Source organism: Pseudopodoces humilis, chromosome 13 (assembly GCF_049639895.1).
Source record: "Pseudopodoces humilis isolate 2021_Gansu_Grassland_sample_001 chromosome 13, ASM4963989v1, whole genome shotgun sequence".
Taxonomy (NCBI): domain Eukaryota; kingdom Metazoa; phylum Chordata; class Aves; order Passeriformes; family Paridae; genus Pseudopodoces; species Pseudopodoces humilis.
The window spans coordinates 3,494,872-3,777,779 of NC_142212.1; the positions used below are offsets into that span (position 1 = coordinate 3,494,872).

The 282,908-nt window shown below is 43.6% G+C and overlaps 12 protein-coding genes across 29 annotated transcripts in view; 6 read left to right on the forward strand and 6 right to left on the reverse strand.

Moving 5' to 3' along the window:
• The first annotated feature begins 230 nt into the window (after positions 1-230).
• Positions 231-52,514, forward strand: PPARG (peroxisome proliferator activated receptor gamma). Of its 3 annotated transcripts, none has more exons than XM_005531810.3 (7): positions 231-319; positions 30,964-31,191; positions 33,212-33,381; positions 34,716-34,854; positions 39,337-39,536; positions 42,531-42,981; positions 49,406-52,513. In XM_005531810.3, the coding sequence occupies exons 2-7, from the start codon at positions 30,972-30,974 to the stop codon at positions 49,651-49,653; spliced, it is 1,428 nt and encodes a 475-aa protein (XP_005531867.1). In that variant the 5' UTR covers positions 231-319; positions 30,964-30,971; the 3' UTR covers positions 49,654-52,513. The 3 variants fall into 3 exon arrangements, with proteins under 3 accessions (XP_005531867.1, XP_087917946.1, XP_087917947.1); XM_088061820.1 differs by lacking the exon at positions 231-319 and adding an exon at positions 13,227-13,246 and having other exon boundaries at positions 49,406-52,514; XM_088061821.1 differs by lacking the exon at positions 231-319 and adding an exon at positions 20,163-20,182 and having other exon boundaries at positions 49,406-52,514.
• Positions 52,515-81,936: 29,422 nt separating this feature from the next.
• Positions 81,937-91,544, forward strand: TSEN2 (tRNA splicing endonuclease subunit 2). 2 transcript variants are annotated; one of them, XM_005531809.3, is made up of 12 exons: positions 81,937-82,021; positions 83,036-83,225; positions 83,956-84,037; positions 84,710-84,746; positions 86,381-86,864; positions 86,962-87,039; positions 87,513-87,563; positions 88,191-88,329; positions 89,316-89,352; positions 89,985-90,096; positions 90,499-90,588; positions 91,004-91,544. In XM_005531809.3, the coding sequence occupies exons 2-12, from the start codon at positions 83,052-83,054 to the stop codon at positions 91,061-91,063; spliced, it is 1,344 nt and encodes a 447-aa protein (XP_005531866.2). In that variant the 5' UTR covers positions 81,937-82,021; positions 83,036-83,051; the 3' UTR covers positions 91,064-91,544. The 2 variants fall into 2 exon arrangements, with proteins under 2 accessions (XP_005531866.2, XP_087917907.1); XM_088061781.1 differs by lacking the exon at positions 81,937-82,021 and adding an exon at positions 82,049-82,190.
• A 120-nt stretch (positions 91,545-91,664) lies between these two features.
• Positions 91,665-95,593, reverse strand: MKRN2OS (MKRN2 opposite strand). Its single transcript, XM_005531808.2, has 4 exons — positions 95,397-95,593; positions 94,843-94,892; positions 94,064-94,226; positions 91,665-92,335 (listed from the first exon to the last, which is right to left on the reverse strand). The coding sequence occupies exons 1-4, from the start codon at positions 95,591-95,593 to the stop codon at positions 92,083-92,085; spliced, it is 663 nt and encodes a 220-aa protein (XP_005531865.1). The 3' UTR covers positions 91,665-92,082.
• Positions 95,594-95,624: 31 nt separating this feature from the next.
• On the forward strand, positions 95,625-101,901 carry MKRN2 (makorin ring finger protein 2). 2 transcript variants are annotated; one of them, XM_005531828.3, is made up of 8 exons: positions 95,732-95,757; positions 96,208-96,336; positions 97,275-97,423; positions 98,128-98,429; positions 99,189-99,403; positions 100,346-100,456; positions 100,919-101,063; positions 101,546-101,901. In XM_005531828.3, exons 1-8 carry the CDS (start codon positions 95,732-95,734, stop codon positions 101,687-101,689), a joined length of 1,221 nt encoding a protein of 406 aa, XP_005531885.1. In that variant the 3' UTR covers positions 101,690-101,901. The 2 variants fall into 2 exon arrangements, with proteins under 2 accessions (XP_014115922.1, XP_005531885.1); XM_014260447.2 differs by lacking the exon at positions 97,275-97,423 and having other exon boundaries at positions 95,625-95,757.
• Positions 101,902-104,786: 2,885 nt separating this feature from the next.
• Positions 104,787-143,038, reverse strand: RAF1 (Raf-1 proto-oncogene, serine/threonine kinase). Of its 6 annotated transcripts, none has more exons than XM_014260444.2 (19): positions 143,018-143,038; positions 132,939-132,994; positions 124,411-124,626; positions 123,573-123,685; positions 122,464-122,566; positions 120,763-120,920; positions 119,760-119,858; positions 118,170-118,323; positions 116,650-116,709; positions 114,845-114,872; positions 114,626-114,753; positions 113,461-113,578; positions 112,172-112,256; positions 111,128-111,304; positions 110,281-110,327; positions 108,801-108,919; positions 107,455-107,586; positions 106,768-106,902; positions 104,787-105,871 (listed from the first exon to the last, which is right to left on the reverse strand). In XM_014260444.2, the coding sequence occupies exons 3-19, from the start codon at positions 124,615-124,617 to the stop codon at positions 105,731-105,733; spliced, it is 2,004 nt and encodes a 667-aa protein (XP_014115919.1). In that variant the 5' UTR covers positions 124,618-124,626; positions 132,939-132,994; positions 143,018-143,038; the 3' UTR covers positions 104,787-105,730. The 6 variants fall into 6 exon arrangements, with proteins under 6 accessions (XP_014115919.1, XP_014115917.1, XP_014115918.1 ...); XM_014260442.2 differs by lacking the exon at positions 143,018-143,038 and adding an exon at positions 142,372-142,498; XM_014260443.2 differs by lacking the exon at positions 143,018-143,038 and adding an exon at positions 142,145-142,294.
• A 44,641-nt stretch (positions 143,039-187,679) lies between these two features.
• Positions 187,680-190,383, reverse strand: UBL5 (ubiquitin like 5). Its single transcript, XM_088061934.1, has 2 exons — positions 190,344-190,383; positions 187,680-190,140 (listed from the first exon to the last, which is right to left on the reverse strand). The coding sequence occupies exons 1-2, from the start codon at positions 190,381-190,383 to the stop codon at positions 189,221-189,223; spliced, it is 960 nt and encodes a 319-aa protein (XP_087918060.1). The 3' UTR covers positions 187,680-189,220.
• Positions 190,384-196,893: 6,510 nt separating this feature from the next.
• On the forward strand, positions 196,894-205,971 carry CNBP (CCHC-type zinc finger nucleic acid binding protein). Of its 6 annotated transcripts, none has more exons than XM_088062078.1 (6): positions 196,896-197,026; positions 199,142-199,247; positions 203,286-203,405; positions 203,676-203,770; positions 203,943-204,145; positions 204,988-205,971. In XM_088062078.1, the coding sequence occupies exons 3-6, from the start codon at positions 203,303-203,305 to the stop codon at positions 205,103-205,105; spliced, it is 519 nt and encodes a 172-aa protein (XP_087918204.1). In that variant the 5' UTR covers positions 196,896-197,026; positions 199,142-199,247; positions 203,286-203,302; the 3' UTR covers positions 205,106-205,971. The 6 variants fall into 6 exon arrangements, with proteins under 6 accessions (XP_005531860.1, XP_087918203.1, XP_005531861.1 ...); XM_088062080.1 differs by having other exon boundaries at positions 203,679-203,770; XM_005531803.2 differs by lacking the exon at positions 199,142-199,247 and having other exon boundaries at positions 196,894-197,026; positions 203,676-203,771; positions 203,947-204,145.
• Positions 205,972-207,994: 2,023 nt separating this feature from the next.
• ISY1 (ISY1 spliceosome associated protein) lies at positions 207,995-215,328 on the forward strand. Its single transcript, XM_005531827.3, has 11 exons — positions 207,995-208,017; positions 208,171-208,193; positions 208,855-208,906; positions 209,680-209,745; positions 210,173-210,215; positions 210,384-210,496; positions 210,681-210,798; positions 211,486-211,608; positions 213,444-213,547; positions 214,199-214,285; positions 214,558-215,328. The coding sequence occupies exons 1-11, from the start codon at positions 208,015-208,017 to the stop codon at positions 214,663-214,665; spliced, it is 840 nt and encodes a 279-aa protein (XP_005531884.2). The 5' UTR covers positions 207,995-208,014; the 3' UTR covers positions 214,666-215,328.
• A 3,757-nt stretch (positions 215,329-219,085) lies between these two features.
• LOC102107082 (haloacid dehalogenase-like hydrolase domain-containing 5) lies at positions 219,086-228,704 on the forward strand. 3 transcript variants are annotated; one of them, XM_088062076.1, is made up of 9 exons: positions 219,086-219,194; positions 219,439-219,648; positions 220,346-220,458; positions 221,152-221,245; positions 222,426-222,459; positions 223,314-223,488; positions 224,835-225,023; positions 225,785-225,976; positions 226,073-228,704. In XM_088062076.1, the coding sequence occupies exons 3-9, from the start codon at positions 220,364-220,366 to the stop codon at positions 226,176-226,178; spliced, it is 885 nt and encodes a 294-aa protein (XP_087918202.1). In that variant the 5' UTR covers positions 219,086-219,194; positions 219,439-219,648; positions 220,346-220,363; the 3' UTR covers positions 226,179-228,704. The 3 variants fall into 3 exon arrangements, with proteins under 3 accessions (XP_087918202.1, XP_087918200.1, XP_087918201.1); XM_088062074.1 differs by having other exon boundaries at positions 225,785-228,704; XM_088062075.1 differs by lacking the exons at positions 219,086-219,194; positions 219,439-219,648 and adding an exon at positions 220,056-220,186 and having other exon boundaries at positions 225,785-228,704.
• Positions 228,705-229,995: 1,291 nt separating this feature from the next.
• RAB43 (RAB43, member RAS oncogene family) lies at positions 229,996-243,668 on the reverse strand. Of its 2 annotated transcripts, none has more exons than XM_014260441.2 (3): positions 243,415-243,668; positions 236,089-236,266; positions 229,996-235,270 (listed from the first exon to the last, which is right to left on the reverse strand). In XM_014260441.2, exons 1-3 carry the CDS (start codon positions 243,622-243,624, stop codon positions 235,017-235,019), a joined length of 642 nt encoding a protein of 213 aa, XP_014115916.1. In that variant the 5' UTR covers positions 243,625-243,668; the 3' UTR covers positions 229,996-235,016. The 2 variants fall into 2 exon arrangements, with proteins under 2 accessions (XP_014115916.1, XP_005531858.1); XM_005531801.3 differs by having other exon boundaries at positions 236,089-236,272.
• Positions 243,669-252,662: 8,994 nt separating this feature from the next.
• On the reverse strand, positions 252,663-255,349 carry GP9 (glycoprotein IX platelet). The gene is made up of 3 exons (XM_005531825.3): positions 255,275-255,349; positions 253,540-254,138; positions 252,663-253,176 (listed from the first exon to the last, which is right to left on the reverse strand). The coding sequence occupies exons 2-3, from the start codon at positions 254,130-254,132 to the stop codon at positions 253,122-253,124; spliced, it is 648 nt and encodes a 215-aa protein (XP_005531882.2). The 5' UTR covers positions 254,133-254,138; positions 255,275-255,349; the 3' UTR covers positions 252,663-253,121.
• Positions 255,350-262,038: 6,689 nt separating this feature from the next.
• Positions 262,039-282,908, reverse strand: part of EFCC1 (EF-hand and coiled-coil domain containing 1) — a 35,089-nt gene continuing 14,219 nt past the window's right edge. Inside the window, exons 3-8 of the mRNA XM_005531824.3 lie at positions 270,769-270,854; positions 269,409-269,541; positions 268,988-269,141; positions 266,396-266,554; positions 264,890-264,959; positions 262,039-263,359 (exon numbers count right to left, since the gene is read on the reverse strand). Of these exons, the coding sequence (XP_005531881.3) occupies positions 263,226-263,359; positions 264,890-264,959; positions 266,396-266,554; positions 268,988-269,141; positions 269,409-269,541; positions 270,769-270,854 (736 nt within the window). The 3' untranslated portion in view covers positions 262,039-263,225. The remainder of the gene's footprint in view (positions 263,360-264,889; positions 264,960-266,395; positions 266,555-268,987; positions 269,142-269,408; positions 269,542-270,768; positions 270,855-282,908) is intronic.

Genomic DNA, 282,908 nt, shown 5'->3' on the forward strand with positions numbered 1-282,908 from the left:
CGGCTCCTCACAGCCCCGCTGCCTCTCCCGTCCCGCTGGGAGAGCTGTCCCGCTCTTCCTCGCCATCCCTGCGGCCGCCCCCGCTCCCCATCCCCATCCCCATCCCGGGGTATCCCGGTCCCCGATCCCGGCCCGGTCCGGCCCGGCCCGCTCGCTGCCAGCCCCGCCGTGGGCCGGCGGGAGGCGGCGCCGGGGGGAGGCGGGCCCTGCCCGGGAGGCCGGGCCGAGCCGGGGAGTTTATCCCGCTGGAAGGGAACAGTTTCTCCCGCTGAGAACTGACAGCGCCAGGGCGGTGCGGGCTGCGGGGACCGTCCCCGAGGTGAGGGGGCAGCGCGGGGCCGAGGGAGCCGCGGGCTGTGAGGGCACCGCGGGCTGTGAGGGCACCGCGGGCTGTGAGGGCACCGCGGGGCTGCCGGGGCTCGGGGCGGGCAGGGCACGGAGCGGAGCCCCGGCCCGCTGGGGATGCTCGGCGAGACGGGCGGGACGGGCCGGCTGCTCGGCGGAGCGGAGGCTGCTCCGGAGCGGGGAGAGCGCAGCGCTCGGCGCGGCCCCGGCGGCAGCGGAGCCGCGGGCTCTGCGGACGGGATGCGGAGCCCGGAGCGCCCCGGCCGCGCTCCAGGTGCGGTCCCGGAGCTCCGACCGGGGCAGCCCGGGCGCTGTGTCCATGGTGCTGCACCGGGTCCGGCAGCAGCCCGGCAGCGGAGGATGCTCGGGGCGATGTCCCGCCCTGAAGAGGCGGAGGTGATGGATCCACGGATGGATGGATGAATGGGTGGATGGATGGACGGATGGATGGATGGATGGATGGATGGATGGATGGATGGATGGATGGATGGATGGATGGATGGATGAATGGATGGATGGATGGATCCGCTGCGCGCCGTCCATTCCTGCCGCCCCTGGGGAAAGCACCGCCAGGGCAGTGCTGGGCTCACCTGGCTGCTCTCGTAATGAATGAACGGCGCTTTTTTCTTCTTCTTTTTTTTTTTTTTTTCTCTCAATTTCCCAATCGCAGAAAGTCGGGGAGCCTCTCACAGCCTGCAACAACCGAGATGCTATGTTGAAATATATTGTGTCTTGATGGCATGCCTCAGGTTCGCAGGAGCGTTTTGTAATCTTCCTGGTGTCATTTCTCCCCAGGGTATTCTGCAGCTAGAGAGTGCAAGTTCCTGTGGTGTTGTAACTTTGTGGCCCTGTGTACACACGACAATACTATGCTGACTTAACAGGGATGCGTTTATTAATATCAGTGATGTAAGGCTGGTATTTATTGTGATTAAAAGCTCAGGGAATTATCAATTTCTGGATGTCCTGTGGAGTTTGAGCTCCTTCAAATCAGATGGATCAGTTATAATTGTCCTTGAAATAATCAGGGGTTTGGGTTGGATTTGTATTTGTGACTTGCTGACCCATCCTTGAACAGGCTTTTGTTGTAAAACATGGTTATAATGTTCCATTTTAAAATATCTATTTTCTGGTAGCAATTAGTCCATCACTTAATAAGTAATTTACCTTTTAAAAGGTTACTATGATTTGTTACTAGTTAACTAAAAATTCCCAGCGTACACCAAGCAACTGTGACATATGATACTGAGTGCTCTCCTTTGAAAAGGAGTTTCACATGGTGTGCTCTCGTTAATATCAGAATTTGCTGCATCAAGTGATGTGTTTGACATCATTATTCACTTTGGCTGTCACAAAAAAAAAAAAAAAAAAAAAAAGAAATTGCTGCAAAAATTGCTCAAAGATTTAATTATGAGATTACAAGAAATCACTCCTAGCAGTGTGTTAAGGCATGTGGCACAATATAAGCATGGGCTTGTCAAGGGGAGAGAGCTGAAAAAATAGTTGGCGCTGACTTTGAATGATAACCAATCAGGAATACAATATAAAGGTAGTTTTACACAGCTTTTGAATTGGAATGATCTTGGGCATCAGTTTTGTAAAATATCTCACCCACTTGTTCAGAGGTTCTGTGCTTCTAAACAGCCTTAAGATGGTCTGTGTTTTTTAGAAATGCCAAATTCCTAGATAATATGATATATTTAACATCAGCATTCAGTGAAACTTCCATTACAGTACAGACTATACAAATCATATTTTTTTTTCCTGATATAAATTTATATTTCATATAATGAATTCTGAGATACTGAAGAATGTTAAAACTATGCCTTTTAACCTTCATTATGGGACTGATAAAGGCGCCCATTATCAACAGTGCTTCTAAATCTGGCTCTTCTGTGGACTTTTTAAAATAACCATAAGTCCATTTCGAAGTCAATAAAATAACTTTAGACACTGTTTCAATTACTTTTAGTGTCATTTCCTACTTATAGTAACGGCTAATAAAATGATTTTTGAAAACAATTTTATTGTAAAAATGAGAAACTTTTAAAAGTAGAAAACTCTGTCTTGTACAAAGCTGCACTAAATAATGAAAAGTAACTTAATACTTTTTTTTTTACCTTGATTGGTGTGGCCCTCTTCAGGTTTTTTTTTTTAATATGTGGAGTTAAATATCCTTCCTAGCCCTTTTTAGTAGTTGTGAATCATTAATGGTGCGTGTTTGATATTCAGAATCTGAGTTCCTTTTACAAGCTTTTTCACGAGGATTATTCCCATGTCCTTCTCTGTCACGCAGTAAAAGTTTCCAGTGCAGTTACTCAAGAGGAATCATCCTACACTTACAAATTCTCCATTCTTCTTTTGAAGTCATGGATACAATACTTTCCATTAGTTATTGCTACAGGTTTCATTTTTTAATCACTAATAGGTTTATTCAATCCAGCCTGATATTAGATGATAAATGCTAATTATTTCACTCTGTGCTTCCATAATGGTGTGTTGTTTTCCAACAGCAGGATCTGGTTTTCAGGTACTTCATGCCAAATGTTCTTTGTGTGCCAGTTCACTTTCTGTGGGCTAACAAGAGAAAGAGTTAGAAATAATCCAAAGCAAGAGAAAATTGTTGGACTCAAGTCCTACTCCTCATGCCACAAGCAGAACTTGGGGGTTCCCATTAACAGCTCTGTTTTAAGGACTTCATTTACAGAGTACTTGGGAGAACAAATCTCCTCCTTGCCCCTGTCTTTTTTCCTGTGGAGGATTTTCCAAGGCAGAATGAAAAATGAAAGAGCTGTAAGATTTGTCTTCAGATTCTCAGGAATATGAAACATAACTTAATTCCTATATTAAATAATAAGCCTTTTGTATTTCTTTTGTCTCTTCCCCCCTCCACTTTTTTATTTTCCACAAAGGGAAGAGCCCAGGGAGATTTTTTTCAGTTGTGCTTTGTTCTAAATGTAGGGTAGTCCACCTTTTTCCAGTGGTGCTGCTTTCAGGTTCCAGAGACAAGGTAGAAAATGCTGGTGCTAAGCAAATTATCACCCTGGTACTCAGCCCTGTGGTGAGTGGGCTTGGGATACTCCCAGGTCTTGCAGGTATAAGGAACTAGGAAGGAGAAAATAAATGTGGCAACCATAGAAACATTAAGTTTCTACTTCAGCATCAGCCCTTCTGCTGCAGCATGGACTTTCCTCTTCCTCCTGCTACAAAGTTGTCAGCTCTTCTCACACTGCAGGGCAAGTTGTAATAAATCTGTCTTAGAGTTTTGCTCTTTAAATTTAGTGGGAAAAAAAACATAATAAAACAAGGCCCATTCTGCAGTCTTCCTACCTGGAAGCTTTCGCAGAACTGAAGTCAATTTGATGATGTTCACATTTTTCTCCCACTCCACCCACACCTTCCATTATATTATTTGGCCTGTTTGGCCTCTGATAAACCATTCTATAGAACTGAACTAAACAATGACATCATTCTCCAATTAAAATTCATGATACATGAACTATATAGATATTTTTAATTACCTGTGTTGCAGTAGTACCGAGCAGCCTAGTCAAGACTGGGGCCATCTTCTTACTCAAATGAAATAATTGCCCCTGTCCTCAATACTGTGTGATCTAGGGCATGAGAATGCAAAGAGCTCCCCATCTGCAACGGAGAAACAATGTAGGAGGGAGACTGAGGCAAAAAAAATTAAATTTAAAATTTCAATGTGTCCATTTATGCCCACAAGAGTAAATGATGCTGGCAGTGGTAACAGATTCTGGTCAGCATTGTGACATAGAAAGTTAGGGATTTGTGTAATAAATCTCCAAATTTGCAGCAAAAAACACCTCAACTTCTAAGCAGTGTCCTCTTCTCTTCACTTGGCAGTTTCTCAGGTTTTCCCTGGCCATAGGAAAACTGTCCCTCTTACACAGGGGAGGAGAAGGAGCCACCCCCAAAGCCAGGCTGGGAATTTCTGGAAGTGACTAGCAGGAGATGCTCTGTGGACTTGCTGAAGCCACCCCCTTTCCCTCATGACTAAGCAGATCTCCTCCACGCCATGCAGGCTCCACATTCAGGACAAAGTCTATGAAGTCTCTGAATCCCAAAGTCTACTCTGCTGGTTGATAATTAGCAATTTACAAAACACAAAGCTGCCACAGCTCTGGGGATGCATGTCCGGCGCTGCGTGACTGCTGGGGTGAGAGCATGTGTGTGGTTCTGGACATGCTTCTTGGGGATGTGTGTGTGTAGGGAAGGGATTAACCCCGTGTTAGGAATGGATTCCTACTAATCTCAGCAGTGCTGAAAGGCTCTGTGTAATTTCTGGTAGCACAGGATAATAAATATTAGGTAACATCCCAACAGAAAATACACAGAACGCTCCATGCTAGCAAAGGAACTTCTCGGTTTAGTGGAAGATGTATAGAATCTAAAAAGAAAAAATAAAAATCCCAGCTTCCCTGAGGTCAGCGGTGGATGTGCTGCTTCACTGGGATCAGGTTTGCAGTGATAAAAGTTGAGTCCTCTGTACAGTTTTCTTCCATGCAATTACTGCTGAATTCCTGCATGGCTGTGGGTTTAGCGTGCTCAAAATTGAGGGTCCGGCTCTAAAGGAATTGTGGCTTGCTCTGTGAGACTAAATGCCTGAAATTAAATAAGCATGAGTATGTGTCATAGCTAAAGTCCTTTTCTTTTTCTTTAAAACTTACTTGTAAGCAATGCCAGTGTAACGGGAGGAGTATATTTATCTGCCTTTTATGTGATCAATTAAACATATTTCAACTCCAAATGAAACGCCAACATTTTGGTGCAGACGTTGCAGTTGGTAATCGTTTATTCTAGACTTCCAATTAGGCATGAAATCTACTTTTGGTCTTCTAACAGCTATTATTATGCCATTATAAAATACTCCACCTCGTGCTGCTTTATGGGCTGCTGGAATTTCATGAGCTCCATGGGGATTGGTGCCTTTCCTCTTTATCACAGATCGGATTGTGACATATTTTAGATTTCCTTTTGCCAGAATCCTATAGCTTTTTTATAGACCTCCAGCTCCAATTCCCCTAACTCACCTATGTGTATAAAATCCTAAATATGTGATTTGCATCCAAACACCTTCAGCTGTATGGAATATTTATAGGATAAGACAGAGCAGTGGAAGTTTTCTTATTGCATCTTGTGTTTTTCCACCGAGTTTCAGCATTTACTTTGCAGAGAATTTCATATTTGCACAAAGCAGTCCTGCCCAGAGTTATGATCTCGTCTTAAACTTTTTACACAATGCATGATTACACTGCATTGCATAAAATGGGATTTTTATGTTATAATATTGCATGAGAAGTCCATAGTACTTGTGTGTTTGTTTAGATTTATTGAACAGAGAGGTTGTGTAACTGCTGTTGCTATTTGTGGCTGTGTAGCAGCAATTTTGAAGTTTGGGAGGTTTTGAACTCAGGTTGCCATCTATATACAAACAGACTGATGAATATTGTCACTCCCTGTGCTAGGGGAATATTTGAATATTGCTGTGAACTCAGTGCCCAACCATAGTGCTGTGAGAGAGATGTCAGGCTACCAAAAGACTCCGATTGTTCCACCAAAAAAAGGAACTATGGAAAGAAAAATGTTAATTACAGGCTTTAACACTCACACCAAGATCTTCTAGTAGGGGTGGTCAGAAAAACAGGTTTTACTACCTGGACCTGGTGCTTTGTGGTGCTATCTAATATGGGGGCTTGTGGAAAAATGCAGCCACTTCTATTTACTGCCTTTCATAATGTACATATTTCCTCATGATAGGTTTAGGTCCTGACTTTTTATGTCTACAGTAAATAAAACTGAGAGTTTATCCTTTCATCTCGAATGTGTTTTCCTTGGAGTTGCTGTTCCCTACAGTGGTATTTCAGCTACAATCTTTTATGCTGAATCTCAGTTTTTAAGCTTCATGGAAGCATGTTATTATGCGGTGCATTGCTAAATTGATTTTTAATCCTACCTATGAATGTAAAAAACAAGAAACCCAAATTTTATTTTCAGTTACACCCAGAGAAGTCTATAGATAAGCAAGTACAGAAGTACATGAGGGCAAAAGGTTGCTTTATTTGCTCAGAGTTTATCTGTATTCTCTAAACTTATTCAGGACCATATTCAGGGAGAAATTCTGAAGAGGCCACAGCAGAGGGTCTCATTCCCTTCAGGATGAGGAAAAAAATATAATATTTATTTGCTTTCTAGATGGAATTATGTCTAAAACAAAGTTCTTGCACTGACTTAATGACGCAATGCTCCAACCCCCCTAAAGTTAACCAGTGATAGGGGATGGATTTATTTCATGGAGTCACTAAAGTTCTGTGCTAAAGTTCTGTTTTTCTTCCCTTTTGTCACTCCCAGATGCCAACATTTGCACTTAAACTGCATATCTGAGATGTCTTCTTTGTACATCAAGGCATGATAACTTATTTGAGGTTAGAAAATATTAAAAATACTAAGCAAAACAGGCAAGTGTTTTGTTTCTTTTAAATACCCCATAGTATTGGCGATATTAATTGAGTTTTACAAATGGGTGCATATTTGAGGTTCTCATTTAGAGGTGCAGACTTTCTGAGTTTTGCCTGTAACAGAATTAGAGAATGTGGAAACAAAAGTTCAGCAAATGTGCTTTCACTTTCAGAATTTCCAGCTGTTGCTGAAGATGGTTTGAGATGATAAACAAGATGAAACTTTAATCCTTATTTAAAACAAGAGGGTTTCACATTAAATCAGTTCTCTGAGTGAAATAAGCACCATTTAAACCATTTATTTTCCTGCATTTGGTTTGGGTGTTTTCACATTTACATTACAGCTATTGCCAGAATTGCTGAATTGGCCTGGAGTGGATTCTTTAGTAAAGATCTCATCTAAACAGGAGTTGTTCATTTGAGTACAGAACAAGTTTCCAAATTGGTGCTACAAAAGTTTCAAGTCCTGAATTTAAAATGGGAAAAAAAGCAAATATTCAAGAATTCCATTGAAAGGCTCAGTTTTTTTAGCAATGGTTTCAATGTATTTTTCATTAGTAAGGCAATGCAAAATAATTTTTAAAAATCTGATGGAAGCTTAATTAGCAGTTCCTACCTTGCTTCTTTGGGTTGTTGTTGTTATTTTTAATGTTGTTATTATTAATAATAGTAATAATAATAAATGCTACTGGAAGCAAATTCCACCCCTGCTTTGCCAGCTTTTGGAGCATTATTTGTGATGTGAACTGGCCAGTTGTCCCAAAGTGGTGAATTATTTTTGTGACACAGGGAAGAGCAATTGGCCATGGTGAGCAGGAAACTCAGGAGGGTTCCTTGCCCAAATTTTGTTGCCTGATCCTGGTGTGGCAAATTTCACCAGGATATTTAGTATGTTCCCAAAATCTGCTTTAGTGTCGGGCTTTTTGCAGGAATCCAATCCCTTGGGTAAAACCCACCCTTGAAATCCTTGCACTGCTTCAGGTTTTTTAGACAGGGTAACACATCAGGTTATGCAAGCTGCATTCTGACACAGGTAATGACATTTGAGGAATTATTTTCTTAGATCAGGATTACTGATTTATTAGGAAATAGTGATTACAGCACAGCTGGCGTGGGCAGGAACTCTTGACAGTGCTTGAAGTACTGGGAAACCCTTCAGCATCAAGAACACACTTTTCCTACAAAGATATTTTCTTGTAGACGTCTTCTTGAAAAAAAAAAAAATTTGGCAGTGAAAATCATAATCCAAAAATAGAATTTGTGAGGGAAAAATAGGATATTCAAGATCTACAAGCTTAATTTATATATATAAAAAAAAAAAAAAAACACTTAGCAGGACAGTGTCAGAGTCCACAGTAACAGGTCCCATTATGAAATGAGCCTATCACTGCTTTCAATTGGTATCTGTCAATTTTTTCATGAGTCACAGTTTTGTTGAGAAGGGCATTTTTTATGCAAGGAAAGAGTTGCACACAGCACAGCAGTGCTGTGAGCTGTACATAATCTGCTGTTTCATCCTTCATGATGTAACACCGAGGATGTGGAAGTCATGTGCACTTCTTTCCATTCTTTTTTTGGTGCCAATTTCGAGTAGGTGAGAGACCAGACAAAAACCCAGAAAACCGCTGTGTATTTTCTCAATTCTGCTTTTAAAAGATAACAATAGTACCAGTGTCCTCCTCTTTCCTAATATTCCTAAAACAGAATTTATGCAGAATAGGTGGAGTAATGTGCAATGTTAAGATTGGCTCTGGCTTTTTTAATCTTGTGAAATAGCAAGATTATCTTTAATCTTAATAGAGGCTACTGGTGTGCAGTGTGATTAGATTAATTGCAGTGGTGGATTAGGGCAGGGATCTAAGGCCAGTGTGGGACTTTGGAGGCCCAGCAGAGCAGGGAGTTGGGAAAATGGGAAGAAGCTGTCCACAGGGAATATCAGGAAAGGAAATTAATTAATTAATTAAAGGAAATTTCAAAGGAAGGCAGTGGGCAGATTAGCTATGCCTGCTGGATTTCTTTATTTATTTAGCCCTTTTCATTTTTGCCAATGAAAGCATTAAAAAACAGGGGAAGTCTTTAAAAAAATACAGATGTTTGAATTTCTTTCTCAAAGTTTATAGTTTATTGTTGGAACCTTCTTGATTTTGAATTCTTCTCTCTGGTCTCTTATGAGATTTTCAGCTTTTCTTGGTTTAAGATATGCTGACAATGCCATAACGTGGTCTTTCACTGTATTTTGGCATCCCTGCTCATTGTTCTTTCTCTGCCCAAGTTTGCTCTGTTTTTTAAATCTAGCCTTACTTATGGCTCCTCTGAGAACAGGAACTGTCTGATGTGCTAACAACAAGTGACAGCTTTCCTGTCACTGGGGACAGCAGAGCAGGCAGTGAGTATCGCTGCAGCCCGAGGTAAGTTTACGAGAACAATAACTCGCCCATACCCTAAATTTGCTGTCCTGGAGTGTGCCTACGTCCTCTGACGCAGGCTGGGCAGCAGATTCCTGTTCCCTCCCCTCTCCAAGAACAGGAAGGCACAGCACAATGTCAGCAAGCATGTGGCAATTTTGAATTTCTGCTCCAGCTTGACCCTTAGACACGAGGGCAGCTCTTTTGTTGGCACTGGGGAAAGAGCTGGACTGGGGATCTCCACAGAATGGCGGAGGGAATGGATTTGATTTTTTTTTAAAAAAAGCAACAGAACCACAGCAAATTGCTAGATGTTAAAACAGAGGGATCACATCTTCCTTTCCTCCCCAAAATTTTGGAGGGAGGAATAAAGGGAGGAAAAGGGTTGAGGTGAATAAAGGAAGAGGGAGTAGAGGGAGCCTTTAATTGTCCTGGAAGGAAAGCAGGAAGAAGCAAGGAGGAAGAAGAAATTGATGCAGGCATGGTTGCCACTTTCCTGACAATTACTCCAGGAAAGGCTACTGAATGTAGTAATTATACCTGGCAATTACTCTGTGGAAGAAAGGAATTCTCTGGAGCTCAAAACAGCCAGAATGATAGAGCACTCATTTAGCTATGAATATGAAAATTAAACAAATGAATTAAAGACAATGTAGGCTAAACACTAAATGGCACTGTTGTCTGCTTCCAGGGTGTCATTTAAACTGTTGTACAGCTCCTGGAAGAAAACATCCTCTGAGGAAGAATTCCTGAATTTAAATCAGAGCAAAAAATTGGGAAATCTTCTGCAGAGAGGAGTGTGGCAGTGGGAAGAGTTACTGACAGAGCCCGTAGGATTTTCCTCCCTGCATCTTCTAAAAGCCATTCTTCAGAACAGGTTCCCTTATTTCCTTTGGTGCTCAGCAGCAAATCTGATGAAAAGGGAGTTTTCCTCTGTATCTGTGAAGAATGTGGATTATCCTAAAAGCTGGGGGTGATTTAGTGATGCCAGAATATTGCTCACTATTCTCAGAGTAGGAGACAAAGCTAATATTAATAATTATAAATGTGAATAATTAGAAATATGAATACTTATAATTTCTTTCCAGTTCTCTGCAGTATTGCCATTCTTATACTGTGGAGTCTTGAAGCAGCAAAATATTTCCTGTGTTTTTATGAGACAAGGTGGATGGGTAAATGCCTCTGCTGGATGGCAAAAGCAGGAATTCGATCATTATCAAGAATGGAACTTGTATTTTAGTTTTCCATCTCTACAGGAGTTTCTGCACAGATATTTCACTGAAATGACCTTCAAATTTGGGAATAAGAGCTTGGTGCCTTTATTAGTGCTCAGTAAAAGGGTGTACAGGAGAAAAGCATCTTTGGTGAGATTTAGGAGAGCTTTCCCACTGGTGCTGAACACCAGAGCTGTGAGAGCCCATTACAGGTACTCCCAGCAGAAACTGGGACCACAGTGGGAAGAAAAGCTGGTTCACAATTAAATAACTGAGCAGATTTGAGGAAAACCAAAACAAAACCCCAAAGCAATGATATTCCCCAGCCTCACTGAACACAAAGGCTTGAACCCTACCAGCGAGTGCTGGAATTTGGGTACAGGTGCAGCAAGTGGGAGGTTCAGTGGATAAATTCTCAGAATTGTCCCTGCTCCAGTTTTAGCTCAACTAATTAAGAGCCATTCAATCACTTCTCTGAAATAATTTAGGAGCCAGCAGGGTCCATGGATCATTTATAAATTGGCAGTTTGAAAATGGGAGTTCTCAGTTTGAAAATGGGAGTGGGACAAGCATGGCCAGAGTGGGAGTCCCGATGCCCTTCAGGTTATTGGAAGAGCTGAAATGGAATCAGCTGAAATGCCTTTCAGATTTGTTGTCTTTTCTTTTTAAGTTTCTTCCTGCCCTCAGAGCAACACAATCTGTGCTTAATGTTCCACTCCTAGATTTTTAGTTCTGAAAGATGAGTGATTTGGAATGTGGAGATCTTTCTAAGAAAGCTTGTGGCACATGAGACAGAACTTGTATATTTGGTAAAGCAAAGGTCAGAATTTCATGAAAAGAAAAATCTCTGTAGGTCATTTTAGTCTGTGTTGTCTGTTCATGTGGCTGCCATGTCAATACATAAAATAAATAAACCCCAAAATATTTTAAATTACTCCAAATTATTTTCTCATCCCTGGTGAAACAAGTTACAGGAGCTTGTGGCGTGATGGCAAAATTCTTTCCCTATTTCTACATCTGTCCTGAGCAGATGTTAGTACGATATTGTATATGATATAGTCAATGCTCTGAAAAATAATTGGAGTTTTTTATTGTCCTACTGTCTGTTCCAAGAGCCAGAGACAACATTGTAACTCACCTGTAAAGGATAGATTACGAACTGTTTGCTCTGAACATTCCTCCTGGCTCAAGTGAAAGCGCAGAGGGCAAACAAAGTTCTGAAATGTGTGCACAGGGTGGGAGAGAAGGGGGTTAGACCTGGGTTTAATTCATGGTTCTGGTCCTTCATCTGCTCACCATCTCCTGCTTTGAGCGGGATTGCAAAAGACGGCAGAGCCAAGTTGTGTGCACAAATCAACCATGGAATTTTAATTCTGTGGTAATTAAGTGGAAAGTGTTTTACACAGAAGTGTAAAATCGAAAAGATGAACGTGTATTTTAACGCCTGAAAATCTGGGAGCTGAAATAGTTGTGCCAGTGTTGGCACTATTTTAAATTTCATTTCTGACATGAAAGTTGATCAATATTTGAAGTGTTAAATCCTTTCAGCTTCGTGATCATTGATTCAATTAAAGGAGCTGAAATTAGTGTGTTTTGTTGAGACTTAAAAAAGAAATGTCAAGAACCTTTTATAGGTAACTAAACAAGTGAAGCATTAAAGAAGAAATACAGAATAAGTTATAAGATTTTTCAAAAGAATGAGACATTGACTTCTTAATAAAAATTGGGCAATTCAGAGACTCAAAGCACAATTTCTGATGAAAATTTTAATATTTTAACCTCAAATAATTGACTGGCAACCTCAGAAAGAGCATAGAGAGAAGGGAGCTCTGTCTACCTTTGCTAGGGCATTTATTTGAATATGGGAAACTAGAGATGGGGAAAGCATTTATTCATATAGGAAAAATACCCCAGCACTCCTCAAGCCCTTTTGTTATTCTTAATTAAAGAGTCATTTTTAAAGGATTTTTTTAAAAACAAAACTTGTCATTTTTAACCCACCTCAAACTGGCTAAACAGAAAGAGGGTGGATTTAGGATGGATATCAGAGGGAAAATTGTAACTGGGAGACCCTGGCACAGAGAAGCTGTGGCTGCCCCATCCCTGGAAGTGCCCAAGGCCAGCTTGGACAGGAATTGGATCCACCTGGGGCAGTGGAAGGTGTCCCTGCCCATGACTGGGGTGGGACTGGAGAATTTTTGAGGTCCCTTCCAAGCCAAACCATGCTGTGAAGTCATCACCTCATTACATGTGCTGAGGCAGCAGCACAACCACAGTTCTAAACTGGGAGAGTCATCCAGAAATGCAGAGTTCTGGAAGATCTTTTCCTGCTTTCTGAATTTTTCAAATTTTCTCCCCCTTGGAAAACCAGAGCTAAAATGGAAATTGAGCCATAAAAATGGATATCTGATTTGTTAATATCAAATCAAAATTCTCCAGTTTCAGTGGTTTGAGTAACACAGAAGGAGAGTAAGACTAAGAGTAACACAGAAGGAGGAATAAATGAAATAATGTGGGAATTATTGTGGCTGCCTTTATCCAAATAGTTCTTTGAGCAGTCGTACCAATTCCCTTAGTTTCCTACGGATATGTCTTTTTGGAATTCTTCATTTGGATTATTTTTATTTTTTTATTTTTTACAAGTTGAGCTCAAATTGTTGTTCTTTCAGTGGTGACACCAACAATGATTTCAGCCATTTGTGTTCAAACTCCTCTACATTTTCAGTCAGTTCTGGCTGAAAAAAAAGCCAAGAGTTTCCAAAGCCCTTGGGATCAAGAGAAAGAACCCAACAAAGACACGGTAGGAAACAGTGATTATAAGCTTTTTTTCTTTACAGTGACATTATCAACTGAAAAAATGTTTTTTTAATGGGAATTATATGAATCAATCTGTTAAACAAATATTGGTGCTATAGAATGTGTTCCAAAATTTGAAGTATTCCGCATTCCTTTGGGATGTGCTGGCCAACTTCTGGAGCTACTGAAATATGGGACTTCTTAGAAGAAGTTCCTCATTTCAGAATGAGGCTGGATCTGAGTATTTTACTACAGGGAACTACAGAAATCCCAGAGGGAAACATTTCCCTTTTGGTAAATCAATCATGGCGTCCAGAGCAGATGGCCCAGAAAGGCATCGAAACATTTCCACTTTAGTCTCAACTACTTTGTCAGTCCTTTGAATTTCCTTCCTCTGCATCTGAACCACGAGCTGTTATTCGGAAATTGTTTCAAATCATCAATTCATAGAGCCTGAAACTTTTCCAAGAGAATAAAAAAGCAGTTTGTGGCCTCTGGGAGAGTAAATTCCGGGGTTAATTTATAACTAAAGCAAATGTATCTATAAAAAGAAGAAAAGCTCCATAAGAAATATGTTAACAAATGACAAGAAAAAAGAGGCTTGATAAAAGATATCAGGGCTTGTTTGGCACCAGTGATTTTATGACTGAGGAATTCAATTATAGGTGTGTTGGGAGTAGCAAATCACAATCCTTTAAATTACTAATGGGAGACAAAGCTCTTTATCATGGCCTGAATGTGTTCGCATGAAACGTTCAGTCCTGCCCTCTGTAAATAAACTTTTAGTGCTTACACTATGCATCTGCACTGGCTCTGTGTCACCACAGTAAAAAAGATACTCAATGTCTGTTGAATCACTCTTCAAACACTGCTGGGTTAGAAATGATGTTATCCATTAGATTCCTTCCTGTAAGTATGGAGTGTTCGGTTGGCCATTTTTTCCTGCTGTATTTTATTACTATTATTATTATTATTTTATTTTATTTTATTATTTTATTGTTTTATTATTGTTCTGGAGTCGTGGTGGATTTGCTGGCAGGAAAGTTCAGCCTGTGTGACCTCAGAGGGCTCCCCAGCGATAGGCGGTGAATGCTATCGGCGGGGATTTGTTTGCTCTCTTGTTGGACACACGAGTGTCAGAGAGGTCTTGGGCTGGTGATGCAGATAATGACTTTGGACTTGCCCAGGAGAGACAGATTAGGCTGGGATCAATTGCAGATTAAGTCCTGCCTGGAGCCTGACACCATGGGGAGGCTGCCTGCCACCTGCTGCGGGAGCAGCGAACCCCAGTCTCTGCTCAGCCGTGGAAGGAGGAAGGGCTGCTGCTGCTGGAAATGCAGATTTACCTCGGGGAGATCTCCCTGCTGACAGCTGGGACAGGGAACTGCAAAGGACCCGTCCTGAGCATTCCAGTGCTGGGCATCGCTCCTGGAGAGCTGCAGACACGGAAACTCGTAAAGGCGGCAGGGCCCATTGGAGGTTCCCATCAATCTTTGTAGGGTTTTGTTGGTTTTGTCACTGCCATGACCTCCAAACCCTCCCTTTTTACTGGGGCATCGTTGCAGGAATGTTTTATGCACAGTGCCCACCCCAAACTTTTAAGTTTATACAAGAAGTAATTAACTTTATTTCATTGTCACTTCCTTTTCTTCTTTTGGCATCTGTATAGCTGACAAAAAACGGTGTTTGCCTAACAAAGGTTCAATGCATCACCCAAAAAGCAAAATACATAATTCCTTTTGGTCCTCTCTTTATTGACCAACAGATTTTACTTTTAGTGAGGAAATTATTCTCTCCTAAATAAGAACTTATTAGCAGTTGTTGGTTTTTACCATCATAGGCAACATCATTCAGTTTCTAGTTATTTAACTATTTCTCTTTGTTGGTTTCATTGATATAGAGGCAAAAAGCCTAAGAAGTGTTGGAGTACCCCTGACTTAAATTATTTAAAATGTTTTTTATACATAATATACAGTGAGTATTTAACCACTGTGAATGGTGGCTGGTAATCAGCCCATAGCGCTGATTCTGAGAATTAGTTTTACAACCTCCTGCTTTTAGATCAGATTCATGAAATTCCGGGGAATTGTGTGAATTTCAGAAACAAAATCTATATTCTGAAGAGGAAAAGCAGTGCTGTAGAGGTGGATATTCCACAAAGGAATAGGAATGTATTTCAGAAAGCCAGTGCTGCCCTGGTGCTCTGAATGCAAGCCACAGGCCTTAAAACTCCTCACAGTTTACTCTCAGATGACACTGGAGAAAAAAAAAAGGTGAAAGAGTCGAAAATCTTTGTTAAAATCCTGGGGTTTTTTTGGTTAATTCCCTCTCAGCCTCCAGAAATGCACTGGAAGTCTATCAAGCCCACAGTGTTGTCCATGCTGCAGAAATGTATGAATTTGTCTCTGTGCAGAGCTGCCATTGCTCTTTTCCTTATCTGTGAAGGAAACACAGCAACTCCCACTGGGGAAATTTCATCTTAACTTGATCTTAAAATAAAAAAAAATCAAGGGAAAGGTCATATCCTAATAAGCTGTGCAAATCTAAATTCCCAGGGAGCTTCAAAATGACATTGTATGACTAGGGCATTAACAATTTTCCAGCATGTATTTTTGAACTGCTTACAATAGTGGTTTTAACATCCCAGAAGAAATAGTAAAAGCAAGATACAGCTGGCAAGATCCAAGATCCGGCTGAGCGCTGTGATTCACAGCACATGGCCCATTGATAATCCAGGGGAGCTGACAGAGTGGAATTGGCAACTTTCTCTGCTTTCATTGAGATGGAAATCTCGGGAGGAAGCTTTTTATTGCTCCCTCGATGTATTACTGTGATGGCAGGATCAATAGTTTGCGCTTTTCCCCCAGTCTCAGATTACGGAGCAGCGATTCCCTCAGATTGCCCGAGGAAGGAGGAGGTTCTGTGTGGTACCTGCATGGCCTGAATGTCTGTGTTGGTGGAGATTTTGGATTGGTATGGTCAGGTATTAACCAGGAGGCCCAGCATTCCTGTTCCAAGCAGATGCTGCCGTTGCTGTCCTGCAAAAGGTAAATTAAGTGCACTGGTAGAAATTTTACAGCCAGGTTCAAAGGAGCCAGTGTTTGTCTCCAAATCATCTTGTCTGACTCAGCGGCCATATATAGAGAAAGCTGTAAAAAATAATCCATAGGTTTGAAATGAACCAAGTCCAGTAGCAGATTACACCAGAAGCAGTTCAGAAATCAGACTGAGACCAATTTCTGATCGTATTGGTCCTGCACACCACGCCACAGAGGTTTCAGCAGCCCAAACCTTGTGCTGGGAAGGTGTGCCATGAGCTTAACACTGACTGCTTGGAGCCCAGTGAAAACCAGTCTGCTTTACAAATATTCTGTTGTTTAGCCTAATTTGTGATGCTGTACTGATGGCAGAGAGTGAAGGTGAGAGATCAAAACCAGGCTCTAAATTGACAAATCTGCCAGTTAGGGTGGGTGGAATGAAATGAAATTATGGTTGTGTTTATTTCCATGCTGGTCAGGTCCCTCTACACCAGAAGGTGAAGAGTCACCAAAGCTGCTGCAAAAGCATTCCTCAGTTTGTAGAGACTGCAGGGATAAGGTTTAAAGCAGATGTTCTCACCTTTGTTAGCAAAGGACAGGAAGGGAAGGGTGTGGGAAGCATTCAGCTCCTGGAGACCCCTTCTGATATCATGGATTGGAGGTGATCCCAAAGGTTCCAGGGAGAGTTTTGCATCAGGAGTATCTTACCCTGATATTCAGTGCTTTGTTGCAATCCACCACACTGGATGGAATCCAGATGTCCCTTCACAATTTGCTTTTTGGTGATATTCTCAATAGTTCTTTAATATGATTCTTTTTAAACACAGCTGGATCTTTAAAGAGATGGACCATCAGCACACAGAAATTTGTAACTATTGAGATTTGCTTGGCAAGAAAAGAAAACTGAGAACAGTAAAAAGTCACCCTCAGTCTACATCAGAGCCACACGCTGAGCTGTTCACACGCCTGCTTGAGGGGTTACAAAAAGTCACAGCTATGACTTTTAGTTCCTCACACCAAACTTGCTTGCCTAGAAGAGGAATCTCCTTAAAAGAAAAATGGGGGTATGAAAGCAATCATTTATTGCAAAGCTAACCATCGGCATTCTGGCCCTATTGAAGCTAAATTGCTGATTTCAAAATAAACCAGTCCGCTTATCAAATATCCCAGAGCCTATGGGCAAAATTGCAGCGTGTGATTTGTGGTTTGTGTGTGAGAATGGCATATGTATTTAGATTAAAGAAATATCATTACATGTAATTATTCAAAACAGCACTTATGTGGAAGTTAATTCATATATTTTTCAGTGGAAAAAAAAAAGGCAAGAAATTAGCTATCAATGTTATCAATCATAGTACTTAACTGCACATTTTTGGCTTGAATTGTGGTGTATCCTTCTATTTATCACAACATGAAACTGAAGGATTTGCTGTTAGCTGCCCTCTTAGATTCCTTGCAGAAGAAATTCCTACAGCAATTTAAATATAGCAAAAACCAAGATGATGACAAGAACACATGACAGAGAAAGGAACTGAAATTTTCTCAGTCTCTTTCTTCCCCTCTTTTTAATGCTGTTAAAATTTAACACATCTGCTTCGCCGGTACCACTATTGTTAATGTTGCATAACCCTATAATTATTAATCTTTCTGAAACACTGTTAGAACTTGATTATACACTTTTCTCCTCAAGTGAAAGCAGCAAATGCTGTCAAAGACAGGATGGCAGTTCAGATTTTTAATGAAATCAGGTGAGTTTCCATGAGCTGGGATCTCTGGACAGTTGTCATCTCATATTCAGAGCTTCAGAGGATTCCAAATCCACGGGAGCAGAGGTGGCTGAGGCACACCGTGATCTTCTGATGCTCCGCTCTCTCCACAACACTTCCATGCAAAATACAAAGTGCAGGGGCTTTACTGCTCCAGTCAAGCATTGGTAGATTCTTTCCAGCTGCAAACAAATCTCCAAAAATGACTAGTTAGGGTGAGCTGCTAAAAATAGCAGAATTGTGAAATTAAGACCGTAAATAGCTTTCTCCTGAACTGTTCTTAGCCATGGATCCTCCGCTTTCCCTTTGTGTCCTCAAGTGATGTCATTTTAACCCCTGAATAGTTCTTGTCAAAAATAGCAAGTCCAGTTTCCATCTTCCTTGAACAGGATGAGTGGGACAGTGACAGTGTCCCTTGCCCCATGCTGGCACTCTGGGTTGAAGATCACCAATATTAAGAAGAATAACATCACCTGTGGTTTTTTAAACATTTGGTTTATTGCAGAGGCACAGAACAGTAGCAAAAGCCATGGAATTCTGTTTCTTGGCAGACACAGCTATTTAAACATGTATTTAAGCAGGTATTTAAACAAATGTGAACGCAAAGAGCCCCTGCTCTGGGGATGAGGGACACTTCCAGGCAGCTCACAAGTGTGGAATCGCTTTCCACACCTTGGCAGGTGAAAATGTTTGTTCCTTCTTGGCCCAAGCAAGGCAATTTCCACAGGGGTTCTGGAAAAATGTTACTTCAAAATAGGTTGACAAAAGTAGGAACAAATCATATCAGACATATTCTTAGGATATTAATCAGGGAGGGAAAGAATAACCCAACAGAAAATAAGATCAAAGGAATTTCTTCTTTTTAGATTTCAGACACATTATAAAATCCAAAGCATGCCAGATGCCTTTTTAGAAAATACAGTAGGTTTTTGAAACTGTAACAAAGTCAGAACTTTGTAGAATTTCACATTAATGTATCATTATGCAGGTTATATTTAAGTTCTTTTTGAAGTGCATTAATGATTTTAAATTAAATAAAAGATGAAATCGTGTTCTTTCCCCACAAATATTTTGTCTTTTTTATTGTTATAAAAGGGCTGCAGGGGGAATATTCATCTTTTAGTTCAGGTTCAGACAGTGCTTCTTCCATTGTGTCTTCAGTAAGTTACTTCTGTGTTCTGAACAGAATGGTATCTTGGGTTTTTTTTCCCTTGGAAAGTACATTTGGAAAAGAATTCAGTATTTCCATCAGTTCTGTGCTGTGTTGGGGGGGGCTTTTCTCAGAAAACTGTGAGGGGTGGGTGGCAGGAGGATTCAAGTCCCCTTCTTTAATTATCACCTAAAGTTGAGCTGCTCATCCCCTGTCTGAGTCATGGGTTGTGGTGTTTTCTTTTTGAGTGGTAGAGGGAGTTGAGTTTATCAGTTTCAGAGGGCAGGAACAAAAATTACATCACTGAAAATAATTTGATTTGCCCAATGTGTAATGTGACATCCAGAACTACCTTGGAGTTTGGGAAACTGGGAAACTGTTGGCCCGTAAATTTACAATATTAACCCATTTTAGTTAGTTTAGAGCTCAAGATAAAGCAGTTCTGTTCTGGAGCTTTCTGGTATCATTATTTCACAGTAACTCAGATCCTGGGCGCTGGATCTGAGGCTGTTTGGGTTTGGTTTTTATTCCTCTGCTCAGTAATTACTTTACTTTTATATTTACTTATATTATATTTAGTTTTAAAGCTAAGTAATTAGCTTTAAGTACCAGTTTGCACAAAGCTTTTCTGAAATATGTAAACAGAAAAATCCTAATGAAATTCCTCTATTTTTTGCTGAAAGTTAGAAATACAATAACACGAAAGGAGATACGTTGGTGATAACTTAATTCCCAGGTTTTATACTGGATGCTTTAGTATTCTTTCTCCCATTTTTTATTATTTAGTCAAACACAGGCTTTAAAATCAATAATAACAATTCTCAATGTTTAATTTCCTTCAGAAATTTCCCACCTATTTTTCTTCTGGAATAAAACACAATGTTACTTAATACTGTATTTTATACTGACCCCCAAGAAAGAAGAATGGAGAAGATTCTCTTAAAGCCTGTAGTCCAACAGAAGACTCACAAGTGAAACTGTTCAAGGTAACTTAAATTTAGGGCAGAACTCCACATGAATTTCCTGGCGTTCATTAAATTCTCCTCAGAGTGTTGCAATTGCAGTTGCAACAGCTCACCCTCCCTGTGCCCTGAGCCCACACTCCCAGCCTGAAGTCACCTTGACTTCAGGGCAGTTTGAAAGCTCCCTGGAAAAATTAATATTTAGAAAGATGGAGCACATGAGAGGCAAAGAACATCGATCTAAAGCTGCGATAAGTACCCGGCACTATTGCGAGCAATCATTATTGAATCACATGTGAAAACATGTCAACGTGTTTCAGCTGGGAATTTTTTGGAGGGTCAAAAGTACAGGAGTCAGGTGACAAGGGATTGCTCTGGTGCTGAAAAGTGGCTGAGCAGGTTGGATGCTTTGCAGTTTGTACAGTTGAGAAGGTTAGTTTTCCTTGTTTTTTGGTGTTTGTTTTTTTCCCTAATTTAAAAGATGAAAGAGATCCATTTGTGCAAGAGATGATAGGTGTACAAAAGTTCATGTGTCTTTATTCTTACATTATTGAGTTGGGTAGAAAGCCTGCTGTTGGATATAATCAATTCTGGGGATCCCTTTTATTTCCTGGTGTTTATCTTTCCAGAATAATGTTGGGATGTCAGCTCTGGTTCCCCTCCAAGCTTAGGAAGATCTGCTGGAAGAATTTCAGCCCCCAAAGAAAATACCCTTCAATAACTGCTTGTAAACAACTGCATTCCCCACAAAATCTGATGAGCCCAAATAAATTAAAAATAAACCAGTTATCAAATTTTTATTTAACCAAAAAAAATCCAGTTATCAAATATCCCAGAGTCTATGGGCAAAAAGGCAGTGTGTGATTTGTGGTTTGTGGGTGAGATGATGCATTTGGGGAGCAGCTAAAAGAGGAGAGTGGTGACTGTTTGGGCCTTTTTGGTCCTTTTTATCTGCTTTCTCAGGCTCTGGTGTGTTTGAATTATCCTGACATCACAGTGGATGCAGAGTCACAGAGAGCATTATTTTATACTGGCACGTACCAGAAATTCTAGATAATTCTATATAAGAAAGCGTATTTGCTGTTTCACCGAGCTCTCTGTATTTAATGCAGAAATAGTGCTCGGCATGTTTACGTTCATGAATGAGTTTTGCAACATGGTGCTTTTTCACTTTTACAACTTGGTGATGGTCCAACAGATTCAAATATTTTGCCAAAACCCAGCACTCAGTCAAATCATGTGGGCCCTGCACCCAGTCTTGCTGTGTTCAAATACATTTTGCATTTTTAGTGTTGGGAAGAGGAGAATGTGATGGAAACAGCTCATCCTGATAGGAGAGAAGCATTTTTATGGATTATTAACAGTGTGTTTGACTGCCAGGAAGAACTTTAAAAGTGGGATTTAATTCAAGGAATGAGTTTAAATTCATATGGCATTTTTTTCCTCCTCCTCCTCCTCCTCTTCCTGTGGGAGTATTCAGTATTCTGCCATGGCAGGGAACTGCATTTAGGATATTAATGAGTGTATTTCACCCCAGTCCAGTTGTGTGCCTTATTAGCTCATCTCTTGGAAACAATACTGAAGTTTACTGTCTTGTGAACATTATAAAGCACTGACATGACAGAGTCTGAGGAGAGAAAAAAATCCCAGGCTTCTTACCAGCAGTATTCTGCATCCCTAAATTCCCTACTACTATAACGTGGATTGAGAAAACTTGATGTGGTTATTTCAGTACTAAAATGACAACAATTCTTCAGGATTAGTATCAAATTTATCAAACATCTACGATGTTTTAGAAGATTAACCGGATATCGTGCACGTAACATTTACTATTGAAGTTATTAACATTTCAACAACGAATACAAACGTCGTGTTCTGAATTCCATAATGGAGTACAACTATTTAAAATTCCCTACTAAATTGATACCTCAGCTGTTAATTATTGGCTAAGCACCATTCCCAAAGAATGGAGTCTATTATTAATATATTAAACTGCATTAAGAGACACGCTGATAATGACCTAATGAAGCCAGATAAGCAGTGGAGCAGGGGATTGTCCCGTAAACAACTGTGGTGCTCACACAGGTTTGTGCTCTGCCACACTCCCTGAAATCCTAGAAAAGCTCACACAGGCTTAGGGAGCCACAGAGGAACTGGCAGATTTTCGTATGACACACCACGTGTGAGCACAGCATAAACTCAGTAAATGTTTTCGTGGTGCGTGAGCGCAGGATAAACGAAATCAATGTTTTTGTGCTGTGCTGGAAGGCTTCAGACAGAGCTGTTCCCTATTGAGACATCAGCAGGCTCCTGGCTGACAGTGCCACTGGGACTTGGTGGTGCTGGGAGTTTATTTTATTAACTCTGGGCACAGCCTTGCCTCTGAAACAGTCGTTTTACACAGGAAATTGGGCGTTTTATGAGACCCTAATTTCTTATGGATGTCTATTACGACACACATTGATTTATCTGTGTGCATGAGATGTAATTTAATAATATATCCTAGCTAAAGAAGTCCTTTCTTAGCCAAAACCAGAGTTTTTAAAGGGGCTTAACTTTAGGCAGGTGTTTCAACGCCGTTAGCACAAATGCAACATTCAAAATGGGTGTTTTGCTTAATTTTGTCCCAAATATTGAATTTCTGTTGAAGCTGGAAAACTTTTATTGACTTCAAAGCAAGTTTGACACCTGAAAGCACAAGTCACAAGTCGTGCAGATGAGACTTCTGAACGGGTCATTTGCTTTTAAAATACTTTTAATGGCAAATACGGTATTTTGGAATTATATTAATTCCTTGTAGCTGGCAAAACTTTTGCTAGACCCCGCAGTACAAAGCCTGCCCAGTATAAATAAATGCCAATTATTAAAGCATGTTGAGCCTTGGAGCCAAGCAGAGTCCTGAGAATGTTAACACTCTTATCAATTGAATTGTGTGGTGTTGTTCCAGCTGACAAAGCTCTGCTATCTTGTGTCCCACACGGCGTTTTTGGGGATATTTTAGAATCAATGACTTCCTTCAGGCTCCGGAGGCACCTCCAGGGCTGGAGCAGACCTTCCCCTCAGCTGCTTGCCAAAGGGGGCAAAGGGCTCTCCCAAGAAGTCAGCCCTTGCTGATTACAAAATCCAAAGTGATTCATTGCCTGTCTATCAGGATCCTATTTTAAATCACAATGATTCATAGAGAGCAACGCCTACATTTTATATAATGAGGTAGTTTTACAATACTGCCAGCACAAGTCAGGGACATGCTGTTTGTTTCTGCTTTCCTCAAATCCCTCAAAACCAACAGGAGCCACATTTCTGTTCTACTAAGGCACGTTGAAAACGCCAATTTATGGTCTTTGCCCCTCAGAATCCTACAGAGCTTTATTCTGATTTTATGTTGCCAACCAGATGATACCTTATTTTTCACATTCTTATGCTTCTGGAGGTGTATTATTTTTTTGGTGTTTTTTGTTGCTGTTGTTTTGTTTGGTTTGGTCTTTTCGGTTCAAAGAAACAAAATAACAATCATTTCTATTTTGAAGAGTGGGACAGATTTTTAAGATGTTTTCCAAAAAAAAGCATTGGAAGAGAAGCTTTTAATCATCAGGATTACTTTTAGTTTCAGCACATGGTGCCTCACAGAGCATGACTGGAGCTAGCAAAGTGCAGTTTCTCTGCTCAGGGATTTCTAAGAACAGTTTGAGGATCCTTTCCTACAAACTTTGAATCTGATTGAACAGAAATTATCTCCTCATCTCACAGTCACCCAGTGCTGTGACTGCAGTAGAACACCTTTATTTCTCTTGTAGTCAGATTTTACCACCAGGAGCCCAACTCTGTCACTTCCAGAAATTTGTAGTTAAGTTCTCCATGATTTTGAAGAGCTGTTCCTTTTAAATCTGACCTGCGTGCCCGTGAGTTTTTCAGATCTATAAATCAGTATTTCCCATATAGAAATTTCCAGTAGCCCAATATTCTCAATTTCTATTTAAGCTACTTGAGCACAGCCTTGCAATCAGTTTCTTTCATACCCTGGAACAACCTGAAGTTTCATGGACCTCTCTCCAGTATCAGAATGTAACAAAGCCTGCATTAACAAATTAAAATAGGATGGGAGAATTTGTAGCATGTCTGAGTAGCCTGTGGCATTTTTGAACTTGTTTCTCATTTGCAATTATATTTACAAGGGTTTATGTTGCTGCAAGGGTCTAAAATGCTGCTATTCCAAGTAACCCAGGCCATTTTGTGTGAAATCCATAGAACAGAAAAAATATTTAACACTAAACAGCTCTATTATCCCCTGAATGGGCTTTTCTTCCTTGTTTCTATTAACAACTGCCTCTTAAACATTGTGGTAAATTTTATGGACTGTGCTTTTAGTGAGCACAGCTTTCAGTTATAATTCAGCTATAGGAATAAAATACATTTCCTACTGATTTACGAGTTGCTTTTTTTTTTTGGCCTTTCCAAGTGTTTGGATTTATACCGTTTCTCCTGGTGTTTTACTGCACAGCCTTGCTGGGAGGATGAAGGGGTTGCCTCCCCCTTGACCTTTTATTTGGCTTTTTGGAGGCTGTGCTGTCCCTGGGCTCCGCAGCCCTCGCACCACTGGCGTTTCTGAGCCATCCAGCACCGGTCAGGCTGGGAGATGGGGCAGAAATGAGCATCCCCCAGCGGTGTTTGGAGGTGTTTCTGGCTTGGCTGGCACACCTTTAACATTCCACTCAGCCCCAGGTCGCTGCTTTTCCTCTCGCTCTCAGAATTTGGGCCCTGTGCTGGTTCTGCAGGTTGGGACAGTGGGTGGGAGAGGAGCCTTTCCTCAGCTCCTGCCCCTCCTACCAGTGATTAACCCTTGAGGTTTGCCCTGGCCTGACAAATCCATTTGGTCCAGAACCCTCCTCTTGTTTTATTTATTATAAACACAGAGTGTTTATTCCTTTTTTTCCAAAGTATGTTCTCTATGTGGCACCTTTTTTGGGATTTTCAGGTGGACGTGGCAATTTCTCAGGGCCATTTTTAGATGGCTTCAGAGCTGGACCTGAGGAACAGAGAAGAAAATATCAACTCTTGTCTTGATGTGCTTGGAGTCAGCTGTGCTTTTAAAGCCATCTCTGTTAAAAAATGCCATTCTCGGTCGTTTGCGAGCTCATCTTTTCACTGTGTTACTTCCTATTTTGGAGCTATTTTGACACTCAGCATTTGTCAGAGACACACTGGGTATTTTCTTTGTTTTCACAGCTAAATTAAACCACAAAGAGTTTTAGTTTACAGTTCTTAAATTGAAACAAACCCATAGAAATTTGCTTCTTCTGTCCTGTAGTGAGGAGGTCGGTTTTCGTTCCTGTTTTTGATAAATTCATGCTTGAAAAAGAAATTCCCAGCTGGGTGCAGGGGGGGCAATGCTGTGGCTTCAAAACCCCTTTGAATTTACAATCAAAAATTTAACAGTATTCTCTCAGTAGCCTGGACCCTTTTCCCACATCCACAGTGGTTTCTAACATGTAATTAGTTTGGGAAATGACTGCTTTGGATAACTATTTTAATCCTATCAATATTGCTGTTCATCATCACATCATTGAAACATTTTCTGCCCTGAATTCTAACAATGTTTTGAGTATGTACATGGATAAAAAGAACAAACAAGCAAAAAGCAATAAAAACAAACAAAAACAAAAACAAAGAATCAACCTTTATAGCTCTCCTTTTAAACAATAAAAATTCTGTATTTTTTAAATACATGGGTTCTAATTTTAATTTTTTTTTAAAGCAAGGCTTTATAGGTTTTCTTGCCTTTGCTTTTCCTGCTGCAGTTGGCAGAGTACTGATTTTGTCAAACACAGAATTGGGGGCATCAGACACCAAGGCTCTTTTTCCATCCATTTTTTGCTTGTTTGTTTGTTTAGGAGCATCACTGGCTGTGCCAGCAGAGTTCTTGGAAAGAGGTTTTTTTTAGTTATGTTGTGCTCCCTCTGCTGACTCTGCAGCAACAGGACACAGAGAGGTCCAGGTCCTGTGCTGGGAAATGGGGGAAAATCGGGAATCTGTGGGCCAGGAATGTGTGAAACAACAATGGGCAACAGCTTTGAGTCACTGTTTGAGACACAAAAAAATGCACAGAGTTTGGTTCATCCAAAACAAAATTATCTCTGTTTGATACAAATGTTGTCTATTAGATAAAGTCCATTATAGTGGCAGTTGCTATTAGTGAAAAAAATACAATTTTCATGATTGAGGAAGGTATCTCCTAAAGATTGAAAGCTTAGAGCTCCACTGTCCTCTGGCATAACCAGGAATATTAAAAATCTGTGGAGCAATCCCACACCTGCTGAAGAGGAGCAATGTTCTATGGAGAGCACTGAGAATGGAGGATAAGGAGGGAAGATAATGTTCTTTCATTGGAGAAACAGAGAACTGAGATAAAAATATGAGGGTTTTTTTTTTTTTTGCCAGGAAAAAGAAAATGCAGCAAGATGTGATTTTCTCTCAATAACCTGAAGTTCAATAATCCCTCACATCTGGGACCTGAGAGCCGCACTGAGAAAATGCTGCCTTGAGCTGCTCGAGCATTGCCACACAGAATTTCTGTGTCAGAGGCAATGAGAGAGCTGAGTTATTGGAAGGGGAATGCAGCTGGGTTATCACAGGTCTGCTCCATTTTTATAGCCCTTCTGCAGCCTCCTCCTCCAAAAGATCAGTGCAGGTCTTTAATTCAGTGGATGCGGTGCCATCACTTAGGGGAGATGTGTCACTTAGGCACATGTAAAATGTGTTGTTATTCTTCCAAACAGATAAATAAATTGAATCTATGGGGTATCAAGCTGCCCTTTCACCATCTCTAAATTTTTCCTAAAAGCTGAGGACGACTGTGTGACCTTAACAAACTTTTGTAGATGTTATTTCACGGAGGGTCTGAGCTGCCTTAATTAAATTAATTGGCAAAAGTCCCATTAGGTTCTGCAGGACTTGCACGTGAGTTCACTTGACAAACTCTGACACATTTATACACAAGAGGAAATCAATCTATTCCATGAAATTTGCTTTTGTAAAGAAAAACCCACAGCATTATTTAGTTCACATATCAATTTCTCCATATTTATACCTGCCCATGTCATGTCATTATAGCTTGATTTTAATAATGTTTCAAAGCTGACAGGCTTTACCTATTTATTTTTGTCTCATTTTCTGTAACTCCTGTCAGTTGGGATGTTCTGGTTGCTTAATTAAATACCTGTAGGGTCATATTTGGGGAGTTTTGTCTGGAAAGAGCGTGTCTAGAATGCAGCATAACAGGCCCTTCAGGTTACCTGAGCACAGGTAGTGTTTATGGCAAAGAGCAGCTTGTGATGCAGGATGTTTTTCGTACCATGGCAATCTCCTCTGTTAGATTTTATGTTTTCCTAGTTGGAGAAATGCAGGGAATAACTGTCTGAGGAACTGGAGAGCAGATCAATTAGAGGATGGGGTGATTGATGAGATCTCTGCCTGTCAGCAGCAGAATAACCAAGGGTGGCTGTGCCAGGTGAGCTCAGTGCCTTTGGCTCCTTGCACATAACCCTGAGCAGTTCCACAGGAGATTAAACAGACTGAGGGCTCTTAGAAAGCTCCATAGCTCAGAATTAAATGTTATCTCAGCAGCATTATCTCTTTCACTCCTGCTCTTCTGGAGGATTAAATGTCCAAACTCCTCCATCTGACTTCCTCTGCTGCTGCTCTGCTCAGCCTCTTGCTGGCTGAGAAGGATTTTTGCACATGAAAATTTTCTAAATCAGATAAATACTTACAGATCTATTGCCTGGATGTCACACAAGCTGCTGTGAGTTATAGCAATTCTCTAATCTGTTCATAGGACCCATCCATTGGATTTTTTTAATCTTGGGGTTTTTTTTTAAATTTTTTTAGTTTTGGTTGTTGTTTTCTGGTTCTTTAAAAGCCATAAGAAGACTACAATCAGTTGATTTTTTTTCCCCCAGAGGGAAATGTTGTCATTCCTCTTTCCTGGGGAGAAAAAAAGACAAAGTACACAACAAAAATCAAGCTACATGCAAAATAGAATTATTTGTAAAATAACCATTAAACATAGGGACAGTCTTCACATTTTGGTTTCCAACAGTGCAAGAGTAAAACTAGCACAGAAAAAGTTTCCTTCATTTTAGTATTTCTAACATAAATTCATCTGAAAATTGAAAATCCTTGTTCCTACTGTAACAGAATATTTTGTGAAATTGAACTAGGTACCCATAATTTACTTAAATCATATGTGTGGATTGGAACTTTAACACTGTAACAAGATGCTTTGTGTTTTATACCAAAAACCTGAGCAAACATGGAAATTCTCATCATTCAGAAGTGCTTGTGAGCAATATTACTCTGGGATCTTGAGAGTCATGGGATGTTAACCACTGGAAGGGTTAAATGATGATGAAAACCATCACAGTTCTAGGTTGGAAATACTTTTACCATGAAACCACGCTGGCATTTTTTGGTAGACTTTGCTGAAATGATTTGGCTGTACTGGCTGGGAAGCAAGATTCCTGATAAGAAATTACTACGAACTCTTGGATTTTTGTGCGTGCCAAGCCAGACCTCTGGACTCACCTGCTTATCTGAGTTTTTCTAAGCTGGGAGATATCTGTCCCTGGGGAAGTTCATGCACACTCTGGGCTGTGACAGAGTTTACAGAGTTACTGGTGTTACACATCATCGACCTCTCCAGAACATCCCAGCCGTGGGCTGAGCAAAGTGAAACACAGCTCAGCTCTAATTTGCTGCTCAGCTCACTGGGCTTTTTAACTTGAAAAGACAAAGTGATGAGCTCTCAAGGCTGTGAGAATGTTTTTCAGAGGTTTGATGGAGAGTGCAGGAAAACTTAATTTTTCAGTGAGATCAGTGCCAGATGATTGAGTTCCTCTCTCCTCAGTGAGTGGCCCCAGCTTGTCCTTGCCTTTAAGCAGGTGCTGAACCTCTCCAGGTGCTGCCCCAGAGCAGGGAGGTGTCTGAGCAAGGGCAGCCGTGGGTGTGAGTGCTCCTGCCTTTTGATGATTTGGTTTCCTGCAGTTATTCCTTGTCCACACAGCAACCTGGGAGTTCCTGGGATGAAGCTGGGCTGTGACTGGGAATGTGCCTGTAGCCGTCCTTCACCCTTGAGGCACAGCTCTAGTAGAAATTAATAACCCTTGATGTCACTTGCTTAAAGGAGTATAAAAAAATTTAAAATGTCTCTTGATTTTTGTGTTTTTTTAAAGATGTGTCTGGTCATTACCAGAAAGAAAATGGGATCTTAAGAAGGAGTCTGTTCTGCCTTATTGTTTCTTTTGGGAACACATTTCCCAGTGTTGATGGCCAGGGGTTTGCACTTGGTGCTCACAGAAAATGTCGTGGAATCAGAGAATCTCCTGAGCTGGAATGGACCCACAGGGATCATCCAGTCCAGCTCCTGTTCCTGCACAGCCACCCCAACAATCCCACCCTGGGCATCCCTGGGAATGCTGTTCCTGGAGCTCTGGCAGCCTCAGGGCCGGGACCATTCCCTGGGGAGCCTGGGCAGGGCTCGTGATTCGAGCCTGGACTTGGAACTTGACCATTTGGGAGAGAACACACAGCAGCAAGGCACCCTGACAAGCTGCCATGTGTTTTCCCCAGGGATTTGTCACTTGTGGCAGTTAGAAATCCTGTTGTTTCCTTACTTTCATTAAGGATAACATCCTTAATATCCCATCCAGTGGGATCAGGGGGTGGCTGGGCACCTCTTTGTTCCTGCTGCAGTGAGAATCTCTCCTCTCAAATATAAGAATTAAAAAGATCCCTTGCAGCCTTTGTTGTCAACATCAAGGCAGAAGAACTGAAGGGAGTCCTAAAAGTGGGAAGAGTGTTGGTGACATTCCTGAGGGAAGGCAAAGAGAAGTGCAACCATCTCCAGGTCCTGGCATGGCTGATGGGGAAGGTAGCCACAGCTTCATTTACCAATGTCAAAAACAGGCTGAGCTCCAAATTCTGGAGCACCTCTGTTCCAATATCTTCATTTTTCAACAGCACTTTTGGCTGTGTGGCAGAGTAGTTTTGATTCAAAGCAGATCAAGTCTAAGTTTCTGTTATCTAGAGGTTAAAGGCCACTCCCTTGATTGGGTTTAAAGTCCAAATTAAACAGCCAAAGTGACCAAGCTATTTTAGTTCTGAAACATCTCTTCTATTTTTAGGGTAGAATGTTCTTTTTATAAATCATGGAAAATTAAACACAGGCTCTGGTTATAAAATAGTCTTTGCACTTGCTGTAACTTAAAAACATTTTCATAGTTGAAATATATCTAAATCAAGGATTTTGGTTCAGCTGTCAGAAGAGGACTTTTCATATCTCAATATCTAAATTCACTCAATTTGCAGAAGATTTTTACAGATAGAAGTCTCTTATTTGTTTACTGCTTTCAAGGTTGGCATAAATATATATGGAATCTGAAAAGTCATAACTTACATTTCCTTGATCCTTGGGTTCAAGACTGGGATTAAACTTTTGGCAAACTCGAATGAGCACAGTTTTCAAATATTTCTGGTTATTTGGATGAAAGCCATCACTATTTAACACCAGTTACTTTGGGGTTTTTTCTTCGTATAAAAATCCTTGAGATTTTCAGGCACTTGGGAAGAATGGTGATTAGAATTTGAAAAAAATGAGAATTATGTGTGGGAGACTTAATTTTATTGATGTGCATGCTATGGAGAGATGGAGTTAAGGTTTTCGTCTCAAGCTGGAACACCTGAACCTCAGCTGAACATACTGGAGACAAACAACACCTTCTAAAATGTCTTTTTCTTGTTGGTGTTTGCAGGGATTACAATGGTTGACACAGAAATGCCGTTTTGGCCCATGAATTTTGGAATCAGCCCCGTGGATCTGTCAGCCATGGATGATCACACACATTCCTTTGACATCAAGCCCTTCACCACCGTTGACTTCTCGAGCATTTCCTCCCCGCACTATGAAGATCTTCCTCTTGCCAGAGCTGACCAGTCAGGCCTGGATTATAAATATGATATCAAGCTCCAGGACTGCCAAAGTAAGCTTTGCCTTTTTTGAAGTGTTTCCCTCATGTCCATGTTTCCTTCATTCCCTGGAACGTGTGCTAGCCCCAAATGGATTTAGAACTCAGATCAGCAGAGATGTCCTTGCAGGGCAGGCAGAAAAGAGAATACCCAGAGCAGACTTTTCACCCTGCCAGAGCAGCAGCTGGAGTTTAGGCAAGCTATCATAAAGTACCCAAAATGACATTTTATTAGAACATGGACCCCTCCGTTGTCTCCTTTCCTGTACCTTGTGTGCAGCTTTTCCTTTGAGGCTCTATGCACACAATGCAAAATAAACACCCTGAATGCTGAAGAATGCCCAGCACACAGAGCATTTTAATTATTAATATCTGCAGCTTTTAAATTCCAAACAGCCTCAGAAACGGATGGAGTAGAAGTATTTGCTGAATCTGAGCCACAGCATTGTTACAACTCCATCACAGCTCCTGGATTATTTACTTGCTGTGAAACTGGTGATTATTTACTTGCTATGAAACATGCTGCTCTTTCACAACTTACACTCACAAAATGACACTAAATCCTCCTTTTAAAAAAGGAAGTGACCTATTCCTAAATAAATTGTTACTGCATTCCTGCTCAGAGCAGGAATGTGAGGTTGCTGCACCTGGAATTCTGTTGAGGATCCATTTCTGCTTAGATCTGACCTCACTTTTATTTGTGGTAATCTGTACAAGAACTCCTTCAGGGAATTCCTGCTGGGGAAATTGTGGTATCTAATTTTGGTGGTACAGTGAAGCAGGTGCTGTGTGTCTCTGCACTACTACTGTGATAAATGAACCGACATTTTTCCAGCTACTCATTTGTTTCTCTTTTGTTTAATTAGAAATATTCATAACACTTCAATGCCAAGTAGTTTTAAATAGTGTACCAGAGTTTAGATGGCATAAATCCTCCTCATCTTTACTTATTTTTTTCCCAGTTTATACAGGAATAAATCTTTCTAGTTTGTATAGTAGAGCCAATCTGGAAAAATAAAAATATTCACCTTCTTTAATACTCTGTTACATCACTCCTGATGTAATGTAATTTTCAAATGTCACAGCTGTCTTCTATGACCAGTGATGATTGATTTAAAGACATCATCTTTACTTGTTTGAGGTCATTCAATATTAGAAATTGCTCTCTTAATTAGAAACATTCATAAGAGAAAATTTATCTCTAAACTGCACCCAAAGTTCAGCAGTTTTCCCCAAGAGAGAGCTACATTTCATTTAAATGTTATTTTATCTTATGTGTATATATATATATGTATATATGTATATATGTATATATGTATATATATATACAGAGGATATATATCTATATATATATATACACATAGGATATATCTATATATATACACACATAGGAGATTTATATGGATATATAGATATATAGATAAGATTTATATATACACATAGCATATATGTGTGTGTATATATCATATGTATAATATATATAATATATATGTATAATAGATGTATAATATATATTATATTTATTATATTTATAAATATATAAATATATACATATTTTATCTCATATATATAAAATTGAATTATATATTATTCATTATTCATATATTATATTATAATATATTCAGTATATAGCTCTATTAGATACTCAAATATGTGTTAAACTAGATTAGACACTGCAGCCCATCTCCCTGCAGGAGTTTTCAACACCTTAGAGGAATAAACCAGGTAGAGACCGAGTAAAGCCCAAGTTCTCCATACATTAATTTTCAATATCCATCTATAAACCGTTCCACACTCCAGAGCTGAAAGCTGGACCTGTAATACACTTTCCCCATCAGAATCTGCCCCTTCCAGCTTTTCCAGCCACGGAAATGCAGCTCCAGCTCCTTTTTCAGCCTTTGTCTGCTGCTGGCTTTGCTGTGGAGCAGAGCTGGCCATGCCATCCCAACGTCACCGGGATGCCTTGTGCTTATTCCCCACTGCTTCCTCCACAAACTTAATCAGAGTTTACCCCTAAACTCTTCTCTGTGCACAGGTGCCATCAAGATGGAGCCTCCTTCCCCACCCTATTTCTCAGAAAAAGTTCAGTTGTACAACAAACCTCACGAGGAGGCGTCCAACTCGCTGATGGCCATTGAGTGCCGCGTGTGCGGGGACAAAGCCTCCGGCTTCCACTACGGGGTGCACGCCTGCGAGGGCTGCAAGGTGAGCTGCCAAAAAAGCATTCCCCTGAACGTTTGACACTATTTTCATCTTGGTAAAATCACACTTTTGTGCTTTTTTTTTTAAAAAAAAAATAAAGTGTAGGTCTTTACGTCAATTTTCCCATGTATAATTTATGGTTTAATAAGCAGGAGTTTTTTGAAACGTAGCTTGCTTTTTTTCTTGTTGTTGGTATTGATCTATTCAAATTTTTTTTGTGCATTTTTCCCCCTTCTTTTAATCATGCAAGCACATATCATTCCTGCTGTCTTGAAGGTCATGTGCAAAAAATCGGAATTCTTAGAACACAGCAAGAGAAAACTCTTGCCCAACTCCAAAACTTTGAGCAATTAAAATTCAGGCTCTGTTATTCTGATTAATTCAAGTTTCTTTACCCACTTTACACAGTTCAGGTGACTACAGAGAAGTCGGATGGTATTGAGGAATGTGCTTTCTGCTCTAAAACCCCTCTGATTTTTTGGTGTCAGTGATATTTAGTGTTTATAACACCTACAGGACAATGGTATAAAAATTGCTGTCCTTGAGAATGAGAGAAAAAATGCCAGAGAATTAAATTATTAATAATTCACTGAGCTCAAGGATAAACATTAGTTTAATGTGAAATTCCCATCTTCTCCATTTTCAGTATCTTGAGGAAAATAACTAAAAGGAAAGAACCAATCCAAAGCTTAAATAAAATTCTTAGCAGTGAATTAGGAACACACATAAAGAAATAAGTACGAAGTACATGACTTAAATTACAGTTAATTATATAAATAAAAGCTGTCATTATGCTTTTACTGTTATTATTCCCTGTGAGGAAAAAATAATTTTTACAAGGACAAAAGGGTGATAACTCTGGATAAACTTTATTAATTAATTATGTCTGAACTAAAAAAACATATTTAAACTATAAAAAGAGAAATAACCCAGAACCATTTTAATTTACTAGCATTTGAACTACTGTTGGCAGAATTTTTGGTTTGTCATGGTTTACAACCAATTTTCTACATTGGTAGTGAACTTTAAATTTTGAAAATGTCACATTTGGTTCCTAATAATTGTCCCATGAGCAGTGGGACAGAGCTTTTGCTTCCTTTGGAGTTGTGTTCTTAAATGACATCCTTGATGTCCTTTAAACCCTACTGATTCCCTAAAGCTTCTCCATCTTTTTGAGAATTTTATCCCTCTGTCAAACTGATTTGGAAACGACAAATAAGAGCAGAACAGGAGCACAGAGTTTGGTGCCTTTGGAAATCTGTCTGTCAGATATTCTGGATGGGTGGAGAAATGGCAGTTCCTGCATCCTTTTCCATGTTTTTTTCTGTTTTCTGCAGGGCTTTTTTCGAAGAACAATCAGGTTAAAGCTCATTTACGACCGGTGTGATCTGAACTGCCGGATCCATAAGAAGAGCAGGAATAAATGTCAGTACTGCAGGTTCCAGAAGTGCCTGGCTGTCGGAATGTCCCACAACGGTGAGTGACAAAATAACACTGCTGCTGGAATGCCCACATCCTCAGTCTAGAAACACATGTCAGAGAGATTGCCCCGATTTCAGGAGCCTCTCTGTGATTTGAGATTGCTTTAACATCAAAATCAGATAGGAGGAGATTTGCTTTTCTTGCTTTAATACATAATGCAGCATGAGTTGGTTTTAGTCTCCGTCATTCCTGCTCATTGGTAGTTCCTCCTGAATATATTCCTTCTGTAATTGCTATTTTTCTCTTCACTGTCTTTTCTGACCAGACCCTTTTGCCTGCTGGAGCTCAGGATGCTTCTCCTAAAAGCCAAAAACTAAATTATGGAAGGTGGGTTAGAGGATCTGAAGCTTTGTGAATACAGCAACTTGAATTTGCTGCACAGGTCACTTACCAAGGGCTGTTGGCATCACTGAGTTTGCACTTCTCATACTGAAACACAACATATTTGAAATTAATTCAAATTCATGAATTGTAACCTTTTAAAAATCCCTGTCCTCCTCCTTCCTAGGACACCCACATCTGTGGTTGCCTTCTTTACCATAAGTAATGGCATGAAGAATATCACAATACTGCTCTAGAAGAAAATCCCTCTGCACTTTAAAATTAACAGAGCAATTCATGTGGAAATACTTACGAATGTTTGGGCAGAAAGACATAATGAAGATTCTTTGTTGCCTTGCTTTGGCAAAGCTGAGTGAAAACAGGAATTAAATGTCATAACATAGAGACTTATGTAATTCTAAGGGTAAAGAATTGCAAACATGACTGGGAAAATAATTTCTCTGTGGTTTTTTTAGAACTTTCATTATTTTCAATCTAAAAAATGAGCGTGCTGTCCCCAAGAGGAAAGCTGGACTGTGGTTTGCAAAGTTAATGCATGAGCTGAATGTAAATTGGTCTGGGAAATGTTTTGCTAATAGAAAATATGGTTTTCAAATTCCTGGGATGCAGCAGTAACACTTAAAAATAAATCTAATTTTGAAATGCTACTGTGGGTATTTTTACAGTAATTCAGGAGGGGTTTTTATTCTTATTTTCAAGGTGCATGCCAAATTTTCCCCTGGCCTGGCAACACAGCTCCCAGCTGTGTCCATGGGATCCGTGGGCAGTTCCGTCAGGAAGGGATGGCCCAGACCATTCTCTCTGGCTTACAACATCTAGAACAGCTTTAATATTCACGTTTTACCTGCATTTTTCCCTCTTTAGCCACTGCCCAGGCAGAAGCTGTGGCACCAACAAGGGTTTAGGAGCCAGGGGAGGACAAGAGCAAAGCCACTTGCCCCAGGGCTCCAAGGAGCATTTTCCTTACTCCAGCCAGGAGTTCTCCCAACACAGGCTCAGTATTTCTATTCAGACCTTGCCTCTTACACCTACCTTCTTTTATTTTGCCTGCTCTGGTTTCACAAAACACCCTCATTCCTTCATAATTTAGAAACAATTTTATAAAGAAGAGCTGAATTTCACCTTCTAGGCCCCAGAAAGAAATACAACACTGGATGTGTTCCTACCCAGGTTCCTACCCTGAGCCAACAGAGCTTTAATACTAAATATTAAAATTTAAATATTCTTTACATTTTGTGTTGGTTGGAGGTAGAACCAAGGGGTTTCACCAGTGGCACCAAGACACATTTTGATGTTACATCTCCAGATTACACTTCAGCCATTTGGGTGGGGAAATTATCAGAATTTTAAATGCTTTGAAGCAGAATGTGGGTTATTTGTGCCTGAGGGTTCCAGTCCTTGAGTGGATGTATTATTGCAAAATGAGCAGGACGAAAGGGGGACTGCAAGGAGACACTCAGCAGCTACAGCCACATTTTTTCACGTAGAAATGCTCCATACCACTTGGCTAAAGGTTAAAAGAGACAGTGGTGTTCTCATGCTTGGAATATTGTTTTCCTTTCCTTCTCTAGCCACAGTGCTGCTCTGGGCTTAACCCTGAGTTGTGCAGATTGTGTTCTGAAGTGCCACTGAGCAGAAGCTTGGTTCTTTCCATTTTAAAATGTCATTTATTTTGTTCTCTTCTGCTGAAAGTACTGCTTGTATTAACCCAGCCACTGGAATGGGGAAAAAAGAACACATGACAATTTTTGTTTATCATCAATTCTAGGAGCAGGGGCTTGCTCAACCTGGGCACATCTCCACTAAAATCAGACAGGTGTCCAGCCTGGTTTTATCCTGTGTTTTCTAAGGTAACAAACTGTATCTATGGGCTAATTGGGGTGTCCTTTATGCCCAGAAATAATCCAGACAATCAGAAGAGCAATGCCCTATAGAGGAGTCTATAAAATATCATCTTTTTTACATTTAACTTCTCCAAGAGGCAAAACCTGGGCTAAGGATAAATATTGTAGTTCATCCACAGAAAGCCAAAGGATAGAATGCAGCATGAGGGACTGACTGTGTTCACTACTGGCTTTCTGTTCCTGACATTTGGAGAATCCTGTAGATGCAAGGAGGAGGAACTGCCAAAGGAAAGAGAAATCCACGTTCCAGCTGCAGCCTCCTGCCCTGACCTGCAGAGTCTGGGATTACTGGGAGAGGAGCTGCCACCTGAACCCCTCTCAGCCAGCCGGGTTTCCAGAGCTCTCCCAGCCCTACTGATCCCTCCCCAGGCTCTCCTTTTCCCAGCCTAACCTTTGGAAGTGGCATCATCATCAGCCCCTCCTTATTCTCCTCTCATCCAAAATCCCCCTTTCCCAACTCCTCCCATAAGCCTCTGCCTGACCTCTCCCTGATTTTTGTCTCAGCTCCCTGAAAAATGACAGTGATGAGGATTTTTACAGAAGAAAACTGCTAGGCTAGTCCCACAAAATTGATTTTGCCCCAGATTTTGCCTTCAATGCTAATAAACATTGAACAGAATCTGCTGCATCTGATATCTCACCAATAAAATACATTCTAAACATATTTAGAATAATTTATTCCACAAAAAAAATAAATCCTATGTCTATGAAATTGTAAGATAGGAATGCTTGATTCACAACCCTCCTTGATGTCAATGAATTGTTATATTTCAAACATACTCTCATAATGAAATGTTATATTTAAAACACATTTGAGTCCTGATCAACTTTTCTTTTGATGGAATGGAGTCTTCTGCCAGTAGGACCCTGCTTTTTATGCTTTTTTTATGAACCTGCTTTTGCAAACCTCAGCTTTCAGGAACAGGCCCACAACAGAAGCATTTCCTGCTGGTGTCCAGTATAATTTAATGTAAAGGACACCCAAGTAATTCTGAAATATCCAGCACACGTCACTCGCAGACTGAGGTTGCTGAAAGAGGAATTCAGTCATAAAAATAAACAATTTTGTTTCTACAGCCTTGAAATAAGACAACTGATCAATAAATATAATAGAGGAAAAAGTGGAGAGGGAGGATGTGTTCTGGCATAATTATTTATCCTTGGGAAAAAATGTCATGTTTGCCCATCAACACATTGCAGCAAACTCATAGAAAAGTGGCTGCTTGTTTCCAAAATAAACATCCCCAGTAAAATCATCTCTGTATGATCTTAGCAGCACTTGTCCTTTATCCAATCACTGGAAAAATATTCATAATATTTCTATTTCCCCCTAGGGCCAAAATGCAAAATCCTTGATTTCTTCTTTCCGTTTTTTGTTTGGATGCTCTTTTGTTCTGTTCTGTTTTCATAAAGCAAAATAAATTCTGTTTACTGAAATATCATCTGATAAATCAGTCTTGATTTTGATGGCTCATTTGAAACATTCTCCAGTCAGTCCCCATATGAATAAATAGGCTTGAATGGGAAGCACATGGACGGAAAAATAGGAGGTGCAGAGGAGATTTGAGCAATTTTGAGCTCATATGATGAGGTAGAACCATTTCCTGGTTTTTCAATACTGCATATGAACAACTCAGCCTTTTCCAGCTTTTTATTCCCTGCACAACCTTCTTCCCCGCTCCTTAATCCTGATGTTAACATTTTCTAGCACTCGCTACGTTGGATTCTGCTGAACTATTTCGGAATTTATTCCTTCAAGGCATGTGAGGGTTTTGTTTCTAAACAAATGAAGAACCTCAGATCCATGTGTTGATTTGCCCAAAACAATACAAGGCTCAATGGTGGTTCCCACCCTGAGCCAACAGAACTTTAATATCTTAAATATTCTTTGCATTTTATGTAGATTGGAGGTAGAACCAGGGGGTTTCGCCGACAGCTGACAGCAGGTTTGCATTTCTAAGCAAGGTACTATAATGGGCACAGACATGATTTCCTCTTTGAGATTTGTTTGTTTACATTTCTTTAAAGCTGTTCAGCTGTTTTGCCAAGATGACTGCAGCAAACCCTCTCTCCTTGCTTGCCTAGCCCTGGTTAACACAAGCTTCAGGCGCCCGCACCGAAAGGCGACAGAAAATTCAAACGAGCTTTTTGAGCTGCAGCTGCAGGTGCAGAAAGGTGGCGGAAAAGCCATTTAAATGTGCTTTTTTGTAACTCTTGTCGTGTTCCTCAGCCATCAGGTTCGGGCGGATGCCACAGGCGGAGAAGGAGAAGCTGCTGGCAGAGATCTCCAGCGACATCGACCAGTTAAACCCCGAATCCGCCGACCTGCGGGCGCTGGCCAAGCACCTGTACGACTCCTACATCAAGTCCTTCCCTCTGACCAAAGCCAAGGCGAGGGCCATCCTGACAGGAAAGACGACAGACAAATCAGTCAGTTCCCTCTTCTTTTTTGTTTCTTCCTTTTTTCCGAGTAAATGATTTGCCAAGTTGACAGCGCAGCTCTTTAAAAAAAAACAAAATACAAAACACCGAACCTAAAAAAAAACCCCAGCCCACTTTGCTGTTGGCAGTTACACATCTCAAGCTGTGTCTGAAACACAGGAAATGTTTTTAGATAGAATAAGTAAACATTTTTTGAAAAAACTCCAAGTTCACCTAATAAAATACTTGAAACCGGGACAAGAATTCGAAGGTCACCTTAACCTTTTTGTATTCCCTGATCCTCTCTTCCCGTTTTCCTTCTCCTTGCCCAGAGGTTATCTGGCACATTATCTGTTTAAGGTGGCTCTTGAGCTGTCAGCAATTGCTGTTCCCTGAGGAATATTCCTTTTCCTGAGTGGCAAATGATTCCAACCCCAGCAGAGCCACAAGGCTGAATGTGATGCTCATTCTTACGATGCTCTGATGAATTCCTGCTCTTCTCTGGGTTATCTCAGGTCACTTCAGTGCCCTGTGTTGCTGCAGTTGGAATTTTAGGAGAATGGACAGGAAAATCTTGGAAAAGTAAGGAATAAGTGGGTTTTGAAACTTCATTTGCAATGCATAAAATCTTCTGTATCAGTGAGAGGGGGAGAAATAACATCTGACCATTTTGGTAACAGTATTTTAATACCTAAAGAACAAAATGGTTTTACAAAACTCATAATTCTTAGCTTAATGTATGTTCTAGAATCATTGGCATAAATTTTATTGCCAGGATTACAAAAAAAGACTGGATTTTATTTTCCTTAATAATTTCAAGGACGGCATAGAACTCAGAGGTATTTCAGACTCAAAAAAGATATTTCTTCCTTTCCTTAAAGGCAATTAAAATAATAATTTTATTGTTGTCCAGAAATTGGTTGTACCCCTCACATAAAAGCTTTGGATGTGGTGGGCACTTATAATGTGAGTAACTTTTCAGAATGAAATATATAAAGTTTGAATTAGCTAATTTTATTTATTCTGCAGAAAGCAATGTGCAGCCTGCTCATGTCTTTAATTTCCACCACTGCAAATCTCACCCGGTAAATGTAGAATTGCATCAATTAATTCTCCTTTTTTCTTGGAAGTTTTTAAACTTTGGCACATTAAAAACAGCAATAAACCAGTAGACAGAGTCCAGCTTTTCAATGCTGCCAATTTTCAAGCCTTTGGTGAAAATACCACTGAAAGAGAGAGACTCAGTATTAAATGGTCACAACTTCCATGTTTTTATCAATGGATTGGGTGCTCTGGAGCATCAAACTGTTTACTATGGGCATAGTTTAAATTCATGTTATTTTTTAGTTGCTGTATGATCCCAATTAATTTAAAATGTTTGGATATGCGAGTGAGTGTATCAAAACTAGAATGAGTTATTCATCATCTCCTGGGATATACAGAGCTCATTTGACATAAGATTCTACTCTCAAGTTCATCTGAATCTTTATATTAAAAAATCTTTGTCTATTTTGAACTCTCTCTTGATTTTCATCTATCATGAATAGGCCAGTGGTGTTTATAAGCTTTCTAAAGCACGTGGACATGGACTGATGATGACTTTTTCTTGTACTTGGTGTTCCCACTAGAAGGAAGAGTAAGAAGTTACCTAGTAGAACCAAAAATGTGCACTTTAAAAGCATCTTCTGCAGCCTTGTTACTCCACTATTCCACGTGTATGCACATCCATATGTGCAGATAAGTATTTAATGGTTTTGCTGCTGCCAAAATGTCATTACCTGAAAAATTCCTTCTCCTCCTGGCTTTTCTCAGTGCAGTGTGTTTGTTGTTTCAGTGAAAGCAGGAAAATAATTGAATCCCTCCCACCGTCCCTCCTGGAATGTCATGGTCTGGAGCTGTAAATGCAAAACCATGAGAAGGTTTTAAGGCATAAGAATCTGCAGTCATAAATTACCTCCAATTTTAAAAATTGTTTCTTTAGTCCAATTGTTGGAGTATAATCCCTTCTATTTGAATTAATTAATCAAGTATGTTAACAAACCTATTCATATCAGTGGGATTGGTTCAGTGCAGCAGTGAACTATTCAGTCATTAATCCTCTGAGAGAAAGATTCTTCAAATGAATTTGAGAAATCCTCACGTAACCACTTCTTTAAGCCCAGGAGCTTCCTTTGCATATTCTGGAACAGATTGTTTCCAGATCCTAATGCAAGTATTCTGGCACTACTTTTTCTAAGCTGCTTTTAAAATTGATTTGTTCCAGTTGAGTTTATTTCACAGTCCAGCCTCATTCTTGTGTTCTGAATTATGGTTTGTAGCATGGTATTTGTCTTTTCTTTCCCAAAGACAACTTGAGTGGGTTTAAATATATCCTAATGTTGTTATTTTTAAAGGAGTTAACAGCAAAAGGTTGCATTTATCAGATAATCAATACCATAAAGTTGTTATTACTTGCAATGTTTCCTAGGATAAGACATGAAAGGAACATGAAAGTAAATAAAGGAATCAAAATGAGAATATTCTCAGTCTTCCCTCCCCAAAAAAAAAATAAAATAAAAGAAGGCTCCTTTACACTCATTGGATTCTCTTTTATAGAAGCTGTTATAATTCAGGTAGAAGTAGCATAATTTTAACCTTTTCTTAAACATTTCAAACTTTGAATTCTGGAATTACAGAACATTTTATAAAGCAAAAAGCAAACAAAGGAAAAGGCAAAGCTCCTGGATACTTTTAAACAGTGTTCCTTTTTCCCCTCCTTTAATTGGCCTTTCTGTAAATCATTCTAGCATTGTGAGGGTATTTGTTTCTATAGGTTTAGAGCAATTTAACTATTTGGGGAATCCTTGCTGGGTTTCTCAGGACAATTTAACTATTTTGGGAACCCTTGGCAGGTTGCTCAGAGATGTCTGAGGGGTTGCTGCTGAATTCTCTTCGGGCTTCTCAGGAGTCAGACGCTCTTGGAAAGGACATTTGGGAGTAAATGGACTTTCCTTTTGTTTTTAGCCCTTCGTTATTTATGACATGAACTCTTTAATGATGGGAGAAGACCAGATCAAGTGCAAGCACGTGTCCCCCCTGCAGGAGGAGAACAAGGAGGTGGCCATCCGCATCTTCCAGCGCTGCCAGTTCCGCTCCGTGGAGGCCGTGCAGGAGATCACCGAGTTCGCCAAGAACATCCCGGGCTTTGTCAACCTCGACCTGAACGACCAAGTGACTCTGCTGAAGTACGGGGTCCACGAGATCATTTATACCCTGCTGGCTTCTCTGATGAACAAAGACGGGGTTCTCATATCCGACGGACAAGGGTTCATGACGCGGGAGTTCCTGAAGAGCCTGAGGAAACCTTTCTGTGACTTTATGGAGCCCAAGTTTGAGTTTGCTGTGAAGTTCAATGCACTGGAATTAGATGACAGTGACCTGGCAATATTTATAGCTGTCATTATCCTAAGTGGAGGTAAGTGCTCTCTTATTTATATGGGATTTTAGAGGATAGAATTGACACTTTTAACTCCTGCCCAAACAGCAAAGTGCTCGGCACTGCAAGGTGGAACTGAGCGCGTTTACACAGCTTTTTTAGACACTTTCAAATTTCTTTTTTTGTTGTTTGCCCTTTATTCAGATTCAGACAGAAACTGAAAATGGAAATGCCCCGATATTAGTGATGGAGCTGGAAATGCCTGCTGAGTCATCAGTTCATGCAGGCAGAAAACAAAATCAGGGCTCTTTTGGAAAACAGGAAGGGTGGAATTTCACTGGCAGGAGCTAAAATTCTGCAGTTTTTTTTAAACCTGCAATTAGGTTGTGTGGCTTGCTAATTGAACACAAATAGCTTTGAGTCCAGAACAATTCCAAAGGATAGGTGGTGTTGGGCTCACAGGGTTACAGCGCTTTTCATTGTTCCTCCGTTCATGCAAGGTTTTGTTTGCCTTTAAAAGGAGGGGGGAAATGCTTTTGCATTTGATGCATGATGGTCTCATAAAAAAAAACCCAGGCATTATGTGTTTCTCCAGCTTTCCTCAGCTGCTCTGCTTTATCTTCACACATCACACTTTGAGCAAAGCATGACCCAAAATCCCAGGTACCAGACTGCCCACATCCAACACTCCACTGTAAAAACACTGAGTTTCAGCTTTTCTGCAGCCAGTCCGTGTGTTCTCTGCTCCTGAGGTGAAGTCACCGTTCTGCTTTGTGAATTAGCCATGCTTACCAGGATTTATTTCACTTAGACACCTTCAGATATATTCCAGGCACATCGAAGCTCTGTTACTTTGGCCAACACTCCCAAGGCAGTGATGTTGCACAAATAAAATCTTGCCCTACAGATTTGTGTGTATTTTGGCCCAACAGGGAACTGCACATATCCATGGCAGGAATGTGCTGAATGCTCTGGATTCGGCTCCTCCGCAGAGCAACACCGAGGATTTTGTTATTAAATTACATTTCAGCAATCAAACACAACCTCCTGCTATTGTTCTAAAAGCAGCCCTGCTGCTGGCAGGGCACTCTTAGGTATAGCTGCATTTAAAATCACCTCCAGTTCCTCCTGGCACCGTGTTTCATTCAGGTCACAATATAATTTATGCCGCCAATTCCATTTCCAACAAGAATTCCTCCCAGAAATTTCCTTGTGCAAACCTGGGGCACTGTGATCCCTGAGAACTCTGCTTTACTCCAGGAAGGAGAGCACCTTGCTGGTGTATTTTTGGTTTGTTTTGGTGGGAGAGGAGAGATGGGACAAACCTATCAGGGCACTACTCAAAACGTGCCAATATTGTGTGGTTTTTAGTATAATGAAATGTGACAGATGAGAAAAAGGCCTCTCAAAATTCTCTCCTAAATGCAAAAAGGGAACTTGTATTCTGCAAAGCCCTGTCCTCAGCAGTGTTTCCACCAGAGGAAATAGGAATGATGTTGCCAGTCTCACATTTTAGATTGCAGTAGGACAATGATTCACATACAATAATTAACTGTGTTGAACCAGATTTATCAGCATGTCTCCTTTTTTTTTTCAGAATAATTTGTCAACAGAGACATGTAAAGAACTAATGAATTTGAATCAAGTAACTGTAGCAAAACTCTGAAACAAATCCATAGAGACATATAAATCCATATAAATATAAACCAGTCCTTTCTAGGGAGATCCTTTAATTTCTTGATAACGAAGACCTCCCTATATTTTTTCAGAATTTTTTTTCCCAAAAAACTATGATAGCTGCTTGAAAAAAAAGAGTTCATGTTTTGAAAACAATTAAGCTTTGTTGCCAATTAAAGAAAGCTTTTATCATGGAATTTACAGCCAGATATGATATCTATTGAACTGGATGCATTCTGTGGGATTAAAATATCTTGTGTGTAAAACTGAGTCCTGTTTCTCAGCTGTCTCAGCCATTTCTGTAAGAGCTACATCCTTGCAAAATTGTATTTCTGTAAGATCTATTTGAGTATAGCAGGATGATTTCATTGAGAACAGGATTTCAAAACCAGAGCACCTTGAGGACTTGACTTGCTGCAGGAATCCTGCAACGCTTAAATCCCTTCACAAAATCCTGGGTACAAACTTCTCTAACAGCAAACAAGTTTGTGAAACCCAAAAAGATCCCAGCCAGGGGCTCTGAATCAGTGGATCTGGTATTACCTAGTGAAATGATGCTAATTCTGCTGGCTCCAGGGGGGCTGGCTCTAACAAAAGAGGAGAAGGGAAAGATAATTCCAGCTGGAATATCACATGTAGAAAGATTTCTGTTGGGAAGTGTTTGGAATTTGCCACAAATCCTATAAAACTCTTCAGCCTTTTGATAACCAAACAGCTGCTTTTGCATGTTATCTAAAAAGGCAAAAAGCCCAAATCACAGCAGTAAGGAGCTGACAAATTAACTTTAATAGCAACAGATGGAAAATACTCCCACTGTTGATTTTACTGTTCCTGAGCTGCTCAGTGCAGCCTCTCTCTGTCTCAACTACTCCAAATGTTTCTCTGAACTCATTTCTGGAGAGCTGTTGGTGCTGTAAAACAAAGTAAATGGCAAACAAAGTCTCATATTCTGAATTTAATGCAGATGAGACACTGTGTGAGAGCATAGGATTTCACCTTGTTTGTACAACAGAAATGCTGTTGGCCATCAACAGCACCAAACCCTGATTACAACATCCTTCCAGCTGTGGTGACTTTAAAAGACACACTTTGGTTAAATGAGCTTTGGAAAGCTTTGTTTAGGAGATATTCTTCCTCTGTGGCACTGAGACTCATCCTCAGTCATCAGTGAGTGCTCTGCTATACATGAGAAAGAGCTGAAGCATCTTCGAAAAATCACATCCACCTGAGCTGAAAATGAACTCTGTCACAAGAAGTTGGATGGTTCTGTTTGAGCTCCAGGCCTTCTTGGGACAATTCACATTTATGAACTGAGCAAACTCACTCAGGCAGACTGTTGTCAAACAAACAAACAAAAAAAAAGCTCAAAAAGGAACTTTGTGGCATGTATTTTGTGTATTATCTTCTGCAGTGGTTGGATCCAGCAGCGTTTGGATGCAGGAATGTTTGCATACAGCAGTGTTTGGGGCAGAGTATCCTTGTAAAGATGCCCATTCTGCCAGTCCATGTGCAGTCAAACTGATGTTTAAATTCAGAAATGGATTTAAAGTCACTTTTTTTCTGTTTTCTGTGTGGTTTTCACCCTAAATTTTAAGCCACAAGTCCCTGCTCCTGGTGTAAACACTGTATTCAGTCATTTTGCTGCGTTCTCAGATCAGCAACATTTGAACTTTTATCACTGACTATTACCAAGAAGTAGTTCCTGTTTCGCTGCCACACAAATCCTGCACTTTGTAAGAACAAAGAAATGCTTTGTAATCAGAGCAAGAGCTGCAGATCATCACTGAACCAAAGTCCTGGTGACTCCAATACATGTGACAGTCTCAGAAGACAAACCTCAAATTGCTGAGTCACATCTGCCTCAGCAAAAGAAAAAAGAAGGAGCACATGTGTTCACTCAGCCAGATTTTTGCCTGTTTTTTTCATACTGAGATTTTAGAATGCACATGTAAAATGCATTTATTCAAAGATAATAAAATGTAAAGACAGGTAGGTAGCAATTTCATGTGTAAGGAACAGGTAAAAAAGATTGTAATTATTGTTAGGGACATGAAAGAGGCATCCAAAGAAGTAAGTAAATAAACAAATAAAATATTTTCCCCTGAGGCAGTGTAGAATATCAATTTACACAAAGTGGTACTGCTGGCACTCAGAGCTTTGGGGTTATTTGCCTTTCCCAGTCACTGTGGACATTTTCTGACTTAGAACACTTCCCTGCACAGTTTTCAAACCAATTGAAGCAGCCATAGGACAATGAATGAAAACATAAAGCAAATGTGAATAAAGAAACATGATAAAGAACAGGAAACCATGGTGCTCTCCTGGCATTTTCCTTTTTCCTGCAAGGCACATCCCCCTGCAACTCCTTACTGCACCGACCTCACCTTTTGGTACAAAACCAAATTGGTCTGGAGCATATCTATTTCAGAGCATTTTAACAGCTTGAAATATACCATAATAGCTGGATGTTTAAGCTTTCGCCTCTTATTTCCTTTTTTTCCTGCTTTAGATAAGTTTCTTGGAACAGAAGCAGCATTTTCCTCTGTAAGAGTTTTTTACTGAGAAAGTATAGCAAACTGTCAACACCCAAAAAACACTGCCTATATCCTGAAGTTCTCATTCATGAAAAATCTCTCTTGCCTTCAATGGGAATTTTCCTTCCTCTTGAATTGGCTTATTTAAAAATAACATCTGATGATCTCCTAGGCTTTTGTCAGAGTCATCTTTTCTGCCTCTGGTTCCACTGGGTCATTAGAAACTCAACAGATTGGGGTTTTTCAAGGGGTTTCATGATTTTAGCCACTGCAGTCTCACTGAACTTCAGTTGACCTCAGGCATCGAAATTCAGGGGGCTCCTGATAAACTCCAGACCCAGAGGAGTTTCCTCCTGGACCCTGGAGCACAATATTTGAATTGGGATTCGCTCCTGAAAAACTCACACCCCAAAAAATTCCCAGCCCAAAGGAGCAGGGGGCAAAGGGAGATGAATCTCAGAGGAAATCGAGGCCACGTCTTTGTGCTCTCTGATTATTTTCTGTCCCTGCACACTGAGTCATGCCCAGCTAGCTCAGAGTTCAACTGCAGCACACAAGGAAAATTTAAAGCTATCACAACCCCAAATTATTACCAGCTTTGAAGGGCTGAAATTTGGCAAGTCTCAGAAAGATGTCAGCTGGATTCTGCAGCCCATGTAATGCATTCAGGCAATCAGAAAAGAAATATCTAGCATTTATCAAAAACTCTTTAGGTATCATTAAAAATATTGCCAAAGGAAATTGATAAAATGGAATCTTTTTTAATATTTACTCCCAGACTTTCTGAATCAGATTTTATGAGGTTATCAGTTGAATGGGATAAATAAATTTTATGGGGTTATCAGTTGAATGAGATAAATAAATTGGTTTTAATTATAATTATTAATTAATTTAATTATAATAACTGTTTTAGTAATAAACATATGTATAATATAAAATATATAAATAATAAATTGCCTGCAGGACAAGCACTTTGATGAACAAATATCCAGGTTCACACTGAAAATTACTTTTTTTTCCCTATCTTTGAAAAACTCTGCCTAAACCTCACCTCTTGGAGAACCGAGTATCCTTTCCTGATCAGTGACCTTCATTTTCATGGCTGTGTACTCACTGGTTTTCCTGCCAGCTTTGCATTTTAGTTTATACTGCAGTTTTTTCCCCCATGAAGTAAAGCCACGATGTATTTATAAAGAGCTTTGTTTTCTCTCAGCCTTTTTGCCGGTGTGCTGCACAACTCGAGCTGAGTTAGGAGAACTCTGTGCTCAGAAAGGTTACCAAGATCACAGGAAATAACAGCTTTTTTTTATGTTTTTAACAGAGATCAGCCTCTCATCCTTGCTGAAATGGAATTATTGCCTTAGGGAAGTGATTTAAGGCTTGCAGTAGGCACTGCTTTTTATTGATCAACCTATGAAATTAATTTCATAGCTGCACAGCAAATTTTATTTAAATTATTGACTCTTTTCCTGATCTATTATGATATTTGGGAAGTGTTACTCAGTATTAAGTATTTTAGCAGTAACAAAATTCATGGTAGTCGTTGTCATATGTGAGGATTTCATAAAGTTAAGCAGCTTTCATTGCTTAGACACTCAAATTTCATTAACTTTCAGCACTGGAGAATCAAATAAACTGCAGAAGTTGAGTTTATGCCTTTTTTTTTTCATTTGATGGGTCGATATCCACCTTAGGGGGAAACATTTTTAGTGGCAGCAGCTACATGCAAATCCATCAGAGTATATGTTGATTTTCCAGAAGTTAATTACCTGATAGAGATTGTTTATCCCCCAACTATCTCACTCTTTTTTTTCCCCACACACCCTCCCAGTTTACTGTGGAAAATCCGCTGTAGTGGAGTATAAACCTAGCTCTGGAGTAGGAAACTAGTTCCAAAACCCCTCTGAGGACATCCAGGGAAATCTTACAAACTACCTGAAGGTCAAACAGCTCCCAGGAAAAGCCATTTGCAGAGGTTTCATCTGCTTAGGAATGTGTAAGAAATTAACGCACAGGAATTGATGCTGCGGTGCTCGTAAACTCACAGGTCTGTTTCTCCCCAGCCCGCCCAGTGGAAATGTTTCCAAGATTAGTCCTAGAACCCCTTTGAGCAAATCCCTTTTGTGAAATCTTACAAACCACCAGACAGCTCCCAGGAAACGCCACCCGAATTTGTTGGGACGCGTGTAAGAGATGGATGCGCGAAGCCGGTGTCGCGATGCCGATAAACTCATGACCCTTTTTTCCCGCAGACCGCCCGGGGTTGTTAAATGTGAAGCCAATTGAAGACATTCAGGACAACCTTTTGCAAGCCCTGGAGCTGCAGCTGAAGCTGAACCACCCCGAGTCCTCGCAGCTGTTTGCAAAGCTGCTGCAGAAAATGACGGACCTCAGGCAGATCGTCACGGAGCACGTGCAGCTCCTGCAGGTCATCAAGAAAACCGAGACGGACATGAGCCTCCATCCACTGCTACAAGAGATCTACAAGGACTTGTATTAATGAGCAGAGCAGTTCTTAATCCCCTGACATAATGTATGTTTTTCAGATTGCACTATTTCTTTGAGGGAAAAACTTGGCGTACCTAAGAAATTACTGTGAAACAGCATCTAAAAAGAGAGAGCTTAGTATAGTAGGTCTATTTTATGCATATTGTTTATAAAGACACATTTACAATTTACTTTTAATATTAAAAGTATCTATATCATGAAATTGTTGGCAGTATTTTCAGAATTAATTTTTTAACTACGTTATTTCTTAAAATTGCTTGTCCAAGTATGATCGATGCTTCACCCAAGCATGCAGTTAAATTTTTAGCTAAATAAAAACCTTTCTCCTTGAACATTTCCAGGGAAATGTTTGAAGTATTAACATTCGATTTTGTGCTCCCAAGGCGGCAGCAAAACAAAATTCAGTCACAGATTAGTCTAACTTCCCAGGAGAGTTTCAAAGGGAGAAGTGTCAGGTCTGAAAATATTCGTGCCTTCCATGATAAGATGTGACACTGACAGAGCTCTGCAAAGGGGGCTTGGTGCAAGGAGAAATGGGGCCACTCATTTGTGGGCAAACTGAAAAATTAGATGCCATTTCAAGAATTAATTAAGGGAGGAATATGCAAGAGTCCTTTTGATTCCTCTGCTCGACCAAGTTTGAGACAGCTGGAGCAGCAGCTACTCCAATTCCCACCCCACAGCAGCCAGAGCTGAGCTGGAATAGGTTGGTCCAAACCTCTTGGCCTGAGACCTTCCCCAGTTATTTGATAAATTGCCATTGAACAACAGTCAGAATATCACGGAAAAATTGCAGTGTTGTGACAAATTAACTCCTAAACAAAAGCAAGGTTTGGATGAATTCTTGTGCAGAGATAAAGCTGGGATGGAAACCCTGAACCCTGAGTTCCACTTGAGCTCTGGATGTTCACCCAAGGATGCTGGGAGATGTTCCTGCTCTTGAGGTCACTGGTTCTCTTGCATGTGTTGCCCCATAATGTCATCTAAGAGTTCCACAGGGAGCAGAGCACAGCAGAGTGAACAAATTTAACAGAAGATGAATTCCCTAGCAATGTCATTTTGGGGTATTCTTGGTACCGAGGTGAGAGATTCACATTTCACCCCCTCACATTTGATAGTCTGTGAATGTGACCCCTGACTAAATCAAGCAGGGGAGACCCACAGTGGTGGACCAGAAGAGGAAATACTAGGGGAAAAGCACTATTTGTGACATATATCAAAATAAGGAGAGGTCCCCAACATCCTTGGTTCCCTCCCCATGTCTGTATTTTATTTATGTAGCAAAAAATGTGCCTTAAACTGAGACAAGGGGAGTGCTGATTCCCAGTTGGACAAAGAGGTGATGTAGGTGTGAGGAGGATCTTCAGGGAGTAGAAATTGGCTTTGCTCCTAATGTAGCCCTTGAAACTCTTAAGTCGATGCAAATTATGCAATAAAGAAGCTGAGAGAGGTAAAGATTAAAATTAATCCATCAGCTCATGCCTTCTACACCTGGAAATGTTTCCTACCACTTATTCCAGGTAACCTCTGGGCCTAAGGTCAGTAGTGAGCGTGATTCCCACCAGGAAGTTTGGGGAATTGGATCATTCAGCCTCCAGGTTTAGAGCCCACAGGTGGAATTGCGCTGAGATGAAGTCACTGCGAGGCTGGAGAGAACAGCTTTGATCCTGCCAGGCTTGCAGTGAGGTCATTTCAGGTAGCTCAGAAAGGATGGCCCTGGAGCAAACACAGGATTGCAGCTCATGCTCAGCACTGCAGCTTTGCTGCACATTCCAGGTGGTTCCAGCTGAGCGTGGCACGGGCAGGAATCGCATTCACACCTTCATGGCTGGTACAGTGCAAAAGAAAATATTCTCTCTCCCGTTGAAGTTGCTTTCCACTGTTCATTTGAAGTGTTGCCTTCCATCCCTTAGTGGGAGAATTCTGCAGAGTTCACCCCGGCCGTGGAGGATGGGCCAGAGATGAGCTGGCACTGGGATGGACCCCAGCTCCAACACTGAATTCCTGTAACAGCAACACCCAGCAAGAACCACAAATCTGAGCCTGCATTTCTTTAGCAATCCAATTTCCCACTGGCTTCCCTTGAAATGGAAGTCCAGAAGTAGTTTCTAATGAAAAGGAATTCTAGGGCATGTCCTTACAGAGGTAATATTCAAAATTATTTGAAAATGAGTGGCAGAGATGCTCTGATGGGGAAATTGAGTCCAGGGCTTTGTTACAAAGTACTGAAAAAAAATCTGTGTAACCCAGCAGCACATTAACCAAAGAGCTTCATCCCACTCCTGCAAGGGGCGATATTTCTGAAACTGTCTATGCAGCAGTGACAGTGTCGAAGCCACTCAGTCCAAAAATCCCTATATTTTGAGAGTGGTAATGTAATCATAATCAGAAGAGCTTTGCAGGAATGGGTGTTATCCTTTATGAGGATGAAGGCACCGAATGCCCAAAAGCCTCTACTTTTCTTTCAACTGTATCAGCTGCTCTAATAAAATATATTGTTCTCCCTACACCCTGTCTTCTCTCACATATCGATATTATTCACCATGTTTTCCTCAAGCCATGCAAAGTGTTAATTTTTTATGTGAGTTACTAATCACTGACATGTTCTGATTCTAAGCGGTTACATCATGGTTAAGAAGTTTTGCCTGAAATACTTTTCTACAAGAATAGGTCTTAAGGGAAAAATGTTCATTTAATGGACAATTGCTATGTACTAATTTAGAACAAATGACTGTTATGAGGATATGAAAACATTTTCTCAAAAAATAGCATTTTCTCTTGTGAATTATATTCAGAATTTTGATCTTATTGTAAATACTTTCTGTTTCTATGGGACTTTATTTATTAAAAACAAAAACTTGCTAATGGGAGTTCATCAGTAGGTTGTAATACTTTCAGACTCTCTAGAGTTTTGGGTAGAACGGGCTACACCATAAATGAACAATTTGGGTTTTGATCTTCAGTGCTACTAAAAGCATTTAAGAACTCCAAAATAGAAGCAGTCAGCTGGTACATGGCTGCCTTTGAAGAGTTTGATTTTGCTGGTGGTGTGCTGTTCCTCAGTCATCTGCTCACTACATCATTAACATCCTCGGGGATGGTGTGGGATCCTGGAGATTCCCACAGGCTTTGAAACTTCTGGGCTGCTATTCTGTCTCGTATTTCACACTGCTCTGCTTTTGCTGTGGAAAAGCTGGAGGTAAATTGAGTCCAGAGAAGGTCATTTGATGTCCCTGCACACATCCAGCTCGTTCCCCTCCCCCTGGCGGGCATCAGAACATTCCTTGTAGGAGCTCAAAGGTCCCTGCTCAGCAGGAAAAATTACCTTCTTCAAACATCACTGGTGTGACCATTTCTGCAGCAAATGTTGCTGTGAGGGCCTGGAATGAAAAGTGGAAGGAGAGAAAAGCATTTCCAGAGTCCCTGCTGTTATGGCAAAGGCGGCCCAGACCATTTCAGCCACGGTTTTCGTAACAGTGAGGAAATCCCCTTTGTCCCCCTGGTGCAGGTGATTCCCCACCCTTCAGCACTCCCTAACAGACCCTTCTCCCAGCACAGCCAGCCCTCAGCACTCCAAAACTCCGGGAAATGGGAAATGGGCTTCCCAAGAGCTGCTGTCCCCCGTTGTGTGACTGAGCCCCTTCCCTCAGCTAACACACCACGGCTTCCAGCCACCGTGGGTACAGATAAGCCCTGAGGGATCAGGATTTAGTATTTGGTTTGTAGCTGTAAACTCTGTCTTGTGGCTGAGTACATTTTAATGGGACTTTTTGCCTTTGAAATAAGAGGTAATATCTCTTAAATGGATGTGACATCAGCTTTGTAGACACAAGCAACACAAAGCTGCAGCTAGAGATTTATAGGGGGAGGAAAACAAAACTGAAGGGTAACAACCCCAGCAAACACCTCCTGGATCAGCAGCTCAGCCACACACCTGTCAAACAGTTCAGTTCACATTCAAGCACTGGAAAAAAATATGGGTCTCATCATAAATCCCATTCCAAGTGCCTTGTCTGAAAAACCAGTGGTCAAAAATCAGCTGCGCAGGGGTTTATCCAATTCCACGGGTACAAGAAATTCTTCTACACTTCCATTCTTCTGAGCACTACCCAGCCCTGGAAATGATGGTTGTAAGAAAGACAATTTCTGAACTTCTGGATTTTCATTTGGACACACAGGGTATGGAGAGGAAATTAGGCAGCACATCTTCACTGGCTTGAAGCAAACACTCAGGAGGCAAGGACTGACCCAGCAAAGGAAGAAAGGAGGAAATGATTCCACAGCTTTGGATGCAATGTAGCAGGGTTAGATACGTGTGTGTGCAGGGTCTTGCAGGATTTCACCTTTGGTTTTTTGTAAGAGCCAAATGCCCCATGGACTTGGTGTTTGCAAGAAGTTTTAGCACACCAAAGCCAGCGAACAGCATCCATAAATTTATATGTTCCCAAAATAGGAAAGGCTTGTTCAATTCACAGCCTCTTTCATGACATCTCTTTATTGCTTAATGTGGCCAATATTGAGGTATTGCAGGTCTGGAGCTTGGCTGGGTCCTGTAGCAGGAGTTCTCTGGGCAAGCATTAGCCAAGGCAGTAACTCTCAGATTTCTGGGGTTAAATGCTTCAGGACTTCTTTCAGATGAGAAATTAATTCAATAGACTTTTGCGAATGGCTGAGATCAGCTCCCCGCTCTCAGATGGGACAAGTTTCTAATTAGGATTTTGCTAACTGAACGTGCCTCTCAGCCCTGCTTTAGGAAAGGGTAAAGCCAAAAAAGAGCTTTAGCTGCTAGTGAGAATAGCCCTTCTATTGAGACACAAACTGGTTAAGGGCTTTCTGTTTTAATTATTAAGCTTCCTTATTGCTCTGGAAATGGGGAGCATTTTCATAACAGCGCTGGCCAAGAGGAATATCCATTGCTCATTATGTTATACACTGTTACCCAACGAGGTTTTTTCAGCTCAGTGGAGACAGCGAGGGAGAAGTGAACTCTCCAGAGGCAGGGGAGGGAAGGAGGAGAACGCAGCACCATTGGTTCTCACACTGGGAAGAGCTGGCAGTGCAGGAGGAGATCTTGTCCCGCTTGCTGCAATGATGATTAAAGCATTCTGTTGTGTCAGCATATCCTCGGTTTGTTAGTGCTAACTCTCAGCTGGCCATATCCTGCCAGATTTGCAAGCAAAGCCTGCCAAGCCATCTCAACAAAAATGTAGCTTTAAATATTATAAATGATGCTGCATTTTGCTGTGGAAATGTTTCCTGAAAAGGCTGTTCCAAAACATCCTTTATTGTTGGGGGAGGGGAGTAAAAGGGGCCTGGGAGAGGGAGGAGGGAGGAAAAAGAGCTACTTTTAATAGACTTTTTCTTTTTTTTTTTTTATTTTGAGGCCACAGATTAATTGCACATCATTCTGTAAGACCAAGTGGATATTTTTTTTCCCAGTGACTATAAAACATTACAGTAATAATTTTGTATGTAAGTTTTGGCAACTAAGCTGGAGTGGGAGGAAGGACAGAGGGCATCTGATTTTCTAAAGGATTGCAGTGAGGGATTTTGCAATTGATCAGTTAGCAAAACCTTCTTGGTGAACATCTGCTTGCTGGGGCAAGGGAGATCTGTCTTCTTCCTGCTGGAATAAATGAAAAATCTCAGCACAGTGAAGGAGGTGGCTCCTGTAGCAAGGGAAGCTCTGGGTTCCAGACCTTAAAAAAATGGATTTGGGTCTCCTTTGATAACAGGATTGTATCAGGGACATTCCTCGGAATCAGCTGTTCTTGCTGAGCTTTGGTTGCTGGGTTCCCTTCTCTTCCTGCCCATGACACAGAACCCAAACCACGAGCACTGACCCAGGAGCAGAGCCCTGAACTTTTGAGGAGACACAAATTCAAAGCTGCTCACGTTCACAATTCCAACTGGGGTCCTTTTGGAAAGAATGCAGACTCACAAAATTCCCTCCCAGTTCACCCTTAAACCAGAATAAAGGAAAGGAAAGGAATGATCAGAGCTGTGCAGTCAGAAGTAAATTAAGATGTGCAATCCAAAGGGATGGGTTTGCTGCTGTGTGTTGGAATCTGTGTTAAACTGGCTGTCTCTTAGCTGAACTTTAACCAAAAGATCCAGGAGCTCTTTAGATCAATATTTCCCCAGCTGAATATTTCTTCTTATATACTTCTTTTCTCTTCATTTTTCACATTTTAATGAGAATTCATGTGATTCATTCTAGACTGGCAGGAAAGGCACAGTGATTCCTCTGCATCTGGACTCTGCCTGAACAGCTTGGGCAAAATATTTTATCATTTTAGTTCATGCATTCTTACAATAAAATACAAACAGGGGTAATAAAGCCAGATTCAAGGAAGATGGGACCCCCACAGTGCTTTGCCTTTGCAAGATCAATTTATGGAATAAAATTCCCTGAGTCCTCTTATTAAGCTTGCACTTGCAGTTCTGTGGAAAAAGACAATGAAAAATGTCTATCAGAGACAGGTTTGTTCGAAATATTAAAAATAAAACATTAAATTCATAGTAAATTAATAGCTTTTTTATTTTCCAGGGAAAAAAATGAAAATAAATTAAGGTGGTAAGAATTTAACTGGGAGTTCTTCATCTTCTTTTCTGGGTGGACTCTACAGTACGGATTCTGCATTTCACATTGCAATTCCAAGGTGCAGTCTGCTTCCGAGTGAAATTCAGACGCTGAAATGGCCTTGGAGGCAATGGCATCACACCAAAATGAAGTTACAGGGGTTGAAATCATGCTAAGAAATGGATTTTGAAAACACAACAGGGTTGCAAAGGTGTCTTGTAGGAGTTACTTGGAGAGTCTGGGTGCTGAAGGGGGAATTTTGACACCCAGCAGGAAAAGTTCTGTGTCACAAAGAGGGTATTATCTGATCTCAGCTATTTTTGGTTCCCCAAAGGCATCACTTTATTTTGCTCCTTGTAGGAGGTTGTGAGGTGTTCATGGTACCACATGAGTGATACCACAGGAAATCGTCACTAGTGGAAATTATACAACCTAACCCAAATATTATCACAGAAAGGGTTGGGTTGGAAGGGACCTTTAGGAACATCTAATTCCAATTCCCCTGCCATGGGCAGGGATGTGTTGTGAGAGAGGAACCAGTGGGCTGTAAAAGCACCCAGTTAGGAATTTTATATATCATGTCTCCTCCCTGTTTGCTCTGCACTTCCCTTGGTACACAATAAAGCTGTGCTTAACCAGCAGCAGGCTGGCATGCAATTAACCCAGAGTTTCACTGGAAACTGCCCAGTGCAAGGGAAGAGCCTCAAATCCGGGATCAAGACAAGAATGGGGGAGCTGCTGATGTTTAGAGAAAAACCCCATTTGTGTTACAAATGTCACCACTCAAGGGTTTGTGCTCTGGATTCTGTTCCCTCTCAATCAGACGAGGTTTCCAGGAGAAGTCCTTGAGCCAGGACCTGTAGGACTGGCCTCCATGGAATGATGTGCAAGGGAGTTCCATGGTTCCCAGGGAGGAGAGCTTTGGGTGCCCAAGGTGAGCAGGCTTTGATCCTAAATGGAACACTGGGGATACCTGCCCCAGATATGCAGAAGGGATGTCTGAAGAACACTGAGGCAAAGTGATTTGAAGAATAAACCAGGCATTAACAGTAGTGAGAAGGGGTTGCCACGAGCACAGTGTGAATCCTGCTCTGCCAGCACTGCCACCCTGGGCTGGGCTCAAGCCCGACTGGATTCCAGTGGCTGAGGAATTTCTTTCTGTACAGCCAGAATCCTCAAAGTTCCACTTGCAGGAAGGTTATTACTCAGTTGTGGGCATTATTAAAACAAGAGGGAGAGAGGAGATATTGTTGCCTGCTTTGCCTGGTTCCAATCACTCCCCAAAGCACAAGGAGCAGAGCCAGGGCAGGGCAGCTCCTGCTGCACCCCAGGTTCTTCCATTGTCCCCAGTTCCTGTCCCCTGCATCCTGCTGTCCCTTGCTGGCTGGGAGTGCCTGTCCTGCTCAGAGCTCTGGCACTTTGGTTTGCAGCCAAGGGGCTGAGGATACAAACCAGAGCAGCATTTCCTTCCCCCGAGCCCATTGTGCCAGGGCCCTGCCTGCTCCTGCCCTCTCCAGCCACCCTGAGGTCAGTGGCACCTCAGAAAGGAGCATCTCGGAGCTCCAGGAGGAGCAAAACCTTCTCCCAGCAGCTCAGGGTGAGAGGGAGCTGAGAACTCATGGGCACTTTCCCTGCTGAGTGTGGAACCAGGAGAACCCTCCTGCAAAAGCAGATCCCAACACAAACCACAGAACGAGGCTTCGGTCTGCACCGGGGCAAGAGCGAGACAGTTCAAAACTTCCATGACTGCATCAAGAAAAGCCCTTGTGAAGCTCAGTCAGGCCCTTATTTCGAGCCACCATACTGGAATTTAACCTCTCTCACTCCAGCAGGCATCGTGCTCACTGCAGGCAGCTTCTCTGCCACTGTTTTCCCTGACGGAAAAGCATCATTCCTCTTTGCACAAGGAACAGTCCCAGTGCCCATCTGGAGGGCAGAGCAGGGACTGAAACCCCTGTCCCTCACTGCAGCTTCCCCTCATCGGCCTCTCCGAGCTTGGCATCCCCAAGGTTTGGGATCCAGAAGCGCTGAGCAAAAGGCAGCTGGGCTCTGTACGCTTAAATCCAGATTTCAGAGGCTGAAGTTGGGCCCTGGTGTTGAAATGCTTGTGCAATTCACCCAGAGAGGCAGTGCAGGGACAGCAGTGTGTCCAGGAGACACACAACAAACATTCTCCTTTACATTCTAAATCAGCCTTCCAGAAGGAGGAGATGGAGCTGTTACCCAATCTGTCATGGTGTTTGTTGCTTGTTTTTTTGTTTGTTTTTTTTTTTTTAAAAAACTTTTTTTAAAGGCATTCCAAAGTGCCCTCCAGATTTTTGGAGAAATGTCTTGTGTTTTATTTCTTTTTTTTTTTTCATTTTCAGTAAAATGACGACAACAAAACGAACGAGTCCCAGGCTACAGATCAGACAATGTTTCTTAACAGGGTTTTAAAGCTTGTTGTTACACAAATGCAATTCCTGCTGCCAAGAGCAGGCTGATCTATTCTTGGCATGCCCGGTGAGTATTAAATCACAGGCAGTGGGTACATCCTGCCTGACAGCCAGAGGAGCAAAATTTCACTTTGAGAGGTGCAGGGTAAAGAACTTTTTGTTCTAAACCAAGCTCTAAACACACGGGCTCCTCGGGCTCAGGAGCTCATTCTGCCCCTCAGCACTGCAGGGCACCAGGATGTTGTCATATGATTCTATCTCCTGATTTTCTTAGAAATTGCCCCAGCTGCATTTTAATGCCACAATTTGAAATGAGGAATTGCTCAATGGATTAAGAAGCCAGAGTGTTTTATTGGGCGTTTTCATACGTCTTTCAAATGTGGTTTGCAAAGATAACATCTGAGCCTGCCAGCTGCACCCAAGGAAAGTCGCTGTTGCACCTGGCCATTCCCGGCTTGGCAGCGCAGGAATCACCCACCCAGAGGAGAAGGGAGCTCAGGATCAGTCTCCCAGCAAATTCCTCCAAGTGCTTTACAGCAATCAGTGCCAACTTTGTTTATTTTACTGCTGGAGGAGGGCTCAGCCCCAGGTCATCCAAAAGTTGTGCACCAAACCTCATCCTCAATTCCCCTCTTACAGGATCTTCTCCAGGACACCAGAACATTTCCTTTTTTCCAAGGAAAAATCCATTATAAATCACCACCAGAAATAATTTCATTTACAAACAAGATAGCTAAACTGGGATTTTTGCTTTAAAATTCTGTTTTCCCAGCTGTGTGTTCACTTGGAGGTGAGCAACTCTTTGGGGTTTCAGCTTTTTTTTTTTCCCCTCCTGGTGGTTTTGAGTGTTTCTCAGGTCCTGAGTGTTATCCAGGGTGCCTAAACCCAGGTACCCTCAATCACCTCAGGCCAGTGTGGCTGTTAATAATCAGTAAATTAAAATTAATCTCTCTGGTGATATGTCCTGTAAACAATACCATGCCCCCAGTTTCTGTGCTGGGGCACATCACTGCAGCCTTGTTGTTGGGCAGCTTTTCCCACCCTGGCTCTCAAATCAAGCATTTCCCTTCTGTTTGTGCGAGCCCAGGGTGGGAAATATCCAGTGGTGCTCCAATATCAAAGCAGAAAATGACAGCAAGAGGTGTTAAAGGAGATGAGAAAAGATTCTGTGCTTTAAAACAAAGAAAGATAAAAATCCCAGTAGTGCCAAGGAATACAAGGGAATAACAGAAGAATAAAGATTAATTGTTCAATAGTTTCTTTTGCTTAAGTCTTCACAGCAAAAGGTTAACTCCCAGCAGATGCTCAGAATTATTAAAATTAGCAATGAGCTGGAGCATAGAGAGGAGGAAGAGAAGAGGTTAAATATGTTCAGCTGGGTTAGATACATTCAAGTGAGCGAGCTGCAAGGAAATTTACCCTGGAGTATTTAAGGAAATAGCTAAAACAATCTGAACCATTAAATGATTATCTTTAAGAGCCCATGGATCACGGAAAAGTGAGGCCTCAGAGGACCCAGGAAGGAAAAAATTTCTTCTCCTTTTTTTCCTTTCTGAAGAGAGGACCAAGACAATTACAGGTTATTCCAGCTTCAAATAGCTAATTAATCACTGATTTGTTTAATTGTCTATCTTAGGACATCCAGCCAATAGCAACATAACAAGTATTTTTTGGTCAAGGATTAAATCGTGCCATGTTAATTTAATTTAATTTAATTTAATTTCCTTTTTTGACAGAATAATTGACCTTGTGAGTGTGTAGGGGAAGCAGACCATGTTCTGTGCAATGCAACATTCTCACACAAAATTGAAAGCTGGTTGAAAGCTGAAACTATTGCAGGTGCAAAAATGGATTTAAAATTATTTTGGAATAGTTTTTTTGGAATAGTTTGCTGCCAAACTGAGAGACCATCCCAGCTGGGGTGCACGAGGGGTTTTCTGGGTGCCCTTTGCTTAATGTCTGGGGCAACAAAATACACAGTGCACCTTGAAATTCTAAATCCCATCAGAGACTCGAGCACTGTGGAGCCAAGTTTTTAATCCTGAGCTGTTGAGATAAATCCCTGGAATCCACAGCAAGGCTCAGCAACCAAAAATGTGAAGTTTTACCTGGACAAGGCAAAACTCCCCCGTGCCATTTTTTATTTATTTCTTTATGCCATGGATTAAAGGCAGTGGGACAGGAGGATGTGCAGAGAGCAGGTCCCAGTGCTGCTGTGGCCAAAGAGGGGTGGTGGCTTGGTGGCCAGAACTTCTGCTTGGTGGCCAGAACTTCTGCTTGGCTGACAGCTGGCCCTCAGCAGCACTGCCCAGCTCTGGTTTGTGCTGGGAGTTTGAGGCTCTGGCAGCCCACAGGTGCCTGAGAAGGAGAACTGGGAATTCTCCCAAAGCAAAGCCCCTCATGTCTCACGTAGGACACGGATTTCTTGCCCTGGTGAGGGGAGCCACCCTCCCAGCCCTGCAATAAACCACACCCAGGCTGGCTTTTCCTGGTGACATTTCCAATCCCTGGCTGCCAGGGCCTTCCCAAAATCCAGGCTGTGCTTTGGAGGCAGCAGCTCCTTCCAGAGGCATTTTGGAAGGCAGTGATGGTCCAAGTCTGCCTCTGCCTCTCATGGACTGACCCAGCCTCTCCGCACTGTTCCCACGAATTGCTGGACTGGGAGGACTTGATGTTCTCCAGTTCAAGAAAAAGCCTCAGGAAATTGCAAAAAGTCCTAAAAAGCCACAGTTTGTTTTCATAACATTCTTTTCCTTTTAGAGAAGTAAATTTTTTTTTTTTCCTTAACATTCCCTCTGATATTTCAGGAGTTAATGGACACCAATGATCGAAACACTGCAGAAAAAGGATGGCACAAGACACTGGAAAGGTGTCCTGGCTAATTAGCAGGGCTTCATTTATGTAGGAAAAAAAGATGTTTAAGTTACACCAAAAAGATTCAGATTTATTTTTTTTTCCTGCCATCATCTGGTTCCAAATGAATTTCTAGGTTCCCTCTAGATCCTCTCCTCTAACTCTGACCATTTACAAAGCAAAAACACTCATTTATGTCATGGCTTGATTTCCTAATCCTTAATTTGAGCCTGTCCAAAAGCCAAGCATCCAGTTAAACTCATTCTAGGGTGTGGGGGGAGCTCAGCCTGGAATTAATCTCCTGCAGGGATTGATGTTTTAGGCTGGGGTTTGCCTTGTTCTCTGGAGGTGCTGCTCCTTCTGCAGGCTCTGGATGGAAATTTTAGATGGCTGAATAAAAACGAGACAAATCCCAGTCTCCACAATCACGTGCCACCCCAAATCTTCTTTCCAGTCGTGTACAGAAGCTTCTTTCTCTCATTTAATGTATGACATTTTAAAGAAATTTGCTACTGTAACTAAATAACATAATTTATGCATGGAATCTAGCAAAGCTCATGTCGTTAATTCATTCTTCTCTTTCTTTTCCTTCTCACCTTCACATCCACGAGACTCATAAAATAAAACTGGACAAAAAAACAAACCTGAGGCACAAGAAATTTTGGGTCTGGCTGAAAAAACATCTAGAATTTTACTCTCTTACACAAAAACTCCACTTGATGTGGTTGTCTTTGCTTCTCCCCATATGGAATGGGGTTGCCAAGGCTGTTTCCAAGTCTTCAGGGTGCCTGAGTGCTGCAAGGATTTTGTGTCACTGCAGACATTTGTCACTTTTCCTGTGACCTGGACAAAGCCTTGCTGGAAGTGCTGAGATTTGCTCAGTCCCACCCAGCAGGAGATCCTTGGAGGGGGATCTTTGCCACCCCCTCACTCTTTATTCACAAGAAGATGGCAAAAGGGCTCCCAGAATTTTCAGAAAACAAAGTAACTGCAAGAGCCGCAAGTCTGAATTTCGAGCTCTCAGTATGGACCCATCCCATAAAAGAGGATCAGAGTGAGTTTGTGATGCAGGTGTGATCTGATGGCAATATTTATCATAATCTCCAAGAAAAACAATTCAAATGTGCCTTCCCAAAAGCCTGGCCCAGCCTTCCCTTGGGGCCCATTTCTGATTGCACTGTGCACGTTACTGGGCCCTCTCCCAAAATGTTGGGTGCTTGGAACTGCCTGTTCCAGGTGACAGTTCCCCTCTTTGTTTCCAGCTCTTGCACTTATTATCAGAGGACCAGCAACAATACATTAAATGCTTTCTTAATGTTTGTTTCTCTTAGGCAATTGCATCTGCCATGGGGATACCATGCAATCAGGGCTGGAAGGAACAGCAGCGTTTGCAAATCACGGGTGGCTGAGCTGGAAATCCTCCCTGGGTGCATCCAAGAGCAGAGGAGGAAGGGTCTACAAGGCAGAATTTTCATTCAAGTGTGGCAGAATATTCACAGGTGGGAAATTGCTCCTTTAGCAGGACATACAGGAAGCCATGAACAGGTGGAACAGGGCAACAGAAGTCACACCTTCAGCTGCTGCTGCCCCTGCAGCCAGTGCTGCTCTGCTGGCCCCTGGAAATGAGCTGGAGTTTTCTTACTTCCAAAGAGAGAAATGTTTATTCTACATATTCATGTCCGTACTGGTCTCACCAGCAAAGGTTTAAGCCCTGGAAGAACCAGGAGCTGGATAAATGTCCTCCCCACTGCCCCTTGGTAGCAGGAGCTGCAAGCCAAGGGGTTTAATCCAGGTATGCCCTTAATTTAGCTGAAATGTCTTGGGGGTTTTTTCAATCTCCCTGGTACCAACATTTTCAGCTCCAGAGCTGCCAAGGAAACCCCACCTCTGAGCCAGCAAATAGACTGAATTTCTGTGTAACTGTGTGGGAAGGTGCAGGTCACAGATCTGCTTGTAAAAAGCAGGAGATGGTGCAGCAGGACAGGCTACACCTGCATTGTCCAAAGCTTTGTGCCTCTGCCCTCCAATTAACCTCCTAAAAAAGAGGAAAGTCCACAGCATGCTCTTCTCCAGCAGCCACTCGTTCAGATTCTCTACCCCAGCTTCTGTTTTTCCCTTTCAGCCTACCAGGAACAGCTCAAGACTCTCAGCTCCTGCCTTGGAACAGGAGAATGGGTTAGATCCCTGATCCCCTTCTAACACTTTTCTTCTAATTCTCTGCTCTAAATGTGGCATTCAGGTCCTTCACCAGCCCCCCACCCTGCTTCTCTTAAATCTATCCCTGATATCCCAGGTGTCCTCTAATGCTTCTTTGCACTCCTGTCCTTCAGAGCTGAGAACAACTTGATTCTTCCTGAGAACAACTTGGTTCTTCATTGTACCTGAAGTAACAGTGGGCACCATGTTAAATTCAGCCTTGCTTCAAATCCTGTAGTTTACTGAGTTTTTCACATAATTTCTCTCTTCAAGTAACAGAAAATAAAAATACACACTGGAGTAGTTCAGCAGAGGCTGAGGGCTTCAGCCTAATAATCACCACAGATTTCCTTTGATTTAAGAATGGACCTCAACAGAAAGAAAATAGAACTATAAGAAGGAAATCACTCTTCTGACTCAGTGCCCCTGGAAATCTGTTCCTGAAGTAAACCAAGGAAATCAGAGTTTATCTATTTTCCAGCACAGTTCTTTTCCCTGTTATCAGCTGCCTGAAAAATGTGTGCAATAATCTATAGCTGAAGGGAGCCTCCAGGCCTCCCCCTCAGGTTTTGCAGTTGCTCCCAGAAAATAGAAAGATGTTTCAGTCCTGCTCCCACACTGCCTGGGCTCTGCTCTGGAATGCACTGAGCCTAACTCACCACTGGCCACAGCAGAGACGAGCAGGTGGGAAAATAAAATATGATTTTAGTTTCCTTCCATCCACTAACCTCTTGCTATAGCCAGCACAAAAAGGGATTATAAATAACATCTCGCTTTTTGTTTGTCACTTGATGGATGAAGTGTTTAAGTCATTCTCACTGAATGTATTTAAAGCATATTTTTCCCTGCCACAACATGCTCTTGGATTTCTTCTCTGGGAGCTTGTGTTTACAGAGCTGAAGTGCTGGAGCTGAGTGAGCAAAATTCCTTGGCTGGATTGTGTAGGATCAGGCATATAGACAAAATAGTGGAGTGACAATCTGTGAGCAGAGTGCCACTGGCAGATTGATAGCAGCTCTCCAATCCTGCCAGCTGATAAAGGAATGACGAAATTATCAGCCAGGGAACTTTGTGACTCGCAGGCTGTGCTGGCATTGCTGTGCCTGGGGAAGCCAGGCTGGGTGAATGTGTAACCAGAGCAGGAGCACAGCCCAGCCCTGGCACTGCCTGACTGATTAACCCCCAGCACAGGCTCTTCCTCCAGCAGCTCCCTGCTTGCTCAGCTCACGGTCCTGTCCTGAGACAGGCAGTGCAGAAAATGGACTCTATCAAAAAAAAAAAAAAAAAACAAAAACCCAAAAAAAGCAAATCAACAAAAAAAAACTCAAACAAAACCCTGAAACTCAAAAAAAAATAAAAAAAATAAAACCTTCAGTCTGGTGGTTGTTTCCAATAGGTTGTCCCACTCCTGTTGCCTACAAGGTACACACCCCCTGATTTTATTTCTGTGGAAAACAAGGTGAGTGCTCAGAGCAGAGCCCTGCCTGGACCCTGTATCCACACAGGAGCCCCTGGTTCCTGCCTGGCTGACAATTAGCCCCAGGGAGATAATCCCCTTACCAAACCCAGCCTGGACACTCCCCAAACTTTTATTCCAGACAACGAAAGTGAAAACTTTCCTCCTTGTTCTGGCCCTGTTTGGCAGCAGGATCTCTGTCCCACCTGTATAAAGGATCTCCATCCAATCCCTTTTTCACTCTGCTCAGAAGTGCAAGGCACAGGCAGCTTCTCACAGGCACAACATTCCCTCTTCCCAGCCTGAGAAAGAACATACACTGTGCTGTTCCACTAAGCCAAACCCAGGGGGGAGAATTGCTCTTAGGGTCAGAAAAAATGGAGTGAAACAGAAGCACTTTTAATAAAAATAAATGCTGTTTTTATTCCCTGCTAGAAAATTTCCTTCTCCTTGAAGGACAGAGTATTCTGTGACAAATGTTCTCATTCCTCTTTTATTTTTAATCCAAATTCCCAGCCGTGATTGGCCTCGGGTCACATGCTATTTGTTCTGCCTGAACATCCTCAGATGATGGTTGTGAGTCATGTTCTGAGAGAGGCTGCTCTGCACAAAACCGGAGTGGGACACACTCTGTCTGGGGCAGCAGCTCCAGAGAACCCCCTCTGTGTGCAGAGATTTGTGCACATCCTCCCCCAGCCATCACTCAGGGAGGATTGATGGGGCAGTGGCCTTGCCTGGCTGCTCACAGTGGAGAAAAGCTGTCCTGGCAGCAGAGGTAACCAGAGGGAAATCGCTCCTCCTGAGGTGCTGCAGGACAGCTCTGTAAACAGAGTCACCCTGGGAAGAATTACTGCCATCCTGCTGGAATCTCAGCAGTATTTGGATAAACAGCTTGAGAAATGCTGATCAGAGAAGAGCTGGGACTCCCTCGTGTTTCCACCAGCCCTCTGCAGCTCCTCTCCTGACTTCTGACTCTGCATTTTCACTCTGTTGCTCCAGCAGGCAGCTGGGTGACATCTAAACATCTCAAGTGGGCCAAGCTGCTCTGATCCCTGCATTTCTCCTCCTGCTTCCTCGTCTTGAAGGAAGCCTGTGAATTTTTGGTGGCTGATGACTCAGTGTCACTTTGCTTTATGGCAGCCTCTGGACAGGAAAAGCCTTTGCAGACACTGAAAAGTGAGCACCACTGAATTTCTGGCTGGATGCCACTGCTCTGCTCCTGAAGATGAGAACAGGAGCATTTACTCCATGAAATATTTGCTGGTTTTCCTAATTCAACAAAATGACAGCTCATTTTAAACTTCTTGTGCCATCCACATGGCCTCTGAGGCATTTTCCTGCAATCAGTGCTCTGATGTAGGGGAGCACAGAGTCCCTCATAATAAAGGATTTCTCTTTGGGACCATGGTGTGACCAGCAGGTTTTCCAGAGTGACAGAGGAGTTATGGGGAACATTTCCAGCCTGGTCCTGGATGTGGTTCCACATGTGCCACCCCAGCAGGTACACAAAGCTCTCCTGGAGTTTCTTTGACAGAGGCATTCCAGATATCCAAACCTCCAGATTTAATACCCTGGCTCTACCTCACAGCCACCCAGGAGCTGGGGAGACTCCATAGGAAGAATTTTCATGGTGTTTTCCCAAGGAGTAGCTCTAAGAAATGCAATCAGTGGGGTCAACAGCCTATTTCAGCTGCTTCTGCCATATTCCTCCAAGGATTTGAGAAGAATGGCTGGATTTATGGAATCATGCTCAGGTTATATCTAACCCATTTGTTTCCTCCTCTTTTAATACAGATGAGATGGATCAAATCTCTGGAGAATGAAGTCTGTTTACCTGCAGAACAGAGGGGTTCAGCAGCAAGGCTGCTTCAGATTGCCCTGCAGACACCAGCCTGGAAAGGCACTTTTAGGGCCCAGGTTAATCCAGAATTTGTAACCATTCCCTCCTGGTCCTGCTGAGCCTACTGACAACAGTGCTCAGTAAATTTCTGGTGCTTTGCTGGGAGAACAGGGTCACAACCAGGCTGTTTTCTGTAAATTTGGCTGTGCCATGCATCCAGCCCATCCTTCATCCCCTGGGCAATAATCAATAGTTTTGCTGCTGTGGAAGATTCTTTGGTTTGTGTCCAATATGTTTTGGTTTTTTTCAAGGAACATTTGTATGATTTTTTTTCCATGTAATTTTTTGTTGGTTGGTTGGTTGGTTGGTTGGAGGTGGTTTTTGTAGCATTTGTATGAAGCAGAAATAACAGCTGCCTCCTGAAGCCAGGCCAGCACCAGCCTATTTTCCAAGTTCTGGAATTATTCTAGTTTAACTCAGTACAATTTCTGAAATCCTTCTGCACTGAGCACAGCCCCTCTTGCATTTCCCAGCTCAGGCTCCTGTGGCAGCCCCAGACATTTGCACTGAATTTGGACCCTGAAGTTTTGTGTACCAGAAGCTGCAGATAACATCAGAGCTGAGCTGCTGCTGATTAGAGGTAATTATAGATTGGCCTGCTAATTTCTAGAGCAATTTTTAAGCTTTCACAGAAGAAGGAATGGAATCATTTCTTGTCTTAGCAAATGACAGCTATTTGTATGCAACTCTGTTAAGGACAGCTTTGCATCCAAATTAGTGCCTGGAACAGAGCCAGAGCTCTGAGGCAATCAGTGGGGATGGCAGGATGCTGGTGAGGGCACAAGTGACAAATGTCTCCTTTTTCCACTTTACCCAGCAGTTTAAACACACAGAATTGGAGTTGTCTCACTCTTCCAACCAACACAGGCACGGAAATCACTGTGCCCCTGACTCAGCAGAGGAGGGGAATTGCCTTTTGCAACTGCCCCCGCCAAGCACTGAGCCTGGACATCAAAATTAATCTTTTACAGGCACTTCTGGAAGTGAAACCTGTTGACCAAGAGCGTGCAGGGTCTTGTCACCACAGGGGTGACTCAGCACAGGAACAGTGTGGCAAAAAGGAAGTGATGGAGAAGCAGTGACAGAACTGTCAGGTGGCCACTTGTGCTGGTCACACCACATTTATGACAAAATTAAGCTCCTGGTGTGCTAATTTTAGCGGCCTGATTTGTTCTGGAATTGGATACAGAGTCCTTGTTAATGAAGAACCATCATGGAAGAAGCTGAATTAACTCCATGAAATATTTGCTGGTTTTCCTAATTCAACAAAATGACAACTCATTTTAAACTTCTTGTGCCATCCACATGGCCTCTGAGGCATTTTCCTGCAATCAGTGCTCTGATGTAGGAGAGCACAGAGTCCCTCATAATAAAGGATTTCTCTTTGGGACCATGACATTTCCCTTTTCACAAAGGAAAAATGCTAAATTAGCTAATACTGTTTTAAAAGATGATTAAGCTCCAAAAGAGGCTGTGCATGAAATAATAGCCAGGTTCTACTTTATCTGCTTATGCTAAAGTGGAAAATAAGTGGTGGCAGAATGATTCCTCCCTTCCTCCTGGTGCTTCTTTGGGAAAAGGGGACAAATCCTTCCTTGTGGGAAGGAGCAGAGGTGAAACAGAGCTGCTTCTGCTCCATCCACTGGAAGACCTGGAAGCCTCAGTTTAGCAAGCTTAGACTTCTGCTTCAGTCTTGAATTGAAATTCTTGGTGAATCCTGAACTTTTGTAGCCAAAACAAAACTCTGGGGACAGTCTTGGAATAATCCTCCAGCCACAGAAAACCGAGGGATAATTCTTGGCAGGACTCTCCTGCTCTTCATGAGAGCCTTTCCAATCCTCCTGCTTTATTAAACAGAGGAACTGCTCTGGATTCTCCTTCCTTCAAATCACAGCCCTCCACATCTCCGTGGAAGGGCTCCTTTATTCCCACAGCACCCAGGCTGTCCCATAAATCACACTTGTACAACAAATAGGATTAATTACGGACCCAGAAATATTCTTGCCCGCACTCCCACCCCTGCACGGCCCACAAAGCCCTGTGGCAATTAAAATATGTGGATTATGGGTTGCTTCCCCAGGGTCACTGGAAAGCTAAGGGCAGATGCTTGGAATCCTCTGGCTGTCAGGAATGCTGCTGCTCCTTTAGACATTAGTCCCAAATAAATAAATAATCTGAAGCCAAGTTGGTTTTTACTCTATTTTGAAACCTGATGTTGATGCAACAGGGCCTTGCAATAGAGCTGTTTGAAAAAGACAGTGAAAGTTTCACCTCAGGACCAGACAAAACCTCATGAATTTTGTTAACAGCAGGGGTTTGGTGCAGCTCCAAGCTGGGAAGACCTGCTTGTGCTATATCTGCCCTTGATGGCCCTCCCAGCTCTTGGGAATCACAGAAATCCCAGACTGGCACTGGGAATTCCAGCCCAGCCCCTCCCCACCCTCCCAGCCAGGAATTCCTTCCCAATATCCCATCCATCCCTGCCCTCTGGCACTGGGAACCATTCCCTGTGTCCTGTCCCTCCATCCCTTGACCCCAGTCCCTCTCCAGCTCTCCTGGAGCCCCTTCAGGCCCTGCAAGGAGCTCTGAGGTTTCCTTGGAGCCTTTTCGTCTCAGGTGAGCTCCATCAGCACTCCCAGCCTGTGAGTGAAGCTCAGTGACCAAATTTTCCATGTTGAGAGCTCAGAGAACATTCCCATGGGGAAGGACACGAGGGACTGGGTTTGCAAATGCAACTGGAAATTATGGAACAAAATTAAGACAAAAAAACTTTGGTCAAAAAGTCAAGGAACACTGAAAGACCATAAATCAGAACATCTTTTTTTTCCATGAAGTTCTGCTTCTTGGGATCTTAAAATGTACATTCTCAAACCTACTTTGTTTTTTAGGGTAAATTTTAAAGTACTTTAATTAAAGTCCCTTAATCTTCCTGAGGTGCCTCTTTCTCTCTCATTACAAGAGCTTCTCACAATTAGAGAAGGCCCTAAAGAGGAGTGAGGGGTTTGTCCTGCATGGAATTCCTGACGTTTCTCTCCCTGTTCTTTTCTCCAATCATTTCTCTTCCCTCAGAATATTCCCTCTCTCCTGGCAGCCATGTGAAGAGCAAATGGATGTTTCTGAGCCAGGAAGGGTAAAGGGACCAAGGGCTGGAATTGTGGCAGGGAAGGAGGGGAAAACTTCTGGGTAGCTTGACAAACACTGAATTGTTTCTTTATGGCAAGGAGCTCTTCTGAGATTTATCCTTCTATTTATGTTCAGCAATTCAGATCGAAGAAATACACAGTGGCAGATCTTTGAGCCTTGAAAGAAGCTTAAAAACATTTCATAAAGGCAGAGCAGGAGATGATTCAGATCAGGTTTGCTTTCAAAGTCCTCTGCGATTTTCTCAATTTTAGCAGAAGGGAGGAATTCACTTCAGCATCATCAGAAAATTTATGTTGAGGACATATTAATATTAATGATCAGTACAGACCTAAAGAGACCCAGCAATTTTACTGCTCTGTATGGGCTAAAAATCCTTTTTATCCCTTTCAACTCTTTTATGGCTGCAAAGATCGCAGCACTAGTTCCATAAAATGAACATTCTGGAGCCTTGACTGAAAAATCCTCTCCTGGAATTAGTGCTGTTGACATTGTTCCTGTGTTTTAAACAGGAACATTTTCCTTTGCAGCGTCTGCTTTGGTTTTTCAGAGCAGCTGATGCAGCTCCCTGCTTCCCTGAGGACTGGATTTACTCCAGTATGAGCTGGCTGCTACTGGAAATGCTGCAAACAGGTAGGAAATCACAACCACACACAGTTCCACGTCCTGAAAATGCCAGCAGGACATTTTACTGTCCCTGTCTGTCCCATGGCACTGCACAGACCAGCACTGCATATCTCAGAGGGGAGCTCGTGCTCTGGCACCTCCTTTTTGTTTTGGCTGTGCAAGGATAAGATCCAGCAGACTCCTGTTTTTCTTGTGGGATAACTTGGTATCTACTGCCTGCTTTCTTCACTGATAATTAGAATCTAACTGGGAAAAAATGCTGCCTCACAGAATGTCATGCACAGCCCACCCCTGAACTCTAATTCAGCAGCCTGGATTTGGACATCCTGTGGTGCAAATAGACGTTGTTATTATATCTAAAGCAGCAAAGTCCATATATTTAAGTTATTTCTGTGCACTGGCATGATTTAACATTGCAGCAACGTGACAGAGACTAAACAGTGGAGTTTGCCTTGAGTTTCTGATATGTGGAAGAACCAGTGGTGAGATTAAACTGCAGCAGTCTAAATCCCAGTGAGGGGCTCCAGATCTTCCCTAATTCTAAAAAACGAGAGGCAGAGCTCACCTGGGTGCCAGCCAGCCTTTCAGGGCTCTGTGTGGCTGTTCTGTACCCTCTGAACAGATCACACATGGCAAGGAGCAGCAGGGCTGCCACTGCAGGGAGGTCAGGGCACAATTCCAAAATCCATCTCGGTTTGTGGGGCACTGCTGGAAAGGGAGAAGTTCTCCTGCTGCATCCATGGCATCAAGGGGAGGGACTCTTCCCTCTGAAATTCAATGTAACCTGGCTATTTCTTGGTGAGCACGAGCTCAAACCCAGGCAGTTCAGGTCTGTTTGTCAAATGTCACTCATTTCTCCCACAGCCATGGTTCCCATTCTAGCAGAGAGGAGACTCTGCAGAACTGTGACATTTGACATTCATTTTTCACATCTTCCTTTGTAGCAGGAGGAAAAAAACTCACACTGCAGATTAGAACTACCTGGAGCCCAGTACAGTTTAGCAATTCCTAACTTTTTCTTTTTTTTTTTTTTTTTTTTTTGGCACATTTGGATACTTCAATTTGCCATCCATAAAAATCTGGATTTCCATGAGAAGACTTTGATTAAGAGTGCTTTAGAGAGCCTGTTCAGATTCCTGCTGCTTACCTCTGAGAGCAGAATATTCCTTATGGAGCAGGGAGGTTTATGGGGATTTTAAATGTGCATTATAGATACTTAATAGGATGAAGGAGTAAATTTGCATTTAGATGGATGCTACCATTGCTGTGAATACATAATCACTTTGAAATGAATTTTTGGATTTGGAAATTAATTTTAATGATTCTTAAAAGGAATTATGAAAAATAATAGGTCTTAAATAACACTGCTATTCTCCTTTAATATCAGAGTTAGTGCTATGGGAGTGACTTAATTCCTTTTTTGAAAATAGGGGAGTGAGTAACTGAGGTGTTCCTTGTCCAGTGCCTGTCAGGATGGGCAAAAGAATCCAGAATTTAGACTCTTAATCTGCCTAGACCCTGGTGCCTCTAAAAGCCTGCTGGAAAGGTGTCAGAAATGTGGCATTTTTGTGAAAGTCTGTGAGGAAAGTGTATAGACCTTGCACAAGAGCCAGTTGCTGGCTTATTTATTCCAAGTATCGGAATGCGACCGCGAGTCATTTTTTAATCAGCCGCTGCTCTCTCGGGGGGCTCGGACACCCATTGCAGGAATTGATGCAATCCTGCTCCAGTCTTGCAATGAGCTGTGGTCAGAGTTTGCAAGACTTTCCCTCAATTCCCATTTCTGCCATCAGGCTGTCACTGGGTAACCCTGCTGCTCGTGGAGATGGGATCCGGCACTCTCACGTCCCAATATTTCTGCCTGAATCCCGGGATATTGACTTTGTATGGGTTCTGTGCTGACTGACACATCACTGATGGGTCTTGGAGGACAATCACCACGTGTTTATGTGTATAAGAAATTACACCGACTACAGACATTGCAGAAACTTCTTGGCTGGTGAAGCCCGGCAGGTTTAGCTCAGGTTCTGGAGCACGGGGTCAGAGTTTCCCCTGCTCCTCCTATGTGCCCAAAATTGAAAGGTCCCAGAGGTCAGATTGGGCCCTCAAATCCATCAGTGCTGTGGTCCACGTGCCACGATGGCTTTGTGCAGGTGTCACTGGCTGAAACTCAGCAAACAATTCTGTCTGCAGGCTCAGGGCATGAGCTGGAACCAGCAGTTCCCTCTCTTGGAGTTGTGTTAGCTCTACAGTACGAGAAAAAACGAATAAAAATCCATTTTTTTAGCTGCTGAGCTGAGCTGAACAGAGGCCAGAGCTCTCCTGAAGCAGCAGCACTGAGAGCTGTCACATTTTCTGAGGGGAGCTGCACTTCATCTGAACCAAACAGAGTGGATCTCAGGGAGCTTCAGCGTGAGCCCGCTCCCTGTTCCAGCCCTGCTGAGAGCCAGGTGGCAGAGAGAGAATGTTCTGTCCCTTAATGGTGTGACAAACACTCCAGGCTGACCACCCCAGCACTGCTTGCACCATCAGAGTGTTGACTCAAGATGGGAACAGGAGGGAAAAGCTCAGCAGCAGCTGGAGTTTGCCAAACACCGGTGGGCACAAATACCTCCCCAGGAGAGGAAAACCAGTCATTTAAAAGCTGGGTCTCTTGGATCTCTCCATTTAAAAGAAGGCTACAGCCTGCTCAGAAAAACTGCACCAACAGCCCAGCAAGCCCCTGAAATAATCTGCATTTTCCACCTGGGTCTCAGGTTGTCATCTGGTGGGGTTAAACTCGCGGGGACAGACTTGCTGTGTCACACACCCACTGATACTTCACCTCTGAAAGGGCAGAGAGGGGGCTGTGCCCACCGCCCCCCAGCTTCCACAGGGAATAAAGGGATATTCCCCATGCCAGGCAGTTCTGCTGTCAGACCTGTACCAGGCAAGAAAATTAAATTCCTGCTCACTCTGAGTCTCACGCTACGGAATTCAGCCCCGGTAAAACCCTGAAGCTGCAGAACTGGGAGATGCTTTCAGGAAGATGAGAACAGGCTGGGGTGTGAGGAGCTTCAGAGCCTTGGCAGATGGGACTGCAGAGCCTTTTCTGACAGAAAATGAGCTGAGCCACAGGGAGATGAATGAGCTGACACCCAGAGTTCAAGTGTGGGGAAGTTTATTTGGCCTGCAAATGTCTTGATTTCCAGCCTGCTGTCTATACCCTTCTTGGGACTAAAAATAAATCTCCAGACACAGTAAAGAAAGACATTTGCTGGCACTTGGGCCTGATTTAAGAATTAAAAAAGAAGGAAACATTAGTTGCATTTCTGGAAAAAAGAAAGCACTTAATCAGCAAACCAGAGTTCCTTCGAAACATCGCTATAGTTAATTCTCCTTCCTTTTACTAAGCAGTCTTCCCCTTCAAGCTTCAATAATTATTTCTTTTCCCAACAAAAGACAGAAATAGTTTTAGAACAACTTTTACTAATGTATACTGTGGCATATCGTGCTTATAAAATCTTTTTAATCTGTAACCATTTAACTTTTCCTGGCAAGATAAATCCGGGGCGATAGAGATATTTTGTAAATACCACTCCAACTCAGCATCTGAGTCAGAGCAGATTATAAAGGGAAGTGGCATTTCAAGCAGAGCGGGGCTTGCAGGGCAGCAGGACACGTTAAGAAAGAATTTTAGGTTGAAGCAGAGTTGAGAGTTCAGGATGTTCTGCCTGGCACAGACGGCAGCTCCGTGCCCTGCACTCTGTGAGGGCACTTCTGAGGTCAGCAGCCCTCCCTGGGGGAAGTGAGTCAGCAGAAGCCTAAGTGATTTCAACACCTTTGGTATAAATTCCATAGATTAGTAATAGGAACTTTACAAAACTCCTGCTAATTCGGGACCTGTGAGACCTTCCACTGAGTAACTTTAAAAAATTTACAGGCACTGCCACAATATTTGCATTGCAGCAGCACCGGGGACTCGAGCAGGAGCAAGATTTTACTTTGCTGCATTTGAAAACAGCCCCTGCCCCACCAAAGGGTAGGGCAAGAACAAAGCCCTGGCTCTCTGAGTTCGCCTCTGGAAGTTTGGTGTCTGTGTCAGAGGTTTGCTGTGGGCCTCAGGGAAGATGCAGAAGCATCAGGTGGAGATCACACATCCTCCTCAGCTCACGTCCAGGGATGTGAGATGCTCCCAAAACCCACAAAAAGCCCCATAACACTGCCCATTCTTTCCAGCCTGCCTGTCCTTTACACAGCTTGGCAGATGGAAACAAGATTTCCCTGCTGTTTGCACTTCCTTTTATGAGTTATTTACTTTTTTTAACTTTTTTTTTTAATCTGGAGCCTGGGTTTGAGACACTCCTGTGCCCACAGTTCTGCTCCTGGGGAATCCAGACAGTGGCTGCTTGTGGCTTAGTCATTGTTTAAACAAACCCACAGCTCACCAGAGCTGTGTGAGGAGAACTGGCCTGCTTTATTCAGTTTATAGGTCTGTCCTCCAGAAATAAAACTCTCTTTTTGACACATTAGGCCCAAATTTGCCATAGTTACTGCATTTGCCACAATAAATTAGGCAGGCCAAAAGAAGTCCAAACACTTCTGTAAGAAGCTTTAAAGAGCTTTGAAAGCTCTTTGTCATTATTTGTTCCAGAGTCCAGTCCCAGGATCGTGTAATTAAAAATCAACCCTTCAGTTCCAGCCGTGTGACAATATCCAGAATATTGTCAGAATATTCTGAGCTGGGAAAGGCCCACGAGGATCATCAAGTGAGGATCCATAAACCCTCGACCCCAACATTCCCACAGCAAAAGCAGCAGAGCCCGACAGGTGGTGGGGAAATGGAAAAAGGGATTTAATCTGCACTGGAATTCAGAAGGTGCAGAGAGAGGTGAGGAGCAGTGCACAGGAAGGGCAGGGACAAATGAGCCAAGGAACTGCACAAAGAAGTGCAAATGAGACAACCAAGCCACCAGGAGCTGCTCCCTCGGTTTATGACAGTAATTGTTTGCCTTTGTGTGCTCATAAAGGCATTTCAAATAAACAGAACATTTCCTAGTATAGGCCATGGCACTGTTTTCTTCCTGGTAGAAGTTTCAAGAATACCAGAAAATATTAAGATGCTGACACGTGAAACTCAACAAAAGAGCAACAAGCCTTTTCCTGTTATTAAACAAACGGAAAGTAAATATTCCAGATTGGGATATATTCCATAAGAGGATGTTCTGGGTCCGGTTGCTTTGGGGTGATTTTTTTTGTATTTAAAAACATATATACCTTTGGCAACAATTTGGTTTGTTTCTTTCAGTTCTTAGAATGTGATGATTTGGGGGTTTTTCTTGGTTTGTTTGTTATTTTGTCCTTCTGACACATGAACCTAGACAGCATTTGGGATGAGCTCTGAGACACGTTTCAGGTAAAATCTGAGTTCCATAGGATTGGTCCTGTGCAGAAATCTTAAAGCATATTCCTGGATCAGGCATGGAATGGAGCAACACCAGATTTTCATTTTGTTATATAATAAAATAACTTATTCTGCTTCCTTAGCATTGTAAATGAGGTAAAAGTTTTGGAGCCAAACTCAGTTTTAGATGTTACACTCACAGCTATGGGAATTATAAATCACTGGAGCCTTGTTTGAATGTGGTCCTGGAAACTGCCTTAAAATGGTCTGCCACATCATATTCCCTAAAATTCTAAAATATTCTATCCCTTACATTTAGCAAACTGAAAAAGCCTGGGAAACCAGAAGAAAAACAGAAAATAAAAATAAAAATAAAAATAAAAATAAAAAATTAAAAAATTAAAAATAAAAATTAAAAATAAAAATAAAAATAAAAATAAAAAATAAAAAATAAAATAAAAATAAAAAATTTAAAAGTAAGATAAAAAATAAACATAAACATAAACATAAAAATTAAAATTAAAATTAAAATTAAAATTAAAATTAAAATTAAAATTAAAATTAAATCTGCTGGGTTATTCCTAGAACAGAATTTGGTAATCTTAAATAAGGCCTTGTTTTCAGCTCCCTGGAATTCCCTCACATCTGAATGAAATTACTGCTCTCTGACCTCTTATTAATGAATGGGGTTGCAAATCAGAAAAACAAGCAGTGAGAAGTTCATGAATAAATGGGCCCAAAGGCTGCTACCTACAGTCTGTTTAAAACTGGGAGCACAAAAAAGTCCATGGGCTCACAAAACTCTGCCTTCCAGCATCCATTAGATACCCAGGAAAAGAAGGCAATATAAATAAATTTATAAATTTAAGGTAAATATTAGGCATCAATATTTGAAGAGAAATGTAATGAGCAAAGCAGTTATTTGACAATTAGGCTGGTGTTTCTAAAAATCTGAGCTGCTGCTTTAGGGCTCTGCACTGCCCTGAATGCAAAAAAGGGCCATGCAGAGAAAAACTGGAAGTCAAACAAAAAAGATTTTTTTAAAAAAACACTAAAAATCTGGGAAGCTTTTTCTATATGTTTCTGCAAGTTAATACAAAGCACTTAATAATTCGAAAAACATTAGAAAAAGCAAGAGAAGCAATAATCAATACCTGAAAGGTCTGCCAGCCCTTATAGGACTGGTTTGAGTGTCTAAGATGTGCTATTTAAAGGTGGTTTTTGAGTGTTTTGTGCCTTTTTAGAGGCAGGCCCAGGTGCATACTTGACTGATATGAAAATCTATCTCCCATTTACATCTTGCAGTGGAGCAGAACAATTGCTCTGCATTTTGCACAGGGTTGAGTGGAGCCCTAAATGAAAATTGCTGAAACATGGACACCTAGTGGAGACATGCAGCTCTTGCTGTGCTCTTTCCAACTGAAATACACACCAAAAAAATGAACTTTTACTGCTCATCTTGCTGGAACCTGGAGTTCTGTGCCCAGCCCAGTGCTGAGCCACACGAGGTGAAGGTGATGGAGTCAGGATTTGGCCAAGCAGAAGCTTTGCCTCATTGAACAGCTCACCCAGGGGACTGATGGAGCAGAAAAACTAATGACCCACGCAGAAACAAATGGTTCTTCAGCAAAAGGTAAATAAACCTGGGACTGGAGCTCCAGGGCTGGGTGAAAATCAGGGGGTTTAAGTGCCCTTAATTCCCCCTGGAATGGCCAGCTCAGAGCTTTTGCATTTGTTTCCAGGGGGAGAAGGAAAGCAGTGGCTCTGGGGAGGCTGGATGCAGAGAAAATTAATGTTCACAGCATTTTCAAAAGCATCTAGAACAGAAATTGAGGGCAAGGAGTGCCTGTGATGCCCTCAGAGAGCCCTGATGGGATGGATCCTACAAGAATTCCACATCCAAGTGTGTTTAACCTCCAAGAACACACCATCACTGTCCGTGTCTGAAGTAAATATACTCATGACATACTCACCTCTAAAATCCTCTTTTCTCATGCTGTTCCCTTCACTGCCATCCACCTCAGGATTGCTGCTATTATGAGATTCCTCACTGGGTTGATGCTTGGCCAATATTTGACTTGTCTTTTTTTGTCTCCTGTGAAAACCATCTGAAACTAAGCAGAAACTAACCTTGATTTATTTCTTTAATAAACAGAATTAAGATGCTGCATGCTAATAAAAATGAAAAGTATTCCCTAGTTGTTTTGGTTTTGGTTTGTTTTTTTTTTTAAAGTTTCCAAAAACAGTCCTATATCTCTGTCAAAGTTAATGCAACCAGAATTTCCATGGGAATTTCTGTCATTCTGGGGAAAATGGAACTGGCTAATGTAAATAACTACAGCCCATCCTCCCACTGCTGTCCACATCACCTTGTGAGAAAGAAAAGGGCTTTATTCAGAAAGGAGACCATCATCACGGGGGTTTTGTGGGTTACAACTCGGATGGGATAACAAAATTTTACAGGAACATTCTGTCAAAGCCAGACAGAAATTATTACAATGACAAATCATGACCTGAATTTCATGGGATTCCATGCAAAACCCTTTTCTTTTTTGGCACGGATTCCAAAATTACCTAAAGACACTGCAAGAACAGATCATTCTTTTATGATTTTATGAGTAGCTTTCTACATGGGTAAACAGTTTTACAGGCTGACATTTCTGTTTCTTTTAATAAGCCGAAGCATGTAAAATATGTATTTAAGGAGTACCTGGCCTGTATGTTTTGGCTGAGGTAGGACTGAGAATTAACTCCCAACTGCCTCTAAAATCCCCAAACACTCAAAAAACCACTTTGGATAACAAAACTCCCCTGTACCTTCCTGCACATGGCAACTCCATTTTCCCAGGGATAGAAACTTCATAGCACAGTAACTAGTTAATATGAGCTGCTAAATATTAGTTCATTTAATATAAAATGAGCTCCTATTTTATAAATTTCTTCCAAATGTTTCCAGCTGGGCTTTGCAGTGGCACAGTGCTTGTGGAAGGACACAAACCACAAGCAGGCTGAGAGCACAGCATTGCAAACCTTGTGCAGATTTTGAAGGAAATCGCCTCTTGTGTGGCCACAGGAGGAGCTCAGTGAGCCTGGCAGGGAGATCATGTCTTGCCACTGGGACTGGTTTTCAGCTCTACTCCTCCACCAGGGCCTGAGAAATCCCACGACAGCACAGAGCAGGAGCATCTTCCCCCTGGAAAGGCACTGGGAGCTCAGAGGGAGTTCTGTGGATGCACTGGGTCTGACATGGATGCCATAATATATCCATATTTATATCCATAGAGCTTGGGATGGCAGTGCAAACAATGGGACATTGAGAGTCAGGCAGCACAGCTGAAAGCCAGGCAGCAAAGGCAACTGTGCCAGGGTTGAAGGGTTACAGCCATGGGGATTTAGGGAAGAGTCAGGAAGCTGACATTGGCTCAGACCTTAATTTAATAATGCAATAAATCAGCAGAGTATCAAGAAATAGTAAGCAACTGAATACTTTGAGTTAGGAGCAATGAATCAGGCAGAGACAACACGGAATTCTCTGTTCCCATCCTGCCATTCCCGAGCCCAGGGACTGGAGGGCAGAGGGGGAGAGCTGAGGGATGACTCTGCAGGAGCTCGCACTCTGCCGCACTGCAGGCACAGCAGCAACGCTCCGGGAAGGGAAAACAAATCCTGAAAACTCCCAGGAAAGGGATCTCCAGTGCTTTCAGTGCAGCCCTGTGTCTCAGGCAGGATTAGCTTTATTTGTACTGTTCCTGAAGGATGTTTGTTTAACCTGCTCTGAGAAGTCCCAGTGACGGACACGGTACAATCCTCAGCTCACTCACGGATACAATATAATTTTGCAATATATTTTGCTCTTCCCATATTCCAGTGGTCCTGCAGGACAGTGCAGGTCTGTTTTGTGCATTTTGCCATTTCTAGACTGGGCTGTTTCAGCCTTGTCCCTCTCTCTTGGTCTCCTGACAGCGGTGTGGCATTCCTGACTCGCTGGGATCCACCGTGACCCCCAGGGCTGCAGTCCAGAGCTGCTCATCTGCTGCCTCATCACAAACAGGGAGCCTGCAGACATTTGTGACAGTGTCTGTACAATTATTGATAGATAACAGAAATGTGACTCATCTAAAACCTGTCCTTCAGACAGCAAGTTCTAGCTGCAGCACGATCTGGGCTTATCAGGAACAGGAGCAGATATTTGCTGAAGAAATAGGAGAGTGAACTGAGTTAATTGAGGCTGTGGGTTCCCTCCAAGGCTGCACACTGATAATGAAATGTGAGTGGCCTGTAGCTCCTCATGTTTTGTCTGCTTCTCCCTGCAGTGAACGTCCCATAGTAAATGTGTCTGCACAAAGAGAAAATGCAGATACAGCCAGCAGAGATAAACCCACTTTCATTCAAGCAAGACTTGATTTGACCAGTTCTGAAGGAGTTTTGAATCAGAGTGACATCTTTGATGTCGCTTTCATTTTGTTGCCTGGAATATTTTAATTTGGGTATTTAAATGGCAGAGCTCTGAAAATGAACCTGAAGTTTCCAGTTGTACTTTGGTGACAGGAATACATCAGGCCCCTCTGAGGTTTGGCCTCAACACTTCTTATGCAAATCAACATCAAAACAAATTAAAAGTCCTGAGCTGGTGTATCAAGCGAACCTCTGCAGGCAATAAGAACACAAGCTGATTATTCTCACGGTTTGTGCAATAATTCCTGTCTGGCCTTGTAACCACAATAGCCTGCCCTTTGGTTCACCATAAAAAAAAGGGAATGAGAGATAAAGCACCTCCTAAGGAGGATGTATTATTACAGCTTTTCAACAGGGAATTCACTGATCTCTGTTGGGAATCAGAATTCTCTGCTCCTGGAGCCAAATGGTTTTGGTCCTCCTTGTGTGACAGTGGCACCTCCCAGGGTAACCTCAAAACAGGAGCGGGTGTGTCGTGGTGAAGGTGTGACTGTGGGTTTGATGAGCAAGGCTCAAGCTGTGGAAAAAGGGATGCCGGGTCCTGAATAGTGAAAATGCTTTGTATTTTATTCAGGTGCTTTTATTTTACAGCTGCACAAGCACTTCCAGCCCAGCTGGCTCTGAGCTGCAGCACCAGCCTCACCTGGTGGGGCAGCGGTGCCTTGGCCCCGGTGGCCACTGAGCCACGGCGTTTGTTCCGGAGCCAAACGAGTGGAACATGGTCCCTGTGTCCCCCACACCGCTAATAAATCATTTCCGCCCGTGTGTCTCCTGCCCCTGCTCGGGACCGCTCACTCCAAAAGCTTCTCCCACTTGGTCACGCCAAAGCCGCAAGCGCCGGGCGATTTGTCCCTGGGAGGGACATCCCTGAATCCCAGTGAGGACATCCCTGAATCCCGGCCGGGACATCACCGCATCCCAGTGGGGACATCACCGCATCCCAGTGGGGACATCCCTGAATCCCGGCCGGGACATCACCGCATCCCAGTGGGGACATCACCGCATCCCGGCCGGGACATCACCGCATCCCAGTGGGGACATCACCGCATCCCAGTGGGGACAGCCCCGCAGCGGAGCCGGGAGCATCCCTCGCTCGGGGCCGGCAGCCGGGACCGGGACACCCGAGCGAGCCGCTGCCGGTGGGACGGGGCCCGCACGGTGGGGATGGGGCGGGGCCGGGAACGGGAGTGGTTCTGTGTGGGCGTGGCCTGTTATGGGCGCGGCCTGTTATGGGCGGGGCCGCGAGCGGGGCTGGGGCGGTCTCGGGGCGGGGCCGTTCCCGCACGGCCTCAGTGCGCAGGCGCGGTGGCGGTGCGGCGGTGGCTGTGACGGTGCGTGGCGCGCGCGGGTGGCGGGAGCGGCGCGGCTCGATCTCCCCGAACCCACCGGGACAGCCTGGGACCGGACACTGCCCCCGAACCCACCGGGACAGCCCAGAACTGCCCCCGGGGCCGGGTGCGGGTCTTGCAGCAGGGCCCGACCCTCCTGGCGGAGATCCCGGTGCGGCCTCAGGGGGGATCCCAGTGCAGCCCTGAGGGGGATCCCGGTGCAGCCCTGAGGGGGGATCCCGGTGCAGCCCTGAGGGGGATCCCGGTGCAGCCCTCAGGGGGGATCCCAGTGCAGCCTCAGGGGGATCCCGGTGCAGCCCTGAGGGGGATCCCGGTGCAGCCCTGAGGGGGGATCCCGGTGCAGCCCTGAGGGGGATCCCGGTGCAGCCCTCAGGGGGGATCCCAGTGCAGCCTCAGGGGGATCCCGGTGCAGCCCTCAGGGGGATCCCAGTGCAGCCCTCAGGGGGATCCCTGGCCCGCCGTCCCTCGCCAAAGCTGATCCCGGTTTAAGGCAGAGAATCCTGCCAGGCCTCGGCTGTTGGTGCAGAATGTGTTTTCTGACTGCCAGAGTCGCAGGGTACCGAGCTGGAAGGGACCCCCAGGATCATCCAGACAGCCCCCAGCCCTGCACACACACCCCAGCAATCCCTCCCTGTTCTCAGAGCGCTGTCCAAACGCTCCTGGAGCTCACGCTATTCAGAATGGCTCACATTTAGGCACTTGGATGGTTTCTGCTTCTGTGCTCATTCCTCTGCTTTATTCCTGGATGTATTTTACTCCTTTGTTACTGGAGTTTCCTTCATAAACTCTCTGCTGAGGAGCATCCCTGGATACCTCAGAGCCAGATCCAGCACATCTCTGTCTGTGTTTGTTTGGTGTAAGAGTTACAGAATTAAACCTGTGTTACCCTTCAGGATCCATGGATAATTTGTTACTGTAGAAGGGGTCTTGCTGAAACACAGAAAAATGGTTGAGCCTTAATTCCCAAGTGTTAAATCTTTTCTTTCCTCTTTTTAGGAGGATAAATTAAGAAATGGCAGAAGCAGTTTTCCACCCCCCAAGAAGGAAAAGGAGAGTTTTTGAGTCGTACGAGGCTCCCTTTCCTGTGGACGTAGGGGGGAAGGATTTCAGACTATGCCAGGCTGAGATCATTAACAACAATGTGATTGTGAGGAACCCCGAGGATATTGAACAGCTCTACAACAAGGTGCTGCACCCTGTTTGCACAATATTTGTAGTGTTTTAAATGCAGGTAAAACATAACACTGCTTCAAATCTGCTGCCGTTATGCTTTCCTGCCCCTTCAGCCTCCTATGATTCTCCATATTTCACTTCTCTCCTGAAATCAGTACAAAAGAATATATTCTGTATCAAATGTGAAAAGTATTTCTTGTGCAAGTGAATAACAGAATGAAGTGACATTGTGAGCTAAGAAACAGCTGCAAAGCCTTCATGTTTATGTCTCCTTTCAACATTTCATGCAACTTTTCAAAGCATTTTTTTGTTTTTAAAGCTCAGGGGGTTGAAATATTAATGTTTGTAAATGCTTGTATAATTCTTTTCACTTCAGAGTGATTTATTCCCCTGTGAAACAAGCTGTGTTAAGTTTTTTTGTGTCTGAGTACAATTTCAGCAGCATTCTAATGCAGAGTTGGTTTCAGGTGTTGTTTTCAAACGTTTTGTTGGCTGACAAATATTTAGAACTCAGGAAGAAGACCCAGCATTCTCCAGGCTAAATGGGATTTAAACACTCAGTTAAATCGGGTATTTAATACTGAACCAGCCACCAGCAGCTAAACAAGCTTTAGGCAGAGCTGAAATGCTGGAGGAGTTCAGCTGTTTGTTCCAGCTGATCTCACCATTCCACATTTTATAATTGGGAAAAAAGTTAATTTTTATGCCATGAGATAATTTTGGAGTTCTCCTGTCCTTTGCAGGGCTACTTTGGAAAAGGGATCCTTTCCAGGAGCCGCCCAGTGTTCAGCATTTCAGATCCTCTGCTAGTGGCCAAGTGGAGAGGTAAATGGGGGCTGTTTGTACCTCAGCACTGCTCTGGTAGCTCTTCTCACCTTTCCTTACTTGAAGGGATATTTTTCGAAATTATGTGCAGAAGAATAATCTGCTGTGTTGGATCAGGTGAAGGATATCTCTCCTCATCTTGTGCCTAGGAAAAATCCAAGAACATGAAATCCATGTGGATAATTTCTTAGTGCATTCTCCCAAACCTTCACTGAGTTGTTCCTTGGGAAGACTGAAGTAAAAGGGTCATCCTGGGACTTTTCTTCCCCTAATTTTCCTGGGGTTTAATATGCAGATTTTGGTATCCCTGAAATCATGAGGGAAGGATTGGTGAGGTCTTAGTCTGCTTGTATCCAGTCACACCCAGTCTGCTCTTGGCTGTTTATACAAAAACTCATTCTTTTACTCACCTCTCCCGTGACAGTGAAGTCCCAGTGGCCATCACTGGATTTTATCCTGTCCCTCCATGATCATCTAGAGACAAAAGTGTTACAGACTGTTATATTTGTACCTTTCTGGTTCTGCTGTGTCCCTGCTTGAAAAGTGAGATCAAAATGGCTTTGAGGACTGAAAATGGGGACAATTCCTAGGCTGCATGTCACCCCCAGAGATCAAAATCACACAAAACAGTCTTTATATTGATGAAACAATGTATGATTTTTCTTTACACAGGTGTTAACACAAACATGCCCATAATTACATCTCAAAAGTAAGTTAATTTGCCTTTTTCTCCATGTTTTTAGGAAACAGATTGTTCTGGTTTATATTTCTGTTACCGGGTTTCAGATTGTTAGTTGTATAAATAATGAGGGTGACTTGCTTCTATTTCTTCTCTCGTTATTTCATTTATGGTTCACGTTAGAAGAAGCAGAAATAGGGTGGGGGATGCTGCTCAGGGTGGTTTTTCATGTAAGTGTGTAGGTGTTGATTGAATAGAGGCCAAGGCTGAATGCATCCATAGAATGGGTAATTAATTAATTACAGTTACAAGCATAATAGAAGTTCTTCAGGTGAGGAGCAGGAGAAAGGTTTCTGGTGCAGGCTATTTAAAATATCTCTTCCCTTTCCATATGGGATTTTTATGGTGTAGCTGAAGCAGCTCTTGAACTTTTACAAAACATGACATTTTGCTTTTTTTTGAGTATCAGTTAACACTGGTAGTTTGTACACCTAGCAGAACAGTGTGTTGGACCACATATTTATTTTTTTTCTGTTTAAGTAGTGTATAAACTATTAATCATGTGCAGGTGACTTACTCAGTTGGTTTTAACTTTAGGATAACTGAAAAAATTCACTTAAATTTGAAAATTATGCTCCTGCAGCCTTCAAATTTAGGTATGAGAAATAGTAGCCATATTATTACTAATGCTACCACAGTTACTACTGTTTGCAGATGCTGAGCATCAATAAAAGTGTGGTTTTATTGGTGCACAAAATGCTCTGCCTCAGTAGAGACCTGCAAGTGAAAATTAAATGATAATTAAATAATAGAACAAAGGAGCATCTTTTATATAACAAAGAGCACAGCACTGAATTACCCAGCTTTATCAGGAACCTGCAGGGAGACTTATATTTGTGTTGACACATGGAATTTGCATTTAATTGTTACCTGGGCTGAAATTGCTGCCTGAGGATTTTGTTTAGGGAAATAAAAAGTGCTGTACAATATTTGCACTTTCATGGAGTGAAGAGTCATGTTTCAACTGGATGTTATTTTCCAAGAGAAGGAACTGAGAAGGCATTAAAAACATAATTGAAAAATACTAGAAATAGTAGCTGAAAGTTGTAAATAGCTCAGTGATGGGATTATTGTCATTTCTCAGGGATATAACTGAGGGGTTTGGTTCAAAAAGTTGATTTCTTCTGGAGATTTTTCCACTGGTGTTTTTGCTGTGCCATCGCTGTTTTCAAGGCAGTTAAAGCAGAGTTTTGCAGCTCCTGCTCTCAGTCCTTGGCTGTGTAAAAGCTGAAGTGTGAGGGCTCTTATTCCATGTTTAAATCCTGCAATTCCTGCGTGGTTTTGTGGGGAATTCAAGTTTAAGGCTTCCGTGGGAGGAGGATCTTTCTGCCTGGTGAAGTTCCTGCTCCTTGAACCTGCAGCTTGTGCAGGGCTCAGCAATGGTGTTTGCTGCCAGAGAAATGTAAAAGGCCAAAGGCAGAGGAGGCAGCAGAATCCTGTTGTTCCTGAAGCTCCCAAAAAAATGGGAGCCCCATTGTGTGGATCACATTTGTGCCCAGCAGCTGCTGGGGGGGTGTTTGTGCACTGTGCTGAACCTTCTGGGATTTGAAAGTGTTAATTAAAGGAGGGAATCCCTGGAATTCTTCATTTCTTGTGTTCCACAGGTACCAGCGCCGTGTGCAGTGGGCTAAAAGTGTCCTGCAGGAGCAGGGCCTCGACGACAGCTCCGTCACCAAAATCCTGGAGAATTACACCAAGCCCTTCTCCAGAGGGGATGGGGCTGAACCAGCTGGGGACAGCTGCACCAGAGGGGGCCCAAGCCCAGGAAATGCAGAACTGGGCAGGAAACCTGCTGGAGCCCAAAGTCCTGAGGGTCAGAACGGGGGCTCCGAGGAGGGAGGAGATGCAGCTGTGGATCCTGGTATTGGCTCCAGGGACCAGGAACTGGGGGATTCCAGGGAAATGGCTGGAGAGTCCTGCCACAGGGACCCTTCTGTGCTCCGTGGCTGCGAGGTGAAGCAGAGCCCTGAACAGAGGGCTTGGGAGGGCATGGACTCAAGGGAATGTGCTCCAGAATATGTGCTGGTGCAAGAGGAGGAAGAAGGAAGCTCCTGTCCTGAAGATGACTCCAGTCATGCACAAGAGAACGTAAGAAAAAATATCCTAATCTTTAGAAAAAGCTACTTTCAGAACTCAGTATTTTTTCTAGTTCAAGCATTTTAATACTAGTCAATTTTTCTTGTAGCTTGTCAAGAAGGAAGTATTAGTATGCAGAAAAAACCCATTTAGGATTTTTGAGTACTTACAACTCAGCTTGGAAGAGGTATGTGTCAAGCACAATGCAAGTTATTTTGCTTTTCATCTGAAAAAGTAAACGTTAATCTATGCTAATCACTGTCATTTAAAATATGTTTCTAAAATACAGGGTCCTTCTCTGTCTCCTAAATACCTGGATTGTCTTAGTCATTAAACTTAGCTTTAATAAGCTGTGATAATTACAGGAGATGGTTAAAAAATAGGGTCCAATCCTATTTGCTTTAGGTGAGTAATCCCACTGACACAGAGACCAGTGACCAGACTTAAATATAGAAATAGCAGGAAAACAACATTTATATGAATCCTGTTTCAGTTCTGCTGCTTCTAAAAATATTTGTGTTAGTTTTAACACCATGCCTTCAGCAGAGATGACATTGGTAGAAAATTAATTATTGAAGCCTTTGTACTTGCAAGGCTTTGTGTGTAAACTACAGAAGGAATGTAGCTATCAGTTAAACTGACTCTGCTTGTTTTTTTCAGGCTTTTTTCTTGGTGTATGCTCTGGGATGTTTAAGTATTTATTACGGTGAGGTAAGAGACTGGGTGAGTTTTGGGGATGCTTTTTCTCTGGATATGGTTTGGTCTGAATCTTTACCTCTGTGGCAGTGATTTGTGCTGTTAGCTCTGGAAGAGGAAGTACCAAACAGAGGAATTGGGATGATTTTCTTACAAGTAACGGTATTTCTGTTTAGGAAATACAGGTCTGAAAGCTTTAAGTTTACCAAGACAAATAAAATTAAGCACTGTCTGTCTGCAGAGAAAGTATTTTTGTTGTAACTTAGGCAGGAAATACAGGAGAAATAATATGGTGAATAACTACACCTGCGATGGCAAAATTCTTTGGAGTTTTAAACATTATTTTTTTCAATCCATTATTCATGTAATGCCATAATAATTCAGATCTGTGCTTTTAGTTTAAGATTTATCTACCTTTCCTTTAACAGGGATGTTATGGGACTGATTGTGAACTGCATAAAAGACCCACTAAGTGGAGCACCTGGTTGCTGTCCTGAATTTAGGGATTCTGTGTTTCACTGTGTGCAGTTCATGCCCTGCAGCAGCCTGTGTATGTGATATTTGATGCTTGGCTGTGATGCTGTGCAGCAGAGCATGGCTGGTTTGTGTCGGTGCAGTGACTTTGCTGTGTGGTGTTTGCAGGAGCCCCTGAGCATCGTGAAGCTGTGGGAAGTGTTCAGTGAGGTGAAGCCTGATTTCAAAACCACCTACATGGCCTACCACTATTTCAGGGGCAAGGGCTGGGTGCCCAAGGTGGGGCTGAAGTACGGCACGGATCTCTGTGAGTACCTCCCCAAAAATGGGATAATTTCCTCCTCAGCCCTTCTCCAGGCAAGGCAGAACTCCAGGCCCAGAGAGGAATTCAGAGGACTGGAGCAGCCTTTGCTGCTTGCAGTTGGCAAAGGATATCTGGGTTTAGCAATGAAGTTGGGATGTGAGTGGAAAGGAACATCCCATATCCAGTAGGTGAAGAGACAGCTTGGGAGGTCTGTTTTGCTTCATGGGGTTCATAATTCCTCCAGGATTGCCCTGAAATTCCCTTCCCAACTTTCTCCCTCCCCTTCTAAACACATCTCCTGCAGTGTTAATATGACAGTTAATATGACAGTCTCTAGAATAACAGGTTTGATCCCAGTTCACATTAAAGTTCATGCACTTTATTCATCCCATTTAAGAGAATCTAGACTTCTGCTGAACTTACTGCCGAGACTGTGGGATGGTTTCTGAGGAAGATAGAGAATGGACTTTTTTTATTATTGGTTGGGGGTTTAATATTTCAGAAGTAATTAGTGGTGTCCTTGCTAAGGAATTCAAGAACTCCATTTAGCTCATGTCAGCATAAGCAGTGCAGTAAAGCCTGTTACTGCGGGAGAATGTGCATTAAAGGGAGGTATTTTGGGATGTGTGCAACCCAGCAGGTGCTGTAATGCTGCCGAAGTTTGGGGGTTGTGCTCAGCAAGGCCTTTAGGTCAGTGTGTAGCTCTGGCTGAATTCATCATCCCTGCCAAAAAATTCCATCCTAAACTCTTTCCTCCAGCAATTGCTAATTCCTCTGGTTCTTCTGCCTTACCTTTGACCTGCCCTGAGTCACTCTGCTGCTCTTCCTTCTCTCCACTTGCTGGGACAACCTAATTCAGAGCAGAATTCAGAAGAGTTGAAGTTTTGTCTTGTGTAATTAAAATTTACAATTAGACAATATTGATGGGCACTGGTATATTAAACTCACTGAAACTCTGATGTAACTGAGGTGTTTCTCTTTCATTTCAGTGCTGTATCGAAAAGGGCCCCCCTTCTACCATGCCAGGTTTGACACTCCTGTTTCTGGCTCATTCCTTTGCTTCTAATTAAATTTCACTCACACCAATTTAGCATCTTCACTGGTTCAGCACATATTCATCACTCAAAATACATTGCCAGCGGTGTTCACACCAGAAACGTGAAAATCCTTTTAGCAGAGGTGCTAAATGACACCATTTCTTTGGTTTTAAGTAACAGGCATTAAAAATTACAAGTTGCAGTGGATTTAGTACTCATATGATGGTGTGTTCAGGAAAATAATTGAATTTTGTAATACCAACTTAAAAAAATATATGGTCTGGGTTATTTATGTAATTTAAGAGAATTTTAAGGGATGGTAATTGTCTTTGTTCGTTGGTTAGTCAGGTTGAACTCCTAGATAATAAATCGGTTATAAATGTCAGCTTAGCATCAACAAAGAGAATGCTACAAACATCCAGAAGGGTGGGAAGGGAAGGCACCATTGGGCACATCCACAACTTCCTATTTCTCCTCATTTCCTTATAGAAAAAGACTCAGTTTCACAGCTTGCAACCTGGCAGATTGTTTAATGCCAGTTTTTAGCCTCTAGTTCTTGAGTTGTCTTCAGAAAATGGCAGTTTCCTTTCTGTGACTTGTCCTGCCTGCTGTGTTTTCCAGTTACTCTGTCATTGCTGAGTTGGTGGATGATAATTTTGAAGGTTCTCTTCGCAGACCCCTCAGCTGGATGTCCCTGTCTGGGCTGAACAGAACAACTGCAAACGCTTCCAAGGTACAGGTGTTGGGATGAAAACAGCTTTGGGATGATAAAGTTTGCTCCAAAGGGCAGGAACTTGGAGTGAGGCTGGGAAAAGAATCCTGCTGAACAATATGTTGGTCAGCCAGCAGGGAGAGAAGTTTCCTTTGCCAATATCCAGGTGAATCCTGGAAGAATTAATATTAAATAATAATAATTAAAGTTCTGCCACCTGTAGGAATGTTAAAAGTTGTGTGAGGAACGGCAAAAAGACCAAGGGACGCTTATTTCCTGACTGCCACTTCTGCTTTTAAAGCCCTTTCCATCTCCCAGGATTTTCTTTTGAGCAATGAGAGTGAAATTTCCGAGATTTTCTGTGTGAGCTTCACGGTGCTTCCATAATCCACTGAAATTCCCATGTTTCCTGGCTGCCCACAGGAGCTCATGCTGTGCTATTTGATCAGGCCTTCTGACATGACTGCAGAGGAGATGTCAACCCCAGAGTGCATGAAGAGAATCAAGGTCCAGGTGAGAGGTTCCTGCTGTTTTGCAGCTCCTGGGGAGAACTGTGCCTGGCTCTTCGCCTTGATTTGGCTGCAATACAATTAAATTCCTTCATGCATTGCATAAAGTGCATTGCAGGATCCCTACAAACATTGAATCTCCTAATCTGAATGCGAAATGTTGCCAGTAGTGTGCGTGTAAGCATTTGAGTGGGGAAATAAGGATTTCTAAAAAAAACTGTGGAGGTGGCAGGGCTAAACTAATTTCAGAAATCAAAGGAGAAAAGCGTGTGTGAGGTCAGCTCACTTCAGGAACAATCATCTGCTAAAATATCTCAGTGGTCACATAATACTTATCAATTTTACACACCTAGTCCCCATGCCTCACTGATTTTCTGTAGCTTTGAGGTTTTTTCCATAATTGCTGGCTTTTATTTCAGGAGCTGATTGTGACTCGTTGGGTTTCCTCCCGTGAGCGCAGTGAGCAGGAAGAATTGTAACTGCCTGCACAAGAAAATCTCACTTTTTAAAAGCCACTTCTTCTTGTTTTTTACCTGATCTTGTGATGAACTGTTCCCTCAGAACATTTTCTGCCAACATGTTCACTTGGTGTGTATAAATGCTGTATAAAATGAGGTGTAACATGTTTACTGGAGAGAATGTTTTACTGTAAAATGTAAGTGAACTGATGAAAGGGAAAAAATTAAATGTGTCCCAACTCAAAATATAAAATAAAATATAAAAAGGTGCGTATTTGAGTAGTGGCTACACTGCAGTTATTAGGAACAGTATTTCTGGTGTTATGGCAGCACAACTCTTGACTTCAGTCTTTGTGAATTGAGATTTGGATTTGGGGAGAGGTTTGGTTGTTGCAGTTGGGACCCTGGAACTTATTTTTACAATCACAGCTCAGAGTTGGGGAACTCTTCCCAGAATTTAGATTTATTCTGGAGCCTGGGCACCTTTCCCCATCTGCGTGAGATGTGTTTTTTCCTCTTGGGATTTGCAGCTTCACATTCAGGTATCTGAATTCCACCTTGGCTTCTTTCCTTTACCACGCACTTCAGAACAGAAAAAATCTGATGGGCAAAGAGGCCGGAGTTATTTGCTGGTATATTTATTAGCAATTAAAGGAAAGGAAATTCACAGTCAGACAGGAATTTGGGATCTCAGCAGCACACAAGCACATGTTCCCTTTTTTTCACTCATCAGTAAACAAAGGTGACAGGAAAAGGCCGCTTTGGTTTGCTACAGCTGAAGTTCCCGGTTCATTTGTAAAGCCCTGAATTCCACAGCAGTTCTGATTTCTGGTGTGAAGTCTTTGCAGAACAGAGCACACAAGGAATGTTAAATCAGAAAACATTTTTCCACAGGAATTCTGTTGTGTGTACATTGTGTTACTTCACTGAAATGCACAAGCTCATTGTTCTGACCCCTCCCTGAGGCGCAGGGCGAAGGTAATGCTGATTTAACACCATTAAACCCTAACCCTGAGCTGTGCAGCCTGCCTTTCCCACTGCTACTCCAGCAGGCTCTGGTTTCCAGCCACACTGTCCTGCTCCTGCTCCTGCTCAGCCAAGGGCACGATGTAGAAGTCCCTGTGAGCCAGCTGCTGGTGCAGGGTGAGGTACCTGGAGGCCTCCCTGCTGTGGGGGAGCACGAAGCTCTCGGTGAACTGGGCTTTGCTCAGGGGCTCCCGGCCCCGGCCCTGCCGCACGCGGTTGACGAAGGCCAGGGCGAAGGTGAAACAGTTGTGCTGCTGCTCCTCGTACCTGGGGAAATGTTTTATATAGGTGCAAAACTTGTAAAAGAAAGGCTTCATAAAATCATGGCTTAGGCCTGGTGCTTCAACTGAGTGCAGCTAGCTGGACTGTTAAGTTCCCATGAAAAAAAAAAATTAAGAAAATGAGAATCAGTTTAAATAACAATCTGTTCAAGTAAGGAAACTGCTCACACCAATAAAAACAAAGCCTGTCTCATAAGAATCCCCAAAGAAAGTATGTAAACGCCCATGAAAAGAGAGAGTCTTAGCATGTACACACACAAACACCTTCTAACCAATGAATTAAGCAGCAAGAAAGTTATTGACCAATTAAACACCATGACTTCCAAAACTGTATAAAAATATGAGCTATGCAATAAAGATTCAGATCATGAAAAATCAAGAATCCTGTCAGTTTCTACTGCAGCAGGGAAACACCTTCTCAGCAGGACTCATCACTACTCCTGGGGGAGTGTTCCCTCAAGGAACGCTCTCCAGGAACTTCTCCATCCCAGCAGTTCAGTATATTCATTACAAGTGGGACTTCCCAGCCTGAACTCTGAGCATAAAAATGAGAGGGCTGCAAGAGTTGACAAAAACGAGTTCTTATTTTTTTTATACCTACTTGGCTTTTCCCTTGTTAACCTTTGCTCTTCCAGCTATTGCTAGCAGCTCTTTCCTGCAGCCCCAGACTTAACTGTGTGCCACCACCATTTAAAATCCTTCTATCAGAGCTGTTCCCTACTACCCTTCAGTAAGTTGAAAAGCTATCAAGAAAACCAGAATTAGGTTTGTCCTGATCCCAAAGGAGCTACAGGATTAGTTTGGTGCAGTTCCTGTCCATTGACAAAATAAGCAGAGGGTTTAATTAAAAGAGTTGTTTTCAGTTCAGTGGTCACTGGTGGTGTTGTGGAAAAAGGTCACTGTGTCAGGAGGGGGCAGATGGAAACCAGGGAAAAGCCTGGAGAAGGGATGCACACATCTCTGACCTTCTGCCAGTGATTTTTTCATGTCAAGGCAATTTTAGTATTACTGGGAACTGTAAAAGTGACACAAATTCTGTTGGCTTTACCAGCTCTGTAAACTTCTAAAAATTCTGTTCTAAATCAAATTTTCCATCTCTTTTAGGGAGGTAATGTTTGATCCCTGAAATTTTATACTCAGCACATAGAGAACTGCTAAGAAATGCTTTTAATTCAATGTTTTTTTTCTTTCTTCTCTATTATGGTTACACTCACTCAGTGACACCCAGGCAGGCTCTGTGTCACAGCTGCTCTCACTGAGGGACAATCCCACGACTGGTGTTTCCCTGGACAGCTGCTCTGTCACCACTGGAGCTGGAAATCAGCCTGGTTCCCACTTCTCACCACTGACATCAAAAAACAACTGGCCAAGAATCTCATCACTGTGCTCAGCCTTTCTATGCAAATACACCTCAAACTGCTGAAACCTCAAAAAATAATTATGGAATTGTGCCTGCACTTTTGTACTCCGCTGCATGCAGGTCATGTTTCATCAAACTGGGGCTTTTAACATAAAATCCCCTAAAAGCACCTCTTGCTTTAGAGATTTTGTGTTCGAGCAGCTGAGTTTTGCTTAAAATTCAGAACATTCTGGCCAGCCAGGCCAGGCTGAGGGTGATCCAGGCCAGGCTGCCAGCAATGTGTGTCCTGAAGGACACCGGGCTCTGAAACCCCCAAACCTCATCCCAAACACACCCCAGCTGTTCCCTACACACCTGTCAGGGAGCCAGGCCTCTTCCAAGGAGAATTCCTCCAGGAGGTTGTCCCACTGCTGCAGGAGCTCCCACATGTCCGGCTGCACCAGGGCGACGCTGATGCACTGCTCCCAGCCACTGCCATCCCTGTGCACACCCTCCTGGTCATAGTTGTACACCACACCTGCAAACAGCAGTGGGGTGCTGGGGAACACACACACACAGCCCTTTTTGGGGCTTGTGCTGACTCAACTTCCCATCAGCCGAGTAGGAAATGCAGTCCTAGCATCTAGCAAACATCTGGTCTCATTTCCACAGCATGGTTTGGAAAAAAGTTTGGCTCTTTTAATAATCATCGCATCAGGCTTCATTTTTAACCCCCAAAGGAGACTGGCTTTGTATTAAATACACAACTGAAATGATGTTTTGAAGGGTGGGTAGGTAGAACCCAATACTATTTTTAACGTGGCTTTTAAAACTGTTTTTTTAATTAGGGGTGTTTTTAGAATTGCCAAAAACTATGTTACTCTCAATTAAACTGTAATTCCTTTAAAGCAAGCCTAGCCCTTCATTCCAGGGGTGGAAGGCACCTGTTTATTCCATTCAATGCCTGTTTAATCCAGTCAGGAGAAGGGATTTGCTCTGGAGCTCTGCCGCACAGCGAGATCATTCCCAGTGAGCCCATCCCAGGATATTCGCAGCTGCAGCTCCCAGAGCAGCAGGGGTGGCAGGTGGGGTGGCTGAGGGGGTTCCTGCGGGGTGTGGGAGGCGGCACGGCTCGGCAGGGACCCGCGGCTTACCCTGGGAATTGGTGATCCCGACGTGGAGGTCGCAGTGCCCGTCGTAGTCGCTGGAAGAGGAGCAGAGGGGCTGAGGAGTGTCCGTGCACAGCCCAGAGCTCCCAGAGCGGCTGTGAGCCCTGTCCCGTCCTTTCCCTTCTCCCTTGTCTTCCCATTTCACCTCCTCCTCCTTTCCCTTCCCTTTTCCCCTTCCCCTGTCCTTCCCTCTCTCTTGTCTTACCATTTCATTTCCTCCCCCCTTCGTCTTCCATTCCCATTCCTTTACCGGCCCTCTCCGTCCCCATTCCCTTCCCTTTTCCCCTCCCATTCCCTCTCAGTGCCCGCCCCTTTCCCCATATCCCTCCCCTTTCCCCTCCCACTCCCGTTCCTCTTGTCCCTCCCCTTTTCCATCCCGTTCCCATTCCCCATATCCTTCCCTTTCCCCTTTCCCCTTTCCCCTCCCATTCCCCATATCCCTCCCTTTTCCCCTCCCTTTCCCCTTTCCCCTCCCGTTCCCGTTCCCGCCGTTTCCCCTCAGGCCGGTCCCCGCGCGCGCGGCGCCCCCTGGCGGTTACAGCAGGAAGGTGCCGCGGCTGGGCCTGATGAGGAAGGCGCGGGGCTGTCCGTGGCCGTGCCGGAAGGGGCAGCGCAGGCGGGCGGGCGCTGCGGCCAGCCCCGCGCTCCGCAGGTCCCCGCCGCACGCGGGGCAGCGCGGCGGCACGCGCCGGCAGTACAGCAGCGCGCGGCAGTGGCGCACGCGCAGCAGCGCCATGGCCCGGCGCGGCGGCCTAAACCGTCCGGCCGGAAACGCGGCCTCGGGGCGGGGCCGCGGCCACGCCCATCCCTCCCGCTGCGCGGAACCTCGGTGCGCGGATTGAGGAGCCGGGCGGGCCCGGCAGAGCGGTGCACGATGAGCACGAAGCAGGTGACGTGCAGGTGAGCGCGGCCCGGCCGGGCCCGGAGCCCTCGCAGCCCTCAGACACCCCCGGCCCCTGCCCCGCGCCGTCGCAGCCCCCTCGTTCCGCTCTCACGCCCGCCACGCTCCGTCCGTGCTCGGCTGGAGGTCGTGGGTGCCCCCCGAGCCACCCTTGTCCCCTCGCTCTCCCCCGCGGGCTGCCCGGGAAACAAGCGGGGGCAGTATGAGAAGGCTCCTCCGAGTCTCCTCGGGGAAGTTTGGTTCACTGAAAGGGCTCGGATAATGGAAGGGCTGCCCGGGGAGGTTCGGGGTGCCCGTCCCTGGAGGTGGCCGTGGAGCGCCCTGGGCTGGGGGCAGCCTGGGGCTCGCTGGGCTGGGAGGGCTTGTCCAGCCTCGGTGATTCTGTGAACACAAACCAAACCAAACCCGGGCAAACCGTTCCTCCTGCTGTGACCTGCGCCTCTCCACAGGTACTACTTGCAGGGCGTGTGTCGGGAGGGAAGCAAGTGCCTGTTCTCCCATGATTTGGCCACCAGCAAATCCTCCACCATCTGCAAGTACTACCAGAAGGGGCAGTGTGCCTACGGCGCCCGCTGCAGGTAACCCCCGCTCCCCGGGCTGCCCGAGGGCTCCCGTCCTGTCAGCTTCACCCCAGGGCAGTCACAGAGCCAGCAGAGAGGACCAGGGGAATGAAATAATTTATTAAAAGCGAGTTTTCCCAGGGCCAAAAGCAGACTTCGCCTCTGGTAGTGGAGTTGCGCTCTGGCTCAATTCAGGGATTGTTTTGCTCTGTGAGAACTGAGCTTTGGGTTTCACATCTTTCCCATCCAGGTCTTGCAGTCAGAGCTGCAGGTGTCCGTGGAAAGGCCACGGAGAGGCTGGAAGCTCCTGGTGCAGCTCCCAGCCACCCTCTTGCACATCCCAGTGCACAATTTTGGGGATTTTCAGCTCTCTCCTCGTGTCCCCCTGGGTTGGTGGGAAGGCTGAACAATTCCACAGCTTTCCCTGGAGTCTCCAGGTTAAAACTCTCAGAGGAATCCTCTAGGGAATACTGTTTCATCAGGGATTTGCCACGGGGATCCTTCCTGGAGGAATTCCCTGCTGGCTGAGGAGCCTGGAGCTCACCTCAGAGTTCTCTGCCTTGCCTAATCCTTGTGCCAGAGCAGGATCATGGGCTGGACATCAGTGATTCCATCAGCTGCTCACCTGGAATTGGTGGTGTGGGATGGGCTGAGTGACTCCCAGGGATCAGTATTGGCTGCAAGCCGTGTGTGGTTTTTCTCCAGCTGTTTGGCTGGAATTTGGGCACTGGGTGCACGTGTCCAGGTCCACAAAGAGCTGGGGAGTATTTCTGTTCCCGTGTAAATACTGTAGCATTGGGTGTGTCCATGGAGCAGCCCCTGTACTCCCCTGGCTGCTCCTGCTCTGCTGCTGGGGTGTTTCTGCGGTCCCACCGGCTGGCTGGGGTCCTCTCCTTTCCCGGAGCCGCTGGTTCGGTGTCTCGGTGCCCGGCCCGATCCCGGTTTTCCTGCCGCAGGTATGACCACGTGAGGCTCCCTCCGGCGGGCGGAGCCGCGGCCCCGCCGCCCCCCGCGGCCCCGGGCAGCCCCCGGGCGCCCCCCGAGCACGGCCCCGCCGCCCCGCGCAGCCGGAGGGAGAAGAGGACGCTGGTGCTCCGGGACAGGGGTGAGTGGGAGGCTGCTCTGCCCGGCACCAGGGAGGGAGGGAGAGGGAGGGAGGTGTTGTCCCCTGTGATTATGGGAGTTTCAAGGCCAGCCAGAACTCCCTCCTGGAGCCTCCTTCCCGCACACACTCTGCCTGTCATCCTTTTCAATGGCTCTGGGAAGTGACTGCTTCCATTCTGCTCCCTGAGGGATGGTGAGAGGAGTGTTTTGTCCACCCTGACAGGACAAAACTATCCTGGGGGAATGTCAGGCTCTGCTCCCGGACAGTCAGCAACAGGACGAGAGGAGCTGTTTGATCCCTCGAGCCTGGGCAGTTCGGGCCGGACATGAGGAAGAATTTTTTCATGGGCAGGGTGGTCAGGCACTGGAAGGGAATCATCATCCCTGGAGGTGTCCAAGGGACAGCTGGATGTGGCACTCGGTGCTCTGGGCTGGGAGACAAAGTGGGGTTTGGTTAAACTTGATTATCTTGGGGGTCTTGTCCATCCTTAATGATTCTGTGATTTTTTTTTTAGTCTATTTGTGACCAGAAAACACCTGAATAAACGCTGCAGTTGAACTCCTCAGTAGGCAGCTTGGGAAAATCCCTGCCATTCATGAGCAGAAAGGGCTTAGAGATGAGATCCCATTGGGAAGAAAAGTTGAGATTCGGAGCGACAGGAGCTGGTGGGGGTTGAGTGCAGTGCCCTGTGCTTGTCCCTCCAGATCTATGCGGCTCCAGCGAGGAGAAGCAGCGGGCTGGCGCCCCCAGCGGCCCTGGGGCTGTTGTGTGCTGCGGCGAGCCCGGGGACAGCGAGGAGGGCAAGCCCCACTCGTACCTGGAGGCCATCTGCAGCGGGCTGGAGGAGCCGGGCGCCGGCGCCACCGAGCAGCTGTGTCCCTACGCCGCCGCCGGCGCCTGCCACTTCGGGGAGCGCTGCCTGTACCTGCACGGGGAGCTCTGCGAGATCTGCGGCCTCCAGGTGCTGCACCCCTTCGACCAGGAGCAGAGGAAGGCCCACGAGATGGTAAAGGGGGAGCTGGGAAAGCTGCTCAGGGCAGGGTTGGGGCTCTAAAGATGGGCTTTGCAGGAGAGCTTCTTCCAAAGAGCTTCTGTTGTATTGCTTGTCTGGAGAGCGGTGTGGAGAGCGGCCAGCTCGAGCCCCTGGAGCCGAGTTGGCAATGATGCTGCAGGGAGCAGCTTGTGGTTTTTCCAATTTCATCCTCATCAGAGACTGGCCTGCTGCCTTCTCCCACAGCACCCTGAAAGTCTCCCAGGAGAATGTCTCTGGGAGGTCTCTGAGTCACCAGCTCACCTCGCAGTGCTCTGGGAGTGGGAATGGGTTGTGGATTGTCACTGCTGGGATGAGAAGTGCTGCTGGGGGAAAGCCTGAAGTAAGAGACTAATTCCTTAACTGGGTAAAAATTAGCACCTGATGAATGAAGGTGGCCTTAATTGTCATCAGAGGAACACCTTGAGTGTGGCACCTATTTAATGAGATGCTTTCTGGGGATGTTTGAAGCACCAAGGAATTCAGTATCTGTTATCTGACAGAGATGCAGAAAGGGATGAGTGAAGCACCCTGGCATCTTTATTTCTGACAGCTGAGAGAACACTGAAGGCTGAAATGCCATGATTGATTTTAATGTGTTTTAAGTTAAACTCTGCAGTGATGGGGAGGAATGATGTCCTCAGTGAGTGTTCCATGTTCTGCCTGCAGCAGATCCTTTCCAGAGGGAATTTGGTTTGGCAGGCTGGCACTCACAGTGGCTTTCTCCCCTGACAGATGTGCATGGCAACATTTGAGCACGACATGGAGAGGGCCTTTGCCATCCAGGCCAGCCAGGACAAGGTGTGCAGCATCTGCATGGAGGTGGTGTATGAGAAGCCCTCAGCCTCAGAGAGGAGGTTTGGGATCCTGTCCAACTGCACCCACACGTACTGCCTGTCCTGCATCCGCCAGTGGAGATGTGCCAAGCAGTTCGAGAACCCCATCATCAAGTGAGTTCTGGCACCTGCCACGGCCTGAGAGGGGCTGAGCCTGCTCGCACAGTGGGGCTGGAGCTGCAGGTGTTAACAGAGCTCAGCAAAGGCTGCTCCAGCTGCTGGCCAGGCCCAGGACTTGGCTGAGAGCTGCCTGCACAAGCAGCAGGGTGCACTGGGTGTCCTTTGGTACCAGTTCCCTTAATTCCATGGCCCTGCATGGGCAGTTTGGCCAGTGGCAGCTCAGTCCTCTCTGATTGTGTGGTCAGTGGGCAGAGTGGACTCTGCAACAGCTGGGACCTTGCAGCTCTGCCCCTTGCATTGACCCAAAGCTCCATTTTTTCCTAAGGATGTGCTTAACTACAGGATTTTTCCCCTAAACTGCAGCTTGCTCTACGTAAATGTCCCACTAACCATGCTTTCATCTGTCTCAGTAAATGCCTTTATCTTCTAGCTCTACAAAAAATGTGTTCCAAACATGTTCCCCTTCAGATGAGAGAATTTAAAACATCCACTTAGGGCAGTTTCTGTCTTTGAGCATCTCTCAAGTTACAAACATGCTGAAGAAAAGGTGGGAAATATTTTCAGACTTTTCTGCACAACTTTGACTCCAAATGTCACTGAAGTGACCGTCAGCTCCTTGCATTTTAAAAGGCTGAGACACCTTAATTTGTGGTTTTGGCTGCACTCACAGAACACAGTTTATTTCTACACACTGTGGAAATCCCTATTGCGTTTGCTCAGGTCCAGAAACAAACACAAGCCCTGGGTGCCCTGAATTGTGTTATTCCAGCTGGAATGCGCACAAGGTGTTGTACTAACGTGGGAGGAGGTGGCTGCTGCCCGAGGTGACGAAGATCCCCTTTCCCTCAGGAGGATCCTCACTGCTCGGGGCAGATCTGTGGAGGGTTTCAGGCTGGGGAGGCCCCAGAGCATCTCTGGTTTGTCTTGTTGCTCCAGGTCCTGCCCTGAGTGCCGGGTGATCTCCGAGTTTGTCATCCCCAGCGTGTACTGGGTGGAAGAGCAGGAGAAGAAAAATGAGCTGATTGAAGCATTTAAGCAGGGAGTGGGGTAAGTGCAGCAACCACCCACATTCCTCACGTTGTTCTTTAGCTGCTTCAAGACTCAGTCAGTTGCTGAGCCTTTATTTTTAACCTTAATGTAATTACAGACCACTCTGCAGCGAGCTCCTCATCTCTGGTCACACTTCTGCTTCACTCTGTGGCTGTGTAATTGTAGATCAGAAATTCAGCCTCTGTGTGCTCAGAAATGTTAAAGCTATTTCAGCTCACTTGCCAGAATTGGCTTCATGTGGCTTCTGTGGATGCCTCAGCCATAATTGCCTGGAGGGTTGTTGGTGACCGAGGAGAGCAGAGAGGGAAGGAAAACAAAGAGTTTCACTGCTGCTGTCAGCTGGGGGAGGCCAGAGCTCTGGCAGTGTTACCAGAGCCTTACTGAGACTGTGGGGACTGAACTGCTTCTCCTTCCCTTCCAGCTTGAAGACAGTAACCCTTTTTCTTCTAATTAACTCAGGAAAAAGCCCTGCAAGTACTTCGAGCAGGGGAAGGGAACGTGTCCCTTTGGAGGGAAGTGTCTTTACCTCCACGCTTACCCCGACGGGACCCGAGCTGAGCCTGAGAAGCCGCGGAAGCAGCTCAGCTCCGAGGGCACTGTGCGGGTAAGGAGGGCCCTGCTGTCACCCAGACCTCATTTCAGTGTCACCTGTGCAGCTGGGAATGGCTCCTGCCGTGCAGGACAAGGGAACAAAGCACCTCTCGGTGTTCCTTGGGCAAGGGTTTGTTCTTGCAGACAGAAGGTGCTGCTCATTTACCTGCAAAGTATCATTGCTTTGTTTTTTCAACCAGTCCAGACCTTTGCTCGCAGGAATTCTGCTCTTAAAGCTTTCACCCACAGTACTCCAAGCTCCTCTCCTGTGCTTGGCACTAAGGGCAGGTGAAAAGGGTGAAACCTCACACAGTGGTGGTGCCTCTGCCCCAGCTGTGTCCCTTCACGGCCTGTTCTGGGACACGAGAGCCTGGCTGTCACCCTGAGCTCCGAGCTATGTGATCTCATCTTGTGATGGTTTTCAGTGAGGAAATGAGTGCCCAGGCCAGCGTTGTGCTGGCTGGGGGTGCTCAGGCAGCTTTTTCTCTGTTGCAGTTCTTCAACTCCGTGCGCCTGTGGGACTTCATCGAGGACAGGGAGAGCAGGAGCGCGCCCGGCGCCGACAGCGAGGTCACGGAGCTGGGGGAGCTGTTCATGCACCTCTCTGGGGCTGAGGAGGATCCCACTGCAGCCCAGTGAGCACACACAGCCCCTCTGAGCCCAGCAGTGCTGCTATTTATTAGCCATGCTTTTATTCCCTCCAGCACACGTAGAACAAAACGTGCCCTGGTGGTTACTCGTGCAGTCCTGGTAAAGTTTTCAGATAGTTTTTATATGGCAACAAAAAAAAAAAAAAAAAGAAAAAACAACAACAACAAAAGACTAAATATATTTAAAAAACAAAAAATAAATTGGCTGCATGGAAAAAAATCCCTTAATCCCAGGAGGGTTTTCTCCCTCTCTGGCCTAACATATGCTGTCTTGTGAGCTGAGTGGTAGTGTAAATACAGGTCCAGTGCAAGCTTAAGCTGGTAAAAACTGTTGCTAAATAGAGTTTGGGTGCATTGGGGTTTTTTTTCCTCCGCTAGATCAGCTAAATGTAGAACTACAAACCCCACTGGGAATAATGGTCACAGTGTAGGGTTTTCTCCTTAAAAAGGAGCTGGTGCATTGTACCTCAAACAGTACCTGGAGTTCAGTTTGGTGGATTCTCTGTGTGTGTGGGGCCGGGGCTGGGCAGGGCCGAGTCCCCAGCCCTGTTTCACACCAGTCAGGTGCTCAGAGGCAGCAGTGGCTCCTGCTGGGAAGCAAAGGCAGCTGCACTGATTCCTGAACTGGCTGCACAAACTGGAGCTTGGAGCAGGAGAGTGAGGTATTCCCATATCCCAGTGATTGCTCAGCCAGGCCTGCCCCACAGCCAGGGGTGGCTCTGCAGCAGCTCAGTGCCTCCACTCCTCTTTTCCCCAGCAATGCTGAAGGCCCAGGAGGGCTGGGGGATCAATGCACATCGCTGCATTCTGCATTCAGAACTGCTACTGAATTCTGGCTTTGTTAAAAACCTGATTTCTGTTGCTGTGGCAAAGGCAGCTGGATTGTGAAATCTGGTACCAGAAGTTAATTCTGTCTGCCAAGTCATCTGTATTAACTTTGCAGCTAAAGCAGGAATTCAGTGTGCACTCAAGTGGCTGCTCTAACAGCATGGACACACCTGAGCATGAGCTGTCACTGACTCAGGTCCTTGTAAATCACTTGGGCTCGGAGTGAGACACTGAGCAGTGTTTGTAAACACAGAGATGAGGAGTTTATTGCAGAACACTTTGGTTGCAATGGAAGGCAGGTGTGTAACTGGTTTGGTTATTATCTATAGCAGTATAAAAGCATAAAAATTAATACTTAATGTGTAAGAAAGAAAGGCCAAGAGCAGAAAGCTGACCCATGGATCAGTGATGGTCCCAGTCTTGATCCACCAGGGGAGGAAAATTAGGAAGCAAAATGTGTTCAGAGAGAGCTGGACAGGAAGCTGCTGCCATCCCTGGGGTGGTGACACCAGGATCGGGGTCCCTGCTAGGAGGCAACAGCAGGAACCTTAATCTGGGATTCAAACATCTTTAACTGGCACCAAAGCAGTGACTCCAGGATTTTCCATCCAGCTGATGTTAGCATTTCTGGGTCAGGAGCTCCTCCCCTCTGCCCCTGCCAGCTGTGCCCTCTCTTCTGACCTGGAAATTAAACTTTCCCATCATTATTCCCCCCTAAAGTTAATTTTTAGCAGTGCTCACTGCACAGTCAGGTCTGGCCTTGGCAGTGTCTGTAACAAACAACAATTCCCAGTTCCTTGGTGAAACTGGCCCAGGACAGGTCCTAAATCCAATCAGTGCAATTGCTCAGCACTAAGGAGAAGGTAAATTATCCCTAAGAGGGATGGCACACACTACAGTGAATGTTCCAAGGGCACCCAAACACCCCTTCTACCCCAGAATACTTCCCCAGCTCTCACCCTTCCTCAATTCCTTCTTTTTTATTTTTCCATCCATTTTTTTTTTTCCAGAAGGAAACACTGTCAGGTATACACCAAAAAAAAAAATAAAAATCAATGGATAGGATGTCCTTTACCTTAAACAAGACATTCCTCATTTACTTTGCCCCAAGAAATGAGGAGGAGTAGTCTGAAATTAAAAAGATACTTTTTTAAAGCTACCCAGGGACTTTAAAATGTCTGAGTTTCTAAGTTCTTCACTCAGCAGCTTTTATTTAATTGGACATCAAGTGCTGGTTACAATAAACCCACTTATGAAAAATACTTCATTTTTTCAAGAGACACATGATCTGCTTTAAATATCATGGGTTAATGGTTTCTTTTGGGAAATCAGAGTTAAAGCAACTTACCTCTTCTGGGTTTTTTTTTCTATCGTGTTTTAAGCTCATTGTCATGAAGCGAAAATTAGAGATAAAGAATGTTTAGAAGAGAGTTGCAGTCCAAATACCAATAGTATTATTAAAAACCATGCAGAACTATATGGAGCAGTCTCCTTCAAGTCTCAATTCACTACTTAGGAAGCATTCTGTTATCTTTGAGCATTCTGTTATCACCCAGGGATGAATACTCTACCCTTACCCTGGTATGGAACATTCTGAGGACAAACTGGAGGTGATTTCTGTGTCTGGCTCTCCTCCCTTTCACGGGAGCTTTGTGGGGTTTTGCTGCTGCAGAGGCTGTTTGGGCATTCCAGGGAGAGCTGGACACAGGGATTGTCACAGTTCCCAGCAAAGGCAGCAGATCTGCCCAGCAGCTTTGGGGTGGAGGTGCCTGAGGGCACAGCCAGCCCCTGCCCCACTCCTTGTGCACCCACAGAAAGGCAAAATCCCAAACTGGGCTTCCCAAACCGTGCCCTAATAACCAAATAACCCTCATTTCACCAACTGCTATTTGAAAAAACCCATTTTTAGATTCAGCCACCTATTCCTGATTCCATGGGAGTTCAGCCAACAAAAAACTGACTTGCACCTCAATAAACCAGAGAAAAGAGCAGAAGTGGTGCAGGGAAAGAGCCTGAGAGCACATCAGGGTGGGTGTCCAGAGCAGCTGCTGCTGAAAGGTCATTACAGTACAGAAAAACTGTCTTGTCATGTGACTGGAAACATAGAGGTTGTTTCATCCAGTGTGTTTTTACTTGCACTGCTATTATTTATCAGTTCCTTTTTAAAAATTATTCAGAATGTCATTTCTTGAGTTTTCCAAATGCAGATGTCCCACTCAGAACTGTGGATGACTACATTAAAATGATGACATTGAATCTTAAACCTAAAATTTAATTTATTTTATTAAAATAAGATAATCAGAGGAACCTTGGCTTACAATAAATGCATTTTCTCAGGAGCAATAAAAACAAAATTAAAACCCAAATCAACAAGAAAAACTGTATATGCTCAGTTTCCTCTTGCTAGTGCATCTCTTGGACGACAGCTTCCGATGGGATGCAGCCTCTGCAGGAGGTGGGAACATCCCTCAGCCTTTTCCAGCCCCCAGCCCAGCATCCCTCACTCACCCCTGCCTGGGCTGCAGGAACAGGTCCATAGTACCAAAGGCAGCTGGGAGGCTTCTCAAGATGACCAAAGCAGGACTGGCTCACCGCCTTCTCTGAGCAGGACAATTCACAACTGATTCCATCCTTTTGCAAGAGTTTTTCTTCTATGTGCAAAACTATTGCAAAACTATTTTGTGTTGAATTAGCATTTTAACTTATTTCATTGGCTTGGTGAAGCTCTTAGGCAGGAGCTGATTTCCAGAGTTATTTCCTCTTCCCACTCCAGGCACAACTCCCCAGGGTGAGGTGGCACTTGGCGCGGGGCAGTCAGAGCACCAGAACGTCACATGGCCTGTCCTCAGAGCCACCTCGCTGAGCACAGAGCAAACCCAGCCAGAGCCACTGCCAAAGAAACAGCCATCGCTTCTGGGAAGGGGAAAATAAGGCTCAAGTGCATCTATTAAAAAAATAGTAATAGATCTCTTGATTTGTAGTCTGTTACCTCTCCCAGAACAAGAGATGGTAGCAAAGGCAATGAGGAGCTGTGTCCCTGCAGGCTGAGAACTGCACGAATCCGGAGCAGCTTCTCTGTACAAGTGGGACGCGGAGGATCCTGCCGGAGGAGCCCGGACACCGAGGCGTGGGAAGCACAGCTCGTGTTGCTCCTGCTGCTCCAGCCGGGGGAGCAGGGGGCAGGAGCAGCTCAGAACGCAGCTCAGAACACGGGCAGCCTGGTGGAGGTCAGCGTGCACGAGTTGATGTCCTCGGTGTGGGCGGCGCGGTGCAGGGACGGCTCCGAGGCGCTGCGGTTGATTTTGGGTAGAGAGTGCTGCAGCAGCTCGATGGATGACAGGATCTGGGGGGAGACAGCAGGTTAGAGAGGCTTGTGGGACCAGCAGCTCCCTCTGTTTCCATTTAAACATTCACTCATTCAGTTCTTCCCCAATTCAATTACGGCTTTAAGTTTTATTATAATGCTTTGTGGAGCACTGAAAACAGAGGTGGAGGAATCCAGCTCTGCCTGCCCCTGTCAGTGCTGTGAGGGCCACAGGGAGTTCCAGAGGGTGGGAGGGTGTTTTTCATCAGTTCACAGACATTAAGATCAATTATTAAGATCATTAAGATCAATTAATAAGCATCTAAACCATCCTCCAGTAGAGTAACGGGAAAGGAACTGCATCTTCTGCCTGACATTTAAAAAGAACTTTCTAAACAATGCTTGACTGCAAGAGCAGTAAGTTATTTTTCCAAAATTTCTGATGTTTAATTAATTACTCATAATTAATAAGCATAAGAAAGTACCTTCCCCATAGTGACAGGAGAAGGTGGAGAATCCCTTGTAAAAATACCAGAAATTGCTACATGAATTTACATCCCCCAGTGGATTTTGCTTGTTCAGAGCTGCAGGGAAGGAAAGGAGGAGTGGCCCCTTATTTTTCTGAACCCTACTCTAAAATAAAATGGATATCCAGAGATAGATTGCATTTTTACTGTGTTAAGGGTTTGGCTTGTCTCTAGCTAGGTCAGGGGTTGAAATCCTGCTCTGGGGTTAGCCCAGCAAATGCTGCAGGTTGTGTTTCATGTCACAGAAACTGCAAGTCCAACCAAAACACAAACTGCCAAAAGAGCTGCATTATGAACAAAGACAGGCTGCACCTCCTATTAACCAAAATTTCTACCTGAGCAGACTCTGGTGTGTGCTAATGGCTCTTGATAAAACCCTCAGGTTCCTGTGCAGGACACCCCACTCACCTGTGGGAACAGAGGTCGTTCTTCCCTAACTTTCTTCAAACAATCTGCTACGAGTCTCTTCATGGCTTTGGGGCAGTTCTTGTACAGCTTGCTGAGGTCTGGGGAAGCATAGCCCCGGCCAACCATGAAAATGATCTGCAAAACAACAACCAGCACCACAGAAGGCAGGTTACACAGGGGGCCTCACTGCTGGGCAGCGTAAGTGCCCCCCAAGGGGGTGAAACCCAGTCCCAAAGGGCACCAACAGAGCCCTGCAAGCTTGGCTAACCATACAGCCTAGTAAAGACTACATAAATAAATAGTCAACATTCAAAGGCTGGACAAGAGTTACTGGGTTTTTTCCCCTTAGTAAAAAGCACCAAATCTTCCTGATGTAACAGCAGCATATTTAACACCAAAAGGGGAATTTCCCATAACTGCAAATGTATAAACCAAGGTTTTACTCTGCAGCAAAAGCTGTAACATGGGAATAAATTAACAAGGCACTTCAAATGTTTATAAACAGGGAATTTTTCTCCTCTGAGTACCTGCGCTGTCAATACTGAGGTGAACATTTACTGCTGAAACAAATCAGGTTGTCCACACCACTTCAGTTGGTTTGCATTTGTATTTATCCTGCATTTCTCGAGGCCAAGGGGATGTGCCATGGCCAGAAATAAACTGGAGTGTTCCCAGAGGGTTCTTCACCTGATCTCTGTTGTTGATGTGGGAGTAGGGCAGCTCTCCTGTCATCAGCTCATATAACACTATTCCATAGGAGTAGACATCTGACTGGAAGCTGAAGGGGTTGCTGTCCTGCATCCGGATCACTTCGGGGGCCTGGCAGGGGGGAAAAACAAATTATGAACAAAAAACAAAAGCACAGGATAAGGGAAAGTATTTGGGAAGCAGAGACAGCGAGTTCAGCAAGAAATGAGTGAGCAAAGGGTACCCCCAAATCTTTGATGAGTTTACCTAAAGCTCTGGAGAAGCTCAGGCAGGGCTACTCCACATCTTATTAAAAATATCAATATAGTTCAGAGCACACAAAAAATCAATGCTTTAAATGAACAAGCATTTTGTCATTAGAAAAAAATATTATTTGATTTTGCAATGTTTATTGACTCATGTTGCACCTTACACAAAGCTGAGCCTGAGTTTACCATCAGTTCCTAAACTGGTATCAAGGTTAAAGGGGAAAAACACAAAACTCTGATCTCTTGTGAATTGATACCAAAACATGGTCAGGAAATGCGAAAGCCAAACACAAAACAGCACACATTGAAGATCAGGGAAGAAATGCAGGAACATTTTAACATATTTGTGAAATTATGAAGCTTCTTAAAATAAGCAATGTCAGATGATTGAACAAAACAAGGTGTGAACCATCAAAAGAACTTTCCCATTGGCTAAGAATTTTTTTTCCCTCCTAAAGAATTCCCTCAATTATTGAGCAAAGCACTAAAGTACAACAGCATAAAAACCACAATAAGGGATCACAGGAACTTCCCAGGAAACAGGAACAACCTCCCCTTCAATGACAGCTCAGCAAAGATGGGCTATAAATGACTAAAATAAATACATTTTTAAAAAAGCCTACAATGGGCAAATATACAGGTTGGTTTTTTTCCCCTCAAGGTCTGTTTCACGTACACAAATACATTGCATACCATTGGGTAAATTAGTTTTAAATCCTTTTATGGAAAGTTTTCAAAAATTTGGCTTTTTCTCCAATTTTTCTAAAGGAAAGAACATTTTTGCTTCTGGAACTTTGTTTCAGGTGATGTGTGTATTTTACAGAGCACAAAACAGTCTTAAGCCAAGCATCCTGATATTTTTAATCCACATTTCCACACTGGCAGCCCTATTTAAAATAACTCACAATCCCCAATGGAGAATCCACAGGTGCCTACTTTGCACAATTCCTCCAGCACTTCCAACCTGTCCTACAGTTGGAATAAAAATCTACACAGGACTTACACACCTGAATGTTCCAGTGTTGAAGGGACAGATGCATGAGGAGAATATTGAAAAGCAGGGAATGTTTTGCTCACCATCCACAGGATCGAGCCCGTGGGCTGCTCCACCTGCTGGGATCCACTCCACCTGGATTTTACAGTTGCCAGACCAAAGTCTCCTATTTTCACTGTGAGGCCTTCATGAAGAAATATATCTGTAGTTTTGTTAAAGAAACTGCAAAAAATTGAGTCAACAGTTCTGTATTTTCTGACCTGACTAGCAAGTGCTGCTTGTTTTGTTTAAACCTGCTGTGAGCTGTATGTGAAACAAAGGAAAAGGGATTTTATGGCAGCCACGCTTAAATGAACATTTAACACTAAACCAGAGCAGATGTTCCAGCATTACTGGTAGATTTATCTTTATGGTGAATCAACAGTTCTTTACCATCCATGGCTGCAGCTCCTTAAATAACTGGTGCTGAGAAAGGGTAACAGCACAGAGGTCTCACAACTCAAAAATTAAAAGTAAGAAAAGAACAATTACAAGGAGAAGTATCAAAATAAAATCTATTTCCATAAAGTTCTCTGGCAGATCTCCTGAGACTGAAGTATGATTTTAACTGGAAATATATCCAGACTATTTATAATTATCTCCTTCATGGGTCTGTTGGTTATTGATTACCAGCAATTTCTTTGCTGGGGTTATCTTAAGAAGATATCATTGAATGATTTCACTTAGGAATGTTTTAAGAAAGATAATTCAGAAATATAAACATAACTGACTCCTCATTTCTGTGTCAGGAGCAGAGCTAATTTATTTCACAAAAATGGTCTTTATTAGGAATATCAAATTTCTGGTCTCCTATACAGTAAAACAATTAGGGTTTGTTTTTTTTTTTATTTTAACTGAAAATGGAATCCACTGATATTCTGGAACTACTGAACTTGGCAGATTTTTTTTTATGATGACATTTGCCAAAACATCCTGCTCACATTTGATGGAAGGAAGCCCCAATTCCTGCTGATAGCTCCATGGATGTTCTGGTAATTGCAAAATTAAGCATTTCAAAGGTGAAAGGCATCAGCTCACAACATTTTCACTCCAGATGTGTTACTAAATAGATATTTTTGCACAAAATATAATGGTAAAAGGCTGCCTTTTCTTGAGTTTAAAGTAAGATTTTTGGCTTCATTTCTGCCAGTTATGTGAGGAGTTCTAAATATATTAAAAAAAACCACAAGAAACAGAAACAAATCCATGTGTGCACACAGAGGAACAGGCACACACACCTCCCATCAATGAGAAGAGCAGCATTTGGGTACCAGAGGATTGAATAAACCCCATTTAAGTAAAATAAGAGATTTCTGGAGCACAACTGTTGCACATCTTTATCCCAAGTGTGGTAAACAAGCACAGATGTTCTGTGGAAGTTGTTCCTAGCTCATCACAGGGATTGCCCATTAGTAGTTAGAGATATAAATATATTTAAAATACCTATTGCAACCCCCACAGAAAGCTCCACAGTAACAATAAATCACTCCCTCCCTGCAGAGAATCGAGCTTCAGGAAGGATACTATTGGATTTCATGTCTCTGTGGATGATGTTCTTTGCATGTAAATAGCTGTGAAGGGAAAAGCACAAGAGCCATTAGCAGGGCTGCTCACAAAGAGCATTCTCATTCCCCCAGTTTATTACACACCCAATCCCTTCACACACCTCTGGCTTTCCATGAGCCTGCTCTGGGAACAAAGAAATGGAGCTGTGCAGTAAAGAAATGTCAGGAAAGAGTGGCACAAGTTCCATTAACCCTGGAAAACTGGGACTGTCCTCATACCCATGAAATCTGCAGCCTGTGCTGAAGCTGACCGTTCCCAACTGCCTGCACTGAAATGTGCCCAGTTTTCTGCTGTCTGACTGGAAACCTGGGCCCTCATCTACAAAATTAATGAGCTCTGGCAGCAGCAGCTGCTTCTGTGCTCTCAGCATCAGAGAACAAGGGCTGAAAGCAGAGAGGTGGGGCCTGAAGCAACTCAGACAGCTGGAACTGCTTCCAAAAACATCTGGGTGAGTCCTGTGGGACAGAGCAGCCAGCCCGATCTCATCTCACAAAGCATCAATCAGTGTGTGTCAAACACTGCAGCATTCCAGTAACACAGGGGAGGAAAAGCCCCTGCATTCTGTATTTAGAACAGGATTTCATCTGCTGCTCCACAGCAAGACCTCAAGCTGCAAAAGCAGAAAAAATAGAGAAAACATAACTGATAAAAGACACGAGCCTAAGGCAAAAATCCATGGGAAAAGGAACTAAATCAAAGCACAACTACAGCCAGCAGTGCTGAGGGAAGAATCTCTCCTTGAGCCCACCTGAGCTATCTCAGCACTCTGTACTGAGGGATGGGGAAGGAAGGGGATCCCACTCACTCCATGCCCTGCGCGGTCTGGCGGGCGATGTCGATGAGCTGGAACATCTGGAACTTGGTCTCCTGCACGTGCAGATGTTTGTAGAGGCTGCTGCCCTCGCACCACTGCGTGACAATGGCCAGGTTGTCCTTGGTCATGTAGCCCATGAAGAGCAGGATGTTCACGTGCCGGGTCTTCCTAACAGAGCAGCACCAAGAGCAATCAGTGCCCACATCAGAAACGCTTTAAAGGCTTCTCAAAATGCACTCCTGGCCAAATGGATTTCATCTTTGGAATCCTAAGTCAACGTGTGACTGAAATTTGGGCTTACAAATAATTAAAATATACCACAGTTGCTGTTATTTTTCTTTTTTTTTTTTCAGCTGTTTTGCTTTGATTTTTAGTTACAATACTTCCCTTTAGTTATTTAAACTCAACATTTAAGAAAAGGATGTCTGAAAATTCAAATGGTTTCATATCAATAAGCAACAGTAACACTTGCAAGTGGTATTAGAAGATATTGCAATGGCAGAAATCATCCTGAAAGCTGGGAAAAAGTGCCAGCTTTAGGTAGAAGACTGAATCCAAAGAGGAAACCAAAGGATAACTATAAACCCTAAAGGAATTATCAGATTAGGAGATGGTTTTTATGTCTCTACTTGGTTCTTTTTCAGGAGTAACATTCCAGACACGTCATTAGACACTTAAAAAGCCTCAGGATTTGAGAGCAGAAAACAGTTTCACTGGTCAGTGTAGGTGTTATGGGGGGGAAAAAAGTTACTATGCTGCAATTTTAAGAGGAACAGTTCAAGTATTTTGCCTGGTGGTGACAATTAGGGCAGAATTTATTCATCCTCACTTTTACTGCCCAGTGTGGCCTGAACAAGTGGGTGTTAAGAGACCACAAAAGTACTCTGAACTATGACTGTCTTTTTTATTCTTCTCTGGAAATCCGCTTTTTGTGCCTATCACACACAGAACATTGGGCCAGAAGGCTCCAAGGAGGGCTGGGAGTCAATTGCAGCACCTGGAATATCAGAATTTAGCAGTGAAACTCCAACTCACCTCAGTACAGCCACTTCATTCCTGAAAGCCTGAAACTGTTCTGGGGTTGGGTCTACAACCTTTAGGATTTTCACTGCTACATCCCCTGGAAATAAAATTACCACAAAAGTTACTGAAAATGCACCTTTCCTTTCCTCTTCAAAATGGCATTAATAAACAAGGTAATTAAAATTCCTCATTTGTGCACAGCACACCTCTACTAATCTGTAGAAAGGTCAAGATTTCCCTGCAGACAAATTTCTGTGGTATCAAGCAATTATAATTTACCTGAATTTCAGTCTAATGGAAAAAGTCATTAATTAATTATTCACACACCTCCCTTCTAATTTTAAAGGCTATGTTTGGCTAGAGTGCTTTTTGCAGGATATATGTACACACACCTTTGTGGTTTTACTAACAAATTTAAATTTTGTTTATATATATAAACTTCATTTGAACACATTAGAAAACCCCCCACCTCTCCTTCATGCAGAATTTAATTGAATTCTTGATACTTGAAGACATGTGAATGTTCTATTAAAATTAAATCTTAATATAAATTTCTTTTTTATTATGAAATCTTACTGAACTTATTTTTCCTCTTGATTTCTGTGTCCCAATTTAGTTCCATTATGAAAGTCAGAAACTCTTCATTACTTTTAGTGTAACAAGAGTGCTTCCCTTGCTGCTGACAGTATTTGAGCTTTGAGACAGGCAAGTGTTTACTCATTAAAAATAGAGAGCAGCAGGTAAGTTTCAAGCTTTGTTTTGCCAGCTCTTTTTCTTGCAATACTGCTATTTAAATTAGGGCCTGGAGGGCCTTTTCTGTGTTTTTCTTTTCAAAATCACAAACTGTGAATTTAGAAACAAATTCTGCAGCTCTGCAGGGTGCCCGTTTTCAAAATATTCCCACTACCTACAGATCAAACTCTCACATTAAGCATTTTTTCACTGAAAAAACTCCTCAACTTATGCTGACTTCCTTTCCCTCCCACCTTGAAATGAAGCATGCTAATTAAACCACAAAGGTTTTAAGAGAAGGTAAATATCATTTAACAGCAGGCTGTGGAATTTCCCTGCTAACAGAAAATAAACTCTTTTCAGAGAGCAAGCTGGTGTGGAACATGGGAATGAAGAGATCAGTGGAGTGAAAATGGAGATGCAGCTGCTGAGATTCAGGTTTTGGTGTCTGTGCTTTGCTCTTACAAAGCAGCTCCTGCTTCTGGTCTGGTGCCTCTGGAGGCAGATGAGCACCCAGCAGCCCTAAATCCATTTTCCCTGGGTTGCTGTCCCCCCAGATCAAAACTCACCATGCCACTTGCCCTTGTAAACTGTCCCAAAAGAGCCTGAGCCTATCCTGGTGGAGAGCATCACTTCACTGGCTTCTATTTCCCAGTAGTAACTGGAGTCTCTCTGTCCACGAGGCCTCTGTAACAACAATTCACAGGGATTTAATTTTTAATCACTTGCATTATTCACACAAAAAAAAATTAAGTAACTCCCTTCACACACTTTCAAGATGACCTGAAACCTTGAGGGGTTTGTCCTGCAGTTTGGAGTTTTGTTTTTCTGGTCAGTTTGAGAGGGGTGGTGAGGGATTTTAGCAAAAAACCCAAACAACAAATCAACACATTTTCTTGGATGTCTTGAACTGTTTATGAAGTTCATGAATGTCTGCACTAGAAAATTAAACCCTAATTTGAGATCCTAAAAGGAATATATATTTCATGATCAATTATTTAAAAACATCTGAAATATTTAACAAAGTGGTTTTTTTCAAAATTACAATGCTGGAATTCTGGAACTCTTACATATTTAAATGGAATAAGCCAAACATTTACATGAAAGCAAAATTCTCAAATGTCTAAGTGAGCAAAAAACTGTGAATCCCACTAAGCAACTGTATTTTCATTGTGAAAATAGTTTATTGAAAGCTTATAAGCCTTTAAAAATTTTAAGGTATCATCAATTATTATTCTAACTCTTCTTTCTTTCCCCCCACCCCTAAGATTAAATCAAATCTTTGAGGGAAAAGTTGCATTTTGTAAAATCTGGTTTTCCCTGAGACATTTGACTTTCCTATGAAAACAAAGACATTGTCAATATCCACTTTTTATGGAAACATCACAGTTCAAATAGTGCTAATAAAGCAAATTTTAAATATATTAAAACTGAAACAAAAAGATGCAACCTCTGAAGATTTAAAAGGTAATCGTTGGACCTGCACTGACAATGTCACACCACTGCCTGAAATTCATTTCCAACCCAGAACACTTTGTTCTGAGTATTTATAACCCAGGGCAATAATGGCCTCATTCCCAAATTAATTACAATTAAATTGCTCCTGTATACACACTGCAGGGCAACCCAATATTACCTGCACCTTTCAGTGCAGCAATTGATCCCAACATACCACTCCACCCAGCACAGTTTAACCATTAATTGTTTCATTAAAACAAATATCACTATACTTACAATTTTGTTTTTTTCTTGTGTGTTAGATCCAGGGGCTCTCTCTCTTTGGGCTGGGACTGGGGTTTTAGGCTGAGACCAGCCAGTTGGGCTCATATTGTTAGGACTTCCAGACAGAGCAGAGGGTGAGGCTTTAAGATAAAAAGACAAGAAAACAGTTTATGGACAAGAAAACAACCAAATCAAATCATATTAGAAAATGTTAAATTTTTGAAACCATACCTGATTCACTATGGCTTCGAATTGCATCCTGCAACAGAGAAGATGGATAATAAAGTTAATAAATATAAGAGAGCACACAAAGGAACAAGCAGGGCTGGTGTGGAAATTGCTGGGCCCGTTTTGGTCAAGTGCAATACAGTTACTGGACAACAGCTCCAGGACTGGGGATTTTCCCATCACACCAATCCTGCAGGACACCCATGCAATTTGTGAATTCTACAGAACAGGGAAGAGATTCACAGCATATTGAAGGACAGCTACCAAAAAGGAAAGAGAAAAAAAAGGACACAAAACAAGAACCACCAGCAGCAATACTGTCTTCACTCCCCCTGCACTTCATGCTCGTGTTCCAGGTGTGGACAGAGCTCCTGGGATGGCCTCTGTCCCCAGGGGACAACTCCCAGCTTTTCGGGTTCAAAGTAGGACTTTTAAAACCCCCCAAAATATTCCAACTCAATATCCATTGTGAAATAACTCTACATACTACTTCAACCCCATAAAAAGGCTACATCAAGTGCCCCTGCACAAACCCCTCTCCTTTCCCAAGCACATTCCCACAGGGAATTTGGCATTTGAGCAGTGTTTTCCCACAGGTCACCAGGACAGTGCCACAAGTGTCACCTCATGCCACGGGCACAACACAACTCTACAGCCATGCACAAAAGAGAACTAAGCTCTGACAAACAGCACTGCACAGCTTTTCTCACCTGCCATTTGTATTATCCCAAAGTACAAACAGGAAAGGGAAAATATCCAGGGACTGTGTAAGTACAAAGCAAGAACATGCACTACAGAGAGGTTAAACACTGTCAAAGTTAACAGAAGTCAATTCAAACTAACTAACTAACTAGTAGAATAATAAATGTATGATTTCACAGAAGGACAGAACAAGCCCACATTCCACTCCACAGTTTCAAATTAAGATTATCATTACCCTTAGCAAAGATTCAGTTATGAAATGCATTGTTTTAGCTAATTAGTTGCATTCACCCAGGCTGGACTAAGTACAGAATTCTTATTCAATACCCACTGCCACTGCTCCACACCTGAGTGAATTAAAATCTGCACGAACTACCAATAAAGAACTCTTCAATTTATCACTTTTGTTCATTTTAAGGATAATAAAATCCTTTCAGAACCTGAATAATAAGTGATTGGTTTTGTACATCAGCCAGAGAATGTAACTGCTTTCAAGGAAGCTGGCAAAGGATAACAAAAGAATTTAAATTGTTTCTCATACTTATCTATATGGAGTTCTTACTTTGAAAAAGTATTTTTGAGCTTCAATCCTGATGTGAATATTTGCTTATTTGCTTCTGAATTCAACAGCGAACAAACCAAACCCCCTGTTCTTTAGAGCTGTTCTTACAACACAAATAACACCATCCCCAGTGCTGTAGTCTGTCAACTTTACTTTGATGGGAAATAAAAACAGTACAACGTGTTCTTAATCTCAGGGCTTTGGATGGGTACAGTCAATAGAAATCATTTCCAGAGGGAAAAAGCCACCCAATGGATGTGTTTTGAGAAGGTTTTGCTTTAAAGGCTGTGTGACCCAATGCATTCTAATCCAAGCCTATTCACATTCAGAGGAGGATGAACTCAGCCAGATCAACTCAACATGAAGCTCTTTATCAATTTGCCTCTTCCAATTAACAGCCTCAGTATTTGAGTAAAAACATGCTGGAAAGATTCTCATCAAATCAGCTCCAGATTAAACACTTCACGTGGACACTGCCATGGCTTACAAGTTATAGCAATCCTGTTAATCACAAGAAAACAAAAGGCACCAAGGAAATACCTACTCTTCCCCTCAAACAAAAGCGTCTGCACCAGGAGCTGGGAGAAGCATTCAGGCTGTTATTCTAGGCCAACACAGTAAGAGATAAAAGAAAAGAACAGAGGAAGTATAAAAAAATATTTTTAAAAATTAAATGTTAGGCTAAATGAAAGAAAAAGTAACTTAATTTGCTTGATAAATGATAATTAAGTGCAGTACAATTTTTAAGTATTCCTGCTCAAAGCCAGAGGTTCACTAGGATCTATCCTTGGGTAAACCACTTTTTTATGATGGTTTTTGATCCTGGTGTACTGGAAAGTCTCTGCTACTTTCTTTCTGCATTGCTTTGAGGTCTTTTAAAAGCCTTCAGGACATATCAACTATTTTTATGATAATGAGAAGAGCTAGCATAAGAAAGTATTTCTGTCTTTACCACTCTGCAAAAAGAATAAAGAAAGCAATGTCTCCTTAAAGACTCATCACTCTACCAAGGTCAGTAATTCAGATTTTCTTGAGTGCTTCATTGTGGTTTGTGCCATCAAAGATGGCCAGACAAGCCTCTGAAGCATCAGAAAGGGCTGGGAGCCAAAGAAACCCAAAGAGAAAGGGAAAACACCTTTCCCCATAAACCCAGCTGAAAGCCTCTGATCAAAAATGCTTCTTGGGGCTGCAGGGCACTTTGGTTCTGCTGCCAAGGTCCAGAGGAATTCTCTAACTCACTTCAGAGCACCTCCTCAGAGCATCTCCACGAAGCCCATAAATCACCAGCTGAAGATGCAGGTGAACTCAGCACTCTAAGGCTTTTACGCGGCCTCCAGAGTTTTTAAACCATTCCAGAGGCAAAAGCAACAAACAGTGCTTGCTCTCTTTTCCAAGTCCTGCAGCTCAGCATTTTTTTCTGCCAGCCTTTCCTGCACACCAGTTTGTTACGGTTATCACAAAACAAAATTAAAGAAACCCAGCCACTTTAGGCCTGAGAATTTGTCCCTCAGTCTAAGGTAAGAAAATAAAAGAAAAAGGTGCTTGAAGGCAAGAACAGCAGAAATAGTCTCAGACAGAGCTGGTTTCAGCCCACAGGCCCAGAACAGTCATTAATTCCATACAGGTGTAACACAAAACAGATGACCAGGAAGCTTTGACCTGAGCATTCCAAGTCCAAGAACTACACCCAGACTTAGGGCACCTTTAGTCTGATTTAAAATTAACACCAGCCCCACCCCCAAATCTTTAAAAACTTTTAAATTCAGAAGAACATTTTTAGACATGTCTAAAATGCATTTCTTCACAAAACTGAGCTTAAGTGTTAAGCTCTACCCCATCTTTATACACCCCTAGAATTTACCAATTACTCCAGCAAAGTTGATAGACTGCAAGAATTAATTATTAACTTCTTAAGCAAATGTGTCTCCCAAACTCTTCACCACTCAGCCAACTGAGGCAAACAGTGAGCAAATGAGAGGAAGGGCAGGAAGGAAAAGCACCCAGTGCCTATGAATGGGCAGTGGCAGTTTTAGCTGAGCTCTGTGCTCTTTGCCCCAGCGTTACCTCGATGATCCGGCTGTCCACAGGCATCGTGGTGCTGACCATGTGCACATTTGGGGTGGATGTGGAGCGCTGTCTTTGGGACAGAGAGCCCTCAGAGGAAGGGTTGGATGGGTTGAAAGTGAAGGCATGAGGTGTAGAATACCTGTGCTGGGAGCTGAGAAAGAAACAGAGACAAAAGGGAGAGTTGTGGTTATTTTCTTTTCCCTCCGGCAAGTGAAAAACACTGATCAATGTAACCTGCCCAAAAGCAATATACAAACAATTCCAAGCAGAGAAAAAGCTGGGATTTACACATCAACTCAACTATTTGGTCAGCTGAATCATTCCCAGTTTAATTTAAGAAATAAATTTGAAAAACTTGAAGATCTTGTCAGCTCACCTGTTTAATTAGTGTGTTTAGCTGAGGTCTGTCTTTGCTGCTACAAGTTTTGCCACAGTTCACCTCAATCCCCATCAAATCACATTTAATACACTGACAAAATACTGGCTCTGAGAGATGAATTCAGGACTGTGAAATTAAACAAACTGCTCATTTCAAGCCAGTTAAATGCACAGCTTAAGAGCTAAGCCCTGAATTTGTAAAGCTTTGCAAGACTGTTCAATGGTTTGCACAGAACAGCCAGCAAGGAAGTCATGAAACCCAACACCAGTTAAAAGGAGGCCAAGACTAAAATCCAGCTCAACAAAGAGTCATAAATCACAGCTAAGGCCACTCAGACCATAAGGATCCCTGAACACAAATGTTTCTTAACTGAAACAGACCAGCCTTCACAAAACCCTTCAAAACATCTATAAAGTTAATAAGTCACTGTTCAACAACACTGGAAATAAGAGTAAGATGGCAAAGATCAATTCTTGATGCAGTTCCCATTACAATAAAGAAATAAATACGTATAACCATTTACAAGTCAGCTACGTGCTCTGTGCCTCATTCCTGACCAGATTTTTCAAATGGGTGCAGAAAAAACAAAAGCTGGCCTGCTCTCTTCAGCCTCTAGAATTTCAAGGGAAAGAATACAGGCACACGTTAGGGTCAGGGGACAGGCCCCTTGGAAAGGGACACAGGTTTCATTATCAGCACTTAAAACTACAGGAATGTTCTCTTTAGGTATCAGAATTTTCTTTAAGAGGAGTATATTTTCAGTTCCCACTGTTCTCTCTTTAAACTCCTATCTGTCATCATAATATCAGAGCATTCTTTTATTTATGGATGTGAATCATCCACCATGAGACACAAACCCTCAATGCATGCTACCTGATCAGATAAAATTAATTCACAAAAATGCCAAGAGGGAGCCTTGGATTTTCTTAGGCAGGGAAACAAAGGTCTCCAAAAAGCCTTTAATACTCTACCTTAAAATTTTAAGGCTAAAAATTGAAGATATAAAATCTCAAATCAATGCTTTGGTGGATCTAAGAACAAGAAAGAATCATCTGTGATGAAGTGGTGTTGCTGCCTTGCACATTCATCCCAACCTTCTATCAGACTGCTCTGCTTTGGAGGAGCTGGGGGTCTTTAGTTGCTTTGGGTTGATTGTTTTGAAAGAAGTGTATTTCCCAAAGGAGAAATGACAGGAAATACAAGCTTACCTAACAGGTATCCGGGAGACAGACTCCCGCATCCGTCTCATTGTCAAGGGAGGTAGTGCAGGGACACCACTGTCACTGATATTTGAATTTGGGAACAATCTGAAATATCAACAAAAACAATTACAATTTCAACTGCTACACTACCTCCTGTACAATGCTCTTGAAAGCTGAAATTTTAAAGGGCTGTTTCTTTGCAGCACGATTAACTTCATGAACACATTCCTATCTTTACATCTTGTTTTTCCTCTGTACAACTAAAACCTCTGCCTTCAGACTCCCAGAGAAAAGTTCCACATGTTCTTTCAAAACTTGAGAGACAAAATCTTTTTGTATCATACTTCAGATTTTCCTGAAAGGGTATTTGACACAATTAAGTTCTATTAAAGCCAGGTAGCACCAAGTGGCACAAGCCATCCTGCACTCCTTAGTATGAGAAAATGCAGAACTACATGACCTAGTTATAAAAAAATACAACCACTAAGACACATAAAAACAATTACAGGCTGTAACACTTTTGCATAAAAGGGCTTCTAACATAATAACTTTCAACTTTTTGTGACTGGTATTAGGAAAGTATTATCCTCCATCTGTTTTCTCACCAGTGTCAGAAGCTGAGGTGTAGAACAGGTGAACACCAGTGTTTCCAACAGCTAAAATCCAACTGAATCATGGCCTGGTTTATTCCTAATGAGTTGTGTGAGAGGAATTGCTGTCCCCCTGTTCAAACAGGGCCCTGGAGCAACTGCCTGTTCATTCAAAGTGTTTGTTTGCTTGTCCCAGAATTTTAAAATCCAGAGCAAGAACAAAATGCAGTTGATGTGCATGGCCTTCTCCCCTGGGAACAGACTCTCATTGCTGGCTGTTTCATGAGATCAATCCACAATTCTGCACACTGAGCACAGGGATTGCCTTCCCAACAACCCAAAAGGATCTCTGTGATCAGAGATACAAAACCAGCTGTCACCCAGAATTGCTACTGCCAATAAAAAGGAGCAGTCCTTACAAGAGCTGCCTGATGTTGCTCCAGTCCACACACATGGTTGGCACCTTGGTGCTGCAGTGCTCGTGGAATTTGTAGCCGCACGTCTGACACCGAAAGCCATTGAGCAGGAACTTCTGGCAGATGTCACAGAAGGCAAGCTTCAGAAATGTCTTCCGAGCCTGGGAAACACAGAAAGTGATTAATCTGAGCTAATTATCTCTTCATTAACTGAGATTTGGATCTTGAGAGCCCGAGAGAAATAAATAACCAAGCTAAAATGCTATCAGAGAGCCCCCATCTTGCTACCGAGCTTAAAACCATACTCAAATATTCTAGCATGGATTTCCAGTTTGGTTGGAAACCTGGAAAGTTTAGAAACACTGAAGGCTTTATTTACAAAAAAATAAAACAAGGGAAAAAACAAAAAAAGGACAAGTGTTCTGTCAAATGCAAAAGCAATGTTTTTGCTCAGCAAGGTGACAGAGCTGTGTGAGCCAAGAGCTGGGGTTTATGTTTGTTTTCAGCAGCACCAAAGAGCTGAAAGAGGATCAGACTGGAAGGCCCACCTCATTTTTTTTATTAGCCAAAACTCTTGGTGTTTATGACTAACCAATATCCTTTGCATGAGAAATAAATTCCTTAGTAATCAGAAACATCTAATGAATTTCTGCTTTTTTAAACTGAAGCCTACTTTGTTTTTTTAAAAGCTTATGAAGTATGAAAAAGTATGAAAATGAACCAAAGGGTTTCTTCCTCCAGAACCTACTGGAGAGGAAGGCTCCAAATTTCAGCTTCTTCCAGATCTGGAGGAAAAATACTCATTTTCTGCTGACCAACTGCAGATGATATTTCCTGTAGGTTTTTTTAAATGTAATGTAGATTTTGTTAATAAATCCTAATCCTTCTAATGAATGTAAATGACAATCCTTTAGGACTGTATTTCTAGAACAAAACAAGAAAAAAGCTAAAATATGGGCACAGAGTTCCTTCCCAGGGAGAAGACAATAACGCAGTATAAAGCTTTTAGAATTGGGCATTATCTTTTTCCAAAAAAAAAATAATTTAAAAAATTTTTAAAAATTAAAAAACCCACAAAGCACAAAACTACCTTCGACTTATTTGTTTTGTATGGAATAAATATATTTTTGAGAAGGAATTACAAAGTAAAGCCTTTCATTCCCCCATAGAACACTCTGTCAAATTACAAGGCAGCATTAGCTCACAAAATGTCATGACCTGCAGAATTAACAGCACCCCTGAATATCCAGCACAAATAATAAATACTGAACCATCAGTCCAATAAAGCTGCTGAACTTATCCAGCTTTTTTCTGACTGATGAGCCAGTGACTGAAAATGCAAATTTTCTCCATTTCCTGGACTTTAGACATGAGTATCTTACCAGAACAGTTACAGACATAGGTATTTATATAAAATAAAAATGGCAATAATCAGACCTGTGAGGAATATATACAATGTGAGCTCTGACAGTCTCTGACACCTGGGGAGCACCAGTGTAATAAATGTAATTGTGGCATTTCACTGCAAATTGATACTTAGGGGATGTTATTTGTGTGGAAGAGGGGTGAAAGAATCAACCACAACTTCTGAAAATCCCTGTGTCCAGAAAGCCAAAAGCTGTCTAATGCCCATAACATTATTTGGCCAAATCTGAGGTTCAACTGATAAAATTAGCACCAGTATACAGAGCAGGAGAAGCTTACAAAATTGTGTGTGGTGAGTGGGACGTGGTCAAGGAAGTCCACTCGCAGCTCCTCTCCAATCAGGGAGGCAGCATCTGTGTTCCAATCCAAACGCACTTTCTTTCTGAAAGAGAAAATGGGGACAACAAAATCACTTTGGAGATAAGTCTGGCCTCATAACAATTATGTTTTGTGAGTTTCCTTGAGTAAAATGAAAACAAATACCCAAAAAAGCATGGCCAACCTCTTACAGCGAGCTAGATAGATCTCAGTGTCTTTCACTCAAAAAATCAGAGGCAATTTGGAATACATTGCAAGTCACCTCTTTTTCTACTCATTTTTAACACATTATTTATTTATAAAATATTTGATACAAAGCACCTGGAAGCTTTAATGGAGTCACAGAAATACCATTATAAATATAACAGAAATTATCAGTGACAGCCTCAGTGACACAAAAACCATTATCAGGTGCTTGGGCACTGACTGGTGACCCCAGAATGGCCTCAGTTGCTCAGAGATGCAGCCCCACAAATGCCTGAGGCTGCAGGGAGCTTTAAGCCCAAGCCTTAGGAGGTTTGAAGTTAAGTGCATTAACTCCATGAGATACCTTCACTCCCTCAGCTTGTAAAACAATCATTTGGTATTTAATAGCAGCATCCCCGGTCCTACAAAAAAAATAAGGAATATCTGAGATTGAAATCCAAACATTGGGAAGTTGTAAAGGAATGAAGAGCCTTAACACAGCACACAGAACCATTCAGGGAAGTGAACTAAGGATCACTGACACTGAATTTACCAGCTACAAAGGTGGCACAGAAATGCACCTCAAATATGAAGGAAGGCATCACTTCATCTAGAGCATGGCAAAACCCTCACTAGGGGGCTGCAAGCACTTGAATGAACCCCTCCATTTTAAGTATTTTCAATATTTAGCTTTAACACAAAAATGAAATTGCCAATATACAGGAAGCTGACAGAGTTACCCTAGAAGGGGGCAAAGAAAGCAACACGAAGTCTTCACAACCAAACTGCTTTTAAAAGAAATTAGCAAGAGGGGAAGAAAACGTTACTGCTGCTGTTCCAAACCCAAGATTTTTACATTCTCTGGGAAGAACCTGCACTCTTACCCTTTTGGTTCAGCAAGAAGTCGAAAAACTGCACAGCATTCTGGCTGCAGACCTCTGACTTTCAGTGCCTTCATGAGACAGTCATGCAAGGTCATCCCATTTCGCACATTCACCTGTGACCAAAGGGAAAAAAAGCAGCAAAACATTTAGGCAGTGACTGCACAATTTCTTTAAGCTTTTTCAAGAGTGGAAGACCACTTTCTCATTTTCTTTAGAAATTCCAGGAAAACTGCACTAAGTGCACTTGTGTGCCCTCCTCCAAAGGACATTCTGAAGCCATTTCATAACTTCTCAGTTTCTTACAATGACTCTGTTTCTATGAAATACAATTTTACACAAGTAGGCAGCCTACAGAAGGAACAGAAATGCAGGCAAATTGAGTTACCTCAAGTACAGAAAAAGGTTTAATTTAGATTTCAGGGAACTTTGGGCAAGACTATTACTAGGTACACTCAGCTCCAAGAAACTGAAAATAAGCATTCCCTCAAGAAGTTTCACTTTGGCTTTAGCCCCCACACTTCATTGTGGGGGTTAAAAGGAGGAGGAAAATGACAGAATTGTCAGGCAGGCACCATTGTTTAGGTCAGCCAACAATGACTTTTATGCTCTTGTGCATCAGAAAATTCACAGCGTTGAGGCAGCGCAATACAGCTTCTCAAAATACAGATAAGCGTATGTTTACAATAAAATATATTCTCTAAAACCAACCAACTGCTGACCATCGCTTAATCACAGTAAGACCCTTTCGAAACCAGGCATTTCTCATGCCAGACCCACATCCCAGTGTCAGCAGTGGGAACAGGACAGTATTTCTAAGCTGAAGGCAGCACAGACTCACCACAGTGCGCTGCTTGTTGGGCAGGAAAACACGGATGGTGTTGCTGGTTTTGGACGTATCCGAGATTTTGCCATCGTCAGATGCACGGCGCTGGTAACCAAACTGCTGCACAATGGTTGGGGAGATGCAGTTGGGGCCATCAAAGACAGAATCCTTGAGTCCAAACCCATTGCTGATGGTCTTCCAAGCTCCCTGGATGTGCTCCATTGATCTGGCCTAAGGAAGATTGGGAGAGTCAGGGAAATGGCCATGTCCTTTGCTCTGAAATGGTGCTTTCTCTTCCTGACACAACAAACCTCAGGCTCTTCTGGAAGCATCTGAAGCTGCACTGCCTTGTGATGTGATCAAGCTACACGTGAGGGTGCAGCTCACCCACAGCTGACTCCTGAAAGCATTTGACCTCCCACACACCAACAGAGCACAAGGAACAGATGTGACTCCTCCCACCACACCTCAGGGTCACAGGAGCACTTCATCAGGTTCATCTACACACTGAGTGTCTGAAGGGCTTTCAGAAAGGCGGCCAGAACACAATCAGAGAATATCCTGAACTGGAAGGGACCCACACAGATCATCAGTCCCACCCCTGGCCCTGCTCAGAGCCCCCAACAATCCCACCCTGGGCATCCCTGGGAGCCCCTGGAGCTCTGGCAGCCCCGGGCCCATGCCCATTCCCTGGGGAGCCTGGGCAGTGCCAGCACCCTCTGGGGTAGAACCTTTCCCTGATATCCAACCTGACCCTCCCCTGTCACGAGAGTCAAGAGCTCTGTAAGAGACCAGCACTACAGTCCTGTAAACCAGAAATGCCACACAAGCATTAGCCCAGACTGTTAAGACTCAACAGGCATTACAATAAAAAGAATTAATTAAAGAATGTATTTTTATCACTGATTTTGAGGCTTTGGTTATTTGGAGTTTTTTTTACTACTACCATAGTGTGAAACAGCAAAAAAATTTCTCAACCCTCACACACACTATGCTCAGTTATATTTCAGCATAAATAAAACCTGGGAGAACTGGGATTGTCCAGCATGGGAAAGAGAAGGTTCCAGGGTGACCCAACTGAAATGCTCCAGTACCTGAAGGGAGCCAACAAGAAAGATGAAGAGTTTTTTACAAAGTATTTACAAGTGAAAGGACATGGGGGAATGGCTTCAAACTGACAGGGAGAGGGTTCAGATGGGATACTTTTGGGAAGAGATTGCTTCCTGTGAGGGTGGGCAGGCCCTGGCACAGGTGCCCAGAGCAGCTGTGGCTGCCCCTGGATCCCTGGCAGTGCCCAAGGCCAGGCTGGACAGGGCTGGGAGCACCTGGGACAGTGGGAGGTGTCCCTGCCATGGCAGGGGTGCCACTGGATGGGCTTTAAGGTCCCTCCCAACCCAAGTAATTTTATGATTTTACAAACATCTTCCAGTGCAAGGACACCAACAACTCCCTCCTCTGCACACTTCCAAACCAGCACACGTTTCTGCAGATGCAGGGACAAAGATAAAGGTATCATTGGATATTTCCCCCAGCTAGCCCAACTGCAATGAAGCTTGAACTCCAAATTATATTCAAACATCTTATTCAAAATTAGGCAAACCAAAGCGTGTACTGAAACCAAACAACCCAATTCAGAACACTCAACACTCCATGACTGAACACTTCTCAGCAGCTGCCCAAGCCTCATTTCACGTGTGGTCCTGCACCTCCTTTGTTGCAAATTATCTGAACCCTCCAATACATTTCCTCATGTTTATGTCAGAGAAAAGCCAACAGTGTTTGTTTCAGTTGAAAAGCTAAAACAATGGAATACTTGGATAAAAAAAGATCTCCACTAATGTTAAGTGTCCATTCTGGGGTGCCCAGAAGGATAAGCTGAATTTCAGAGTGTTTTCCTTCACAGCACAGCTCTGAAAAGCCACAGCAGATTTGCAAATAACTTTGGTCCAGACCTAAACCCAGGTCTGATCAGCAGCCAGAAAGGAAATATAACAACAAAGTTCCAGAGAAATGTTTGGTTTAGGCAAAGTCTTTACATGTAAAGCCCAGAGAAGCAGAACCCTCAGCCTCCAAAGGAACTTCCAGTCAGTTCCTGAATATTTCCTTCACTGACAAGGTACATAGTGACAACATATCCTCACCTGACCTCCTGCCAATCCCTGCCATTCTTCAATCCATCAGCTGGGCAGGTCCAGTTGTCCAAAGGTTCAAAATATTTAAATGTCACTAAGATTGAAACTCCATGCCAAATTATCTAACAGGACTGAGCTACTTGGATTTTTTTTTTTTTTTAAATCTGTGGCACACAAATGACAAGAGTTTTATAATTAATGTAAAAAGGGAATAGGGAGACACTGAGACATTCTGAAAAATGAGAGATAAAATTGAGGAATCCAACCAAGTTCACCACACATAAGCACCTACAACAACTCACAGTTCCTAGGCAGAGGTGAAAAACAAGGTATGTTCAGTTTCAACACCCATACAATGCACATGGTAGCTGAAAGAGTTACTACTGAGATGGCAGCAATAAAAACTGTGATAAACTGTTAAGATAAGAGGGGAAAGATGAAACCCAGAGAGTTTCTCTTAACTTATTCCCCTTAAGGGAAACTCCTTTGTTTCACCTTTCCAGGTAACAGATGAGACTGAAAAAAAAAAAGAGGAGCTCAATTTGATTTTTCTCCTGAGCTGAGCTAAGGAATAACAGAACAGCCTTCAGAACCTCCTTGTCCCCACTGATATAAGTTGACAAAACCCCAAAATTACAGCCTTTATATTTAATATTTTGATACACTGCCAACATTTCCTGAAAAATTCCAGAGAAAGCAGGAAATGACAAAGAATTCAAACTTGCATTTTGACAAAAGATAAGCTTCATAGCCAAAAAGTTACTTCCCTGCTCTGGGGGTATTCTCTCTCCCAAACGCTGCACACTGAAGCACAGCCAACCAGGGAAGAGCTCAGCAATGTATTTTAAGGTTGTTGCACACACAGAAAAACACAGACAGCAACTGCTATCAGCCTTCTGTAGATCCAAAATGTCAGTTCTATCTTTAATTAGGCATTTGCATCTTTCTCTCCGAGGATCTTTGCCTCATTAAGTGCTGGACAGTCACAGAAGTGGGCATGTCTGGTGCAGTCCTCCCCTCCAGCAATGCCCTGCTCCCTCTTTCCATCAGCGGGGTTTTGCCATCTCTTTTGGCTGAGGATTGAGTCCCTGGCAGCCTGGGTTTGCTCACTGATGTTGAGAGTTCTTTTCCTAGAAAATGGATGTACCACACACCATCCTTTAGCTCTCCTTCCTCCCTAACCTGAGGGCTCTGGGTGCTACTGGGGCACTCAGAGAGGAGCCAGCACTGAAGGGAAAACATGAGAACAGAGGTCAGACCTGGCCTGGAGCTGACAAAAACCTGCCAAGTGGCCTTAGGGTGGAGGGGCAGGGGGGAAGAAAGGGAAGTTGAACAGATCTTCAGAGTCTCCTGGGGAGAGACAGGGAATCCCTGCTGGAAAGTTGCTAAACCTGCTCTGGCATCCACTCTACAAGGGCTTGCAGCTGGAAAGGTGCAGCTTGCTGGAGAAACCCAAATTGTCCTGCTGCTGACTCTTGCAGCTATTCAGACAGCCCTCTGAAGATGCCAGAGGTTCCAGGGCCTCAAAAACACCTCTTCACCAGGGCCATGAACAGTCTGGTTGAGAACGCTCAAATTCTGGCAGAGCACAGGCAGCCACGTTCATTTTCAAACCTTATTCCAGATTATTATCATGGAAGAACAGACAGTCAGGAAAGCTGCTGCTTAGGAGCTGATTTCTGAATGACATCTTTCTCCTGCCCTCCAGTGCAAAGAAAACTGGCTTAAAATTTATATAAATATATACAAAACCATCCCCCTGGAACTCCAGCAGCTCACTGCATGCACAGGTATGAGAGAAGAGAATTAATAGGGCACCTAACTGACGAGCTTGGAGCTGACAGAATGTAACATTCAAAGCCACAACCTAATACTGCACACCCACACCCCATTTCTGACTCTTTCAGAGAGCCCTGAACCAGCACAACAGCAGAACAAAGCAGGGAGAACATCTCTGGACACAAGTTTGAGTCCACCTTAACAGGTAATTCATGTGCAGAGCACAGCCCACCCTGCAGTGTCCTGTAACCTGGGCTCTGGCAGCGATTTTATTCCCTCTGGGTATTTTGCTCCAAGCAATAATCGAAGAAAGGCATTTTTACTTACTACACTCATTTACTCCAGCTCCCCCAACATCCACAGCAATTTACTGCCATGTAAAGATATTTTAAACATTGTTCTAAAGAGAAATTTAATTTAAAATAAAGGAGGAAAGATTTTACAATGATGCCTTCATAACTATAGTCTTCTTGGGTTTGTCTCTTCCAGAAAAACTAGCTTTTCTCTCTTTAAATTAATTACAAGCATATTTCTGAATCATAATCATTACCAGATACTGGATTTATGTTTATGCCATGCTCAAATAATCCACTGCCAGCTGGATGTTTTCATGCATATTTCTAAAAATTTTCTTTAAATCTTCCTGCAGCTCATCACTTTCATGAAAATGACTTCAAACAGCCTTTCTCCAACTGACAAACTGCAACAGCAGCATTCAAAGAATATTTTAAGATATTAAAGCATCAGTCCCCTTGTAGATCCAGGACTGCTGGGAAACTGATACTGATTTACTTCATATTAAATATTCAGCCTAAGCAGAAAAATAATGTCATTTACTGCTACAAGTCCCCCAGGACTTCTGCACACTGTGACCAAGATTGCACTTTTCATGAATGCTTTTTGCACACATTACAGATTCTGCTAATGAATCATTGGAACAAGTATTAAACCAAAAGCATGGAACAGCTCTGGAATGTGCACATCTGACAGGAATAAATTCCTGGAGATCAGTCACTCATATACAATCAATACATTCATGTCATTCATTCCAGTTCAAAAGGTATTGGAAATTACTCTGACTTTTTTGTCAGAGCAGGACAAATTGCTGGTCTGAACTGTTAAACATTTCAGTCTCCCACCCTAAGGAATGCCAAAACTGGAACTGAGTTAGGCTGAAAGTTCACATGTTACAAAGCTGAACTCTCACTCCAGAGTTTAGGTACTTTGTCCTTTCTTTCTTTTTTTTGGAACAAACACCCAAAGCTTTTAAAAACACGTCAAAACATTTCCCCTTGCCAACACACACGTGCTGCCATTTTATCCACACAAATTCATGGAATTTCGTGTTTCCTGGAATACACCTACAAAGAACAGCACAGAACAAAGTCCAGAATCCATTTCAAACTGAACCCTTTTGTCAGTAAATAGAAGCTTGAAGCTTAGAAGTAAAGTTTTCATCTCTGACACAAAAAGATCAATGATCCATTTAACTGCAGCCTTTTCTTCTCCCATGCAGTAATTAATTGATCTAATATTGCTTGGGTGACCAGTTATCTAGGGGGAAACCAGAAATTCAAACCAGACAAATCTCTGTTGTAATCTATACCAGTATTTTTTCTAAGTAGCTTTTCAGAGCAGTAAAGGATAAATATGGACCTATTCATGTAGTAATAAATAAAGCTGTGATCGATGGAAATATGAATGCAGGGCATGAGTTTGGATCAGTGTAACAACTCGGGCAGATCCCTCCTACATCTACAAGGTTGATGCTTTTCCTTCATGTGTCCTTCATTTTAAGAGATCAATGCCAAAAAACAAACTCCTCCCTATGACAACCGACAAAAATTAAAAATTAACAGAAGGCAATGTCAGCGTCCAGAAAAAAACCAAACAGAACAAAAAACAACTGAAACAGATGGTTTCTGCCTCTGTTGTTCTGATCTTGGAAGTTTCTTTTCTGCTCTTTTTCTTCATTTATCAAAAGTATTCTGGTTTCAGTCACTACTTCAGCCTTCAGGAAACTTTCCAACAAGTGGGCCCTACACTAAGAAGGACATAAGCAATACAAACTCTCAACCTGCTTTCAGATTTACTCATTTGCAAGATTAATATATTTTTGTACTTAAAAGCTGCTGTCAAGATTCAAACTCTGGCTGGTAAGCACAAACCCAGTCAGACTCCCTGGCTGCAGCAGGCTGTACTTTGGGCTCTGCTTAGCAGGAATTTGTCACCAAAACAATCTGCACCTTTGGCCACCCTGTGCCTGCTCTCTGTTGGCTGTAACAGCTCCAGGCTACTTTTCCCAGCCAATTCCCAGAATATCTGTTTGGTTTGTTCTTTCCGAACAGATCATTCCCATGTCAGTCACCCATTTCCTTCCACCTGGTATTTCTATGAAATTCAAATGTGGAGCTCAAAGTTCCCCCACAAAACCACAATTCTTACATTAGAGAAACAGGAGCACTGAACACCTTGTGTCTAAAAGAGGGATACAGAATCCAAAGCTTTGCCTTTCCCAAAGCAAAAAAACAATCCCAGGTAAAAAGAAAAATGCAGCAGCTGCTTCTCATCAGTCAGAGTATTTTTAAATTGTATTTACTTACAGCTGTAGAGTTTATATAGATTCACAACCAAATTTATGGAATTGCTATTGAAGCACTAGGAAAGGAAAAGGCAAGTAAGGAAAGGGCTCATACGTTTTGTACAAGTTTTGCTTACAAAGCACCACAACTCTGCCATGGAATTGAAGTTCCACTTTTCTTTAGTACAATATTTCATAATTTTTATCTAATGTGCCCTTAACATTATGAAGACTATTAAAGCTGAAGTGATTTTTAAGACGTGCTCCTTTTTTAATTCAGTAAACTCAAACTCATTACTAGAAAAGCAAAGCACTGAACACTGCTTTTTACAGCTGACTGTATCAGAATCACATTATATGACAGTCCTGTCACTCAGACTTCTTGTTTCTGTGCCATAACATTAAATTCTTCTCAGGAGAATCCTTCAAAGGAAGATTTACAGAGAGATCTCTCCAACATGGGCCTTGCACTGCAGACAGAAGTGGGACTACAAGTGTTTTGTCTTTCATGGTCAAAACACTCTGGACAAGTCTTTTTTTCCCCCCCAATCTCTCAAACAAGTGCACCTTCCCAGCCATGTTCCTATTTGCATTCTGCACTTGTTCATGCTCCGATTGTTCCCAGTCTGAAAGCCCCAAACTGTGTTTGCAGTTGCCTGGATCTCATCCACTTTACAGGCAAAGATGAAAAAAGTTACTCAAATGTCAGCAATCCACCAAATGCCCTTCCCACACGAGTTCTCAAGGATTAAACAAAAAAGTGACTGAGAACCTCAGCACAAAGAATGCCTGGCTCTGTCCTCCCTCGGGCATGTGTAGGAAATGCAGCAACACTGAGCACAGCAGCACCGAAAACAGCCCAGATTTCAAGCTTTGAGAGAAGAAACAGCCTGAGGATTATTGAAGAAGCTGCTGAGAGCTGTGCTCATGTCTCACTGTACAGAGAGCCTGCAGGGTGCTGTTCAGCAGCACTGCCAAGCACCAGGCAATGCTGAATTATTTGTACATCCCAAAAGGATGCACTGCCCCAGCCTGTCTCGGAGCCAGGTGTTCCCTGCTATCACTCAGGGCAGCTTTCAGCCAATAAATTGATTTGATGAAATCTGGGCTCTGTGCCAGGCCTGCAGTGCCACGTGGAGGTCAATAACATGATTCCAAGAGCTTGGAAACATCATCCAGACGGGCAGAGGGCAGGGAACAGGGACACAAGCACCGAGCCACACTTGGAAACGGCCTTGAGCAATCTTCTGGAGCAGATAAAACAAAGGACCCTCCCTTGTATTTTATAACAAAATGCACCTGGGAATAGCTGGATATATCCTTCCACAACACAATGCCTGGACAGCTGTAACAACTTCATTTTTTTTGTTTGGATGCATTTGTATTTGCAAAAAAACCTGAATAAAATGGCAAATAGAAACGGAATGTACTTAAAAATTTAAGACTGTATACAACAAAAAATACTTAAGACTATGTCAAACATTTACTGTCCTGACAGCCTCCAAAGAAATTACGCTCTATTTTAACATTATCTTATTAAATACACCCATGAAATTACAGTTCTGGTTTGGGTGGGTTTTTATTTATTTAACAATGTGCCATACCAGCCTTTTTGTTTCAGAGATAGAGTTTGAAGATAATGTCACAGACACAATTTACATTAGGTCTGGATTATTCCCAACAGACCTGCAGTCGTGTGGAAAGGCAAATGCTATTAGGAGAAGACAGGCAAATATCAAGAGCTGAAGTTCTAAACTGAGGAAGGGCTTTTCCCCCACAAAGTAAATACCCAGGGAGACTGACTCAAGTAAGAGCTTAAGTTAAATACACATTTCTGATATAGCAAATCCTGTAACAACTGTAGCTCCTTATTGATTTGGTGGTATTTTTCAAAAAACAGAAAGTGAATTTTAGCAGCAGTGCAAGAATACAAGTACAGAGCTGGGCTGAGCTGAGTTTCCCTTCCTGAAGGAAAGGTCCAGCCATCTCCAAAGAAAGAATGGGGCAGGAGAAGCAGGAAGGGAAAGATAATAAGTGATTTATATTTATACCTTTAGTTTTCCTTTCAGTAAATGAAGTCCTATGACAAAAGGATGAAGCACATCATCTGTGGAAGACAAAAAAACAGAAGATATTTACATTTTAATAGACAAACATATACATGCACTACATACCAAATAAGTAAGAAAAAAATACATCAATGATAAATTATCATCCTTCTACTTTCAGAGTTTTCAGGGTCTTCCAGCCTTTCATTATTTTCTGCAGCATTTCAGTGTAAGGAGACAGAGTGCACAACAACCAAATGTTACCTGGCTCAACAGCATCTCATTCTTATTCCAGAACATCAGAAAAATCTTTTACAGCTAAAAACTCACTGAAGTAAAAATCAATCAGGACTTGAAGACTCCCTTTGCACACCTCAGTTCCTCACTTAGGCACACGCCTTGCTGACTCACAAATGTTGACAAATCTTGGAGACAAAATAAACAAACAGCAACAAACAGCCAAACCTCTGAAGTCTCTCTGTATCTTGCATAATAAAAGGACCAACTGTAAGAGGAAGAATTCCTAGGGAAGCTAAAGAAATCTTGATGGGATCATCCCCCACAAAACTCCAGCTCCACTCCTGGTCTCCAGACCAAGAAGCCTCAGCTTCCTCGTGTCTTTATAAGAAATGCAAGAAAGAAAATCAAGAAGAGATCTTATACTGCCAGCTCACTTTTGGTTAGAGGTATCGTCTCTTCTGGACAGAGCAGATGGGGAAAAAATTAAAATGAATAACTAAAAAGAATCTGCAATGATTTTACCAAGACATCGAACTCTGAAAGATTAACAAGAAACCAGATGAATGCTTTGGGACCTCACCGCGAGCTATTTTCAGTCATCTTAAAAGTCAAATGTACTGATAGTCTGAACTGTGAATTTACCCTGCTTACACCTAGCACACCTGTCTCCAACAAACATTAAGGAATGTGGCATATAAAATACTGTAAATATGCCTTCCATCATGGAAAAAGATAAGCTGGGAGACTGGGGAGAAGGAAGGAATTCTGGTTTTCTCACACCAGAGGAAAAGGTGAGATCTTTAGTTAACCAAATACAAGAGACGACAATGAGTCACTGAGATGGATAATGTTACATGAAAAAAAGGAGAGAAAACTGATGGGGAAATTTCATTTACAGAATGAAAACCCAAAGCATTTTTACAGTAAAATCAGCAAGAAAAAAAAGAAATCTCATGCATAAATCAAGAAGAGACAGCACAGCATAAAACAAGTGTTTTGAGAAGCAGGTGCAGTATTTCTATCTGCCACCAAAGCAATGGTGTAAGAAAGGAAAAATTACTTATTTTTCTTGACAGATAGAGAAAACAAAAAAATCAGTAGGAACATTTGCTAACAGAACTGTCAACAATGAGAGTTTAAGAAATAAGAGTTGCCAAAAGCCCAGCTGTTACTGCAGATGTGAGATTCAATTGAACCTGACTAGAATTGTTCACCTAAGACAATGGCAGAGCAGAGGGAGAATAAAATCCCTGTGTCCTGAAGGAAGTTTCCTCCTTGCTGGGTTTCCACCTGAGCTGCTCTGAGAAGTAGGAGAAGGAGCAAGACCAGCAAGGGCCTGTAACGGGAACGCTGAATTCACACAAATTCATCACTTTGAAGTGTCAAACCATTGCTTTGGAAAGATTCTGCCCCAAATCTACTCCTAAACGCACAAAGAGCCAGGACAAAAGCTTGAGGTTTGGGGTTCAGTGCTGTCAATCACTTCTGAGATGTTTTCTAGAGATGTTGATGGTTTTAGAAACTACACCTTGTATCTGAGATACGGTAATCACAAATGTCAGACATTTCAGCAGTCACACATCTCTACGTGATGTGCCACTTGTGCCACTGAACCCCCCTGTCTCACTGTCAGGGTACTCTTGCTGTTTGCTCCAGTTTCCACTACAAATATTTGGGTAGATACAGCATTTTGTCACTGGCAGTGCTGATAATTTACTCCCAGAAAAAATATTAATTTCCAGTAGTCTGCAAGAATACAAAATAAAATTTAGCCAACATCAGCCCAGCCTTTTGGAAATTAGGACAAAACCTCATACTCCACTTATTCCTGGGCTACACTATTAATCCCCATCTTTAAAACTCACATTGCCTATTTAAAGTCTCCACATGAGAAACTGAGAAAGACACAATAATCAATATACAAAGGAACCCAGAATTTAAAAAAAGACAAACTCTGCCAGACATTAAACATGCAAACACAAGTGAAAGAATCTCTCTTGTAGTCACAGCTACAGTATTATTTGTGCTGACAAGAAAAAATATTTTTCAGTGTAAGACACTTCTAGTGTCAATCTGACCAATTTTATTGAAAGTTTTCTTCAGTGCATACAGCACTTTGTAACAGAAAATTATTCCAGGTACTGTCCTGTAATTCAACATCACAAGGGCAGATCTTACTGGAATAGGTAAAAATAGCAGCAGTGAACATGCCAAAGGACAGTCTTTCCACTACAGGGGCAGTGCTTACATTGCAACATCAGCTGGCTCTCTTTTTATAACCTCACGATTGCCAGTGAGCGAGTTACACAGGCTGCTTAAAAGGCTGGAGAAATCCAAGAGTAAGCTCTGCCCTGTTTCTGAGCTGAAATCAATCCCCTGCATCACTCTGCAATGCTGCAGCACTGTTATTGCCTGTGTAAGCTTTCTACCTGCTCCAAAGCGTTCAGCACAGAGGGATGATGTCACTCAGAATTCAGCACATTTCTTGTCAGATGTCAGCATAAAATTAGAGGCTTGTACACTTTATTGCTCCTTTTGGCTTCAGCACACTGGAAGCTCCTTAATTTACTCCATTCTCTGCCAACCACACGACCCATCCTCTAAAGAACTCCTTTTATCCATTTCTGCAGGCCAACCAGCCTGCAACAACCCCTCCCCAGCACTGAACTCTAAATGGGTTTTTTTTCCACATTTCCACATAAAGATACCAACCATCCCAGCCTGAGCATTCAAACTGTGAGCCCAGCACTCAAACAAAGGCAGAAATGTTGTTTCACCAAAAGAGACTCTGCTCCATAGCCAGCAGCTTGACTTGCAGGTGACCAAAAGTGCTTAGCTTTCTAATTAAAAGGGAAACCTGCACCCTCCCATCTCAACACCACAAACAGGTTCCTGCCTGCTCATCCTCCAGACAAGGATTGATTGGACACAGCTTCCCAAAGTTATTGGAGGCAGATGGAGAGGGAAAAGAAAGCTTGGGAAAGCAGGGAGTCACTGAGCTGGCACAGGTGCTCTCACACTTTTCTGCCTCAATCTAAGAAAAGCTGATTGATCATCAACATATTTACCTCTCCTTAAACCTGCAAGTCCTGCAATAATCAGAGATGTTTGTTATTTGCACACGGTAGCCCCAGTACGGTGTGTTTATTTTAAAAACCAAGCATCATTATGCAAATTCAAGAGTGAAGAGTTTAGACACTTTTGCCAAGCTTTTAATCCATGAATTTTGTAACACAAGGTCCACCAAAAAAGAAAAACCCCAAACACATCAAATTACAACAGAAATACATAATAAATGCAAAAACATTTTAACGGAGTTATGCAATTAATTAGATCTGAAGGAATTCAATTTCTATCAGAAATCATCAAAATAAGGAAAATACTAACCCAACAGTAGTCTTGGAATTAACAATTACTAGATAAATTCTGAACTTCAGGAATTGGAAAAAAAGATCTTCTTGACTGTGAAGGTGGAGTCACATCCTGTGCCACAAATATGAGCAACTTTCAGAGAAACTTTAGAACAAGGTTTCTAAAGTGAAGTTTAAACAACCCCAAGTTCCCATGTATCAAAATACACCTTTCCAAGTGAAAGTTGCAGAGCTAATTACAGGCACTCTTGCTTCCACATTAAGTGGAATTAAAATCCACTTTACTTTCTCTTTCACAAGAAACTTTTAATAGTGTACTTTCTATGGTAATGATTTGGAAACAATATAAATAGCATTTTTTGGGTAGCAATAAATTAGGAATTTAAAAAAAAATTAAAGTATTATTAACCAGCATTTTTTTCTTCCCAGCAACACTTCCAGTCTAATGGTCCCCCCTACATCTGCTCTGAAGGATTGTCTGTCTGTGTTCTTCCATTTCTGCAACAACTCCATGCAAACAAAGGGGAGTACACTCATCTTCACCTGCCTCACCACGATCCTTCAGTTTCACCAAAAAAACTCTTAAGTAAAATCTCATTTTTCTTATACACAAAGAAAATCTGAATGAAGAAAACAGAATGATAATTTAGTCATCTCTGCCACAAGTAGCAAGTGAGTAAAGAGAGCAGCACCTTTTGTCGTGTGCTAATAGACTGAAAAACCACTATAAAATACTGAAAGCTAACACTCTTAAATGGCTGAGGAAGAGGAATATGCAAAAGCCTGCACAAATTACTGGCAGAGCTGACATGGACATACACTGGAAGTAAACTGAAAAACACTACAGAAAAAGAAAAACTGGTCATATGTTAAAACCTTTCAATATATACCTGAAATATTTTCCCCTACAAAAGCATTAGAGACATCTTTCTTGTTCTGCACTATCCTGCATCTCCCTCTTGGTAACCTCTCAGCTCGGCGTTCCAAAAATCCTCACTTTCACAACTCCACCTTGTTCTACGGTGAAAAAATTCATGTAACAGAAGACTCTAACAGGGGCTCAGAGCCATTTCTCAAAGCCTGAACCTCTGAGCCAGTTTAATTAATCTGGTTAACCCCACGCCACACCCAGCTGCGAGTCAGAGAAGCAACCTCCCTCTGCCTGTGAACTAAAAATACATGCACGGCTCAAGTGCTGTCCCGAAACTACGTCTGTCCATCGGAATGCCCCGGCAATTAACGCCCTTTGTCAGCTGCTCTGAGGGGCAAACCCACGGCAGGTACAAAGCGAGAGTCCAACGAAGGTGGAGCAGCGAGGGGAAACAGCAGCACCCAGTAATGGAGAGGCAGCATCTGGAGGGAGAGCGACACGAACGGGGGCTCGGTGGCAGGAGCTGGAGCCACAGGTGCCACCTGCAGATGAGCCCAGCAGACACGGCACAGGCGCCTTCACACACGGCACATGCACAGATGATTTGCAAGGCAATTCTGCAGCTCTTTCGCCTGAAGTAGAACGGCTCTGATTTCACTGTGCTGCTGCATCCAGGATGCGTCTGGAGCAGCACAGGAGAAATGGCAGAGCCGCCGCACCTGCAAACAAACCCTGCGCTGGCCACCCTGCTGTGCCACACAAATCCAGGGTTTTACACAGCTCAATCACGTGGACTGCATCACTTAAAAGCCTGACAATAGGATACTTATGTAAACATGCTCTTTCTTAATGATCAGTTCTAATTCCTAGCTTTTCTCATTTACAAGTGACTCCAGCACTTTGTTTATCCTCATCTGCTGTGTGCACTGCAGCATTTCAGTACACAAGATGACCATATTCTATTAAACTGTAAAAGGTCAGTACACACTGCTGCAATAAAATCAACTTTGTGTAAAACAGATGACATTTATAGTACAAACACAATATTCAAGTCACTAAAGGAATAAACGTGCGCCAGCTGCTTTTCAAAGCAAAAGCGTTGTTTACAAAAAAACAGCACACGCAGCAAGAGCCAGCAGAGCTCGGAGAATTATTCACAGAACTTGGGCCAAAAGAGACTTTCTTTTCAGAAAAAAATAAGAACATCATTAAACATGGGTTACCAATACAGAATAAATTGTATCTACTTCATGTCGTCTCAAAAGCCATGAGCCAGTGCATGCTCATTGCTAAAATACCTTGTTCATTTGTCATAAAGTTAGATTTTTTAGCCAAGTCCCTACTGTTACATCAACTCCTCTTTCAATTAATTTGTAGAGCTGACCAAATGTTTCCACAACTTTATTCAATACAGAGTGGATATATTTCATACCAGAAAATGCCAAAGGGTGTTGCATAAGCAATTACACAAAATCAATCAAAATCGGTACAATGTAAACACATCTGTTTACAAATTAAACTCATATGAAACTTACTGAGATCATGCTTCAATCAGAGCACCTGAAATTTGGTAAATCGTAAGTTTTCATCCTGTTTTCATGACTTTTGTTGCTTCCCCAAAGATCACTTTAACTTATGCAATTTGATGGTTTTATCATAAATAGAACACTTAAATACTATTTTTCATTATACACTCTAGATTTCTGTGTTTCTAATTTAGAAGATGGTCCAGGAATTTATTTCTTACAACACAATCATCCTTTTCAATCACTCATTTGCACACAGTGGCCAAACATTCATTTGTTTCCTGAACTGCCATGAAAGTTTTGAAAATGCAGCTGCACAAATCCCTTATTCTCATTCCCTGGGCAATTGGTGGTAGGTGATCTTAGGAATTCTTGGGTATTTCTCATTTTTTAAGTGAGGGAGAGGCAGAAAGAACAGGACACTCCCACAGGAGATAGAAATAGGAAGCCAAAGTATGGGGGAATTCCTTGCTCTCCATCAGCCAGGGCATGACAGCATGAGCACATCCCCAGTGAGGAGCCCAAATCCAGGGAAATCTCTCCCTCCTGCCCAGCTGGCAGCTCAGGGAGGCAGGACAAGCACCGTGACAACACAAAAAGGGGAGGAGGAAACCATCTGGGGGTGTTGAAGGAAAGCAGGAGCAGAGGGGTGCTGGAGACGTGACAAAGGGAATTACTCCGGCAGCACACGGAAGGACAGAGGGCAGAGAGAACCAAGTACAGACCTGCACTGAACTGTCCAAGCTCATTTGCTTTACTAACTTAATTAGCAATAGAAAAACAATTTGAACATCCTGCATCCAAAACATCAATTCAACTCCTGCACTAAATCCTGACTGAAGGCTCCTTTATATAAAATAATTCAACCTAACAGCTTTTGGTTCCCATCTCCTACAGGAGCTTGGAAACCGACAGCTCTGAATTTAATGTTTTCCAACAAGGAAAACTTGGTTTTCTTCTCAACTCCTGGTTTTCCAACAGCACAAAGAGCCACATAAATAATCTGGGGGGAGGAGTAGATGTCCCAGAAGAAATTACTGCTGATGTAGCGCACCAAGAAGTGCTGACCAATGATTTCCGTGGGTCATGTCTGTGGCTTAGAAAATGAGTTATTTTAATAAGATGTAGTAAGTTCAGGCCCTGAGACAGCAGTGACTTCATATGTAATTTGAACATAGAATACACAGTTGGTTAAGAATAAAAAATAGAAAAGGAATTAAACTGAAAAAATTCAGGTTTAGATCTTCACTGGAAAAAAAATAGGTATTTTTACTGCCTCTTCCAGCTTTTCCTTCAAAGCAGGTTAATCAGCACTGTTGCACAATAAGTTGTTCAGTCCTGAAGATATTAAGAATTGCAACAAACCATATGAAAAACATATTCCAGGTCTCTGAAAGCACCAGTGCGCCCCAACCCAATGATGCTACTTCTCTTCTGATTTAATAATCCAAGATTACATTGCCTACTACATTAATCAGTCACCATATTCATTTCATGAACACACACAGAGATCCCTACACCTTTCATGATTAATTGCAGCCTTAGGGTTTGCTGCAGAAAATTCTCATTTAGACAAACCAAACTAAAGCCACTTCCATTCTGAGCGGGTGTCCCCAGAAGAGATTTAAGTGAATTGCCTGGAATTAAGTTGCACATTCATCAACTCAATCTCTCCTTCTGCACTGACACTGCAGACACGTCCTGAAGAATAAGCATGCCCATTCCAATGATATCCCAGCTTGGCACAATGCAGTGATCCTTCAGGCAACAGCTGGAGCTGAGTTTTTCAGAAGCATTAAAATACAAAACATCTTCACACATTTTAAGCTGGCTTCAGTTTTGGAAAGATTCTGAGTTTTACACTACTGTAGAGCCTTCTGATTCTGCACACCTACAACCTGCAGCTGGAATATAAACTGTGCTGCAGCAATTCCACTGCAACCAGTTCTGCAGTCTCACTGGCCCAGCCAAAATCCCTGCATTTATGGATGCCACCTCAAGTCTAAGAAGGAAAACAATTCTACCCAAATCATTTGGCCTGTCACAGATGAGATGAACAACAGACAGCAGTGGGACAGCAGGTTATTGGTGTGTGCAGTCAGGCTGGAGATAAAAGAGGCAGGAAGCAGGACGGGATGGAGCCCGGGCTCTGCAGGAGCACTGCTGCTACAGGGAAAGGCTGAACAGCTGACAAATAATCAGGACTTGAAACAATCTTACTCCTGCTTGCAAATGTCTAACGGATTTCAAGTTACAAAAAATAAGCAAGCAATCAATTCAAATCGGAGAAAGCCCGAGCAAAAAGAATTCAGTTGTGCTGACAGACCTAAAGGCGTTTTCTACTCCCGGCTCAGCCGACTAGGGATCACAGGAACAGGAGGGTCGGACAGCCTCGCTGAAAGCGCAGGAGAGACAAAGCTACAGCATCACAGCGGGAACCCGAGGAGACCGGGCCAGCTGTGGGCAGAACACAGCTCCAGCTGTGCGGGATGGTCATCCTCCCTGCTCACGGCACGGCTCCAGGGCTGCGGGATGCTCATCCCACTGCTCATCATCCCTGCACAGGGCACGGCTCCAGCTGTGCGGGATGGTCATCCCACTGCTCATCCTCCCTGCTCACGGCACGGCTCCAGGGCTGCGGGATGCTCATCATCCCTGCACAGGGCACAGCTCCACGGCTGCGGGATGCCAGCTCTCACTCTCCCTGCACAGGGCACAGTTCCAGGGCTGCGGGATACCCGCTCTCACTGTCCTGCACAGGGCACTGCTCCAGGGCTGCGGGATGCCCGCTCTCACTGTCCTGCACAGGGCACGGCTCCAGGGCTGCGGGATGCCCGCTCTCACTGTCCTGCACAGGGCACGGCTCCAGGGCTGCGGGATGCCCGCTCTCACTGTCCTGCACAGGGCACGGCTCCAGGGCTGCGGGATGCCCGCTCTCACTGTCCTGCACAGGGCACGGCTCCAGGGCTGCGGGATGCCCGCTCTCACTGTCCTGCACAGGGCACGGCTCCAGGGCTGCGGGATGCCCGCTCTCACTGTCCTGCACAGGGCACGGCTCCAGGGCTGCGGGATGCTCCCCCCGGGCGCTGCGGGCCCACCCGCGCGGTTCCGCGCTGGTGCTGACAGGCGGCGGCCACGACCCAGCCCCGCTCCCCCGACCCTCGGGCACCCTCGCCCCGCCCCAGCCCTCTCAGCACCCACCTCCCCGGCCCGTCCCGGGCAATCCGGCCACGAAGCTCCGCGGGCCCGAAGCCGCCCGCTTCTCCTCCTCCTTCCCCAGTGTCCGCCGAGCGGCCGAGGCGGCGGCCGGGTCAGCGCGCCCGGGGCCGAGCCCGGAGCGGCGCCAGCGCTGAACGGAGCGCTGCAAAGAGAGGAAATACGGGGAAGGGTTGTCCCGCTCGACTCTGGCGCTCCCCGGCCGCCCGTACCTGTGTTCCGGGCCCCCGGCGGGTCTCCCGCGCCCCGGTCCCGCCCGGCGCCGCTCGTTCCGCGCCTCAGAGAAAATGGCGGCCCCGCGCCCAGGCAGACATTTATCCCCGCCCATCGCCCGCTCGGCGTTCGACGCCGTCCCTGCGCCCGTCTGCCCGGCTGCTCCCACCTCCCCGCCTGGCGCGGGAGCGCCGAGCTGTGGATCGGCCGCCCCGCCCCGCCCCGCCGCCATTTGGGAGCGGCTGAGGCGCCGCGGGCTCGGCTGAGGGAGGAGGGAGGGAGGGAAGGAGGGGATCCCGAGGGGATCCCGCCGCCGCCGCTGCGCCTCCAGCCCTGCCCGCGACCCGGCCTGGGAGTGCGGCATCAGCGCTGCCGCCGCGCCGGGGGCTGGAGCGGGCGCCGCTGGGGCGGCAGGGCCGGCTCCCCTCAGGAACCGCAGCGCTGCCGCCTCACAGGCACCCCCCGCCCTCAGCTCCCAGAACCCGCCGCCTCCCTCCACCCCGCAGCAGCCCTGTCTCGGCCGAGTCCCTCAGTACTTTGACAATTAATCAGTAAATTAATCTGCCCCGTTGTGTGGACAGCGGCACCGTTCGGGCCGCGCTGGCGGAGCAGAGCCCTGAGCTGTGCAAGGCAGCCCTGGCTTACCTGGGCAGAGCAAGCCCGCTCCTACCTGTGCAGAGCAAAGCCCGGCTCTGAAGGGAGCGGACAGCGATTCCCAAGGGGCGGTACGTGCTGAGGGGTGGGGTGTGAGCTGCTGGGAAAGGTATCTGGGGAGAAATAAATAAAAAAAAAAAAAAATAGCGTGCAAGCTCTTTCCCTGGAGGAGACAGGGACCAGCTGTCAGACAGCAATCCCTGTGTAGCTCAGCACAGCCTCCATGGAAAAGTAGCGATACCAAAGGGCTCTGCTCATTGTTAACTCGCTTATTTCAGCTTTGAAAACGTACAGAACGGCGCGTCAAAATAGTAAATAAATTATCGCTCCAAAATACAGCTTCTCAGGGTAGCCACTGCAAAGGAAAACACTTCTAGAGCTGTTTTTAAAGAGCATTACACGTTTGCATTCACAGTCATGCAAGTTACATTAATTGTTAATCAAATAAACGTTACTCTAAAAAAGAGCCTCCAGCAAAATTCCCAGCCTCATTTTGGATTTCTCTATGGAAGAAATTTCTGATATAAACCAAAACCTGAGTTCAGCTGACGTCACATTAACCTCAGAGAGGCATAGCAAGGACAAGGAAAAAGCAGCACTGTTGAGTTTGCCTCTCCTAAGCACCAAATAAGAAAAAAATCCAAAACCAAAGAGAATCCTTGGGTCCTGGTGCCTTCCAGGAAGAGGTGTGCTGCCAAGTAATAGGGAATTGAAATGGGGATGGCAACCAGGAGCTCTGGAAGGCTGAAACAGAAGTTCCCATGTCTCTAAAATACTGTGATTCCCATCTATTCTGAAAGTTACCACTGATTCCAGTGTAATAATGCCTTCAATTCAGAGGATATTGCTAAAAGAAATCTTTAAGCTTTTATAGCACCCTTTTGCAAGACAAACCACACTGAGATTCCAGCTATTAAGAAAAGACCTTACTCTCTGATTTTCCCCATCTCCATGGGCTCAGACCTACCAGAAAAATCCAGACCAGGGTGGTATCCACTGAGGGCAAATTTTAAAATTTAAATCATTATTTTCAAATTCTTACAGAGTAGCTTCTCAGTGTCACATTTCAAGTGAAGAAGTCCCATGATGCACAGATACAGTTTATTTATCAAGATGCAGCTTGAACAGGAGTCATATCTATGTATCTGACTGCAAAACTTGGCCCAGGAGAAAAAAAAATACAAAAATACACTCAAAGCGGTGTGTACCATAAATATTCACATAGCTTTAGATTAAGCATGTCCATGTAATACGGTAGAGTAGTACAGATCTTAGCAAAATATGCAAAAGGATCTTAAAATACTGTAATATAATATATAAACACAATGAGGAGCTTGAAAAGAGAGAGGCAAAGGAGGGAAAACCACCTCAAGAAGAGAAGGTTTTGACAAAGACCTTTCATAAAGTTTTAAACTTCTTTTAAAAGAAGACTACAACGGTGAAGGAGTGTAGTCATGGAGCAAATAAACACATATCTGGAGCAAAGCAAGCCAGATTTCAGAGTTGAACAATGCAGCACATGCAAAGAAAGACAAAAATTGCAAGAAAGAAACATAAAAACAAACAGGGAAACCGCAACATTACAACACTGAAGTAGAAGGGAAACAAAAACTGAACAGACTTTCTAAAATAAACTGAAAATTATCAGCATTCTTCCCCAGGTTGATCTGGTTTCTGTTTGTGGTGAGATGTTTAAAGTGTAAATGTCCAGGTATTAGACTTTCATTTGTCCAGGTATATAATCAAATATTACATTTTCACCATCTGGAGGGTTTCCTACCTGTATAAAAAGCAGCCTGGGGAGCGATTAGAAGGAGAATAAAAAAACATTTGGATGTGACAGCCCCCTTACGTTATCCTGAGGTGTGAGGCCCATCTGCCTGGGGGTTAATTCCCTTCCCTCCAGTGCCTTTGTCACACAGGCAAAGCCATCTCAGCTTCGTGCACCTCAGCTTCCTCATAGTCCAAAATGAGAGGGATGATCCCCATCTTTCAGAAGAGTTTTCACACTGACTGCTGGAAAGGAGCATGGAAAAGTGGAACCTTTCCTTATTTGTGGTGATTCCATTTGCTATGTGCAATATTCCTGTGTTCCCAGTCTTTACTTGGGGATTCTCCAAAAATATTGGATGTTTGAAGCGGTACCTGATAACCTTAATTGTATCCTTAATACCTCTAAGCCTCAGAAGAATGAGCAGCAAGAATTAGGAGAGGAATGCTGGCTGGGAAAAAGAAGAAATGCATATACACACTTTATTATGGAATTTTGGGTATCAAATCTTCCTCCTACCCTCCTCGAGCCAAGGATTGCTGTAGACAAACTTTGTCATTTTATCCAGCCACAGTCAAAGCATTGTCCTTCTGCAAGGTTTGATTATGCTATAAATTATCCTCTTACTCCTGCAAAAGTTTTGGTTTTTTGAGTAAGACATCATTGCTTAGGAAAAAATTTAAGTCAAGTCAGATACAAAGAAGTCCAGCATACACAGACCATGAAGAAAGTGGCCTTGAGCAAATCAAGCATTAGTAACCTAAAAAAGAAGCCAAGTAAGGCATCTCTTATTTGTATGATGATGCATAAACTATTTATATTTTATCATCCAGCTGAAAGGCTTTATTATTTCCCTGTGTCACTAAAGTGCTCAAAGGGGTGGAAATACAATTTTTAGTTTGGGTTTTTATGCACTGAGGATTTAAATTGCATAAATTACCTTACAACAGGACACCTTATATATGAAGCTGTTAACAGTGCAGTAAATTTGTTTTGCTGGAATGAAAACCATTATTTTTGTTGTTTTGTCCTGAACAAATTGTTGAATTTTCACTTTATCCATATCCAGCCAGAGGTGGTTGCTGTTGGGCTGGTTGCAGTGCATGCCTTTCTCACCCTGTCCAGCCAAACCTTGGGAGCCAAATCTCTCTCTTCCATATGAAAATCTCTTTACTGTAATCTATTAGGTGTCCATAGTTACGTGGTTCTTGGGTGTCTTTCTATAAAATTAACAATAAATATGTTGGATGAAAATATCAATTATGCAGATTTTTAATACTAGTTTGTGTGGGAACACTTCAGACTATAAATTGAAACAGCTTTTCATTAAGCCTTGCAGTAATTAAATTATTCTGAAAGCGCAGCTCTATAAACAGTAAGCAACAATATCCTGCTGAAAAAATAAAATTATATTATCCCTTCCTTACAGATAATCTTACACAAAAGATTCTTAGAATTTGCAATGAACTCGGCAGCAGTTTGCAGTGCTGTCATTTATGGCACTGCAGCTCTCCAGTGTCCCTGGCCTGGTTCTGTGCAGTGCAGCAGAGCATTGCTGCCTCTCCAATTTCAGTGCAATGCGATTTGCTTTTAGGAAAATTCAAGGCACTGCACTCCCCCAGCCAGTTCTCTCAGACTCTTCTCCAGACAGGCTGAGCTCAGTGGCTTTCCTGAATTTTATATTCTCATTTGTAGCGTTTATGCCCAAGATTGAACTTTCTCCTGGTGTGACAAGAAGCTGTGACGTGCAAGAATGCTGCTGAGAGCTTTGAAACCTGAGCTGTCAAGTGCAGGTCCTGCTCACAGACAATTCTCCCCCATCACCCAGCCAGTCCTCTGAGTCCTTTGCTGTTCCACACCTTGGTGCCCATTTGTTTGTACAGATCAACTGAGAAAAAGCAAATAGAAAATATCCCTAAAGCCACGTGGCTTCAGAGTGCTCTCTGTTGTGTCTGACAGGTACAGATGTATTTTATCAGGCGACTGGAACTGGTTTTTCCCCAGAGCTGGAAATGTGTTGAAGGAAGAGCAGTTAATTTCCAAATAATTTTGGAAAGGATTGAGAGTGTGGGTAAATCTCCTTTCAGAACATAGGAAAGCACAAAGATAAATGATTCCAAAAGCACAAGATAAATGCACCAGGTCAGTTGGGATAGCACTGGACGCTGAGAATATCAAAGCATGAAAATAATTTTAGAATATTGTGTCATAAATTTAATGTGGAGATGCTGAACTGATGAGTGCCACCTGCGCAGGGAATAAAAACTCCATCTTAAGCATTATTTGAGCTCCAAAAAGAGGACGGAATTTTTAAATTTAATAATTTTAAATTTTAATAAATTTTTAAAATCTAAAATCTAAATCTAAAAATCTGAATCTAAAAATCTAGGCTATAATTTATGCCTATTTGAACAGTCATTCCTACTGCAGAGACAATAAATACAGCACTTTGATTTACACGTGTATTCTATTTTTGAAACCTAACCAAACTGGTTTATTTGGTTTATTTTGACTTTCTGAAAAAGTCTAACCACAACAAAATCTCTTCAGAGCTAGGCACTACAGTTTAAAAATAACAAAGCATAAATAGCTCTTTCCTGACAAACATTTTTAGAACCCAGCCTGAACATATCATAAAAACCAGAGCAATTACACCTGATAGAGAGCTACATAAAGGATTTCTCACCTGATTTACTGTGACATTAAGCTGTGAATTGACAATTTCTCGTGGTCACTGAACTCCACTCAACACTTAGTTTCTCTCCAAGCAGAAAAATTACAGCTGTTCATTGTAATAACAGAGGATGACAGCAAAGTTTCATTTGTCTGCGAGGAATCATGAGTATGGAATGAGTAGTGACAGGGTAAGATAGGAGGCTGATACCAGACTCTAGCTGAAAAATACACAAACTTTATCTCTTCACAAATCATTTTTGTTCTGTTTCTTCATCAAAAAGCCCAAGTGGGTTTTTTATAGTTCTGGTGAGGAACCTGCTCTCACTGTGATATGTTTGTACAGAAAGCCTCACTCCTTCCCTGCTCACGTCACTCTCGCCTTCTATCAGAGGCAGATTCCAGAGACAAGGAAACCCAGAGCAGCCAGTGAATCCATCCTACTGCTCTGCAGCTCTGCTATTCCCAGATAACACACACTAATTAACATGTGACTATAAGCTCATAAATACCTGCATCACTCAAAGGTTCATGCAGGCAGCACAAAGACAAAAGTCCATTTTAGCCATGTGCCCGTATTCCTACACTGGGAGAAATGCAACTCTCATTAACTGGATTCTGGTAGAGAAAGCAATGCAAAATAAGAAAAAAAGCTGTCTGGCTCTCAGCTCCAGCCTATTTATCCACTGTCTTTCAAGTTCATCTCAAACATGCGGATAAACAAAGATAGGTGATCAAAGGGCTGCGTTACTTCTGGCGATACACCCCTGCTGTAGCCAGCCTTTGATTCTTGTCCTCCATGTCCTACGGAGCAATTTGTGCTTTGAGGGCCAGGACAATTAAAAATCATGTTGCAAGAACCTACCTTCAGCAACAGTGCAGTCATGAAAATGTGCCAGCAGGGCAGGATTTTGGTCATGCAGCTGGGGAGGACTGGTGGCTGTACAAGGGGAAGTTCTTACCAGCCCTGTCCCAAGCACAGAGCACTCCAGAGCTGCACAGGGGGAAATTTCCCTCTGGGCTGATGGACAAATCCTTTACAGAGATCAGCACTGTTCTGTCACAGCACAAGACATCAGGAGATTCCCCCAGGAAGCTCTAACATGATACACCAGTGGAGCTATGATATTTTTTTAAAACTTGCATATGCATATGGCTTATCTGGTGTCTGATTATAAAGGTGGGGGATGTTTTTGTCAGAGTTTCATTTGTTAAGGACTTTTTTGCCGTTGCACATTCATTTCTCAGACTGGCCAGTGGTAATCAGGTTGATCATATATATCAGGATACACTTCTGCTTCAATAGAAAAGTCAGCTCTGATTAAATGAACGATGATGTTCACTTTGGTCTTATAGTTGAACAAACTTCTTTTTTAATTTCTTTTTGCAAGATAATAAAAACCCAAAACAATGCTATGAGCAAAACAAGTAAATTACTTGAGCAGTAATTAACAAAGACATCAGGCCAAAGGAATGCAAACATACAAGTCTCCTGCTGGAGCTCAGAGCAGGAGCCCAGTGTGCTGCGTTAGGAGATTTGTTCCATCTCTCAGCAACTGCACAGAAATGAGTGTGGACATGTCTGCTTGTACCTGAGTATTTTTAATACTTTGGAGATACACATCTAATACTCACAGGTATTCATATTCATTTAGTCAGACATTCCTCACCTTCAAACCTATTTCTAATATAGGCAGAAGCTTTGCATTAGCAGCAAATTACACAAGGCTTTCTTCTGCCCTCCACAAAAATGGAACGGTGACACAAGGGCTCAAGTAACTGCTAGAACATCATTGCTGAGACATCCATTATTTGATACTGAGGCCAAAGAAATACCAAAAAAGCAAAATCTAAAGCAATTTAAAACCTTTGCTTTTCATACAAGTAATTGTAATTTGGAATAACTGATTCTATGTTCACACACTAAATTGTAGAGAGGAAATGAAAAAAAAGGTTATTTTTTCCCCCCTTATCACATACAAAGTGGAATGGATGGAAATGAATACCAATGTTTTGTTGCTAGCATGTAATAATGTATTTGCTTATAAATTCCAGCTTGGGGTTTGATGACTTCCCCCCATTTCAGTTTTAATATGGATTCCATGTTATCACTTGAATTCTGAGCAGTGTTGCTGCAGGGTCACAGGCACTGGGGCTCTCTGCTGGTTCTGGAATTGCAGCAAAGCCAAAGCCCTCCTGAGGCAGGGAGGGTGAAACTCCGAGGCATTATTTCCACCTGGGGGGGTTCAGTGCTGAAACATCTCCCCAGGACACACCTCACAGATTCACGTCTTTCAAGGCTGCCTTTTGAAAATAAACCAAGGTGGATTTTCTCCTCCTCTTGTGAAAACCTTATCTTTGTCAATAAGGAACAGCATAACCAAAAATATCTTATGTTGGTGCAGGCAATCTTCAGATGCTTTGCCCCAGCACTCTCTGGGTAAGTTATCTGACTTCTTGTAGCTTTCAGACTTCAAAATTACCTACTTTAACTTAATTTTTGGGTGAAACATTCAGTACAAAGTCATATATTATTTCCTTAAGAGATGGATTTTGATGTATCAAGGTTTCAAGTAGGATCATGCTCTTGGCTGACAAGAATGCAAGCAAAATTATTTGCCTTCTTTTTTCCACACTCTCTGTCTTCATTTATCTTTTGATAACAGTCAACTGCACTTATTCTCAAAGAAGTATTGGTTAGAGCCATAGTTCTATTCAAAATAAAAACTGCATAATTTATATGCAAATTTAATACTATTTCAAATATAATATGCAGTATATGTATTATTATATATTAAATATATTATAAAATAATTTTTCACCTCTGCTCTGTTCAACCAGGAGAGTTCAGGATATTTCCATTACAACCAAATGCCTAAATTCAGATTTTTAGTGCTATCACAGTAAAGTATATTATTGAGATTGTATAAAAGAGACCTAATCAAGAGGAATTGCTGTTTCTGGAGAAATCCTTGGAAGGCTTAGGGTAAGGATAAGAAATCCATTCTTGTATTTGTCACAATAAAATATCATAGATTTATTTAGTTTGATGTAATGTAATTCACTTGAGTATTTAACTTAAGCAGGTGGAAAATCCTAGTTTCTCTTAGGGATAGGAAATAGACTCAAGTGATTAAAAGTCTTTGGTTACTTTTCCTGGTAGCTTTTTGTTACTTATTTTTGCAGGAAGTTAAGAATTCTCTGAGGAAAGCTCCAAGCTGTTTGTGTGGCTTTGTGAGTAATGGAAAGAATTTACACAAAATATGCCACTGCTGTGTAGTGATATGGAACAATAAATAACAAAATAGGCAAGAGGTAGGAATTGCTCAGACTCCCTTTCTATAAAATCACTTTTCTTAGAGGAAAGTGGAACAACTCATATGAAACAGTTGGGATGATAATTGCCAAGGAAGGCTGCCTTGGAATTTGGCAAGGAGCCATGATGTCCCAATTACCTTTACTTTGCAGTTTTTGGTCTGGAAGTAGCTGGGATTTACTAATCTGGAGTAAATGGGATTGTTCCACTGCAGAAGAGACCTGGGCAGGCTTTCAAAAAATAAGAATTATTGAAAATATTATTTTGGAAAAGACAAGGTTATAAAATCCTAGGTAGCCAAAGTTGAACAGCATTGTACATAATCTTTTAAGAAGGCTATTGAAATTAACTGTTATTTTCTTATGAAAATTGGTAGTTTTCCATTCATTACCATGTTCCTCATTGAAGGAACAGCAGTTCCAAGAAAACTTTTATCACAGAAGGTGAGAATACGAAATTATCCTTTCACAGTAACTTAATGCAGCAGAAAATTTTCAAAGCAATAAGGCCTATAAATACCATTCTTACCACAACTATTCACTACGAGGCATAACAGCCCCTGCTCTTCATTAGCATTTTCAAATTAATGACTGTCATTAGGAAAGGCAGTGTGAAGCATAATTCACTTCACACCGAAGCAGCTGCTGCTGTGCCATACAGTTGTTAGAGTTCCACCAACATCTACCTTCTAGCAGCCTCAGCTGCTGGATTTTATAAGCTTCCCCTGAAGTTGTTATTCCGATTTTCCTGGCTGATATTTCCCAGTGTAAACAAACATCCCTCTGTTATCGGGCAGCCTGAATCAGAGTGTGCCCCAGCCCCTGCTCTCCAGAGCTGCTGCCACCCAGGAGCTTCCCGCCACGACTGAGGCTCCCTGCAGGGAAGACACAGGATTAACCTAAAAAAGTTTGGTGAGTAATCCTTACTAGACTCACACGATCAGACAGATTAACTGAGTCAGCCTTCATATTTCCTTCGAGAACTTTTAATTTTTTGGCTTCATTTCCAGGCACGGGCAGTAGGAGTGGGAGCCCCTCACAGGTGATGTGCTCACAGCAAGTCACAGGCCCGAAGGGCAGCTCGTGGCTTTGGCAAAAGTTCAAGTTTCACTCTGCAGCAGTGTGAAAACCAAGATTTGGTTAAATTCTCATCTTTTCCTCTGTGAATAAAATGTCGGAGTGGTGCTCTGCTTTAGGGCTGAGGTGCAGTTTAAAAGTACCTGTAATTGTAATTATATCCTGGGTGAATGAGATTGCTCTGCTGCAGCAGAAACCTGGGCACTCTTTCCAAAAAATAAGAACCTACCAAAGATGATATTTTGTAAAAGAAGGCTCCACAAGGATATAAAATCAAAAAAGTGCCAGAGGAACGGTCCCTTTTCCCCTTGCAGCCCTCTCTGCCCCTCTCACCCTGGAGCAGCACTCACACTGAGGCAGATTTTATTTTTTATTTCTTTTTCCTGGCTAACACCATCCCAGCGCTGCTTGAGCAAGGCCAGGGCAGGCTGAGGTGTGCAGGGACTGGAATCTCCCCATTTGGCAGCAGCCCACAGAGCCGAGTTCTTGGCTGGGAACCTGCAGCCTGAGCAGCTGGAAAGTGATTCCCACAAAAAGCAGCTTTTGCATATGCAAAGCCGATCTCAAAGGCCAACCCTGCTTACTCAGCTGTTTATCACACTCACATGAGCAGCAATATCATTATGTGCAGTCGGAGCTGAAGACGTTAATTATTTTTTAATCTATTGTTCAAAATTCCATATACATTATAATTAATTTACCTGCCACAGGTATTAGCTGGTTTGAAGAAAGCCCGTGTGACTTCTTCAAAATGTTATAAAAAATAACAGCAGAAATAAATTGGAAGGCAGGAAAATTTGCTGATAAATAAAAATTTCAAGGTGAGACTAAAACACACACATTGAAAAAGTGCAATATTAGATGACAAAATAGTTGATTACAGCTTATGAAAGTGGATGCAAAGCAACAGTCTAGGAAAAGACAACCAAAAATGTGTGTGTGTGTTATCAGTCAGGGGTTCTGGTTTAGCTCTAGTCAATCAGATAAAGACAGGTGAGATTTACTGGGAAGATCTCCCTAAAAATGCCAGCTGAGTGCTCAGCAATGGTTAAAACTAGAAACAACATCAGGGGTTTAGGATGGGAGAGAGATGACAGCAAAACAGAAGAGAGTATTTACTTAAATTGTAGAATTCAAGGGTGTAGCCACATTTTGAACACAGCATGAAGGTCTGTTCCTTCACTGCCATTTATGTGTAACAGAATTAAGAGGAACAGAAAAGAGCACCAGGGATTAGGAGAGATATAAACCAGCTCCTACATGATAAGCAGCTAAAGGCATTAGGACTCTTCAGCTGGGGAGAGAAAAGGATGAGAGGAAAAATAAAGTTATTTTCATAACACAAGCACCTCTTACATGCCTATATAGTGATCCTGTAGGGACTGAGAAGATTTGAGTAAGAAATGGAGAAACTCAGAAAACAGGGACTGTGCTGGGTATGTGTTCTATCTGCTGATATATTAGAGAGAATATGATATATTCTCTATCAAACCATGACAAATCCAGTGACAGGTGATCAGGAAGGCTGCTGCTTGCAAACACACAAGTATATTTTCTCCCACTATGATCTCCAGTGTTGTCACAATCAGTGAAAGATTTTCCTGAATTGGAAGCTGATTTTCTATTTCTGGGCATTTGAAATTCTTTTATGATTTGTCTTAATTGCCGTTTGGGGTTTGTGTGCAGCTTGCTGTGATTTTGTATTTGAAATACCAGAGCCAAGAGCTTTTAAATTGTCATTTAGAAACAACTTACACTGTGACAAATTGCTTCTTGGCAGCTGATATTGTTCTTTGTTTATCCTGTTTAGATTTGGAGGGAAAGATCCTTTTACCTTATTTTTTTTTAAATAAAAATCTCTAGATTATGTTGAGTGTCTGAACAACCTGCAAGCATTTTATCCTTTTAGCCGTTACATCAAAATGCAGACAGAGACTGATAAAATCAATAATCTCTGTTGAAAAATAAATAATGTATTATTAATATACATTACTTATGCATCTCCTAATTTGAGAAGTATTTAGGACACAAGATTTAGATGCAGATCCGTTCTCTAATTGTTCCATAGCTGTTGGAATCTGGATCTGCTAAGCCAGGACAGCCTAGGACTTTCAAAATAATTATGGCTCAGCTTTAGTGATCCTCTTGTTCCTTCCCAAAATCCTGGAGAGCACGTTTTGCCATGCTTGACCTTTGTTTAATTAAGTAGGATAAACACAGAGTTGTTTCTCCAATGCAGAAAAAAGACCAGTATGACATAAAAATACTTAGAGCGGTTTTGACAGGGAAAGAAAAAACCCACGGGGTTTAATTTGAAGGGTTAAAAAGGTGTGCTGTGTTTACAAAAGTTCTACAAATAACTTGAAAATCCTTGACAGGTAAATCCCAAAGAAACATTTGGGGTGTTAATTCTGGAATAAAGGTGCATAGAGTATATAAAAAGATGTTGAACTCAGAGTTTTTGTTTAAATAGAGCTCGGTAACACAAAGCTCCATGAAAGTGTGCAACATGTTTTTAAAAAGCAAGTTTAAAACACACAGGGTTGTCATCCCAGATTTCTCACAAATAAATAAAATGAAGGAAAAAAAAAAAAGAGAGAGAGAGAGAGAGAGAGAGAGGATGGGAGAGGAAAGAGAAATAACATTTTCCCATGCAGGTATTCTGGAGAGAACAGCAGACTCAACCCAGCAGACAGTTTGCAGAAAGCCAGGCTTAAAAGAGAAGTAAAATAAGGAACTCTGCAGTCAAAAAAAAAAATAAAAATACAGAAGTTCCCCAACTACATAAATGTTCAGTGCTAAAATTTATCAGGCTGATTCTAGGAACTCAGTGATATTACCACAGGCTACAAAAATAACCCCCCAAGGAGTCACATGGAGTGATGTCATGTGAACGTGGAATAAATCCTTGCTTTTTTTAAACTGAAAAATTTCTATTCAGCCAAACTCTAGGAAAAAGCACAAAGCAACACAAAGGGCAGTGGCCCAGGTCAGGAGAGTTCAGCTGTGCCCTCCTGATGCTCCACCAGTGTCCTGTGGCAGAACAGTGAAATCACTGCATGGAAGTCATGGTTACACCTTTATTTCTGATTAAATGCATCATCACAAAGCCTTTTAATTCCTTCTGTTCCTGGAGGGAATGGATATGGAGTATCCAGCAACCCCACTCTGAGGTTCTGTCCTCAGGAAGGCACTTCATGGCTTCTCAAATACAAAAGAGTTTTGCTTTTCTATCATTTGTTGGAAATAAAGGTACCAGAAATCAGGGCAGTGATGGCATTTCAGTCTGGCCAGCCTGCACTCCCACAGTAACATGCTCCAGGACAAGGGTTTCCAAAATCTGAAGTATTTCTAAGAGCCTTTATTAAAAATATAATCCTAAACCATTTCTAAGTGAGCCAGAAAGAAAATATAACAGCTTTTGAGGCTTCCATTAGAATACACACTGGAAAAAAACAGAGTGCTGAGCTGTGACTGGTTAAAGATAATAAAAAAAATATATACAACAACTTTTTATATTTCCATTAGAATTCACTGGAAAAGACCAGAGTGCTGAGCTGGTTAAAGATAATTAATAGCTGGACGCAGTGTGTTAATCACTGATGGCAGCAAAAAGCATCATTCCATAGCCCTGCTGCATGAGATCATTGGCCAAGTGGGTATTTCTAACCACATGAGAGAAGTATTGCTCCTTCCAGCATGGAATATGGCCAGAAAGGGGGGGGAAAAACAGTTTTAGAATGTCCTTTATGAAAAAACAAACAACAAAGTGGCTCTGAGATGAGCTGAACACGACTTGCCAGGTCCATCTTTTAGATCTGGTCTTGAATTTAAAGCAGCCCATAAATTGGTTCTGCATTTCTCCCACATCATGACAGCAGTAAGGAGTTTAGCTGTGGAACCTGTCACAGCTCCTGCTTGTTGAAGTTACTCTCATTATCCAGCTCCATTAATTCCAGGTTTCTTTTCTAGACTACCTGAATATTCAAGTGTGATGCTTTTTGCCACTTAATTCTCTTCATAGAGCTATGTGTTAATAAGGAAATAATGTGGTTTTAAGACAGAATGCGCAATAAAAATATACACAACAGTATCATGGCAAATTTTAGATGATAATGAGCAACAACTGCAAAGGCTTTGGATTTATAGCAGTGAAGGGCTCAAATTGTGGCTCTACCAGAAACTACTTAGCCAAGTCTCTCAAGGGAGTAATTGAAATTAGTGCATCTTAAATGTTTTACTTGCTCTGAGATTAAGTTAAAAGCAATAAGAGATTTACAAGAATGGCCAAACGACTTTGTTAGTGATTGTGGGAACCAGTTGGGATAAAGTGTGAAGTAGCAAGGAATAAAACCAGGCACTACCTATTGTATTGTACACCTGGAGCTTCCAGAGCATCAAATCAGAACTGGGAGACCACACTAAAATAAACGTAGATAATCCTGTCCAGTCCTGCTTGCTGTTCCCCTCTGAGCCCAGAAGATAAGGGGATATCTCAGATTATGACCACCACTCTCAGTTCAAGTTCAAGAGCTTTTACTGCCGATTTCACTCTGAGTAATTCTGTTCTGCCCTTGCCTTGCTGCTGCTTGCAGTGCACAGCAAGGAGGAAATCAGCATTTCACAGGGGTCCTGTCCTGTCCTGAGGAGCTGGAACTTCTCAAATCCTCAAAAGACCAATGCCTATCCTCACATGATCCAAGGATGTCACAGGACTTGGTGACACTGGGCTAGAAAGGCTGAGGTGGAAGCTCCAGCTCTGCTCTGAGTTTTCCACATGTCCCTGGATCTGTGCTTTGTGTGAGGGGTCTGGAAGAGCCACTCAGGGCACCTCTGACACCTCTGGTGGCTGGTTTTTCTTTTATTTTTTTTTTTATTTTTTAAAATTTTTTCTTTAAGTCTCTCCTGATGGAACTGGTTTACTTTGTATAAATACACAAAAATAGGAGCAAAATCCTGGAACTTCTTTGTTCTGAGCAATTGGCCTAGACTACGTGGTAATTTGGAATGAAGGGGCGCCTCAGCTAAACCTGAAACTTTGCATTAGAACTCTGAGACCTTCCCTGACAAAAGCTGCACCAAAATAAATTGGTTTCCATGCAAAACTTTGAACTTTCCATGCAAAACCGAGTGTGAATCTCATTTTCCAATGAAAAGGCATTTTGTCAAAAAGATCCTTGATGAGTTCTTTTTCTGAAAAAATACTTTTTGAGTAATCACTCTGTAGGCCAAGGAGATATTTGAAAATCATGAGCTTCATCAGTGTCATCCAACAGATGCAATTTTATGTGAGTAATTCACTTGACAAATACACAGAAGCATTCTCCACTGGCTTGCAGTTATTTTCAGGCAGCTGCAATTTATTGATGAGTGGTCTTTGCATATGAATAGATTTTGATCTGTGCCTGACTAATTTCTACTTCTGAAAGAGATTTAACATCTTTTGCTTCCTGCTAGAAAGCAATTACAGTTTCTGTGGACAATTCAGCATGGAACACTACCCTTAGATTGGAAGCTGGATTTCATTCTCAACTTGTTTGCTTGCTTTTGATATTGCCCAATAAATCCCACTGAAGCAGAATCTTAAAGGCCCATCAAATGATAATTTATGGGACTCTGAGCACTGAAATTGGAGGAACACAAGAGAATCTGAATGTTTTGTATTATCTTTGTGCTCACTTCAAACCAGATACATAAAGAGGCTTTTTGCAGTTGAATGCTCACAATTTCTGCTCCACTGCAAGAGGAGATGTGATCACAAAATGGTCCTGCCAGGTTTGTACAGGGAGATCAAGTTAAAAAAGCAACAGTTATCACGAATGTCAACCTAGAGAGCAGCTTTAATGTATATAATATATATGTGTTCCCTAAAACTCCACATATTTCTGCTTGAGATGATTCCAGTGAGTTTTAGTGACTTCTAGATGGAGCAGGATCAAAGCAGAGGTGCCTCCACACCGGGAGGCCTTGCTGGGAGTCTTGGAACACCCTCCATGTGCAACTCCAGGGCAACATCTGGAGAGGTTTGATGCTGATGATGTAGAAACAGTTCAGGAATTACTGCTAATGGAATTTACTGCTTAGTTCAGTCTCTGGGCACAGGCACTGGCCCTACAATTTGGGAAATACATTTTTCTTGGATGTTTCCTGGTCACCATTTGCACAAAAGTGACTGTGGACAACACGAGCACCAGAAATTCCCAGTTTTTCAATAATTTTCCCTCCTGACTTGAGCATCCTGTGTCTTCTTCCTAGAGCAGAGAAGAGGCACCACCACACCTCTGCTAACATGGCCAATATATTTTCATCTCCCCTCCAGACTTTTTAAAATCCAGCACTGTAAATAGGGCTGTACAAGATACTAATCTTGAATTAAGGGCTCCTCAACCATGTTCAAAAGAGCTGTGAAATGCTGCATTTTGCTTGTTGAATAAGAAAAACAATTTCAGTCCACTGGTGGTTGGAGACACTTCAGCAATGAGATCATATCTTTTTATAATCTCAGTATTTAGTGTGTAATTGAAACCAGGAGAATAAAAAACTGCCTTTTGACGACAGAATGGCCCTGCTGAGTGTGCATCCACTCGCATTTGGAGGTGCAGGATGCAGAAAGGTGGGATTTGGAGCAGTCAAAGGAGCACAGAGCATTACATTAAGGGACATTTTTTATATCAACAAATTGATAGTTGATAATATAAAGGTGTGGAAAATAGGAAGAGAGGCAAGCACTGGATAAGAAGTATTAGTGTAAATTTTCACACAAAGGATTCACTTCAACTGTATCAAAGAATGATGGTCCTGCTGACTCCAGGGCTCATCCCTGATATCTTTGTCCATAAATAAACACTTTAGTCAGTAATCACTTCATTTCCAGTGATCCTGACCAGATATCAGTGTTTATTCTGTGTCATGGCATCTATTTAGTCTTAACAAAAGTGGTACAACAGCCACATCTGAATCTGGACAATTCTATAAACAACATTGCACAAGTTTCTGATTAAGAGCTAAATGTCTAAACCTTTGTGTCCCAGTAGTTCTTCATTAGCCTGCAGTCAAGAACTGGAGTAATTATTTGGTGAAATAATAAATTTCCCCCAAGCCCTTGTTAGTGCATCAATCTTGAATTGCAGTGGCATCTGCTCATCCACACTTTCATCAGCTCCTGAACCAAATAATATTGGTGGAATTCTCCTGGCAGAGCTGAGGCTGTCCCTGCGTTCCTTCAGCTCTGTGTTTGTAGACTTGGGTCAAAGAAGGAACCAGGAAAAGGTAAGCAAAGCATTCTTCTGGAATTTTCAGGATTTGAGGAAAGGACTGCGGGATTTTGGCAACGGGTGAAGGAATCCAAATGCAAAACCTGTGAGAGAAACCAGATTCACAAAGGTGCTGGAAAACAGTGGGAGGCACTGTCTGGCAAGATGGGAGGGTGATTAAGCCCAGGAAGCTGGCAGGGAGGCTGAGGGGGGAATTCAGTTGGGTTTGGGGCTGTTTTTCACAGCTCCACACCGAGCTGGTTCTTACAGCTTGGTCCTGGCAAGTGGGCATGGCATTAACCAGCAAGGCAGGATCCTCTAAACTCGATTTTGACCTTGGGGGCTGCCTATCTGCAGAGGTAGCTGTTACCAGCCTGGCTTTGGTAGCCAGGGGAAACGCTTCAGATTAAAGCCACTTCCCCCAGCAGATGCTCAAGTCACTCCTACACCCCTTGGCTGCAGCCTAGGATGCAGATGTACAGGAGAAGGGAGCAGCCTTGAGGAAATAACTCAGGAGCAGGACACTTGTAACTGCCCAAATGGGATCTCAGACCCCATAGAAGAGAGAATATGATTTTCCTTCATTCATATGGATTATATATTCAATAGAATAGAGAAACTATTTTCCTTCATTCACTCACATGCAAAAACTGCACTGATCTGGTTCTAGACTGATTTGCACTCCTCTGAGAGAACTGAGTCTTGTGAAAACCCAAGAATAATAAATTAATAATAAAGTAGTATATAATGAATTTCATCATTTTTAGTATCCTTTCAGTCACTGGTTCCTTCAGTTGCATTAGGAGGAAAGGAACGATTATCAAATCTTTTGTTGTTTTTCTTTACTCTCAGTACATAGGAACACCGACTCCTGTAATGCAATCTGGTAGCATTTCCTCAGGAATAAAACAGCTGCAAGAATCCCCTCTTCCATGTGCCCATACACTCCCATAGCATCACCCAGCCATCAGTGTAGGGTGGAAACTTTGATGGAAGGAGTTAATTTGGGCAGAGGAAGAGCTGAAATAGCCAGTGAGATTGCACATCCCCTGGTGTGTGAATTCACTGCAGGGGCTGGGTAAACTCCCCTGTTCTGGCTGCTCAGCATAGGCTTCAGTGTCTGCTTAGTCCTAAGCACTATTAGTTTATTTATTCTGTGAGCTGAATGCCTTCAAAAGGGACACAAAACTGTCCCAAGGGTCTCTTGCCTATCTTTTGTTTCCACACAAGAAACTAGAGCTGTCTCCAGTCCATGTGGTATTTAAATGCTTTTCACAACTTAACACAACCCAAATTCATCATGCATTAAATGGCTTTCTCAGGACAGCAACCATATATTTTTGTACTCACCAATATATTATATACTGTAAGTAAAACCATGTCCACATTTTGAAACAACAAAACAAGATTTAGAAATGTATATCCAACTCTGATATATAATCTGAAGAGCAGAGTTCCTTCTGCACCTTGAAAATTTCACCTTTGATCAAACAACGATTACAATCTTCCCTCAGATAAAATATATATGTGTGTGTATATATTTATGTGTACAATTTCAAAATCAAAGCCTGGCACTTCTTCTGGATGTCATCTGCTGGCACTGGGAGCTGATCCCAGCATCCCAGAATGCAGCCTGGCAGGAATTCATCTCCTGCTTATGAAGGGCTCCCTAATTGCCCTGGGATTTTTCCCTTTTGAACTGGCTCACTAACCTGTAATTTCTCCTGCTATCTGCCCAAAGGTAAATGAAGTATCTGGTACACCCAAGGAATTCCTCATCTGCTACAGGTGACTCCAGATTGGGAGTTGCCATCACCAAGGAGGAATGAATTTCCACGTAGCCACGTTTCAATAATATCCCTGGGCAGGAGAGATCACTCCTGCTTCCATTTTTGCACTGTTTATGAGCTCTGAGGAGAAGAACAGCAAAGCCTCCATGAAGCCTCCTCCTCTGAGCTCCAGCACAAGACTGAAACTGGGAGAGATTCTGATCATTGAGCAAGTATTGACTTGATTTATTAAGGCAAGAAGAGCCTCAGAGAGCAATTGCAGTTGCTGCTGCTGCTGAGCAATTCAGCACCCTCAGCCTGACACTGTTTTTGTTCTCCCTTTCACAAAATCGGGCTGTTCTTGCTTTGGGCACTTTGCACTTAGGCAAAGGCATTCCCATGAATCCTCCACTGCCTCAGTTTGAAAAGGTTTGCTGTTCATAAAGAGATGCTCAAGGCCAATGCCATGGAAAAGTGGGAAGGAGGCTGCAGGATTAAACACAGATCAGCATGGAGTGACAGTGAGTCTGTGGCAACCAAGAAAGGGATTGGACTGAAATATGAAAATACCAACTTCTCTCCTCTTCCTCACTTTGAGAAACTCTCCTCCCTGCTGCCATCCTGGTTTCAAGCCCCTTCTTTCATTGTGGCCTTTGCCTTGTTCCATGTGCGACATCAGGGAAATAATCAATCCCAAGCACCGGGAGTTTGGCTTTTGGAATGCACAGGAAGGACAGGATTTGTAACAAAGGCTGGGATAATCTTTATCCAGACAGCAGCACTGCTTTCTCTGCCTTAACAGTCAAGCTTCCATATCCTTCTAGTCCTCAAAACTACAAAGTTCATTTCAAATCCACTACAGATTTCCTAACAAAAAAAGGTGAAATATTTTTCTGTGTGGAAGTTCTAGGAGGATACTCAAGCTTTGGCCAGCTGGTTTAGGTATTGGTGGATTGGAAGACACATAGATTATAAATTCAAGTGAAACCAGTGAAATTATTCCCATGTGTTAAGAAGTGAAAGTGAGAAAAAATAAGCCACGCTGTGGGGTGTCTGTGTGTGTGTGGTGCTTCCATCAGCACTGGAGACAGTGGGTGGAGAGGCTGGAGGGGGGGGGGTGGAGACATTTTAGAAAAGCAAAAACAACCTACAGGTGCAGCTAAAAATACTATGCTTCAAATTCACTCAATGAGTTAAAAATGCCAGTGAAGTCCCACAGTGTGAACCTGCCAACATTCATTAAAAATGTTTATTCTCTTTTTCCTTTAATACAGTTCCTTCAGTAATTATTTCAGTAATTACATACTGTAAGAGTTGGGGAGCTGGGGCTTGGCTCCTATTGAGTGGTTCAGCTTTTAGATTTTTTTTTCCTTCTCCACCTCTGTGTACACAGATTTATTTGTATGCAAACAGTATTTGTGCAGGTGCCTACCTGGCGTTTGGGGCACGCAAAGCCAGGGCTTGCCAAAACTTTGCATTTTTTGTTTTCCTTTTATTAAGCAAACAATAATTTCACATACCAGAGTGTTTGGGCACCACAGAGACGTATTCTGTATAAAAGTCCACATTCTTTATGGAACTATTCTACTTTCCTCTTGCTAAGGGGGAACAATAGAATAGAATAAAACCTTGTGACAGAATTCTGGACTCTTTCTCTGCAGCCTCCAAAGCAAAAAGGTTTCTCTCCTGACCCCCTGATACACTTCCTGCTACCAGGGTAACAAAATATTTAAGGCAAGGAGAAAGAGTGATGATTCCTGGCTGGAAATACTCAGAGGAGGGGACAAGCTTAGGACCCTCAGACATGAGGTTCTTTAAGCAGGGACTCCTGGACACCTTGTGGGATCAAAATGGGATCACAAAGTCTTAAACCTGAGTGTCAAACTGAATCTGCTGGGATTCAATTGATTGCAAAAGTTGATAGCATCCTGAGTATCCAAATGAGCAAGGATTTAATTAAACTTCCAGGGCACTCTGATTAACAATGAAATAAGCCCAAACACATCTTTTATGGGAGAACAACAGAAGGATCAGTGAGTGCAGGGCAGAGGGAATTCTGGAGCGTATGCTGTTCCATCCTTGGGCTTTGCTGGCAGCTCTGCTCCTCTTTGGGACTTCCTCTGGCACCACCAACCCCACTGGGCTTCCCCAGGAGTGATGTGGTGTCTCTGAGCTCAGGAGGAAAAGCACAGCAATATTCTCCTGTTCCCCCAGACAGAGGAAGGAGCACGGAGCATCCAGCACACAGCACAATCCAAACCAGAGGAATGTGCAGAAAAATGGGAAAAAATGTCAATTTGGGCTTCAGAAATGAAGGAGGCAGTGACCACTCCAAGAGAGCCCAGACTCAGCAGGAGCTGAGGGAGGGCTGGCTTCACCACGGTGTGCAGGGTAGGGAGCCTACATTAATTAACTCCATTAATTAACTACAGCAATCCAACTTACAATGCCCAAAATACTCATCCCAACCTTTTTGCTTCAGATTTTGAGGAAGTATGGAATACCTGTCAGTGAAGGGAAATGCAGTGTGGCCTTGGAGGGGAAAATACAGCAATATAAATAACATTTGGTGAAAAAACATAATGCAGTTCCATTTTTTCTATTCTTTCTCCCCCAGCCTGACTAATGGTAGTTTGTTAAGGATTTGGATTGGGAATCTAACTTGACATTGGATTTCACTTGTAAACTCCTCTTTCAAAACAGAGGACAAAATGTGCTCTGTTGTCCAACACAAGCAGGTATCTCTGCCAAGAAAAAGGACACTGGGCAAAGGAGTTCTGATGGCTGTTGTTTGGCACAGGTCTGTGTTTGTAAAAAAACTCCATTTCCAGTCATTTGGGTGGGGAGTTTTTATGGAATAAGCTTGATTAGGTTGCTTTCCTAAGGAGAGGAAGCTTATGTAATGGCTCAGTCTATCTCTTGCTCCAAATTTCATACATATTTGACACATGAGTCAAGAAGAATAAATTTTCTAAAGTTTCTTGGAAGTCAGCAACTGAAGACAGAAAAAGGAACCATGTTCATTCCTCAGCTGAAGGAAAGAAAGCAGTCTGGCACCAAATATTCCTGTTTATACAGAAGGCTGGCCAGTGCCCATGCACCTGAGGCTGAATCAGCCCCAACACATGAGGGGCTTGTCCTCTGAAATGAGAACCACAGTTAAGATATCCTTATTTATCACAGCTGAGGTGCTTTGGGATAAGACCACATAAATCTGTGGGGAAACCTGCTGTTTGTAGAGCAATGGATTTGTTTTTTTCGCCTTGAAATGTGCTCTGATATTCAGAACAAAGTAAGCTCAGTCTCCTTGTTCTTAAAAAACACATGGAATGCTTGACAAACTGTGCCAAAGATGAGGCACAAAGTAACTAAAATACTGGGAAATATCCACCACATTCTGGTCCTTGGCTGTTTCACTCTGGAATGAATGGGAAAGGGTGGGGAATCACCTCTGATCCACCTCTCTAAGCTCACTTGGGTTTCCCCAGGTTGCCAGAAAATGAGAACGGGAGTGGAGCTGCTCAAGTGCAATCTGTTGACTCTGATTTTGCTGAGGAATAATAGCAATGCAGTGATATAACTGCAGGAAGCTGTCCAAAATCATAAAATACCTCACTTTTTTTTTTTTTTTCTCCTCAAAACTGTGTCATTCCCTTTACCATTTGTTGTTCACAGTCTGAAATCCTCAAGATGACTTTGCTGCAGACTTGAGTTTTACTGCAGATATGGAAAACTGCCTGGAAATTTTGCTCCTTGGTTGTTCTGGCTGCTTTCCAGCCCCAGTAACACTCAAGATGCAACACATCCAACTTGCTCCAGCAATCATTCTGTAAAATACAGAAAAAAATAAAGGATCCCATACAAAATTAGCTGCAACCTTAATTAATGACTTCAGGAAGCAGTAAAAGTGAGTCTGATGCAGGCCTTTGGAGGGCTAATTCTAATTTTGCTGGAGAGGTGAGGTGAGCCTAAAATACATCAGTACAGGGCTGATCTTAAGGTCAGTAAACATTGAAGACTTTCAGTTAATAGTGGGGTTTTTCTATCCAATAACCAGAGGATATTGGTAGCTCTGACTGCCCTTGAAGCTGCTCCCAGCACCTGCTGCTACAAAATGAATGTGGAGACACCTGAGTTGTATCAGGCAGGTCTTTTAACAAAAACTGAGCTGGTTTCTGTGAAGCAGAGCTTCAAGCAAGAGGAAAAGTCCTGAATAAGGAGTGGAGCTGCATGAAGCACATAAAGACAGCCAGGTTTGGGAGCTGCCTGAGAATGTGACCCGCATTAAACACCATGCCCAAGGGATGCACGGGGTGGGATTTGCGGTGTCTCTGCAGGGCCAAGGGTTGGGCTGGATGCTCCTGGGGGTTCCTCCCGCCTCAGATATCCTGTGATCCCATTAAAAACATCTGTGCAGTTTCAAACACCCATCTAATGTCAGCAGGAGATCACCTCCAGCTTCCTTCAGAAGAAGCTGCTGTTCTTAAGGTGGAGAACCAAAGCAAATCTCAAAATTGCACAAGAGAGCGAGGTGCTGGGCCCCATTGCTCCATGCCCTGCAAGAGCCTCTGTGGAGGCAGGTGAGCTGCCAAGGCTTTCCCTCGGAGGAATGTGCCCTGAGGAAGCTTTAAGATAAGCTTATCTCAACCCTCTCCTGGAGACATACCCCTTAGATGAGACCATCCATTCTCATCATCGTGAGCTGTCCCACCACGCTTGGTGACTGTGCTGATCCTTTGTAACCCATTGGTTTTCCCCCTGGCACCACCCTGGTTTCCCCCATAAAAATCCATAAAAACCCCAGCTCCTGCCCAGTTCAGGAGGGAGCTGCTGGACAATAAAGGCTGTCTCTGTGCAATCGCCACACGACGCTCCTGTCTCTGTCTCGGTCAGCCTGGGATAACCTCGCAAACAGAACTGGAATCACAGAGCTGAATTAACTGAGCTGGAATCACTGAGCTGAAATGACTTGCAGCCACAGGCTGCCCCTTGCTGAGGTTACCTGGTGGCCAGGGATTGCCAGAGTCCCCAAAGGCCTCTCTTGTGGGACGCCGGGTCAGACAATGGGCCCGGCCTGGCCACCACAGGCCCCTGCTGCAGCCCAGCCTGAGCCAGGCCGAGCTCTCGGTGTGCAGCAGCACAACCAGATCATCTCAAAGGTCTTTCCCAGCCTAATTCATTCTGTGATTCTGTGACTCCCAGCGCTCACAAAACCCTAACGAGAGGCAGGATTAAACTGTGGCACACTTGGAAAACCCAGGCCTTTATGCACGCTAATCTCAGCCACCATTTGGAAACTCCTGACCCACATGCAAGCAGCTCCCGGGGCAGATGGACTCTCGGAGCCCCAGGATTGTGTGGTTATAATTCATTGTTATGCAAACACACAGCTGCTTTTAAACCTCACTTGCACGCTCCTGGCGGGTTTAGTTTCAAAGGGTCCAAAAAAGAGGCAGAAATAAAGCCTCCTGCAAAGAGGCTTCGCTTAAATCTAGAAAGGGTTTTTGCAGACAGGTCAAAGGCAGGCAGTCTGGAAGCCTGAAATGGATCTGTGCTGCTGCAGGAAAGGGCACTCGCACTTCAAAATTCAACTTTGTACCTGGTAAACATTAATCTCTGTACCTATTTAATATTTAAATAGAAAACAACGATTTCAAAGATTATTAGATTATGATTTTTGCTCAGAAAAGGTGGAAATTTCCACCAAATCCTTCATACAAAATTCATAAACCTCCCCTTAGAAATAACACTAGGGCTTTTCCATCTGATTGCAGACTAATTAATTTAACCTTTGGAAGCAGGTTGAGTAAGTATTTAATCCTGACCCTTTAGCCTGGATTCACAGATCCATTATTAACCTTCCAGCCAATTAAAAGTGCTGCGAAAGCTGTGAAAATTCCCTCCATCCAACCCCTCAGGACTCACCAGAACCGTGTTCCCACACCCAGCCAGCACCGTCCAACAGGTCTGGATCCAAGGAAAATCCAAAGGAGACCTGGCTGGGACTGCCCAGCCCGGTGTGCCTGGGGCTAGGAGTTCTCAGGGAGAGCTGGGACACCAGGGATGGTTCTGCTTGCCAAAAGTCTCCAGTGCCTTCTGTGTGCGAGCACAAATACCTGGGCCCACAGGCTGAACCCTGCAGGGTGACATGGGTGACAGGGCTAAAAAAAGGCAAACACAGAGGCTTAATTTAAACTGCCCCAAAATGTTGGTGTTTTCCCCCCCTGGGGCTGCTCATGAGCCTCTTCCAGCTTTTCCTACAGCTTTCCTGGAATTTTAATATCCCACTCTCTTCGGGGTTTGTGCTTTTTGATTCTTTTATTTTTAGCTGCAGCATTTTGCAGCGGTCTGCAGAGCCCGCTTGACGCCAGCAAATGTAACTGGATGCCGAGTCCCTGCGAGCCAGGAATTGCAGCCAGGAGCAGCACAAACCCTGGCACTGGGCAAAACCTGGGAGCCTGAATCCTGAATTTATCTCCTGCCTTGGGAAAGGAGGCAGGGAGGCTTCATCAGAACGGAGAGAAGAGCTGGGAAGGGTTTGGGGTAAGCAAATAAAAATCAAAGATGCAAAGAGGTCTGGCCCGCAACAGATCTGTGCAAGCTGACTTCCAAAAGCAGGAGTTTACAAAAAAAGCCAAGATACTTCACTTCTGTAACCTAGAAACAGGCCAGGCATGCACAGAGCGGGCTGCCTTTAGAAAGGGCTGCTGCCAGCAAGGGTGGATAAATGAGAATAGGGCAGCGGGTCACTGCTGACAGCCACCTCCCAGGGCACATTTCCCAGGTTATGATGGCTCCTTCCATACACACAGAACTGCAGCCCCCAGGTCTGTTCCAGATAAATAAAGGCCACATCTCCTACTCTGCTGTCAGGTTTTTACCTTTCACTTCCACACTGTACAACTGGGATAAATCTGGCTGAATCACCTTACCTGAACTTCCTTTTTAGTTTTCTGTTCTGGCCCTGCATCAGAGAACCAAGTGAAGGATTGCCAATTGATCTGATAGAGAAATTGTTCATCCTTAATATTCTAGGATCTGTAGCCATGGCAACGTGTCTACAACACAGTGGGATTGCTCCAAGGAAGAAAACCATGGGTGTACGGAGGCATTTTACTCCCCAAAGGTGACAGGATGAGTCCAGTAGAGCCTGGCTTGGAGAGAAGTGTTCAGCCTGCCCATCCTGAGCACAGCTCGCTGCTCCTGCTGCAGCCCCCAGGGAATACAGCTCCAAAAGCTGGGAATGCTCCACTCCTGCCCTGGCACTCACCTGGCTGCTCGGCTGAGTTCTGCCAGGGCTCGGTGTTTGCTGCCAGGAAAGAGGGGAAATCAAGGAAAACAGAAAGCACTGGGCTTGCCGTGGAACAAGGCACAGCACCGAGCTCCACGTGGGGAGGCAGGAATGCTGGCCTGCCTGGATATATTTCCTGGCTGTCCAGAATGTGTGTGACACTGACATTGCCTGTAAATTAACTTTTTACAAGTCAGCTTCTCTGTCCTTTCATAAGTAACAAATGCAGAGAGAAAAACAAGTTGAAATCAGAGATCTTAACAGAGCAACTGTGACCTGTCAGTTTTCTCCACTGCATAAAGTTTACAGGTTTGGGTTTTTTAATTCCTGGCGTATTTAAAACTGCTTGGGTAAATGAAGTAACCGAGCATGTTTCCTTGGCAAAGATGGCATTATTTCATATTTGCTCACCTAACTGGCAGCAGTTCTGCCAGCTGTCCCTGGTGCCACCCCTCACAGAGGCAGGAGGTGTTCTGCCTCCACTGCTCTGCTGTGGCAGTGACTGGGAAGAGACTGGAAAAACACACCTCATGAACCCTCCTGTGTCCTCTTCCTCTCCCTTTTCAGATACTCTTTGGATCTCATCTCCTCTTGGTTCTCCTTGGTCCTGCTCATTCCTGATGAACCCTTCATTTTCTTTGTCCAAATTAGCAAACTCCTAAAAGGAACCAGAAGAAAAGTGATGTTATTTACTGTCAGTGCTGCATATCAGAGTTCAGGAGCTGCTGTGGCTACTGTGATGCTGCAGTGTCTCATCACATCAAGCACAACTGAAGTGCAAAACTTACTAGTCTTTCATGTTGATGCATACTTTCCACAGAATTTTTTCTTCTCATCCAGATTTTTCCTGAAGTGATCCCAAGCCTCACTTTCTCTTCCTGCTGCTGGAAGAGCAATGGTGATTTGCTAAGGGAATTTCTGATCTGCCCTTTAATTTTTCTGGTTTCTGACGTTCTGGATGCACAGACTGTGCCAGGGAGTGTGAGCTGACACAGCTGGCAGGGGGCTCTGGAATGTTACAACTGTCTCAGAAATCTCTCGCCTTGCTCCACAGGGCTTGGAGAAGGGGATCAAGGCAGGAAATCCAGTGAATGATGAGACTGGGCTGGTCCCTGGGCAAGTGGGAGCAGCTCTGGACTATCCAGCACCAAGGAGCCCCCTGAGGCGAGCACAGCCCCATCCAGAATGGACACCTGCACACCACCCTTGGACACTTCCAGGGATCCAGGGGTAGCCACAGCTTCTCTGACACCCTGTACCACGGCCTCAGCACCTTGACAGTCAAGAGCTTTTTTCCTAATATCAACCTATTCCCTTTCCATTTAAACCCATTCCCCTTTGTCCTGTCCTTCCTGGGCCTGGTAAATAATCCTGCCCCATCCTCCCTTCAGGCCCTGGAACACCACAGTGAGGTCACCCCAAAAGCTTCTCTTCTCCAGGCTGGACAATCCCAACTCCGTCAGCCTTTGCTCACAGCAGAGCTGCTCCAGCTCTCTGATCAGCTTAGTGGCCTCCTCTGGACTGGCCCCAAAGCAGATCTGAGAAGCAGAATAGAAAATATGGGACACCAAGCTGTCTTGCTTGGGAAGAATATTCCATCAGAACATTCCATGAGAATTTCCATGGACAGCCACAATACAATCTCAGTAAACGCTGAGACCCAAGGAATTATGGAGGGGGGAGAGATATATAACAACCTATTTCATAATTTTCCTTGCTAAAAGGGATGTTGAGTGTCCTGTTTTCATACAGAGCTCTGCACGTGCAGGGCAGTGCTTTTTGGGTGACAGATGGTGCAGAAGTGTTTGTGCTGGGCAGGGAAAGCAGGCAGATGTTCCAGGATGTGCACAGGGCAGCCTGAGGCACTCATGGAGAGAAAAGGGGGTGCTGATGATGGAACACAGAGTTACCACTTCTGTCATCATTAATTCATCCACTTTTTGCATTTCTCTCAGCAAGAAATATGGACGAAGGAGCCCCTGAGTGCAGGACACACAAGAAGCCTTAAGCTCCTGCCATGTAAATATTTGTACAGCAGACAGTGAGTCCTGTGCATCAGGGTAAACAGAAATTCTGCTCTGTTCTCCAACACAAGGGTATTTTATTCAAACACTCATCTGTGTAGCTGCCACCAAAAACCAGCTTATTTACAGCCAGTCTCTACAAAGAGATTGTTTCCTACCTGCCCTGACATGTCCTTGCAGGCACCTTGCTCTTTGCTCTGTTGATTTATTGTTTCTTTTTTCGGACATAGTAAAAACCGTTAATCTGGGAATCTGCACCGGGCAGAAGGCAGGGGTTAAACCAAACTGCACTGAGGTAATTGTGGAAGGCGTGGATAATGCAAGTTCAAATCCAAAGTGTTTTATTCAGTCCTGTAATTTTGGAGAGAGCAATTTTAATTATGTTTTTCAGCAGGGATGAGAGTATCCACACAGTCTGATTTGCAGTATCTGCATTTGGGGTCTCTCAGGAAAGAAGTGGACTCATCTTTTATTTAAGTTACTTTATGGAAGATCTTGTCTCTCATTTTTTGTTGAGCACAGAGTGTGCCAGGATAAGCAGAGCCAAACCATTTTACATTAATTCCTTCAATATGAGGATTTCACTTCAGACTGGGGAGGCTGTGATCTCCTCTCTTGTTTCACTGGGAGAGAAAAGTTGTTTCTCTGTCAAATGTTGTCCAGATCAGTTCTCTGAGCTGCTTTACTCAGTCCATGGTTTTCAATGACATTTTTTACATGCAGTTCCAGATCTCAGCTGACAGAGTGTGCCTGTCACTTGTGCCATTGGCCAAAATGCTTAAATATCTACTTTCCAAAGTGCTTCCTAAAACAGGGCAAGAAGTGCACCCCTCATTTTTTATGAATTGTGGTCTGGACATATCCATAAACTGAACATTCATTAATAATATGCACTTTGTACTATCTTTGACCCATTTTTTTTTGTGTGCAGGGAAATTACCTGAATTAGTTAATTGATGAAAAAGCATTCTTTATATAAAGAATATTTTCAAGGAGCTCAGGTACCTACCAACACTACTCTGTTACTGACTTGGACTTGCTTCTTGAGTGTTGTTCCAAAGTCTTTACTTGGTTTCTTTCTGTTTTGGGGTCTGATTTCTGGTTGTTTCTGCAGCTCAGAGGAAGGCCAGTGCTTTCAGAAGTGCAGGTACCAGCCTGGATGTCTGCAGCAAACCAGAATATTGCCTGCAGTTAAGGATGTCTCTACTAAAATAAGCAAATAAATTAATTTTGCATGATTTATTACAGTGCTTAAAGAATATTTCATATCAGAATCAAAGTAAGCCACCCCACCTGGTCTCTTTTTACACCTCTTACCTTCTGATCGACTTAACTGCAAACCCTATTGATTAAAATATGCCCTATGCCCTCATTCTTGTAGCTTAATACTCAACAAAATTAAATGTAAAATAACCAGATCCTGGATTTCTTACAGCAATTGCTGTACCTGGTCACTTGGATATTGGAGGATGATGCAATAGTTAACATTTTGTTTGCCTTTCTCACGCAGGTTCCCACGCCCTTGAAGCCTCCGTGTAACATAAATTGTTTTATAGAGGAGACACTGGAAAGCAGGAGCCAAATGTGAGCAGGGGAGTGAACTCCCCTATGACCATTACATCACTGAGGAGTATCACCAGCCTCTCTCTTTTTCAGAAGAGAGCAATCACACCATACTGCTAAACAGAAAACTGGATTTTTTTTGTACGTCTGGGACAGGGCTGAGCCTGAAAACGATGCAGAAGTAATATCATTTTGGAGAAAAAATAACTCTTTCAATTTTTTTTCTTACCTCATAAAACTGATGACCTGGATAATTCTGATGATTCTGATAGTTTGGGGTGAGCTGGGGTGTCAGGAGTTCAGGAGTGCAGCAAGAAACATTGAGCTGTTGGATTTATAAACTGTCCTGTGGGGAGTTTAGCAGATCAGGAAAGCTAAAACCAAGAGAGGACCCCAGAGTCCTCCCAGTCAATAATTACACCTGGTTTAAAATGAGGATTTGTAGGCAACAAGTCTGGGCTTTGGGCTCTCTACCAGCACATGCCCATGGATGAATTCTCTGTGATGCCCTTATTCATCAAATAACAGAGAATTGGATGTTTCACTGACCAGCGTGGCAAGCAGGGCACCCCGAGTGCACGGGGCAGCAGGAAAGATACAGATAACTGAGATTTTGAGACATTTGTGCTGCTGGAAGAAGGACTTCAGGCTCGCCCAGCTGTCCCTCCGTGCCTCAGACACAGGAAAGGCGGCTCTGCAGCGTGTTTGGCCTCCTGGCACAGGTCAGGAGCCAGCACAGAACAAAGGCACTCCTTGGTGCTGATAAGGACCCGGTGCTCTGTGGTCGAAACTGGATCCTTGGAGCTGGTTTTATGTGGCAGGGTAGGAGGAGTGCCCGGGCTCCATCTCCTGTTATCGGCTGGCAGCGAGTGCTCGATTTCGCTGGAGCCCAGCTCCTGATGGGACTCAATCCTCCAAAAGCTGAGGTGCTTTGCTCTGTTCAGGGCTCTGAAACTCTAATCAGAATTAAAATAGCAGTCAGGTTTCAGACCTAAGAATTTACCCACTTAGTCACAATAAGAACTTTATTTTTTGGAGTCAGATATTCTAACTGTGCAATCACCTCTGAGCCACCCCTGACATCTCAGCACGGTGCTCCTTGCACAGATTCAGAGCCAGAGAATTCCACACAAAGCCACAGTGTCTTGAGTTTTTAGTGTGACTGTAGGAGGGTCATGTCTCTGGCTCAGTACTTTCCTCAAGTGAAGTCAGTTGTGGGTCAGGAAGGTTGTACAGCACTGTAAGAGCAGTACAAGGGGTGAGAATAGGAACTTCTTTTAGTTTTTGAATTCAAATATGCAACAGACTGAACATTTTTCACTCATTCCTTGCTGTTTGTGATACAGAAAATAGAAGATCCGGAAAAGAATGAAAGAAATACGAATTAAAATGAGATTTCCCCAAGCTCGAAGAACAGAGTAGAAAAGCAATTTATGGTATAAAAAACCTCTGGTCATTCTGGGTCCACACCATTCCAAATGACACCTGTCCTTAAGGCTTTTTATATAAAGAGGGCTTGCAGACATGGCAAGGTGCTGATCTACTTTGCATATTTTCCTGCTCTCCAGCCAGGCTGTCTGACCAGCCACAGCACTCTGGGGTAGTTCTGGGCATTCAGGGTCCAGAAGAGATGCAGGGTCATTCCTTGGTGAAGTATTGAGGGCAACCACCACACCAGCGTGAAGCTTTCACCTTTGTGCAGTGTTAAATCAGGAAAGTTCTTCAGTGAGAGGTGCTCCTGCATCTCTGTGTGCTCCACCTTCCATATCCTGGATACTTTATGGTGTATGCAAAGAGCAAACACCAGCAACAGCTGAGGCTTACCTTGCAGAGGGAAATGCTCACAGCCAGTGCCAACGTGACCTTCACAAAGCCACTGATTTCTGCACGCTCAGCCCGTGGGGTTTGGGGTCATTCCCCTTTCTCCCATGCCTCCTCCTCACACCCCTGCAGAGACACCGAGAGGGGAGAGCTTCTGCACACCCTCGAGGAAAGAGATACTTGGTTTCTAGGGGCAGGCTCTGGTCTGTGCAGACGAGCAGAGCAGGAGGGCTAACCTTGGGAAATGGTGATGTCCAACCCCCAGGGCTTTGTGTCACCACAGCACTGACCCCAGTAAAGCTGGGACAACATCTCCCAAAGCAACCTCAGCCAGGCCTGGTGGAGCAAGAGTCACCGAGAGCTGCTTCCCCTCAGTCCAAGCAGACTTGGAAAACACGCCTGGAAGTTGATTAGAAATGGTAAAGTTTCAAATTTGAGCTCAAAGGGGGCACCAGGGAGAGTAAATGCTGCAAGTGCTCACTTCCCAAGTGTTCTCACAGGGAGCATCCAGAATGCCAAGGACCTTGCTTTTGAAGCTCTAGAGGGTTTGGTTGTCAGAGATCCTGAACAAAACATTGACATTCTGGTATTAATCCAAGATTTCTGGCTGGCTCCCAGATTACAGACTGGTCTGGGAAGAGTTAGCAATCACGTCCCTGCTGTCCTGCAGGGAATTCTCCCGCAAAATATCTGCAGGCAGCTAGAAACAAATACCTGCAGAGGTAGAGGAGCACAGGGGCATCTGAGAAGCTCTGTGCAGCTGCAGACAAGCAGCAGCAAATTCCTCTGCTGGCTGTGTGTGAAGCCAATAATGGCAGTGGCACGGTGGGACAGACAGGTTCAGGGGTTCAGGATCTGAAGTCACTCTTTCAGTCTCTCTGTCAGTGGCTCCTTCTCTCCTTTATCTAAATCCTGCATCACAAAGGCTCGTAAATGCTTAAGCAAACAAAAGCAAAGCAATCCCGGTCCCAGTGCTGAGCTCACTGGTGGAAAAGGGAGTGCTGGAGCTGGCATGTCGTGGCTCTAGACTAAAAAATTCCAACTGCAAGGACATAAAGAACATGTGGGAGCTCCTGCAGCCAAGTGCTTGCAATCCATAAACCACAGTCTGCATCTGGGCTGGGGAGGATGTGAGGTGCTGCAGCTCATTAGTGAGCACAGTTCTCATGGAAAGGGGACTCCACATCTTGGGATGGTTTTGGAGCCTGTGGGACTGAGCCAGCACGGGTGGCTGTGCTGAGCAGATGCTGCCCAAAGGCACTTGTGCACCTTGAGCTGTCGAGTCCATGACCCAAGGGATTTTGTAATGGGGAAACAACACAAGCATTTACACCTCTCTCCTAAACCTCAGCCACTAAAGAAGTAAAAAAAACCCAAAAGTCACTATGCCAAATCGAGCTGCATTTCACATTTTGCTTCCCAGCCAAAGCTGACCTAGCAGGGAGCTCCAAACAATGAAACCAAATAAATACCTGCTCAAACCAAAAGTACCAGCAGCAAGCAGTTAATATCCAATTCTAAACTGGAGTTTTCTTTCTTGGAAGTGATGTTGGAGCTGTCCCCTGCACAGAAGGTTACAGAGGGCCTGGATGTGATGTAATTGTTCTGGCACTGACAACCTGCTGTGAACCAACTCTGCTGGGACGAGTTCATTCATCAGAACTGAGGCACTGAGTTCATCTCTAGGGTTGCCCAGATTAGGGCATAGAGCTGGAAAGAAATTCCTTGAAATTCAGGCTCTGTGCTCTCCCTATCACAAAAAAATTGCTCGTTATGAGCGAAGTGAGGACATGCCACCTCAAATACGCTGCTTTTTGAACCCTGCCTGACTCGGCTGGGGAGGGCTGAAGAATAATTTAGGATTAGTTGTATGAACAAGCCCATCTCCATTTTCACTGAGTCAGCTGGTAAAAATTTGGTTGCTCAGGAATATATTACCCAACTGAAAATGCAAAACTTTGACTAATTATTTTCCTTTTCAGGCTGTTTTCTTTAATATTCAGATGGAAATATGCTCACTCGGCTGGTGATGTGTGAAACAGAAAAGCACAACCAAGTTGTAGTGGTTTGACTTTGCCTTGTACAAGTAGAGGCGAGGATTTGAAAACAAAATTTTAAGTTATTTTTGTAATGGGAGCCTGAATTACACACTGAATGGAATCATTCTAATGCCTAAATCTCCAAGTTTTGTCAATTTACATTTTCTGCCATTTGCTCTGTTCCAATGAGTCACAGCAGGATCATATTTAGAATGATAATAAACTCAAAAAGGCAGCAATTGTGAGCATTTGATATTCATGGTACGGAGAAATGATAGCTGGTACTTTCAATGTAACAATTTGAGATACTGCAACTTTTCCAAACAGGACAGAATCACCGAATATTTGGAGTTTTCCACCAGAAAATGTTGATTCAGTGGAAACTTATTGACTATTTCTGGTGGATCCCTGATTTTAGCAACTCTCTCTATGCTGATGTGAAATGTATCCTGATTAATGGATGCTGTGGATGGCTCCTTCTTGCTCATTTTCTCCTGCAGCTCAAGAGAACAGTAGGTTCACCTCTGGCTCTCTAGGGCTGTGCTGGTCAACATGAAGGTACAGCTTACTTTTAACAGGAGTTTTGAGTACTGGAGCTCCTTCTTCACTCCACAGAAGCTCCCAGGTCTGAGCACAGGCGCTCCATCCCAGCCCAGCGTGGTTATTTCCCTGCCTTCCCTCTCAGCTGACAGGACCAAGGGTGTATAAATTGCATTATTGCTGTTTACATCACCAGAGCCTTCCTCTGGCTCCTGTGCATCCTGGGAATCTCACCGTGCATCCTTCTGCTTGCAGGACAGCCCCTCCCTGTGTTTTCACTGCTCTCAGTAACTCCTGATCACGCTGGTGCTGCTGCCTGACTTGGCAATCTCAGCACACTCATGTCGCTCTTGTCTCCAGACTTTGCTCCTTTCTACGTCTGTTTAATATTGCAGCCAAAAAATTCCCTTCTTACTTCTAAGTTTACTGATTTTTAACCTTGCTGGTGATGTCTGAGGCTGTCCCTGGCCCCGCTGCCCGCTCCTGCTGCAGCGCTGGCTGCTTTTGTCTCCCTGATTTCCCTGCACAGGACAGCAGAGCTGCTGTGCAGCTTTCCTGGGCCTCATCAAGCTCTGCTGAAGTCTCATATTTCAGATGCCAGTTACAGGCTTTGGTCATAATCTTCAAAGTGGTTAATGGATCAAGCCTTAGCTACATTAAAGGCTGAATTTTGATCTGTGAACCATCATGACAGCTGCATTTCCTTGGGGCAATGGAGATTACAAAGCCCAGGAGGAAGTGTATGAAAGGGAGGAACAGGGTGATCTTAACTGAGAGAAGCAAGGGATGGGAAAAATATTCAGAAGATATTGTACAGATCCAGCCATTTCAAACTGAACCACTCCAAACAGTGATTTCCCCTCCTGCATCCGAGCAAACAAACCTCAGCACCATCCCTGAAACAAACCCTCGGTACATTTTTCAGCTACGGATTTTGCTTTAAACGCAAAGTTCTCAAGCAGCCGAGTGCTGGGACATCTTTTCTCCCCTGTCCTGACGTGTGGCTGCGTTCACAGAATGCCTCAGTGGTAAGAGATTGTCTGGAAGCAGAAGCAACAACAAAAATGAATGCTAAATGTTAAAAAAGAAACAATCAAATACAGATGAGGAGTCTCTTCTTCAAGAAGGACTTTCTGTGTAGCTGCTGCTGAATACAGTGCACCGTTTACTTCTGAAGATAAACTGGAGTTTTTCTTTCCCATTCGGAGCTAAATTAGTGTATTTCAGGCTCAATGTTTATCCAAACACAAAGGTCCCACTGGTTAATCTCCCACGGAGGTTTCAACCAGCCCAGTGAAACTGGTATAAACACTTTGTAAACGCTCTTAGTTTAGTTTATGTCAACTTGGGATGTGTTTATGGCAACCCAAAATAAGCTATTCTTACACTCGGCTACAAATGTCAGCCAACATCTTGCACCGATTTTGGCTACACTGATTTAAAATAGAAGCTCGATGTAAACGAGGCTGGCTTTGCTGCGGGCGGAATCTCAGCGTGGCACAGGGCACGTCCTCCCTCTCCTGGCGGACTCGGGGATTCCCAGCGCCGGATGGGAGAGCCCCGAAAATGGATTAATTTGGCTGTCCCGAGCCAGCCCTGACTGTTGTTTCTGTGTTCGAACATCTAGAAAGACAGCTTTATAAAGAGAGAATTGCGAGTTGTTCATTTGACAAACTGGATTTGTAATCATTTTGGAATAAAGGAGCTACTAAATTGCAAGTAATCATTGCTGGTAAAGTCAATATATAATTGATAATGTGCTGGCTGCTGGTATAGAATCACAGAGTCCCGGACTGGTTTGGGTTGGGAGGGACCTCAAAGCCCATCCAGTGGCACCCCTGCCATGGCAGGGACACCTCCCACTGTCCCAGGTGCTCCCAGCCCTGTCCAGCCTGGCCTTGGGCACTGCCAGGGATCCGGGGGCAGCCACAGCTGCTCTGGGCACCTGTGCCAGGGCCTGCCCACCCTCACAGGGCACAATTCCTGCCCAAAACCCCATCCAGCCCTGCCCTCTGGCAGTGGAAGCCATTCCCTGTGTCCTGTCCCTCCATCCCTTGTCCCCAGTCCCTCTCCAGCTCTCCTGGCTTCACATTGCCATGAGGACATCAGTCCTGCCATCCCAAATAAACGTGATTGTTGTGATTATTTTGCTGGCACTATTACTTGTTTTTTTAATTTAAAATGTTGTCTAGAAAGGGTTGGTGCCAGAGGAGTCCTCTGCTCTTGTGCTCCACCCTGCCAGGGCAGAGCTCTCTGCTCCATTCAGGGACAGCAGGATGCTCAGAGGGCTGGAGCAGCTCTCCTGTGAGGAAAGGCTGAGAGAATTGGGATTGTTCACATGGAGAAGAGAAGCCTTGGGATAACCAAACCATGGCCTTGCAGTGCCTGAAGGGAGCTACAGGAGAGATGGAGAGGGACGGTTTACAAGGGATGGAGGGACAAGGGGGAATGGCTTCCCACTGATACAGTTCAGATCAAATGTTGAGGAGAAATCCTTCCCTGGCAGGGTAAAGAATAAAGAATCCACACAGGGAAGAGGATAAAGAATCCACAGGGACCTCAGGGAGCCCAGGAAGGTAAAGGTAGACGACAAAGGCTCCTGGAGCACATTTTGGAGAGGAGCAGCCAGGGAGGGCAGAGTTGGTGCCTGTTGGATGTGTCAGCAGTTGGTCTGGCTGTGACCTGCCCTGTTCCTGGGGACACTGGGCTCCCTCACACAGAATCAGGGTCTGCCTGATCACCCCTGGGGACCCATGGCCAGACTGAGCCCTGGGAGGAGGAGAGAGGAACCCTGAATTCTGAGTGATCCTGAGTTCCCTTTGTCACAGTTATTCCCACTGCTTGTTAAACTGCAGTGGAGGGTGGGAAAGCACTGGCAGAGGATGAAGCATCTCTTCCATCCTGAGGGCCAAATAGGTCTTTGATGGCCTGTTATATAACATATCCTAACTATCATTCAGTGTCAAGATGGAAAAAACTCATGTGGCTGTTTAGCTTTATTCTGGAGTTGTACATCTGGCTTCAGAGTGGGGCTCCTCCTTCTGATCCCGGATTTTCCTCCGTGTCCAGGAGCAGATAAGTGCCCGGTGTCAGGCAAGGACAGGTGACAATGCTGAAGTTATCACTGCTCAACCCCAGCGGTGCAAGGTGGGCACTGACTGGACACATGAAAACTGGACAAAATTATTGCAAAGTTCATCTTCTTCACATCTATTCATTCAACCCACTGACACAGACACTCTGGACATCCTGCTCACATGGTTTGCATTAAAGCATTATGAAATCCCAAATTCTAGTGCCAGATGGTTTTGGATTACTCTGCTTGTGTAAAGGGTTTAATTTGGGTGCACGGAAAATGTAAAATACTCTGGTAATAGCTTTAGCAGGACTACACAGCCTACATTTGCTTTATTCATCAGCCCTGCTGGCTGCCTCCTGCACGTTATATTCCCAGCCACGATAAAACTTCAAAACACAAATTCAAATTTACTGACTTCCCAGAACAGACTCTGCTCTGTAAAATGTTTAAAGGGATTGACGTGAAAGGAAATATTCCTGAAGGCCTCTCTGCTGAGAAACCACACAGCGAATAAAAATAGCTCTCTTTTTCCAAATACACAGCTCCTAGGAATGCCTGAGCCTGGTCCTGAGTGCAGAGAGGGAAAAGGGGGAATGGGGAAAGGTCAAGCATACAGCTGTTGCTCCTGCCAGGAGCTTTCTGCTTGCTTCACTTGATGAGCTGAATGAGCCTTTTAGCTACTTTAAACAGGGATCACATTTTTCAGATGATCTCTTCTTGCTGGAACAGATGAGCACCAGGAGTATAAATATGGAGTTAACTTGAAATGGGATCTGTTGGAATTCACACATCCTGTTCTCCGTGGTACAAACAGGGTGAAAAGGGCCCTTGCACTTTCTGGATTTCATCCTGCATGGACCACTGTCACATCTTGTACCACAGGGTTCTGCCTGGTCATTATTCAAATATAGAATTACTCCCCTGATCCAGTCACCCTCTCAAGTGCAAAATTAGGCCAGTGGCTTTCTAGGATATAATAATGAAAAGAAGGTGGATTGTATTTTCAGAGAACTCTCTAAAGTTGCTCCTCAAACAGGATGCGATTTTAGTTTGTTTAAATTTATTCGAGATGGGGAAGCCAGTGAGTGGCTAAAGAAAGTCTTTATCTCAGTATTCTCTTTTGTTTTAGAAATAAATTGCTTGTTTTCAGAGATAACACAAAAAAAAGGGCGTGACATAGGGACAGTGGTCTTGTTCTCAGAGAAATAACAGGAGGAAGGCTGATTTGTACAGAGGGATTCCCCTGGCTCTGCTTAACACCTTCCATCAGTTTTCACTCCCCCTTTCTCCACAAGTATTTTTTCCTCGAGTGTAAAACCCAGAAAGAGAGATGTCAAATAGAAAAACAAACCAGGAGTTTTAGATTTGATTTCAACAAGTTTAGTGTGGCCAAGGAGTCTGCGTTTCCACTTGTACCTCAGCACAGAGACAGAGCATCGCTGACTTGCAATTCATCTGATCAGTGCTCTACAATAATTACTTGGGAGCCATTTTTCTATGGAGTCATTCCTTAAGAAAGGAAGGGGAACAAAGCAAAAGCTGGTGGTTTTGCAGGCTGTGAGATGCCCAGAGCGGAGCGGAGGATTGGAGGCTCACTCAGGACTCCTGACTGCGAGCGCTGTCTCTGCTGCCCAGCCCAGGTGAGGCTCCAGGGCTGCAGAAGCTCCCCCAGGGCAGCTGAAGTCGCTGCTGCTGCCAGCTCAGTGTGCTCCGAGAGGGAGCTGCCAGGGAGATGGAGGTGGGGAAGAGGAGGAGGAGGGAATGGCCAAGGCTTGGGGCTGTTCCCGGGGGTGCCACGGAGGAGCCGTGGCCTGGGAGCGGGGTGTGCCCGGGGCTCCCCCGCTGCTCCCGGCTGCAGCCAAGGCCAAAGGCCCGGGGCTGGGGCTTGGGTGTCCTTCCTTCTGTTCCGGCTCACCTGTGGAATTTTTACCCATCACTGGGGGGAAATCTGAGTGCTTGTACTTAGTGGGTTCTTGATAAACACAAAGAGTTTGGCTGGGCCCAGGGGGAAAAGGGGCAGGAAAAAGGGGGGCAGGAAAAAGGGAGGGTGGGGGCAGCTGGGGACTGGCTGGTTTCTTCAGCTTCAGAGCAGAACTCTGGGAATTGTTGTGGCAGGGAGAAGGGAATTCGCCATCACCCAGACAGAGCTGCTGCTCCTTCTTCTTCCTTCTTCATTGCTGGCCTCACACACCCTGTCCTGCTGGGACATGGCAGTGCCAGGCACCGCCGCGGAGCTGCTGATACACCTCAGCCACCAGCCCAGGATCTCTGCTCATCCCTGCTGATACCCCTCATCCACCAGCCCAGGGTCTCTGCTCATTCCTCTGCTGATCCACCTCATCCACCAGCCCAGGATCTCTGCTCATCCCTGCTGATCCACCTCATCCACCAGCCCAGGATCTCTGCTCATCCCTACTGATCCACCTCAGCCACCAGCCCAGGATCTCTGCTCATTCCTCTGCTGTTCCACCTCATCCACCAGCCCAGGATCTCTGCTCATCCCTGCTGTTCCAGCCGACTGTTCCTCAGAGCCCTGCAGGAGCACCGGGACTGACTGCCCGAGGGGGTTTGTGAAAACAAAGCCTCTCCTCCATCCCGTTTCAGCCGAGAAAGCTGTCACGGGGCCCCTGGTTCTGTTCTGTTGTTAATGCCACAGTTATTGTTGTTTGTTTGCCTTGGTATATATACAAATAAAGAACTCTTATTCCTATCCCCAGATCTCTGCTTGAAACCCACTTGATTTCAAAATGATAATAATTCGGAGGGGGGGGTCTACATTTTCATTCCAAAAGAAGCTCCTGCCCTCCCTAGCAGACACCTGTCCTCCAAACCAAGACACATGGTTAGAATTCAGAATGAAACATCAGGACACTTGGATCTCACGGTGGGATGGGGAAGCAGACAGAAAGCTGAACATTGCCTGTAGCTGCAGGACACACATCCAAAGGGTTTTTAGGGGGTGTACTGGCAGAGAGCCCCTGTTCCAAAGAAATGATCAGCACGAAGACACTGGTGTGAGAAGTTTGTTACATTCCCCAAAGCCTTGTTGTTCAGTCTGTGCTGTATCAGTGTCCCACTTATTAAACCTGTAAGGGCAGAAGTTCCCCTGTTTTCCTCAGTCCCATCTCTCCCACTGGCTCCCCTGCCTCTAGATGCAATCCAAAGGCTGACAGAGTACTATGGACAATTTTTCTCTGTTTTCCTCTGGAAGGCTCTGAGGTGGGTTGTTCTGGACTCTCACAAATTTTAATCATTTTCATATATTTTTAAGATGAATGTGTCCCCCCACCTGGTGAGACACACACTCAGTTAACATTGAGATAACCAAACGACTCAGTTATTTCCAAGGATGAGCCTTGGCTCAGAAGAAGTTCTGTGACATTTTTCCTGATAACTCCAGGGCTCCTGTGCTTAGGGGTTAGGAGCTGCTGACAGTTCTGGTCATTCCTGACTCCTGTCTCACATAAAGAGCCTCTGGAAATGAAGTGCCAGATGGCACATGCACATTGGGAAAAGGTTCTGTGACCTGTGTGGTGTCCCCACCTGAGATCCACCACACTGACAAGGACAGAATTCAGTTACCCTGGACAAGCTTTGGTTCTCTGAGCCATGAAACTGTCCTTTCCCTTTCCTGTAGTCTCCTCGTGCATCTCCCAGCTTTTCCAACAGGGCAAATGCTCCAGCAGCAAGCAGCCCTGATTGACTCCAAGGAGGCGGGGAAAAAGCAGCATTGAAATATTTCACTCAAGGCTGTTGTGATTCTGTCCACGAGGTTCCTGAATTAAGGTTGTAAAAATGAACTTAACCCTAGCATGTCCCAGTTTTGATCTGTGCTCTAATGTATGCTAATTACTGTGTTTTCTGGATGAGTTTTGTCTAGGAATTCACACGCTTCACCAACACTGCACCTGTAGCAGTGCTCAGGTATGAGGAAGAGCTAACAATTTTATTCACCAGCACTCATGGACTGGCCCAAAGCCACTTTCCTGCCTCTGTAGCAGGAGGTTCCATTTCATTCAATGAAAATTTAATGGAGTGGGCTCAGACATTCCCTTTACACCCTTTATATATCCCTTTATACAGGGGAAGAGACCCCCATGGCCAGCAAGTGAAGAACGAGCTCTTTGATTCAGTTCTTCTTTCAGCTTGAAAAGCTGCCCAGACCCACTTTGGGGAGCACAGCCCCTTCAGCTGCACCTGAGGGCATCTAAGCCAACCCCCAGCAGAGTCACCCCAGCGGGTTACAGCCACCCCACAGCCACCCCACAGCAGGTTCCCTGCAGTTCAGATCTCTGCTTCCAACCCAACACCCCGAGCTTTCATTGCTCAGTGGAGTTCCCTGCCCACAAACCTGCTCATCAGGTTGCCTAATGAATGTGTTTGTTTCTGAATGCTGCAGTGTCAACGTTGCTCACTGCAAGAGCCCTGGGAACAATAGAGGGAGCAGCCAACACCCAAGGTCATTCCCAACTCCAAATATGAAAATACATTCTTGAGGTACTTTCCATTCGTTATTGCTTCTCTCGCTTTTCCCAGTTTGATGCTGACTGAGAGCTGCTTCCAGGAAAATAACCACGGCCAGAGCAGATAATGTGTTTTATCCTGGTATACACTGAAGGCAAAAATAAGTGATAATTCCTGAAAAATAATATTTTTTTTCCTTCTGTAAAGAAAACAAATGGAAGCATTCTATTTATTCTTCAGTTTTCAGGGACAGCTAATTTTTCTCCTAATTTCACACACAACCTCCTTTTCCCTGTCTTTTGCTAGATACCAGTATTGTGCCATTTTCAGGCTCCCATGGATAAAACATCCTCCTAGATGACTCCTTTCATTAGTGTGACTAACCTTGGAGACAGATATTTATGATAGAATGATGACTAGACTTCAAAGGAAGGATTTTTTTAAGAAGACTTATGCCTGTTAAAACTGGTGATAATATTAGTAATACGAGTCTCAGGTGAGTTATTGCATATTTAACTACTGTATTATCAAAACAGGATGGCAGTGAGGAAAAACAAGCCATACTTCTGAGCAATGACAGGCTTTATACTCCATTTTATTGAATAACAAACGCTGGAACCAAATGCTATCCTTCTCTTAGGTGACTCTATCTGCTTTTATAGTGTTTACACGAATTCCAGAACAATCCTATATAATGGATGTTGCACCATCCACCAGGAATTAGGGATGTTTTGAAAGCCCAGTGGCTGCAGCTCTGAAGTCCATACACACAATTTGATAAACTCTGCAAATCTACCCAGCCCTGTTCATCTTCTCCTGGGGATGTGGCACCAGGGGACATGGGGCAGTGGTGGCCTTGCCAGTGCTGGGTTGATGGTTGGACTTCGTGATGCTGAAGGTCTTCTCCAACCTAAATCATTCCATGATTCTTTGATTCCATACCCAAGGTTGATAGCAAAAGACTTTAAAATCATAGAAAATTCAGAGAGTTAGGAAGAAAGTTAGGCTTGGCAAGCCCTGGGAAAAGTGATAAAAATAGGCCCTGGGAAATGCTAGGCCTTGTGCTTGCTAAGATCATGTGAAACTGCACCTCTGTAATCAATATATGATAAATTATATATAATTGTTAGATGTGAGTAGATATAATTATTAGTTAAAGAATCATGAGAAACTATGTTAGGGGCTGGAGGGAATCACGAGGAATCCATGCCTAGGTAAAATCAATGTATTCAGTAGAACAATATAAGTTTAATAATTAATATGTAAGTTATATAATGATAGAGTATGTTCATGTTCAAGTGAGGTCAGATTTGGGTATGTGTACCCCTGATACCCAGAGCTCTTCAATAAATTACCCTCATATAATCATTCTGTGGTTATGTGTGTTCCTGAACGCTAACAAGGTGGTGTGAAATTGGTCAAATAATCATGAAGCACTGGGGGAAGAAATGCCTTTAAAGTGAAGTCTCACTGCTCATGCATGGGGCAATTCAAACATTGTGCCAATGGACTTGGATTTACTCTGATTCCTCCATCAGTCCTTAAGATCTCCAAAAATCACTATTTTGTACTAAAAAGTCATCGAGTGTTGGAATAAATCAGCCAAGACTCCATTTTCTTCACATAGAAAGCGGAATCTTTACTGTATAGGTCACATTTTAGAGGGTTATCAGAAGGCCCTGTGTCATATTTGATTGGTTGACAATACATTTACACCTAGTTCATTGGCTGGTATTTTGCATATCTATCAAATTTCTGTATTTTTAGTTAGTTTACCTATTTTTTCTGCTGGTTCTCATGGCACAAATCCCTTGTTATTGCAGGTGCATTTGTTTTTCACTCTCAGAATAGATTGTCGTGCTAATGAACTCTCACTCTCAAAATAGCTTCACATGGGAACTTGTAACTGCACCTAGAAGTGACAGGCCAGCTCTGGCAATTCAGCAGAGCGAGGCCTGATTTCATAAGGTCTTTCTTTTATAATTATTTTACCTGTCTAAGACATCTCCCCCTTTCTGTTAATTTTAAAAAGGCTGATATGTTCTGATGTTAAAACAGCTCGCTCTTGTGAGGGTATTATCTCATTAAGGTTATCACTGGTTATCTATTAGATATGGGATGAGACACATAAAAACCAGATTACAATCAACAAAGCTTATCAAATTCTATCACATCATTGGCAGGGTTTTTCTCAGCATGAGAAAACAAAAGAAAATAATGTTCAATGTCTCTTAGGGAAATGGAAATAAATGACCACTGTTTTAAAGTGCAAATAATTGAGACTCAGGAGGAAGTCCATGAGGTGGGAATGCTGATCTTTGACATCACTGAGTGTCCTCTTGGATGCTGGGACAGGGAATGGCTGCAGAAGGTTGGCCAATCAATTAGGCCTTGCCAATGCACATTCGCTTGAGGGTCCTTACCTAAAAAGCTTTAAATTTATTTTTTTTGGTATAAATACTGCATTATTCAGACTTCTTTAGGAGCTAATTCCCCTTTCTTTTGGTTTTAAGAACAGCATGCATGACTCTTGCCAAGAACATGAAGGGAATAACAAAACAAAACAATATACATAGTGAAACCAGAAACTGGCAGCAATCAGGAGTAAGTCAGGTACAACAATTAGGAATATTTCAGATAATACACATATATAACACACATGAAATTGGATGATTATTAATCAGTAAAATACTGTACCATCACCTCAGAGTCTGCAAACAGCTGACAAAGCTCAATTCAGTGAGGACTTGGATAATTATTTCTGGATAATAATTCCCAAGCTCATTCTAAAAATAGGTTCAGCTGTCATATATAAAGGGTGAAATTGCCAAGTCAAAGTGACTTCAATCTAGTTTTGATGCAGAAAACATCTGGGTTTATTGGCAAATTCTTCATCCAGGTAGAGCCAAGGCTGGCCACAGTCCAAACTCCAACTGGGAGGGAATTCCCTAAACACATTTTAAAACAAGGCTCCTAAAAATAGGAGCTGTGAGTAAAGGCCTTGGGGTTCAAGACTAATCAAACCATCTAGTAGCTGGATCCCTCTGATGTTTCCTTCAGGATAGAGATGCTTCAAACACATCAAACTGCTGGAGTGCTGCTGTAACAATAACTCTACAATAATTACTTGGGAGCCATTTTTCTATCAGGTCATTCCTTAAAAAGAAAGGGGAACAAAGCAAAACTTGTAAGTTTTGCAGCGAGATGCTCACAGCAGAGTGGGCAATTGGAGGTTGACAGAGGACTCCTGACTGTGAGCACCGATCTCTGCTGCCCAGCCCAGCTGTGCCCGAGCAGGTTGGGCAGTGACTCTTCACTTCTGTCCCCTGTAATGCAGCTTGGTCAAGTGACAGAACACGCAGGAAGAATCTTTCCTTTCAATTCTGTGTTTCTGCCAGCTCAGAGCTCAAGCCTGTCATTTTAACAGCAGTATTTTTCCTTTATGAGCCTCTTCTCTGTTGCAAAGGACCGGTGCTACCTTGCCCTGCTGTGACATTGCAAAAGCCAGGCAGGGGTTTAGGTGCAGATCACAACCCGTGTGCAACACCTGGCACGAGAGTTTTGCACTCAATGTAATTCTGAAGTCACACAAAACCTGTAACTGGGGTTTCCAGACACTCCAGAGATCACTCGGGAAGAAAAACAATCAGGGGAAGCAAAATCTGCTGTGTACAACATTACAAAATAGAAGACTCTTCACACTGAGCAGTAGACCTGGGGGTATTTAGCACGAGAAGGAAGGAGCTGGAAGGTGACAGAGCACTGGCAAACATATCCTTGAAAGCTTGAGTGGAAGCCCCTTCTGCATTCAAATCAGAGTTTATGTCAAAGTGTTAAGTGTATGTGCCAGAGAGAGCTATTCCCAGATTCCCTAAGAATGCCCCACAAGATTTTGTAAGTAATCAATTCAAAAAGCTGAAGAACAGAAGAAAATTATTTATTTATACAAAGATCACCCCTCTTATGAATTACAAACTATGCATTTATATAGCAGGCCATATGTGCTCATGAATAAATCCTTTTCTGAGATTCAAGACTTTGGTAGCTGTTCACAAAGTTAAACTTCACACATGTTAATGAGGAGAAGCCTAGGAAATGAAAATAGTTCCTTCCTAAGTAAAAGTCTTGCTTAAACCAGTGAAACCCCAGGGCTTCAGTATGGTATTGCAATGTCCATTTGTATTTCTGGGGCTGAAATCCTTTAAACAACTCAAGAACATTCCAAGAGGAGAGCAGCAGGCAGCTGTGTGCACTGAGGAGAAAAAGCTGCTTCATGTGTTTAGGATGTAGTCACTTGCCAAGAGCATTTAGGCTGAGGATTTTTTGTATTTGGCCAAATCAAACAATTAGCACTGAAAATTGTAAACGATATTGTAATTCTTTTGTATTGTAATGACAATTAGCATTGTAAATTTAGCATTGCAAAATTATATGATGATACAATTATGAGCTGAAAATTGTTTCATTTCTATTTAATTTATATGGAGTTGGTATGAAAAGAGTGAAATATATTATAGAGAAGTTTTCATCTGTAAATTCTCACCTTTACAATTCCAAACACAGTATATTTGCACTGCTGGGGAACCCCACAGTATCTGGGTTTTTTTTTTAACCTTTAAAACTGCCTCAGCTGCATTATTGCTCCAACTTTGAACCTGTAACATAATTAAAGCAACTCTATTAACAGCATAACACACACACACCCTTGTCACAACTATGAACTGTGATTTGCCCCTTGTTATGCTTTTCTAACTCCAAGCCAGCACCTTTTTATGACCTTTTACTCATCCTCAGCTCAGTTTCTCGTGCAATTAAAGCAAGCCACGCTTATTTTTAGCACATACAAATATTCTAGGAACTACAGAACTGTTTGTCATCTCTGTTGGTAGAGCCCAATTGCTTTCATTTGTTGCTTGGTAGAAATTACCATGGAATTCAGTTATCTTTTTGTTGTTGGCAATGCTTACATTTCTTAGATAACTCCTCTCCTGTGAGTTATTCCCATTGCTCCTTCCTGACATGCAGATTTTGCACGGCTTTAGGTGAACAGCTCTTTTTAAAGAGTATTTCTCATCATTATTTTTGTACTTCTATGTCGTGACAAGTAGAGAAATTATAAAAGAAAGGCCTCATAAAATCAGGCCTTGCTCTGTTAAATTGCCAGCTAGCCTGTTGCTCCTTCTAAGTGCAGCTAGCCAGCTTCCCTTGTGAAAAATCCTAAGAACCGAGTTCCTTAACACAACAAACCATTCCTGGGTGAAAAACGAGTAAACAGGGAATCTATCCCACGAGAATGGGTGAAGAAAAGATGTAAACGATTCAAGAACAGAGAGATTGGACCCACAAGTAAAACACCTTTCGCTAACCAACAGAGTAATTGGCAAGAAAGCAATTAACCAATTAAAGCTGCACAAGAGGTCTGTAAAATCCGTATAAAATGATTTGTGCGAATAAAGAATTCGCTTTTCCCGCATGAATAAAAGCGGAGTCCCGGCTGATTTATTACAACAGGCGGTCACGAAGGAGGCGCGATGGGCTGGGAGCGAGAGGCGAATCCGCAAAGCCACCAGGGGACAGGCGGCCACAGAAAAAAACGCGAAAAAAACAATCCACCCCAGCTTTTGGAGACACGGCACGCGAAAGCCGCCACCGCTCGGGCGGGGGGTGCCCCCAAATCGCCTTTATTTGTAAACAAATGGGGCAGATTCGGAGCCTCAAGGCGGCTCCGTGGGGGAGAAATGGGGTAAAAATGGGGGTGGGAGACACTGGGATGTACCGGGATGGGACTGGGGTGTACCGGGGTGTACCGGGATGGGACTGGGGTGTACCGGGGTGTACCGGGATGGGACTGGGGTGTACTGGCGTGTACTGGGAGGGGCCGCTGTTGGTAGTAGAGCTGCAGGTTCATCCCGTCGTGGATCTCATAGTCCCCGAGCGTGACGTGGGCCTCGAAGATGGTGTACCATTTCTCCAGCACGATGTTGTCCCAGCGGGTGCCGGTCTGCGCTGCGATCCGTTTCTTCGTGTCCCGGACTCTCTTTCCCGGGGGTCCTTGAGCTCCAGCTCCATCATGGCTGCCGGGCCGGCCTGGCTCCGCCACAGCCACGCCGGAACCGGAACTTGGTTGCGTGCGCCTGCAAAACCCCTCCGGCGCCGCTCTGTTCCTGCCCGGCAGGCGCGGGCAGGCGGCGCGGGGCCGGCCGGCTTCCCCTCTGTGCGGAGCCGCGGGGGCGGCGCGGGGCGGCCGTGTGGGCGAGTCTGTCCTGAAAAACCCCCGAGCCCCCGAACGGCGCTGCCGCTGGGCGCGAGGGCTCCGCGAGGAACTCGTGAGCTGCGGGCCCGGCAGTAGCCGGACGGCATTTCTGTGGCGGAGCTCCCTCCCGGAGACAGCGCTGCCGTGGCGGCGGCTCTGGCGGGCGGGGCCGCTGAGCGAGGCTGCGAACCGCGGACACTTTGTGCTCGGTCAGCTTTGTCCTGCGTTTGTTTTTTTAGTGTTTTTTATTTTTTTTTTCCCCTTGCAGTTCTGAGTTGGCTTTGTGCGCCTTTTCCCAGCGCGGGTGTTTGGGAGAAGGGCGCGGGGCAGCTCAGCCCTCCGTGCGGGGCTCGGCCGCCGGACACTCGGGAAAACTTCCACCTACCTCTCTTTACTGCAGCCGTGACGCTGCTGTCTCTCGACATCCCTTTTTAAAGGTTGACCTTGTATTTTCAGTAAATCACGTCTTTTTGCAGTGAGAGGAATCACAGGTTTGTCTTTACAAACAAGCTGTGGGTCTGCTGATAAGATGAAAATTATCACTGAGGGATAACAGAAACAATGGGATGGATTCCACTGAAGGATGAAAGAGACACGGAAGAAACCACGAATTCCACAAGAGTTAAGAAAGGGATTGTGCATTTGAGGGGGGGAGATCTCGGGTATCAGGCGTTCCGGGAAGCCTGTCCTTCTCAAGTGCCTCAGCCTATGGAGAGAGACGGGACATTTATGGTCGGGAAATTAGGATAAAAAGGAGGCTGCACCTTTGTCTTAGTTTAGGGCAAATTAGGAAGGAAAACTCCAAATGGGGATTTCCCCAGGGAAATGCCCCTCCCCACTAACTGGTCCGGGAAAAGAAAAAAATTCCTTAGAGAGAAGTGGAAAAAGCTGTTTATTTAACAGAAATTGAGTAATATTAAATAATAAAACCTCTTGCTGTTCGATGGGATGGCAAGTCTAGGAAGAAAAGTCCTTTTCATGTGGTGTAGCTCGGCTCGCTCAGGTTCTTATCAGTCCCTCCGGCGCTGGAAAGTGCCCAGGCTCAGGCCCTGGTGGGCCACAGGCGTGAGCTCCCGGGGTTTGGCTGGGTGTTCAGTCCAGAGCAGGCTTGCACAGATCCAAGAAAATTGGGAAAAAAACAAACAAAGGTCCAGGGAACTCCTCTGCCTCAGCTAGCTAAAACTAACTAGAAGCCAGAGAGAAGCTCTGTCCCGCTGTCTGTCCGTGCTGCAGACACCACAGTCCAGGAGCGGGATGTGTGGGAGTGATGTTTTTCCTTAACACAAACTGCGCGCTTCTTCTTCCCTCTCTCTTGCTCTCAAAGCCAGTCTTAAAGGTGCAGAACTTAATATATAACATAAACCAGACGATTGGGGATACCAGTATCATAAAGTCACCCCAGGACAACCTTCCAAAAATTTGAGAGACCCCAGGGGAATGCCCCATGGCCTCTCCTTTTATCTGAATAAAGTAAAAGAACTCCTCTGTCTCCGTTTTGGACGTAAGCCTCTGGTGTTTGTGGATTAATTTTCCTGACAGCAGCTTTACCGTTTTCCTGGAGGAATTTGAAACTGTCCGTGTGCACCGTGACACAGTTATAATACTGCGGGCTTTTACTATAATAATTAAAAATTTATATACCCAATATTATTTGTAGCAATCAATTTTAAACTTATAACTAAATCCTATAACCTTGAATTTTATCTACAGCAATTTTCTGGAGTTTAGAACTAATTAGCTCACAAGCCAATTAGCTTTTCCTGCATGAAGGAAATGGAGTCCTGTCTGATTTATTACACTTCTATGTATTATTAAATGCAGCTGTAAGGATGCTGTCAGGTTTATATCCACATTTCAGTCTGGGGTGGGATAACCTCACTTAGCTCACTCTCCTATATACTCTGCACTATTTTGGGTAAAACACCTCACTGGAAAAAACAATAAAGCAGATAAATCACTGTAATGTTAACACAGATTTTTTCCCATTAGATATCTACCTTTCTGCAGAGAATTTATGTCTGAAAGGAATGCAGCTATAATATTTTCCATTAAATTATCATGCTGCTAAATCTTTCTTGGCAAAGGTTGTGGTAAGGTGCAACAACTCAACTGCTTGCTTGACAGCTTATTCCAGGAATAATGTAGATGGGGGAAAAAAGTTATTACTTCAGTAATGAGCTGTTGGGGAGGCAAGGTTTTAATCCCCTTTGCTTTGGCAGGCTGCAAACAGGAAAGCAGATGGGAGATATTTAATAAATAAACACTGCAAAGGCTCTGATCCACCTGAAGCCAAGTTCTGACTCAGCCTCCTCTTACTGAAATCACTTGGAGCCTGGTCAAGTACAGATAAAGAGCTCATTTCAGTGTTGGATCCCAGCTGAGGATTGCTGCATCCAAACTAGGTTAGGAACCTGCTGCTGGGAGCCATGGCAGTGACAGAGGACAAGGCAGCTTTGCCTTGAACTCTTTTCAGTCAAGTCAGCCTAGACCAGTCCATTTCTCTGGAAAACTTGGCAAAGCTGTTCCAGCACCTGAGTGTCTCTGTTCTGCCACTGCCCTCTTGGCATCCTATTTTTTTCCTAGGAATCTCCCTCCTCCCCAGGGTTAGCTGGAACAGTCATGAGGGGATGGCCCCCAACAAGGTAAAGCCTTCGGTGTCCAGGTGCAGCTGCTCCATGTCAAACACACACTGATAAATGATGGGCTGGTTGTGAATCTCAGCTGGAGGCTCCCAAATCCCTCTGACCCAGCCCAGTAGGACTGTCCAGCATAGAGGTTTACCTGTGGGATCTGATCCTCCTCTGGAATCACAGCTCAGGAGATGCCCTGTCAGAGTGGACAGAATGGCACAAGCATTCCAGCTGGTGTCAGCAACATCATGGAATGCCTGGGATCATCGAGTTCAAATCATGTTAAATTAATCATTGGTATTTTTTTTATTGCGTTTGCAATGAACGCTGCATAGAGATTTTTGGTCACTGATTCCTCATCAGTAAAACTCAAATTTTGGAATCACTTGTGTGAGTGGCTGGGAGCAGGGTGAAAAGCTTTCGCAGCGAGGGCGGAGCCCGGGCTGCAGATTGACTGCGGCAGATGCCTGAGGCCGGACAGCTGATAGCAGACCCGGAGCCCAGGGCTCTGGGGACAATCCAGGCACCTCCTGACCGCGGCTCCACATTGTCCTGGATAGCCCCAGGGCACTGCTCAGAAATAGAAACAACAGAATGACCGAATCTGCCCCTTTAGTCGAATCTCCCATTTTAGAGGGACACCAGAAATCCATCAACACTGCATATGACCATCCCTGCTGTTCTCACGGCACAGCGCCTCTGGCACTCCAGGTTTTGAAGGTTATCCTAAAATATTTGGGGGGTGTGTGTGTGGTGTCAGAGCCATCCTACAGCAGAGGCCTTTGCCGTGTCACGCACACCATCAAATGCTGCTGTGATTTTTAACGCTGTAGCCGTAGCATTTGGCTCAGTGCTGAACTGTCCATGTGACCAAAGGAAATGACACCTGCAAGGTGGACACAGGTTAAAAAAAGTATCCCAAGCAGCTGGCACCCAGCAGGTTATTCCATAGGTTGTTTTAAAAATAACGGGAGGGCACAAGGAGGTTTGCATGCTCTTGCCATGTAACAGAATATGCTTTGGAGGATGTTTTATTGAGACACTTTTGTGGCATGCCTCAGCCTGTGCCACTTTGGTGATGTCGTTATGGCCTCCTGGTGACTTCATCTGCACTTTTACCTTCCCGTTCTCATGGGACACCAATCTGCTGCTCCAGGCACTGAAGGGCCCTCCTTGTACCCTGTAAGTTGTGGCTCTGTATTCCACAGGACGTCCTGAGTAACTGGTTTCAATCTCTGTAGAGAAATAGAGGGGTGATTGTGTAGCTGCAGTTCTCAGTTAGCAAAGGAAGTTCTTGTTGCCTGATTCTAAATGTGGGTATCTGTGCAACAGCCATGAGCTAACTCATCACTCTCGTCTTACTATATACACTAAATAAGTAATTATTGGAAATCTCATCACCTAATTACAACAAACCAAAACGGACTAAGCATCTGGAATCAGTCAATATGATTGCTTCTCCTCAACCAGACTCATTTTGCCCTAGAAGACTGTATATAGCTAATTTAGCACAGATACACTGTCAAGGAAAAGAATCACAATGAGCCAGCAACTGCAACAGTTCTCTACCCACAGCTCCAACCACTCCGAGGAAAACAAGGGTTGCAAAATGTGATTTGTTGTTTTATTTGGTCTTAAAATGATTTGGCTCTTGGTCCAACACTTCTAAGGACTGTCTGTGTTAGGAAAGATTTATTGCTGAAACAACAGATTACCTTCAGCTGGGAAGGCACTGGAGCTCCTCTAAGCACAGCTATTTGCAAATTGCTCTTGGGATTTTTGGGGCAGACGCTGGACCTGACATAAAATTGCATTTTCCTTGTGTGCAAGAAATGCAAAGACTTTGTGCTTCTACCTTGTTTTCTGTCTCCTTTGTTTTCTCCAGGAAGTACCGAGCCAGGCATAGATGTCACACTCCTCATTTTTGTTCTCTAACTGCAAGACTATCCTTTGCCTAAATATCAAAGAGAAACTTGCAAAACAAGAATTACAAGTTTATGAAGATACAACAAGCCAAATTAATTCTTGAGGCAAGTACACAAACTAAATACTGTTGAAAGACTCTCTTACTATCTGATGGAGGAGAATTTCCTCCATTATAATGAAACATAGCTAAAAATATCCTGTATTATAAGAACACTGGAGCTGAATGTGAGGCAGTACACTTAGAGAAGATGATTAACTGATGTGTCACCAGCAGTAACACTTCTTGAGTAAAGCATTTTCACTCACTATTGCACCCTGGTTCCACTTCAACTAAGGAAGAGTCCAGGAGATGATTTGAAGTTCTTTTAGATAAAGAGTTTTGATTTGCTCAGGGCAATTTATCAATCACACAAACTTTTTATTACAGTAAGTCTACAGTTGGCCACCAAGATTAAGCTTGGAGTTTCCTGAGCTCATGGACAGTTCCAGAAGTACAACCAGCAAAACACAAGTTAGAAAAGTTTTATTACAAGAGGTTTGTCTGTCTGAAATTCCTGAGTCCTGTTACAAAGACTCAGAGAGACGCCAGGTTTTCTTACTTTAGAAAAACTAAAGATTTGATGAAAAAAAAGATGATACATGATTTTGTTTTTGCAGCCTTTGTGAGTGATATTGATCTGTTGGTTGTTTTTTTTTATGCAATGAAAAAAGTTATGATTTATAAGCTCTGAGCACTTCCTTGGCTCCACACGCTATTTTTCTTCCCTTTATCACCTGAAAACAGCAGTAATTGATTGAAACTAAAAGTGGGGCTACTTGTGAACAGGACTGTAATGTATCCGAGGCAATCAAAGGCCATGAAAATTATGCTGAACTAGGACAGTAGAGATTTAAAAAGTAATTAATGGGAAGAAATGCTGTTACTGGGGAAAATGTTATTCTGTGTTCAAAGCCTGTTGTCGACACCGAAGTTTTAGTGAGAGGCTCATCCCCTTTTCCCAACTGGGGACGTGTTTAATTCTATAGAAATACAGCATCTTCTAAACCACACCACACGGACACACAAACACAGCACTCAACACACAAATAAACCTAAGTCCATCTTAAATGAGCTGCACTTAACAGGGAGGAAAAGACACACGTTGTTACTCATAGTCTAATTAAAGAAACTTAACAGTGCTATAATATTAGATTTACAGCTTGAGGAAAGGTCAATCCAAAGTGTCTCCACGATCTGCCTCTCGCACACTTCATTCCTGAGCCCGGGGGCTCGGCAGGGGTTTCTCGTACCTGACGAGCAGGAAGGGAAAGACATTTAAACAAAAGGATGACAACTAATTGTGGGTAACGCTAGTGCGTTGTACTTGCTGCACTATCCATGTAGGAGTGAAGTTTGGGGCAATAACTGGCCAATAATTCATTTACAAAGTTCCCGGGCAAAAGGGAGAAGATTTATGCAAAACATCCTCAGAACGCTGAACTAAGCGGTAACATTACTTCTGAGCTTCCCGTAACGCACAAAGACGAACACCGAATTGTTCGGCATCTCGAAAAACTTTTTTCTCCCTCCAGTCTCTCCGCTGCCGCGCGTGGAAGCGCCGCGCGTCTCCTGAGCGGAGCCCTCGGCGCTGCGGGAGCCCCGGGAGCCCTCACGGCCCCGCGTCCTCCATTTCCTGCGCCGCGCCCGGCCCGCGCCCTGCCAAGATGGCGGCGGCGCCTGAGGGCCGGCCGAGGCGGGATGCGGCCCCTGCCCGCTCCCCTCGGCCCCATCCCGACCCCCAAGGCCGTTCCAGCCCCGACCCGCGGGTTGTGCCGAGCGCTGCACCGGCGCCGGACGGTGACCGGGCACGGCGGCACGCGGTGCGGGACGGAGACTGAGGGAGTCTCGGCTGGCAGAGGCTGCCGGGGGACGGGGCGGCGGCAAGTCCCGGGCAGGTCTCGTTGGGGCGTGTGGGGTTTTCCCCTGGAGGCTTTGGGCTGCCCGGCTTGGCGCGGGAATCTCTGCGGGACAGAGGAGCGAGGCTGAGCGCGGCTCCCCTGTACAACATGGAGTCACCGCGCGGAGCGGACTAGGGGCCAGGCCGGGCCGGGCAGGGAGCGAGGCGGGCAAGGGCTCCAACGCTCCCGCCAGCCGCTCAGGTATCTGCGCTACCACGCCGCCGGGGCTGCGCCGTACTCGGGTCCGCTGAAACAGCGCAAACCGAGCACCGCCATGGCCACCCCGCCCGCCCCCGGCCAGCGCGCGGGAGGCGAGCCCCGCCCACCCTCCGGCCGTCGCGGTTGGGTGTCCCCGTCCACCGCTCCCATTGGCCGCGCCGCAGCGCCGCTCTGCTCCCATTGGCCGAGGCGGGCTCCGGCGAGCCGTGCGCACAGCGGCGGGGCGGGGTGAGCCGGCGGGCCGTGTGCACACCGCGTGTGGCGCAGGCAGCGGGACCGGCGGGGCCGAGCGAGCGAGCGAGCGGAGCTGAGTCGAGTCGTGCGGGGGCCGCGGCCGCGGGGAACGGGACCGCAGGTATCGCCGGGAGGCCGCGAGGGAACCGCAGGGGAGCGGCCGGGGATCCTGCGGGGCCCCGAGGCGGCAGCGAGGGCACTGCGCGGGTCGGTGATGGCGCTGGCGCACTCCGGCCTAGCGCGCGGGAAAGTACGGCCGGGCGGGCGCCGGCGCCATTCCCGGCCCTGTGGTGCGCCGGGGAGGCCGTGAAGGCCGCTAAAGCCCTGAGGGCCGCGGGCCTGGAGAGGGCGGCGGGCGGCGGTGGGTGAGTCAGGTCTGGGTTCCGGGAGCGCCCAGGGAGCCTGCGCCGCTCGGGGGAGGGAGGCCGGAGCGCTGGGCGAGGGGGGAGCCGCTCCGGTCGGCTCGGAGAGGCCTCACACTCGGTCTCTTAGCCGGGAGTGGTGGGCGGCGGGGCCGGGGCAGAGCTGCACGTGGCCGCTTGGGCGTGGGGAGGGGGAGTCCGGTCGGCCCGCCCGTGAGCCAGCGAGTTTGGGGTAAAGAACGTTCTATGAGTCTGGAGACTGCGGAGAACGGACTGGAATGAAATCCTTTCTTGATTAAATTGTTCTTTTTCTTTTTTTTTTTTTTAAATTTGAGTTCGAGTCCCCGCTAAACTCCCATCGGCGGGGCCGAGCGGGGCCGCGGCCCGCGCACCACGTGGTTCCCCACGTGTGAGGCGCTGCCGGAGACGAGAGGGTTGAGGTGTCGCAACTGTTTGCTCCGACCACAGGCACGGATGGTGGCCTGCTCTAAATCCAAATGTGACCTATAAATGGATAGGAAAAACAGCCTGTGCCATCTGCAGATCGCGGGCTGTGGGGCGGCCTTTTATTTGAGTTCCTGTCGGGCGTAGTTCTCAAGTAACCGCTGTTAGTCATTTAGGAGCCAGCATTGCCACAACGGTTTATTAAACCTAATAATGAGTTCTGATTTCCTGTGTGCACTCAATGTGATCCCATTGCCACGCAGCATCATTGGGGTTGCCTAGTCCGTCTTTCCTTCTTCGGTGCAGGCTTGCCTAGAGAAGCAATCCTGCATCCGTCCTCAAAGTGAAGAGGTTAAATAAGTTCACTAGGGCTGTGCAGCACTCCTGAGAGTTACAGGTTTAACCTGCCATTTAAACTAACTTTGTTAATGTCTGGGCTGAATGTTGTGTTCAAAGCCTCACATGTTGCTCGTGGTGTTTAAGTTAAAAATTTCCTACAGTTAGACATAAAAATTAAAGGGAAAGATGGTAAAATGTGCATATTTGTTCAATAGGGCTTATCCCTTTCTACGTTAACTAGTATGGATAGGCAGAAAGTGCTACTGAGTCACTCCTTGATGAACTTTTGTTCTCTTTCTTGTTTGTGTCAACAGAGATATCCAAGAATTACTTGTCTGAGTGGAGTCATGATGTCCTTTTGTCCTGGTTTCTGGCTCCTCTTGAGCCTTAGTTAATGTTCAGCAGTCCTGGGTCAGCTTGGCTGTGAAATATATTGAGGGGTCCCAAATGGAGCATAGGGATTGGCTTTTCACTTAGGCAGGTTTCCAGTAATTTTCGGACTGGTTTCTTTCAGAGTTGGGGTGTTGTTACCTGCTGGTCAGAATACTTAATTTTGTATCTTGTGCTAGTGAGAACAAAAGAGGGAGACAGGAGCATCACTAACTGTGGCAGCAGACTTTCAGGTTACAATGTGGAAATTAGCTGCTAAATAAGGAGTGGCTTTGGTGACAGTAATCTGTCCTGTGTTCAAGAATTCTTACAACGTGTTGCTTGGGAAATAAAAACTACTCACAGATGGTATTTCTTATAAAATTAGTAATGCTTTTACTTCTCTTCTGAAACTAAAAGCTAGATTATGATTAGCAGGCCTTTCTGCCTCTTCAGTGCTCCAGAGGACAGCAGAGCTGTGCTTCCTGTCACGTTGGGGTTTCATCATGCTCAGGTCTGACTTGTCCAATTCAGGTGTGGTGCTGTGGGTTGGTCACAGCAACCTGGGAAGGTCCTGCTGATTTCCCAATGTGTGCCTCTGATCGAGCTGTCTTGCTGAAGGGCTTTGCATGTGCTGGTTTGAGCAGTGGCTTTTATCTGCTCTGTCCTTTGATTGAAAGAGTGAAGTCCTGCTGATACCAGCTTCAAGTGCTTCTTTGTAGGTCAAAAGAAGCACTGAAGTAGAGTGAAGAGAGTTGCCCTGTTCTGTTGGCCTGTTGGATCTTCAGGAGCAGCTGGTATCCAGAAGAATCCTGAGTTATCTCAGAGGTGAAGTTCAGCTTCCTTTTTACTATGAGGAGCCCAAGTTAATGGTATTTTAGTTTGTTAAAACAACTTCTTCTTTGGAGGGCATCTAGGCTAAAAGCCATAAAATGAGGAATGTTACAATGAAGCTTTGTGGCAGTTTTTTACATCATCAGGTCTAGAAGGGGGGTTACTAAACCAGATTTGAATATTGCTGAATCTTGTGCATGAAGGCTGGAGATTAATAGCACCTCTCCTGTTTTAAGAGTCTTGAATATATTTTAACTGTAAAGCCACAGAAAGACAGTCTTCCCCTTCAGAGTATAAGGCCAGAAAGTTCCTGTGTCAGAGGTGTCTCCTACAACTAGGAGAATCACAAAGAAACTCCCGCTTTGAAGTTTGTTGCTCAAGTTGCACTCAGAAACTTCAGCTGTGACCTAGGAAAGGGCTGTGGTGGCACAGGGATCTTTGTCATCAGTCCCTGCTGTTTAGCAGTATGGCCATCACACAGAACAAGATCTAAAATACATTCTTAATAATGATTCACTTCCAGCTGCACTTACAGAGGTCTTTAGGAGGAGTTCAGGTAAACTTCCCCTTTTCTAGAAAGGTAAGGTTTGAGGTGAGAAAGCACAACTAGACTTGAGTTTCTGGATGAGTTTTGAGAGCTAATCCAGGAGGCAGTGCATTGCTGTATCTTGGAGAATTTGACCTGTCTCAGAAATGCTAGATGAGGCTGTAGTTGTAATTTGTTTCCCATTACTACTTTTCCTGCCCTGGTGAGGTAGAAATCTGGTGCTGGAATGTAAGAAGGGAGGGGATGATGACACATGGACAGACAGGACAGGCTGCTTTGTGTAACACATCTGAGGTGTGGAAAACAGTGATAGCTGTGACTGAAAACTTTCCAAGAAGACTTAGGTAGCTTTCTTGCAGAAGGCTTACTTAAGGTGGCCTTGATAGATAAAAGGTACTGCTGGAAACTTGCCTGTGATGACAAAATGGAGGGGTATTGACTAACAGAGAAGTGTTTGGACTTGGGTGGTTTTTACTGTGCTCATTTTTTTCTCTGGGAAGTAACTGAGAACTGTAATGGTGTCCAGAGTGCTTGGAGGCTCTCCATTTAAGGACTTGTCTTCTGAACCGGCCTTTTCTGGATGTTGCTTCTTGAAAGGTGTCTGTTGACTTTCCCTGAAAACTGAATCCTTACAATTCACACTGCTGGGGAATTCTGTGCTTTGGTAGGATGCAGATAAGTAAAACCAGTGTCAGCTGCAGCCACCTCTGCAAACAAGTGAACCTGTTTGCAGTTCCACATCCTTTACAGGAATGACACAGAAGTTTAACATGGAAATAAATAGTGGTGATGAGAAACTTCAGATAAACGGTTTGGATGTGTTTAAGGTACCTGAAGATGGAGCAGCATGCTTCATAATCGTATTTGTATGGCAGCTGTAACCTTCCACTGCTCTTGAGCTCAGGGGGAAAAGGGGCCTCTGAAGAGGGAGGTTTTTAAATTCATCTCAGTCTAGAAGGGTCCTTGCACACAGACTGGTGTTTGACTTTAGATTTCGGCTTCAGTTTGTGTAATCTTTTACCAATTTGCTGTATAGCAGAGGAAGAGAAACTTGAAGTTTTCCTTTTGAGGGGACAGTTAAAAAGGAAAAAAAAAACTCTGATTAAAAACTTCTCTTTTGACATTCCTTTGGAGCAGTGTGGAGTGAGCTTGTTCCCTCGTGCAGCTCCTGACCTGGACTAGCAGAAGAACAGACTAGCTGTAGGTTGCCATTAATCTTGGTATAAAAGCACCCCCACTGTGTATCTGAAGTGGGTCTGGCTCACCTGTCAGACATTTGTCTTTTACCATGTGTTAACCTGGCTGGTTCTGTTGGTGCTTCTTGTGGGGCACTGCCAGCAGGCCTCAGTCCTGTCACCTCATGCAGTCTCAGGTTCATGGTTGGGAGTGAAGTCCGCAGTTCTCCTAGAGCTGGTGCCTACTAATTGCTCTTGTTAATAGATTTCATGTTGCCATTTGATAATGCCTTAATGTGAGGGCAGTTTAAAAGAGTTGTAATGAAGTGAAGTGTATATATATATATAAAATTCAGAGACCCTCATCTTGGCCCTCTTGCAGTTGAAAAGCAGCATCCACTCTGGTGCCTGAGCCTAGCTCCTGCCGTTGGCTGTGCCTGTGTTTTTCCTGTTCTGCAGTGTCAACATGGTTGCTATGAAAACAGGCATAAACAATGGCACAGTGAGTGCCAGCTGCTGCCAGCAGAGCAGGCAGTGCTCAGCCCTGGGTGTCCTCAGAAGACGCTGGAAATCTTGAACACTGAAATGGAGCAGAGAACACTTGAGTTATGTGTGAATCAAGTGGATCTCTTTTAAGTGCTCCTGCAGCCAGTTGCTTTAACTTAGTTTAGATGTGTCTAAGGTTTTCTTGCAGCTTTTCACTCCAGAACTTCAATTTGAGGGCAAAATCCATCATCTGGTCCAGCTGGAAGGTAGATGTGGGATTACAGGTGCTAGAGTATGTACCTCTTGTATTTTAAAATTCTCAGCCATCTACTGTGGTTGGAATAACTACTTCTGTGCAGAAGACCATCAGAGAGAACTGTTCTGAGGGAGGAGTAGATAAAAAGACACAGTAAATCTGTGAAATACTGAGGTGCTTTGGAAGTAGCTAAATAACAATTCACATTTAGACGCACACTCTGTATTTAAGAGCTAAATGTCAGGATGCTAATTCTGGTTCCTTCTGGAGGTCATGTGTTGTTCTTCTGCTCCTCTAGTGGCTTTCTTCTAGACTCAGTTTATGGGATGTTCCTGTGATCAGGGGTGCTGGAGGTCTGGGAGGAGGGGAGTCATTCTGTAACATGGATAAACTGCAGAGCTGCAGAGAGATTACCTTGAAGGGGGATCAGGTAAACTGCCAAACATGCCAGATAATGATTCTATTTCTGCTAGGTAAAGAATAATTAATTGGGAGAGAGTATGTGAGAGTATATAAACTTCAGGAGACTTAATCAAAACAAAGCTTGACATGCATATTTTTAGACCAGTGTACTTTAAACTTGTCTTCAAGCACACTTTAAAAAACACTCCACTTGAAATGTGTAACTTCCTTGTTCTTTTCTTTCTGGCTCTGGAAGTGTTGTGAGTGTCCTGCAGCTCAGGGGAGGTGTGGCAGTGTGAGCACAGTGTGGAATCTGCCCTGTCCACTGTGGGCTGTGTAGGCTGGCTCATGCACTGCTGACCTCCATTCCCAGTTTGGGCTGTCAGAACTGCCTGTGATGCTTCCAGAGCGTTCTAAGGATGTTTTTCCTAGTTAGCCTTCTATGTAGTTGGCAAGTGTCTGCTGTCTTAACATCTTAAAACATTTTCTTTCATGGATACCTGGAGTGGAATATGCATCCTGAGCTATAGGTTAATTACAAGTTGTAGTTTTGCTTTTCACGATTAAACTGCTGTTTAGGTCATAAAAGACCTAAAATCTTCAAATGTTAAGCTAAAGGGTCTTTGAATGCTTCAGGTTTAATACTACCTATTCTTACACTTTGCTTCCAGTCAGTTGAGTTAGTAGCTGCTGGGCAGGTCCTTCAAGAGAAAATGTAACAACTACCAGGAGGAAATAACTTGCAGGGATTAAGTTACTGGCTTTCGAGTTTAACTCTGAGCAAGGAAAGTGCTTTACTGAAAGGGATAACGACTTGAAGGCTGCTACTACAATAGTTAAAGAGATTTCCTTCTCTTTTTCTCTGTTCCTGAACATGTTGTAAGTTCTTGAAGTAAAGGATGGCTAAAAAATAACTAGAGGAAAAGTTAGCACACTGTCTGTTCAAAGCTGTCTTACCCAAAGCAGAATGGAGGCAAACTTTTACCCTCTGCAGTGGTTTCAGTGGTCGTGATCAGATACTGTACAAGAAAGTACTGACTTAGCTGGAAGTCCTGTATGGTTTGCATTGCCTTTGCTGAGGGGCTGGGAAACCTCTAAATCTCTTTTTTTAATGTATCCTTTGGCCAGGGGAGCAGAAGGTGCTCAAAAATGTGTTTCTTGTTCAGACAGGTGATCTGCAGCCATGAGCAGCAACGAGTGCTTCAAGTGCGGCCGCACTGGCCACTGGGCCCGGGAGTGCCCCACTGGGATGGGCCGTGGCCGTGGGATGAGGAGCCGTGGCAGAGGTGAGTGGTGGCTGTGTTCTTCTGTGTGTTTGGACAGCAGATCTCCAGCTGGCTGCTGTGTGTAGTGAGTAAACCAGGCTCTGGCAGACCTGAGTGAAGAACTTGAGTCTCAAATTGGTACTAAGAACCAGGGAAATTTGCCTCTACCCAAGACTTTGGCCAGGGGCTCTGGGAGTGAAGCAAACTTGTCATTTCAGTTTGTGATTGATTCTTAAAAGTGTTCTGGAATTATTACTTATGGCTGTTCTTTTTTATCGTACCCATTTCAAGCAGGCTTCCAGTTCATGTCTTCGTCTCTGCCAGATATCTGTTACCGCTGTGGTGAGTCCGGCCATCTTGCTAAGGACTGTGACCTGCAGGAGGATGGTAAGTATCACTAAATATTCCATCTCTTCAGTGCCACAGGCAGAGCTGTGGCTGAAGAGAAGGGTGCTGGGATTCCCTGGGAACAAGCTGTGCATGTGCCCTGTTCACAGCATGCTGCCCCTCACGCTACCAAGGTTTTATAGTCTTGTTTGGTATGTTTTTCTTATTGTGGAAGCCTGCTATAACTGCGGTAGAGGTGGCCACATTGCGAAGGACTGCAAGGAGCCCAAGAGGGAGAGGGAGCAGTGCTGCTACAACTGTGGCAAGCCCGGCCACCTGGCCCGCGACTGCGACCACGCAGATGAGCAGAAGTGCTATTCTTGTGGAGAGTTCGGGCACATTCAAAAAGACTGCACCAAAGTGAAATGCTATAGGTAAGGACTGACAGGAGGCAGCTGCGAGATGCACCTCCCGTGATGGATACATTTTGTGTCTGGTTTTGCTTAGGAAATAGTTTATTTCAGCTGTTACCCACTGCTGTTCAAAACTGAGGCTTAAACACTTACTAGCATGATGTATCTCTAGATGGCCAGCCAGTGCAGGTGTTCTGTCATTTGAGCTGTACAGAAAGGGTGTGTCCTTTTGCAGAAGGTAGCAGGAGTAGCACAGAGTTGGCTACCCTGTGTCTTTTGCCACTGCTAACAAACCCCAGCTGTACAGCCCAGCTGACTGGCACAGCCAGCCCTTGCAGGAACACACTGAAGATGCTTTGGTTATAGGAACAGTGAACAGAAGTGGGTGTTAAATTGGTTTGAAATGCCATCTTCAGATTGTTGTCTGGTTTTTGAATGCAGGCATAAACCAGAAACAACACGTTCCTGAGAGCGATATTCCTCACCCCCACCAACATTCCCTTCTGTGGAGGAAGGAGAGAGAACATGATGTGTTTGAGTTAAAACTAATTATTCTCAAAACAAGGCTAAACTGCAAGCATCAGCAGGCAAAATGCAGGACACAATTGGAAAAAAAGCCCTGCAAATACAAAAAACTGATGTACAGTGATTCTGGCATAAAGAGTGATTAATGTGAGTTGATCATTTGGGAGCAGTTCATGGCTCTGCTGAAGACAGACTTGCTTCTTGCCAGAGAATTCTGGAACTGAAGCCTTGAATGCAGATCTAGCGTTGCATGAAATTGAAGTAGACAATGTCCTGGACAGAGTAGGGTTGCTCCTGTGAGTGTTGTGGCTGTTCTGACACAACCTTTGCTTTTGCAGGTGTGGTGAAACTGGCCATGTAGCCATCAACTGCAGCAAGACCAGCGAAGTCAACTGCTACCGCTGTGGCGAGTCAGGGCACCTTGCACGGGAATGCACAATTGAAGCTACAGCCTAATTATTTTCCTTTGTCGCCCCTCCTTTTTCTGATTGATGGTTGTATTATTTTTCTCTGAATCCTCTTCACTGGCCAAAGGTTGGCAGATAGAGGCTACTCCCAGGCCAGTGAGCTTTACTTGCCGTGTAAAAGGAGGAAAGGGGTGGAAAAATCAACTTTCTGCATTTAACTACAAAAATGTTTATGTTTAGTTTGGTAGAGGTGTTATGTATAATGCTTTGTTAAAGAACCCCCTTTCCGTGCCACTGGTGAATAGGGATTGATGAGTGGGAAGAGTTGAGTCAGACCAGCAAAAACCCTCTCTGGGTTACAGGGAAGTGATCCTATGCAGGAGGAAAGAAATTCTGGAAGTGTCTAAACTTCCTCATAACTTTTATTTTATTACAATGGCCTTGGATTGTCTGACCTCAGTAGCTGTTAACACCAAGTGATATCTGCATCAGGCCCTACCTAGAGCATATAGCTGAGTGGGAGTAAACAGACAAAAGATGCACATGCCTGTTAATGGCCATGAGAGAGAGAGAGAGAAATCTGAAATAAATCTAAAAGTAACAGTAATTCAGTCAGTGAATGTTAATGTTGGAGATACAGAACGCAATGGGAAGCTTTTGAATAAATATCTCAAAGTCAATCTGAAACCCAGACATCAGTGCTCATAGCATAAACAATTTGGAGCTATTCAGGAGTTGCAAATAAATGCATTTTCACAGAAATCAAGATGTTATTTTTGTATACTATATCACTTAGACAACTGAGTTTCATTTGCTTGTAATCGGTTTTTAAAGTAAGATGGTAAGAGCAATTGAAGTCCTAGAACATAGAAAATGTAATTTTAAACTATCAATAAAGCTGGAGGAGGAAGGGGAGTTTGGCTAAAGTTCCTTTTGTTTATTTTTGGTTTTCCTGTACACAGTGCAAAACAACATATTAAAAGGGGTATGTGGAGGTTCAGCTTGGCCTTTTCTTTTGTACTCTCTGATGGTAAGGTCCTGTCTGCACATGTTCACAGGAGTGGGGTCTGGATGGGGGCTGATCACATCTGTGCCGGTGCAGTTCAAGCAATTAATGGAAAAGCCATTAAAGGAGGAGGTTGCTGGAGGTGCAGGGAGTTCCAAACTCTGAGTGGGTCAGTTCTGTCCAGCAGTATTTGAGCTTTCACAGTGACACTGAGAACTTAAAGCATTTCTCCCTTGGTGGCTGTGCCGTGTTGGTTCACTGTGGGTCAAACAGCAGATCTTCACATCCACCCAGTGAATAAAGTCTTGGTGTGGAGGAGCTCAGTGCTTCACCCTAAGGCAGGACTGCAGAAGGGGTGTCCTAATGTCTGGTGTGGAATTGGGCTTTGCCTGGAGTGCCTCTGAGCTGCTGGCTGTGCTCAAGCCCTGGCAGATCCTGTGCAATCTGCAGTTAGGGGCAGGCACGGCGTGCTGGACTCTGCTTGTGTTTGAATTGTCACTCTAAAGGTTTTCCTTCCCCATCCCCATGGCTGTGTGCTGCAGCAGTGAGGAGCAGGCTGATGTGTGTCCCTGCAGAGAGGAGGAGCAGACAGCAGTCTGCAGCCGTGCTGGGGACAGCTGAACTGGCACTCGTGCATCTGTTGGCATCACCAGTTACTGTCAGGGTAACATTCCTGTTAGTTCTGGAAGCACGGGTGGAACCTGTGGGTTTTCCTGGGGTAGTGCACATACACAGCATGTGGTGCTTCAGCCTGGTAGGCTGGGACAAATTAAGTCTTTGCACACAATTATCTTAGTTAAACAGCAGTAAAGCTTGCATCTCTGATTACAAAGACCTGGAAGTCTTTTGGACTTAAATACTTGACAGCTACGAAGTGGGGTTTTCCTCTAAAAATCTGTATTTTTATACAAAGAAAAGATTAAATAGCTGAGGACCATAAACCTGGTTTAAGGCTCCAGAAGGAGAAAATTCAAAAGGAGATGTCTCCTCCTTGGTCATCTTTCTGTGAGAACATTGGTGCTGCTGTTCAAAGTCAGTTTTTCCCAAAGGAGCAGGAGGACAAGCAAGAAGTATTTCAAACATTGTGGGACAGAGAAAAAACCAACTTTTTGTATGTTTCATGTTGATCTTTTTCACTAATATGGAGGCATCTCCTCGTTCCATATGGCAGACTCATTAAATGGTTACAGAGGACTGTTCATCGGGAACTGAGTGACAGGACAAGGGGGAATGGGTACAAACTGAAAGGAAATTTAGATCAGGCATGCGAAGGAGCTCCTTTGCTTGTGAGGGTGGCCAGGCCCTGGCACAGGTGCCCAGAGGAGCTGTGGCTGCCCGTGGATCCCTGGCAGTGCCGCAGGCCACGTTGGACGGGACCGGGAGCAGCCAGGGACAGCGGGAGGTGTCGCTGCCATGGCAGGGGTGGCACTGCAGGGTCCCCGAGCTCCCTCCCAACCCAAACCCCTCCATGCTCCCCTCCGGCCCAAGGAGCGCATGCGCGGCGTCACCGCATCCTGCGCCAGCGGGGCGCGCAGGCGCACTGGGGGCAGAGCCGGGTTCACTTCCGGGGCGTGGAGCGGCTGCGGGAGCGGCACATTCGGAGAGGCCGGAGCTGAGGGGCTGAGGGGCACGGAGGGACCATGGTGAGTGCGGGGATGAGGGGCTGAGGGGCACGGAGGGACCATGGTGAGTGCGGGGATGAGGGGCTGAGGAGCACGGAGGGACCATGGTGAGTGCGGGGCTGAGGAGCACGGAGGGACCATGGTGAGCGAGGGGCTGAGGGGCACGGAGGGACCATGGTGAGCGAGGGGCTGAGGGGCATGGCGGGACCATGGTGAGTGCGGGGATGAGGGGCTGAGGGGCACAGAGGGACCATGGTGAGTGCGGGGATGAGGGGCTGAGGAGCACGGAGGGACCATGGTGAGCGAGGGGCTGAGGGGCACGGAGGGACCATGGTGAGCGAGGGGCTGAGGGGCCGCTCGGCACTGGTTGTCCCCTGGTGCCACTGCCCAGCAAGGGGCTCGGAGGGGATCGCAGGCTGGGACCGCTGGAAGCGGGAGCATGGCGGGGCTGGCAGTGACCAAGGCCGCTGTGTTTGTGTCTTGCAGGCTCGCAACGCGGAGAAGGCCATGTGAGTGTGGTGGGGACACTGCAGCGTGGGCATCGCTCGAGTCCTGGGTCACCTCGGCTGAGGCTGCGGCCAGACCTGGTCTGACACATCTGTGGCCGCTGGCACTGACTGTACCTCATCTCACACATCCATGCCTGCTGGCTGTGCCTGGCTATCCCATAGAACTCACTGTGCAGCCTCTTTTAAAGCACCAACAGTTTAATGATGCTTCTGGGTACTCAGTTGTACAGAGCCCAGAGGCCATGGGAATTGGAGGGCACCTGCACACACGTACCTGGTGCTGTGCAGCTCCTGTAGCTGTGCTGGGTGGTTCTGTGCAGGAGAGGCCCTGCAGCACTGTACCTGTCCCCCTGCAGGCTCGGGGATAAGTGCACAGAAATGTGTTGTAAAGGACCCTTTGTGGTTTTAGGCAGTTCCCATTTTGGGAACAGAGAAGCCAGGCCAGATAGGAGGAATCAGTCAGCATTGCTTGAGGAATGAGCCAGTGAGGATTTCTAGTGTTGAGAAGTCATTAGCTGTAAGAGCTGGGAGGTGGTCAGTGAATGTGTTCAGGCCTTTGTTTTCCACAGACTGTAATTAAGTCCATAATAGACATCCAGAGCAAAACTTGTTCCTGTTGGAACGTGGATTTGCAAAAGTGAATGTGTTTTCTTCTCTTTAGGACGGCCTTGGCAAGATTCCGGCAAGCCCAGCTTGAGGAAGGAAAAGTCAAGGTGAGCTGTAAAAGCCCTGGAGGTTTGGTAGCTCAAGTCAGGGAGGAAGGCAGGCCTTGTTCAGAGCCCAGGTATCCTGTGCTTGACTCCAGTTAGAAGGAAAATACTTCAGCTGACTGTATTTCACACTCATAGCCAGGAAAATTCTTCACTATAGTTTCTCCAAACCTTTTTTATTTTTCTGTTTCATGCTGCATATTACGCAGAGGAAAGGGGTTTAATATCTTTTAATAAAAAGTGGAGGTTTTAGTAAAAAGGTAGAGCATTTTAATAAAAGGTAAAGCTGAGGAAAGGGACAAAATAACTGCACACAAAACTCTAGAAGCAAGATGATGCATTAGGTTGTATAAGCAAGCCAATGGAATGTGGAAAAGGCTGAGAAGAAGGTACTCTGTATAGAAAAAAATTTAATCATTTAGTAGTAGCAATTGAGAAAAGCTTAACCTTAAGGAGGTGGTGTATGCTGAAAATGGTGAAACTGTCCTGAATGGAACGTTTGTTGTATTGGACAGGATTATGGGGTGTTTTGAAAAAAACAGGTGAGAGATTTTTGTTTGGATAAAGTGGATTTAAATAGGTTTTTATAGTCTGTGATAGTTTAATCTGTCAGGGCTGTAAATCATTATTGTTCTCCACTAACTAAAAATCCATGAGAGCAGAAGGCCCTGGAGCTTGGTAGCATAATTTGGCATTAATGGAGCAGTAAAGCCTGTGTGAAATGCTGTGTGCCAGTGCTCAGCTGAATTTCATGTGTGTGGTTTTCTGTCTGACAGGAGCGAAGGCCTTTTCTTGCATCAGAGTGTAATGAGCTGCCCAAAGCTGAGAAATGGAGGAGACAGGTAATGTCAACCTGTGGATTTTCTAATTCTGTAGGAGGCAGAACTTTACACTTCCTGTTTAGACAGCCTGCTTACAATGGTTTTCCACACTTGTCAGTCCCTGACAGTTAAATCACAGAACATTTTCTCAGATAAGCTCAGTCTTCAAAGTAGCTCCTACCATGTCAGGTTGCCCCAGGGCCATGTCCAGCTGAGTCTTTAACATCTTCAAGGATTTAGATTCCAGGTTTTTGGGGCTGCTGTTCCAGTGTTTGATTATCTTCCTGATGATTTCTCTCCCCTTGAATTTAATCAGAATTTCTCCAGTTTCAACTTGTGTTTTATTGCTACTTGTCCTATTGCCATGCACTTCTCAGACCATCTGGCTCTGTCTTCTCTGTTCCTTCCATTGATCTAGAAGTGAATTTCTGTGTTCTTATTTGACTAGATCATTGGGGAGATTTCCAAGAAAGTGGCACAGATCCAAAACGGTAAGATTTTTCTAACTGTGTTTTATTTTTTTGAATATCCAATCATAAGCAGTTACAGTAAAAATCCCATTTCATGTGAACTATTCTGTTTCTATTGCATAAATTCTGAAATTCCTGTGCTGTTTCTGTGAGCTGCCTGATTTATTGGTTTTTTTTCCTCTATAACAGCTGGATTGGGTGAATTCAGAATTCGGGACCTGAACGATGAAATAAACAAACTTTTGAGGGAGAAAGGACACTGGGAGTACAGAATAAAGGAGCTGGGAGGTCCTGATTATGCTGTAAGTGTGGAATGTGTTGTACTACAAGGTTGTTCTGCTTAGAAGTGAAGTGACTGCTGAGAAAAATATGTAACATTTAGTTACCCATCAATGGCTTGGCCAGTGTTAATTTTATGCAGCCCCTAAAATGTTTCTAAATGTGTTACAAGAAAGTTTTAAACTGTGAACTCTGTTTATCTTTTAGAGGATTGGCCCAAAAATGTTAGATCATGAAGGGAAAGAAGTTCCAGGAAACAGAGGCTACAAATACTTTGGAGCTGCAAAGGATTTGCCAGGAGTTAGAGAACTTTTTGAAAAGGAACGTAAGTAAAGAGCAGCTCTTCTCAGACATGAATCTGTGTAGTAGAATATCTTGAGTAAAATGCTGCTGTAGTTTGTGGGGAGTGCTGGTAACAGCATTTCTGAATGTCTCAGTGGAACACTGAGCACAGGTAATTAATTAAATGCCAGGAGCACCTTTGGCTGTTTGCAATTAAGGAAATATAAAAAGGAATAAACTGGTTTCTACCAGGAATTCCAAATGGTAAAGACTGATATCCTATAGAAACATAACAGGCAAACTTCATTGAGAAGTTCTAAATAGTATTCAGAGTTCATGGCTAGAATAAAATGAAGAAAAAAGGAAAGTTGGGTTGAACATAATTTTAGAAGCAAGAATGAGTTTTCATAATGAAAAACTGGATGTAAGGGGATGAAACTTTGTCATGGAATGAGTGAGAATTGCTTGGGCCTGACATTTATGGGAATTGATGGGAATAATGACAATTATGGGAAGTACTCCAGGATGTGAGAGAAGCCTTGGCTCTGTACTGGAACTGATTTGTGCAGACCAGAGGGTGACACCAGTGCTCCCAGTGCTGGCAGCAGCTCCATCATGCTGGGTATTGGCTGGCACAAGGCAGCTGTGGGTGCTGTGAGGTTGGGGACAAGCTGGGGCCACTCAGCAGGTGACGGAGGTGCCCTGGTGGGTGACAGTGGTATTCTTGCAGCCCTGCCACCCCCACGGAAGACTCGGGCTGAGCTCATGAAGGACATCGATGCCGAGTACTACGGCTACAGGGATGAAGATGATGGGATTCTGGAGCCCCTGGAGCAGGAACATGAGAAGAAAGGTGTGTGAGATTACAAACCTGCACAGGGCAGCCCAGGAAGGGGTGATGGTGGACTCTGAAGTTAAGGCATCTTGTCCCCCCTGCTGCGGGCCTTGTCTTGTGCTTAGCTGTCAGACTTTGTCACATGGGTATCCAAATAAGGCATTTCAGGGCGGAGGTGCTTTAGAGTTGGCTTTCATCTTTACTACTGTAAATGATTCAATATTTTAGCAAGTCATTCACTACCAAAGCAAAAGCTCCTTCCCCCACTCCTTTTTCCTGCTTAAGGATGTAGAAAAGTAGGTTGCAGCAAGATCGGTGGAACCCAAGCAGTTCTCTCTCTCTCTCCCTTGTGAAAACTGACCCTACCATCTGTTTCCTGTCTCACCTCATTATTTATTTATCCATAAAAATAGCTGGTTACTTTTCTGCCAGATTAGAGGGGCCTGCTGGAAACTCTGTAGTCTGGGTGGGCTGTGTTAATTTAGCCATGTCATCTCTCTTGGAATTTTAACACTTTGTGAATATTTTTTCCTTTGGAACTTAGTTCTTCACAATATAAAATATTTATCCATGTGTTTGCTCAGATAGTTTTCTAGCATTATTCTACTGACTTCCCTGGTGAAGACACTAGGATGGCAGGTCTTAATTCCTGAAAATCTCTTCAGAATTCAGCACTGTGTGCCATTTTCTGGGATTTGTGTGGCTCAAATCAAGAGGGCACAGACCACTTTTAAATTTCCTAAATAGTTCTCATGCTTCTGCTGAGCACTGGCTGATCCTCAGTTATCCCTTCTCCATTGGTGAGGCATTCACAGAATTCAAGGTCATGCCTTGTTGATTGGATGGTGGGGCAGGGAGGAAGGGAGGCTGAAGGAAATCTTCACTTATCAGTGTCCTGCAGCAGAGCCTGGAGCCCCAAACTAAGGGGGAAGGGGAGCTGGCTGCAGGCACTGGATAGTGCAGGAAGGGAAGTCGTGTGGGGAGTTACAACAGCTCCCACTCAGGGTCCTTCCTGCACGTCCTGCTTGTCTGGGACCTTGCAGTTTTTACCTTGTTAAGTAAAGCTTTTCTGAAATGAAGTATTGAAAAAACTAATTAAATTTGGGTACCTTTTCTGTTAGGGAGTCACACACAAGCCATGTGAAAGTGGTTAGGTCTTGCTCTCTCAGGGAGAGAATTTTGATGTGTGATCTGTGAGAGGTTGGGGAATGCCTGCTGGCTCCTGTTGCTGTAGGCATTTCCTCCTGCCAAGATGCATTAATCTGGCACCTCTGTAGGGTCTTCTGCACTGGCCATGTTACTGATTAAGCTTCTTAAAACTTGTTTTAGTGCTCTTACTGTCACTGTGCTGTAATAGAGATGCAGCAGCCTGGCAGCTTCCACCTGGCAGCAAGGTACAGAATTGGGATTGTGCAACAAAATAAGAGAAATGCCCTCTGAGATGGAGAAAGAGCCTTAGGTGGGTGGTCAGTGTGAGGAGCATAGTCACGTTTAATTAATCACACGGTGATCAGCATCCCTGTAGCTGCTGACAGGCTACAGAGGTGTAAGAGCCACTTAGCCTGCTCATGTGACCCTGCTGCTCAGGTCAGAAAGTAGGTTGGTGTTTATCTGTGACATTTAGTGTCTAAAATGTACCTAAATGAAGGCATTAGCAAGTACCACACTGTGACAGTATATCAGCATGCACTGATGCATTTTATTACATCCTACATCAAGATTCTACATGTGTGTCTTACTGGTGTAGAGGATTTAGTCTAGAAGTTTTAAGTCCATTGTAAAAGCTCTGGCAATAAGACCATGCTGCTCTGACTGGCTCTCAGCCACACTTGCCATTTTCCTTTGCTCCCCAGTTATAGCAGAAGCAGTGGAAAAATGGAAGATGGAGAGAGAAGCACGACTTGCAAGAGGTGAGGAGGAGGAGGAAGAGAACATCTATGCTGTCCATGAGGAAGAGGTAGGGGATGGCTCAGGTGATGTGACTTTCCATCTGTCTTCTGTGCTGCCTTCTTGGACATGCTGTTACTCTGCCAAGGACCTGTCTGCTGCTGCCCTGCCCCTCTCCCCACCTGACCCCCTACACAGCTTAGTAGGAATCAGGAATAGGAGAGTGCTCTTGGTCCAAGTTTAGGGGGTGCTGGAGGCTGGCAGGTGAGGACAGACCTTTCACTGGAGTGAGAGGCACCTTGCTGTGATTCAAGTACACTGTTTTTGTCAGGTAGAGGGTTGGTAACACTGCTCAGTCTGGCTCCTGAGTACAGCCTGCCTCAGTAGCAGCACAAGCAGCTTTGGGGACAGGATAATTTCACACTGCCACTCTGTGAAAACCCAAGGGGTGCAGGGCCTTGTTCACACTTGAATCATGATGCAGCAGGGCTTTGCTGGTGCTGCTCTCACTGCTCTTGGAAACGGAAGCAGTAATGCTGAAAATGTCAAGGAGCAGGATTTGCATGTGAACCTTGTGTTCCTTTGGTGCTCAGTCCTCTACACTCATTCCTATGTTTGTAGTGTTGACCATGCTTTGTTCTTTCTGGCAAAGCAAGTGAAAAGGGGGTTTTGTATGACCTCTACAGAAAATAAACTTGATGTGACTTTTTTCACTTTTTAGTCTGATGAGGAAGGTGCCAAGGAGAGAGAAGGTGAAGACGGCCAACAGAAATTTATTGCGCATGTTCCAGTGCCAACTCAACAGGAGGTAAGGCATAACAGCACTCAGCTGCAGAGATGCACACTGGCTTTTGCTAGACACACTTAATTTACATCAGTAAAAGTGCCCTAAATTTATGATTTCTGTGACTTGACTCTGCAGCTGTTTAATCCTCTTGCAAATGCTATAACCCTTTTTATCTCAGAATTTCCAAAACCTTCCTAAGTATTCCATAAATTGGGAAGTGTTGTGGTATGGCTGAGTATCTGAGGTTTCAGCATCTCAGCTGAGCTGAATCCACCCTGTTTTTGTCACTGCAGATTGAGGAAGCTCTTGTACGAAGAAAGAAGATGGAGCTGCTCCAGAAGTATGCCAGTGAAACCCTCCTGGCACAGAGCGAGGAGGCAAAGACACTTCTAGGATTATAACATCACACCAGTGTCCTGGTCTGTGTGTAATCCCTCTGAAAGCAACAGGTTCCTAAGTTCTGGTAGCAATGGGTTTTAACTCTGAAAGTTCCTTTGGATGTGGAGCAAACTGCTGGAATTACAGTGTGGTGTGCAGAAGGAGAACCATCATTCTGGTTTCTCCACTAGGATGACTTTTACTCCAGTGCTGGAAAAGGTCAAACCTTGGTGAACTTGTCTCTGCATCTAACAGCTGTCTTCAGTAGTTTCAGTTTGGGAAAGGGTCTGTGCAGTGGGGCCTCTCCCAGAACCACTCCCAGTGAGCTCCTCAGTCCTGGAAAAAAACCCATGGTGTTCCTGCCATCCTGTCTGCTCTGTCCTGACTGTAAGTGTGAACATCCTCTCATGCTGGGTTTTGTCGAGCTGAGAAGTAATTTACAGTATTACACCTGCTTAGTTTACCAGAATAACCTGGAACCTGTCTAGAGGTGGCTTGAAGGCAGATCTTATGAGTGACTTTGGAGGAGGTTTGATTTTTTCTAAAACACATGTGATGTCTAAAACCTGTTACCCTTTTTGTGGTTTGTAAGTGTGCCTGGATGAATTGCTGGATATTCCAGCAGCTACTGTAAAAAACTTTGCAATACCTTGTTCAAATGTTTTTATTAAAACTTATTTACAACCTGGTGTCTGTTTTGTTCTAGCTCAAAGATTGTGATGATTCCCTAATGGCAGCCAAAGATTGGGATCATAGATGATCATCATAGACACATCCCTGTAGGGATTTGAAGCTCTGCATCCCCTACTGCTCTTGGCTTGTGAATCCTGGGACAAGAGGCAAGGTAGAGCCTGGTCAGAGTCTTATGGATGACTAATACTGTTGTACAGGTCTGAATGAATGGCATTTGAAACTGGACATCTGCAGCCATGGAGTATTTCTGTCTAAGGAACAGAGTATTTAATAGCCAAGTCTGGGACCATTCAGCATTTCTGGATGCTCTCAGTATTTATCTATTACAATCTGTTGTGAATAATCCATTCCAGAACAATCAAAGCTCTGAATTATAGAGACAAGCTTTGTGTTACTTGATGCAAGCAATCAAATAAAAAAAAATAGAATTGAAGAAGTGGAAAGCATAGCTGCCAAATTAAAACATTAAAAAAAAAAAAACAGAAAAAATTAAAAGCTCAATTATTGGTAGCAAGCAGACAACTAACATCACAAACATATTCTTCTCTCTTCCTGTCAGCAGTGCAGCTTTCTCTGCTTTGTAAGAAAGCAGCAAACAATGTCTTTATGGCTTGTAATAATTTGCTGTAGATTTGCTAAACTATATGCTGGAGATAACCAGGGGGGGAAAAAAACCAGCTAATTTTTATGGCCTGATACAGTCTGAGGGTTGTCTGTAAGATAAAAGAAGACACAAGGGTAAAGGCAGATCAGGGACAGTGATGATAACAGAAATACAAAAGAAGAATAAATGGAAAGAATGAGAAAAAGCAATAGGATTGTGATTACATTAACGTTCAAAGGAATGCGACCAACATCATGATGTAAAAGGCAAGTTTTAGGACAGGGCTGATCTCTGCCAACCAACACAGAAAAGGAATAAATGCACAAAAATGCAGTGTGTAACTGCAAGGCAAACTGGCTGCTGCCTGGCCCTGCTGTGCCACATCCTCTCTCCGTAGCTCTGACTGTGAAGCATTTTGAGCTGAGTGCTCTTGGCTGCATCTGAGGGAACAAATTGCAGAGTAATTATTTGCCACGGTGGCCTATAGCAAAATGCCCGTGTCCTGCCAGGCTCTGGAATTGCTGGTGGAGTCAGGGTGGGGAAGCTGCTGTGGCCACAGCCAGGAAACTGATCTGTTTGTCCTGGAGAACAGAGCTCTGCCTCAACTCTGAGTGTGCAGCTGTGCTGGGATGTGTGTGTGGTGCCAGGCTTATGGCTCATACCATCCCTGGAATGTGTCAGCCCTGAACACATCCAGGTTATAAAACAATTACTTTATGTATTCTTACATGTCTGTTTCAGAGTTCTGCTCTGTGTGTGATCCTGGCTTGAGCACCAAGGGGATAAACTCGCTAATTGCTCTGTCTGCTGCATGGATTTGGGCCTGCTTTTGTCTCTTGGAAATGTATTTGTGTGTTTCATTTAATGCCAGCCACGTCAGTGGTGCAGATCGAAGGGCACCTCCCTTGTTCTGTGTCTGGAGATCACAGTGCAGTCACTGAAGGATCAGTTTCTCCTTGCAGTCAGAGGGGTGGTGAGGAATATTTGTTGGCAGCACTAGGAAATAAGTGGATTTATCTAATCTTCATTAGCAGATGAGCAAGATAAACAGAGACAGCTTTGCAGAGTATCCATTAACTAATGACATTTTGTGCTGCTCGTCTCACTTTGAAGCCTAGCTGCAGGGATGCAAAGCTGAGGGACGGTGGTGTTTTTGCATGATAGGCTTTTTCCCAAAAAATGAATCACAGAATGGGTCAGGTTGGAAGGGATGGGCATCTGGTCCAGCCTCCTTGCTCCAGCAGGACCATCCCAGAGCACAGGGCACAGGATTTGTCCAGACAGCTCCTGTCTGGGGCAGCTCCAGCGAGACAACTGCACACCCTCTGTGGACAGTCTGTTCCAGCGCTCAGTCACTGCACAGGGAAGAAGCCCCCCCCGGGCATCAGTTCCTGCCCGTTGCTCGTGTCCCAATGGTTGGCACCACCGAGCAGAGCCTGCTCCATCCTCTTGGCTCCGCTCCCAGGCCGGCGGTGCCCGGCTCCCTCAGCCTTTCCTCGCAAGAGACACGCTCCAGTCCCTCCATCCCTTGGCCAGGCACAATCAGACAGAATGTTTCTTCTGCTTTTTTGTTAAATTTAAGAAGCCTTATCCCCTAGGTCGGAATGTTGTAGTGCTCTTGGCGCTGCCGCGGCGGGGCCGAGCCCGTGGCAGCGTGCTCGGAGGCTCTCGGGGCGCGGGGAAGCGGCGGGCGCTGTCCCGGCCCGGGGCTGACGTTTGCCCGTGCCGCGGGTGACGCGGCGCCCGCCGCCGCTCTGCGCTCGCCATGCGCCGGGCGCTGCCGCCGCTCCGCGCCCTGCTCGGGGCCGCCCGGCGGCTCCCGGCGGCCCGGGGGAGCTGCGGCCGCCCGGCCGAGCGGGGCGGGCACAGCGCGGTGAGCGGGGCCGGGGCGGGCGGGCCGGGGAGCAGCGAAAGCGAAACGGGTGGGGGCGCGGCGGAGCGCGGCCGGGCCACTCGCCCTGGCCGGGGATGCCCGGCGGTATCCTCGCTTCCCCGGGACGCCGGGACAGATTTCCCGGATACTCCGGTCCTGGGGCTGCATGTGCTCCTGCTCTTACAGAGCGAACGAGGGAAACCCGTTCCGACCGCTGCCGGCTCCGCGCGTCCCTCTGGTTGTGCGGCACCGCACTCTTGCCACCAACAGTTTCTTTCGGGTCAAAAGGGAAACAAAGCTGTTCACATCATTATCTCTATTTATCATTATATCCGTCATATGTATGTGTTCAGTTCTTTCCTTACTGCTTTTTTTCCACGTAATACTTTCTTTTTTTTTCTGTTAGTGTTACTCACTGTAAAGTTCCCATTTGTAATCTGTTATCTTTACATCTCTTATGTATATGTCGCAAAATTAACGTAAAGAATCACATATGCTAGAGAGTTATTCTGTTGCCACTATAGTTTCAGCAGTTTCATGTACCCATTCACAAAGCCTGGGAAGACTGCTCTACATTTATTAGCAAGCCTTTAGCAGCATCTCTGCAGCAAGTTGGGTTATTTCTGACATAACTTTCCTGAAATCATTGTGGGCTGTGTGGAGACAAGGACTTCAGGAGTTTTGTTCTTCAAATCAAAAGGGTGGTGATTCTACAGAGGAGAGATGAGAGGGCTTCAGGGGGAGTTCTTGCATGTAAAACAAAACCCCAGCCTAATTTAAATGAACAGTAATGCAATATATTTACGGTGTTGACGTTATGAACTCGGGCTGTGTAAGGGAGTGGATTTTCCCTGTCGTTTGAGCTGCATCCTCATTCCCAGCACTGCCTGTCCCTGTGCTGTGCCCAGCTGCAGGGAAAGTGTGGCAGGTGAATAATTGATGTGGAACAAAAGTGCTGCTTGAGTGGGCAAAGAGCCCTTCTCTTCCTGCATAGGAGACAGGTGGCTGTGGGTGCATGCCCTGAGACAGCTCCGCTAGCAAAGCCACCTCCCATGGCTGCAGACCTTTCTGTGCCTGCTCCCTCCATCACGCTCAGCCTTGGCCCTTAACCCGTCCCTTTTCATCACTGATCATAAATCCCAAGGTTCCTGTTTCTGTTTTAGGCTCAGGAGAGAAATGAGCTTTAGATGATAGGTTTTGTTCCGTACTTTTCCAGCCTGATCCAGTAACAGCTTCATTGCTCAACAGTCCTCTCTCTGTCTCTGCTCCTTGCCCTTATCACCCAGCTCATCTTTCCTCTCTGGGGCTCACCAAGTTCAGCTCTTCACTGCCTCAAAGACGGGCAAGGAGATACACTTCAGTGACTCGAGCAGCACCTGTGTGTAAGTGCTGACTTTCCCAATTAGTCTGCCCTAAGTGAAACCAGCACTGAAGGTGTGTGTGGGAGCACAGCAGTCACTTGGCTGTAATCAAACTTGTAGAACAGAACAGTTCTACTACATAAACATATAGATCTCCTGCTCCCACTGAAGGTGTCTGTTCTCAGGGGGCTGCAGCTGCTGTAAACCCTATTAAGTATGTGTAAGGACAGGCAGAACTAATGTTTGATTTCATCCCTCCTTCCAGCTCAGCGTGCTGCCGTCCTTTGGATTTCTCTTTGACATTGATGGGGTGCTGGTGCGAGGGAAGACCCCCATTCCTGCTGCCAGAACAGCCTTCCAAAAGCTGGTCAACTCTCAGGGACAGTTCCTGGTGCCCGTGGTCTTTGTCACCAACGCAGGGAACTGCCTGCGCCAGAAGAAAGCTGACCAGTTGTCTCAGCTGCTGGGGGTTCCAGTGAGTCACCTAAATCCCATTTATTTCATTATCATGTTGAGTGTGTCTGATGTATTGTCTTCCATTAAGTGCTGCTCAGTTAATCAGGTCTGCTTTTCACTTTAAGCCCCCTGACATGCTTTGCTGAAAGTAAAAAATGCTGTCCAAAGCTAATGGAATTTCCACTGCTAAAGGCACTGATTTTTCCAATAGTAAAGCTCAAGGTATTTCATTGGAAAGGTGCTCACAGGAGCATCTTTCCAGGATAACAATCTTACTGGTTAATCCCTGTCCTGTTAAAGGGGTGGGGATATGTAAACTGAAATCAGGTGATCTTCTGGCACTATTAAATCAGAGCTGCAGTCCAGCAAAGGACCCACGATTGGAACCAGGCCCCTTCTGATTCTCCTTTTCTAAAGGAAAACAATTTCCAAATAATTTATTGGAATTTTTATTTCCAAGTGAATTTGGTGGTTTTATAAAACTAGGAGAGGAAAGGTTGTTCATGTTGAATAGAGCTGGGAGCTCAAAGGAGAATGTATGACAATTTGTCAGTAAGGTACTTTTTTCTGACATATTATCAATACATCATTTGTGAAAGGAGAAAATGCTGGTTGTTTTGTAATTCCTGGAATCTGTCACATCTGTTAATTGAATCTATGTATAAACAACTTCTCTGAAAAACAGCAGACTCCTTTTGTTTTTAAATCCCAAACAGATTTCACAAGATCAAGTGATGATGTCACACAGTCCTCTGCGGATGTTCAAGCGTTATCATGAAAAATGTGTTCTGGTATCTGGACAAGGACCACTTCTTGATATAGCTCAAGAGTATCTTTAAAAAAAAGAGTTAAAAAAACCAACAACTTTCTGTCACAGTGTTTTCCTTAATCAGGTTCAGGGGATCCCATGGTTTAAGTGAAAATCAAATATTTCAAACCTTCAAATGCAGTAATAAATAGTAATGATAATTCCTAGTATGGTGCCAAATTTATGTTTTGGATGTGGTTTTATACTAAGTGCCCAAAGAACTTAAATTATATTGATAACATGGTGGTATCAAAGTTTCAAACTGTGACTTAATAATCTTAACTTTTGCATAAGCTTTGCTCAGGCTTCCTTTAAGTCCCTTCTGCACTTCTTCCTTTAGTGGGATTTTCATTAAAGTTGGTGTCAATCATGAGTTGCAAAATGTGTATGCATCTTTTAAACATAAGCTCTGAAGTACAAAACTGAGAAAAAGGTATTGAAGAAACATTCCAATTAATGGTCAAAATTCATTAGGCTTGGCTAAGAGAGAAGTAGATGAGAAGACTGAAAACAAAAGAGAAGAACTTTGGTCTCTCGTTTATCAGCAGTGGGATGATCATCTTTCTGTCTCACAGAAGGAAAAGTCTGTCTTTGACATTGCTTTCATTCCTAAGTAATTTGTCAGTTGAGTACATTTAAATGGTTTAAGTGGAATCAGCAGTTTGGAAACCTTTTCCTGTGAGCAGTTGTGTGTCCTTAGCTGCCGTGTCCCAGCCTTGGTTTCTGCCAGCCCATCACCATTGACGCCCTGCGGGAGAAACGCCCTCTCCTCGACGCAGTTGACCATGACAGAAGACCCAATGTCCTGGTGAGTGGAGATTTTTGTTTTAAACATCTCTGTTTGCTCATTGCATGACATCCTATAACAGGGGTCAATATTTAACTACCAAGCTAATGCTGCTGTTCTTACACTGTATTTTGACTTTACTTTTCTGCTTCCTTATTTGTTTTATTAACAAAGCATTCTCAAGAACAACTCTTCTCTCAGTAGTAATTCTTTAACCCAGCCTTTGATTTTGTAACCTACTGCTGCAGGAAAACTCACAATCTAATGCAGATACCTAATGCAAGGTCTGTCCTGGAAAGCTGATTAGCTTCCTCAGAAAGTATGGCAGATAACATAAGCTTTTCCCTGAATATATTATTGTGTTGGTATGAGGTAGCTTTGATTGTAAATGAGTGCTTTGAAGAGAAATAATTTTCCCTCATAGATCTCCCTTTGCTGTTTGTAGCACTATTTAAATGTTTGCAGCAGGTACAGTGGTGCCAGTTGAGCTGTGCAGGGTTTGAAGCAGAAGTGAACAGCTGGGTGTGCTGCTCACGTTCAGGGCCAGCCTAGAAAAAGGATTTCCCCCCTGGAACAGGGACATTCTCCATGGCTGACAGAATCCATCCCTCAGCTGTGTCACCTTTTGCTGGGCTCCTCACCCAAGTGGATGGGGAAGGTCAAGAACCTGTTAAAGTGTTTACTCTCACCACAGAGAGTAAATAATGAAGTACAAACTCTTAATTGTTTAGCAAATATATTACATGTTATACTGTGCATTCTTTATCAGAAGTGTTAAAGAAAAACATCTCAAAAACTATTTTTCAAATGTCTTGGTACTACTGGAGAAAAATAAACATCCATACTTTTATATACAAGTAATTTAGACAACTAATTAAACAGGTAATTTAAACAGCTAAAATTGCAACACAAGTAATTTTAAGAACTGGAGTTAAAAAACTCCAGTTAAAAAGCTGCTTAAAACAGCTCAGGAGAAGCAGGAGGCTGGTGCAGGTACAGCACAGTCACTGCTGTCCCTGGGTCAGAGGTGTCAGAGTGGAAACACAATTTTCTGAGTGAACTGACATCAGGTATATATCAATATAGAGTGCATTTCCTGGCAGAGTGGCAGGGGGCAGCTGTGGGAGCTGTGCTTGAATTTATTCTGTTTAAAACAGATGTTTAATCTTGTAAAAAAACTTTCACTTTTTTCTTATTGCAGTCTCCTTCTGCTGTGGAGCTTCCCAAGATTGAGGGTCAGTTATCTTTATTTAACTTGCATCTATCCATTAATAGATGAAATATTTTTATTTTATTTTATTTTCAGAAATTATTTTTAGATTTGTTGGGCACTTCAGAAATTTGTCTGAGACAATCCTAAAATTTCCTTGTTAATGACACCTGTCATTAATTTGAAAGCATCATGTGTTGTAAAGCTTTTTTTTAGTGCATGCAGCTTTCAGCCATTGGGTTTTGAAGTTTGAAGGCTATATGAGGTCTCCTTTCCTTTTCATCTGCCTTTAACAGGCTATTGTTGCCCTCCTTTCATAAATGAGGAATTAACTGATGTTCATTATTCAGAAATAATTGGTCTTGTTCTTACAGTAGTCAGGATGGAGCTGTACTATGAGAAGGGCCTTGTGTTCACTTTCATCTCATCTGAACTACAGGAAAGTAGAAATTGGACCTTAGGATTTTAAAAAATCCATGTCAGATTATTGCTGGAGACCTCAGCATCCAAATTTTGTTCTGAGATGAACAAATCAACATCACAGGTGGTGTATTCATGTACTGTGTGTAAACAGAGAACTCGTGAGTTATGGAAGACTTGGAAATACAATTTAGAAGTCAATATTGTAATTTCTGGAGAAACTTCACCTGTGAAATAAAACTCCTAAACCTGTCGAGTTTGCAGTGGGGTCTTGTTACTTCTGAGATTTTGAATGGATGGGCATGTGATATATCAAGCCCTTAAATTAATGTGGCTGTTTGATCAGTTCCTGGTTGTGTTAAATTACTTGTTCAGTCTCTTTAGGCCAAGTTTTAGACCCAGTGTCAGAGACTCAGTGCTAACAATTCCATTCCTGTTCTGTAACTGTGGCTCTCACAGCTGTGGTGTTGTTTGGGGAGCCAGTGAGATGGGAAACCAGCCTGCAGCTGATAATTGATGTTTTGCTGACAAGTGGCTATCCTGGAAATCCCTATGAGCAGGAAAACTACCCTCACATTCCCGTGCTTGCCTGTAACATGGACCTGATGTGGGTGGCTGAGGCACAGTCCCCAAGGTAAGTGCTTTATTCATAGAATTGGGATTTATTTGGAGCTTCCTCATTTTTCCAGTAGGATTCAGAGTCAACGCTTGAATACAGAATGCTTGATGGAGCTTCACAGCAGGGCTTGGCTTTGAATGCAACATCTCTAATGCACTTTCAGCTAATGCTGCCTTGTTGCTGGCTGCATTATTGCATCCAGGAAATCAGTCACTCAAGAGAAAAGCTGCTTTTAAGCTCAAAAAAAACCCCTTTTGTTTCCTCACTCCCAAAACAGTGGAGAGAAAGAGAAGTTTTTTTCCTGAGGGCCTCAGAGCCTCAGTTCAAAGGCAAAAATGAAAAAAAAAATTATAAAGGCCATTGTTTCATTTCATTAGGTCCCTCTTTGGTATTTCTCTTTTCCTGGTAGGGTAAAGAGCTGACCCTGCTGGTTGAAAGCAGTGAGTGGTTCTGAGCTGGGAACAATGCAGTGAGCTCTTTAGGGAACACAAGAGAAAACAAGTAGAACACGCAGAACAAGGTGCCAGGACCTCTTAGAGTGGTTTTTATTTTGCTTTCAATAGAAGGTACTTGTTTAATAGGTTTGTTTCCCTTCCCTTCCCCTCAGTCTGTAATTTTGAAATAGAAACTTGTTACTGTGACTTGATTGCTGCCTGAATCCTGGGTCAAAGATCTGCTCGGATTTCTATCTTTGGAAGCAAAGGCCATCTCTAATTGGCACATTGAAAAAGATTTATGTGTGATGGCTTCAGGCTACCTCCAGTGAGCAATTTTAAAATTAGATAAATCTGTTGTGCCATCCCAGTAATGTGGGTTTATTGTGGTGTCTGTTGTTCAGCTAAATAGCACTTAATTTTCAGTGAACCAGCTGCAGAAATGTTGCATGCTGAGGAGAATTTGATAGTTACAGGACATGATTTATTCCTAAAAAATCATGAAATAAAAAAGAGCCTTGTTTGATGTTTTTAATCTGTGCTTAATGTAATTTTATTTGGTTTTATATCTGTGTAGGTTTTGACATGGAACATTCATGGTTTGGTTTTATATCTGTGTAGGTTTTGACATGGAACATTCATGGTTTGGTTTTATATCTGTGTAGGCTTGGGCATGGGAGATTCATGGTTTGGGTTTATTTCTGTGTAGGTTTGGGGATGGAACATTGATGGTTTGGATTTATATCTGTAGGTCTGGGGATGGAACGTTGATGTTTAGGATTTATATCTGTGTAGGTTTGGGCATGGAACATTCATGATTTGGTTTTGTATCTGTGTAGGTTTGGGCACGGGAGATTCATGGTTTGGGTTTATTTCTGTGTAGGTTTGGGGATGGAACATTGATGGTTTGGATTTATATCTATGTAGGTTTGGACACGGGACATTCATGGTTTGTTTGGAAAACATTTACAAGAAGATCACTGGCAAAGAGCTGAAGTACGAGGTGTTAATGGGCAAACCCAGCAGGCTGACATACCAATATGCAGAGCACCTGATCCGGGCGCAGGCCCTGCAGAGGAGCTGGGAGCAGCCCATCCAGACCCTCTATGCTGTGGGGTAAGGGGAGCTGAGCCCGACAAATGCACCAGGAAATTACTCACATGTGTAAATGCCAGCCAAGAAAAACACACAACTCTCACCAGCTTGTTTCTCATACCATTATAAGACCATCTGACTTCGTTGGTGTTACGGTGTATTTTTTATGAGGTTTCTAATATTAAAAATTAATGATGCTTTGCTCTTTTTATGTGTAATTTCTTCAGAAGGTAGTTTTATATGCAACTAAGATTTCTCCAGATTTTTTATTAATTTATTTATTTTCTGTAATAGGCTGTGTAAATCTAACAAAAAGGGTTTGTCTGGATGTTGATTCTATTAGGTTTAATGGTGTAACACCAACTGCCTTTGAGCAAAGGACAGAGACTGTAGTGCTAGACTTTATCTCTGAGGTAATTTAGGTTGGTCATATGCTACCACATCATAGAATCCTTTTCAGAGAAGAAGATAAAGCTGTATTGTATTAAGGACTGTTCCAGAATCTCCAAGATTTTTTTAAATATAGTAAGCTCATTCATGGGCTGCTCATGCCTTGATTTTCTCTCCCCTTGCCCCAATCTGCAACATGGAGAGTGATTCATTTTTATCCTGTCATGCTTCATGAAAATGATACAATAAAACAGCTGCGGGGTTGGATTTCTCCCTGTCCGCCCGATTCCACATAAAGTTGTGTAAAGTATACAATGAACTGTTAAATGGAAACTGTAAGAGTGACTTTTGACAGCTAAAGCCGCAGTGCTGACTGGATTTCTCGTTTGCAGGGACAATCTGATGACGGATGTGTACGGCGCTAACCTGTACAACCGCTACCTGGAGAGCTCCAGGACAGGTTCCAAATCCCGCCTCCAGGCCAAGGTTTCTGGAGGCAGAGGCCCTGCCACGCTCTCCCAGGACAGTGAGATTGGCCTCAGCTGGGAGAACGAGCTGGCATCTGCAGCTGCTGCCCACTGCAGGTCTGTCCTGGTTTGTACCGGGGTGTACAACCCCCACACCGAGGTGCCCCTGCACACCAGGGACAGCATAACCGAGACCGTGTTCCACGGCCACAGGGATTTCAGGTTCGACCCTGGCTTGGTGGAACCAGACCACATTGTGCCAGATGTGGATGCTGCTGTAGACCTGGTCTTCCAGCTGGAGAACTTTGTACCTAATTGAGGTGACATGATTTCTTAAGGACCGCTCAGTGCTGCGCTTTTCTTCCCCCAAACACATTGTGCTTTACAAGAGTGCCACAAACTGCTGCCTTTAAACTTTTTTAACCTCTAAATTGATACAGTCTTCTACTAAGTATGCTCATTAGAAGTACATGTAGGAACATTAGTGTGTTTAAGTACATTAAATATCAATAATGCTTTCTATAGTGCTTCTAAATATGGAATTTCTGGCTTGAGTTGCCCATTATTGTCTTCCTCTTTGTTATGTTAGGGACTTTAATAGCAATATTTCATAGTAGCCTATTCATGTACTGGTACTTAAATCCCTCCACAAAAGTACCTCCTTTTGTTTGCTGGAAGATTTAGCTTTTAGGTGTTGGGGATGTTGAGGATATCAGATTGTGGTGCTGGCGTCACTCAGTCCATTCCACATGGGCTGGTACAGAGCACACCACGTCTCAGTGCCTGGCATTCTGCAAGTACTCAGTGCTCCCTTCAATCAGAGCAGAGTTCAGCCTGTCCCACTTTGGACTTGCTCTGATCTAACTGCTGCTGCCTTTCCTTGTGTCTGTTTTCCCATGTCCCTGGAGTTTTATTGCTCCTCTTATTGCTGTGTGAAGCCCTGGCTGTGTTGGAGCTCCATAATCCTGGAAGGGAAGCAGCAGACCTGGGTGGTGCCCTCTGGGGCCTTTTGCTGCTTTTTGCTGCCTTTCTATCTGCACTTTTCTTTTTTTTAGGAATTTAGAGTCTTAGAAAGCTTTAGCAGTTTTATTTCAGGTGTTTCTGTGAGTTGGGACTTTACCACTGAATCAGGGACTACTGCTTGGCCAAAAAGTGCCTCCTAATTTACTTGAAGCCTCATACCACTGTGGTAATTAACTGGCCTTTAGTGTAATGTATCTCATCTCGTGTCAATGTTACATGTTGTTTGGGTTATGGATTTTAATAGCTGTTTGTTTAAAATGAAAAAGTAATTTATTTTTTTTTTTGTTATTCCTGTAAAATACTTCTAAAGTTTTAATCCCAAAGATGCCTTTGAAAGTATTTCTGTGTTGTTTGTTGTAACACAATATGTGTTGTATCTGTGACTTAAGCTTGGAAAACATAAGCCAATTCATTATTTTAAAATCAAAGTCAACTTACACACAAAGATCAATTCACATTAGGGACCAGTCAGGTTTTTAGGGTTGAGTTTAAGTGGGTTTTTTTTTCTCAAATTAGGAATTGTACAAACAAAATCCTGGGTGTTCATTTCTCCCAGGTTCCTGCAGGGTTGGCAGAATGCCTTCCTGGCCAAATCCTTCACTGCTCGTTATCCCAACAGCAACTCTTGAGAGCTCACAGCTGCTGTAAAATCAGATTTTGTTGTTGTGTTTCCTCTGCTTGCAAAGCACTGCAATCCCCTCTCCACTGTCAGGATTGTTGATTCATCTCTTGTAATGTTTCCTAAGGAGCTTTCAGTGTCTCACTGGATCCTGTGTAAGGACACTGCTCTAAACAGTCGATTTCCTGCTTCTTCACTGGAAAAGTATTTACAGCAGCACATTCTTGCCTTTTCATTGGTACAATGAACAGGTATCTACCTGTCTCTTTAGCACTTTCCTGTAATATACCAAGTATTTGCAAAGAATGCCAAATCTAAGTAAAGATTGTGATTTTGTAAGGTCAGGATGATTTGAAGTTGTTTCAGTACTAAGGCATGTTGTACAACTCTCTACCAGAATCGGTGGAGCAAGGAATAAAAATGTTGGAAGTTGCTGAAGAACAGAAAATGTTCTGTTTCTCCTTTTTTTTTTTCTCTGCAATGTGGATGAACACTTCAAAAGATTCATGAAGGAACTGCATATAGACCTCTTAAATCTCATCCCTCATGGAAACATTAACATAAAATGTGTTTATAGAGAGGAAGACAGTCCTCCAAGCCTCAGGATATTTCAGATTCTCCAGCTCCATGGACTGAACTCCAGCTTGGTGAGTGGCAGTTTGGGCTTGGCAGACCCTCAAAAAGCCAAAATGCTGAAAAACCAGCAGTTGAAGGAAATAAAGGAAATCATAAATAGCGACCTGGATAACACTACACACAGAAGGCAGTTGCCAAAGAGGTGGAAATCTCTTTCCATCAGTGTAAAGCTGGGATTACAGGAGTTTCTCTGAAACTCAGTGGTGTGCCTGTATGCTCTGTAGCTTGAACAGAAATGGGAACTAACAGATATCACAGCGTATCTCACACAGTCTGTATTAAAATCTTTTGTCTAGACAAGGATGAATTCTTGGGTGATGAAATATATCCTGTTTTCAGCATTGACAGAAACAGGCTGCACACTTAAAAGTTTCAGGGAAGTGTTTTTGTGGTCGCTTCTGTGAATAAAACAGATGAGTGGATATTCCAAATAGTACAGGTGGGTTTACTTTGTGTAAAGATTGTTTAATTTCTAATTCAGACTACCTAGGACTCAGCTGGTCTTAAAAGTTCTCCTTCCATTGTGTTGGTCTTGTATGCCAATCTGGAATCTGGGCTCATGCTAAACATGCCTTACAGTTTAACACCCAGCAGCTGTTATTTATAAATTTTATATTATAAAATATTTATTTGTTGGTTCATTTATTGACCTTTGCCTGAAAAGCAGAAGCAGCACCTGTTGTACAGGTAAGAATTTCAGAATCAGATTTTCAGTAGGATTTAGGACTGGTGTCTTGTTTAGTGGAATTGTATCTGGGAAAATGCTTTCTGCTAGTTTAACAGCTAACTTCCTGCCCATAGATGAAGAGAAAATATATTCAGTGAACTTAAACTATAAAAAACACAGTTTTTTTTTTTGAAGGTACAAGCTACATAATGAAAGGTCATTTCACCACAGCAAATGAAAAATGGTTGTAGTGTGTGTACATCTCTTGTATCCAAACTATTTCACATTCTTAGAGAATTCCAGGGAGAGTTCCCAGAAATAGGAAATCATTTCTAAGTGTTCATCACGTGCACTTATAACAAGTCATTAAAAGGGAGAAGTTGGGGTTTTTTTCCCCCATACAGATTTAGAAACTCCAGTTTAAATGTGTAGAACACATGAGAAAGTCAAAGTCAGTCCCTCCCAAGAGCAGGTGGACATCAACCATGACACCTGCACCATTTCCCTCTCACACCCACTCTCACCAGCACAGTCACAGCCATGAGGTTTCTGTAGTAATAAAGAGAATTAACTGACAAATTCAGCTGCTCCCAGCCCTCTGAGGACCCAGCTCCAGAGCCTGGCCATTGCACTGACAACTCCTCTTTCGATACCTGAGGCTGTTACTGAAGCAGCAGACAATGCAAACCAAGAAATTCAATATTTGGCTCCTGTGGATCACAAATACCCATCTGCTGACGTTCAAATTAAAGAGCCAAGCAAAAAGAAAGGGGTGTTGCTTTGTTTAATTTCCAGCACTTCAATAAAATCCAGGATCTAAACGTTCCCTTGGGGAGGTACAGTTGTAACTACATTGTTCACACTTAATTGCAAGCACTGAAAAAGTTATTTACGCTTCTCCAACATTGGGCATTTCGGGTTTCATTCTTCACCTCACAGACAGCTCTGCTGGAGAGTTTGCTAACTGGGAACAACTGGAAGTGCATGCATTTCTGGAAGTGATGGACAGCTGGGAGGATAAGAGGAAGTTAGTTCAGCACCATTTGTTTAATTAAAAGTACATTAGGCCATATCTTGTGTAAAAGTCGACCATACAGCACTGTAGGATAGCATACATAATTTCTTAAAGTTGATTTTGTTTCTGATCATATACCACAACAAGGTACATGCATAAAATAACAACAAAAGGAGTTAATTGCCAAATGTTTACTTTAATTAAACCTTTTAAATGATACACAGTACAATGTATCCACTACTTTGCTAAAATTCACAACAAAAGCAGGTTTCATGTTTAAAAATACTTTTCATAATAAATTCATAAATAGATGAAGGTAAAGTATAAAAAATTACCGTAGTATGCAAGCTTGCTCCCTTGTCTCCTCATATTCCAAATCATTTATTCAGTATTGTGATAACAAAGATTAAAAGCAAAATAGTTACTGATGATTAGAAATGTACAGCCTGCATCTCTTGAAGAAACCTTGAAAAGCAACAGATTTGTCCTAGAAAATGCAGAACCATTTTAACACTGTTATCACCCAAACCCCTCAAATAATTTTGGAATGCAGTGAATGAATTCAATATGAATTAGAGATTTTTTTCCTTCCCCCCAAGAGGTGTGTGTGAGCCAGACTGGCTGGGATGCTCCCTGCTCTGGAGTTGTGGGGTTTTTACCTGTCAGATCTCAGCGAGTGAGGCACAGAAGAGGGAAAAGCTGGCTGACAGCACAGAGCACATCTGCCCATCAGAGATCTAAAACAGAAATCTTTAAAAACAGTTACAAAGAACTAAATTCACCTTCTGCTCAGTACATGCCTGTATCTATTTTCTGTTTGGCAGGCAGGACAGGGTCTGGTGTCCCCCACTGGCTCCCCTGTTTTGGGAATGGTTTTTGTGTCTCACACCATTCCAACACAACAACTGTAGGGAACCCCTCATACTGCACCACCAAGCCCAATTAGCAAAGTTACTCTCCTCATCAGTATTACCACTCTCTTAAGAAAGTGTTTATTTTGTCAAGTATCAAACTACTTTTCACACTTTATCTATTTTAATATAATTTTTAAAGGGAAAAATCTTTCTTATGCACAGCATTGAAACAGGAAATCAACATGAAAAATGCAGAATAACCAGGATGCTCTCCTTTCACATTAATGACTTTTTTTTTTCTCTCTGATAACTATTTCCCTTTAGTGCAAAACCACTTCCACACAAGTTTTGTGCTTTATTTGCAATGGTACTGAGATGCTTTTGAAGAGATTGGGAGGCATCTGTCTGCAGCTTTTGTGTCTGTGTCAATTCAGCTCTTGGCTCACTTTTAAGAAATGTCCTCAGGACAAGTTTGCATGCTGTGTGCAAAGGACAATCTTCCAAACCTTTGTTTTCATATATGATAATCGAGGCACACAAAACAAGCAAGAGCTCCACTTTTGGTGAAGCTCTTGGAAATCTATCAATATTAGCTAACAGGAAAGCTATTAGTGGTTTTAGCTGGGCTTCATTTAGATTTTTTTCCCCCTGAAAAACCTCTTTCCAGTACTGTGGGAGGACTTCCCTCCCCTCTGTTCTTAAGTATTCTCATTTTTGTCAAATTTTGCTTTACAAAGCAAACGTTAGCAGGTTTCTGGGCCAGCATTTATTTGCTTTTATATTTACATAATTATAAATATTTCTACAAGTTCCATCCGTGATGATGGACTGGATGAGAAACTGGAGATAAAATTAGCTTGAAATCAATACAAAGTGTAACAAAGGCTCCTGGGAACCACATTTTGCTGATGATTTCATTTCAGTATTTGCCTCTGCATTCCACTCCCAAGTGCTACAAGGCAGAGATCAATGTCCCCTCCTGTGCTTTTGTAATATTTTTGCACACTTTGGTACTGCCAAAGAGAAATGATAAATACTAATGCAAATACATGATCAGCCAAGGGGATCTGCTTAAAAGCAATTACTGCACCATAGTCCTGTTAATGTTCAACTGGCAGTAAACAGATTTCTTGGCAAATGTTTATGCTGTGAACTCTGAACAAGCACTACTGAATTATTCACTGGATGTACATCAGTGCCCATTTATACCCTGAGAGCTGAAACTCGGGTTTTTACCCGTAAATCACAGGTTTATTGCTCTTCACTCTCTTCACTCCAGTATCCTTTTGGGTTCAATGGGATTAATGGAGTTAAACCAACAATCTCCCTAATGAATTTCATGGCTGCGTGTAGTCCCAGGTTTGATAAAGTCTTCAGCAGGGCAGTGAAAAGCTCTCCATTTACTGTTTATTTCTGGTCAAGAAGCTCCCAGCCTAGGGGGCAGTGAACAAAGGAAGGGTTTGGTAATCAAAATAAACTTTAACTACTGAGAGCTCGAGCACCACCAGCTGCTAACCTGAAAAATAAACCAGGTCTTCAGGTTTCTTTTGAAAAAAAGGAAAATTAAAAATAAACCAGGTCTTCTTCTATTTCTTTTGTTCAGTTAGGAGGGCATGCAAACTTGTACTCCACTTGTTACAACACAGAAGAGCCAAGAGTTAAAAGACAAAACTGATTTAAAGCCACGGTTTTAGTTCCCTGCAAGAAACTGAAAACCAATTGGAATTGGTGCCTTCACTTACAGTACAGCACACAAATCACTGCTGCTGTATTTCACGTTTTCTGACCGAGCCAGACTGACCTGCAGACAGAGCCTCACCCTTCAAGCCTGGTTTAAGAGATACATCCAGGCAAATTGTAATGAAAAGTGTATTGCCTGGTCTAATTCTACTTATTCACTAAACAAACCTCAAAACAAAGAGGTTTAGGCTAGAATAGGATCAACAGTTTCTCAGTTCTTCATCTACTGTAAAAACACAATCATTCACTGGCTGCACTGGAAGCAGGATTTATGTTCATTTTGCTTCTTGTTCCAGTTTTAAGATGAGTTACTATGTAAACTATGGATTTCAGTCTGAGAAGTAGCAATACTGCTCTTAAATGCATGTGGATTTTTCTCATTACTAAATAATTTGGCACCAATCCTGCAGGCAGTGGGGGGCTGAGCTCATCTGGGGGTCCCTGTTCAAGCAGAACTGCAGGACCACGACCTACAGACATCAACTGTAACGAGTCAGGACAGAAAGTCAAGTGTCTGCAAATGTTCTGTACCTTAAGGATCTCAGCAGGAGGAAAAGCAGTCACCAGCACCGAGTTTCAGCTCGGACTGTCTTCACAGTTCCTCCTGAGAGCAGAATATAGGGAATACAATTCTAGGGTTTGGAAAATTCCCATTTTCATTCCCATTCCCAATTTCAAATCCCCAAATGTCTAGCTGGACATTTATTGCCTGCTATCTTTGGAAGTAGGAATATTCTGGAAAACTATCCAAAAACACTACCAATACTGCAGCTCAGCCTGCCCTTCTGTAGAAAGTATCAGAATTGTGAAAACTATACTAGTTGAAAAACTTAAGGCCTTTTCATTCCCCCAACTATAAAATTTGAAAACTAACCCCTTAGGTAGAAGCAAACAGGCTACAAAGCACACACTACTCCTCAGTTATCTACCTCACAGTTTAAAAAAAAAAACAGAAAGATCAGAAAATGGTTTAGTATTTGCTACAGGAAGATGAATAGTATTAAAATTGGTATCCATTAGCCCTTTCCTAAATCTTCCTAATTTTCATGGCACTGGATATGTTGGATGACTAAACTGGTGCAGGCCTAGTAGCAAAACAATTCAAGTCCTTTTTGATCTGGATTTTTCAGGGTCAAGTGATTTCAAATGGGTGCTTTTTGAAAGTAACTCCTTCAAATGACCAGAATTGCTTGCCATTCCTGAACACCTTTGCTTTATCTGCAGAGTTAAAAAGATTGCTGCCCCTGCTCTCTTTGCAAATACACTTTTGTAAGGTGCCTGAGAGTGTAAATGCAGAGGAATCCATCAGTACCTCAGCTACATCTACAAGAAACTCTACAGGGCTGCATCTGAAATAACTGGATTATAAAATCTGTTTTACTTTATGTAGATTTTGATCCACTGTGAAAGATTTTTCCTGCTGAGTGGTTTAAAGAAATGAAAAGCAACTGGTAACTTGTGTTAGGGAGAGGGGAACATCTGGGTACAAAGCTGGGAGGGAATCACTCAATGCTGGTTTTTCACAGCCAAGAAGTTGCAATCATGCAGTTCTCAGCTATTCTGAGGTCTTCTTTCCCATTATATGCCCATGTAGTACTTAAAAGAGATGGTTTAAAAAACAAAACCAATAAAAAAAATCAAATCCACTTATGCCACTTATGCACTCTGGTAACACAACATCAAATGTTTGACCAGAATGAACCCTGTACTTGACCTTTAGGCACATGGGAAGAGATCTTGGCTACAGTCAGCTCAAGGTTTCTCCGGTTTCTCTTTCCAGTGGTGCAGGTCTTGAGTTGTGGAATGAAATGATGAGACCTGAGGGCAAAATCTCTGGAAATGCTTCCACTTGGAAGAAGGAGCTACCACTGTGCAAACAACAGGAAATGAAATGCACCTTCCCTCTCCTCAAGGCTGTTTTAAATCCCTGCCCTGGTCCAGCCCTGCTTGCGATAGCGCTCAGGCTGGTTTTGCTTTCTGTTAAAACACTAACTTCAAATGATAACAAAACCTGAGAGAAGCTCCCCCACCTGGGCCTGCTCCAACAGCAACTAGCAATTTATATGCCCTAGGACAGGTGACTGCTATTTGGTCCTGTCATCAAAATCTTGGCTATTATGACCCTTGAAATACCACTATCAAAGACACTGACACTTTCTGGTCACTAGTGCAGCGCTGAGGATTTAAGGAGACACTGTCAAGATTGCCTATTCCAAAAGTGATCTCCTTTGCCACCAGACCCACGCTAAATGCTCAGACCTTTGGGTTTGCATCAGCCTCTTCCCCCAACCAAATGTCTTCCCACCCCAAAATACCAAGTTCAAAGTCGTTTCCTCCGTTTTTGTAACTCGTATGAAGCTTACAGAAAATAAAATGGTGGGGACAAATGTTGAGTAAGTTTTTCAGAGGGTTTGACTTTTAGGACTATTTCTCCAAAGTCCCTTTTTAAAATTAAGACACCGAAGCAAACAGGATTGTGTCTAACTTCTACAAAATTGCTGGTTTCACAGGAGGAGGAGGAGAATATGGCTACCATGCTACTCAGCATTAGGGTGAAGCACCGTCTAAATTCCAGTACAGCTAGGGATATCAGCTAGCTCTTATCAGCAACCACACCCCCAGCCTTCCACAACGTCTTTGCTGTCAAGCTTGATGCTGTCAGTGTTCTTCTCACTGAACATGGGCCCTCCATGCCTCATCATCAGCTCTGTGGCCATCTTCACAAAAGCCTCCTCCACGTTGCTGGAGTCCTTCGCAGAGGTCTCTATGGCACAGATGATGTTGTCATGGTGTTCAGCCAGGCTCTGAGCTTCTTCCAGCTGAACCTCTCTAAGGTCACTTAGGTCAGACTTGTTTCCTGGAAGGAAAGGGAACAACATTGAGATTTATAAGGGCTTGTTTGTGTCACAGGCAGCGTTTGGCAGGAGGTTCTTCAAGGAAGCTGAAGAATTTCCATTCTGTTGATTCTCAAAATGTGACTGAAAAGGCTCTGACCAACCTGACTCTGGTCTTGCTTGTCCCCAGCCCTTTCCAACCTGTATTTCTGTATTACCCATAGGGAAAAAGTAACAGAAGAGAATAGGCTAGAAATTGAGGTTAAAACCATTCTGTGAAAACAGCAGACAGCTGCTGGTTCCTAAGGAAATCTAGAATGGTCCTGCTGTTGTCTTAGCAACTCTACAGGCCCCAAGAGCTGCATCTAAGTCCAAAACATTTGGGCTAGAAAGCAGAACTCCTAGCAAAGAACTGACAAACTCTGACTGCCTCAAAGTCATTCCAAAAATCCCTGTCTGCTGAAGTGTGCGTGTGTTCCAACTCACCAAAATGCATCAGCTTGCTATGATGGAGCTTCCCTGGGCCCTGGAAAGATCTTTATGATGAAATGAAAAAGGAAAGGAAAAAGGAGAGGGGAGGAAAGAGGGGGAGACGGGACTCCACAGCAGCTGTGCCTCAGAACTGGGAAATCCTGGGCATCCCAGTTCTCCATTAGACGAGGTGCAAAGGATTCAAAGCTGTCTACTTCTCTTAAGAAGTCAATCAAAGCAAAACATCTCTGCTTCCCTGAATCAGTTCTTCTGGTAAAATCTCCAATCAGGTCTGTTGCACACACCTTAACTTCAACCAAAACCAAAACCTTCTGGCCATATGAAACAAGCACTGGCATTTCCAACTCACCAATCAGTAACTGCACGATGTTGGAGCCGGCGTACTTCCTGACATCCTCGATCCAGCGAGGGATGGACAGGAAGGAGCCTCTCTTGCTGATGTCGTAGGCCAGGATGGCCCCGTTGGCGCTGCGATAGTAACTCTGTGTGATGGTCCTGAAGCGCTCCTGGCCTGCCGTGTCCCAGATCTGCAGCTGAGGGACACAGCACAGTGAGACACAGGACACAGACAGGACTTGATCCAACAGCCTTGATCCAAATCTCCTGTATGGGCAATACATTCTAGCCCTGTGCTAACCTAGCCTTTTGTTCATATTTAGTTCTTTTGTCTAAGGATGAGAATATATGCTTGAGAACTTTGATATAAACATATATAAAATAATTAATATATATATGTAATCTATGGTGAGAACTTAGCTGCTCAAAGTTTGTACCTGAATCAGTTGGCACCCTGGTTTCCTGCCAGCAAGCTCCTTCTGTGGCAGATTTTGGAATTCTCTTCCGTGCCCAGCCCTACCCCTTTGTCACCCTCTGCAGCAGAACAAGGTGCCAGCCTTCAGCCAAGGTCACTTGGTGTCACTGAAACTACAGGTGGGTTTTGGCTACCACACTTCTCTGTGGTTCTGCCAGCTCTGTGACAGGGGCAGGAACAAAGGGAGCAGGATGTGGTCACATAATCTGAGAGCACTGATGCGGTTTCAGAAGGAAATACGAGACAATTTAAAGAACACAGATAAAAGGGTGTGTAAATGAAATGCCAGCAATCCTAGGTCTCAATAAAGTCAGCCAAGGATCTGGTCTGTCCAATCACCTGTCCTTTTTTGGGTGGTGAAACAGACCATTATGTCATTATGTCTGGGCAGGAAGAAGAAATGCTTGGTTTATATACTTCTGCCTAAATCCAGCAGTATAAGAATGATGAATTTAGTATCAGAGTTTGAGTTCCCAGTATTAGATGTTCCAGAGGATTAAACCAAAGAATTCAGTGTGGACAAACACAATATCCTGCTCATAGGGAATTTCTTTGTAAATCCTGTTGTTTTATAGGTAGTCTAATGTCCTGGAACATGATGACTTATATTCCAGAATCTTTTAATCTGAAGTAACTGTGGATGTTCTCAACCTCTTCATAAAACTCTAATTTTTTCTGAATCTTCCAAAGCTCTTGGCTTCACTATTTAGTCACACTGAAACTAAATAATTTCCTTCTATAAATTTATATTCTGTTGCACTTTCACTTCTCTATCCCCAAATGATAAATGGGAGACCACTGCTTGTCTTTTTGTGCCATTCCTTATATTCTGCATCTCCACTGAAACAGGACATAAGTAAATACTACTGGGGTTTTTAATCCTCCCATAGCGTGGACCTTTTATTTATGGTTTCCCCTGTCTCTGATTATTTTAAAGTGTTGTCGACAACTTAACACAATGTGCCAGTTCTATTTTATACCAAATAATATGGAATAATTTTTTCCTTTTATTTCTTTTGCACAGTAGTTTTTTCTTTGTGTCTTCTGACTCTGCTGCATTTTCGAGCAGCAGATTTCACTTTGGAAAAGGCTGTGCTGATAAGATCTCATTTCCTGTGCTAAGCAAGCATTCAGATCCCAGCTGATATATGTACAGCTGAAAAGGAATCAATCCAAGGAAAAAGGACTTCCCAGTTCTGGTAAGAGTATTCTCAGAGAAGGGACTGTAATGGACTCAGAAAACCACAAAGCAATGTTATTAATGCAGCAAATAATGGTTCAGAGCAGTCAGCACTTACCAGGGACAAGGAAACTGGGGGCAGGTGTGTGGATGATCTCTGTACTCCAGTCTCCCACCAGACCTTTGTGTTTGTTAAATCTCAATACTTGATTAGGACAAGTGCTAGAAAAGGCTAATGATGATTACTCAGCTCTTGGGAAGGGCCTGAGGGATTCTGTGCATACAGGCAAATTGGAAACGTTTGGTTTAAAAAGTAAAATTGTTTTCTCTTACATTTTTCACGTGGTGTAAATAAAAGTGCAGAGCGACTGAGTTAAGAACAACTCCTCCTCCAGTTTGGAAGCTTGAAAACCTTGTCACATCATTTGTAATTTGAATAATGTCTTACATCATTAAGAATGCACACTGTAGACACAGCAAGGAAGTATTATGAACCAGATTACTTAATGTAAAGCAAGTTGTATTTCTAAAGGAAAAATACAGCTAGTTTGCTTGACAGCATCTTTAGAAAAGTCTAAGAAAAATATTTCCATGTAACATTAATCAGTCTGATATATGGTTAAAAATATAATTTAAGTAGTTACAAAAATACCAGTTCTGATCCTAAGTAAACCTGTTTTCTCCAGCACGTCTACAGAGATAACTTTCACGGAATTCTACAGAAAAAGAACCATGACAACTTTACAAAAACACCAATCACAACTACAACTTTCACCAGCTTGTGCACAGCAAAAGTTTTATATAGTATTTCTGTTAAACTATATTTATAAGCATGTAACTCTTGACAAAAAGTAACAATTTAAAACTCTTTGGGGAAAAAAATGTAGTCTTACTATTTCCCATTCCAAAGGCCCTCAGTTTAAGTTAAAAGTTAAATACCAAAAGGACTGTACTAGCCACAGGTTACTAAAAAAGATATGCTCATGTATTCTTCTGTATAGACAAGCATGTGCATATATATATATATTTATATACAAGTGTATGACATGTGTTGTAAATGACACAAAGTTCTTAATTATTTATTTCCTCGATTTAAGTGCTTCAGCTTTGTAAATAATTTGGTGGTAGCCACATCTGTCACCCAGTAACCTTTTAAAGCAGTTCCTGATTTTGTAATTACTGGCAACTCCTTTGGAGTAAGAAAGACAGAGAAGTTGGGATTGCTGGAGAATTGTGCTGGATTCAACTGAAACTACTAATTAAAAACACCTATGAAATCAGAGATTGGTGGCAGGCCTTCAGGGGGACCACTGCTAGGAGCAAAAGAGAACAGGGCAAAGAACAGGGAATACATATTCATTGTTGAGAAGGAATATGGCAGAGTAAAGGAGCCACCTTTCTTGTGCTAATTGCTTCACTATTTTCACTCATTTACTCACAAAAGCTGGTTATTTTGATCTGCTCTTAGCTTTGAACTTTTTGGACAGCCACACTCTTCAGGGTGGCACAGAAAGGACAGTGAGAGACACCAGAAAAAATCTGAAACAAAGAGTATTTCAGTTAGATGCAAGGAGGAAAACAGAAGGTGGTAAAATTCATGGAGGTTCTCTGGAAGATCATTCTGGGATGTCTGCTCAGTCTTATAGAAAGCAGATTTTCAGCTACAGAGATAGACAAAATGTTGAAGCTGGTGAGTGACAGGTTGGCCAAAGAGCACAGTAAATGTTCATTACCAAATGTGGCTGCTCCTTGCATTGATAAACATATTGTTTATCAAAGGTTAATGCTTAACAGATGGCCCCAAAACACATGAAATAATTTCTCCCTCCCTTATTTGATACATAATTTATTAAGTACTTTCCTAATTCTTCTGAAGTATCACAGGAGTTCGGGTGTACTTTTGCTTGTGGAGCAGCGTAAATAATGACTGAGGGCATCCTCCTGCTGATACCTTCCTTTATAAAAACAGAAATGTCACTTTTGCAGTGATATTCCATAAAATTTCCCAGCAGTGAAATACTGGATCTAAAGACTCTGCTAAATTAATCTTAACCAACTGTGTCTGACTCCTGCCATCTCCAATGGCAAACAATAATATACATTCCTGTAGGCTGGCAAAACACAACACTTGCTCCTAAAAACTTACTGAAATAGCCTTGCAACTTAATCCATGCTGTTTTTTGCCAAAAGCAACATCTCTGTGGCAGTGTATTTCAATTTGAAGTGATATTCATAGACAGGACAGTCAAGATAAACTGCTCCCTTCAAATGTTTCCCTACACAATTTTCAGAGAATGAGGAATCTCTCTATTTTGGGAATGTAGTGTTCCCATTTGCTCCAGGTTATGAGTGTCAAAGGAGTTAACAGAAAGCTACATTTTCCTCTGGATATCAAAGAATATTGCTTCAAACAGCTCTGCTTTTATCTGTGAAGCAAAGTTATTAAATCCCCAGTCAGGAGACAAGACAAGTCACAACTTTATATCACTGGCAATTTGGCCAGATCATGACACAAAAGTATATTTTGGGCCATTCTGAAAGGAATTCACAGCCATGAGGCCTGAATCAAAGCCAATAATCTTGATAACATATGGGCTGAAAAAGCTTGTAAATGAAGAAGTGCAATGGTACATAAAGAAGTACTTGTTGTAAAAGGAATGTGTTTTCAACTGTTCTCTCCTGCTACTTTCTGAAAGTTATACTGAGGAAGAAAAACTGTGGCACAGAGGAAAAAACACTTTAAGTAAAACACTATGAAATGACAGCATAAAGTAGGCATTAAGGACAATTAATCAGCTCACAGGAAGTAATCCATCAAGAGAAAAAGACTTTTGTTATTACTAAACATGATTTATGGACCTGGACTTAGGAATGTCCTTGCCTATCATTATGTAAAATCTCGGTTCCAGCATTTTATAAATATCTTTTCTTACAGTGACATAACAGTTATAAAACATTTTTATTCTGTTTGCCAGATTTTTTCCTATCACTGAAAGAACAAGTCATTATTTTATCAACAGGACTTTAATCACTATGCATTAAGCAATTAACACCACTTTTAAACACTTTTGAGTCTTTAACAAGACCAACTTTTGGGCACTACAGGCTGTACTCCAGGATTTAGCCAGCTAGGGAGGATTTCTTTTGGAGAAAGCAGCATGCATCAATTTCAAACAGCATGTACTAGAACATTTCTTTAAATGAAGACAGCCTGCAGACATTTCATAAAGCTGATCTCTTTCTATATGAAGTTTAGTCAGCTTCAGCAGCTGATGAAGCAGCAGTGTGTGGAAGGAACACCACGTGAGACACTTGACAGAATACAGCTTCAACGTGCAAGGAAAGTCTCAAATTTCATAAATAATTTTTTAAAAAAAAGCTATTTGCAGCACCTTTACCATCAGTATTCCAACAGGCATCTTTTCATCATTTTTATCAAAAAAAAAAAACCCCAACAAATCACATCAAAAGAAAGTGAGACCTAAAATCCCTGGGTTCCAAATATTTCAGAAACATTATGTAACTGTGATGGGAACACTTGAAGTTCGAAACAGAAAGGGACACATTTAACCTTAAATTGTTTATTTCAATCACAAAATAAGTGTTGTTGGGTTGCAACAACCTCAGCCAGACTAAAAATGAAGTTTAGGCCACTGGGGAGGTGGAACAAGTAGCATTCAAGGGCTCCTTCTTTTTTGTTTGTTTGTGGTTTTTTTTTGGTAGATATTTTGTTTTGAAGGAACTTCCAAAGCTGAGCCTCTGAAACATTATAAAAACAGGAATTTTCTGATTCCTTCACCATTTGCTAAATAGAAAACAATACTGTCTTGAGTAGCATAAACCCCTAACAAAATCAAAGCAGCAGACAACTGCCTGTCCCACTTTTGTGAGGCAAGAAGTGCAAGTAGTGTGTGTAAGCTCAAAAAAAGTCTAAGAAAATGCTTCCTTATTCCCTGTTTCCAAGAGCATGCTGAGCAAACCTAACCCAGGTTAGATGGGCTGCTCTGAAATCTCAATCCAACTGGGAAAATCTGATTTAAACTTCACACACAGCCCACACCTTAACAGACCGAACAAAAACAAACAACCAAAAAATCCCACCAAAAAAACCAAACCAAAACAAAACAAAAAACCTCAAAGCAAATGCTTTCATATTCAGGCTGTGCCCCCGACTCGGCAGCTGACAGAAGCACCTGTAAGGTAAATCAGCAAGAGTGTTGGATTAATTTCCCTAAAGTAATACTTAAAATACTCTTCTTCAATATGTGCATTCCTCTTTTTTTTTTTTCTAAGTGGAAGCACTGAACAACCCAAAGAAAAAGATAAGCTTCAAGATCTTGCACTTACTTGTTTTTCATAAAATACTTAGAAACACACAGGTTTTGTTACAGACAGGCTACAAATCCAGGACTATTCAGGTGTGAGTAGTGACGGTATGAAAAAAGCACACCTAGGAAGTTTGGCTAATTTCCTGGGGTACTCCTGAAGTCCCTGGCACCAGGAACAGACACATTTATCACTTTCTCAGTGCTCAGCATTTAAATGGAGGCAGGTTTCCACCTTAAAGCAGAACCCCCCACTCCTCACTTGCCAGAGAGTCTGGAAGAGGCACTGACAGCTCAAAAACCGCAGGAAAAAACCTCAGACAACCTGAGTTTCCTTTTCAGCTCCTCAGCCCCAGCCAGACGTGACAGGGAAAGGTGTGCCACTAACAAGAAAATAAACACTGCTGCAGGGTGTGGAACCGTGAACTCCTCTTTTCCTAAAAAACTGCCAGCCTTCATTTCTTCTGTTTTCTGCAACCTTTTCACTTTAACATTCTGGTCACCTAAGTTAATTTATAAGAAAAAAAAAAACAACAGAGGACTTTGACACCAACTTTGGTAAACACAGGCCAAAACTTAACCGCATTACTGTATTTGTGTGTCACTAAAAGCTTTACAGTTCCATCACCTCTCTGCAGGCAGTGACTGAATCCAATGCTTTCTACTCCAGCCGGGGAAGGATAGTTGTACGACCCCGTTCTGGAGGGGCTGGTGAAGGGATTGATCCCGGTTTGAAGCACCATTGCTAAAAGCACCTACTACAAACCGTAGATGCCTTAAACATTTTCTCCCCGCTGTTTACTTGCACTCCTGTGTTCAAGGGGTGAGCACAGCCGTAGGGAATCTGTGCCACTGAGAATCTGAGCATACATCACTGGGTATATGCCCTAGGCTCTTTCTAACCCTAACAACCAGCTGATTTCCTCTAGCTTAAAAAAAAAAAAAAAACCGAAAAGGTCAAATTTAGAGTTTATTGGTTCGAGAAAGAAGAACCGTAAAAACGGCACTTCCTGTGACACCCTGTAAAACAGCGTCTTAAGATAATAACATGCCTAATTTAAGAACCTTCTCTCAATCTGCCCGTTCCACATCCCTTTCTGGAAACACGACAGTCCAGCTGAGCTTTCTTCTGCCTTGTGAGCAGAGCGGGGCCAGAACGGAGCCCGAGGCGAGCGGGAGCCGCCGCAGCAGCGCAGGCCGGGCTGGGGCAGCCTTTGCCCCGGGGCCCGGGCGGGCCCGGCCCGTTCCTGCGCTCGGTGCCTCCGGCCCGGCAGCGGCTCCGGCAGCCGCTTCTCCTCGCCCGGGGCCCCGGCTGCGGGCACGGCCCGAGCGAGCCCCGCCGGGCCCGGCGCCGCTCACCTTCACCCGCTTGCCCTGGATCTCCAGGCTCTTCATGGTGAAGTCCACGCCGATGGTGCTGCCCTGGCGTTCGGAGAAGGCCCCGGTCTTGAAGCGCTGCACCAGGCAGGTCTTGCCCACGCTGGCGTCGCCGATCAGCACCAGCTTGAAGAGGAAGTCGTAGCTCTCCTCGGCCTCGGGGCCGGCGCCCAGCGCGGCCGCTCCGGGCATGACGGGGCGCGCTGCGGCCGAGGGCAGCCGGCTCTGCGCAGCGCCCGCCGCCGGCCCCGCTCAGAGACCGCCCCGGGACCGCTCAGAGACCGCCCCGGGACCGCTCAGGGACCGCCCCGGGACCGCTCAGGGCCCGCCCCGGGACCGCTCAGAGACCGCCCCGGGACCGCTCAGGGCCCGCCCCGGGACCGCTCAGAGACCGCCCCGGGACCGCTCTGGGACCGCCCCGGGACCGCTCAGGGCCCGCCCCGGGACCGCTCCGGGACCACCCGGAGACCGCCCGGAGACCGCCCCGGGACCGCTCAGGGCCCGCCCCGGGACCGCCCCTGCCCAGCACGGCCGCGGCTGGGCTGTGCCAGCTCCGAGCGGGGATCTGTCACTGCCCCGTGTCGCGGTCCAAGCAGCCGAAGCCGTCATGCGAGGGCCCACAGGCGGTGCTGGTGCTGCTGCTGAGCCATGGCTCGCTGTCCGGGCACAGAATGTGCACCCGCAGCGCTCCTCCGCATCCTCGCTGGAGTGGCGGATTTCTGAGCTGTGTTCTGCGGGTTTTGTGTATTCCTCTTGCAGAAACAAACAGGTGCAGTTGCCACGGAGCCTTCCGGGAAGTGCCGCTGGCTTGCCTCGCTGGCTCTTCGTTTTCAGGTCTCAGCAGGGTGTGGTTTGTTCCCACAGGCACAGGCCGAGGCTCAGGGCTGTGTTTTTTCACCCTTGCGAGGTCCTGTGCTGCTGAGAGATGGCTTTAGAGATGTTAACATCCAGCTGCCTGTCTGACATAGGCACATGGATATGCTGGACTGTTACATCGCGAACTGCTTCTGCGTATTAAGGTGAATATATCTCAAGAGTCTGGAAATACTTGTTTTAACTGCTGTCTGGGTTATCTGCAAAGCAAAGTGCTCTTGAACATGTACTCTCCTTTAGGTTACGTGGAAAATCAAGATGCTAATAAAAATAAGCTTTACTAATTAGACACATTGACAGAGCACATTTTGTCATTCTGTTCTTTGTACCGAAGATCAGCTGAGTTCCATCCTCATTGTTTCAGGTTATAAAATTGTGAAGTGAAACTGTTTTATGGCAAAGAGTGGGAGTTAAATTGTGCCGTAGAGAGTTGTGCAGGAGGAGAGCAAGCTGATTATCTCTGAGCCAGCACAGCCAACCAGGCCAGCTTGGCGTGAATTGCCTCTGAAATCAGTCTATTTTTGGGTGGCTCCATGATTATTCCTTTTCAGATCTGGGTATCTATTTCTGGTGATCCATGGTTACCTTCCAGCCAAGGGCAGAGGTTTGAGTTCTCAGTCAGGCTGGACCAAAGGCTGTCTGTTCCTGCAGCTCTGAATTAAGCAGGACACTGCATCCTTGGATATTGATCAACCAGGACAGAAAAGGTGTTAAAGAGATAATAAGACATCACTGTGTGTATGCTTTCATGCTAATTATATTTTCAGAGCTGAGAAAAAACACTTAGGTTAGTTAGGAGGAATCATTGCTAGAGATGTTAGTCTTTAATATTTATAATTAATTTTATCTCATCATTTTAATGGAGAACTAAAGGTGCTGCTTATGTGGACATAATTATAAATCAGGGTTTTCATTATCCTTGCTAGATTTTTCTATTAGCTATTATTGTTGCTGCTTGTCATCATGAGCCTTTAACTGCTTTTAAAATAAAAAAATTCTCCCAAAAAACCCACAAACTATCACATTATATTGTCAGGCTTATGTGAGGGATCTGTGATGAGCTCTCTCACATTGTGAAAGCTGTAAGTAGTGATTTGAGTGTTAAAATATTTGGTTTTCTTTGATTAATCCTCAGACTCCATTGGGGTTAACACACCTGTTTCATGCAAAGAGCAGGAAAAACAAAATGGGTTTGAGTCAATTCCAAATTGTATCTGGCTGTATTTGAGAGTGATTCATCAGAGGAGAGTAGAGAGTGCTAGAAACACTCTGTTGTAGTCTCTTACCCAGTTTTACCTAGAAAGCAGTACTAAAACCTGGGAGAAAACCCCCTAAACTGGCCCTAGTTTCCTGTTCTCTCAGTTCCATAGGGGAAGTGAAATTTCAGCTCCACCAAACTGAGCTGCAGAGCCTTGGGTGCAGGTGGAAGGTTGTTGGCAATTTCCACAGTGGATTTGGGGGGTAGGACCGGGTTATGTTTCAAAGCTGGAGACTTGAAGTTAAAAAGGAGATTAAGTTCTGACCTTCTAAATGAACGTCTACAGTGATCTCATATGAAACAGAAAAACACAAGGAAGATGCTAAAATCTGCTCTCCACTCTCCTGCAGCACCGGAGGAGCTGAGGGCAGGGGTTCCAAGTTCTGAAACTCTGTGAGGACACTGAATTTCCTCAATTCTCTGCTGTAGCAAGCATTCATTCCCTGTGGCTTCCAGAGGGAATGTAGAACAATCACCAAAATTGTTCATGAAAACCAAGATGACTTGATTTATGGCTTGGTGGGCACACTGTTTATACTGTGTTCCAAGAGAAATTTTCCAGCAAATTTCAACATTTTCTATTGATTTTGTTTGATGTTAATGCTCCTTTCGTGGTACAGCCTTTCCCTGGTTCGATTTTGGTTAAGAGAAAATGTTTAAGCATCTGTAATTCTTGATATAATTTTATGGCCTGCTGATTTTGCAGCTGAGTCAGCTGGAATGGACTGAGTTCTTTCAGACTACAAAAGCAGTGATATATTGTAATTTCTTTTTAAAGACAGCTATTTGTTAAATATTTAAAGATCACCTTTTATAATAAATATAATATATGCAAAGTAACAAATTATTTGGGGTTTGTTTAATTTTTTTTTTAAATATGTATGGGAACCATGCTCCCATACTCAGCATTACCTGAAATAGCTCCACAGATTTGATGCATAAATTCTTACTCATGCATATTAAATCATACATGCTCTATGACTCTTGAGTTTCTCAAAGCAAACTGCTCTTGTTCCAGTCTTATATTATTTTTAATATTTTGAGCTTTCCTTCTTGAGGAGGGTTTATGTTTACAGGAGAGACAGCATTTTGTCCTCTCTGTGAATGGGGTGTGGAGCTTTCAACTCACAAAGGGCTGACACAAATGGATGGGTGTTTTGAAGCCCATCACCAGTGAACAGATATTTCTGCTGTACAGGAATACAGGAATTCCTGCTGGCAGCCTCTCTTTCCCATCTTTGTGTTGTGTGAACTGGGGAGCAGCACATGGATAGAGATGCTCTTTAGGGTAATGGTAAGAATTGTGTTTAATTGAGAAGTTCCACATTGTTACAGTGGGGTTTTCCTTATGTGCTCTTTTCCACACTCAAACATTTGTCCTTCCAAGCAGCAGTGGTCCCAGCAGTTGGAGAACTCCTGGAATCTCAGAAAGTGATGTCACTTAGACCTATTCTAGCAGAAATTTTGCCTCTGCCTGGTGTCCTTTTTCTGTAGTAGTGCAGGTGGCAGCAGAACTGTCAAGTTATAGGGAAATTACTGGCAAATAAACAGGGATGAATTTGGCACCCAAAACTTCTCCCGCCAAGGATTTGTATTGAGCACTTCTAAGCCTGCAGAGCCTACCCTTGCTGTGGGAAAAACTGAAAATGTCTCCCTCATGGTGACTCCTGGCAATGGAACAGTTTCTGTTCTGCAGCTGTTCAGCAAAGTGTGTGACTTTGTCGTGTGTGACGTGTTCCTCACCCTGCACAGGCGTCCCGTTTGTTACCAGCCAAGTTCCAGAACAAGCTGGGAATAACAAAAAAAATTGTAATTGTATTCATGAAGAGGTGTTTTGAATGTTAAAAACTATCAGCTATTTCCAATTCCTTTCAGATGACTCAGTTGTGGAGACTGGCCTCTGTCATTTGAAATGCTACATTCACATACACAGCTTAATCATCTTCTGAATGAATGAAGTGCAAATCCTCCTCTGCTTGGCTTCTGGAGCCTTTTATCAATCTCAGTCACCCATCCTTTTTTCTTTGTCTGTGCTCTCTAGAGATGAAGGGCAGTCATGGCACACAGGTTTTATCTCATGGGGTATGAGGACACACACACACTTCAGAGCCATGCCAATTACAGAACTGATTTCTTAAACTCAGCTGCTAATCAGTCTCAGACACTAAAGAGTGGCTGATGAAACTAAACCCCTCGGTTTATGTGGTCTCACAGCCAGTTCAGTCCTCTTGTTTTGGGGATCTGTGCAGTTCCCTGGGCTCCTTGGTGACCTGCATCACCTCGGTTGGAGCTGCACCATCAGGAGTGAAGAGTCAGGGAGTTTTTGGGTACCTTTAACAGCATTTTCACCCACCAGGATTCCTGCCTGGCATTTCCAGTGCAGCCAGTCCCAGAGCAGCAAGGGTGCACATGAACTGGGATTGACCAGCTGGCCTGAGGCTGCATGTCCATGAAATACTGCACAAAGTGCTAAAGATTCAGTAAAGAAACACCTGGAAATCTGGAGCATCTGCTGGCTCTTTATTCTTTTCATCAGACATCCTAAAATCTGGGGTTTCATTTTCCTCGTGTCTGTTTGGGAACCCCTGATATTGTCACAATAGCTGGATTTTTTGATGGTAACTTTTCCCCAGTACAGATTGCTGAGGGAGCTCAAGTTGTTTTAATATATTTGGGCCTTTTAAGAATTATGGTGCTGCACTTCAGTTAGGTAGGGGAACAGCAGGGGAAAAGACCCACAAAGGGATTTGATTTCATTATTTTGTTTTACTTAATATACTTTTTTGTTTTACTTAATATATTATTTTGTTTTACTTAATATACTTTTTCATTTTTTGTTTTATTGCACTTTGATGGGATGAAGCCATAGTACAAAAATGTTAGTCTAATTTGAATTTATATCAAAGTTCATCATCACTTCAGGAAAACAGAAGAAATAAAGCCTTTGTCAAGTTTCAGTGTAAATATTAATCTGTGACTTTGGCAGTTGTAGTAGCAGAAATTTCCAGACTCATCTAAAAATGATCAATCACAGTGAAGAAAACAAGTGGAGATTTGTATTGCCCAGTGTCCAGAATTATTGTAACTCCAGGTTTCTGCCAGTAGAAAACAATTTCTGTCTTACACCTTCAGACACTTCAGAACAGAAAATCTGTATGGAAACTCTGGGAAGAGCTGGCAGTAACTGGCAGCTTGTTTGGAAAATCTCAGCCCATCACTGAGGCCTTGGAAAGGGTGACAAACTTCAGGGAACTTCTGTCCCTGTCGGATGTAGCAGCCTCTAGGTGCCAATGCTGGTCCAATTTCAGAGCAGCTGGACAAAGCAGAGACTGGGGGCAAAGGAATCCCTCTAGGGGCTCTGAGTTTTTGCTCACACAATTTGTGTCCTTTCATTGCCCCTTTCCTTCAGGTTGTAATTGCTGCTGCTTTAGGATTTGTCTTTCTGTAATCCAGCTTTGGTAAGTGCATATGAACATTAAATTACTGGGGTTTGCAGTGTCCTTGCAAACTCAGGGGAGTCAAAAATACCCTCGGTTCTAAATGCTCTGCTGCCTTGAGGGCAACCTTTGGTGGCGTGGCCATTGCCACAGCCTTCATCTGCTGTGCACCGCTGCTGATGGGAGAGGATTGCAAAGATGGATTTTATCTGGATGTGTCAGGTTCCAGAGTCCTTCTCTGTAAGAGGCAATCTATGAATCTTTGTCAAAAAACAAATTATTAGTTAAGAGGTAAAACCATTTTGACTCCTGAAGAGGAGACAAGAAGGATGATTCAAGGAGAAAAGGGAGGCTGCAATCCATCCCTGCTGACACTCCCTTCCCTAGAGATCAAGGTCATTTAAGAAAGGCTTTGTTAGAATTTTCTCCCCTTGGACTAAGATTAAAGTTCTGTATTTCTGTAGCCCTATTCTTTCAGAGTATTCTGAGGGAAGAGGTTTCAATCCACTTTTCCCAGGGAATGTCTTGATGCAAAACCAGCACCATTCAATTTAAATAACTCTAGATTGCTCGAGAGCTGGATGCTTGCTGGTCAGACAAGCCAAGCCAAATGAAATCTGAGAAAAATTCCATCAGGCACATCCCATTCCTTTTGCCACAAATGAAGATGCCAGGTCAGGCAGTAGCTGTGACATCACTTGGGATAAACATTGGGAAGTGCTGCTGGGGAAGAGGCCACGTCAGGAGTAAATTGCCCCTGGGAAGTATAAATAAGTATAAATAGCAGCCATGTGGCCATTATGCAACTGCAGCAATTTGTTGTCACACATCCATTATTGAGTATAATCTGAATTTCATTGGAGTCAATGTAGTGGCAAAATATTTACGTGGGTTCCACCAACAGAGCTGCAGCACTCTGGGAAATTGTTTTGTACTCTGGAGAGAAAAGGCATTAAGAAAAATAAACTAAGCATTACAGTAAACTTAGCACCATCAAAGGAGCCATTAGGTAGGAACTGTTAGTATCTCAGTTTCACTTGTTGGCAACAAAAGTAAAATCCTCTCATTCAGGTGTAAATCATAACATGCAAGTGTGTGGACCTTAAGAATCCAGGAACAACAGAAGTTTTGTGAAGCCTCAAATTCTATTTTAATAATTCCCCAAAGAGTGCATTTAGGGTGCATCAACCATCATGAGAATGAATGTGCATTGGTTAATTAATTTAGAATACAAGAGTGGCAGCACAGACCAACCAACAACCTGTTTCACTGCATTCTGCATGTATTTTGTACATTGAATTAGGGTTTAGTTCTTACAGTTTATGTTTACTAGTTCAAAAATAGGAGAAAATTTCCTGTTCACCTGAGGAAATCGCTATTTTTTTCTTGTCCTATTAGGCTAGGAATAGTCTTGGTTTTCTGCTGTTGGAAACCTTTCCTTGGGTGAGTTTTTATCTTTTTATTGGATGAGTTATTCTAGTAGTTTTTAATGCAGTTCCATATCTGGTCAGTGCAAGCAGAAGGTATGCAACTAATATGGAAAATTACTGTCATTATGTGACATATCTCCTATGACATAGCTGGGGTTTAACTGAACAGAAAGAAATATTTTACTTTGCATTACTCATTTGCTGTGTAGTTAAATTCTTTGAAAGGGACCACTAAATCTGAATCCTTAAATTCACAGCTACTTAACCAAATGATAAATACAGAACAAGCTGGCTAACTTTGCAGAGTATTTTGTTCCTGAGAGCAAAGCTGTGCTTAGTCTTTGAGCACAATGAATTTAGTGTGAATGGATTTTATGTAGGTTGCTGAGCAAACCTTAGGAGAGGTTTACAGTCAAAATCCTCTCAGGTTGGATATGAATGTAAGCCCATCAAATCTACTTCCTACACTCACACTTAGGAGAAGACTGTCAGGACAGAAAAATGCCATGTACCCACCTCATGGAGCTGCCCAGAGCTCCTGGGAAAGGCTGGGCTCATTCTCAAAGCATGTGAGACTCCAGGGTGATTTAAAAAAAAAAGTTTTCAGATTTCTTCCTCTTTACTTCATGGGGGGAAAAAAAGCTGTCGAGTACACCTAGATCTCATTCATCATTTAACCTTCACCTGCAGGAGGTGGGGTTGAAACACATGAGAAATGTATGTTCTTAAAATACCAACATCCTTAGAACATGGGACAGGCTGGAAATCATGCAAATTTAGTGACTCCACAACAGTGGTTGGTACTTTTTAGTGAAAACATTGCAGTTTTTCTCTGAATAAGCATCTCTTCTAAAACATCTTACATCAGAGGCATGCACTGTTGCTTCTCTTTTGCAAGGATATGCTTGTGCCAGGGCAGGAGGGCTCAAGCTGGCCCCATTCCCCAAGCCATGTCATTTCCTACTTTTATTGGGCAGAGCTGAGCTGTTTTATTTTGTTGGGCAGAGCTGAGCTGTTTTATTCAGCCTGCCCTCAGCTGAGACAGGGTGGTTCTTAGGGAATGAGCTGCCTGGTGTTTCAGGGAGCTCCAGAGCTGCCTGTTAGCACATTGATCATAATAATCACGTTCTGTCAGGATGGTGGCCCTGTAGCACAAAGGAGAGCAGCATTTTGTGATGATGGAGCCTTGCAAACTGCTCTGGTGCCTGAGCTCAAACAACAGACCTAGAATAAACTCTGAATTCAGCCTGGCAGAAAGCAAGCAGGAAGCTGGACAGAATTCAGCTTGAGCAATGCTGTTTGCTCCAGTGTTAACAAAATGTAGAGAATTCATAGGCAAAAAGGTGATTCACATCTTGTGCTATTTAATAAAGGAAACCTGCAAATATTCTTCACGTTAATTGAGTTTCAGTCTACACAGAACTGCTGTTCACCCAGAATTGCTGTTCACACAAACCTTCTCTGTGTGCTACAGTGAAGTTTTGGGCAACAATGACTCTGATGACCTGTCCTGCCCAGTGTGGAAGCAAACCTCATAACTTTTTATTTTATTTTATTTTATTTTATTTTATTTTATTTTATTTATTATCATCCCAGCAGTCACACCAGTGTTCCCAGACTGTGCAAGCAGACACAGCCACCAGTTTGCCCCTTGCAGGCAGGACGCAGTGACACTTTCTGGGGTGCTCCAAACCCATTTTGGGAGTGCTGCTTGCATGTTTCATTTTGATAGCTGATGTATTTTCCTGCATTTGCACATTGTTAGTAACTGTGGTGGTTTTTGTGCAGTTTGATGGAGTGTGTGGCTTAAGCATGACACAGTGGCCCTGCCAGATAAACACTGAGTGTTGCTTTTGAGCCCTCAGTCAGCTCCATCTGTCCCCTTTGCAGAGGGGTTTTTTTCCAGATAAAACCCAAATGGACTAAGTGTTCTAAATACAACACTGTTTTGGTAGAATGTGAGCTACTGCCATGGAAGAGATTCCCTTCTCTTTCCTCTTATAAGGACAGAAAAGTTCTCTCAATTCTTTTTTTGATGTATTCTGTGCATCTGATTCGATATGTTGGTTGGTGTAAGCAGAAATGTTTGCTAATTGCTCATTTTAAAAACATTTGTACCATTGAAGCCATGTAGTAAAACAGTTTACTATTCTATGCATATCTGGTTTATAGGAACAGAAGAGAGCTTTTTAGTGTTAATGATTTATTTCATTTTGGGGAAACAAGAAATATCATGTAGGAAATTCCATGAGAGATGGCAGAGTGCATTTCTTCTGTAATATTCTGCATTCCCACAGAATGTTGGTTGTCTTTTAAAAAATTGAAAAGCTCAGTGCAGGGGAAATATTCTAAAATTATCTCCAGAGGACAAGTTCTGGAAATGTCTTAGAAATTTAATCAGAAATGTTTAGAATCGTAGAAGGAGATCACATTTGGGTCAATATGTATGTTCAATAAGCACCCATTATTTCAGTTTCACATAGAATGCTTTATTGTTGTTCGCCCTCCAGGAAATTCAATAAGATTTAAAATCATTTTGCTGATTATATTCTCATTACCAGTTCATCTTTAAGTGTATTCAGTAAGGGATACATTCAGTATCCAGTGTATATAATCTTGGTGGTTTTGGTGGCAGAAAGCTCCTGAACCTGAGGAAGAAGTGGCTGAGTTGTTCTGCACACAGGAATGGTCCTACCAAGCCCACTGGGACACCGAGAGATGGTGATGGGTTTTAAACTCACAGAGCCTGAGTAAGAAAAGAGTTGTTAAAATAATACAGTTGGGTGTTCTTCTCTGTGTATTAAAAAGCGTAGGATGTGGGAGTGTAAATCTTTTTATGAGAGCTGAGAATTCAGTGGGAAAGCACTAAGTTAAATGATTTTTAAAAATCAGTGGAAACTGCTCTTCTTATGAGTAGATGGCAGCAGTATGAAACTTGCCTGTCCAAACCTCACCGAGCTTCTTTTTGGATGAAAATTAAATCAAACTTGCCTGAGGACCCAGATTTTGAGCTTTTTTATCATTGACTATTCAGAGCAGTGTTACCAGTGCTCTTGCTTTTCTGTTGTGGAGGAGTTTGAAGTTTCTGGTGGCAGGGAAGAGCACTCACTGTATCTTGTGTGTTTTGGGGATGTTCCTCCTCCAGCGCCTGTGTCCGAGGGTGAGCTGGCAGATCAGCTTTTTGGAGATCTTCAGAGCCCGCGCCACTAAAATAAGGGTAATTATCACTCCAGCAATTAAAATGAGGTCCCACCAGAAGAACTGGAGACACTTGGTTGGGAGAAGCCTCATACAAACGCCCAGATCATTCCCAGTGAGCTGCCCCAGGGATTTCATCCTCAGATGAGCAGGGCTGGCGCACCTGAGCCGGGCGAGGGCGGGCGCGGAGAAATCCTGCAGCCAGAGCTTGAGGTAGAGGATGTGACAGTCACAGTGCCAGGGGTTGTCCCAGACCTGCAGCTCCTGCAGGTGGCCCAGGCTGTCCAGGGCTCCAGCAGGGATGGAGGCCAGGCTGTTGTTGTGCAGGTGCAGGCTGCGGGTCAGGCGTGGCAGGGCGGGCAGGGAGCGCAGCCCCCGCGAGCTGCAGTCCACGTGCATCCCCCACGCCTCCCCCAGGGACCAGCAGCTGCACAGGGATGGACAATCCTCACCCAGGACCACGGGGAACAGCAGGGCACAGCCCAGCACGGCCAGCAGCTCCATCTCCAGCTGCACAAACGACAATAAGTGAGGTTTATAGGTTTATTAGTGGTTCTAAGAGCAGAACTGATGCCTTAAGTTTTAGCTTTTGTATTTTGCAGATTCTGTGCTGCATTAGTATATAACTCTGAACTTCATACAAAGTGTCAGCAAGTTCTCCTCACAGCTCAGGCACACACAACAATCCTTTCCCAGCCCCAGAACCAAGGACACCGCTGCAGCTTCAGGCCCAAAAAGTACAAACAGCAGCGAACTGAGGAGAGCAGTCTGGGAGGATGGGACTGCATCACCTGCAGCTGGAATTGCACAATTAACCCCCATATGAAATGGACCAAAACTTATAAAAGTGTGAAAACTCGTGACCCATGGTCCATCTTGGGTGGAGCCACATCTGGGCTCTTGGACTGCCCAAGGTGCATCCTTTAAAGGCCTTTTAATAAACCCCTACTTTATTCCTTTAACTCTGTCCAGCCTCTGTTCCAGGGAGCCTCTCAAGTTATCAGAACCACGGCAGTTATTTCTTCCCCAGGTTTAGGTTTCTGGAATAAAATCTTTAGCTTCTATATGTCCCACAGAGACCAACTTCAGCACAAACACTGAAGACAGAACACAGTTCTTCCCTTTCCTCTCTGGTTCATTGTTTTCCCTTCATATCTGTACAAAAAATACTATTGATCAAAATTCTGGGACAGAATGTCACCACAATATGGTGGGAAAAAACAGTTTAGTTTTAGGCAAAGGTTTCTATTCTGCTTCCATATCTTCATAGGTCTAGTGTTAAAATTGTGTGTTTAAACCAGGTTTCAAAATGAACCTTAAGGGATTGAATAATTGTAAATGTCTGAAAATCTTCTTTCTTTCTGAAGCTGACTCAACCATCTCCTATGTCTTTGTCAGTGAGTTATTCTGAGTATCTTTCCTCTGAATCTAGATACTCATCTGTGATTTCTCAAGAAATCTACTGGAGCTCTTTTTCCCAAAATAATCATCTTAGAAGGACAGACTATGACAGCTGTCTAAAAAAAGTTAGGTGGCATTTATGGAAAAGATGATCTCTTCTGATTTAATATTGAAACAGCAAGAAACCCAAACACAAACAGAAACAAGAACTAGGAGAGCTGGGGAGGTGCCTGGCTGACACTTACCCTGTCTGATCCCTCTTGATCCCTTTCCCTCCGCCTGCCAAAGTGCTGCAGTGTGGATGTCAGCGCAGGCTGAGTGCTCAGAGTCCCCAAGGAAGTGTGGCAGGGAAGATGAGCTTTTTCCTGGGCAGGATGGGGCAGCACGCCAGAGCAAGCTGCTATTTATGGTTGTGCTGTGACATAAAGTGCTTGGGGTGGGTCTTGTGTTTTCTGCAGGCAAGAGGAAACACTTTGGGATTTTTGTTTTATTCCTAATGTATTTTCCCTATTGCATCTCACAGTATCTGGAAGAACTAATCTGAGATTTTTGGGGTTTTTTTCCTCCAAAAAATCTCCAGGAATAAAAGTTAGTTTGGCCCTGAGCTGCTGATGAGGGAGATGAAGTTAGCCTGTGAAATTGAGTTTTTCTGTATTAGTCAGACAGGTTTGTTTAGTATCTGCCTTCTCACCTTTTCAATAAAACTTTCATAAAAGCATACCATAACATCAAGATAACCATGATAGGTGGCATCATTAAGGGATAGAGAAAGACAGGAATAGAGAAAGGAAATATTAATGCCATTGAACTGAAACAGAAGAAATTGTGTTGAAGTCACACAAAGTATAGTATTTTATTCGGGTCACCCATGTTCAAAAACGATGACTCCAACTAGTGAAAGGAAGGTTTCTGAAATGATCTTTGTGTATTTGGCTGCAAAGCCAGTACATTAGGATCATACAGGTTTATAATACACATTTATCTGTTCATTTAAACAAAGCATACCATGTCAGTGTGAAGGGAAAGCAAAAACAGGATTTTCTTTTCACTTCTGATTGGGTGTGCAAGTTTTGGATCCAAGTTTTGCTTTGCTTCAGTTACCAGCCATGAACACACAAGAACTGTGATGGCAGCTGACATTTGGAAACCCAGCTGGTTGTGGATCTGGTGCTTCATTCAGGCCACTTCTGTGTAGTATTGTTTTGGGGAGAGGCTTGGAGCTCTTTTCTGCTTTTGGAAACAAAGCCCAGGTGAGGTTTTCGTGTTGCAGACGTGTAGCAGAGCTGTGGTTTTTAGCTGTCCTCTCTTTACAACAGGCTCTTCCTGGGAGGGAAGGAAACTTCTGGTGTATAAATTATCCTGGCAGCAATTCTTGTTCATGGTGACAGGGCAGGAGCTGCCGAGACCACCGCCTTCCAGAGAGCTTGATGTCTCCAGGGAAAGGGATAGCTCTTATCACCGGACACTCGTGCACCGAGCCGAGGAGAAAAGATGAGAGGGGCTCTCTGTGTGGATTTCCTAGGGAGTTTATTATCCTCACCTTGAAGGAGAACAGGGACAAAGAACCTAAAACGTAGGAGGGTCCAGGGATTTATATAGCCAGGAATGGGTGGAGCATCAGGACTGCGGGCCAATGGGCTGAGGGCAAAGGCAGGGCCAAGGGATAACAACCAACCAGGGTTCAGGGGTGGAGCAACAGGGAACAGGAACCAATGGGGGAGTCCAGAGCGAGGAATATTCTGGAACTGGGGTGGGCAGCAGGGATGAAATAACTTTTGGGCAGGGACAAGGAATGACATAACCAGAATGATGTAACTTGGAAATGGGTACACAGAAACAACAAGGGGCTGTGGGAGAATGTTCCTAAACATGGGTCTCATCCCATGGTTTGCCACTGATAGCTTCCCCTACCAACTCTTGGGATGCAACACTTGTTGTCTAATTTTTACTTACTTTTAAAGAACTTTTCTTCATTAGGTCTAATGAGTTTCCAGGGGCCTGAACTTCATTAGGAACTTCCTTACAAAAATGCTTTATTGTGTATCTCTGCTCTTTAGCATTTGAAAAGGCAATTCAGACAGTGCCAGGGGGGAAAGATAAAAATACTTCAAAGCCCGTTTGAGTTTTGATCTTTTCTATGAGATGAGGAGGGTGATGCCTCCCTTGAGAAGTGAGAAGTTCACCTGCCTGTCAGGAGTGGAATGGCTGGACCTGTGAGTGGACTGCTAATGACAGGAAGGTCCTTCCACTCCTGGGATTGTTTCACTGCTTTTGGGAAGCACATCCATGAATTTCATAAATGTCTGTGTGCCCCTGTGCCTGCACAATCTGTGCCACTGTGCCTTCAGGGGTGCTGCCACACGGAATCAAAACCTTCCTGTCCCACAGTGAAGTCAAATGCTGCATCCTTTTGCATTGAAAACATTTGGAATCCCCTGGAATCCACACTTACATTCTGTGCTATCCTCAGAGATATTCCCACCTTCCTCCAGGTGTCCCTGGGGCCGTCAGAGGTGGCTGCTCATGCTGACTCGCCATGCCCGTGGCCAGTGCTCCAGCTCCCTGGGGAGGTGAGGGTGTGCAGAGTATCTGGCAGAAGCACCAGGCATTTACATTTCTGATTTTAGGGCTATAGCTTTTTGTTGGCCAAATGAGGACTCTTCGTTTAAGAGGATTTATTAAGAGACAATTTGAAAAAAAAATAAAAAAAATTAGTTATAATCCGCTATAATCTTGTTAGGGTATGAAAGTATTTTTGTCCACAGAGAGAATCCATCTGAAGTTTTTGTGAATGAGAGAGGCTCTGTCTCCTCTCAGTGGAAAGGGATTTCTGGACACTCTTGGTTCCCAAACAGCCCCTCTCTCCTCACCTCTCCCCTGAAAGCCTTTTTCTCTGGATCAGCTTTCTTTGGAGCCCTTGTCTTCTCCACTGAGTTCCAGGGGGCTGTGTCTGATTATTCAGGGGGGAAAAGGGCTGAGAGATTACTGCTTTCCTTGTGGCTCAGGATAAAAACTTCTAGTTGGAGATAAAAGTGCAGATCAAACACATGACCTGCTGAGAGCAAATTCAGGCAGAAGATGCCAGTATCTTTTCTAGACACTTTTTAGGAGTTATAGTCATTTATTGCTGTCAGTGACCTGTTCTTGACCTAGAAAAGCAGTTTTCTCAAGCACTGCTTCCATCTCCAGTGCTGAAAAAACTGCCCACCTCACATTGCAAATGGACAGCTTCTCATTTAAAACCTCTCATCTTGATTAATTCTGTTCTTTTGTACTTTCAAATAGGTTGGTGAGAGCAGACTAACCAAAATACAGCTTTGTAATTTGGATGTGAGTCACTGGTAATTAATGAATTCTACAAATAAGCAAGAAGGAGGATAAAAAATTCACAAAATTCATTCTCACATCAAGGAATACTGTTGGCAAAAATGAATTAAAGAAAAACTTCTCTCAAATCAGGAGCTATTGTTGCCTGAAGGCCAAAATATTCCTCTTACCTACTTCACTCTGCAGAATTGGCTGTCAAAGCCTTCTGAGTATTTCCACATAGGAGGACTCAGAGTTTCCTCCTGTCCATATTTTTTCCTGCTGCACATTTATCGTGATTTTGCCTAATGGGGTTTTGCCTCTTCCAAATAAAAAATCCCATTTCCTCAGATTATTCTGCAGGCAGATAAAGTCTTGTCATTTAGGAAATTCTTCTCCTAAATTGTACTTCTCCCATTTTATCACGAAATTCTCTCTCCTCCCACCTGTTCTCACAAAGAACCTCTCTCTTTGCCGTTTCCCCCATTCAGAATTTCACCCAGTGATTGCTTATTTTCCCACTAGGTGTCATCCAAGTTATTTTATTCTCCAATGTTGAACATACCCCGAATCGGCTCTTGAGCTGTAATTTCTCAATTCAAAAGAATTACCTGAAAGAACAAAATACTGATTTATTTTTAGGAAATTATTTTCTGTTGTCTCCAAGATACAAATAAATCTGAGGTACAAAATGTGTGTATTAAGGGATCTGTCTAAATCAGAGGCCTTAACCCACATGTTTGTGTTTTATGGAACTCAGAGGGTTCATGAAAATATTCATGGTCAGTTTGGATTTAGACAGCTCTGGGCTGGGAAAACTGGAGGCTCTGTGCCCATCTCTGCCTTGCCTGCTTTGCTCTAATGAAAAGCAGGTCTTTTTCTAGCTCTTTATGCACAGTCACTGTCATTGAAAATACAATCCAGTGCTGCAGGCAGGCACAACACAACACTGCATTTATGGGAATGTTTTATTTAGGATTGGGATTGAGCTGTCAGAGCAGATCTCCTGCTCTCTATTTTCCATGCGTGCCTTTTATATTAAATTAAATTGCAGTATTCACTCTGGAAATACCTGGGGTTTGTGCTAATGGGGTTTCAGTGCTTGGACCAGGCTAAAGGTAGTCCAAACCAGCCCCTCCTCTCCTGGTATAAATGGTGGCATGTGGTATCCTCAGTTCCAGATTATTTCACTGCTCTGTTCCAGCTGTTTGGGCTGTTTGTTGAATTCCCAGTGTGACAAAGAGCTATCCATGATTGACCTTGTTCCAATGCTCTGCTAACTCTTTAGGCAAGCCTGCTAAAGGTGTTTAAGCATTAATCTTTACCAGTTTATTGCAGAACAGCTGTAGTAGGGTTGTGAAAGGTGTGAGATTGTTCAGCACTCAGAGTGTTGTGGTGTGGTCCTTGCTTAAGGGAGTGGTGACAAATAAGATCAGCTAAAATCATTAGCTAATTTTCTGCTTGAAGAGTTGGAAATGTAGAAGGCAGGACACTGAACTTTATGGCCACACTGAGCAGCTGTTCTTGGAGAGATGAGTTAGATATTAATTAGTGTCTGATGTCAAAGACTACATTGGGAAAGCCCAGGTGATGAGTTTACTGTGGGAACTCATTGCAGAATTTCACTCACTGTCCATAATTGATACAATGGTTATTTTTATACTGTCCTTTACAAAGCTATGACTCCATTGGTTTTGAAATAAACCAGTTGACTGGGTATCTGTGCAGTGATGAATTAATTTTCTCCAGTGAGAGCAGCTCCAGTGCCATTGCTCCTGCCCCACTAACGCTGGGTTTACACACCGATTGTGGGGCCCACCCTTGCAGATGTGCCCAGCTGTTTGCTGTGCACAGTGAACTGCAGGAGAGTTTGCCCAGACTCCTGATCACCCATGAAGAGCCCCAGAAAGTCCCTGCAGACAGATCTGATCCTGTTCTGCTGAGTTCCTGCTGCCAGCAGCTGGATTGTCGGGAATGTTTCACCCAGGAGGAGATGTCAGAGGGCAGAGCTGCCCTGGGGTTGGGAGGTCAGTCCTGAACATTCTCCAACTCTGCAGCCACACAGTGTTTGCTGCAGGATGTGAGATAACATTATTGCCAGCCCTAGTTTCCAGTTCTTGCATTGCATCCTCAAACCCTGATATCTGCATTTCAAAGCAATATAGGATATTATTTTTTTTATTTTTTTTTAATAGGCTTAATATTTTGAGCTATCCTGGTTCTTAAGGCTGCAGATTGCTAATGAAAGCTGATCAAGTGCCTTGGGTTCTTAAATAATTCCTTTATATAGTGTGACCTGTGATAAAATCTCAAGAGCTGAAAATGCTGCTGTGCTAATCCTATTATTTCCTATCACTGAATGCTGATATACCAACAATTTGGAAAGTCAGTTTGATCAAGTTGCTAGCTGAATTAATCACATGGTCACTTACAGCAGGGTATAAATAAGCAGCAGTTCCTCTGAGGAGAACTGTACATTCATTAGAAGATGCTGCAAGCCTCTTCCTGCATTATCTAATTATCTCTTTGCCCTCATTTGGTGTCTCTAGCCCAGTGTTGATGACTGCATTCAGTGAAACTTCCTGCATTTGGTGGAGCTGGTTGGAGGTTATTTACAATTTATTTCCTCATCAGTTTTGATAAATGCAGGCACAGCACAGCCACAGCATCTCTGTCTCTGACAGGGAAACCAGAGCCTGCAATGAGAGAAGGAGAGCTCCCCATCCTCTCTTATCAGCAGCTCTGAAATCACTCAGTGTTTGCCTCCTGCCTTGGCCATTTCTGCACCTTCAGCTGCTCCAGCTGAAGGGCACTGCTCAGGGTTTATGACTAGAGAAAATCTGTCAGCTTTGCTTTACATTTTTTTTAAAGAGGAGTCATCCTGTGAACTGCTCTGAAATACGAGGTGTCTTCAGCTAAAAGGATGAGGAAAGAGAAATCCCTGGGATTCCCCCTCCCATTAGGTATTGCTCACTGCCTCCCTTCAGTGGCACTTTATGCTGTTTTAAGGACCTTTCATTGATCATTAGATCACCAAGGATCTAAGCATGTTTCTGAGATCAGAGTGCTTTGCCTGAGCTCTTGCTTCCATGATTTGCTTTTTGCCTTTACTCATCATCTCCATTACTTTGGATGTTCCAATTTGTTTCCTAGTGAATGCAATTATTTTTCCTTTTCTTCTCCTTCAAACCCTGTGGCATTTCTGATTAATCTCTATGAATAAAACCAAACTTGGAGCAGGGAGGTCCCCTTTGCAGAATACAGGGCCAGTTACCTCTGTGCTGCCTCCAGTCCCACCACTGCTGCAGCTGAACAGAGCTTTTGCTACAAATCTCTGCCTCTGCTCAGTTTGCATGTCTGGCTCATGGGAAAAACACACCAAAATCCCATCAGTTCTACTCATAGTATATTATGCTCTGGTATCTTGTTAGTAATATATTTAGCATTAAAAGACAGTTTTCTTTCTTAGAGGGTGAATATTATTCTATGTATATATGTCCTGTCTAATGTATCTATAAGAAAAATGTTCATTAACAATATATATATCTATTCTTAAAATCTTCCTCTGCTAAACCACAAAAAAAACCCCCCAAATACAAAAAGAACCCCAATGAGGTAAATCACCATAGAGTAGAGTTTGTTTCCCTGTTTGCATAATCCCTTTTTTTTTTTCTCCTTTAAAATGAAATGAAAATAATACAAATTCTTGTTCCCAGTGTGGCTCAAATGTGCCACAATTTTTAATGGAGGTGTGTGTGAGCTGCACAGTGTGTTCTGAATGGAAAGGAATGGAAATCTTATTCTCCATCTTGCCTTGTGGACCTTATTCCTGTATGAAAACCATTTTCTAGGAAAAAAATCATACATGTACAGTGGAATGATCTTACTTCATCGCTGGCATTATCTCAGGCAAATAATTTCACATTCTTAAAAGATCCACAGTGCATCTTTTCAATAACATGAATTCAGCTGGCTCTTTTAGGAATTCTGCCTGTTTGGCAGGTGAATGACACAGCAAAAGCACCTTGAAAGAAACCTATTTTTTTTTTTTAACTGTTGCCCCAGGAATTATTTATTGCAGATTAAAACATTCCATGGCACCATGATTAGGCCCAGCCCTTTTACATTAATTGGCCTGAATGTGGGGGCTAATTTTGTGTCTGTGCAGCTGCATTGAGGGAAATTAAACTTGAGAACTCACTTGTGCACTGCATGGGTTGTTTGCTAACACAGAACGACAGCAAAGTGAATTTTTCAGCCCTTCCTTTCCCTGAGACCTTGGGAACAAGAGTGCTTTGGATCTTCTTCAAGCATTTAAATTTAACTTTTTATGTAAAATCTGACTGTTGACAGGAAAGGCTGCTGCATATTCCTAAGGCACCTCTATAATTGCCAATATAAAATTCAGCAGAGCAATAAAATAATCTAGCTTCAGAGTTAAATAAGGTGAATAATTGAGTGAGAAACACAGAGCCCTTAAAACCTGCACTGCTGGCACACACTCCTGGGTGTGTTTATCATTCAGTTTGTCACTTGTAGGGTAAGGGATAACAAATCCAGGGGTAACACTTGGCTTTGGAGTGGGGCTTCCACAGAGGCTGCAGACTGTGGCCAGCCCCAGCATCCCCAGGGCTGTAAATGGCTGTGGGTCAGGTGAGGCTGCTGGGCACAGTTTGGTGCCAGCCCAGTCCCAGGGCACCCCAGGGCACCCCAGGGCACCCCAGGGCACCCCAGGGCTGGGGTTTGCAGTCCAGCTAAGGCAGGGCTGTGCTCAGCCCAGGGCTGCTGCTCTTCCCTGGGGTCACTCCTCGCTCCTGGCCAGTCCAGGCCTGGCTGGGCTGGACAAATGTCCTTCATTCCTCCTTCCAGCTGTCCTGGGGCTGGCTGGGCTCAGCAGGAGATGACCAGGGGGTTGGACAGGGCCCGTGGGCTCTGTGCCTGCTCCATGGGCTGCTTGTGCAACAGTTCACAGGCGGCCAGCTCCTGCTGAAGGGTGTTCAGCACTTCCAACAGCTGGGCTTTGCCTTGGGGAAGAAAATTGCAAACATTAGCATTTGAACAAAGCAAGGAAGTTGCAGTTTCACAATCACAAAAGGCTCTTTTCTTCATAGGTGCCCTTTCAATAAAATGTCTAAATTTGTGACCAAATAATGAATTCCTGTCCATGAAAAACATGAGCAAACCTGGGTTCAGCTGTCTTCTCTGTTCTTCTCTTGCTTCAGACCCTGCCCCCTGAGGTCTCACGTTCTTGTGTGAACAAAGACTATTTCATATCACCATTGCCAACCCAGCCACCCACTTTGGCTTGTCAGAGAAAAACGTTTGAGTACAAAGACTCGGGAAAAAGCTGCTGGACTCTCCCCAGGTGCTCGGCCAGACAGTGGAAAGCAGAGAGGCTGAGCTGGGTATGGCAGGGCTGATGCAGAATGGACAGAGAGCAGCACCTGCTGGAGTTTCAGGGAGCTGAGCTGTGCTGCTGTTAGAAAGGGAGGAACTCTGAGCAGCATCCCTGGGAGTCCCTGTTCCTGTGCAGGATAAGTGGCAGCACCTTCTGGACACTGCGCTGTGGGTCCAAACAATCTTCTGTTCTCCCAGGAGAACATCAAACCCACGGCTCAGCTGTGGTTTCTCTCTGTATTGGTGTCCTGGAACCCACAAAAGTGTGTCTTTGCCCACAAAAGTGTGTCTTTGCCCTCTTTTCTGGGCTCCCTCTGCAGCTGAAGAGCACAGTTTGGCTCTGGGCTGCCTGTGCCCTGGATTGCTGGGCACAAGGAAAATCAGGCTTTGAAACTGCAAACCCCAGAAGGGTTCTCATGCTATTCTCCCTAAATCCCTGTAAATAATATTCTCCAAAACCGAGCCCCCAGGCCACATTTGTTCTTTTCTAACCTTGTCTTTGCCTGCTGCCTGCCTATTAAAAGCACCTCCAAGCCGTGTTCCCGGGACAGGATGTTCATTGGAGGGAAGTACAAATGCTCTGCTAATAGGAATAAAGGCATCAAACCAAAGCCCTGGGGCTGTGGTCCCTGCACGGTTCCTGCAAAGGTAGCTCCAGACCATTGGCCAGGGACAGGAATTTGCAAGTTTAATTTTCACACAAGGATCAGGAAATGTTGTTATCAGAGGAGTGCAGGTTTGATCTGGTTTCTGTACAGAACTGTTCTGATGGGTAAATTTTGTGTTGCAGCAGAGGAACACAGCACACTGGGCTAGCAAACCTGAGAAACAGATGCAGTACATACTTGGTCATTTTTCCACTTTCCTGTATCAATGAAACCCTAAAAACATTTGCAGGATGCTGAATTACCAGCCAGAGGCCAAGTTTTAATTAAAACCTGACTAAAAAAGCACCCTGGATGTGGTTTTTTGATGTGTCACAGACTAGAAAGCATCACTTTCTATAGGTAATCTTCTTGCAAACTACCTCCTTCTCCCCAGGCTGTACCCCAGGAGTTGAAATTTCCTTTTTCTATCCATCTGTGCATTACCCAGAGTTTGTCCCAAAAGGACACTTTTCATGCTTCTTGGTCTTTAGATGTGATTTCTTTTCTTACCAGGTTGGGGGTCACGGCAGGATTCCAAAGTGCTCAGCAGGATTTTCCCCAAGGCTCGTTTAGATATGTTCTTTAAAAAATAAAACAACATTATGGCATAAATCTGTCCTTCACCAGTTTACAGATATGCAACAGAACCTGTGTGCAGGGTATTTGCATTTGGAAACTAAAACAAAATGACACTGAATCCTGATTAACACAAGACTTGATATTTGCCTTATCTTCAATAAGGCAAATTCATCTTAAACCCTGCTCAGACAGCAGTTTGTAGGGGGTTGTAAAACCTACAGCCCCTAATTCCTGTTGTGGAAAGAGAAGTAACAATTATTCAGTGGAAAATATAGAATTTTCCAGAGTGTGTGCCTAAGCAGCTGTAGGTGGCAAGGAGGGCAAGCAGAGCAAAAGCTCTTTGAGTCCTCTGCCAGGTCTGTGGGGAAGGTGAGCTGGACCTGGTGGGGTTATTTTGGGAAAGGTCTTCTCAGAGTCAGCTGAAGCACAGAGCAAATGTCCTGGGGCAGGGCTGGATCTGAGATGTAACAAACATTAGCCAAAGTGAGAGCACTGTAAAAACTACTCAGGGTTTGGATGGTCTCTCTCAGTGGTGGTTTTACATAAGAAATCTGGTGGGACATTACATAATGTGCCTGGAAAAGCAAACTCTCCTAATCTGCTGTCAGGACACTCCCGTGCTTTCTGGGAGATGGTCTTGCCTCGGGAGCCCCTGTCTGCAGGGACAGGCTGTTCTTGCTAAAACTTCAGGAAGTGGAAGGGAGCAATTTTGGGAGGAAGATGCTGTCACCTCCAGGCAGAGCTGCCCTGCTCCCTGGCACTGGGGCCTCTTCCATCTGCTTGGCTGCCCCAGTAGGGACTGGGGCAGAGTAAGGAGCAGTTTGAGGATTTCTCATGGCCTCAGCAACACAGTGTGAGGTTTTATTAGTCCTGACAGGATGTGTGTGTGCCTTTGGACAGTCACTGCTAGGTGGTAGGTTCTGTTGTGAATGAAGTATTTCAGACATGAAGGTGAATGTGCTGCAGAAGTGACACCTAAACCCCCATGTTCTGATGGGTAAGGTTTCTTTTCTCTTGGGTACAGCCCATCAGAGATTAGGGGATTCTTGCCAAACACTCCTGGGAGTTTTATCTCTTTAATACTGACTCAGAATTACATAAGCATGCAGTTAAACAAAGGTCCTGTTCTAGAAGGAAAAATACACGTTCTGGAATCTTCCTGATTACTCCTTTGTTTTCCTCATTTGCCCTCACTTTTGGTTTAGAGGGTAATGAGCTTGAAGACTCAGCTCCAAGGAGATCTCTAGGCTTTTAGAAAGCCAGCCAAAGGAGTCTAAAGGCTTTCTGCAAGCGCCAGCCAGTTCCCAGGCCACACACATGTAAAATTCTGTCCTGCTGTGAAGAATTTTGTACTTTGTAGAAGGGATGACCACATTCTTAGTTTGGAAAGGACTACAAAAGCCAGTTTTCAGTCCCAGGACTGCTTTCTCACCATACCAGGTCTCGGAGTTGTTGGAGAAGCTGCAGAACATCCATGAGCTTCTCTTCCACCAGGGACAGCCGAACCCTCTCTGTCTCCAACATCTGCAGCTCCATCTTCAGCCCTTCTGCCTCCTCCACCTTCTGCTGCAGCTCCCCGAGCACGGGGCCTTTCACCTGCACAAAACACAGCCAACTGAAGGCACTGGAGCTTTTCCTTTCTTGCCCAAGGACTGCAAAGCTGAGTTTTCCCCCTTTTGTGGTTTAATGTGCTCCATAAAGTGAGATACCAGGAGTTGTTAGGAAGTCAGTGCTTTGCTCTTGTGCACAGGGGGAGTTCATTCCTCACTGGGTGCAGGCAGGTCACTCAGGGATTTTAAATACTAAATTTTTTATATATTTTATACTTAAATATTATCATTGCTACGTCAGCTTTCTCCCCTTTTGCATTCCTGTTGTCCTCTATAAAGCAAAACTAATTTGTGTGCCCTCCCCATGATCATCTCTTTGCCTTGCAGCTCCTACAGAGCAATCGTCTGTGCATTCAGTGAGACAAGATGTGTCAGTCCCCGGTGCAGTGGGAACCAGGTGAGGAACACCAAGAGGAACAACCTCTCCACTGTTTCTTCTTGCTTTTCTCCAGATACTGGGATGAACTTCTCCTTTGACCCTGTATGGCAGTTCATAAACTAATTGCCTTTTTAATGAAGCTGGCAGCTTGCATGCAGGCTCGTATAGAAAATAATTGGCATTTCTTTGTAACACTACACTCAGCAGCACAACACTTTATTTTTAGACTTCACTCATGTTCTCCCCATCTATCATCCCCAGGTCACCACCCTGTCTTCAGCAGAAGCTGTTTTTAAGTGTTGGGCTGTTGGAAAGTAGAACTTTGTAGAGATGACAAATCTCAGAACTCCCTCATCCTCTGGTTTTACAAATCTCAGGCTGGAGCAATTATTAATGAGTATTTGAGAGTGCTGCCCCTCACTTGCCTGCTGAGTCTCTTGCTTGTTAGCCTCGTTGTTAATTGATTTTCCACACTGAGCAGCCACAAACAGAAGCATATACAGCAGTGGATAGGGCACTTCTGTCGGCTTCAGACAAAGTGTTGGTGGTTTATTTATTAAGCCAATGTATTTATTTGCCAGGTGCTTGAGAGAGAGAATTTCTCAGTCTTCCTATTTGCTTTCTGTTGATGGCAAGGAGAGCCACCTTTTTGACAGGGATTTTTTATTAACTTGTCTGTTTTGTAGCAGCAAATTCCTCCCCTATAACTGCTGGCTAATACAAAAGGGCTTAAGAATAAATTTCCTAACAGGAATCAAAAATGATTCATCCTATGGCTATTTAATTCATGTCACAGTGAGTTGGCACTACGGCTCCTTCACCTCTCTGCTTGCCTCTAAATCAAGAGTAACAGGTTCCATTTTTCCTCTGGAATTTTGTATTAATCTGTTGATAATGGTGATTTTCCAGACAAGCTGCACAGAACTAATATCCACCAGCAGAGATGAAAAAGAGGGGAGAATGATGCTGTAGAAGAAGATGAGCACCTCAGAATGGGGAAAAAAATGAGAAGAAAACTGGCACTACCTGCAGGTAGTTTTTTCCTCTGATCTGATGCTAAGCAGTAGAGAAGGAATTTTCATGCTTCTGTAAAGAATATTTCAAGGATAAATGGCCATTGAATACTGAAAATTCTGTGAGGCAGAAATAGGATTTTACTCTGGTTTTAATTTTTTTTCTCCCCTAACAAGTAAACTTCTTAATTTAATTTAGTCAAGGGAGAAAATGATATGAAACACTGTTAAAACACAAAGGATGGCAACATGTGAAGAAGCTAAATATTTTACCCTTACTTTAAATATTTCACTGATTCACATAATCCTTCCAGAACTACTGGAAGTTTTCTGCTCTGTTTAAAGAATGGGTAAAATACTGAATGACCAGGGCAATGCACTATTTTTGTTTCATAGGAAGATTGCTGGCACTTCAATCTATACCCATCAGGGGCTGAAGTCTGCAGAATTTAAATAGTGAGATCACACAGGACTGCTGGGATACAGCACTGGGGCTTTAAATAGTGTGGTTGTAACCTCTGCTCAAGGGATTTGGACACACTAAACCTGAGAACTAATTTTATTCCCATTTTATTATATTATTGATATATTAGATTTATATTTATGATATAAATATATCAGCCTAAACCCAAGAAAAACACATAGTAAATAGGATACTTGACTCCAAAACAGGGAGTCTCAGCCAGCCTGAGGGATTTATTGAAAAGTTATTCTGCTTCCAGAGGTGTTGGATGCCTTAGGATATGGGGAGTGTTTCATCCACCTCTGGGGAATCTCAGTAAATCAAGGACAGTATTTGAAGGGCCTGGGGTATATCTCATCCTCCAGAGGCAGTTTTGGGTAGGAACAGGAGTAGAAATGCAGGTGTTGGAGGAAAGCAGGAGATGTCTGAGCTGACAAACTACAGCACAACAAGAAACATCAACAACAGAGAGCAGAATGGCCAGAATAAAATACAAACATATATAGATGCAGCTCCCCAAAGATGCACAAACAACTCTTTCACACTCTGTTTGGCACCTGTTACCTCTTCCACGTTTGTTTCCAGTTTTTTCTCTTGGTGGCCCTTGAGTTCTGTCTGCTCTGTGAGGGGGGAGATTCTCCCTGGGAGCTCCACAGGGTCCTTCCCGTCAGTGCTCTCCAGGTAGGACAGCGGATTTCTCCACGACTTTTCATCACATCTACACACATCATTAAGAGAAAAGAGTTAGTGAGACCTCCCAACAGAGGTCTGTGTTTGTAAAAACCAGATTTCCTGTGGAATTCTTGGCAGCACAGGTCACAAATGAGTATCTTTGCTGACACTAATTAGGGCTTGGTGGGAATATCCAGCAGGCTGCTCCCCATGTGCCACAAAGGATGGGCAAAAGGCTCCTGACTGCAGCCACATGTTGTGAAATTATCTTTGCAAAGGGCTCAAAGTACATTAATTAATGAATTAAACTTACCCACTGCCACAGCAAGGGAGCTTGGCCAGGATCTTCTTCCCGTGCTCCAGCTGGGGGTCCCGCTCTCCTGCCCACTTCTCCTCCTCCTCGTCCGAGGCAGCCCGGCCCTCCACGGAGCGGAAGAGCTGATCGTCTGCGGGGACACAGGGACCCCTCAGCTGCACCCCTACACCCCCAGCTAAACCCTGAGCCAGAGAGAAGGGAGAGCTCAACCCCCCAGAGAAACACCAGCCTTGGGAGGGGCTGCAGCCAGGATCCTTATTTTAGGAGTCTGGAACATTTCAGTACTCTCTTGTGGGTAACTTGGAGCTGTTTCACCTCAATTCCCTTCTTTTCCTGAGTTACCCTAAGGTAAGGATAAGTCTGAAGGATCAGTTGTTGTAAGGGGAAATTACTGTTCGAGTATACAATTTTTTCTACCTGTTCATCTCTCTGAGTTAAATTTTTCTGCCTAACTAATCCTGTTTTACTTGATGGAACATTTTTTTCCCTGTTTCAGAATCTATAACCCCATGATTTATTTGTATGAAAACATATTATGCTAAAAAGCTGTTTGAAATACGGGTGATGTTATTTTATGTGGAAACTGAGCTGGCAAAATGTGTTATTGGATAAAAACATTTGTAAAAGCAGGTTTACTTTCTATGTCTAGCCAGATGAAGAACATGCTTCAATGTTAATTGTATTTACTTGTCACTGTTTTTAACATTCCCAAGAAGCTGCTTGCCAGCTCCATTCAACACACACCTAAAATCCAATTTTTTATCACAACAAACAGCTCTCCAGTCTGCAGTAAAGGTGTCTTGTAACTCAGAGTTATTGTCAGATAAGTGTTTTGAACTGGATGTGCCCAAAAAAATAAATCACTGCAGGGAAAGTGTGCAGTGTTATGGCAGTTGTTGGTGCTACATGTGCTAAACAGTTTGGGCTTGTCCAGAGTCACTGGAGCAGCCAGGATGTTTCCAAGGAGCGTGGCTGTACAGAATATTAACTGCAAATTGTTTCCTTGGAAATTATTTTTGCTGAGGTTCTGTATTTTTATTTACGAAGAAATGAAATCTTTATACTTTCTAAGCCAGGAAAAAAAGTTTTGGTGGGATGACTCATGTGGAAAAAAGCTGTTTTAAATCATAGCTCTAAGTGATAAGTTCAGTCTTTCATTAAACACAAAATTACGTGGGGAGTGAGAAGTGGAAATCTGGGCTATGAGGTTTTACGTAGGTCTGGGATTTGAAGAATCTCCAGGACTGGTTTGTGGTGTGCTGGTTTAACCTCTGGTTAGTATTGCTGCTGCTGGCACCACAGCTGAGTGTGGCAGGGCTGGGTTTGGGGTTTGGGGTTTGGGGTTTGGGGTGGGTACCGTGCTCGGCGGTGCCGGCCGGGGAGCGGCGATCCCTCTGCTCGGGGCTGTGCTGCTGGCCACGCTGCCATCGCTCCGCTGCCCACCTGAAAAAGAGACCAGGGTGAGGCTGAGTGCAGGAGGTTTGGAAAACCAAGATGTGCCCAGCAGGGCTTTGGTGGGATGCAGCTGCTGGGACTCGCTGAAGAACAGGGCCATCGACCTGAACCCCAAGCCTGAGGTGACTTCCCTGACAACCACAGGAAGGTGGGTTCCAGCTGTCCATAGATAAGAAGAGCTGAGCTGTACCCATAACTTTGAGGTCAGGTCAAAGACCTCTAGAAAACATATATGGAGTAGTCTGCTCTGGCCACAGGCACCTGCAGCCATTCCCTTGGGCTCAGAAACATCTGGGAGTTTGATCCATATCTTCTGAGTGCTGGGATGAAGCAGAGTCAGAGCCTGAGCAGGCAAATAAAATGAGCCAGAAATGGTGGCACACCCGGGAACCAGGGTGAAAAGCATCTCAGAATGGGTGTCAGCAATGCTGAGAACCTCCTTTGGAATTGTCTTTGTCTGAGATCAACGAGGGCCTATCACATTTATGTGTTTTAAAGGAATGGCTTTCGTGGGATGGGACACAGATCAAATAATGTAACTGAGGGACAGGAGTCCTCAAAGTTGCCCAGTTCCCTACAGGTTCTTCTATAGATTAGTTTTGTTCTGGTGAATATTGCATATTTCCTTTATTCAACACATTAAATAGCCAGAAATGAGAGCCAAAGCGCTCAGCAGATGGGTCCTGCTGACACAAATTGTGTAACGTGAGTTTGCTGTACAAATCTTGTGCTTCCTGCCTTTAAATTCAGCTACAGCTGGGAGGGGACTTTGGCTGCAGGGACAGAGCAGCTGAGGCCACGCTGGACACCAGAATTGCAGAGGCTTTGTTTAACTCAGCTGCTCCTGGGGAGCCACACCAATGGTAGTTCCCTCCTTGCCTGTGAAACTGGAAGGAGTAAACAAGATCATGGCTTTAACAACAGAAGTCACTATTTGAAAACATCTGTAGGGGAAAAGCTGAGCTAAACCTTACTGAGAAGCCAGCTCTTACTTTACCCCCTTGAGTAAGGCTGACTGCATTAAAAACTAATGTCTTGCTCAATTTGCAATTTATGGCGTTATTCAGCTTAGCAACAACTGGATTTCCTGTAAAGCCAAGGGACACAGCAATCCCCAGGAAGGAGCCTGGACAATCATCAGTTCTGGAAAAAATCCTTCTGGAGCGGCGCACAAACAAAATGCACTGTAAAGCCTGGACATTCAGAGTGGGGGCTCTGAGAAGCATCACAGAGCTTCAGAGTCCTGGACAGCTGCTGGGGGATATTCCTTTCACAGGGATACTGCATTTTACTTTCCTGCAATGTGCTGATTTTCTGGTACCTCTACAGGAATCCTTTACGATTTCTTGGGCACCGCAGCTGGTGTCTGAGCAGACTGCTCTCAGTTTTGAGCTGCAGTATAATTTAGATTGTTTGGGTTTCAGATGCTAGGGTTAGTTCACATAACACAGATGCTGATATTTCAGTGAATATTTATTGCAGTGGTTAAGATTTTAACCTATAAAAGATGGAGAATTTTCAAGAATCATGAAAATCCTTTCCAGCAGGTGTGGGTGAAGGGGATTTGAGGAAGAGCTGGAAGCAGGAATCTTCACTGCTTCTCAAACACAGGTTTAGTTCTTCCCTCATTGCTATTCATACAGCATCAAATGGGTCCCCATAAATGAGAAGAAGAGTGAATAAACAGCACATTTGTTTGGGACAGAGATCAGAGGGGGAAGCGGCGCTGGAGGTGCCTGGGAAGGTTTGTGTGGGGTGAGCATGGCAAGGCTTCCATGGAGACAGGGAAACAGCCCCCATTCATCCCAGAGCCTTTATCCCCAGCATAATGGACAGCAACACACAAGAGGGGAGAGTTTGCAAAGTACTGGGCCTTCAAGTAATGTCCATGACTAATTGGCTTTTAATTGGCTCTGTGGTATTGTTATGGAAACATCGAGCTGCAGGAAAACCCACCTGCTTCTGGTGCCGAGCAGATCTTGGGCTTAAATAATTCCTGACTGATCAGAAAATAACTCTGAGGAATAATTAACTTGTCATTCACAGACCTTTAACTCGTCTCTTTTAGAGACTTCCTTGGAGCAGCTCAAACAGCTGTGTGTGTGCGTTGCCCTGAGCGCAATTATACTCAGAGCTACACTTTATTTTCAAAGTGTAGGACTCGTGGGTTTTAATCAAAATGAGGTGTGATTTTTATTTTTGTACTATTTTACCTAAACTGTCAGAGTTCAGGGAACTCAGAATGGTTTCAGATTTGGCTTATTCCCTGTGGGAATCAGAGACTTTAGGTGTGCATATTTTTGAATTATTTACAACTTTTCATTTACTGTTGAGATTATGTTTTCACACTGGAGCTGAGTGTCTCTGTGGGTTTTCTGAATACATCTGTCTCTGGTTGGTGCTGTGAGCTCCTCTCCAACAGAAATCCTACAAAGGAACTTTCTGTGATCGATACAAATGCTTAATCTCAGCTTTTAAATAGCTTGATCTGTCAGGCACTGAAGATTAATGTTTAAAAGCATGAATTTTTAGTGGCTATAATAAAGATCACTAAATATCCTGTCTTTATATGGGCAGTTATAAAGTATATTATAACTCCAACTATAATGGTTGCAGTCCTGGGAGGTTTCCTGTTACTGGCTGATGGTTTTCATTTTCTTGCCAAAATCACCAGCCTCCAGAAAAAAATCATTTAAGTGATGGCCATGTGTTTTCTTGCAAACCTTTCCATCTCCCTGCATGTTGGATACAAGCAGGAAAATCCTGGAATGGTGCTGTCACACACAGCAGGATTGTTCTTCCTGTGGTGACTTGGAGCACTTTGGAGAGGGCACAAACCTTTGTGCACACGTTTTGAAACTGCATTGTTCGAGATCTGCTTTTAGCCCAGGCCATGAGGAACAGCAACAGAGGCATGTGGAAGCAAACACAGGGGCACACCCCCACATGCCCATGCCAGAATTGCCCGGGTACATTCTGTTTGTCCTTCCTGCTTTTCAAACTCAGATTTGGAGAATTCTGTCTCTTCTGGTGTCCTGACTTGGATTTTACAGAGAGATGCTTGAGAGCCTGTTGCTAAAGGACATGAAATGATTCACACAAATGTCTCTCAGTGTTAGAACAGGAAAAAGCTACTTGACTCTCTGACTCCAGTATTTATAGATTTGCAACAATCACCAGGGATTGGATAATTAATTACCACCTTCCCAAGTGCACTGGTCATGCAAAACATCCATCAAAAGACATTTCTTAGAAGGAATGTGATAACCCACGTTTATAGAACTTTCATGGGAAAGTAACTAAAACTTGAAAACATCAGAAGGCTTTAAGTCTCAGGGCGACAAGAGCCTACAATCAAAAATTAGTAACTCAAATACTGTGGTGTTCTGGGCACTGACAGCTCTAACCAAAGCACTTGGCATAAATCATAGAGGCCAGAGAAAGCAGAGCTGTGCTCCTGTGGATCATTTCCTTTTGCCATTGCCTGTGTAACAACCCTCACCTTCATGTGTTCCTTCACGTAGACATGTGCTGTTTAATCCCCAGCAATCCTTCCCTTATCTCCTGGGTGCTGCAGTGTATGTCAGTAAAAAAATCCAATGTCCAGGGAGCCTTTCAGTGCTCTTCCTAACAGAATACCTAACCTGGGTGAAGATCCTACAGAATTCCACTCTGAAATCCTAAAAACGTGCCAAAGCTCTTTGTGATGTCTGCAGAACTGCAGCAATCCCTGAGTGTGGTACAGACTGGGAGAGCTCCTACTCACTGGCACATGAATGCCTTCAGGATTTATTTCAGTACCTCACTGATTTAGAGCCTCGTGGGTCTGGAGTGACAGCAGAGAAAGATGGCTCATTTAACAGCAAACACTGTGCCTTCAGCTGCCTGTGAGTTATTTCTGACCGGGTCTTCCTGAGCATTTGGGAAAATCCGGCAGGAACATGGGAGGGGAGGGGCTGTGAGCATCAGTTCTGCATCCAAGCTGGGTATTCCCAGCTTGTAAAGGGGTTTTGGTGCCTGCAGGTTCCCCAGGAGAGCTGTGCTAGGGCTTTGTCCGTGCAGAGGGACAAGGAGGCACCGGGAGAGCTGAGCTGAGGTGTCAGAGCCAGCAGCTGCCTGCTGGGGACCTGGGGAAGGCACAGCTTCCACTCCTCAGATCCTGCATCAGGAAGCAACAATTACCTCACCCCGTTGTGTTTACTGCCTCGTGAAAACATCCTCAGAGCTCCAGAAAGTGCTGTTCCCCACCAGAGGCTCTGTAATTCTGCATGTTCCTTCAGTCCAAGCTCTGTGACTGCTGTCTTGATGCCTTTTGAAAGTTTAAGGTTTCCTGACAGCAGCCTTCTGCTCTGCCTTCTTCAAGTATTGTTATGGTAGGTGACTGAAAAGTAACTCCTGAATTGATTCCCAGAACTCAGAATATTCTGAAATGATAGGAACTCACAAGGCTCAATCTTAAGTGAATGGCCCAGTTGGATCAAACCCACAATCTTGGCATTATTAACACCATGCTCTGACCAACTGAGCCAATCTCAGGGTCCACTATTTTCCTTTGCAAATATTTATAAGTTATTTGCCAGTTCCAAGAGATCAGAAAATGCTACCTAGTGATTCTGCATTTATTAGGATCCTACCTGTGCTTTGGCTGCAGTTCTAGCAACTTCTATTTTTCCTTTTGTTGGTGATATGGTTGAATAGGAAACATTATTGGGAGGTGAAAAAGCCACTGACAGGAGTGTAGTGTGACCATTTGCAGCTGCTCCCTGGGTGTAAGAACTGATTTCCAGCAGTGTTCAGCACTCTGACTCCTCTCCCTTCTCCATGGCTGCACCTCTGCTTGTCTCAGCAGCACCTCCCGTTTTTTGATGAACCCCAGCCCAAGCAGGTTTGTGTTGTATTCATCACCAAATTCACTTAAACTTATCAAAGTTTAAACTTATATAGACTTTTTCCTAGCAGAACGCTTAAGCAGGTGCATAATTTTAGCCAGTTACGGCATCTCATTGACATAAACCCAGTTTAATTTGAGTTAAACTCTAATTAACTCACAGGCTGCAGTGCAGAGCTACTAAATGAGGTGAAGGAGAGAGATGGTCACAGTTATAGGAAAATTCCTCATGAGGAAGTTGAGTAAACAGGATTCCTGTTTTCCCAGTCAATAGTATTTTAACAAAAAGCTTTGGCTCCTTGCTTCTCCCTCTTTTAAAGAAAAAATTCCTAACCCAATGCTTGGTTGCAGTTTTTCCCTCCTTATTGGAGCCTCTCCATGCAGGATCCCAGCTGTGTGTGAGTGAGGGGATGCAGCTTTCTGGGGGGACAAGCAGCCCCTGCCCTCCCCAGGAGCCCCACAGGGGGCAAAGACCCTTCCTTTGGACACTCTCACAGGTATTTAGAAACAGATACTTCCTCCTGATTTCAGAGAGCTTCCTCAATAGATTTCCACAGGAAAAGAGGGAAATCTGTATGAAAAACAGGAAGCAGTCCTCAGCAGCTCTCTGTGATCAGCACTAGGAGGAAGACTTAAAATAAATGTGGTTGTTTGAAGCAGTAGGTGATACCAGTGGAGTTGTCTTATGTAAAAACAGTGATTAAATTTAGCATCATAGGGCTGCAGCAGAATTTAAACCCCCAGGTATTTATTAAATATATTTAGCTTTTCATTGTAGTTGACAGTAGGTGACCAGCACTGAAACTTCTGTAACCAGGTTTTTACACTATACTTTCTATTTTCACCTTACCTTTTGGAAAACTTCCCATCTGTCCCAGTCTTGGATGGGATCCCAAGCTTTCTAATGCTGATCCCATTGCTCTTGCCCCCAATATAAGACTTAATCTTTTCCCTTGGCTTTTTGACATTTTGTAATTCAGTTTCAAACCCTGAGATTTATGCATGAGAAGGGAAGACAGGTCAGGATAAAATCTGACAAAATCTGACATGCAGAATTATTTGTTAATTAAAACCTTCTAGAGATTTTGCACTGATCCTTTCTGATCCAATCTGAAACTCCCACAGAGTTCCAAATGTTATGGAGTTGTTCTAGATTTTACTGTGGGAACTGAAAAGGGAAGAGAAATTTGTAACTCTCCACCTTAAAAGCAACTATAGCCACACTAGGAAAATGTTCCAGTTTGTATCTGGCTGCATTGGGAATCCTCTTGGGCTGTGGAGCATTAGGTAGGTGACACAGGCTCATTAAAAATGAGGATATAGCATGTGGAATGACAATTCTGAGGGGAGAAACTCTTAAATTTTTAAATCCTTCAAAGGAAATTTGACTTTACTTTTACTGTCACTTTCTTCCTTTCACAAAGCCAAACATCAGAAGGAAGAAGATGGACTTGGCTTTCATAGTATGTTGTTTGCATTTGAGAGCTTAGGGATAATATATTCTGTGCTCACTTCAGGTACAGAAAATGGCAAAAAATGAAAGCAGAGGATGTTTCTGAGTTCCACTGCTAGGCTTCAGTAATTAGACACACTGTGTTTCAAGAGATATATGAAATAAAAGCCCAAAATCCTCCCAATGCAAGAGCATCTGAAACAAAACCTCCTTTATCCACTCCACTCAGCTGGCAATGCTGCTGGTTGGAGTTTTACAGCCATACCAGCAACACCCCAGCATTTCACAGAAGCATTTCATATTGTATTTTCTGAAGTTTCCATCAGAGCGAGTGCAGAAGACTTTGGAGGTGCTAGAGGGTCCCTTTGAGGTCAGAGCACAAACAGGAGCAATGTGCTGTAGAGTTCTGGGCTCCCTTCAGCTCAGCCCCACAAGAAAGCCTGGTGGGTTTGGTTTGCTGCTCGAGCTAAACTTATTGGAAGCACTGGTGTTTGTCAAGAAACCCTTTCATCTGAGAGGCTTCAAAAAACAGCAGCAGGGCTTTGGAGTGAATGTAGATATTTCTTGGTTTTGGTTTCTGTAGATACCTCAAACAACTAAAAGGGAAAAAAAAATCAATACAGTCCGTGCAAAGTGCAGTATCGTTGCCATGTCAAGCCTGAGATTTATCAGCAGAGCACCCTTCTCCCTCCAAACCATCATTTACGGTTCTTTAAAATGCTCCTGATTGTTGTGAGTCCAATCAGTGCAGTCATTCACTGCAGAATGTTTGCTGCCCTGTGATGTGCCATGGGGTCCTAGCAGTGCCCTGAGAGAGCATTTTCACACCTGCAGTGATCAGCCTGGCAAGAGCAGATAAAGGGGGCATTTACCAGGCTCTGCCTTTTGGGCTGGGAATTCCTTGAACAGGGCAGGACTACATTAAACATATCTGGAGGGCCATTAAAGAAGGCTGCTGGCAGTAAACTGAGCCAGCTGTAGGTTTATGGCCTCCAAGGATTTATGACAGCATCCCACGAGCATGCACGAGTCTGCTTTGCATTAGCAAAGGCTCATTGAACTGCACTGATCCTGTCCAGAGCTGGGAGAGTCAGGATAAATTCTGCTTATTTTCAGGGGTCTCATCCCTCTGGGAACAGAAAGGACCTTACTTTCAGATGTGAGGGCCACTATTAGTGCTGGTTTGAGAAGTGACAGGCTCCAGATCTGATGAACGGCCAAAGCCAGGGGAAAAACCCCAAGTGGTGCATAAATTTGATTTTCCAGCAGAAGCATTTGTTTAAAATGCCAGATCTTTCCCAGATCTCCAGTTAAACCCCAAATACATCATTAGGAACAGAAATCAAGGATATTCCACATGCAGATCTGTTTCAGATGACTTTTCACCAGGTCATGCCCCAGGTGTGAGTGCCAAACGGGACCCAGAGCATCTCAAAGAGAGAGTGCTGGCACCTGCTTCAAGGATTGTTATTCAAACACATTTATCAGAATACTGGGAATTTAAGCCCTTGGGTCCACAGTGGTGTAGGAGAGACACGATGTAAGTTCCCAGGATCCCTTAAAACCTCTATTTACTTCAGTCTCTAGACAGGCCAGGCAGGATCAAAGGCAACTCCAGAGTGTATCACTGATGTTTGGGAGAGGGTTTAGTAAAACCCTGGCCTGCAGCAGAGCTTCCAGGCCTGCCTTTATTCCAAAGGAGTTCCTTGTATCCAGCCCTTTTGTCAGGCCCAGTCAATGGGATCCTGTGGAGATCTTTCAGTGGCTGTGTTTTCCCAGCAAGACTGAGCAAGATTCCAAGAAATACTCCTTTCTGCCCATGTGCAATTTGATATAGACAGTCTGCTCTTATTCAGTTGAATATTCTAAAATTTCCTGATGCAACTGCTGTTAAACAAGAGCTGCTTCTCTCCTGTGTCTGCTCTGTGCTTCTGCTTGGGACTAACCCATGGCTACGATGGAGACAATTTCAGGATTGTTCCCCAACTCTTCCCTTCCTTGGTAACCCAGCAGAGCCATCACATCTGAAGTTCTGGGGTCTGTTACTTCTGCAAGAACTGTATTTGCTTCCAAAACCAGGGAAGAGAGTCCACAGTGCTGCTGCTGCTCTCATTGACTTCTCATGCCAGTACATTATTGCAGGAGAAAATGTAGAAAAATCTCAACATCCACGAGATGCCAGCTCAAAAGATATTTACTGTGTAATCATTGCAAGCCTTCCAAGGGTTCGGTGCCTGCAACTCCCCACAGTTGTTAGGTGTTGCCTGCTTAGTTTTAAATAATAATTACAATGACTGTACTGCCTCTGGCAGGTGCATCTTCCATGGACCCCTTGGATTTCCTCACTTCCTGAGGCTGATGGAGATCTGAGACCTCCTTGTTCTTGTGCCCGAGGGCTGCAGGTGCCAGCAGGACCTGAGGGTGACTGACACCTCTCCAAACTATCCCTGATGCTCCCCAAGAGATTCCCTAAACTCTATAAAAGCTGTTGAAATCAGAGTAACATCATTTTGAGGCAACACATTTGACTTTTCTTCTACAAGATGTATAAAACCCAAATCAAATCTCACAATCTGCCAGTGCAGACCTCAGCCTGCTTTCAGACCCATCTCAGCTGGTGCTGGTCATTTCCTGAGCAATCACTCTGGAATCCACATTTAGGCTGCTTTAATCAAATTCTTTTTCATTCCCTGTGGGTCTGTGACCACTTGGAAAGTGCTCTAAGGATAGATTTTAGCATCATATACAAAACCTACCAAAAAAACCACATAAATTTTAGTAGAGCAGCATGTGCAGTTACATTTTGCACTTATTTGCCAGTCTAGCATCAATAACAATGGAAGAAAGTTCCTTAAATAAAAAGCTTAAAACAGCCCATAGAGGAAAATTTCTCCTGTGCCCTGGTGGGGATTAGACCTGCAACTCTGAAATCTGATAGATGTGGTTTATTTTGATAAAATTAATTTCCTGAAAACTACAATGCCATGTTTAAAAACCTGATGAATTCTTCTTGTAGAATAGAACAGTTCAGTGGGAAGGGACTGACAGCCACCAACTAGTCCACATGTAACCCTTCTAAATCAGTGTTTGCTTTTTAAATCTTTATTTGATATTCATGATGGAGTTCTCTAGAATTCAGAGCACACAGCCTTCCCAAAGATATGCATTGATGTGAAGAGATCTTAAATGAGATTTTTTTGAATAATCTAACCAGATAATTTCATCATGCTCCTTTATCATATAGACATTTCTCTAGAACTAAAATATTCAGGATACAGCCTGTATTTTATAACTTTGGCTCTGACAAGGATAGTGTAACCTCTATAAAAATAGATTTCTGAAATAACAACCTTGAAAGTCAGATTCAAAATATTCCTAAGTCCCTGGCCAGGGTTGGACAGTACAAAGTAATAAGATCTATTATGCAAAGTTACGTTTTCATTTTGCCACGTAAACCATCAGTTATTTTTCTGGTGGCATGAGCTGTTAGAGTGATTGAAATAATCTGACAGTATAGTTTGAGTTGTTCTAGAATATGTATCAATAAAAGTCACTGCTGTGGGAGCAGTGGCACTGCTGAAAATCCAGCTCCTTGTATTCTTAAGCAGTGCTGGTGGGGGAAGTTTGGGATGAATGAAGTTTGTGATGAGTTTGTGATGATTTCCTCCTGTCAAAGTGAATAATGCAGACTGTGCCCTGCAGTTCATAACTGCTTTTGTGTCATCTGCTTAAGCTTTGTGTTTTACAGCACAGCTCTCCTGGCTGGTTCTTCTCCATTTGTGGAGTCAGGTTATTCTTTTATCCTCAGAGGGATTTTAAAAGAAAGAGAGGAATCACCATTAATACTTCATTCCTTTTTTTCAATGAGATAAAATGTTCCATTTCTATCTCAGGACTACCTGGACTAGAATTAAGAAAAATCTCTCGTTTCAGGGTTATAGAACACCATTTTCTCTCCATGACAGTCCCAACAGAGTGTGACAAACCTATTAGGGCTGCCTTCATGGGCAGAGAGAGTTGAGGCACTTGGATATGAATGGTATCACACAGACTATTGGACAGAATCTTTAATATTGGATATATATGCACATACCAAGCAGCTTGGAGTGAAGTGAGCAAATGTGCCCAGAGAAATACCAGTGCATGTCTGTGCCAGCCAGCTGCAAACAGCACGAAGGCCAATTGAATGGAATTATTGAAGCACATGTTCTATTACAGATAAACACTGAGTATTATGAAAATGCACTGCTTGCCCCCAGATCTCAGCCTGTGTTGAGAATCTCTGGGCCAGCACTCTGACAAATGTTTTTCAACGATGTGGGGAAATACTTGCAGTGCCAGCATGTCAGCAACACTAAGCCTAGCTTTTCAGATGAGATTTTGCTGTAAGCAGGAAGGGCTGAAAAGGCTCCTTGCAATATTGGTGTGGCTGTCTGTCACACAAAGGCTGACATCTCCCTTGAATGGCCTGTGCAGGTTCCCAGCCCAGCAGGGAGCTCCTGGGCTCTGAGTGGAGATGAAAGAAGTGATTGCAGAGCAGACAATAGGCATCCGCCAGGACATGGCCAGAAAGGGAAAGCCTGACCTAAAGGCAGGGACTTGGGCAGGGTTTTGTCACACCAGATTTGGGCTGGGCTCTTCAGACACCAAATCCTGTACCCTACTCATTACATCCCACAAGGAAAAGCTTGTGAGGGCTGTGCAGGGAATCTGCGAAAGGTTGCTAACGGGGAAGTCTGGGATAAAGCTGAGTCAGAGATTTTCCAAAATTGGAGCTAATATTTGTCACTGTAGCTCAGAAATGCTCCTTACCAGGAGAACAGCTAATCCATTTTAAACCCCGCTAATCTCCAGCTATCAATGATATTTGAGCATCTGAACGAGAGGGGGTTGTTACAAAAGAATTAAACAGCATCTCTAAGCTAGGAGGTCATCTTAGAGGTGACTGTAGGAGCAGTAACTGCTGTGAGTAATAGCTGCCTTCTCTGGGGTCATTAAAATCACTTTTCAGAAGGGGAAACTGATGTGAAGGGACAACATCCAGAGCTGTGGTCCGGAGTGTGAGTCAGGGCTCAGCTTAGAGCATAGCTCCCCTGAGATTACAGGTGTGAGGTGAGCTTGATTCTCAGAGCTGTCACCTTGGACTCCTGCAGGTGAAGGAAGCCAAGAGGATGTTAGAAACTCAGACTCTTATTTCATCATTTTATGTATGTTAAAGGCTCAAAGACAATACCTAGAGATACATTTTCCCTGCTCTTCATGGATCTGGTGCATCCTTAGTCCTCCCCTGGCCTTTCACTGCAGTATTTCAGTAATTGCCATGGTGACTCAGGTGGAGTCATCTTTCTATTTAATATCTGCTAAACTGTGGGGTTTTTTTATTTTTAATTGACAGTTTAGTTGTTGTTTTAATCTGCGTAACCTTTCCTCAAGCTCAACACTGTGCAGAAAGGTACTCCAAGCTTGTGGGACCCACTGGGTGAGAATTATTTTGTTTTCTGTCTGCTTTGGACTTGCCTCTGCTTTCCTGAGCTGACTCACAGTTCCTGTGCTGAGAGACTGAACAATTCTTCCCTGTTCGTCTTCTGGATGAAAATTTTATAGACCCATTTCACATCTGTTCAAAGCTATTTCTCTTCCACATCTGTAAGTGGCTAAAATAATTTCCATGCTTTTTTTCTTTTTTCCCCCACTTGTTGCC

Coding starts and splice junctions, on each gene's coding strand:
- PPARG (XM_005531810.3), top strand. CDS start 30,972: ATGGTTGACACAGAAATGCCGTTTTGGCCCATGAATTTTGGAATCAGC. Junction 34,855..39,336: donor TGTCGGAATGTCCCACAACG/GTGAGTGACAAA, acceptor CGTGTTCCTCAG/CCATCAGGTTCGGGCGGATG. Junction 39,537..42,530: donor GAAAGACGACAGACAAATCA/GTCAGTTCCCTC, acceptor TTTTGTTTTTAG/CCCTTCGTTATTTATGACAT.
- TSEN2 (XM_005531809.3), top strand. CDS start 83,052: ATGGCAGAAGCAGTTTTCCACCCCCCAAGAAGGAAAAGGAGAGTTTTT. Junction 87,564..88,190: donor TAAGTATTTATTACGGTGAG/GTAAGAGACTGG, acceptor TGGTGTTTGCAG/GAGCCCCTGAGCATCGTGAA. Junction 90,589..91,003: donor TGAAGAGAATCAAGGTCCAG/GTGAGAGGTTCC, acceptor CTTTTATTTCAG/GAGCTGATTGTGACTCGTTG.
- MKRN2OS (XM_005531808.2), bottom strand. CDS start 95,593: ATGGCGCTGCTGCGCGTGCGCCACTGCCGCGCGCTGCTGTACTGCCGG. Junction 94,893..95,396: donor AGCCGCGGCACCTTCCTGCT/GTAACCGCCAGG, acceptor CTCCTCTTCCAG/CGACTACGACGGGCACTGCG. Junction 92,336..94,063: donor GAGGCCTGGCTCCCTGACAG/GTGTGTAGGGAA, acceptor ACATTTCCCCAG/GTACGAGGAGCAGCAGCACA.
- MKRN2 (XM_005531828.3), top strand. CDS start 95,732: ATGAGCACGAAGCAGGTGACGTGCAG. Junction 97,424..98,127: donor GCTGGTGCTCCGGGACAGGG/GTGAGTGGGAGG, acceptor TTGTCCCTCCAG/ATCTATGCGGCTCCAGCGAG. Junction 100,457..100,918: donor GCATTTAAGCAGGGAGTGGG/GTAAGTGCAGCA, acceptor TAATTAACTCAG/GAAAAAGCCCTGCAAGTACT.
- RAF1 (XM_014260444.2), bottom strand. CDS start 124,617: ATGGAGCACATCCAGGGAGCTTGGAAGACCATCAGCAATGGGTTTGGA. Junction 111,305..112,171: donor AATGAAGTGGCTGTACTGAG/GTGAGTTGGAGT, acceptor CTGCTCTGTTAG/GAAGACCCGGCACGTGAACA. Junction 106,903..107,454: donor ACATCAACAACAGAGATCAG/GTGAAGAACCCT, acceptor GTTGTTTTGCAG/ATCATTTTCATGGTTGGCCG.
- UBL5 (XM_088061934.1), bottom strand. CDS start 190,383: ATGTCGAGAGACAGCAGCGTCACGGCTGCAGTAAAGAGAG. Junction 190,141..190,343: donor CACGGCTGCAGTAAAGAGAG/GTAGGTGGAAGT, acceptor CGCGGTTCGCAG/CCTCGCTCAGCGGCCCCGCC.
- CNBP (XM_088062077.1), top strand. CDS start 203,303: ATGAGCAGCAACGAGTGCTTCAAGTGCGGCCGCACTGGCCACTGGGCC. Junction 203,771..203,942: donor ACTGTGACCTGCAGGAGGAT/GGTAAGTATCAC, acceptor TTTCTTATTGTG/GAAGCCTGCTATAACTGCGG. Junction 204,146..204,987: donor ACCAAAGTGAAATGCTATAG/GTAAGGACTGAC, acceptor TTGCTTTTGCAG/GTGTGGTGAAACTGGCCATG.
- ISY1 (XM_005531827.3), top strand. Junction 210,497..210,680: donor TGGGAGGTCCTGATTATGCT/GTAAGTGTGGAA, acceptor TTTATCTTTTAG/AGGATTGGCCCAAAAATGTT. Junction 211,609..213,443: donor GCAGGAACATGAGAAGAAAG/GTGTGTGAGATT, acceptor TTTGCTCCCCAG/TTATAGCAGAAGCAGTGGAA.
- LOC102107082 (XM_088062074.1), top strand. CDS start 220,364: ATGATGTCACACAGTCCTCTGCGGATGTTCAAGCGTTATCATGAAAAA. Junction 220,459..221,151: donor CTTCTTGATATAGCTCAAGA/GTATCTTTAAAA, acceptor GCCGTGTCCCAG/CCTTGGTTTCTGCCAGCCCA. Junction 221,246..222,425: donor ACAGAAGACCCAATGTCCTG/GTGAGTGGAGAT, acceptor TTCTTATTGCAG/TCTCCTTCTGCTGTGGAGCT.
- RAB43 (XM_005531801.3), bottom strand. CDS start 243,624: ATGCCCGGAGCGGCCGCGCTGGGCGCCGGCCCCGAGGCCGAGGAGAGC. Junction 236,273..243,414: donor TCCAGGGCAAGCGGGTGAAG/GTGAGCGGCGCC, acceptor TGTGTCCCTCAG/CTGCAGATCTGGGACACGGC. Junction 235,271..236,088: donor CATCGTGCAGTTACTGATTG/GTGAGTTGGAAA, acceptor CTTTCCTTCCAG/GAAACAAGTCTGACCTAAGT.
- GP9 (XM_005531825.3), bottom strand. CDS start 254,132: ATGGAGCTGCTGGCCGTGCTGGGCTGTGCCCTGCTGTTCCCCGTGGTC. Junction 253,177..253,539: donor CCCAAAACACACAAGATACA/GTGAGTGCTCTT, acceptor TTTCTTACTCAG/GCTCTGTGAGTTTAAAACCC.